This window comes from Balearica regulorum, chromosome 1 (assembly GCF_011004875.1).
Source record: "Balearica regulorum gibbericeps isolate bBalReg1 chromosome 1, bBalReg1.pri, whole genome shotgun sequence".
Classification (NCBI taxonomy): Eukaryota; Metazoa; Chordata; class Aves; order Gruiformes; family Gruidae; genus Balearica; species Balearica regulorum.
In genome coordinates, this window is record NC_046184.1 from 203,517,900 (window position 1) to 203,806,257 (window position 288,358).

General features: G+C 39.7%; 6 protein-coding genes and 3 long non-coding RNA genes across 24 annotated transcripts; 4 read left to right on the plus strand and 5 right to left on the minus strand.

Annotated features, from left to right (window-relative positions):
* The first annotated feature begins 794 nt into the window (after positions 1-794).
* TMEM123 (transmembrane protein 123) lies at positions 795-19,690 on the plus strand. 2 transcript variants are annotated; one of them, XM_075742317.1, is made up of 6 exons: positions 795-1,043; positions 6,438-6,506; positions 8,683-8,748; positions 13,240-13,431; positions 14,918-15,071; positions 17,702-19,690. In XM_075742317.1, exons 1-6 carry the CDS (start codon positions 974-976, stop codon positions 17,724-17,726), a joined length of 576 nt encoding a protein of 191 aa, XP_075598432.1. In that variant the 5' UTR covers positions 795-973; the 3' UTR covers positions 17,727-19,690. The 2 variants fall into 2 exon arrangements, with proteins under 2 accessions (XP_075598432.1, XP_075598434.1); XM_075742319.1 differs by lacking the exon at positions 6,438-6,506 and having other exon boundaries at positions 925-1,043.
* An 8,387-nt stretch (positions 19,691-28,077) lies between these two features.
* On the minus strand, positions 28,078-38,286 carry BIRC2 (baculoviral IAP repeat containing 2). Its single transcript, XM_010299613.2, has 8 exons — positions 34,603-38,286; positions 34,392-34,491; positions 33,190-33,268; positions 32,569-32,617; positions 31,298-31,540; positions 29,876-30,130; positions 29,687-29,728; positions 28,078-28,831 (listed from the first exon to the last, which is right to left on the minus strand). The coding sequence occupies exons 1-8, from the start codon at positions 35,474-35,476 to the stop codon at positions 28,638-28,640; spliced, it is 1,836 nt and encodes a 611-aa protein (XP_010297915.1). The 5' UTR covers positions 35,477-38,286; the 3' UTR covers positions 28,078-28,637.
* Positions 38,287-38,698: 412 nt separating this feature from the next.
* LOC142599924 (uncharacterized) lies at positions 38,699-58,554 on the minus strand. Its single transcript, XR_012833413.1, has 3 exons — positions 58,346-58,554; positions 42,002-42,160; positions 38,699-39,380 (listed from the first exon to the last, which is right to left on the minus strand). It is a non-coding gene; the product is annotated as an uncharacterized LOC142599924 (long non-coding RNA).
* On the plus strand, positions 57,920-62,825 carry LOC142599925 (uncharacterized). 2 transcript variants are annotated; one of them, XR_012833415.1, is made up of 4 exons: positions 57,920-58,324; positions 59,520-59,674; positions 60,548-60,663; positions 62,609-62,825. It is a non-coding gene; the product is annotated as an uncharacterized LOC142599925 (long non-coding RNA). The 2 variants fall into 2 exon arrangements; XR_012833414.1 differs by lacking the exon at positions 57,920-58,324 and having other exon boundaries at positions 58,630-59,674.
* Positions 62,826-77,576: 14,751 nt separating this feature from the next.
* YAP1 (Yes1 associated transcriptional regulator) lies at positions 77,577-169,981 on the minus strand. Of its 8 annotated transcripts, none has more exons than XM_075742328.1 (9): positions 169,341-169,975; positions 166,216-166,463; positions 121,359-121,474; positions 112,933-113,046; positions 99,880-100,073; positions 98,326-98,373; positions 86,503-86,633; positions 82,284-82,396; positions 77,577-81,681 (listed from the first exon to the last, which is right to left on the minus strand). In XM_075742328.1, exons 1-9 carry the CDS (start codon positions 169,662-169,664, stop codon positions 81,443-81,445), a joined length of 1,527 nt encoding a protein of 508 aa, XP_075598443.1. In that variant the 5' UTR covers positions 169,665-169,975; the 3' UTR covers positions 77,577-81,442. The 8 variants fall into 8 exon arrangements, with proteins under 8 accessions (XP_075598443.1, XP_075598444.1, XP_075598447.1 ...); XM_075742329.1 differs by having other exon boundaries at positions 99,892-100,073; positions 169,341-169,974; XM_075742332.1 differs by lacking the exon at positions 112,933-113,046 and having other exon boundaries at positions 169,341-169,981.
* A 797-nt stretch (positions 169,982-170,778) lies between these two features.
* CFAP300 (cilia and flagella associated protein 300) lies at positions 170,779-192,030 on the minus strand. 3 transcript variants are annotated; one of them, XM_010305783.2, is made up of 7 exons: positions 191,916-192,030; positions 191,354-191,435; positions 189,654-189,726; positions 183,781-183,947; positions 180,959-181,131; positions 175,559-175,625; positions 170,779-171,184 (listed from the first exon to the last, which is right to left on the minus strand). In XM_010305783.2, exons 1-7 carry the CDS (start codon positions 192,023-192,025, stop codon positions 171,053-171,055), a joined length of 804 nt encoding a protein of 267 aa, XP_010304085.1. In that variant the 5' UTR covers positions 192,026-192,030; the 3' UTR covers positions 170,779-171,052. The 3 variants fall into 3 exon arrangements, with proteins under 3 accessions (XP_010304085.1, XP_075598451.1, XP_075598452.1); XM_075742336.1 differs by having other exon boundaries at positions 191,897-191,939; XM_075742337.1 differs by lacking the exon at positions 175,559-175,625.
* Positions 188,261-191,920, plus strand: LOC142599928 (uncharacterized). Of its 3 annotated transcripts, XR_012833420.1 has the most exons (4): positions 188,261-188,425; positions 189,251-189,488; positions 191,379-191,474; positions 191,603-191,920. It is a non-coding gene; the product is annotated as an uncharacterized LOC142599928 (long non-coding RNA). The 3 variants fall into 3 exon arrangements; XR_012833419.1 differs by having other exon boundaries at positions 191,379-191,920; XR_012833418.1 differs by lacking the exon at positions 189,251-189,488.
* Positions 192,031-223,135: 31,105 nt separating the features above from the next.
* CEP126 (centrosomal protein 126) lies at positions 223,136-260,822 on the minus strand. 3 transcript variants are annotated; one of them, XM_075742321.1, is made up of 11 exons: positions 260,601-260,728; positions 259,510-259,635; positions 248,525-248,670; positions 247,063-247,168; positions 243,863-244,061; positions 232,061-234,176; positions 228,693-228,817; positions 228,307-228,394; positions 227,572-227,781; positions 225,123-225,187; positions 223,136-223,529 (listed from the first exon to the last, which is right to left on the minus strand). In XM_075742321.1, exons 1-11 carry the CDS (start codon positions 260,705-260,707, stop codon positions 223,422-223,424), a joined length of 3,396 nt encoding a protein of 1,131 aa, XP_075598436.1. In that variant the 5' UTR covers positions 260,708-260,728; the 3' UTR covers positions 223,136-223,421. The 3 variants fall into 3 exon arrangements, with proteins under 3 accessions (XP_075598436.1, XP_075598437.1, XP_075598435.1); XM_075742320.1 differs by having other exon boundaries at positions 223,137-223,529; positions 260,613-260,822; XM_075742322.1 differs by lacking the exons at positions 248,525-248,670; positions 259,510-259,635; positions 260,601-260,728 and having other exon boundaries at positions 243,863-243,919; positions 247,063-247,171.
* A 3,784-nt stretch (positions 260,823-264,606) lies between these two features.
* On the plus strand, positions 264,607-280,689 carry ANGPTL5 (angiopoietin like 5). Its single transcript, XM_075742324.1, has 8 exons — positions 264,607-264,732; positions 266,485-266,632; positions 267,584-267,687; positions 268,260-268,353; positions 269,215-269,315; positions 276,911-277,031; positions 278,092-278,277; positions 279,465-280,689. Exons 1-8 carry the CDS (start codon positions 264,634-264,636, stop codon positions 279,782-279,784), a joined length of 1,173 nt encoding a protein of 390 aa, XP_075598439.1. The 5' UTR covers positions 264,607-264,633; the 3' UTR covers positions 279,785-280,689.
* The last annotated feature ends 7,669 nt before the right edge of the window (positions 280,690-288,358 follow it).

Here is a 288,358-nt window from a genome sequence, read left to right on the forward strand (position 1 = left end):
TTAGAAAACAATTTGTAGCAGCGCATAGTTTTCCTTCGATAAATAATTTTCAGGTTGTTTTCACTCTTAATAACATATTAATAAATTCCCTTCAAAAATAAATTTCTAACATCAACTTTGTTAGGACACAAGAAAAATTTAAAAGAATTGAACGCGGTTGTTACCTTTCACTTTTCCGTCACCTTTGTGGTTGGTTTCACAATTAATGATGTATAAAACTTTTCTATTGCATTAGCTCTGGTGACTTAATAGCATAAATCACAACCAGAGACTGTATGATAGTCAGCACCATGTAAACGGAGTGTGAACAGTAGGGCAGTTACAGCCTCCAGCATCATCTGAGGAAGATGTGCACGGTGAGCTGCAGTTAAAAGAAGAATACCGATAACCAGGTATTATTCAGATATTAACAAGGAGGCTAAATCCTCCCTGTTGAGGCTCTGGTGGGAGATATTAAAATGCTATTCAGCAAACGGACTGGATTACATTGATAATCGTGAGCGCTGTTTGCGGGCAGCACTCATAGTGCTCGACGCTGGTTTCCACGGGTGCTCTAAGACTCCCCCGAGCGCTACTCAGATATTACACCTTGTGAAGGACGGGCTTCTCTCCGCTCACCAGTCTCTCCCTACAGATAGCACGATACTTTGCACCCAGCCTGCTGTAAAACCGGCGGCAGTGAGCCGAGCCCGGCAGATGATTCCCCGCAGAGGAACTGGCGACTGCCGCACCGCCAACCTGGCCCAGCCTGGCCCGCCCTGCCCTGAGGGGGCGGCACGGCGCGGCGCGGCGCGGGGGATCATGGCTACCGCTACGAGCGACGAGCGCCGACCGCCTCCCGCGCAGGACGCGCCCCTGGTCCGACCCTCCGCCCCGCCCCGGGCAGGCAGCGCCTCGCGTGCTGCGGCAGCTCCTCAGCGGCGTCTCCTCAGCGGCGTCCCCTCAGCGGCGTCCCGCGGCTCCCTCGGCGGCCATGCGGCTCCTCACCGGTGCTCCCTGCGCGCTGCAGGCGGTAGCGCTGCTCCTGCTTGTCCCCGGCTCCCGTGAGTAGCGGCCGCGGGGGGACGAGTGAGCGGGACGGGCACAGCGGGCAGCGCCGCCGCCGCCGCTGCTGCTCCCCTCCGCCGTGCCGGAGGCGGCAGCCGCGGTGCAAGCTGCCCCCGCGACCCCGTGTGGGCCCTGCTGCCGTCCCGTGGCTGCTGCCACGACTTGGTGGCCGGGAGCGGGGCCGGGGGGGCGGGCCGAGCCCTGGCTGCCCCGCCGAGCGCCCCTTCTCTGGGGTGACCGGCTGCGGGGAAGTCCGGTGGTTTGCTGGTTTTTTTCGTTCCGCCCCCTCAAGCAAGAGCTGAGATTGCACCGTGCACGTGGCCGGTTTCTCTAGAGCGGACCCTGTAACAGAAACAGAGGGGCTTAATATTCAGGATGTCTTTGAAGTAGAAACAATAATTTAAAAAAAAAAAAAAAAAACCGAGCGTTTTGGGTTTTGGGATGGGTGTGTGAATGTTTGCACGCAACAGAGTGGATGCACAAACATGCTCCGCTGCCGGCCATGCTCACCCCCAAGATCACCCACTGCTCCTCTCTTCCATCCACCTGTGCCTGCGAGTGTGAGCAGGAGGCGGGGAGGAGGCGTGCGGCATGGCAGGAGATGTCCCCCAAACCCTGCAAGTGTCCCAGGGCGTAGAGGAAGGACCTTACCCTGGTAGGTGGCCAGAGGAGCGGGGGAAGCCATGGTGCCCCAGAGAGGGCTGGGCTGGAAGGAAGTGCTTTGCTTACCCTTCTTGATGCTGTTCTCTGAGGCATGCTGCAACTGTGGCAAGTGGCTTTTAATAGTTTTGGGGTCATCATGGCGTTGCTGTTGGGACAGATTGTGTGTTTTGTTGTGTTTTTGTCAAGCACTTGTAGCAATGCCTCTTTTTGTGGCCGATTTTAGTAAATGCATGGCCTCCTGTTTTCTTGTGCTTTAACTCAGGTGGTAGAAGACCAGATTCAGAGGATAATCGTCAACATGCACTCAGATAAAATAAGAGATACAAAAGTCTGAGCTGCCAGAGTTGCCTTTTCAGAAGACTGAAATGCCCCATACAGTGCCCCACAATTTTCCAGACTAAAGAAGCCAAAAGATAGGTACCAAAATTAACCTGCCGTAGTGTTCGGGAGTATCAGTCGGTTCAGCAGTGTTAATACACTGTTGTTTAATCTGGTGAAGCTATAATATAAATTGATACCAAAAAAAGTGAAATGAGGAATGTAAACAGCTTTATAATTACCCTTTCACAAAAAAGCTTGCTTTTTTCCAAGAAGTTTATCAGTAACTGTTTACTGCTTTGCTAAGATATTATGGCCTCCATTTTATGATAGACTGCCATTTCATTTGATATAAGATTGGCCTGATCTGTCTTTCATCATGCCACTTCCTGAGTGCGTACGCTGGTTTAACTCGGTGTACAGTCAGTGCTGTCTCTGGGGCAGGGATGATCTCATCTGACTTTTGACAGTCAAATGTAGTCCTTCCTCTATATGTGTATTTGTTGTCTAGACTCTTTAATGTTGAGAGAAGTTGTGCCCTTTTAAGGCTCAGTCAGCTTATCTATTGAAGTATCTTTTTCTTCTGCCTTGTTACTCAGAAACTTCCAGAAACTACTGCTGAGATTTGTGTTGGGTTCAGCAAAAGTTAATGCTTCACTAATGAACACTACAGACGAAAGTGAAACCCATCAAATACCCAAATCAAATGTGCAAAAAGAGACAGTGGCAGTACATTTGTCCTCACTCCAGTTAAGATTTTTGGGCAAGCTGGTTATTTCAATATAACATTCTTTTACTCTGCTGGAAAGTTTATTTCTATGTGTCAGTCAAGTTAGTGAAGAAACATCACCAAAATGTTATGGTTTAGGAAAAATTCTTCCCGCTATTATGAAAAATCCAGCTGGTTTCCTGATGTTGGAGGGAGTAAGGAGAATCCACGCTCCCTGCAGGAAGCTGCCCTTGCTCCCTTCCTGCTCTGTTCAGAGAAGATAGCTAGCAATGTCTTCCGAGAGCTTACCTGTATACAGAACTACTTGCAGCACAAAAAATGAGCAGCAGCCTCCAGACCTGAAAACAGGCATGGCGTTTTGATTCCAGTGTATCTCCATACTTCTCTTAGTTTCTTGGATGACGGCAAAAGATGTAGTATTTTTTCAGTCTCAAATTGACCAGCATTGAGAATCGGTTACATGGGTCTGTGTTATTTCCTTAAGCATCTGTGTAATGGTGTTTACGCTGTTCTTTGCAAGATTGTGAGATAGATTTCACAATGTTAAGGCATGAGGGCCTGTCCAAAAAGTTGCTGAGATAATCCTGCCCTGACCTCTGACTCAGGATGAAGCAATAACCTTCTTGGTAGCTCAAAAATGCCACTTCAAAAATAAATAAATATCAAAAGACCTTGTAGAGTCAAAGGGAAAAGAAATATAAAGTTTCTAGATAGCACTAGTTTTAAACCAACAAACGCAGAATGGCTTGGGCATAAAACTCACCTACTTACGTGCTATGTATCAAACTTGAGAAGATGCCCAGACAGAATTTTATATATGATTTTTGAAATGTCCCTGAAATGAATGTGTGAAATTGTGCTTATTAAAGATGTGAGTTTATACACCAGCATCTTTTTGCAACATGAGGTTTAGTTAGACTAGACATAAGCCCTGCAAGTCCTTAGAAAAGTGTTTGTCTTAAATGTGAATGTGGGAGTGGGAAAATTGACCTTTGTCACATGTGGGGAATTCAATGATTAGTGCCACTCATCAGTGTATGGGTCTTCTACCTGGCTTCATCTACAGAGAATAGTAATTTGGTACGTGCCTGAGCTGGAGACTACAGGTTCATTACAGGTTTGTGGGTGTTATCCACTGTGTTGATTTTTTGCAGGATCTGGCAAAATCAAGTCCATTTAAAATCTCGTCCTGTTCGTTTTCAACAAGTATTGGAGCTATCCCTGTCACTTACCCTGCATCTATCTATGTGTTTAGCACAAGCATAGATCTTCAGCTTCTGAATGCCACTATAAAGTTGGAAGAACTGGCCTGATTTTGTCCTTTTGCAAGTTTGCTTATCCAAATTCTCTCCAACTCATGACCTTTTTACACACTAGAGCAACCAAACTGCAAGAGGCCCTGGAAGTGCTCGGTGTCCCAAACTGTGCCGTAGCGTTTCACAGGAAGCATGCTTGCCTTCAGATACACCCTGGCCAGCCACAAGCAGTTGTGTTTTCAGATGCGTCTGCACCTGACCTTAAACAGGAAAACAGAGTTATCTGACAAAAATGTTGTTGATCCCCTTTGCCTGTCCTTTTCCACTGCTTTGATGCATTGTTTTAAGTCAGGTATTTCCTTGGTTAGATTCTGTTTTGTCATGCAAAATGAACACGGAGATCCTTTTTTGTTTTTCTTTTTTCCTCTCCCTCTCTCCTCTGGATCGTGGTGGGAGCAAGCATCATCACAGTTTCTCTACTCACGATTTGTAGGCCCAGTATTGCAACTAATCCTGTGTCCTGAAGAGCTTTACCTCTGCTTGTGCAGAGGACCTTCTACACTGCAGCTGGCTGCTGGCTTTCTCCCCGCTTCCTTCCTGTACTCACGTGTGCACCTGGGTCAGCGCAGACTTCTAACCCTTGCACTTCTGCTCCCCGGAGAAGGCCAGAAACCCTCACTGTTTCGCTTTGGGCTGGTTGCGCCCTCGAATGAGGGTCTCCAGTTGTTGTCAGAGCCATTGCTGTGTAAAAGGGTGTGCGGCTTTTCCCTTTGCCTTAACCCAGGACGTCCTTCCCACCTCCCTGGCTGTAGTCTACTGCTGTCTCTGCAGTGATACACGTGGCTTTGAATACAAAACCACAGTCTGAGGATAGAGAACGGTTTGGGCATAGTGTTGTTTTATGATTTTCTCACCTGTCCCATTCACTGCCACGTGTTCAGGTGTGGTGTATGCTTATGCAGCATCCCATATTAAGATGTATTTGTATTCTGGAGCAGCTGCTTGTGATCCAAATTAAGAAACTTATCAGTGCTTGGGGGTTTTTTTTTGAGGCGAGGGGAGGGGAAAGTTGTATGTTTTAAGCTGGATGAGGTCCTTGATGTCTTTCAAGGTGTGTAGTCCAAGCTGATCTGAACTAGGACTAAACCAGTCCTGTCTTCCACCTCTGGTTCCTGCCCCTCTCTTTCATCTAATCTTACAGGGATGCCGTTCTGTGCAGCAAAAACCACTGTGTGCTGTTGGGGAGGGGGGTAACATCAGTTTTCTGTTGGCTGAGCCTCCTCAATCAGATCGTTAAATGCAGAGGGATTAGTTCTGATGTAGATCCCTTTCTGCAAAATTGGCTCCTTCCTGGGGAAGCTTAGCTTAGCTGTGTCCCACTCTCCTTTTTTGTGTGTTTGTATTCTCTTTTGTGTGTTTGTTTTCCCTAAGCTCCCTAGTTAAACAGTCTAACATATCTTGCAGTACTGTCCTCAATCTTGAAATTGCAGGGGTAAGATACAGTGAGTGGTTTGTCATTTGTATTTCCAAACTTTGCCATTCTGAGATCTTTCTTCATTAAGGTTTCATAACTACAAAGAAAATGCCTTACTTCTGTGACAGTTTAGTTCAGGTTATTTGCTTGCCTTTAACAGAATATTGTTATAAGTGATAAAACTAAACTCTGCTTCACAAAGGCAGAATCCAGAACTGATCCTCTTGCATGCATGTTAATACCAAACTATTTATTCTGTGTGATTTAACTTTAAATCTTACCACTTGCATATAGGCCAAGCCTGAGGACAGAGTAATCGGGCCTCAATTAGTCTTTAGGGTATGATGATATTTCACCAGATGTGTGCTCCTTCTTCGTCCCACTCCTCACCTGCCAAATGCTCAGCACATACATTAATATGCTGTTAGTCCCAAACTAAGCAATGCAACTTCTTAGTATAGCTTTTTGTCTTACCATGCTATTCATGTAGGGGCAGAGCAAGCGCTCATCTGCCTGCAAAGGCCTTGCAGACTTTTGAGGAAAGGATGTTTGTGAAAAGTTCTTTTCCTTCTGCTGTAGGTGATGCGGGTCACGTGTTATTACTGAAGGAAGGTGCCTGATTTTCTGCCTTCTACTTCTTTCAGTCTCCTTTCATCTCAAGGAAGAAGAGAAGTTGGGATGGTGATGATGGGGAAGATAAAACTGAGGATGGGAAAGAGTTCCAGTTTATTTGATGACTGGGTAGTGCAAATGTGGGTTTTAATGTGCTAAGAGCAGGCTGTTGCGGTACCATCCTTTTATGTTGTCATTATACCCAGCTCCTGTCCAGGGTAGTTTAGTCATATAGAGGCCCAAAGCAAGAGACAGATGCTGCACTAAAGTGTTTTTTTTCCCCACTTCATAATAATAAAGCACTTAAACCTATCTTATTCTTCTTGTTTTTATGTAGGAAATGAACAGACAAACAACTCCAGCAGTACTATGCCCTTTATTATGACTCCAAACCATAGGTTGCAAGGTAATACTCCTGGCATTTCTGTTGCTGTTCTTCGGTAGCATCAAGAAAAGCAGTATGTATTACTGTATGCCATAAACTGTGCTATAATAGTTTTCCCTTTATTTTATTTTATTGAATTGTGAACAGCTGTAGGGCTGATGAACAATAGCATGCAAATCAATCCTCCTATCTTTAGGTACCCCAGAGCAAGAGAGAGAGCAGAAATAAAATGGGAACATTTTATGTGTAGAACTAGAAATATCTGCCAACATCAGTTTACAGTTAAAAAGAGAACCACTGGCTCAAGAAGTCTGCTAGACTAGAATTCAGTGCTTTTCAGAAAAAAGCAAGTCACTTTCTCATTTGATTTTTAATGTCAAAATGGAGTGTAGGTCCACCGTGCTTGAGCTTATTGATGAAGTACATGTTTTTTTAGTGTAATTTCATTTTTACTGCATTAAACTGTACACCTTTAAGCATGTGCCCTGCAAAAGGCATATTCCTTGAGTCATTTTTGCACTGTACTACCTCGCTCGTCTCATTTGCTGTTGGCCAACAAGTGGGATGTATAGCCAAGACTCTGCTCATCGACTCACTCTGTCTTGTGTTAATTGCATCATTACTCACACTTGAATTCCAGGCAGTGTACATGGTGGCTTTTCACCTGTATGAGCATGCAGTCCACATCCAGATGTGTTCCCAGGGCTGCAGAAGTAAGAACTCAGAACTTGAGAGAAGCCCGAAGTTATGTTCTAGTTACAGTATTGGGCCAGTGTGGGAGAGGTTTAGCACCAGGCATATCCGTGGTTTACACTGGTATAAAAGTCAGCATGTCCAAGAAAGAATGTGATTGTAATTCCACAATCACAAACTGTTTCTCAAAGGCAATTAAATCTGCAACTTAATATCCCAGGTATGTCAGTATAAGGGTTGTGTGTGCAGTACTCAGTGGTGGGGCTAGCTGGCTATGATTATGGCAAAGTAATTCCCTCTGTAATCCCCCCGCCCCACCTTTGGTAGGTGGTATGAAAGTGTAAATTTGTTGCATTTGTTTTTAAACCTGAGCTTGCTCATAACATGTATGCGGTTGCAAAGAGGGTTGACAAAATTGTTTTAGATTAGACCTTTTCAGTGGTAAGAACAGCAAATCTGTTCAAAGGAAATACACCTGCTACTTGATTCTGGTAGCTGTGTTGCTATTGTCATCTCTGAGGTTATGCACTTTGTTTTCTGGCCGTGTTGAAAAGTGATAGAGCTGCTGGAAGGCACATAGCACTAGCAATGTGGGAAGATGCTGTAAGAGATCAGTTACTTCACAGAAAAGAGTAATCACAGAATGGGCATAGACGACAGTGCAGAATGAAGGGAGGGAAGTATGGGCAGTGACACTTCCAGGAACGGGAGTTAACCGAACAGCCCAGTGGATGTTTGCCAGGAGGAAGAGACCATTAACCTATAAGAAACATTGAAGAGGGATGCAGCAATGAGGACAGAAGTGAGAGTGGGAGGGTGCCTGAAAACCTAGAAGTAATGCGAGTGGGAGGGGAAGGAAAAAAGAGAACTGGAAAAGTAGAAATGAAAGAAAGGAGGGAAGGACAAAACCATTAAGACTGAACTATGGTTTATAATTTAAGTCTTTGGAAGCAGGCACATTCTTAAGACCCTTTTTGTGTAGAGAGAACATAGGCCCACAGAAAGATGTTTCACAGAGTTTTGGAACCATGTGTTCCTAGCATGAGCCCAGTTTGTAACAGAGATGCAGCAAAATTAAAGAAAAGATTGACGTACAGGAATGGAACTGAAATAGAGGAATAAGAACTGAAATAAAGGAATAAAAACTAGAAAGAAAAAAAAAACACAGTGCTTAAGAAAGTTAGGGACAGTATGGCTGATACAGCAACTGGAATACAGCATGACATAGAAGTGGAAGAGAGCAAAAATAAATGTGAAGAATTCAGATGTAGACCATTTGGGCAGTGCTCTGCATATAGTGTAACTATGTTCTTACTGCACTGAGATCTGGAAGCATTTTGCAGAGGGATAAAACCATCTGCTTTGGGATGGAATACTATCTACTCTATTCCCACTTATAGCCTGAAAACGTGGATACCCTGAGAAGAGTATTGTGTTGTGGGTACTTTAATTATAGTATGTCAAAATGAAATTTAATAATACTTGTTTTCTTTTTTCCTTGAAGACAATAGCAGTTCATCCAATCCCACTGTTAGATCATCTGCACAATCTACAGCAACATCTGCAGTAGGTATGTATCTGTTCATCTGTCCGTTACTATGAACTTAGAAGCTATCTTCAAACCTACCCCAGATCATACCAAATTCTAAAGAAATATCCATCAAAAGTGGGTATTTGAGAGAGGCATTATCATTTTAGGGCTGGGAGGCAACATGTAAAACAACTCTGAAATGAAGCTACGCTGTTTTTTCTAGTTTAGGTAGCATGCTTCATTCAGTAGAAGCAATGACATTTGTGATGCCATTGAAAAACAGGAATCAAAATAAAACTTCAAGAAATAATTGAAAAAAGTTGGTCTTTTTAATGTTCATTCTTTGTCTCTAAGTAAATTTCTTCCATCTTCATGGGGTAAAGATGAATAGGTTGTTGTGCAAACAGCGCACATACATTTAATGTTACTTCACATTAAACAGATTTAGTGTATAATGAGGTCCTGGGGGCTTGAGTTTCAAAAGTAAGACTCCATTTCCTTTTAGGTAGGAGTCATGACACCTTATACCGTAGAAAATAGTCCTTATAGAGCTCATAGCACAAAACAGTGGAGTTCAAGCAAGACATGAGTGGCAAGTGTGGGACAATCTGTTCCGGGTACTTCTGCATTGTTCTAGCACTACCCTCTTTCCTTCACAACTTGGCAAATGAACTGTAGGTAAGAACGATTTCCCAAGGCAGCAGTGTTGCAATCGTGATGCTCCAACATAAATAACATACTTACAAAACACATCTTTGTAGAAAGATGTAATAGCTGTGTTAGATCAACTAGTAGAGTTTGAAAGCAGATATTTAACCTGGGACACAAACAAACAGTTCATCTACGTGGATTTGTAGTGTTCCAACCATTGCCTATGTCAATGTGAGATTATTAAAAAAGAAAATTCAAAAAATAATTTTCTGGAAGAACTGGCATGGGCATATTTCACCACATTAGAAAAGACTGGATAAGAATTAGTGTCATGCAGTTGTTCAGTCTGTGATGCACAGTTAGAAGGTTGTGTCTGAGAGAAGAAAAGCTAGTTCCATGCATGAAGAGAGTCTCCTTTGTGCTAAGAGCCATGTGAAAGCAGGGCAGAAATATTGTGCCTACCCTAAGATACTTTGTGTGTTTGTGGAGTTTTATGCTGATCCTAAGGTCCCAGCTATGTAATTCCATTTCCAGTACAACTCTTGCTTTGTGTCTCTGTAGTCTCCAGATAACCCCTGAGCTACCAGGCTCAGAAGTTGCTTGTTATTCATTTAAGAATAAAGTACTCACCAGGAAAAAAAAAAAAAAAATCTCTGCAAAGACCTTTTGATAGCAAGGAAGTGGTGCAGTGTCTCATTCCTTTGCCTGCAACATACCAGTTTAAGCACGTCTAGCTTGGAAAGTGGAGAGAGTTTTGTAATCCCCTTGTTGCCTTAAGGCCTTCCCCATGTGTAAAGCCATTGTTAACCACAGGTTTTTCACCCACCCTCTGCTCCAACCCTGACTGCGGTTTTTTTGCAGAGGTCTGAGCTTTACTATGTCGAGATAATAATACTAAAAAGAGGCCTGAGCCCTTTACTGTTAGGCACAGTACAAACCTAACAGACAGCTATGCCTTACTTCACACCGTTTATGATTCACGTTCTTCTCTCTTTTTTTCCTTCTTTTTTTTTCTTGTTTGAAACTTCATACATTTTGAGACAGTGTTCATCCATTTTGATTATCTGTCTCAACCTCTTCAGAATAAAGACTACTGGATATATGTACTTAATTTATGTACTTGGTTTTGCCTAAAGTCTCTGCCTTTTTTTTGGAAGCTTTTCATGGCTGAAGCAAAAATCCATTTCATTTAATCATTTTCCATGCAAAGGAGAGTATTTATTTTAGGAAGAGCGTTTAATAATAATCATTTTGTATGTTAGCACGGTGCTCATATGTTTGTTCTTGATTAATTAGAACACTAACGGAGTAGTGCATGTTGCTAAGAATTCTTATCTTTACGCTATATATATGGTTAGTTAACTCATGCAGTCTGGGTTTGTTTAGTGTGATGTTTGGTAAAGCCCAGCTGGTCTTTTGGGGGAAAAGTAATTAGGGAAATAGAAGGTAAAAGGACAGATGTTGCTATCAAATGTTCTTTCATCTTAATTCTATTGGTAAAATAGCACAGGTAAGATTTTTCAAAACACAGAACAACAGATTGGTGCCCAATTCATGTCAGCTTCCCAAATTCTCCAGCTGCCTCCCGCTGATGTTTTGCAATAACTTATGCTAAATACATTGTGAAAGATAAGTCTGTAGGAGATTAACCAAATTTTACTCTTAATATAAATGTTACATCACCAAGTGCTGTAATCTTGATAAAGTAAGAAAAAAGGATTGCTAGTAGGAAAGAGGGGAAAAAGTAATGTACAAATTTGCTGAAATTCCTCGTGATAGCTGCTTGGATATTTTTTGTGCTGATTCAGATTTTCTGTATGGTAATTTAATGCCTGTGGAATAAGTACCATTTTTGTGTAACATCATTTAATAATGTTACACATGGAACCATTAGCCATTATATTGCTCAGAAACACAAACCAGTTTGACTCTCAGAAATCATGTCTCAAAAAAAAACCCCTAAACCCAAACAAAAAAACAATAAAAAAAGAAAACTGGCTGGTTGACACTTGCATGCAGATTTGTCTGTCTTTCCTTTTGATATCTCTTACATTAGGAATGAGTTACCAAGTGTGGTTTCATGTCCTGTGACTGTAGATGGTTTCCATATAGACATTTCCTTGCTTATTTCCTACAGTGAGGAACCATTTGATATTTATAGATGATTGTGCCTTTGAGGAGTTTACCTGACAGTATTAAAATGTGCACTGAATGTTATCTAATGTATTTTACACATGCTTCATAGAGGAACTGAATTTCCTAATTGTAACAAGGTAAGCACATGAGTACAGTACTCCAAGTGTTCCATTTCAATGAATGTTCATTTCAAAGTGTTTCCTAGGGTTATGGCAAAATACAACAATAACATCAAAGAACAGGAAAATAAGTAACATTTACTAGAGGGACTGTATTGGGCTGTTTCAGTAGTTTAAGTGTTAAATGTCGCAGAAAAGTGATGTGTAGGTCAGTTGCTTTCTGAATGCTTACATTGTTGTATTGTTTGGCTTTTTTAAGTTTTTGATGTTCACATCTATACTGGAAGCAGTGATACTTAAGTCTCAGCAAAGACATAGTCTCTGTGTGGCTACTCATGTTTTAAACCACACTTACAAGAAGATCATTCTATAGAAGCATTTTAGATGCTGTACCAAAAAAAAAGCAGAAATTTAATATCAAGTTTACTGTGGAATTAAGATGAAACTACCTGTTCTTTAATTGTTCTAGTTTCAGATAATTTCATGAAATCATGGGTATAATAAGACATTGGAATGTCCACAATGAAAAGCTTTCATGGCGTTTAAAATTAACCCAGCTTGTGTGAGGTTATGGAAATTATAGTACAGAAGTAGACAACTGCAAAGGGAGCTTTTTCTCCCTAAAATTCCTTCATACATAAAAGCTATTTGCCTTATACTGGTTGGTTAGAGAAATGTTGGTTGTATAACAGGCTCGTGTTTCTTGTTAGCTCCTTCTTAGAAAAATAAGTAATTATTCTTAAGATCGTTCTAGCTGGCTGCCTCCTACTAGGGTTCTAAGGATTTTGCTATAAGTATCAATCTGTATTATTCTTGAATTTTGTTTCATGTTCTTTTTATTGTGAACTTTACTGCTTTCTGAGGAGGGAAGGGGAAGTGTTAGGTAAAAGTAGAGTAAAAGTTGAAGACGTTAGGTGTCAATTAAACTTGTGAAATAGAATTCCAATCTTTGTTTTAACCTTGGCAAGACAGCTTACTACTAAATAAATGATACAAGCTAGCAGATTTACTTTAGTGCAGCTTTTATCACGTGTGGAAAACCTTTTGAACCTTAAGTTTAACACATATACAGAATTTTCTCTGGTAAGTTTAATATACATGCAGCCTTAGCAAAGCCAGTGTTTCTTTCAAGAGTAAATTAAAGATTAAATCATTACTAAAATGGGGGGAGGGGGAGTGTGGGTGTGCATTTTCATGCAAAATCAGTTCTTATTAGAAAAGCTTAGTTATCTGAAAAGTTGGGTGCTTCAAATGGAGTTATTTTTGATCCAGAATTGTATTACATTTTAAAATACTGTAAGTTGGGTGTGATTCTATGGAATTGGACAGTAATATCCAAAAAAATTTGACCCTAAAAAGTTATCAGATATTATCCAGGTTCTCTTTACAGCCTTTCCTTAAAAGCATTCCTGACCTCAAGCCCCAGAAATCAGAAGTTAGGCCTTTCCAAAGGAAATGTGTAGGGGAAGAGTCTGTATGCAAGCCTAGATATCCATGCAGTGGCATTTTCATTGTTATTCTGTCATTCTGTTTGGGCATGATAAATGCTATATTATTGAGTGAGTATACACTTGATTATTTTTATGTATTTTTCTGCGTGCTATCACAAATAAAAATTTCCCAGGTATGTCCGCTAGTACTACTCATCTGACCAATACCAGTCAGCCCACCCACACCACTGTGCCTGTCACCCTGACAACTCAGCCCACCAAAACCAGCCAGACAACAGGATCCACCACAGCTTCATCAGTCACTTCATCGCAATTCAATATTACGGTGGTGACCACTTCCAAGATTTCTTTCACTTCTGTAACAGGTGAGTTCACACTTCAAGAAGGTCATAAAGGCTTGTATATATGCTGACGTGTTGTACAGTTGTAGAATTGTTAGTTTTACAGAAGTAAAACGAAGGTATTCGCGTGCTGAAAAACAAGAGGAAGGTGAGGTTTTTTTATTAAGCTGTCTATAATCACAGCATCACAGAATGGCAGGGGTTGGAAGGGACCTCTGGAGATCATCTAGTCCAAACAATTGCTCTGAGCACTCCACTTACTTAATAAGGCTTTGCTTAACCTGAGAGACCTGACGCATTCAGGAAAAAAAATAAAATGCAAGTGGTCTGAACCAGCAGCCACCAGCAAGGAGATTAACAGTGTTTGCAGAAAGCCTGGTTTTTGAATACAACTTCTGTATTTGTTCAGCTCTCCTTTCTACAGGTTACTTGAATTAATCTTTAATACTTTCTTTTCCACAGCTGACCTGTGGCTCCTGGCTCAGTAGAATGACAAGGTTCTGTTAGTCACATTTGTAGCAATGTAATGAATTTTATCCCTAATGGAGGATAGAGTATGACTATGAGTGAGTCACAATTCATGTAAAAGTTGTCAAATGCAGTTTGACAGTACCCTTGAATACAAAACCAGTAAGTGTAGAATTCAGTATTTCCTTGCGGTTAGCTGCTTGTTCATGTCACTTCATGCTTACACTTCTGAACAGATCAGGGTTGCTCCCATGTCAGTGAAGTGTTATTGGGTAGGTGGAGCTGTCATCAGCAGAACTCTTACTTGGCCACCTCGTGCTCCCTGTGGCAAGTACAAATAGAGATGGGCACAGACTGGGTATTTTGGTGGGAGTTTGTAGCAGATAAAACCAGTTTTCACACAGAAACTACTATGGCTTATCTGAGGTCATGTTATCTATGTCAATATTTGTGTTGGGCTGCAGAGCTGATCTCACTTGGAAGGTGAGGCGTACGATTCCATGAGACAAGGTAAAGCAATCCAACAGCCCATTGCCACCACAAGTATTTTACTCCCACCACGTAACTATACTGACTGACTGGTGGTTGTTGGACCGCTCTGCAGGCTGACTCAGTACGCTCATCTGACTGAAAGCAACTTCCTTTTCTGCTTGGGTTAATTTCGGACTAGCTTAGGGAGTTAAATTGGCTCATGGTGGGTATGAAAAACACTGGAACTGGCCTAAGAAGGGCAGGAGGCACGTGTAGGGAAGGAGGAGAGAGCAGGGGGGGAAAGAGGGAGATGGAGAGGGAGAAGAGGAAATCAGTCTTTCAGAGACAGCAAGCAGTTGGATCAGCTCTTCCTGCATTACCAGAATCTGGCACTTAAAAACAGAGCTGTAGGTTTCAGTGTGCTTGGCTGGACTCTTGCCAGTTGTTCTACATTAAATTTGTCTCCCATGGTCTTTAGACGAAATGTCAGTGGGGAGGGCAGGATACAGAGGAGTCCCTTGAAACACAATTTTGCAAGCTCTGTATAAAATGCCTTTTGCTTTCTTTGCAGCTACATCAACATCTGAGGCTGTCATAGCCAAAACCTCCAGATTTGATGCGGGCAGTTTTATAGGTGGCATTGTGCTGACACTTGGAGTCCTAGCTATTCTCTACATTGGATGCAAAACCTATCACTCTAGAAGAGGCATTCAGTACAGAACGATGTAAGTTCACAAGGGATCATCCCTTGACAGTTTATTACTTGCTTGAGGGGACCAAGGACAAACAACACAAGGAGAATGAACTCTGATACATAAATTTGTTTAATGTACATAATATTAATATAATTAAAGAGATTTAACTGTGATATTTTGTCTTTCACCAACTATTTCTCATGCCTCTCTTCTGTGTGGGTTTTTTCTCTCATCTATTATATAATATCATCCTGGTTTTTTAGAGGATCCTTGTCCTTTAGCTATTCCATGAATAGCTAACGTTTCCTTGAAAATATTTCCTTGAAATGTTTGCTGCAATTTGCAAGACTTGTGGTTCTTCCTGACACTTTCTCCTAGACTCTATTTGTCTATTCACTCTTTAGTGTTTTCCTCCCCCTTGCCATCAATTTTCTTGTAGAAGCTCTGTTACCTATGTGACACCTTGTTGAAACTCCGTTACCATCTCTCTTGTATCACTTTTTATGTATCTTGAAGTCTGGTTTGAGCAGCCAGTTTTAAAGCCAGACATCTAATATTCCACACTCTTAAGCCACCACTGTTGAATTGATTCATTTATTTATTGTCACAGAGAACATTCAAAGGCAATATGGCCATTATTCACATTTTTAAAAGCACAGTATTTGATTGTTGTCAATATGTGAACTCAAACTTTTGCCCCACCTCGCAAAATACGCAGGCCAAATGGTTGGTTTCTAATACTTAGTTTTCTCTGTTATCTTCTTCTCAGCTCCAGAAACTTGTCTGTAAAATTGTATGCACTGAACCTGCTTTAAGTACTTTTCACAAGTCATAGAATCTTAAGGTTGGAAAAGACCTCTAAGATCATCAAGTCCAGCCGTCAACCCAACACTACCGTGTCTACTAAACCATGTCCCGAAGTGCCACATCTACAGGTTTTTTGAACACCTCCAGGGTTGGTGACTCCACGGCCTCTCTGGGCAGCCTGTTCCAATGTCTGACCACTCTTTCGGTGAAGAAATTTTTCCTAATATCTAATCTAAACCTCCCCTGACACAACTTAAGGCCATTTCCTCTTGTCCTTTCACTAGTTACTTGGGAGAAGAGACCAACACCCACCTCACTACAACCTCCTCCTCATGGAGATCAGGTTGGTCAAGCAGGACCTGCTTTTCGTGAACCCATGCTGGCTGGGCCTGATCCCCTGGTTGTCCTGCACCTGCCTGGTGAGCGCACTCAAGATGAACCGCTCCATAATCTTCCCCTGTACCGAGGTCAGGCTGACATGCCTGTAGTTCCCCGGATCCTCCTGAAATGAAATGAGAAGTAGAATTCATTTAACCAAATACAGGCATCTGCATGTGAATTAGTCTTTTCATATTATTCATATTACTCTAAAGTAGGGTAAATCTGTCAGATGAATTGGCCTATCCATGTGTTTTTGTATTCACTTACTGTCAGGGCAGCTAAGATAAAGCCTGTGCTGTGGATGTTGAAAGGTACAGGCTGGATCCCACCCAAAGTCACTCGTTTATTCTGTGTACACCAGTGACTTTCAACCTTCTTTGAGCTGCAGGCTGCTGCTGTTTTCACGGTGGAGCGTAGCTGCTGCACAGCAAATGCAATGTTGAGAGTAAGCTTGCTTTTCTTAGTTATCTTTTCAAGACCCTTTAGAAGTTGACACTGGGCTTCAGACAGTCTGTAGACTACAAGTTGAAAAGCACTGATTTAAACAGATTCTCTGCCACCAACTTCTTCCAGGCAACTGGTTTCTCTCCTCTATGATACCAGACTGAGGGACAGGAGGTAGTAGGTCCAGTCTTGTCTTGGGTATGGTTCTTCTTTGTGGAGCTACTCTGTTCCTCTCCTTTGCAGCATTCAGTTCGGAGAGTCCAGTCAGACATCTATGATTTTGACTTCATCTTGTGTCTCACCCCTTCTGTAGGGAATAGTTCAATCTAAATTGTACCATCTCATTTGCCATTTACACTCAGCTCTACTTCCAGACTTCTAGACTTGCATCCCCTTGTCCCATGTTTAGTTTAAGAACTGAGAATTCTTAAAACTAGTTTGCGTTTCTTCTTGCTGTTCAATATCATCCATCTCAGTTCAGAAGCTTGTTTTAAATGAGGTGATGTCATTAGACTTGTTGGGATGCTAGTGTTTAGGCCTTGTGTTTTCTCTCCATCTTGACTTTTGCTTGCTGGTCATGGAATTCAACCCGTCCCTGCTGCGCATGTTTACCCGCAGTAGTGTTTGAATGGATATTGTAGAATTCAGATCAACAGTATCTTTAAAACAAAAGAAAACTGTTGCTGAGCTTGTAAACAGTCTTTGATTAGCTGTTACTACTGGATATACATAAGATAGGATAAAAATATCTGAGCAACAGCTGATCTAAAAATATGTACTTGAATGAAATGCGAAAGCCAAAATGTTCATAACATGAGTAAAGCTGGAGGAGTGTTGGCAAAATGAAATTGTTCTGTTAACTTCAGGCTTGGGTCAGAGAGGACTGTAACTCCCAGATCAATGTGCCCTTAGCCCCTCCCAGCAAGGCCTCTTGACAAAGTAACCTTCTTAACAGCAGCTGGATTGCTGTTTCTCATGTTGACTGTTGCTTGTACTGCAGAACATTAATTACTGTGTTTCTGTTACAGTGATGAACATGATGCCATCATTTAAAGAGACTTCAGGGAAGACAATGTTGGAAACCCATCCCATCACAGCTGTTGTAACTTAGGTCTGAAAGAGTTCCTTTCATAAAGATGATCACAGTCTCTAAACCCATCTTGGGTGTGATCCTGCAGAATGTTGAGAAGCTCTTTTAACATCCTGATTTTTTTTGTGTTGGCTTTCATAAGAAGACGAACTCAGCACTTTGTAGAGACAGTATTTTCTTTTTCCAGTATTTGTAACCAAATTTAAAGAAGCACACATACTGAGTCATTTTAGGTATACACACAAGTCTCTGAAATAGCTAATTACTAGCACAGTGGATCTCATCATTGCAATTCTAAGTAAGTTCAATTATTTCTCACACACTGTGTAAATCCAGTGTGTTCCATAATGGATATAGTAGGTTAAATAGGACACCGTGGAGACCAGGCATAGGTTTTTGCAAGTAAAATATTTTTTTTCTACTATTTTGTATTAAATTGTATTTATTTTGAAGTTTGATGTGAACTTTAGTTTAGAAATTTTGGGATTTGAACAATTCAGTTAATTTTTATTAGGCTATAAAGGGACATAGTTTGCTAACTGTATAGAAGGTGATAACAAGTACTTTAAACTTCAGTCATTAGCTCACCAGTGACCTGCAGAGACTTTCCTTAACAGGCTATACAATAAGCCTAGCTGCAGGAAGCAGGGACAGACTGGAGATACCCATCCACAACCCTTTTCTCTAAGGGGGTTCTTACAGGAAAACAGACTATGCGAGCCATAATTTCTCTTTTCAACATGTCCTAATGAAGCATGTGCAATTGAAGATAAAATTAAGATAGAAAAAAGTAATTGCACCATCATAAATACTATAAAATATGAAAATTGCTTCTAAAAATTGGCTTTTAAATTGAATGTAGCAATCACCTCACTCTTGGTTTTTATTATTAAGCTGTATGCAATGTTTTAGCAGCATCTGATAAGCACTGAAAGTTACACAGAGGAGTGGAAAATCTGTAAGAGCATTTTAGAAGAATAAAATTGCATTTTTTTACAACTGTTTTCAGAACTTGATACTGCTGCACACGTGTACAGAGGTCTGGTCAAAAATGCCCTGAAGGCAATGGGGCATCCCTCAGAAGGCCTTTAGATGAAGGCCCAAATACACTGGGGGTCCTGTGCAAGATGCTGCTTCTGTATCGCTTCTGCATTTACACAGAGGTAAACCTGCTGACTTCAGTAGATGGGCTCCTGATGTACACTGGCATAAGGAGAACTAGAGCAAGCATCAGGAGACACAGGCCTGCATCCCTTGTGTCACTGAATAATTGTTCGGTCCTGCTCAGGCTTCACTTGTAGACCTCTCCCTGGTGAAGAAGGTTAGTGTGGTGGGACCTGACCATCTTGGTTACTGCTGGCAGTAATCCATCACGCAGGGTACAGATGGGATGTGTGACAGCTGAGGAAGGTCACAGGAGGAACTGCATGTAGGCTGGGGTACACCACATCAGGGGAGATAAGACTACAGCTCTGCCATGGGTTAATTTTTTTGTTGAGCAATAGTTTATTCCGACATGCAGTGTTAAAGTGGCTGTATGGATGGGATGTTTTTCTCCTTTTTCACATGGAGCAGTAAAACTGTTGTGTCTGAAGCACAGCCAACTCCAGCAAACCATGGCTAATAAGTAGTCTTAATAGCACCGGCCATGCACCTGAAATGGGGGTAGCAGGGCTGTTTTGGTTTTTATTGAGATTGAGGTACAGAGGGAAGAGTGATTTGAAGTAACTTTTGTGATTTTTCTTAATTGCATTGTTTGGTGGAAAATTTCTGTTGTTGACTTGGAAGAGTTTGGAAACAATTCTTCCATAGAACTGCAATTCCTTATTTTGTAGAAATTAAGAAAATTAAGTGCAACTTAATTACTGGGATTGTCTCACCTCTGTTGTACAGATGAATAAATAAAATCAAATCTTTGGAGTTACTATATCAATTTCAGTTGGATTTTTATTTTATTAGATGGATTCATAATTCCCTCAACCCTATTCCATAGTCATAACTATTATAGCGGCCTTCCAGTACCTAAAGGGGCCCACAAGAAAGCTGGAGAGGGACTGTTTACAAGGGCATGGAGTGACAGGACAAGGGGTAATGGCTTTAGGCTGAAGGAAGGTTGATTTAGATTAGACATAAGGAAGAAATTCTTTACTGTTGGAGTGGTGAGGCAGTGGAACAGGTTGCCCAGAGAAGTTGAGGATGTCCCCCTCCTTGGAAATGTTCAAGGCCAGGTTGGATGGGGCTTTGGGCAACGTGGTCTAGTGGAGGGTGTCCCTGCCCACGGTAGGGGAGTTGGAACTTGGTGATCTTTGAGGTCCCTTCCACCCAAACCATTCTATGAGTCTATTGAATAAGAAGTGTTCACCATATATACTTTTAAATGCTAGAATACCAGACCTAGTGCATTTTTGCCCCACTCAATCATTTGTAATGTATTTTGTAATCTTGTTACTACAATAAAGTAAAATTATATGTTTTAAGATTTCAGAGGTGTCAGTGCAAATATAAAACCTGCCCTCCCTTCAGGTATTTGGATACTAGACAAAGGTGCAATTGATAAATCTTACCTTTAACTTTACATTTGCTTTCCAATAGTAAATGCAAACCCAGCTTTAAGTTACACATATCTGAAGTGGGATGCACCGGACAGCTTTTCAGTGTATCATACTACCACTAAGTGCCTATTTAGGCCTCAGTCTCAGAGGTCGCTACAGCATTGGAACAAGCAGTGGACCTGAATTTAGCTACGCTCTGCACATGTAGAAGGGTTGACTGCATTAAGTAACTGAAATAGTAATTTAGCAGTAAAAATCCTGATTATGTTAATTAAAGATTGACACTTAGTTTCTGTAAGGAAAGTGTATTTGAAGGGGTTTGACACAAGAATCTACCAAATTTTAGACCAATATGAGCTATAAAGCTGAAGTAGGAGCAAAAGACAGAAAAAAGGTCTTTTGTTTCCTAGACTGAAGTCTAGCACTATGCCAGGCAACTGAGAGTAGAATACAGAATATAGAATAGTTGGAAGGCACCTACATGAATCATCTAGTCCATCTAGTCATCTAGTTTCAGGGCTGAGCGAAAGCTAGAGCGTGTTATTAAGGGGATTATCCAAATGCCTCTTAAACACTGACAGGCTTGGGGCACCGACTCCCTCTCTAGGAAGCTTGTTCCAGTGTTTGACCACCCTCGGTAAAGAAATGTTTCCTAAATATAATCCCTTCCTCGTGGAAATCTCTCACTCACTTCCTTGGTGATTAGTTACTCTAAATTCAATTGTAAGCTTATGATCTGTTTATATTCACATTATGCAACAAATTTTTAGCATAAATAGCTCCTCCCCTTCTCTAGGTACAGTTATGCTACTGCCAGTCTTTCAGCTGTTCCTAAACTGCGTTTATTAATATTGTAAAGATGATTGAAATGTTTATAGCTCATCCTCTCAACAGGGCTGGGTAACTGGTTCCTTACTAGTACTGATGGCTGAGCAAAGCAGTTCATAGTTCTGTCTTGCTTAGGAACCCCTCTGGTGACACATCACGGAACTGCACTTACAGTGTCGGTTTAAGCCCATCACCAGCATCCAATTGATCCTTGCAGCTCTTTCACACAGCCCTGTACTCATTTTTTAATCCTTAAAATTCATGGGCTTGTGCTTCATATTAACATTTATTTCATCAATGACTACAGGCTTGGGAAGTCACCTGGTGGCTACCGAACACAGCTGCCTTAGGTCAGATGGTGTGAATGTTACTTTTGCCCTTCAAGCATGTCAAGATCAACCATAGGACCACATCTCAGGGCTGTGGCTTTCTGCCTTCCTCCACAGGTCTTCCCTTTTTATGCGGCTCTCTGTTAGCCTGTATTCCAGTACCAAACCATTGCCCTTCCAGCTTAATTGTTTTGATGGGGCCCTGCATCAAAGGCTTCAAAGCACTCCGGAAATGCTGCAGTGTTGTATTTGGGGGGTTTTATTTAAAAAAATAAAACACAAAACCAACAACAACAACAAAAAAATATTAAAGCAAGATCATGTTACTATGATAATATTCAATAACTTGAACGTTGTTCCTTTGTAAATCTACTTTCATAACTTCCTTTTTGTTCAGAGATTGTTAAAGCTCTTACATACTTATGCCACTCTGTTTTTGCCCTGAAGACATACATTGAATTCTTAACATGCTTTATTGAAAAAGATATACGCAGCAAAATTACAATACTGCCATAAGCAAAGTGGAATGGCATCAGAGGCTGAAAATTGCCTAGATAACTGAAGAGGTTAAGAATTTAGCTGTGATATGGAAGCAGATAGAATGAGAATGGACCTGTGCAGAATGTAAACACGTTCTCTGAACAGCACCGAAGGAGTCCTGATTGGCGCCTTAAAAAGCAAGGAAGTTACATGAATATAGGAATCTGCGTTTGACAGTTGTCACAACCGGCATAGACACGGGGACCGCCAATTCGGGGTGCTGACTCTGCAATGTCTAAGCTTAAGCTTGCATTAGAATTTAGCGTTTGCTGCACTATAAAAACACTACTTTGAAGACTGGATCAATGATTAATTTTATCCTTTGGTGTGAGATCATCCTTATACTTCAAAATATCTAAGTCAGGAATTCTGAAAATTGAAAGAATAAAAAGGACTCCAAGTTCTGGAGGCTCTTAAGTGTCCTTTTAGAACACCAAGAGAATATATATTCTCACTCTGATACTGAAAATTTTGAGTTTGTCTATTGTTTGTTCTGACCTTTTCCACATCAAGTTTAAAGCCATTTGGAAACCAAGGTGTCGTACCTGGCCAGCACTGAGGTGATGGGTGCTTCAAAACTGTTAGAAGAAAAACTATGTAACACAATTTCCTTGACAAGGTTGATATAGAATCATAGAATCACAGAATCATAGAATGGTTTGGGTTGGAAGGGACCTCAAAGATGATCTAGTTCCAACCCCCCCTGCCATGGGCAGGGACACCCTCCACTAGACCACGTTGCCCAAAGCCCCATCCAACCTGGCCTTGGACACTTCCAGGGAGGGGGCATCCACAACCTCTCTGGGCAACCTGTTCCAGTGCCTCACCACTTTATAACAGTAAAGAATTTCTTTCTAATATCTAATCTAAATCGACCCTCCTTCAGCTTAAACCCATTACCCCTTGTCCTGTCACTACACTCCCTGATAAACAGTCCCTCACCATCTTTCCTGTAGGCCCCTTCAGGTACTGGTAAGCCGCAATTAGATCTCCCCGGAGCCGCCTTTCCTCCAGGCTGAACAATCCCAACTCCCTCAGCCCGTCCTCATAGCAGAGGTGCTCCAGCCCTTGGATCAGCTTTGTGGCCTCCTCTGGACTCGCTCCAACAGCTCCATGTCTCTCCTGTACTGGGGCCTCCAGAGATGGACACAGTACTCCAGGTGGGGTCTCACAAGAGCTGAGTAGAGGGGCAGGATCACCTCTCCTGACCTGCTGGTCATGCCTCTTTTGATGCAGCCCCATGACACTGTTGGCTTTTCTGGGCTGCAAGTGCACACTGCCGGCTCATGTTGAGCTTCTCATCAATCAATACCCCCAAGTCCTTCTCCTCAGGGCTGGTCTCAATCCATTCCTCGCCCAGCCTATACTCGTGCTTGGGATTGCGCTGATCCACATGCAGGACCTTGCACTTGGCCTCGTTGAACTTCATGTGGTTTGCACGGGCTCTCAAGCCTGTCAAGGTCCCTCTGGATGGCATCCCTTCCCTCCTGTGTGTCGACTGCACCACACAGCTTGGTGTTGTAGGCAAACCTGCTGAGGGTGCACTCGATCCCACTGTCCATGTCGTCGACAAAGATAAACTGTGCCGGTCCCAGTACCGACCCCTGAGGAACACCACTCATAAAGAAAAGCAACAGGTGTCTGTACAAATGGGGGCTTTCTTCTTTTGACTTCATCTTTTCTAAAGACTTGACTCTTCCCTGAGCACTGAAGCTATCTTCCATTGGGAAAAATCACAACGCTAACTGATAGCCTATACTCCACAAATAGCGAGTATTTCACTGCCAAAAGAATGCAGCATCAATAAGTCAAGCTAAATGGATCCAAAAGAGGTTTTGATTCTGACCAAGTCTACACCCTTTAACATGTGAGCTTAGATATCTTTGGCAAGATCTCCAGCTTTTCCCTAAAAAAATTCACCAGGTCCAAACTACATGTGAAGGCCACTAGCAGGACATTGCTTAGTGTGCAATTTCCTGCTATGTTCCAGCACATTTTGATCTTTCTTCAAAGAGGAAAAAAAAATAACTCACCTGTTTATTTTTTGAAAATAGCACAGCAGGATCTGCTGGTCGGAGGTCTGCTCCTCCTTGCACAGGATGTATGCAATGCCCCAGACTCTTGGTCTTGCAGGGTCCCATGCCAGCAGCCATCACGGAGGAAGCTGGGCTGGAGCATCAGTAAGCATTGTGATCACATGCTCAGTTAGAAACAGGAACAAAGGACTGGTGATTCAGTACTGTCTCAGGAAGTTTACTCCTTGCACTAGTAACCTCCAGAGCAAGAGTGACAACAATTGCATGTTAAGCAGTTCAACAGAACAGAGAATGCCTTTTTGTATTTTCTCCTGCTTGAGTTCACATACCTGAGGTGGGTTGCTTCAGGAATAACTAAGAGCAAGAAAACTGAATTTGCACGTTCAGTCCGCCTGCAACATTAAAGATGGTACTGCAGACCCCAGCCTCACCACACTACAATTGCTACAACACAGAATTAAAGGCAGGTGAATACATCGTTTACAATTTCATGTGCTTCTCTTCTTCACACATGTCTTCTGAGGAATATAGCGAAGAAACAAGTTCTGAGAGCATGGCACTATGGAGTTACTAAACAACCACTAACTCGCCCAGTCACAAAAAGCAGTAATATAAAGATTTTTCTTTTGTATCATGCTAATGGAGTTCCTAGATATTTCATATATGGCCATTCATGTCAGCATGTAAGAGCAGTGCTCTGTTACAATGACTGGTGGCATTCTGATCACCTGTGGATACTAGGACTGCACACTGTCTTCACTTTGAAGAGCGCTGGGCCTCCTGGTCAATGCTCAAAAGCGCTCAAAAGCACTCAAAAGAGAAAGCTAGTTCTCTTTTGTAGAGGTGTAGTGCATTCAGTTAAAAAAAGAATACGCACACAAAAATAACATGCAGGAAAATGCTAAATAGTTACCATAAAGTTTCATGGCACTCACTTCACAAAACATACAGCTGTTACTTGGGAAGGTGCCATACCTTGCAGTATCTCAAACCAGCACCAGAAACTGCAACTGCTCCAGGCTAGATCCTTGGCTAGATCCTTGGCTAGATCCAAGTAAAGAAATTGCTCATTTATAGAAGCTGGGAATGTTGCCTTCTGTCTTTGTCTTACAGCAGTCTGACCACTGCACTCCAACAACACCGAAGTTCCCACCCTCTGCACCCCCTAAGCCATGCACACCCACTCTGCCAGCTCCAGACAAGCTGTGGCCCTGGCACAGACCTCTGAGAGCTTGAGCTGCTCGATCCGCAGAGCTGCCCAGGAAGCTGGGGGCAGGGGGGTGCTTATTGCTGTTTAACCCAAGGTCTGGAAAATTCTTTCAAAGTGGACGCAGAACGAAGTGTGAACATGGTCAGCTGGTTCACTAGTAACAGAAGTCACTTGATCCTCTCCAAACCTAACACTGTGCAGAAAGCCTTCATGGGTTAACATTTTGCTAGGGTTCTGTTTGCAGTGTGCTACAGCCAGCCAGTTTTATTATAGCTTTCTTGGAATAGCACTGAGCAGGGCGTAACTGCTCACGTGTACAGCATTATAGATCAGGGCGACCATAGTCATTAAAGTGGTGAGTGGTGGAAAGCCATAACCTAGATTAGCCTTCCTGCCAAAACTAGGTCAAAGAATTTAACCCGTATTTTCTAGACCAAGTTCTTCCACCTCTCAGAAAGCAGTTCAGGTGTCTAGATGCAGGCAGCCAGTGCTGTTTGAGTTGCCCAGGACATTCAAAACACTCACTAACCAGGGTTGACAGGTATGCTGCAGTTACCGAGATGATGATACCCTCAGGCATCACAAATGACATTGGACACCAAGCTGTGTGGTGCGGTCAACACAACACAAGGGATGCCATCCAGAGGGACCTTGACAGGCTGGAGAGGTGGGTCCATGTGAACCTCATGAAGATCAACAAGGCCAAGTGCAAGGTCCTGCACATGGGTCAGGGCAATCCCAAGCACAACTACCGGCTGGGTGGAGAATGGACTGAGAGCAGCCCTGAGGAGGACGACTTGGGGGTGTTGGTGGAGAAGCAGCTCAACATGACCTCTCCCCTAATGCCCCAGACAGCAAAGGAAGACTTCATCAAAACTACTGTCTCCAGCATTACTTTGAAAGGGACTCCAGCCCAGGAGGTACTGCTCAGAGATACAGGGCAGAGACAAACAAATGGTGACTAGAATGTATTTGTATCTTCCTTCGCACCATCATCCTCACTAAGGTTAGTGATCAGTACTACTGATGGAAACATCCTAAATCTGCTAACAAATCAGCCTTCAACCACATAATTAACAAAAGTACATGTTTGGGCTAGCCAAAACTTTGATTCAGCACTGTGGCTGCAACTACACTAGAAATCCAACATTCTGTTAAACTCTACATACAGTATAAATCCCAAACTCAGTGGACAGATATCCCAAGATGGCAGGTGATTATAACAGGAGAGCCAGAGGTTTCTTTCACAGACTTAGGGACTTTTATTAAATTACAACTCAGATGCTGAGAGAGTTGGGATTGTTCAGCCTGGAGAAAAGGCGACTCCGGGGAGATCTAATTGCGGCTTACCAGTACCTGAAGGGGCCTACAGGAAAGATGGTGAGGGACTGTTTATCAGGGGGTGTAGTGACAGGACAAGGGGTAATGGATTTAAGCTGAAGGAGGGTCGATTTAGATTAGATATTAGAAAGAAATTCTTTACTGTTATAAAGTGGTGAGACACTGGAACAGGTTGCCCAGAGAGGTTGTGGATGCCCCCTCCCAGGAAGTGTCCAAGGCCAGGTTGGATGAGGCTTTGGGCAACGTGGTCTAGTGGAGGGTGTCCCTGCCCATGGCAGGGGGGGTTGGAACTAGATCATCTTTGAGGTCCCTTCCAACCCAAACCTTTCTATGATTCTATGTACAAGAGGAAAGATGTATACAAATGCCAAACATACAGCACCTGTAAGTATGAATGGAAATCTATTTGCTAGTGACAAACATTCCCCCTCATTTAATACAAGCCTTGCTCTAAACACCAGGCAACCATTACACAGGGTAAGTCACTATAGTGAGTCACAAGTTACACAGCCCAGAGAAGTTTTTTAATGTGTACAGTTTAACACTTTCATACATATAGGGTGCTCTCTTATTAGAAGAGGTAACACACATGTATGGCTGAAGTCACACATGAAGTAATGAAAACCAGTTACATGCACACAACTTGCAAACACTAGCATCCTAAAGCTTCAAGAAATTGTATTTTCACCTCACACTAGAGAGTGTAAGACACCAAAGTACTGTTAAAGACATTTTATCACTGGCAGGTCTGAAGATTGAGAGGTCCATACTCAGGCATTAAGATATGACTGAAGACAACCGACTTAAAAGCCAGACAAACTGACACCACCACTGCAGGACCTGGTGCCATTATCCTGGCAGTATTCTGCCACTGTTTGACTTACAGAGGGAAAACGTTCATAGGTATTTTGTATCTATTAATGCAAGTCTAGGGATACAAAACTGAAAGGGTAAAGTAAGTGTTAGCCAGTAAGGAAAGAGGAGTCCCTAGACCAGCAGCATACAAAACAAGACCAAAGACTTCAGAAGGGGCTGGAAGATCTTACTATTTAATTGCACAATCACTACAAAGTTCCAAACACAGAGAAGTAGCTTTTACATTTTAATCCCTAGCATAAAGGCTATATTGCTGTATAGCTACCCTCTGCCTCACCTCTAGGTCATGAGGACCATTCCCGGACAAGATTTCTATCTTTTGAAAAATCAAGACAGAAGAAGTACCAGATGCTGTTGGGTTTGGTTTTTGGTTTTTTTTTTGGGGGGGTGGGGGGGGTGTTTGGTTTTAAAGTAAGGATAAAAATCTGAACCCTTTATTTTACCAGAGGGAATCGCCAAGCAGCACAGAAGCTCACTTCCCTCTTCAGAAGTGAAAGACAAAGAATTAAGTTTTATTGTAGTTTTGTGGGCAACCAACCATCTTTCCATCAGGAAAAGAGAGCATTCTGTTCACTGCAGTCTACAGAGAAAACAAGCACTCATTTGAGAAGTAGAAATATTTTAATTCAGCCTTCATATAAACTATTATTAATACACATTATACAAATATCTAAGACATGAACAAAACTTTAAAAAAGTTCTGCTGTTCCTGCAACAGTTAGCCTCTTCTCTCAAGTCCACAAGAAAGCCAAAACAGTAACTGAAGTTAATTAATTATTAATAAACCAGCAACCTTAATGTATTTCCTCACATCCACATGGGGGAACTTATGAGAAGAGTTATGCCAAGCTCCATTTTAGGAATGCAACCAGAGTTTTTTATTCAAAAATGACACAAGGGCATACTGGTGAAACTGCGTTCTGGAAAGGAAAGTTACAAAAACCTCACCTTAATATTGAGTTAGTTTTACAAACAGAAATAGTCTTTGGCAAGGAAGACCTAGTATACTCATAATGATGATACGGTTTACTATTACACAACAATGTTAGGTAGTTGATTAATCATCTTTTGTACCACAATTTTCCATTCTTAAGACACTGCCAGCTTAAGCTTCAGCAGTTGGATGATGACAGGAACAGAGGCATTTTGCAAGTTTCCCTCCTTACGAAAGAAAGGTACGAACTGTACCCTTTATTGTCCCCCTGCAAATAGGGCACTTCCTAAGGGACGGTGCACATTCTTTGCATACCACTAAGTGGCCACATGGAATAAAAACAATAGAAACTTCTTTGTCCATGCAAACTTTACATGTTCTTTCCTCTTGCAATCTTCTTAATTGTTCTTCCATAGGCAAACCTAGAAGAAAATATTTAACTTTTTAATAAGCCTGAATATATGTGCATTCTAATTAGAACAAAACCATGTTCCATTTCACCCTTTATTTCCTGATCTGTATTCACTAAATATAGATGGCAGTGAGATAGTAAGTACATTTTCCAGAGCTCAGAAACTGGCATGCAAGGAACTAGTCTGTACTTTCCACTTCTGTGAGACAACAAACAGCTCAGGGATTGAAGGACAACTGTAGTCCTTGACACCAACCAATGTTTACATTTTAGCAAGTGCTGTACTTTTCTTGCTTGCATATTAGAAGCACAGAGCACAGCCTGACTGGTGGAAGTGAGCTATATTGAGGCTTGTATACTTTTCCTATAGTCTATTAACATATTAAACTACAGCACTGAGAACCAGAGCAAACTCAATCCCATGTCTGACAAGTTTTTATCTACCCAGCTGTTGGTCAAACTAGATCTTAGGACACTATAACCCACTCTGGAAAAGCAGTGATGGTGATACCTGCTGTGAAATGCTAACCTACTATTCACTGTCTAGTCTTCACCAAGTGCCTGAATGACACCTTGTTGCAGGATCAAGTCCAGCATGTGCTTGAATTGTCAGGCTCCTGAAAGCTCTGCCTCCTTAGGTACAAAAGCATGTGTAAGGCACAGGATATAGCTTACAGCAGATAGACTTGCTTGCAAGTCAGCACATGCACTTAGATTTTTCAGCTTAAGTCCACCTTACCAAAGCAGAATTAGGAAGAGGGTAAAGCATAAAATCTATTTCTTAACCAAAGTGATTTTCTGTTTTACGATGTTAGCTATTTGTCCCACAATACCCTTTAAAGTAAGAAGAGAGAGTTTAAGGTACCTGAAACATCTTCTGTGGGAACATACTTCATGTTCTTCTCCACTAGAAGAGGAAAAAAAAATCCTAGTCATTTGACTAATCTATATTCAAACAGCATCTGGGGTTTTTTTGTTTGTTTTATCTTTAGGTTGCTATGACAGCACTGGTTAGACTTCTATAAACTTACATTCTTAAAAAAAATTGACATACCAAATAAATCTTTGTACAGTACAGGGTCACAGTCTCGTAGACAGTTTCTGAATATGCTGGCTGCTTCATTTCCTTTCACTAGAACTGTATCTATCAGTTCCCTTGCTTGCAAGGGTGTCTGCGTCTTTTGCTTAATAACATCATGCTCAAGTTCTGTTATCACTTTAGCTGATAGTAAACTCCCAAGGATTGGAAGTACACACGTTAAACGTTGGAATAAAGCCATTCGATTCTTCCGGATTAAGGACAAATCATCTGAAATGCAAAGGTGATTAGATGTTTGTTAGGCATATACTACTCCAAGTTGCATTTCTGCTTAACAATAATTGATACATTCTTTAAACACTACTTGAAATTTTTGCATACTACGCATCGTTAATAAAGACCTCAGTAAGTTTTAGTGGCATTCACATCAAGAACAGATTTAAGGAAACCACATACAAGCAGCTTCTGAGCTGAAGGCTTTTCACTAGTGAAGCCTCCTGCTCCCATACCTAGGTTAAATTATCTGAGGGAATCTTATCTAACTGCACATTAGCAAGACTTACATTCTCTGCAGAACTGCAAAGAAAAAACACCACCTCTGTTTACCACCAATGCTAACCCACCAACAACCTACAGGTTAAACTTTAGTCAGTGGCAGTCAAAATCATGTCTGAGATGTAGGTAGGATCAAGGTTTTCTAAGAAGCGTCCAACAAAGTTACATGCAGGAAAAACACAGAAGTACAGCAGAATTCGAACCATACTCAGAAGATTTTTTTTTTTAAATAGTCTATCACAAAAAAATCATTTGCATTAAGATTTAATGGCTGAAATTCATCTATGCTTTTTTGATACAACATGCAAGTAGGAAAGAAGCAGTCTTAATTCAATTTATAATTGAGAAGTTTTATTTTATTTTTAGTCCTCAAAACTTATACGGCATTAAAACAACAGGAAATGTTCAAATAAACACTGCTAAATGGCTGACCTACATGGATGAGTGAGACACAGAAAAGAAACCTTTGGCCATCTTACAGAATTTAAATCTGTAAAAGTTGATGGCCTCTTCTAGGAGGTGGATATGGTGGCTCACTGATTCCAGTAGCTTAAAGAGCACAGTGCGCCAAATAATAAAATAAAGGGAAGGAAAATACTTTAACAGCAATATAAAGGCACACAAATTAAAAAAAAATAAAAAATATGGCTTTGTTCTTGTGGAGAGAATCAGGTGATTCTGAACCCTTGGCACCTGTATGAGTCATCCTCCTGAAAGGAAGTGAAACAATTCCCAGACTGCTAGTTACAGATACCCTGACAATGCTTTTACAGAAGCTGATCCTAATAGCAATTAAATCATTTAGTAAATAGAAACAATTATAAAAGCTATACATAACACAAACCACTTTTGCTTTCACTTTTACTCATGCCTTATGCATACCTGATGCCACTTCTTCAAATTGTCTCTCTTTCTCTTCTTCCCTCCTCTCATCTTCAGCAGTGAGCAGATCAGACACAAGGTCATTAACAGTCTTATAGTTTTCTCCAGTGGCCAAGATTTTACTTTGCACTGTTTGCTTTACTAGCCTTCTACTGAACCCCATCTCCAAGGCAGCTTTAACCACAGGTGTGTTCATCATGATTATATCTTCTGAATGACTCTCTCCAGGTTCAAAATGAATAACTAATCAAAGAAAATCACCATATATAATACAAAGAGTAAAATACCTATACAACCCCAGAAGTCAGCCACATCAACATTACCTACACACGCACATATGTATATGAATGCCTGGTATTAAAAAGTTTCAATGGCTAAAGAGACTTTTTTTAAAGTGGTTAAGTTTTAAAAATGGAAGCCAGTTACTTGGATTCAGTCCAATTGAATCCATGATAAACTTCAATCCATGTCAGGCGTTCACTAAAATCTAGCATAACCCAGAGAAACCACAGAGAATTCCATTGTGTCTTAGGAGCTTTTTTTATCCTTAGTCATTTCCAACTGCAGCCTTGAAAAGTGTCAGGGGGCGGGATCTACGTTCAGAGTTTATAGTACAAACAATTGCTCTATTCCAGCTCTTGATCAGTATTTTCCATTCAACTTACTAAGCACCAGGCACATGGGATTCTGACTCATTGTCCTCAACCAGCAGGAACTGGGATAGCATAACCCACTCACCGTCTGGGAGAAGTTTGTTTCCACTATGATCAGCCTCCAACTCAGAAATACTTCACTTTATTAGCTTGTCCTACCCTCTCCTTTATCATTGCTGCTCAACTCCGAGCATTTACCTAGCTATGGGCCTAAAAATGGAGTTGCATAATTCATAGTAATGACACCCTCTAGCAACTGTTCCACCAAGTTCAAAACCATAGGTCAATTTAACACCAATATGCCAAGTTGACTTGTTTTGTTTAACCCTACCATGAAACTAAAACCCACAAATACAGCAGATGCCAAGCATTCAAAACCAAAAATCTTAATATGAATTGCTAATACAAAAATAAGAAAAATGAAAGACAAGATCTCTTAAAGGTGCTTCCTTGAAGTTTGTCCATAACATTGAAGCTACCTTTTATCATTAAAAACCCCTTACATTATTGTTGTTTCTAAGAAAATCTAAGAATTCTTAAGCACATTAGCTTTGAATAGCCAATCATTAAGTTTGCAAAGTGCCAAGGAAGTTCAAAAACATGCTTTAATATACATACTTGGGGGATCAATGTTTTCATCTACAGGCGTATCAGAAGTTGACAAGAGCTGTGGAACACAACAGAATTACATTAGTATCAGAGTATTGCTTTTCCCCCCCACATAGCTTTCTAACACATTCTTCCCTCATCAACCATGCTAAGCTTTTTATCTGAACGGTACCCATTAAGTATTTTACACGCGGTTACACAAGTCTGCAAATTTGTGCAACTATATAACCAATATAAAGTCAGTGCTGACCACTTCCATGAAAAGTTTGGCTTACTCTTGCCAGAAGCATTATGAACAGAAATAATTCAGGCTTTCCATGACTGATTTCTCAAACAACAATTATTCACTGAAACTTACATAATCAGAATTTCCCCCTCCTGACACAAAGCAGCTCACTGCCTCCTAACACTTTCTGTAAGTAATCTGTACAAGATAAAATCCACTAGTCCAAGTCCATTAGCCATGGTTCAGCACTGGTTTCATTTTTGTGCTCATGAAGAGCATTTATCACACTAGAAACCTAGTAGCAATATATGCAGAAGCAAGGCACAAGGATGGCCCAAACTCCCAAAAAGAACATCGCACTCCTCAACAAGGGAAAACCAAAGTTACAGAAGAGTAAAGTTTACCTGTTCAAGAAGATGGGGGAACCTGGCCTGAATTTGACTTACAAACTCTCCTCCTTTTACACGAAGCAGATACTCACACCTGAAACATTGACAAAAGCGTACTAAATTATACTTTCTACTTGCCAAAGGAAAAAAAAATACAGAAGAATAAAACAGCTTACAATACCACAGCATAACTTAAATACATGTTTCTCTTCCTTCAAGAGAAAAGAGTTCTCTTAATTGGAAGCTTGATATAGCCTAGTGTCTGGTGACACTTTGATAAAGCTTTTCCATGATGTTCAGCCATCAGTAGGCTTAGGTATATAAATGCAGCAGCTTTACATTCTTCTACTACTTCTAATCAAGATGTCATGTCATGAGAAATGAAACCGCGTCAGCATCACTACAAAGTGCAGTGATAAACTGTTCCTATCGCACATCTCACCATTCTTATCTCCTACTCAAATCATTCAAAAGAAGTTAACAAAATTTAACAGCACTATCAAAGCCAGACCTGTTTCACTAACAGAATTACACCTCTTAAGTACATTTACTGACAGGCATAACACAGAAGGAAACAAAGGTGTCATTTAACTCTACATACATCATGTAGTCCAACAACAGCTGGTAAACTGCCCATGAAAGACTAGTTGGAGATCTACAATGTGAAGAATTATTATTAGCTTCCTTGAAATTAAGTGCAGCTATTTGTCATTAACGTAGGTGGAGATTTCCACAGGCACAGATAGCAATTAGGTATGCAACTGCCATTTAATTATGGGGGACATTTAAAAAGTTATTTCTGTCATTTTTCCAATAGAGACATGTTAAACAACCACTGAAGCCTTCTTCAAAAGCCTTCCCACACCTAAAACTAAACGACACCTGAAAAACTGGCTCAAGAACATTCTGCGTGAGCACAGAACTAGACCAAAGGTGTTAGATGTTGCTCCTACTTCATCTCTCAGCAGCTTGTGCTCTCCTTAGTCTGCTTTCTGACTGCTTCTCTGAGAAGTATGCTCATCAACAATGCAGCCTCACTTGCTAATAGCAATTTGGAGACGCACATGGCTTCTAATTATGATGTGGAAAGAATTAAATATCGTGCTTAATGAAGAAATGTTTTAATTAACTATTAAGCGCAGTACATATGTGCCAAAATTAGAAGTATTTAAGCAGTAAGGATGTGAACAAACTATGATAAAGATTTTGCAAGTTACCTTGGAAACCACTTTGCATGCTCAATCCATGGATCATCTCCAGATTCCCAGCACCTTAACCCACCATCACAGCAAAAACACTTGACATCATCGTTGCGGCCTTTAAAAAAAAAAAAAAGACAAAATATCTAGCAAACATTCACACAACTTACTTTAAATTAAATGCTGACATAGCAATAGGAATAAAACCAGAGACATCAGTTTTTCTTACCTACATAATAAAAGCCGGCATCTGCAAGCTGTTCAGGCTGAACTGGAATTCTCGTTGGCCAATTTATGAATGTTTTAACACGAGCTTCATGGGTTTGCATGCTCACATTTGAAACATTGAAACTTGGCTGGTCTCGGGTAAGGTTTTCCACAAAAGGGCAGTTAGGAAAGTGTCTTCGATGCTCTGATATAGCATTATCTTTTGGTTCCCAGTTACTCAACTGACCGCCACAGGTGAAACAAGCAACTTTGTCTGCCATCCCCAAGTAATAAAGTCCAGCCTTTGCCAGATCAGTGGGCGAGAGAAACGTCAGCGGCCATGAGTGAAAAGTGCGCAGTCTAGCATCTTCTGTACTCATAGAAGGATTGTGAAGTTTAGGTCTTAAGAATGAAAGGTCTTCAACTGCCCTAGTAGTTATTGGGTCTTGAGGAAAACTGGAAAAAGAGCCACTGAAATATCCAACTTGTTCTAAACTTGGAGAAAGCGTTATGGAATGTAGAGATGGTGAGAGACTGTTTGCAACCAGAGGTGAAAAGGCAGAACAAGAGGACAGTCCGAGGTTGTTAACTGAAAGCATGTTTTGAACAAAACTGCAGCTAGGATACAGGTGTTTATGTTTTTCCATAGCATTATCTCCTGGTTGCCAGTTGTCCAATGTTAAGCCACAACTGAAGCAAGTAACTTTATCTTGCACACCAGTGTAATAAAACCCAGCCCGTGCAAGACTCCGTTCCGACACCGGCACGTTAATGGGGAAAGTAGAAAATGTTGACATTCTGTAGAGTTCACAGGATAAATCATACTTCAGTTCATCACACAGAGCACTCTGCTTCATGATGCCAGCCAAGAAAGGGCTATTTTCCATTATGTTCATAATGGACTACTTTGGGAAGAATGGGACAAGTCTTCCTCTGGGAGGTAGTTGTGTGCATTAAAGGCAATTCGGAACAACCCCTGCCTGTACAAAAGTAAGAACCTGAAAATGAAATACTTTAATGTGCAACTTTGAATGTTTATGTGAAAAGAATTAGTCTTGTGATTAACAGCCTTTAAACATTCGGGAAGTTCTTGTACTTTAGTTTACACAACCACTTACAGTGCAAAAGCTGCCCCATCCCGTTTTGACAATTGAAGAAAGCACATCAAAAAGGACTTCCCCTTAAATTATATAGGCATCACATGCTTTCCTTGTACTGTGTATCTGGGAGTGCAGTATCAATTTGTCAGGCCAGTGGAGGTGTGATCCAGAGGGGAAAACCTCTAACAGGTTTATCAAAATCCCTTGTCAATAAAGAAACTAAAACAGGGGGCAACTAAAACATCATTTTTAACCAGAAACATAATGTTAAGTGATTTAAGAACTATTTCACCCTGGATAGCTGATAAATATGCAGCTTATACACATGTGAAGATTTTAGTTTGCAAACCTCATTAGGAGGCTGAAAATAATGGTTTAGCAAGCTCAAAAGGTGTATGGGGAAAAAAAAGCCTCTGAATTGACATTACTGATCTGTTATACTGCTACTCAGATTTCCCAAAAAACCCCTCAACTTCTGCATATTGTTGTAAAGACTGCAGAAGTTTGTTTATACTCAACTTCACATATATCGAATGTTCAACTATGAGATAAACAAATTCTATACACTGTCTCTGACAAGGATGAACTGTCTTAATTAACAAGCCTGGAACAGCCCCAGGCTTTTCTGGCTATAACACTCTCAGCACAGACTGAACAGAGCATTTTGGTTTTAACCTGGTGCCTTAGTTACAAGTATACAGTTATCAAATTTAACATAAATTAATTTCTTTGGGTTGGGACATTCTAATGCTTTATACTGTTGAATTAAGTTTTTTCTATATGCCATGTTTATAGCATAGAGAAGCAAACAAAGTCCTCAGATTAAAAAAAAAATTTTGAAGCCTTAGTTTCTTTATTTGTGCACAGAACTACCTCCCAGAGTTCAGACTGAAGTCCCTTCTAAGGTGCCTACGCCTCCATATTGATACCGACTGTCCACAAGAAGAAACTGTAAATATCTATAGTTTCAATCATTTAATTCTTTCAGGTGGAACAAAACCTGTAAGGAAAAGAGGAGCATTTCAAAATATACACAGTGAGGTGCATGTAACATCTATATAAACAGATATAAATGTCTATATACAAAAATTGAAACTAAAACCTCAACATAAGCTTTTTTGTAATGTTAGCTAGAAAGTTTCAGGGAGTCAACTTTACATACTGTCACATGGAGTGGATTTTACACAATTTCCCTGTTACTGACACATATGCAAAACTGTTTAATCCACAAGCAGAACTGTTTTGGCAGATGGATGAATTGGGCTGCTTGATCACAAGTTGTACACCTAAAGGTAAGATCTTGGACTAAAAAAAGTTGCAGCCATTTAAATTGGTTTAAGCCTGCAGATTCTCAAACAATAAAGATTCAGTTTTATTACCCTGACTTAAATTAAGAGTGCTGGAATTTCTTATTTAGGTAAATTCCATGATACTTGAAGCGTAGGATATCAGCAAAACTGAACTTCACCAAAAATTTCAGGTAAGAAGTTTTTAAATATGTAATTTCATATTTATTCACATATACATATATAGCAGTCCACTCTGCAGTATCAGTTCCTAAAAAGTTCTTCCAGGAAAGATTCAGAACAGATATATTTGTCATGATGATACAGCCCTAGAAAAATCACTTTCTGGAAAACAGCAGAACAGTTCCTGCTCATCTCGGTAACTCTTAGTAGATTTGTTCTTAATATGGTTGCACTATTACTACTACTAGGTTCTTAATCACTGAGGACATGAGCTACAAATGCCTTACACCATTCCACTCCTTTAACACAGATGGTAGGACTAAGCTATCAACATTCATGAACAATGCTAGTCCAGGAAGTTAAGCCAGTTTCAGTGTTGGAGAAAGTCAAATAGCTCAGAGTAAATGCTAGAAACATCAAACCAAGACCCTGTCAATCCTAAAACATTAGGATCACTTAAATCTGGGATCCTGTGGTCATTTTCTGCTGAACACTCTTCTTCTAATATTATCCTCCACTGTATTACTGAGTACCCTTGATTTCCAGTCACCCAACTGCTGAGTCTCATGTTTTCTTCTTCCGTTATCCTGCACCAATACTCAGAACTTACCCAAGCCCAAAGAAAGTACTGCAAACTCAAAACCTAGTTTAATATCCTTTTGCTCTTGTGTTATAAACCAGGCAAAACAAGTTTGCCTTCTAAGCACCCTTCGCTAAGTTTACAGATCTTGTGCACCGAAATCTGCCTGGCGGGGTCTGTGCGCGGCCGCACGCCCTCAGTCAGCCCCAGGCCCCCCCTTGCCGGGCCCCCGCGGTCCGTCCCCTCCCCGCCCCCGGCACAGCAGGGCCCCGCTCGCCGCTCATCCACCCTCGCGCTACCGCGACGGAGACCGCGGCCTGGGGCAGAGCCGGCCCCTCAGCCCGCCCCAGGTCTTCCCTGCCGCTGGCCAGCACCGCAAGGCCGGTGACAGGTGCGACCGCCTCCCCCGAACCGCCGCACCCCCAGCCAGGCGCAGAGACCCGACGCGGCCCACGCAGCAGTAGCGCCCTCCCAGCAGGGCCCCACCGGGCCGCGGCGCAGCCCGCCCGCCCGCCCCCCCATACTCACAGCCTCCGGTCGGACCCCGCGTAGCGGGCGGGCCTGATACGCGCCCCAGCCTATATGTAGTGCCTGGCAAGGGGCGGGGGGGGGGGGGGGGGGGAAGAGGTGCCCTTGTCCGGCACCGCCCCTGCCCGGGAAACTCCGCAGGAGGCACCGCGCCGGGAAAGCCCCGGCGGCTGCCGGGCGCATGCGCGGTCTGACGGGGAGAGTAGGTGGGGTCTCCCTTTCCACTCTCCCTTCCTTCCCTCCTGCCGGGCAGGTCCGGGGTAAGCTGCTGGTCCGTGGGTTGTCGCTCCCGGTCTCTTCCCCAGCGAGCGCCTTCGTGTGGCGGCCGCCGGCAGGAGGAGCGTTGCCCTGGGCTGCCCGTGTCCCTCAGCCCCGGGGGCTCTGGCTAGCTGGCTCCTCCGTTCGGCTTCGCTGCCCTCTCGCTCGTTGCTGTACGCAGGCAGGCAGGCCCTGGCCCCGCCGGCGTCAGCAGGGACGTTAGGTACTTTCCTCCCGGCCGGGGAAACCCGCCAGCAGAGCGTGCTTCCCCGGCGGCCCGGCGCGGCCCAGGATGGGAATTTCCGTGCGGGGCTGGCAGGCGGCCCAGGTGGCCCTTGCTTCCCGCGCCGAGAAGGGGAACGGCCGGAGGAGTAGCGGCCCAGGCCCGCGGTCTGGCCTACGAGACCCCATACTAGCACGGACGGAAGCAAGCGCAGGGATGGACGGCCTCGCAGCTTGGCTCTCATTAGCATTGCTGTCCCCGCAGCAATCGGCTGCAGATACAGCCTGCTCGTACAGTGTTGCTGTCCGGGCGGGTGGAGGTGGTGAGGACGGGCTTTCTGCAAACCCCACAGTTTTACGTTTTTCTGCTTGACACCAGCATAAAACAGAGTTGCTTGGCCACATTTCCTAATATAGACAGCTCTGCAGAGTGCAAGAGAGGAAACAATATGACCAATGAAAGATTTAAGTCATTGAAAGTCACGGGGGAAGAACAGGAGGAAGACAAAATAGAATATAAATTTCCACTGGAGGGCTTTAAGACATTATCTCTGCATATAGAAATCTGAAAAACTTCCTCCGCAGGTACCAAAACACTGACCAAAGCTCAAAATCTCCCAGCACAGTCATGGTCTGGCATTTCCTATAAAGAAACAGCAGATACAAGGTTAAAAAAAAGCCCCTTGTTGTGATGACAAAATGGTAGTATGGTGTTTACACAACTGAGAACTGAAGAGTAAAAATAAAGGAAGTGTAACTGAACAGAGCATTATGACACTAGTGGGTACTTTTCTGTAACAGAATTCCAGTAAGATGAATTTGCAAGACGCTCATTCATATCTTTTCTAAAACTGTTTCAAATTTCCTGTCATTTGTGATGACATCATATATAACAATACTGTCAAATTTCAACCATCTAGCTGCAGTGACAGCTAGTATAATATAGCTACTACTGTAACACCATTTAACTTTGCATAATTATAGACATAGGAACATTTGCTGTTTCCACAGTTGCACAAAAAACAGGTTAAAAACACCTTTTAAAAGTTTAAAATGGTTATCAGATCACTGATGTGTCATTTTAAGGAAGCTACTGACATGGAGAAGACAAGGCTACAGGTTCAAATATTGAGTCAGCTCTCCAAATACCATATCTGAAGAGTGATGGGGGGTGGGATTCAGAGTTTTACCGGACATAGGGAGCTGTTTCATGTCACATAAGGAACTGAGCTCTGTATATATACGTGTATGTGGCTTAAATTGCAACTGCTTTAAAGATTCACAGAGCAAGCTGGGCGTGCTCCCAGTTTGGGGACTTCAAGCAGGACTCCCCAAATGAAGTTACACTGAATCTATTGTAACAGATTCTTGATTTTTATCATACGTTTTTCCCAAGGGTAATTAATTCAGCATTCTCCTTAGCTCTTGTGGTGAGTTGACCCAGGCTGGAGGCCAGGTGCCCCCAAAGCTGCTCTGTCACTGCCCTCCTCAGCTGGGCAGGGGAGAGAAAATATAACGAAAGGCTCCTGGGTTGAGATAAGGACAGGGAGAGATCACTCACCTGTTACTGTCACGGGCAAAACAGAGTTGATTTGAGGAAATTAATTTATTGCTAATAGAATCACAGTAGGACACTAAGGAATAAAACCAAATCTTAAAATCACCTTCCCCCCACCCCTCCCTTCTTCCCAGGCCCAGCTTCACTCCCCATTTCTCTCCCTGCTCCCCCGCAGCAGCACAGGGGGACGGGGAATGGGGGTTGTGGTCAGTTCATCACACGTTGTTTCTGCTGTTCCTTCCTCCTCAGGGGAAGGACTCCTCACACTCTGCCCCTGCTCCAGCGTGGGGTCCTCCAGGGGCTACAGGTGGATATCTGCTCCTCTATCATCCTCCATGGGCTGCAAGGGGACAGCCTGCCTCACCATGGTCTTCTCCACGGGCTGCAGGGGAATCTCTGCTCCGGTGCCTGGAGCACCTCCTGCCCCTCCTTCTGCACTGACCTTGGTGTCTGCAGAGTTGTTCCTCTCACATATTCTCATTCCTCTCGCTGGCTGCAATTGCTCCTGGTGGTTTTTTCCCCCCTCCTTAACTCTGTTATCCCAGAGGCACTACCACCGTCGCTGATGGGCTCGGCCTTGGCCAGCGGCGGGTCTGTCTTGGAGCCGGCTGGCATTGGCTCTGTCAGACATGGGGGAAGCTTCTAGCAGCTTCTCACAGAAGCCACCCCTGTAGCCCCCCCGCTACCAAAACCTTGCCACGCAAACCCAATACAACTCTGCACCCTGCACCCCTCCCTCCCTTGTGCCTCTCCACCCTGAGCCACGTATCTGCCCTTTGCCCTCTGTTCCCTTCAGCCTCCTTCCAATCTGGCAATACAAGCTGCTCTTTCCTCCCCTCCCAGGCCTCAAGGCGAGCAGTGTCAGGCTCTCCCTTTCTGCTTGGCAAGCCTCATGTTGCAACAAGGAGGAAGGGAGACGGAGGAACAAAAAAGCAGGCTAAAATGCTTGTAATAGCAGAAGAAGAGGTGTAGCTGCCCTGAGCTGCCAGGCTCTTCCTGCTTGCTTTGAGTATAGTAGCAGCTCCCCCACTTCTCCATTCCTGGCAATTCCTTTGCTTTTCAGAGAAAAAGATAAGAGGGAACTTTGACCACCTACTTAGCTGCAATGATGGATAGTCCTTCCCCCAAAGGATGTGAAGTAAGAATGTGACTAAAAGATTCTTAAGACTGAAATTCCTGAGGAACAGTGCATTATCATCAGCATCCTGAGTCTGGCTTCAGCCCGGGACCAAGGGAACTCTCCGGAGGCAGAGAGAGGAGAGCAGTGGTGCTTAAGTCCTGCCCAAGCTAAATGGCTTTGGTTCTCAGGCTGTGGCATGTCACAGTGGCGCTGATTCTTCTTCCAGCCCTTTCACCTGCTGCAGCAAGCTTCCAAGATCACAATCTTGACCTAAAAACCAGTAGGATTGAGAAACTGAAACAAGGCATTCTACTTTGGAGACGGGGGAAGAAGGCTGCGTTCAGATAAAACTGTTCTCAAGAAGGGAAACTGCTTTCTTAAGGAGTCCCATCTAATCATAGAGGTGGAAGTGCTAATAAAAGTGTGGCTGCACGTTACCAGTGTTTATGAAAATAAACCTAATGGCAGTGTTGGCTGAAAGGATAAAGACGGTACAGCAAATTTCTGGCTGTGGAACGCAGTGCCCCTGCAGCATGAGTGCATTATCATTGCCAACACCACGTAGCACAGACAGCCCTTGAAGTACCTGATGTAACCATGTGTCCAGGAGCCTTCTCCAAGAGGCCTGATGAATGTAGGCCTCCCCATGCTGCCACACTTATCTGATGCCTTCTCCAGTTTACTGTCTTCCACAGCAATAAAATACCTGGCTTTAATGGCACCTCTGAAACACACCTCTAAACATCTGTGAAGGGGAGAGAGGGCGAAAAGCCACTGTTACTTGCCTTTCCATTGCTACTGCTCTTCTTTCCCATAAGTTACAGAAAAATAGTGTTTCCTAGTTTCTCAACACTGTAAGTGACTGTCAGAATATCTCGCTACTTACCAATTACACACATACAACCTTAACAAGCTGACATGCACAAGTAGTAACTATGATTTTTATCTTAGATGTTTTCTGGAGATACAACCGGCTGAAAGTAGCAAATCCATCATGTCAGTGCTACAGAGAATAAGGTGCAACATAATCTGCAGTTTCAGTAATACTGCTCAGGTCTTCAATCCTAGCCAAGAACATAACCCATAGTTGCTTTTTTGTCTTCAGGACAAGCGTTCAGTTACGTGAAGAAAAAGTACTCCCTGGAACAATAGATGTATTACTTCAACTGTATATATAGCTTGCCTGGCTGTTGATATACAGAAATAACAGAAACTGAATTCCAAGCTGCTTTTAGGAGTGAGAAACAAGGCATTTCTCCAAGGCCTCACAAGGCTTCATCGGGGAGCCATGTAACTCAGCCAGTGAACTTAGAGATAGAAGGAGATTCCTGTACCCACTCTCCCACAAATCTAAACCCACCTATAAAACCTGGATTAAAAAATAAACACAGTTACTGCTGGCTAACGCCCACGTTTTTCAGCTTCCCAAAGGTATCAAATGCCTCCATGGAACGTGATCTACTTATTTTGAACTTCGGAGCATTATCTTCATTGCGAGCATCAGCCTTCTTTCCAGCAGTAAAGAGGTAGGTTTTGTCTGTTACTGATCTAAGATGGCAATTAGTATTCCACAAAAAAACTACTGACCAAATTTTCCTTGGAAAATGTGGCTCATCAACTCCTTCAGGACATAAGAGGAGGATAATGATGAGAGAAATAGGAAAAAAAATAGGTATTAAGGAAAACTTAGGAAAAGCCAACTTGAGACAGAAAATATTAACTGTAGATAAAGTTGCACTAACTATTTAATTTACAAATGAAGCCAAGTCCCAAGAGCAGATTAGTTCTGACATCCTGTAAACATGAGATCAGACAAACTATGTTTTGATAATCTAGGTGGGTGCAAACTGCCCACTTTGTTTTGACTAAACACAGCAACAGGACACCTACATCTAGACCAGCAATAACTTTTTTTTTTTTTTTTAAATGAGACTTTTAAAATTGTATTTGGGCATATAGCAAAAACATAGGTAAAAAGCTCACAAGGGACAAATATCATATGTAGACATTAAGGGCATCCATGACTCATTGTAATAACCTCAAATGCTCAAGAAAAAAAAAACCCACCCAAAACCCAGAGTGTAAATCTTGCTGCTCCCTTACTGAAGGTCAGTACATTCACAATCTGGAAAGTTTCCATTCCCTTTGCACCCAGACAGAGTTTTGTTTTCCACATCCTCCTACACAAAGGATCACAAGTACAAATGTGAAGGTTTACCTAAATCGGTTGTGGGTTTTCTTTTCTCGCATTTAGTGCTCAGCTAAGTTCTCCCATAACCCCTAAATAGTGTCAAGGACATATCAAAACCACACTGAATAAGTTGAGGCTTTTAAATCAATCAGAAATTCTCTTTCATTTTTATTTACTTGGAGGATAAAAAAGAAAAAAATGCAGGAAGATCTTGGTAAATGTTGAGTTCAATTCCCTTTTTAGATTTGAGAATCTGCTCACTTTTCTAAGTTTTATTCTCTGCTTCTAGGAAGACAATTTTGCTCTCCTCATGGTATAATAAACATTACATTCAGCAGGAGATAGGAATGCAAAGAATGCCAAAACAGAGATGATTGGACTAAAATAAGTGACATTTAGGTGGGAAGAGGACCACCTATATATCAAGGAAATCAAAAGGCTGCTATTCAGCTACATCAAATTGTGTAAATTCAGAGCTCCACATTCCTGGTTCTTCCAAAGGAGCTGTCTTTCTAAACAGCAGATTGTTTAATTTGACTCCCAGTTACTTCCTGCTGTCGTAGTAAGACAAATTCTCTAGATCTTATTTCCCTCATTTATTCCCCATCATTTCTCCGCAAATTTTAGATCCTTCCTAAGGTGTATAATTTGCTTTAGTTGAACTAGCTGTTGCTATTCGCATTCTTGCTGAATCTTTTATGGCAATACTCCTTCAATTGAAAGAGAATCAGATGTGGCACTTTGATTTCCTGAGGATTACACTGGAGGTTTACTACTAAAGCTACTATTAGATTCAAGAAGATACAAGTGGTTTGTGAATCACACTAAATGTGATTGCATCACACTTTACCTAGGAACTGGGTCATTGCCATGATGAAGTGTTCCGTTTAAAAGGCCATCTACCTCAGAAATTAACTCGTCCATTCAGACATTACAGATACACGGTGACATTTCCCAAAGTATCTGCATCAGAGTTTCAAATGGCACGTGGTGTCGTGGTTTAGCCCCAGCCAGCAGCTGAGCACCACATGGCTGCTCGTTCACTCCTCACCCCAGATGGGATGGGAAGGAGAATCAGAAGAAAGGGGTAAAACTCATGGGCTGAGATAAGGACAGTTTACTGGGACAGCAAGGGAGACGGAAATAACAACAGTACTTATAACAGAATATACAAAGTAGGTGATACACAATGCAATTTGCTCACTGCCCAGAGCCCGATGCTCAGCCCAGCCCTGAGCAGCAACCCCTCCTCCCCGGCCAGCCCCCTTTTTATACGCTGAGCATGACGTCATGTGGTATGGAATATCCCTTTGGCCAGTTTGTCCTGGCTGTGCCCCCTCCCAGCTTCTTGTGAAAATTAACTCTATCCCAGCTGAAACCCAGGACACATGGGAATTCACTAACTTCCAAAAACCTGTGTACAAAGAGGAGTTTAAGTCTTACGTTGCCACATGCAAAATAAGGCCCTAAGTCTGGACGCAAAACCAGAAATCTGAGCTCTCTGCCTGAATTCCCAATGCAGCTAATGAGGAAGCAAACTGTGGTTTACAGCAAAACAAAAAAAACCCCAACAAACCATGTGCGCGAACTGAACAAGCCATAAAGCAGCTTTACTTAAACAATGATGGCACAAACATTTGCAGCAGACACAGGATGCAACGACGGGAGCGGGGGCTGCTTGGGTTAATCCTCCTGCCAAATGGTAGTAAAACTGCAGCCTGAGAGAAGCTGTGCTTTCCCTTTTTGTATTCTGCTGCGCAATACTGTGTTTCTTAAGAATATTTTGAGAAATAAGAGGAATCATAGTTGTACTGAAAACCCTTTGTCTTTTTAGCACTTGTGGGAGTAAATAAATGAGAAATAATCTAATGTGTACTACTGAAAAAGTTTTCTTTAGACTTTGTGTTAAATTTGTAATATTTTCATGAGAGTATATTGGAAAAAACATAGTGAAAACAGGAAGAAGGGTGATGAGCCTTTGATAAGGGGTTAAGCTAGTATTTTTTTTTTTGTTAGCTGCTACAAATTGAATATTAACCCACATACCAGTACCCAATGGATACACATGGTGGGGGAAAGGAAGGTACAACAAGTGCTAACTGAGTGAAGATAAATAGCTATCTAGTGAAAAGGTTAGAAGACTGGGTTTACAGCAACTGGAGTTTGCTGTCAAATTTTGATAAATTTGCTGTTAAATTGGTCAAACAATTGAAAAGTTATTGGGATAGAGTGGACAGACAGATACATTCTTATACGAAAAATGATTGCATAAACAAGATGCCAAAATCAGGCTAAAACCCACACTAGATGTCATGCTGAATACTCTTTTTTTTTTCTAGTGGAGTAGGAAGGAAAATTGCTCCGTTCCTGCTGCGCTCATTCAGAAGGACCACCTCAGACTCAGAAAACAAAGAACATACTGACAGGGCTTAATTTAGCATCAACCAGTGGCTGCACTGGTCTAAAATCTATCTATCCCAGTACCAGCCAGTACCAGCATCCCAGGTAGCAGATAATCTGTTTATGCAATGGAAGCCGTATGGACCTCTAATACAATCATCTGGGCCTGTTATCTGAAGTTCAGTGTTACTAATTTTGATGATCCAAAAGGTCACTCAAGTCTTTATTTTATGAGCAAAGCTTTTTTTGGGGGAAAAAAAAAAAGTTTGCATCCAAATAGAAACGTTCTTGGGCCAGAAATTCAGAGTGCCAGCGAGCGCAGCTGGCTCAGGGAGCAGGAACTAGATAATGAGTCCGTTACGCCATGGTGCTGCCGAGATAGAGGGTACAGCAGGCTCGAAGGAGCAAAAGGTCCTTTGTTACTGTGTTGAGTAATTTCAGCAGAGAGAGACCATTTTCAGCTGGAAAAGCACTGTCCTAAAGATCACTGGGATGAAAGAACATGAAGAGAAGGGACAAAGTAAGATTCTCCTGTACTTCCATTATGAGAGAAACAAAATAAAACACCCCAGTGCTAACACACAAAAGCAATGAAAGCGTGTTTTCAACAAAAAGGAAAACCTGGTAAAATAAATATGTTTGTATAGCATCTGGAAAATGAAGCCCCAGCCTCTGAGGCTTTAAGAAGTCATTAATTTGATTGGTGATTGGTGACAGCCAACATGGCTTCACTAGGGGCAAATCATGCCTGACAAACTTGGTGGCCTTCTGTGATGGGGTTACAGCATCGGTGGATAAGGGAAGGGCAACTGACATCATCTACCTGCACTTGTGCAAGGCATTTGACACTGTCCCGCATGACATCCTTGTCTCTAAATTGGGGAGACATGGATTTGATGGATGGACGACGCGGTGGATAAGGAATTGGCTGGATGGTCACACTCCAAGAGTTGTGGTCAACGGCTCAATGTCCAAGTGGAGAACGGTGATGAGTGGCATTCCTCAGGGGTCGGTACTGGGACCGGCACTGTTCAATACCTTTGTCAGCGACATGGACAATGGGATCGAGTGCACCCTCAGCAAGTTTGCTGATGACACCAAGCTGCGTGGTGTGGTCCACACACTGGAGGGAAGGGATGCCATCCAGAGGGACCTTGACAGGTTGGAGAGGTGGGCCTGTGCGAACCGCATGAAGTTCAACAAGGCCAAGTGCAATGTCCTGCACGAGGGTCAGCGCAATCCCAAGCACGACTATAGACTGGGCGAGGAATGGATTGAGAGCAGCCCTGAGGAGAAGGACTTGGGGGTATTGATTGATGAGAAGCTCAACGTGAGCTGGCAGTGTGTGCTTGCAGCCCAGAAAGCCAACTGTGTCACGGGGCTGCATCAAAAGAGGCGTGACCAGCAGGTCAGGAGAGGTGATCCTGCCCCTCTACTCAGCTCTTGTGAGACCCCACCTGGAGTACTGCGTCCAGCTCTGGAGGCCCCAGTACAGGAGAGACATGGAGCTGTTGGAGCGAGTCCAGAGGAGGCCACAAAGATGATCAGAGGGCTGGAGCACCCCTCCTATGAGGACGGGCTGAGGGAGTTGGGGTTGTTCAGCCTGGAGGAAAGGCGGCTCCGGGGAGATCTAATTGCGGCTTACCAGTACCTGAAGGGGCCTACAGGAAAGATGGTGAGGGACTGTTTATCAGGGGGTGTAGTGACAGGACAAGGGATAATGAGTTTAAGGTGAAGGAGGGTCGATTTAGATTAGATGTTAGAAAGAAATTCTTGACTGTTATAAAGTGGTGAGACACTGGAACAGGTTGCCCAGAGAGGTTGTGGATGCCCCCTCCCTGGAAGTGTTCAAGGCCAGGCTGGATGAGGCTTTGGGCAACATGGTCTAGTGGAGGGTGTCCCTGCCCATGGCAGGGGGGGTTGGAACTAGGTGATCTTTGAGGTCCCTTCCAACCCAAACCATTCTATGATTCTGTGATTCTATGATTCTATGATTCTAATTTAGAAAACATTAATGTCATAAGTATACATGAGATGGATTTTACTCTGCTCTGAGAGAAAGGAATATATTTAAAAAAGACAAGACCACCAGTTCTGAGATTCAGGGTGCTGTGCTCTCTTCAGGCTCTGTAATAGTGGAGGTTAAATTATCGTCTAGGCTGGCACAGAAGTCCACGTGTCTCAATATCAAGTGTTTCGAAGCCTTAAGCACACAGCATCATTTTTAGCACCACCTGCACGTTGAGAAGTACAAGCACGAGGGTCTGAATAAAGTACCAACATCTTGGGGTTTTCTACTGGCCTTCTTGCCACTTCCTTATGACTTCCTTGGGTTTATTTTAGAGAAAGTTAATTTTTATCCTATCTTGAAGCTCTTCCTAATGCAGTTTTGAATGGATATCTAACTATGAACCTGATTTGTGTCTGAGCATTGTCAAACACACACTGTAGGTCTCCAGAACACTGTCTCCTTCACTTGGCCACTGAATTGTAAGCAGAAAATAAGCTACTGTGAGAACATATCCAAAATGAAGCAGGTTATCTTCCTCTGAAAGAATATACCACAGTCTGGCATCATCCCAGGACTGTAGGAGTTTCTCTGTTTTCTGCGTGTCTGTTTTTCTTAGTTGGAAACAGTAGTGGTATTCATGCCTAGGCAGTTCATGAGGTTACCGCTTCTGAAGCTGTGTTTCTCAATATGCAGCAATCGCTATAAAAGATGCAGCATACTTCAGACCTTAGCGCATTCAGTGTTACCACAGTGATTTCCCTTCTGCTGGCTCCTATGGTGTCATTAAAAAAATAATTTGTTTTGAAGTGAAACATTGCATGTACATACGAAGCTGCTCAGTCCTGCATCCACACATGTAGACCTATGAGCCAAGGCTTTGTAGATTGAAATACATATACACTCTGAGTGCTATTCTTTTGCTTCTGTCCTTTCAAATCTCTCTTTTCCCCTCCAGTCAGTTCCTTTCTACCCAATGCTAATCTTCTGCACACAGAAAATGAGCACATTTGTACAATATCCTGTTTTTCAAACATTGTTTTGTCCCTTTGGTTATTACACACAAGTACTCGTCAGCTGACAAGTTATCATCAGCTACATCGTTTACAGGTTGTCAGGCCTCCCACATTACAGTATATTTGCCCAGCCCCAGCAAGAAAGACCATGGCTTTTTCATAGATAAAGATAAGCTACAAAATTAATTGTAAACCAATTTCTTCTGTTCAATAAATAATAGAACAAAAGACAAGCCTCTGCAAAGCAATGCGTGTTTGTCTTCTGTAATATAACACTATGAAAGGCACTATGGAAAGCTGTGGAAGTCAGGCATGCCACAGCAGCTCTGGAAACAAAAGGAGCTGCTGACCAACAAAACTCTTAGGAAACTCCAAAAAAAGGTGCAGAATTTGAATGTCAGGCAAGAGAAGGACAAAGGTTACAATGATGCAATTAGCAAGAGAGAATCATCTGGTAAAATGTAGAAGAGTTGAAGGATAGATATATGTATCTGAGCTGGTCAGTCTTTATAGTCAAATGAAAAGAAAAAGGTGCTTTCAGGATGTGTTTTTTAGTAAATCCTGAAATAAAAATTTAAAATGGATTACAGGCACCACCTTGAAGTGCCTTTTTCTCTCTGTTCATTGCTAAGGAGATGAGTGTTAAGTCTCTAGCGAGCCTGTTCCGAGGCTATTAGGACAGATAACAGAAAACAAATCTGGTTTTAATCTTATGTTTCTGTAACATCATAGGAGGCTAATGTAACTAAAATCAGTGGACGAGGGAAAATGGCAAATAAGGCAATGGTTTCTCCAGATCTTCACGCTTTTCAGCGCGTGGTTTATGTATCAAAGGCAGGAACCCAACAGTTGTTCCTACAAAACGGACCTGATGTCTGCCTGGGTCACTCTGCTGCTGTTTCTCAGAGCAGCAGAAAATGTTTGTTTCTGTCCACTTTCACTTTTGTTTCATCAAGGACAGGATTTGATAGAACTGCAGAGAAATGAAACTGAGATCTTCCCTTCTGGGGAAGGGGACCAGAATCCACGAGTTTGGGGGGTTTTTAAATGCACTGCTTTGGGGGGTTTTTTTAGAAGATAATCAGGAAAGGGTCATTGTTTTACTGGAATAATTAAACAGAATGAGCTACAACAATAACATATTCCTAGTAGGATACTAAAAACTATCTGTAGATGTCCATTTGGCGGGCCTGAGCTCATAAAACACCAGCCCAGAAGGCCCAGGCTGGGTAGCCACATGCACCGGTCCCAAAGAGCCTCTTCTCAGCAGTGGGCACCTTCTCTTGGGTTGGGCTGCTCCTCCCCACAGCTCAAGGCACCACTGTCTCCGCTGCCACTTCTGAGCATGAAAATCCGGGTACTCACCGGTCATGGCAGCTGCATCTCATGCGTTAGCAGCAGTTCTGTCATCTCATCCTCATTCTGTATGTCCAACGAGTAAAATGCAGTAGGTGACTGCTGTTTGGGTGGCCAGATGGGAAGATAAATGATAAACTGCTTATTGGGAAGGTGGTCCTGCTGAAGAGCACAACAGTGTGTTTCACACATCAGGATTTTGGAAAGCTGAGCAGTCTATGGGTGGGTTCAGACACATAGAAACTTTTAACTTTCGACACACTTAATAAGTGTGGCATGGTGCCAAATTTCACAAGACAAGTAGTCAGGCTAATCAAAATGATCTGGCTCTTCCCAACAAGGGCTGCGTTTTCCAGAGTATGATCTATCATGCGGCGTGACAGTGGGATTTTATTGCCAAAAAGGCCTTAGTGGAATCCTCAGTGAGGTTTCAGATTGGTTTTTGGGGAATGAGCTTTTGGGGGGGGCGGGGGCAGCAGGAAATTTGGCAGGATTACCGTCAAAGTTTGTTGGAATATTATTTGAGGTGAAGAGATGTGAGAGTTCATGGACTGAAGATGGATCTCCCCAGCCCACGGAGCCAAGGACCTGGAGGAGAGAGGTGCACCACTGCTGCAGAGCCAGAGAGTTTCTGTGGTGAACATCTGCATTTCCAGCAGAAGTATATTTGGCAGGGAAAGTCCATCCCTGGAGTTCCTCAGGGTAACTACAGTCATTGCAAACGCTACAGACCACACACCTCTATGGAAGGCTGCTGTGAAGGGAGGGCGGCAACACAGCCAGACACTCGCTCCTTTGCCTTCCCCTTGGCGATCCCCTTACCCCCAAAGCCCTCACCCCATCACCTCCTGCACCCAGCCACCGCAGAGCCCATGAAGCCATGCTTCCCCCATCAGTGCCCCAAAAGGGAGCCACAAACAGCCATCTCTTTCCCTGGAAGAGGAGAAGTTATGAGGTCTTGTTGACTCACGGCACAGGAGAAGCCAGGATTCAGGTAAATCTGTGTTTCCTGGACAGCCTGTGAGCTGGAAGAGGTCCAGCCCTGGCAGAGCACAGGCAGTGCCTCACTCAGGATCACCCACACGCATCTGGCATGGTACCCAGTGCAGAGGACAACCTGGTCATGTCCCTGGCACCTGGCCACGCTCCTGGAGCATGAGCTGGTTCTTGGGCTCTTCACACAGAGTTTAAACGGTTAAGAGGTCTGTATCCATCAGCAGGTCATAAGCTACAAATTAGGCCATTAACCCCCAACACTGTTTCTGGTCATGGGAAGTTAATAAGGTAAAAACTGGTATGAAGAGGGAGAACAAATTACAGCATTGTCTGCAAGGGTTTAACCACCCATGTGCCGGTGAGTGCTGGGGATGCCTGGAGTTTTTTCATAAAACCAGAGTTCAGAGATACTATTGCAATTGTCCACACAGAGCTATATTACAAGAATTAATACAATAAATGTAATCACATCACATGCTATATAGGTTTTTCTCACCGATTTTAACTTCAAAGAATCCTCCCCTTCAGACCTACTGAGCCACTTGCCATTTTGTGAGCGTTGACTCTGAGAATTAGAGTAAGAAAACATTTCTGGCTGTTCAAATCCTGATCCTTCTCACTGTGCACAGCTCCACATGGGCTCTGCACTGGATGCTGAGGCTCGGGCTCAGCTCACCTGCCTGTAAATACCCAGAAGCAGCACACAAGTCTATTCAGATTTTGGGCAGGCAGAATTCCCCTCTGGGAGCCTGAGTCCTGACTGAGAAGCCTGGACACAGTGCTGGCATTCAGGTAAAATGAAAAGCTCAACCTGTTGCTCTGAAGACCCTTTCAGCAAGGTTTCATCACTGCATCCATTCTCCGAGCTGCCCCGTGGCCAGTTACTTTGCCTGGAGAAGGAGAGAGACCTCCTAACAGCCAGTTAGTCTGGCACTGGAGGTACTTTCGCAGCGTCCTGAACACACAGCCCTTCCCAGCAGGACATCTCCTTTAGAGATAAGCGCTAGTTTAAAAGTAGTTGAACCTGAAGAGAGTTGTGTGTTACAGGTTAAACTTTGGTTTTTTCACCCATCTTTCTCAGTTGATTAACAGAAAAAATTATTTTTCCCACAAAATTTACCTAGCAGCATCAATTCTTCTCTGTCAACTCTTTTTGAAGACAAAAAGTAGTTTTGGTAGTGACATGACTCCATTCACTTTTTCTCTAAAAACAACACAGAATCCCAAATTAATTAAATTGTAATCAACATTAGAGAAAAAGATCATGGGTTTGCTATCTCTTCCTATGTAATTAGGCATGAGGAGCCTTTTGTGTTGCTTATTTCTATTCCATTGGAAACAAAGCATCAGGGTTCGAAGCAGTGACCCAAGGAGCTAATTAGGTTTCCTGGCTATTGGATTTGCAGAGGTAGCTTTTTAAAGCGGTGACTTGAACATTTCTCGAAGAGCGGAGCCATTCTCCACCTGACACACAGCAGTCAGAAGGTGCCAGAAAAGGGCTGGTGTTGTTTTAGCACCACCGAGTGGACAAATAAGGGAAAAAAGTTTATTTTTGAGTCTGGATGTGTGGGTGTCCTGGGCAGGCCCCAGGAAGGTGATGGTCCCACCATGGAGCTGCAGCCTCAAGCAGTGCGCCCACCCACCCATGTTCTTCTTCTTATCGACCAGCACCTTGGGAAGCTTTCATACACCCCATCACAAAATCAGGCTTTTTGTTACACTGCACGTGGTCCTGGAGTCTGGAAAGTCACTCCAGGAAACAGCAGATCTGTAAATACAAACATAATGTCTGTCATAAAGACAACTGTAACATAAACCCAAACAAAACCTGTAATTTGTGATACAGAATTTCAGTTGTCTCAGAAATAGGTCAGATACTCCTCAGTATTTTCTGCCAGTCCTGTGCCTCCCTTGAAATCAGTGCCCCATTAGGTAAATGAGTGGGTCATTCCCTAAATCACAGGGAAAAAAACCCATAATGTTTCAGAGTGTTTCTGTGGGGCTTTTGGACAGTAACTCTTGTGGGTGGTTGGCCTTGGACGGCTTTTAATGCTGTTCACAGAAGATATATGAAGACATGTAGCAGCTGTAGCTACGTAAGAACTGCTTTCCCCTGGCACCAGATAAGATGGTTTGTTGAATTAGATAAAAGTGCACTCACTCCACCACCACTTATTTTTTCTATACTTTACTGGCACACTTCTGCCTAAAGCTTTGGCCAGCTCTGTCTCCTGTGACTGATCAGTTATGGATCTACTCTTTGGATTACATGACAGCCTAGAGAGCCCTTTGTGCTACTCCAAAAATGCACATGCTGTCTCTTTACCCAAGCATTGACTGTGGGCTGAGACAAGCCAGGGAGAAAATGAAAGCACAGGCCACTTTTGCTTCCACAGCAGCTCTGCAGCAGGACCGCAGTGATGGCCTGCGCCGTGCAAGGACTCTTGCTGTCCTCCCTCACCGAGCAGGTGGAAAGCAGGCAGACATGGCTCCTTTCCAAGAGGCGATCTACATGCTGGTGTGGGAGACAAGGAGAGGCAACGCTCCTGAGAGAGGTTGGGAGAGGACACAGACAGGACAGCTGACCCAAAATGGCCAAAGGGATATTCCATACCATATGATGTCATGCGCAGCATACAAGGGACTGGTGGAAAAGGAAGGATGGGGGGAGGCGGCAGTGTTTGGAGTGATGGCGTTTGTCTTCCCAAATAACAGTTAAGTGTGATGGAGCCCTGCTTTCCTGGAGATGGCTGAACACCTGCCTGCCCATGGGAAGTGGGGAATGAATTCCTTGGTTTGCTTTGCTTGCACACACGGCTTTTGCTTTACCTATTAAACAGCCTTCATCTCAACGCACGAGTTTTCTCACTTTCACTCTTCCAATTGTCTCCCCCATCCCAATGGGAAGGAGTGAGCGAGTGGCTGCGTGGTGCTGAGCTGCCGGCTGAGGTAAAAGCACAACAACATCTTATAAAAGGTTAACACTTGGATGACTGGCGAGTATCCTTTGGGATACCTGGCTGCACTGCTGCAGCCAACAGAGCTCTTCTGGAACCAGCACAGGGCAGACTACACACACCCTTTCTGCCAGCTCCACATTTAGCAGCATGTTTGCTGCTTGCTTATCATACACGGCCGGCCTAAAATAGACCGCTGACGTCTCAGGTCCTCTCAGCTTTGAATGAAGGAGAAAAAAAAAATCCCCTTTAGAGATTCAAAGGCTACAAATTCTAGGTATTCCTCATCTCTGTTGTGTACTCCTCCTTCATCCCACGCACACACACCTCTGAAGGTCGAGCGAATGCTCAGAGCCGGGTCTGGCAGTAGATTTCTCAGTTGTTTATGAGACATCAGAGCACCTAAATCCAAAATGATGCAGCCAAAAACTAGTCATGGGTCTAAAGAAAGCAAGAAGGAGCCTGACTGCTATTTTGCTTGTTAGGCTGGTTTGGTGGGGGAAAATCCACCTCCTACCTACCTGCCACTCTCCTGCACCAGAGAAGGCACTTGTGTCTTCAAGCCCCAGCACTCTATAATCCTTGGCTGCTTGATAGTTCAAGCATCTATAGGAAGATCGGTAAATCATGGCGTTATTCCAGGTTACCTATAACCCAGACATTTTGGTTGTATTTATTTAACTCTTCAGAGTAAGGAGGAAAATCACAACAGGCACTCCACATCCTGGGCATTTGAGCTCTGCAGCAGGCTACTAGGTCGGGTGGGCCAGCGTGGTGGCCCAGATGCCAGGGCTGGGACACCTTCTGCAGCTGATGGCACCAATTTTCACTCACAAGAGCACAACTTCTTATTTAATCATGGGCACTGCACAACTCATGGGACTGGAGACCTGAACACACGGAGATACAGAAATTTCTCAAAATCAGCAGGGATATGGAATAAGTGTCTTAGGTCCCATGCAATGTGCCCTATCATGACAACATCAACCACCTTTTCTCTTCTAAAATAAGCTTGAGCCTTTCTTCCAGGAAAGAAATGAATTGCAGAGACAGATGGCCTGAAGGGAAGCCTCTGAGCTATGGGTCCTAAGTAAAGCAAGGCAATAAAAACCCTGAAAGGGAAAATTTTAATCTATGCTTGTCCCTAGAACTTCTTGCTGGTTCTTTCCAAGTGGCTTCCTACAAAACAGCTTAGTATCAGGTGGCTCTTGCTCTACATGTTGACATTTTGGATCCTTTTGAGATCATCTGAGTCCTCCTAAATGTTGTAAGCAGGGAAGGTGGGTGTCTAACACGGGGTCCAACTTCCATTCCACATGGGAAGCTCCTTAAAGTCCAGCTTTGCAACATTCAATTTGTACACACATAAATAATCTTTTACATCTGGTTCTCAACATCTGGGAGATCTATTACCAAGCTTGTTTAGAAAGTATATTTGATCTCGGTTCTGGCTGGAGCACAGCGTCTGCATTTTGTCCCTCCTCATTCTGCGTTGCCCAGCTGTTTGTGTACCAGCGTGCTGTGTAAACAAACCTGCTCCTGCCTGATTCATTCAGCAGTTTCACAGACCGGTATCTGTGACCTTGCAATTCCCAGGCCTCCCTTGGAACACGGCTGATTAAAGGAGAGCTTGTACTACCCCACAGCTGTCCCAGTACCTCACAGTAATGGAAAAGGGATACAGAAACCTAGGACCATGTATGCATTTGAATACAATGAAGATACTGTTCCAGCTCGCCCAGCTGTGGCAGCGACATTAAGGAAACCAAGGAGTTTGTGCTACGACTTTCATACTAGAAGTACAAAGGCTTTAAAAAGTGCAGATACAGTATATTGCTCAGGTCTCTCTTACCCCTCTTGCCACGTGGTGGGCTCAAGCCCTCAGGCTGACTTTGAAACTGTAGTGCTTTTCAGAGATGTAGCAATGTGTTTTATTGCCCAGCTGAACTTCGATGGAAATACAGCCCAGAGAGCTGAACCCAGCTGGCTCAGCAGCACCCACCATCTCCCTGCCCCTGCCCCTGCCCCTGGGCTTGTCACCCTGCCCCTCCTGACCCCCTCTGGGCACAGATCCTCCCCAGGAGGCACCAATGACCAATTAATTATGCTCCTTCTGAGCTTGTTTCTCACAAGCACCTTCCAATAATTGGGTAACAGAAAACAGACGTGGAAAGGAAACAGGAGGAGACCCAGTCAACAGCTCCCCACGTACATCCCATCATCCCACCACACCCCATCCCTCTAATCCACGTACCACCTACCAGACCACCCAATTACATGCACCTCCTCCACAAGACAATGAATGAAGAAACCAGAAAGGTAAAGCAGGTAAAGAGAGTTTTGAATCATAAAAAAAATAAATAAAACTGTGAATTTCCTGCAATTCTGATTGTTCTGTCTCAGTCACTGTTCTGCAAACATCTCCAGAGCAGGATCCAACAGCTGTGCGAAGGCAAACACCTCCTCAGTGCAGTGTGCTCCCTTTGCTCCAAGTTAGTGAGAAAAGAGATTTTTCGCTAATAGAAAATGTAGGTAACTGCATTGATTAGTAGATTGTAAATTAGTTCAACAGCAAATTATGTAAACAAACCTGCTATTGAAATGTAATAGACTATTTTTAAAACAAATGTTCCTTTTTAACATTTGCAGCTGGTGGAGCAGTTCTCATCCCTGCAAGGAAAAAGTTTTCCTGGTGGGTAACAGAGATGTCCATTAGTATGGCCATGATTAAACTGCTGGGGGTACTTCGCAGTTGCATAACCCCACATCACAGGGATTCATCACTATTAAGAAGGTGCCAGCTATTTAGGTAACTTTAAGTGCTCACAAGTTACACCCATAGTTAACCTGAAAGCACTACAGATGCAAAACCTGGGGGCTCCTAACTGGGGGATCAGCATGTGAAGTACCCAGAGCTACCATAAAATTGTGCCTGGGTATTGCTTTTTCAAGATTGTGGTCTAATTGAGTAAACATCAATCCAGGGAAGCCCCACAGCCTGTGTTATGCAAGATAACAGATTAGATAACAAACCTGTCTCCTGGATTTACAGCTGAATCCTTCCTGTGACTGACTGAGCAGAATTTTAACCCTCTGTGAATCTAAGCAAGAGCTGGCTGAGCAAGTTGACCCGTGGATAGTTTATCCTGCATGTCTGGTGAGCAACATACTCTCCTAAGTATGCCACTTACATCTATTAGTGTATTTTTAAGCTTATATCTGAGGTTTAGATAAATGAGATGCAGTCAGTGTCCACAGGTAGAGGTTATAGACTATCTGTTTGGGTTTTGGTTTGTTGGTTTTTTTTTTTGTTTTTTTTTTACTTGGCTTTATCTGAGGCTCATTCCTATGCTAAATTACAGGTTAATATTTCTTCCTTTATTCTTACATAGAGATTTTTTGCAGTTTAAAAAAATAAATAAAAAATAGGCAGTGAGTGAAATGAAGCATGCATTAATATTTCTGATTTTGGGAATAGAGAAGATCTTGCTAAAGATGTCTTTTTAAGATGGAGCTAATCTAATCTATCCATGGCTTTTCCCCACTGTGGTTTGTTTTTTTGGTTTTTTTTTTCTTTCTTCTAATTTAAATAATGGTTCACTATCAGGAAATAGCTTTACATAAATTGCCCAGTGAAACTCAGTATCATAAATGTTAATGTATTCAGGATTACTTGTATTTGTAGATTTGCCTCCTCCTTATAATCCTTTTTAAAACAAAGCCCAAATATTCTCAGTTGAGCTGAGTAAACCATTTCAGAGATGAGTATTAGCAGAACGGGGAGAAAAGTAAGAGCAAAAGACAAGGGATCCCAGATACATATTTAACCAAAAGCTGACATTAGAGAGTTGATAGAAGAATACAAGAACGCTGTTCCAGGTGGCAGGAACTGCAGAGGAGGAAGAGCACGACTGTGAGAAGCAACAAAGGGAAGATGAAATAGGATGAGAAACAGACACTCCAAGGCATGCATCCAATTCTTCAGGTTACGTAAAATTATCTTTACCGTTTATGCACTTCCCTCCTCTTCTGGGTGATGCACATTGCAGATAGAGTTGGTAGCGCTGCTTGTAATTACCACCGCCTGACAGTTCTCATTACAAGCTCCTGCTTTCGTTTGCTGTTAAGTTTGTTAGATGTTACTCATCCAGACTGAAATGTTTTCTGCCAAGGCTTGGCCTCGGGCTGATTCTTCCACCCTCCATTTTCTTTTAGGAGGAGGAAAGGGGAGGGCAGTTTCAGTAAAAATGGTTCTGTGGTTTTCAGGGCAAGATTAGGCAACCGTTTATTTGAGCAAGAGCCTGAAATTTGGCAAAAGAGGGAGGAGGTCATCCCGAAGCCAGAAGACGTAGCCAAGTTCTAAATGTATTTTTAAAAAGTCTCAGCTCATGTACTTTAGCAGAGACTCGTCAGCTCAGCAGATGAATTTGCAGAGGGTTGTGTCAGCACAGGGCATGCTGTGTCCCCTGCCAGGCTCCGGGCTCTGGCAGGACTGTCCCTGGCAGACAGCAGAGCTGGACGCTGCCTGCACCCAGTGCTGCCACCGGCCCCCAGCAGCAGCACCCGCCTGCCCCGGGGTGCCCAGGCTCCCGCTGCGATGGGGCCGCTCAGGGTTGAAGGTGGGTGTGAGCAGGGAAGGGGGGCTGCGTTAGCAAGGTAAAAAGGCACTTGATCACAAACAGATGAGAATAAAACTCTGATGACATAAGGAACTGGAAAGGTAAAGACTACCCCCACAGCCTAGCAAAGACCCCAGGACCTGAAGTGGGTTGACTGGTGCGACAAGAGGAGCAGGGTGGTCAGGAGGAGGAAGGACAATGGAAGGGAGAGGGAAGAAAAATATCTTGGTGATAGCTACCATGTCCCTTCCAGAGCAGAGCTAAGGTCACCCCTTTCCTCTACTACCAGCAGAAATCTGGAAGTTGACTGGCATGTGCGGTTCTTCCTGCTTGCCGGGGCTTCCTGCACTGGCTGAAAGCTTATTACTCCTGTTCCTTGGTTAGGTTGATTCTCCACCAGGGAGATGCATTAGCGCTTCTCCTCGGTGGAGCACCACAGCTGGGGATCAGGGCAGACTTCTCTGCCATCTGTCATGCACTGTCCCCTACCACCACGGTAGAGACGAAAGCGAGACATGATGCAGAGCCAGACTGGCTGTCTCTCTCTTCCTCCCCGAGCAGCAAGACAGGGAATAAAGAGCAGCTGTTGCCAGGCTGGGCTACACAGAGATGATAAAAGGGCCTAGTACCACGTGTTGCTGCAGGCCCTGAAGCGTAGCACAGGGCAGCTACAGAGGAAGAACTTGAAGAAAAGTGAGAAGCAACGACCACTAGCTGTATCCTTACTCGTGTGTCCTAATGATCTCTCTCTTCCCCAGTCAAGTCAGCAGCCAGTCTCCCCTCACACCCCATTTTCAATCCCTATAAAACTAAACCTCTGCCCCAGTCGTGCACTCGTTTGCACCTCATCATCTTTGCAAAATCATTGCCCCCAGTGACCGGTATCTATCCCAGCATCCTCTGAATATCCGAGCATTCTCCTGTTAACTCAACCCCAGCGACAGCACCCTGGAGCCCTTCTAGCTCTTGTATTAACCTTGTTTATTCTGTAGCCTCTACACCCTCATGCCGCAGTCATCCCCACATCACCTATGACCCTCCTTACCTTCAGGTTTATCCATATCATCCTAAATAAGTATTCCTACAGCTTCTTCATCTGTGGTGCTGCTCAAGTCTCCAAGGTCTAGTTCCCAGTGTCATCCTGCACCCCTTCTCTGGCTGCCGCCTCCTCCATGTAAGGGGAGCTGGACACAGAGACCTCGCTAGCAAAGCAGCACAACGCTTTGTTGTTTTTTCTGGTCACAGTTGACCCAGTCCCAAGGGCTGGGGTTCCTCCCAGCTGACCTTAGACACCCACATCCAACCAAGCAAGCATCAGTTTCTTTCACAGTGAATAGAGATAATTGGACACTTTTAGGGTACTGTTGATCTAACTCAGTTCAGACGTTGACTTTAGCTGCCCCAAAAACACTGCTGTCTCTCTAATCACTGTAAGGGGAGACAAGGATTAGCTCAGTTTAGGTATGTCCCCTGTTGACATATAACGTTTCTTGAGATGATTGCACCCCAAACGACATTACATATTTATCCTTATTTCGTAATTCATGCTCAGCAATAATGTTTATTTTCCTTCAAAACAACGTTTCAAGTTTCCAGGGGAGCACCCTGCGTCGCCAGCTTGCCTAGCGAGGGGTGGCACAGCAGCAGCGCCCTTGGCCGATCAATGCCATCAGCACGCAACAATGCAATGCAATACCACCTCATGGTAAGAGCTTGGATCTCAAAGCACGGTGTAGAAATAAATTCATAACGCAGCTGGACACAGAAATGCCAGGGTGGTAAACGTTATTGTAAAGAAGGAATAAGTGAAAGTTCCAGGAGTGATTTTTCCACCATTTCCCTCCTAGAAAGCACTGTTCTTAGCTGGGCATTGTTTAGAATACAGTTAAGTGATATCTTTTGTTAAGGCCAGCATGTTCCAGATTGATCAGCTTGACTAGAATGGGTTGAAAGTTGTAGAGACTGGAGAGCGGAGGGACGATAACATTATGCTCTGGAGAAATCCAGGGTGTGCTCGTGTCCGGAAATCTCTGGGCAGTTCTCTCTATTGAAAATGGTACTGTAAAAATGGGAAGGCTCCAAGAAGGGCTACAAGGGAACGGGGGTTTGGGACCAGTTTCATAGAGGGATTACTTGAACAAACTAGTTTTTCATCTCAAAAATAGAGAGGAGTAAGGAGAAAAAGATGAAATATAAATAGGAAGAAAGTGAACAGGAAAATACTTCTCACCCTCTCTTCTGTTATGAAAATCAGATGACATTAAATGAAATTAGCAGGGACTGTGTTCAAGACCAGATGCAATGGCTATTTGCACAACAGTTAGTTAGGCAAAGAACTGTGTAACTCTGTCACATGATGTAGTGAATACTGAAATGCTTACCACCTGTCAGGAGAGCATTCAGGGCTTCTACACCATACTCATGGAGTACAGTCTGTGATAATGCTTCTGTACTCTGGACTTCGAACAGATCTGTATACATGTGTGTCCTCCTGTGCTTACAACCTCTTTGCTGTTGGCCGCGGCTGGCAATGGGGTGCCTGCCTCGGCAGAGCTTTGCTCCAGGAAGTGGAGATGTTCCTAGGGAAGAAAAAAAAAAGTGTTTATGTATGAAACAAAATTCAGAAACAAAAAGACAGTGTGCAAAGATATAGATAAATACATCTAAGATTTTTTCAGTTGATCTTGAACAGTTGTTTTCAAAGTTTTATAATAGAAAAACTAAAAATGATTTTTTAATGTGCATTGAAACAAGAAAATCTGATGTAACATTGTCTTTCAAAAACTAATCTTGGCTCCAAACTCCTTTTTACATTGTATAGGTTGGTTGCTCATTCACTGAATATTTTCATTATGTGCTTCTGTAGGGAAGATGATTTGTAGCCATATTTGTTTGAAGACTATATTACAGTGAATAAGCATAAATAATGTATATGAGAAGGCAGGGTAGAACTGCCTGGCAGCCTTCAATCTGTCATTCCTATGACTGCTAACTTGGCAACTTTAACAGAGCTCTTTGTGTGGGACAAATCAGAAACCAAATAATCCTGAGGTAAGGCTTTCATTGCCTATACGGTACTGAATGTATTTATTTTTCAATTCCATTCAGGTCCCAAGTGCTGTCAGAGTGCCAAAGTTTTAGTCAATATGATTTTTTCATAGTGCAAATCTTCTTTGTTTAGTTTCAAATGGAGCTGTCACATCTCTCGTGATGACTGGGGCAATGTTTTTTACAAAGATATCACAAATTACTGAAACCTTTCAAGGTCTCCTGAAAATTTCTGCAGGGAGACGAGGCCGTGGAAGTGCACTGAGTCACATCCAGCAACAGCCTCTGTGGAGGCTGACAGAGGACCTTATCTTCTCTTAAGCCTTTCTCTTTCAGTCTGGTTTCAGCAGGGATAGAGTTAACTTTCTTTCTGGCAGCTGCTGTAGTGCTGTGTTTTGGATTTAGGATGAGAATAACATTGCTAACACACTGATGTTTTTAGTTGTTGCCGAGCAGTCAAGCACTTTTCAGCTTCTCATACTGCCCTGCCAATGAGAAGGTGGGGGGCACCCTAGAAGCTGGGAGGGGACACAGCCAGGACAGCTGACCCCAACTGGCTAAAGGGATATTCCATACCATATGATGTCATGTTCCATTTCTAGCTGGGCAGCTGGGGGTCTTGTGCAGCATCGACTTCTGAGTGATGGCGTTTGTCTTCCCGAGTAACTGTTACATGTGATGGAGTCCCGCTTTCCTGGAGATGGCTGAACACCTGCCTGCCCATGGGAAGTGGGGAATGAATTCCTTGTCTTGCTTTGCTTGCGTGTGTGGGCTGGGAGGCTGGAGGTCTTCTGTAGCATTGACTTCAGGTGGTAAGAAATTGTGCTGTTCATCACTTGTTTTGTTTATATTGTTGTTATTATTATTATTTTCCTTTTTGTACTTCTCCTATTAACCTGTCTTTATCTCAACCCACAAGTTTTCTCACTTTCACCCTTCCGATTCTCTCCCCCATCCTACTGCGGGGGGAGTAAGCGAGCGGCTGCGTGGTGCTGAGCTGCCGGCTGGGGTAAAACCACAAGAAGTGGTTTAGTCAGTGACATGGTGCCCAATGAGAGCTGCAATGAGTACATCACGTAGCCAAGAGCCTGAAGGTCCCTGTGTAAAAGCATTACCTGAAAGCAAGGGCTCTGCGGGTTCCCCTCAGTGTGCACCTTCAGCAACACCAAGCATGGTAACTCTTCAGGGCTTCTCAGCACCCACTCATTGTATTGGAGGAATATTACTCCTTAATGCACATCGCCCACCTTCCAAGGTGCTTTCAAAGGCTTTTTCTACCCTTTGTATTTGGGCAGGTGGTGGTTTGTCTGGGAGTTGGGAGGGGAGCAGATCTCCTAGTGCTCTCCAGCAGTTCGTTCTCTCCTTCTTCATGTACAATTGAACAGGGGGAGGGAAGGAGGAAGCTGAGCCCACTTCTGGGGATGCAGCAGCTGAAGATCCAGTTTAAGCTGCCATTCTTCTTTATTTACTACTGCAGAATAAAATACAATTACCATGGATTTGGTTAATCTATCATTTAAAAAAAAAAAAAAAAAAAAGGTTGACCTAGGAGGCTGATGTTTTTCTTTATAGCACTACAAATGACACATCCTTTTGCTGTTTCAACACTGGTGGCACGAAAGTTTTAAAAATTAAAGAAAAAATTAACCACATGAAATTTGTAAGGATGCACTGTGAACAAAATACAAATAGCTTAGGATGCTAGAATCATTCCAAAGCAATCACAACCTAAAAATAATGAAGCAAAACTTAAATTTAACAGAAACGAAATATATTAAGATCCAGGAAAGCTTAAGCTAAAATAAAAAAATCCATTTACTCTGGCTTTTTAAAAAGTTATTTTAGGATCATAAACACTATTCAGATTTATATTGAGCCAAGATTTTTTTTTTGTCTTATCTATGTATTTTTTTTCTCTATGAGATTTTGACCTATACAAATGTTTAACATTGTGCATTCATGAAGCAATTAAGCATTTAGAAATCATAGAATCACAGAATGGTTTGGGTTGGAAGGGACCTTAAAGATCATCTAGTTCCAACGCCCCTGCCATGGGCAGGGACACCCTCCACTAGACCACGTTGCCCAAAGCCCCATCCAGCCTGGCCTTGAACACTTCCAGGGAAGGGGCCTCCTCTAGCTGAATAAGACAATCCTAACAGCAATTCAGAAACTTTGAGGCTTTTCAGAGGACTATTGGTAGCAACCACACTAATTTTGAAAATGTAATACATCAGCATGGACCCAGAATGTACAACCTGAGTATCTTCTTGCTGATGTTTTCAAAACCAGAAGAGATTTTTATCAAAGATTACATTGCTTGAATGATATTTTTACCAAGTGTGAAGTAAATCATAGAATCATAGTAGAATGATTCTGGCTGGGGTCCCTTCCAACCCAAACCATTCTATGTTTCTATGATTCACCTGGGGGTCCATGTCTTGCTGGATGCATTGGCTAATGCTGCTATGTAGGATAAATTTCCTTTTTCTTTTTTTTAATGTAAGCGTCTGGTGCAAACTCCATCTCTTTAAAAATTAGTTGTCAAGTGTATTGGGTTTGCGTGGCAAGGTTTTGGTAGCGGGGGGGCTACAAGGGTGGCTTCTGTGAGAAGCTGCTAGAAGCTTCCCCCATGTCCAACAGAGCCAATGCCAGCCGGCTCCAAGATGGACTCACCACTGGCCAAGGCCGAGCCCATCAGCCACAGTGGTAGTGCCTCTGGGGTAACAGAGTTAAGGCAGGGGGAGAACCACCAAGAGCAATTGCAGCCAGGGAGAGCAGTGAGATGATGTGAGAGGAACAACTATGCAGACACCAAGGTCAGTGCAGAAGGAGGGGCAGGAGGTGCTCCAGGTGCTGGAGCAGAATTTCCCCTGCAGCCCGTGGAGAAGACCATGGTGAGACAGGCTGTCCCCCTGCAGCCCATGGAGGTTAATGGTGGAGCAGATATCCACCTGCAGCCTGTGACACTAACAGGTGAGTGATCTCTCCCTGTCCTTATCTTGACCCAGGAGCCTTTCGTTATATTTTCTCTCCCCTGCCCAGCTGAGGAGGGCAGTGACAGAGCGCCTTTGGGGGCACCTGGCCTCCAACCAGGGTCAACCCACCACATCAAGTATTTTCTTCTTTGCTTGGAGACAGTTTTTGTTTATTTCAATTTTCCATAAATGTGGGTGAGGGCACCATTCTGTTTGGGAGAAGGAGGGGAAAGACTACTGTTTCAGATAGGACTGTTGCATCCATTTCAAATTCCTTTGGTTTGGTAAAAGTACCAGAGTTAGGCCAAAAGACAAAAGGGGAAGGACAAAAAAGCACATTAAAAAAAATAAATCAGTTATAGTTTGTAGACTGTTCATTTATTGTGAAGGAAAAGAAGAGATGAAGCCATAGCTTTTTCTGTGTGAGAGGAAGAAAGTAAGTCCTAGCTTTTTCTGTCCACCAGTGAGTAACTGCAATGATCCCAGCTGGTAACCCAGCAGAATTCACCCTGAGTCTGATGTTTATGAACTCTCTCCCCAGATGGCCCCTGATGGACTTAAAAATCTGCTATTCACAGAAATGCCACAAAATAACAAAAGTCCGCTTCAGCTGGAGAGCAATCCCTCCCAGCCAATTTCAACAGCAGTAGCATCAGAAGGACCACCTCACCAGCCAGAGTTAGTTGGTGGCTTCTCCACATCTGTCAAGCCAAATCTCTCAGTGCACACTTCATTTCAGATCTCCCTAAAGCTATATGGATATCTTACAAATAAAAATTTCCCTTGCCCAGACATGGCACTGCCACAGAAGACCAGCTTTTTTTGGGGGGGGATCCCTCTGGTTAGTGGATTTAATGGGTTAATCCCATTGGCACAGGGTCTTTCAGACCTCTGGGTTTCTGAGGACTTTCTCAGGCAAGGATGCTGGGACCCGAGTCACCAAAACACTGGAGGGACAGGAGATCCCAGGCTTTTATATATAGTCCCCTGTGCTTTGGCGGTCGCTGCTGAGGGGAGTACCATGCACAGAGGGCTGTGGGCAGGAACACACATGGTTCAAACAGATCGGCACTGTGGCATTCGGGTTACTTTTCAGTTCCTCCCAGATCTTGTAATGCAAAGGTGGAACTTAAACCGCGAAGGGAAGGTTAAAACACGGCAGTATTCATCGAGCAAAACTGGATTCAGTTTGTTGGAGGTCCTGTACACAGATCTGTGATTTACTTTAGGCTGGAACCAACGTTTAGAGTTCCCTGTCACGGCTCTTAATTATGTTGTGCAGAGCTCCAAGCTTATTTAAAATTGTAGCAGACAAGTGTAATCTGTGTGTTTAGGATCAGCGTGATTCACTCAGCCACATGAAAACCCGTGGCCTGCACTGGCAGGGGGACAGCTCGAGGTCTGCTGAGAGGAGGCTCTGATGGTATCAACTTCAGCTATTTCCTTATAGTATTTAAAGCCAAAATCAAGGAGCAATTTGAAAGTAATAGATCTAAATGCATTACTAGTATAAATTGGGGAAAAGAATTCCAGCTAAACGGAGAAATTGCTTTTAGAGGATGCACCTCCTATTGCCTCCTCAGCTGTGCTTCAAAGGAATTTTTTTCTTCCTCCCCCAGACCAAAAAAAACAACAGGACATAAACCAACAATTGCATTATTAATTTGCAATTTACGGCATAGCAACAGCTACCCAAAAGGACGCTGGATTAGCTGGCTCTATGCTTTTATCTAGCCACATTCTGGAAGGATGCGCTTAACTCAGTGTTCCTTAAGTTTTAGCTGCGGTCATGCTTTGAGAATTGAACTACACCCTGGGAGCGGGATTTATATACATTTCTGGCACCTGGCCATCACACCTGCCACTAAAGAATCACAGTAAAGGTAACGTAATGATTTTTTTTGTAAATGATGTAGAGACTCCACATACCTACTGAATGGATGAATCAAGCAACTTACCTTTCAGCAAAAACATTTTAAGGTAGCTTTACGGGATTAGTAAAATTCATGGGAAATAGCAGATGAATGACTGTGTTTTCACTGGAGTAGTTGTACTGGGCACAACCGGGTGCTTACTTACACCTTTGTAACCATTTTTTTCAGTACTGAGACTGACTTCAGATTTCCCTTTCCCTCATCTCGCTAGACAGAATAGCATTAACAGGTTTATACCAAACGGCAAACGCAGTTGAACATCCCAGGGAGAATTTTGCAGGGTCTGTACTACCGGTGATAATTCATTTCTACAGCTGTGATTTGACTTAGTAGCATTTTGCTCCAGCTTTTCGTAGAAAAACCTGCGCAGTATGTAAAGCACCACATTGTCCAGGTACCCTCTGGTACGAACGAGAGATGCCAGGCGTGCCAGGGCAGTTTTCTGGCGTGCCAGATTTCCGTGGCAGATGGAAGCATTGCCAAGCCTACGAAGGTGACACCGTTGGTGAGCTAGGCTTCAAGAGAAGGCATTTGAAATACTTCTGGAGAAGAGCAGGCCAAGGGCACCTTGGCTCCCAAGGAAGCCTTTCTGGGCCAGGTTTTTGCACTTTCAGGAAAAATTTGTGTAATTCTTAACCCTACAGGTTTTTTTTGTGGATGCCTTTCAAGAATGACTTGTTAGCTTGCAAAGGGAAAGAAACCTTGAAGTTACTTGATGAAGCAAGTTATCTTCATCGTGGCAAGTTAACTATACCCATTTCAGAGGTGAGGCATGCAAAGGGAGGAGGTTTGCCAGAAGTCTGTGCTCTGTTACAGTTCAGGGTTTGGCTTGCGATCCCGTGCGATACCCCCACCCATCCACGCACGGGTGACTACTTCACTACTCAGAAGTATCAAATTCCTGGTTTCACCGTTTGCCTTTCCACACAAAGCAAACCAGAAAAGCTTGCTTGTATAAAATGACTATATTTTTAATCTTTTATTTTCCATATCAAGGAACCAAGAGAATCGGTGCATTTTGTAGATCAGGCATCCTGATTGCTGGCATCAGGTGCAGGCTGGATATTACACAGTTAATAACCTCAGAGAGATGGTGCGTTGTCTTTTGTGCAAGCGCACACGTGCTAAGGAGTTCTCTGCTAACTGGACTCAAATACTACTTGAAGGGAACAAAGCGTTCCCATCCCTCTGTCCAAAAATAGAAGAGGGAGAGACAATACTTCTGCAGGCATTTGCCAAAGCGATAAGGGAGACGAACAAAAACCACTCCTAACTCCAAAGCTTTAGTTTAAGCTCACCAGAACACCACTTCACCTACTCCAGTGCTGACGCTGCTGATCCCAAACTCCCGAAATTCCCACCCCTTCAACTCAGGGCAGAGAGAAGCATTTTAAAATAGAATCATTTGAGGGGTGGGGGCGGGTGGGGGGAACCCGTTAGTGAACTTCTGAAGGAAGTGACAAACTCTTTGACGGTATCACCTAAATTGGCATGCCCGGGCTTGAAACTCCACCTCTTGCATGTTGTTCGCCGTACATTTAGTTCACTAAAGTACGTCTTCGGGGAGGGGCTGTCTCCTGAAAGCTTCAAGATATATTGCTTCCTGTCTCCCTAATCAGCTGTGCAACAGGGTAAATTTAGAAACAAAAGGCAGTGCGGCAGCATTGGCAAATGGGTTTAGTGCACATTAAAACCTGTTTTGGAAAAGTCAGAACAGGTCGTGCATGTCTCCAGCTCAGGCAGAACTAGCAGGCTCTGAGCAAAATAATAAATGACTTGCATACATTTAGCACCTTTCATCCTGGGAGAGCCTGAAGTATTTTACATAATAGGAGTTATCGCCTACCCACGCATGGAACAGGCACCTGTGGAAGGCAGGCTGCATGAGCCCCATGGGGCACAAGCATTTTAGAGAGGCAAGTGAAGACTATCATCTCCTCTATCCAAACACGCAGGAGGAATTTAGGTGGGCACGTGAATTAGCCAGTTGGGATTTAGCCAGGAAAACAGCGTATGAAATACTCCTTGCTTGGCAATAACTACAGTGAATTACTTAAATGACCCTGAGCCAAACACAGAGCATTTCATCTTAAAGTACTGAAATTGCTCCAGAGTCCCCAACAGGTTTATATTAAAAAAAAAAAAAAAATTCTCTTTCAAGTCTCATGAAATTTATTCAAGGGCAGTATTGCAAACAGCAGAAAGTCAACTACAAGGAAGACCTTCCTCAATAGGAAAAAAAGAAAAAAAACATATCCTAAGGAGAAAGTTTGGAGGTGAAGGGGGGCGGGAAATATGCCACTCCCTTAAGGGAAATATATACCCGTAAACAAATGATGTATAAGTCTGCAGGCCATCATTTTTACCACACTGCTCTGCACTGGAGAACGTGCAAAAGACTGTTCCATTAGAAAAGACCACACACCACTTCAGCTGTATTTTTTTTCCCTCTTACCCAGTTTGATGCTTTTGTTTTTGCCAAGACTGGTATCTGGGCTTAGCTTCAACTTCATCAGTAGTTCCCTTAGAGTTTCAGCCAAAAATACATCTTTTCCACAAAGGCTGGATGATTTTCAGGATGATTTTACTTCTCCGCAGGAGGTTTTTCTCCTGCTAAGTGGGAGCTGTGCTCAATCTATTGTATCTTGGCCACACTGAAACACGACTAGCTGGGTTAATTCACAGACAAATTGAACACATGCAGTACATTTAGTTAGCAGACAGATAGCACTAAAGCTCCCTTTACAACAGTGGAAACATTTTGTCCAGTTTCTTAAAGCAGTCGAGCTTAATTAAAGCATGTAAATATTTTCAATAGAAGAAAAGAGCAGGTACTAAAGGACTTCTTAAGCAGAGAGAAAGAAATAGTGTTTGGAAACCAAAACTGGACACATGTAAATAGCAAGTAAGGGGTTTTTTTCCATTTTTATGCCATTGGTGTGATCGTCCACTGGGAGGAATTACCAGCGGGAGTGGTAGATCTCAGTAGAGCCAGAACTGCACGTTTCTGAGGTGTTTACCTTAGCTAACGACAAATTACAGGAGCAACAGGGGTTACTAGTTGAACCAAAGATGGAAGGGATCTGCTCATCTGAAACTCTAGGAACCTGCATTCTTTAACTTAGTGCTTGAGCTCTAACAGTGGCCCCAATTCTTTGAGTCAGTGCCCAGGAGTGGACCTCAGAGGTCAGCTAGACCGCCCGGCCACCCTGAGGCCAGGTCAGCTCTATCCTGTTTCTGAGATGCGCCTGTTTAACTTGTTCTTTGGATCCTCCCATGATGGAGCTACTACAATCTCCTCAGGCACCCCAGCAAGGCACCCAGAAGAGTAAAAGAAGGTTTTCCTAGCCCAAAGTTTACCTTACTGCAACATAACTGATGACTTCTCGTCCTGTGCTCCGTGGATAATAGATTCATAGTAGCAGTTACTTTTTACTTGAAGATCATCTTTAACCATGTAATCAGCTTTTCTCTAGATAAACGGCCCAACTACTGCAATCTTCCTCTCTCATCTTCCTCATCATCACTACTCTCCTCTGGACCACCTTCAGTCCACGTCTTTCATCAAATGCTATACCCCAAAGGCCGACCAGCATTCCAGCTGCTCACCGATACGAACCAGTGTAGAATTGCTCTGTGTCTGTTGTATTTGCATTTCTGCATCTCATGAAAGCATATGCATTTTTCTAACAGCAAAAACCTGACAGATAAATCAATTTTGTGATGTTCTCCCGAGCCACAAAAGCAATTTTATCTACTGAGCTACCAGGTCCTAATCTTCAATTCCTGTAGCTGACTATTTCCGACTACATCCCCATGTATCAGTCTTTATTGGTTTGCCTCTATTTTTTTCTCCAAACACCTCACTGTCTGATACTGTCTTATAGCACACTCAGAGCCCCTCCAAGTTTTGTGTATTCATTCTGAACACAATTCAAAATATATGCAAATGTATTCATATATATAAATGTACAGAATGCAAACATCCCTGCTGAGATCTGAGTATTTGAATAAGATGGAAAGTATATCATACATTTTCACAGATGACACAATGGAAAAAAGAAAAAAAAACACAAAACAAAACAGAACAAAAGAAAAGCCTAAGAGAGTGGCCACCGGAGTCACTGTTAGAAGCAGTTAGAGCACTCAGGTTTGCCTATTATGGGATATAGAAGTCTCCTCTTTGTTCCAGTCACAGACTAGGTCCTGTACAAGCACAGCACACAGTCCAAAGGGCTGATTTAAAACCGAAGGTCAAAGACTTCTGACTTCAAAAGCACCCTGAATCGGTTTCAAATGCCTGGACATTGGCTTGTCATCTTATATTCCAGTGCTACTGTTCTGCTGAAGAAACACCTAGCAACAAGAGCTGTGGCACAGAAATAGTTATACTTGAGCGTGGAATAAATCCACATGTTAATACATTTTAAAACAGTCTAGGCCCACCCATGAAGGCAGCTTAAATCTTCAAAAACAAAAGAAACCCCAGCAACTGTCACGAGATCTTGGGGATGGGTAAGTAATTCAAAACCATCTTAATCTCTATTTAAAAACAGTAACTCAAGCAAGTAGCAGAGTACATGCTATGTATCAGTGAAATGTGGCACTCAGTTGTGTTAGGCACCTGCTAGGGGTTTAGTCATAGAATCTTAAGGTTGGAAAACACCTCTAAGATCACCAAGTCCAACCGTTGACCCAACACCACCGTGTCAACTAAACCATGTCCCAAAGTGCCACATCTACACATTTTTTTAACACCTCCAGGGATGGTGACTCCACCACCTCTCTGGGCAGCCTGTTCCAATGCCTGAGCACTCTTTCAGTGAAAAAACTTTTCCTAATATCTAATCTAAACCACCCCTGAAGCAACTTGAGGCCATTGCCTGTTGTCCTTTCATTAGTTGGGAGAAGAGACCAACACCCACCTCACTACAACCTCCTTTCAGGTAGCTGTAGAGAGCAATAAGATCTCCCCTCAGCCTCCTTTTCCCCAGACTAAACAATCTCAGTTCCCTCAGCTGCTCTTCATAAGACTTGTGCTACAGACCCTTCACCAGCTTCATTGCCCTTCTCTGGACGCGCTCCAGCACCTCAATGTCTTTCTTGTACTGAAGGACAGTATTTGAGGTGTGGCCTCATCAGTGCCGAGTACAGGGGCACAATCCCTTCCCTAGTCCTGCTGGCCACACTATTCCTGATACAAGCCAGGATGCTATTGGCCTTCTTGGCCACCTGGGCACACTCTGGCTCACATTCAGCCAGCTGTCAACCAACACCCCCAGGTCCTTTTCCACCAGGCAGCTTTCCAGCCACTCTTCCCCAAGCCTGTAGCGTTGCCTGGGGTTGTTGTGACCCAAGTGCAGGACCCAGCACTTGGCCTTGTTGAACCTCATGCAATTGGCCTTGGCCCATCGATCCAGCCTGTCCAGACCTCTCTGCAGAGCCTTCCTACCCTCAAGCAGATCAACACTCCCACCCAACTTGGTGTCATTTGCAAACTTACTGAGGGTGCACTCAATCCCCCTCAACCAGATCATTGATAAAGATATTAAACAAGACCAGCCCCAAGATGGAGCCCTGGGGAACACTGCTTGCAACCGGCCGCCAACTGGATTTAACTCCGTTCACCACAACTCTCTGGGCTCGGCCTTGCAGCCAGTTTTTTTACCCAGCAAAGAGTGCACCTGTCTAATCCCTGCCATAAGTAAACATTTGGTTCCATAATGTACCAGTTCTCCATCTCCTAGGCCACACATACACAGCTCTGCGTTAGTGCATGCATGAGCGTGACTATGCAGTTACAGAACGTGCATATACGAAGATGCACGGCATGGATTATGCATTAAACTTGAAGGTAAACTTCAGCGTAGACAAATCTTATCTGAAGCCAACTGCCCTTCTGTCCCAGATTAAAAAGCAACAGATGCACTCTCACAGGAGCGGAGTGAGTGACTGGCAACCCATCTTCTTTTACTCCACCTCCTTAGTTTGGGGTTTTGGTTTGGTTTTTTTTGTTCAAGGTGCTTTTAAGTCCCCAAAAGCTGAACTAACTTCATATATGGGTGCTATAACTACTTGAGACTGGTTTCTTGAGAGGCAGCAGAGCTGAGTAACATGTGCATTCACGCTCTCCCTCATTACTCATTTTCGTTTTGTGATTGAAATGCTCCTATATAAACCTAAAAACCTGAAGATTTAAAAATAAGCAACAACCATACGGACTTCATAACTGGGATGGCATTTCTATTTTTTTTTCCCCTTATGAGCCTAGACTAAATATCATAATGCTTATGAGAACCTGAGTTGTCTTTAGGCAGGAAATTAGTGTTTATATACACAAATGCATGCAGCATAACTCTATGCATATATACATATAATGATACAAGATTTTTCCCCTTCATGCTCATAGTTAATCAATGCAGTTTCACACCTAAAAGATAACTTTGGCTTCCCAGAAAGCAGACCGGATAAAGCTCAACAGAAAAGGTGAATCTGAAAAATAGCTAAAAACCTAAGGACTTTGGCACCAAAGTTTCCAGAGAAGGGAGAACCAGTGCACGTGAATCTGTCAGTGGTAACTGGTGGTGCATTTGTCTTCCAGCAAAGACCAGGTAATTCAAGTTAACTTTGGTGAGCAGCAGAGGAGGGCTGGCTTGAACCAGCTCACCCTTCCTCCTGAGTGTCCATGTACCAGTGAAAACTATCGTTTGATATGCACTGACATACTACCTTTCTGTAATTTGTGGGTTTAAGCTAGTAGAATCAGAGGCATACCTTACACTGCATTGCAAAAATTATATTTCTTCATGCTGCCACTCAGTAAGACCCCCAAAATAGCATGGTTTGGAGAATAAATGAACAGGAAGCTCTTAAATACTGCTTTACCCTTAAAGCATTTTGCAAACATTAACATTTCAGTGCTCCCAGGACACAAGTAAAACCATGCCATGCAGCTTTCCTGGGAAACGGTAAAACGCCTCACTGACAGGCTGAGCAGAAAGTCAGATGTGCCACTACAAGGTGGGAGTTCCTCTCATCCAGGGCAATGCGTGGCACGTGGCAGCTAGAGCGTACCTGACACTGCATTTTAAAAAACATCTGTACCCTTTGTTTCGGTTGTCACCAATGCACTCGCTTCACTAACACACTTCACTAATACACTTCGTGTGTTAGAAGTTAGCGACGTTAAAAATAAAATGCAAGCAAATGTGAAGCTGGTTGCCACAAAGAGACAAGTCCACCAGATGTCTTCACTTCGTTAGGAGACATTTCTGAAAGCAGCTGAGAAACTCCGGCCTCACGCAGCAGTGCAGTACAGATCCGCTTCCTGCCCGTTTTCATGGGCCTCACCAGACTTCACTGCTTTAATTTCAAGGGGACCATAAAGCAAAATTCACGTATCAACAGAAAACTTCACTGGCAGAGATCAGAGCTGTAAGGAACCTGAGCCTTATAGCAATCATGGATTTTCATGCAAACCCAGCTATTTTCCAAGCCAGGGCTCACATACGGAGAAGAGGAACTCGTATACCGATACTACTGCTTGGCTGACAGGTTTTCTAGCATTCTTGCCACTAAGCTGCAAAGAGAAATTTCTATTTCTTAGTGATTTGTTGGTGCATATTGTATTCACATAATTCTTAGAGGACACTATATCCGCAATAAATGTTACCAAATTTAATCCAAGTGCCTCAAAGGACTGAGTTAAATGCCCGTGGGTCAAACTCCTTGCTGCTTCAGTAGGAATGCAGAGAATGCTAAGAGGAATGATCTCCATCTCTCTTGCTATTTTGAACTGGAACCAGGTACATGTTTCAGTGTCTAACAATAAACGTGCATTTTAGGGAAAACTATGTGGTATTTCTCATTGTAAGCTCTGCTTTCCCTGAACATTACTTCATGCTCAAAAGGCTATTTTAATCCTGCATTTGAGAAAGGCCCTGAAAGACTGTTTACAGGAGCAAACACCTTTAAAAGGAGAGTCATCTTAAGTGAAAAACAAAAATGAAGAAATCAAGGAAGTCACAGAGTTTCACATATTGGTGTATATAAATCTAAAAGCCAGGGCTTTAAAGCAGTAGTTAGAACCACCTGTGGGTAGGGATGAAGGTGGTGGCAGGTACAGGCTGCAGCAGCAGCGGAGCTTTCACATGTCCAGCAGTTCTCACCTTTTGTAGACACCAGAACGTCTCAGCAGCAGTGGGGATCTCTCTACAGAACGCGCAAGGCTGCCCACCAGGCTTTGCTTTTGCTAGCAACTCGTTGGACTCAGCAGACATTCGTATCCCCTTGTGGCCTGCAGACCCCAGGCCAGAGGACACTGGTCTAACCAGAAATCATCTCCTGGTTTGTGCCACTTGCTCGTGAGGTATCACCACCTAAATTGTGCCATTTCTTAGAAGTGTGGGTCTGGGGTTTTGTCATACATCCACACCACCAGTATCTCATGTTAACTGTAGATTCTGAAAGTCCAGAATTACAGCTGGACCTCTCAGAGGCCTCCAGGTCACACTCTTCAACAGCAGATGATGGGTATGAAAGGCTTGTATCGCTTGGTGAAATCTGAAAAGGACCACTTGTCAGTCAAGAGAACTGAGACAATTGTATTTGCATGCCTAACAATGAAACTATAAGTGAAAGTCTGAATAAAACTGTCAGCTTTTAAAAAAAAAAAAAAAAATCCACTGTTAAGATCAGGTTGAAGCACTGGTTGAGTCCTGGCAGGTGCAGCAGCACCAGTGCAGGGAAGGCTCCATGCCCCTGCTACGCCACCAGCCACAGAAATCCAAGTACTGAGAGGAAAGCTGAGCTTTTCCAGTCTCAAGGAAGTCAAACCAGAACGGGAATCCACCATCGTTCAAAAAATTGTGCTTGCCAATAACCATCCCGTACCAGTGGTTGGGCAGCGTGTTTGGGGTCATACAATACAACTGCGGTGCTGTATCACAGACGTTAAGCAGGATGGCAGCTGAATTCTGGAGAGGAGGAACTCTGCTCTCCTTTGGGGACCAACAGCACCTAGCCCTACGGTCCCAGGCTTTAGCTGTTAGGCAAGCAAACCTCGCAGATGGGAAATACAGTAAATAATGTAAAAAACACGAGAGTGGCTCCGAATTAACATAGAAGGGAGAAGGAGAAAGGGCATTTCAGCTGAGATCTAACATACCATTTTTACAGAGCTCTGATTTTTTTGTTACAGAACATTGAAGGAAAAGCCTCTTGGGCCACTCTTGGTTTCGTGTTTTTTTCCCTCCACTCTCCTCTTATTTTTTAATTGCTTGCTAATAACAAGAGCGGAAAATCTAGTAAAATTACTGTGCCTCTCATGTTGAAATACAAGCCAGTTTAATATAGAAAATACTATAACCAGTGTGACCAACTTCATTCCCGTGTAGAGAAAATACCACCAGTCACTAACAGCCTACATCTGTAGCATTCACTGCTACCACCTCTGCATTAGAGATATGTCAGGAAAAATAAAAATCATGAGTTTGCCACAAAAACCGTTAGGCAGCTTTGTCAGATGTATTGGTATTTATGTGTTTCTCATTCAAGATGCTTCCTCTATTTTTTTTCCTTCAGAGAAAAACATATTGGCTTGTTAAAGAGGCACAAGTACTGGGTATGGTAGTTGGCACAAAGCTCTACCCTATTTCCAAAGACAATTTGGCTCTTCAGTTAGTGTTGGTTTTGCCATTTCATGTCAAGCAAGATTTCTCATGATGTACAGATGTCTTCCTATTTTGATGACATCTGAATTTAGAGGGTGTGGATAACTATTGTTAGCAATAATAAGTGGTGATGACACAGGGCAAGACGCACACCTTTACTCTTAAACAGGAACACAAAAACTATGGATGCCGACACTGCAAGTAAAATTGATCTCCAAATGAGCCTCCAGAAGAGGAGGTGCTAGACAATCATAGCCTGATCTGAAATAATTATTTTGTTAATGATCCTAGGTGAAAAATTCTTTTTTTGCTGACAACTTGCGCATTAGCATAGGGAAGACTCAAAGCTTCCTTGGAAGCATACTATTTCTGGCTTTTTGAAACCAATACTTTCTATTTTTAACTCAGTGTTGAAAATATTTCAAAAAGAACTGCCAAGCAAGCCTGGAGCACCTGGACCAGATATCCTGCTTCGCTGTGACACAGTCTATTTAGGGCTACCTCAGAAGGTCATTCATACTTCACCTACTGCAGTATATCACCACCTTATAAATGGGAGAGAGTGATATCAGCAAATAACATCAGTGCCTTGTCATGCCCTGGCACTGGCTTTCTACTCCCAGGTGCAAGGTGTGATGCTAGGTTTAAATTTAAAGGATCTGAGTGACTAAACCTAGTCAGGAACTCACAAGGAAAAGACAAACAGAAGCATCGAGCCTCAGACCTTTAACTAAGAAAACACACAACTGCACTGAATTTTACAGGGTTGAGGCATTTCAGTGCTGAATAGCAGCAACTCTGGAACCGCTGGAATGCGAGTAGGGCATGACTTCAGGCATCACGAATTGCGTTACATTAAAACAAGCCTTTCAGAATTTCTGATGTACAAGTCAAAATTAATGAATCCTGTCAAGATTTTTTTAAACTAAAATCTTCAGACACTTTCAAGGTATGTCATTACATATTTCACAATTCATAAGTCAAAACTTGGAAATGAAAATAGCGTGTCTTTATTGATAGTCTGCCACAAATTATTGTATAAACTTAAGAGTTAGCCAAAAAAAAAAAAAAAAAAAAAAAGTATCTGCTACGTGGGAAGATCCTGAACATTGCAAGCAGAACTGCAAAAAAAGTGGATGCTTTCTTACAGTAGGTAACAGACCTTCTGTTACCAGCTCTCACTACAGCGCCATACGCAATTATTGTATGAGGCTCAGTAGAGTCGCTTCTCTTCATTACTGCAAACGCACCGAGATGTTAACGTTAAGCCTTCACTGACTTCAGTGGGACTCCTTTGTCTCTTAGGCGAGCTTGTACACAATGTTTGCAGGACTGGAGTTTATGACTACAAAAGCAGTGACAAGGGGGACAAGAACAGACATACTACAATAGGAATTCCAACAATTCAATGCATCCATCTTACTGAAGGAAATCACTATCTTTACATACTACTGAATGTTAAAAACAAAGATGTGTAAGCACAAAGTATATATTTATACCAAAAACAACTGAAAAAGTATTACATAAAGAAAAATAATGTAACAGAACGTACTTAAGTACCTAACTTAGTCATGCTCGTATCTAAAAGTAACATCGGTAACTAATATATATAATTTTTGACAAGGGTGCATTTAAGAGTTCTCTAACATACAACATTCTAAATGTGGAGAGTATTTTTTCCAAGATACAGAAAACAAATTATTTTACACAGGCACACCTGTTAATTTGTATAAAAAACATGCTTGTAAGTGAAAAGGTCACTTTAGTACTAATTTACCAGATGTGTGAAAGCTATGTAGTGTTAATCATGTTGAAATTGTCTCTTCTCCTTTTGCATTGGTGAGCGCCAACACTGAATGGTACAATATTCGATCCATATGGTTTACTGACACTGCAACCTGTTTCCGAGCAGTAGCCCTGCCCAGGTGTTGAACAGCACAGTACTGCACAGCCCCATCTGTCTGCATGTAGTGTATTTATAACTAAAAGCTATTACAATTATTACAATGATTTCTGTTTCAATATATACATCAGTATAAAATACTACCCAAAACACTTTCGCATTTCAAACAATTTTAACCACTTCATCAAACAATGCATTGCAGAATTAAAAAAAAATAATCCAAATTAATGTTGATTGCCAACAGTACAGCATCTCTATGGTATGTTTCCTAATAAATGAGAGAACGGAAATGTATTAAAATCAATTAAAATAAGTATCACAAAACATAATTAATGTTAGAGCAGTTCAAGGATTCCCAGTTTGTCAGTATCTACCCTAAGCAGTGCTACCCAAATACAGTATAAGCCATTTAGTGTTTCTACAACGAGAAGAAAACATTCAAATATTAAAGCTGTGACAAACGCACAAAAGCAAGGAAAGAAAATTTGTTCTGTACTCGTCCCTGTTGTAGCAAGGTACAGCATGTCAGGAGTTTGCACTCAGTGCATCGTATGTGCTATTATACCTGGATACAACTATGGAAGACAACTGAAATGGAATCATCTCTGAATTTCCTTGCTGTTGTGGTTTTATGTCAGACCATTCAAGTTATAACAACTTAGTGTCTTTTTTTCTTGAAGGGAAGAAGAGAGAAGAATTCATAATGAAATTGTAAAAATGCTACTAAAATCCCTATTTTGGACACAATATACTGCTTTAGGAGCTACTGTGTCATTGCACAATATAAGTGGCCTATTAATCGCTGAATTATTGGTGTAGCAGAATGTATTTGTCATTGTGGATGTGTTTTGAAGATTGATATTTTAAAACCTGCCTGTATCCCATAACAAGCCACAAACAATTTTGTGTAATTCAAACACTAATATCTTTATGTAAAGTAGTAAATGTACATTTATAGTGGCAAATTTCAAATCTCTGCCTCTGCTGCTTCAGTTTTTTAAATGAGACTTTGTTCAGAGTTTTCATTCTTCACATTATCCTAAAACAGAACTACTTCTGAAGCATAAAAAAAAATCCATATAACAACATGGTTTGTTTGTTTGTTTTGCTGATTCATTCCTAAGTTGAACAATAATCAATGTCTTAAAAAAACCCACAAAACAAAAAAACCCAAAAAATCTCTCCCCAGGAGAAGTCCATGCTAGCTGAGATTTTTTTCAAAACCAAGTTTCACGCTTACAGTATCTTTATAGTCATGTTACACACCCTTGAAAATAAAGGCTCATGTTGAGAATGGTGACAGGCCCTTAATTACAGAGGTGTTAACTGGTGACACTAGTTCTCATCAGAAAAACACAAAAGCCCCACAAAACTTCATAGCTTATACTGAAAGTTTGATTCATGCTCATTTTGTTCATTTAAAAATACTCTTTGGAAACTGTGTCAACTTCTGCAGACAACTTAGTGATACATCTTTTCCTGTTAAAATAAAGATAATTCATATTCACCTCTACCCCATGCTAAGCTCTACTACTAATATACACTTCATTACCTGCTCATGTCACCATCTAACACATATCTTTACATTCTTCTACATATAGCGTCCAGGGCTTATTTTTCGCCAAACAGAATTTGTTAACTATTACACTTAGGAGTTTTTCTTGAGGATTTTTTTTTTTTTGGTGTTCTAGCGTTTTCATTGCAACTTAAGAGTGATATTAATACTTCAGACTTTTTCCGTGCTAACTTAAGAGAAACTTTTCATAAAGTTTTTTTCCCATTAAGGATTTTAAAATCTAAACTTGCTTAGATATCAAAACTGAAAGTCAGAAGAGAGATTAGATGCATCTGTCATTTAAAAATAGTTCCTGCTACTTTAAAATGCATTTAAAAATGGTACATACGACACTTAGGATTCTAACTTTTACATTGCTGCAATCAGATTCTAATTCAAAATCTTGCAAATAAACATGAAAAATAAGCCACTGGTCATGGATTCTAATGATTACATTCAAAGCTAGCCTTTAAAAAAATAAAAAAGTTACAGGCAAAACATACTGGTTTATGTACTTACTAGCTTATCAGGCTACAATAGGCATGTTTTAAGTATAAAAAAAGCAGACAATTCAGATTTAAATAAGACTATGTGAAATCAGAAAAAACCCCTTAGATTTCACTATTTAAAAAAACAAAACAAAACACCTATAATTACTTCCCATCCTACAGCTACAGTTGAACCAGCTAACAAAAATAATCAAACTATTTTTGACAAACAAAAAAGTTAGGCTAGAATATGTGGCAACAATCAAAGTTCATATATGTTTCTATGTAAAATGTCTCATGATTTACTATAACATAAAATATGAACAAGAGCACTTCATGACTAATGAAAGAGCTACTAGTAGAAACACTTAATGCCAAACAGTCTTCAGCCCTCCTTTAAGTCATATCTCCAAATCAGTATTGACTTCTTTTGACCAGATACATCATTTTTGGCTTGTCACCCCAGTATGTCATGTTTTACCACTTGCCACAGGCAGGAGACAAATAGCTGAGCAAACTACAAGCAGTGACATGCAGAAATTAACTCTCAAATCTGAGTACTTAAATGATATGCAAGCGCACACTAGGACAAAAGGAATGGCATTCGTCATCCAAATAGGCTCATCATCCCTCCCCACCCCCCTTGAACAGTAGTTGCAACAGCAATAGAAAAAGATCAAGAAGATGTCTGTTCTTCAGAGTCAACTGTGGAAAAAAGTCAGCAATATATAACAGCAGCGATGGACAAGGAAGAGCAAAACGAAAGAATCTTGTTGAGTATTTGTTCATTTACTTTTTCTGAACACAAGCCAAAGTGTGCCACACTGGCTTGTTCTGAACTTCAGATACAGATGTCCTATTCTCCTTAGATCCTTCACAGATTTAGAATTCAGTCTCCCTGAGGCCCCTATAACCAAGTAAGAAAACTCTCTTTATCTAGCTTGGTGGCTGCCAAGACAGATTCCATGTCATTAAGGATGTCAGAGCTCAAAGCCTCTTGCAGACTTGGCATCAGTTCTTCTCCTTCTATATTCATCCCATCTCCTTCCAGTGTCCCAAGGTCCACATTTGTCCCTGGAATGGCTTCAAGGTAGTCTGGGAAACGGTTCTGATGGGACGGTATGTTACTTTGGCTGATACTGTCACCTAGTTATAACACAAAGCAAGATGGATATTAAATATACTGGAAGTACCAAACCCATGATTTATCAGGACAACTGGTTAAAGGTTAATTCTGTACCTCTTGCATCATACAAGCAACATGATTCATAGAAATCCATCACAAAACCCAAAGATGACTTGACTTCATGCAGATGTACAAGGAACGTGCCTTAGTTTCAACCTTTTCACCTACTGACCCAAGTCTTTGATGTAATTTACCATACTTTAATTTTTACACTTAAAGGAAAAAGACAATACTGAGTTAAATACTGTTTTGGGGTAGCATTAGCAACACTGCATAAGGTACTATTCTTAGCTCTGAACAAACAATATTACTTCAAAAAGCAAATGGACACGTAAATTCCATATAAGAGTGGTATCATTTATGTGCAATTCCCCATCCTCCCAACAGAGTTGATTACAAGTATGTTTTTCACAAACCTAATGATAACATTTCTATTACAGAAATATAAGAAGGCAGAAAAACAATGCAAAAAGTATCACAGCTTCTCAGTTGCTTGTTTTCATTGCAAATGGACACAAGTATATTTGGAAAACATGCATTAAAGATGTACACAAAAACAGACCTGTATCCATCTCATCAACACTGTTCAGGAAGTCATCAGGGGTTCTGGGTACACTGTAACTGCTCATGCTGAGTCCACTATCTGTGCTTTCATCTCTGGAGTGATATGTTCCACTGTAACAGAAGAAAGGGAGCAAAAAAATGAGGGTAGAGTACTGAGGAAATTAAAATAAATGCTTGGTTTTGAACCAATTCAAGGGCTTTGAAAACACTGGTGTCAGGAGAAACGTTCTATTCTAATCAAAACCTGAAGCTTTTGTCTGTGTGAGAGACCTGGCTTTTATTTTATGCAGATCTTTTCCAATTACAACCATACTATTTAGATTCAATTTAACTTGATGAGAACATACTTATGCAGCTTTAAAAAACTGCCTACCTGTGTTCTGCATAATTTAAAATTTTTCACACCCACCCACAGCTAAAAACCATTGGAAGCGTATCACAGATAGTCCCTAATGATTATAAAAATAATAATGGCGTACCCTTTTCACACTTCTATAAGGATAAACAAATATTTCTAACTACTAATGTCCCCATGTCAACCACTGAAGAGTATTTTTAGGTCACTGCTGTTATAAATAGGAGCTATAGTTGGAACTCCTCTAGCGATTCTCCAATTGCTTCCCACTGTTGCGTTACTACTAGTTCAGTCATACATGTCACGGCAAGAGAGCGCCCTAATATAAATCAAATACTGGTACAGAAGTCTTCCTGTAAACAAACCCTGTTCAGAACGATCTTGTTGACAGAACAGTTAACAAAGCAGTGATGGCGTGGGGCCTTACATGCCTTCCCTTTCTTACTGCCATCTTACCACCAGTGGAGCAAGCAAGACCAAGAAAGCTGGAGTGGGAAATGTGGGATGGGGTGGGGAAGTAGGTCAGTGTATTGAGTTTGCATCACAAGGTTTTCATAGCAGAGGGGCTGCAGGGGTGACCTCTGAGAGAAGACACCAGGAGCTGACCTCATGTCAGACACAGCTGGTTCCAGCTGGCTCCAAAATGGTCCTGCTGCTGCCCAAAGCTAAGCCTGTCAGTGACAGTGGTGCTACCTTTGTGATAATGTATTTAAGGGTAAAAAAACCACTGTGCAGCAGCTGGGGGAGAGGAATGAGAAAATGCGAGAGAAACAACCCTGGAGACACCCAGGTCAGTGCAGAAGGAGGGGCAGGAGGTGCTCCAGGTGCCAGAGCAGAGATTCCCCTGCAGCCCATGGAGAAGACCGTGGTGAGGCAGGCTGTCCCCCTGCAGCCCATGGAGGTCCGTGGTGGGGCAGATATCCACCTGCAGGCTATGGAGGACCCCATGCTGCAGCAGGTGAACATGCCCTGAAAGGAGCCATGGTCCATGGAGCGCCAATGCCGGAGCAGGTTCCTGGCAGGAACTGTGACCGGTGGAGAGAAGCCCAAGCAGGAGCAGGTTTTCTGGCAGGAACTGAGGGGCCTGCATGAGCAACTGTATAAATATACCATTACCTCCCTCCTCCTGCATCTCCTAATATCCAAGCTTCACAAAATAGTTTAAAAATCTGTATTTCTTCAGGTTGTGGTTACACTCACTGAGATTCCTTACTGATTTTCCAGCTTGAATACTAACTGAAGATCAGCTTGACTTACTGTTCAAATTAGCATTTGAAGACATACTGATCCTTCTCATAATGTGTTTATGAAATATATAGTGTATGCCTTTTTGTCAGGTATGAAGAACCAAACAGATGATGATGGAACTGATGATTCAACATCAGATGCAAGTAGAATGCCATCAGCCATTTTTTTATATATATATAAAAATATATATTAGATTTCACAAAGACATCTTTGTCATACAAGAATGAAACCTAACATCTATTTATAGTTAAATCATAAATATTTCTTGTTTTATAGATTGATTTAAAAATAGTATCACCACATATTTGATAACAATCCTAATTATTAAGCTATTTAAAACTTCTGTGAAAAAAATGCTGGTTTACTTTGTGGGACAAAATACTAAAAACAGAACTGAGACTATGCTGAACTAAATCACTCTAGTTGAGAAGGCTTTTTGGCTGCTGATCTCACACTTGGAATGTCCAGCCCTTCTCTTCAAATCGCTCCTTAATACACATTTCCTCTTCCTTCAACAAGGATTTCTTCATATAGTAGTCACACCACCCAAAATCACTGCACGCAACTAAACTGCATTACCCAAAATAGAGTGGATGTTTCTTCAACTAATACTTGCTAAAATATGTGTATACAAAAGAAGAAATCCCAATTTAGGAGCTAAACAGAGAATTACCGTCACTACCAATATAAATCTAATAGACAAAAATATATTATTGGAGTGGCAAACCAAGAGGTCAAATTGTCTAATAAAGTCTGCATTACTGGATGTCCCATTCAAAAAAACCCCAAAACCACAATGACAGTAAGTACTGAAGACAGCAGGCAGAAGATTGACTATGTAGATGAAAACACTACTGTAAATTTTCTCAAACTGCTCTAATGTAGCAATTATTTTCTGAGATTTTTTTGGATGCTCTGATTGTGTAGGCAATTGGAAAATATTCAACTACCTAAACTTGGGATATCCAACTTTGGTACTTAAAGTTAGGAGGACGGTCTCACCAGGAATTTTATACATACCCTATAAAGACAGAACGAAGCATTTCACTAGGTCTGAACTTTAACATAAGGGGCATTAAAGAGATCTTTAGGGCAAAACTATTGGACTGCAGTATCTAATTCAGAGATAGCAACGCATATATCCACAAATGTCCTTTTTAAAAATTCCTTTCCCTTACCCACATGCCAAAATTAAGTGTGGTGATGTACATAAAATTACCTAGAAAGGGACAATGCTCAGACCAAAATCCAAATTAAGATATTCTGAACTCAAGTCAGGTACAGATTTTCAGTATTTTGCATGGGGTAAGGGCTACAAAAAAAAAAAAAAGGCTCAGTTAAACATATTTGCAACTAGGTGAGTAGTATCTTTTTCCACTTTACAGTAAATAGTCCTTGCTAATTATCAACCTGCCAAAAAATTACAAACAACACGAATTTGCCCCTTCTAGCTTTTTTTCCTGTTTCTAATTAAAGGTAAAGATGATGTGGACTTCTTACCTTATGAGCAGGTTTGAAATTGTATTGGTGGCAAAAACCACGGAAGTTAAAACTAACATTGAAAGAATCAAGATGAATTTTATGGGGTTTTCCACGAGTATAATAATGTACCATTAAAGAGAAGGATGAGCATGTTGTTATACTTCATGAGCACTTCCAGTAAGCATCCTAAAGTTAGGCTAATGTTTAAAGTAATGCAGAAAAGTATAGATGAACTCTGACAGAATACACAATTTTTCTATTTTATGGTAGAGTACACTGAGTTAATATCAGTTTAGAATGTTAACAAAATACAGTCTAATGAAGAACTACAAAATTAACTACTCCAACTTAAGATCAATTACTCAATACTGCTGAAATGTTAGTAGATTTTTTTACTCTATTAATTAAAAGTTTATGTGACTTGGAGATTTGACTGTTTTACTATTTTCATATTTTCTTTCCAGCGTGCTAAGCAAAAAATTTAGATACAACTTATCTCAAGCTGCAGTTGTAATGGTTAGTATGAAGCGTTTGCAAGCTGTAATTAGAACAGTATTTCCAACAAAACAAACAGTCCAACTCAGAGGGATTAAGGAAAATGTTATATGAAAAAGACTATACTGTAAAATTCTAAATCTTGAATTAAAAGACCCACTTCAAAATAATACAGCATTTAAAATGAAACATGCCACTATTTGCAAACCTAACATTAACAGAGTAAAAATACTGCTAAATTAAATACCTGAAGTGGAGGGGAGGGGTGAATGGAGAAACCTTAAAATGAACCTCAAGGTGTAGTCCTAAATGTGCCTCATGGTTCATTTGATCTCATAGCAAGCTATTCACAAATTCTTCTGAGTCAGTAATTTGAAATGACTGTTAGTCAACAGATTATGCAGAGGCAAACATGTTATGACTTTGAATAAAAAACCTTCCTACATGTCTGAACAGACTACTTCCTCCCACAGGAGACAGTTTTTAATCCACAACTTTTACTGACTTGCCATTTAAGGAAAGATTCATTTACAGCTGTGGCTTTTGGCACAGACAGATGTTCAAAATAAACTATTACATGTACCAAACAGAATTTTAAATCAATTTTTTTTCCCCTCTAGTAGCTACTCCTACAAACCTGTTGAGAAAGGGATCAGAACTATTTGTAGTCATTGTTCTCAGTTCCTGAGACATTCCAGGAGATGACACGGGATTTTGAGATCCACCGTCTTGTTCCATTGTTGGAAGCTGGCTACGGAGAGCCAATTCCTAGAACAGGGGGGAGGGGGAGAAAGAAAGATTGTTAGACATTTGAATACACTTTTCAGATACAGAAACACATGACATTATAGGCAATTGATGCTTTTACTGTTTCTAGTTACAAGAGTTAAATGAAATTAAGTTTCTGAAGACAAAGCAAGAATTTTTACTGGCTTCAGTGATAACAAAAGTTCCACCAGTCAAGCCCAGTATTACAGAGACTTCATTGTAAATGTATTTATGGATATAAATATCTGTATGTTTACATACATCTTTCCTAGTTCACTTCAATATTCTTTTGCTAATTCTACTCTCAAGATCAAAAATAGAACCGTTAACACTATCTGACCCCTACGATACACCTGTCTAGCTCTGCTGATTAGTACTTTTTTTTCCCCCCTTAAGTTCCAATTTTGTCTCTGGTTTCCTTTGAACCTTGCTTGTTTCATTCAACAAAGTTTAAAGTCTTTCCCTACAAGTTCCCATTCACTCCTCCTGTTTGAGACATGCATTTTGAAATTTCTGATCGATTAAATCAGTGATTTTTCCCATATGTAAATCTTAAAGGTCCTCAAATCCCTAGCAATTTCTTAGTATAACTAAGACACTGCACTTCTGAAGTTATGAATCTAGATTACATATATATTACATATATATTTTTACACCTCACTGTACACCAACTTGAATCAATCCATCCATAAAGCTTGTCATTACTATTTAATGAAAACAAGTTTTAATGAAAATAAAATACACAAAATTAAAGGTGGGTGGAGATAAGCAGCATTTTATGTAATTTCCAGTGCCCCCCCTCTCCTTTTTTAAACAGGTAATCCATGAGTTACATGTGTGAAAAATACAGTCATTTTCTTAAAGCAACTCTCCTAAAACATCATCAAGGGCTCAGCAAGCCTGGCTTTGTTGATGCAGAAACTGGTAAAGAAATCTATTGACTATCTTGTTACCATTATTAGTAGTATGTGATTTTCAGGCTGTGCCTGGGACACTAATCGCAGGCAAAACCAATCTTCTCAGTCTTGACAATACTCAATATTTCTCACTTGTAAAATGAGAGGTCTTCATCCATTCTCAATTATGAGCCTAAGGACTACTGCAGACTTTTAATATATAAAAATAATCTTTCTCCAATTCTTCTTAAAAGTGATTTCTTTAAAAAAAAAAAAGTCTAAGGTTATTTTATTTTCCAGCAGATTGTGGCAAATATTGAATGCTTCCCTAACACCTGGGTTTTTTTCCTTTTCTAATCTGCATATGCTTCACTCCCATTCCTGTGAGTTATTATTCTACATAATCTGTTAATACCAAGTTTCATGTCTTGTACTAGAAGGTTTTCTCACTCCAGTTGATTAGACCTTTGCAGAGAGGGTACAAACATACCATGGGGTTTTGTGTTCATCACACCCAATTGCCTACTGCAAGTAAATCCAGTCCTCTGCTCACCACCACTTACTTGGCCACTGTTCTAACAAATAGTAATAACACTCCTTCTCCTCATTTTCAGACCACAGGATGGTAGGCACCTTTTAATCATTTCTGTAGGCTTATCCATATGATTTTCATTTGCTTATTTAATAAAACCAAGCGAGGCCTTACTTCACAGCTAAGTTTACAAACTTCTAGCAGTCACACCAGCCTTGATACAAGAAAGTTGATATGCAGGTGGACTCAATCCATTAAAAAAAAAAAAAAGAAATAATGAAGAGAGACAGAGACAAAAGGAAAAAAATACCAAGAAAAAAGAGGGGAAAAAACCAAAGAAAAATAAAAGGGGCGGGGGGGGGGGGGGAAGGTTTTCTTTCCTGGAATGCTTCCCAGAAAGGTGACCTGAAGCAGGTAGAAGGTCACAGAGCAGCCATTCCAGAGACGGCTCAAGAACTGCTTACTCACATCACAATATTTATGCCCTTCCTCTAGAGACCAGAATTCTTCCATGTCTTCCACATCTTCATGCAACATAGCTACTTTTAAACAATTCTATCTTGCTATTTGTCCAATGAAAAAGGAGGAGGGGAAAAATTAAAAAACCTTGAATTTTGCACCACCACTTCTAGAATCTTTTCAGCCTTGGGTTCATACCTGGAGTGACACACATCTTTCTTCTCCATGCTGACAGCAAAGCTGTCAATCACCAAGTGCTCTGCTTTTACGTAGTTACAACTACCTGGCTGCGACAAGAATGCTCTGTGCCTTCCCTTTCCCTCTTGCTTAGCTCTGTGCGTTGCATTTTTAGTTCCTTGGGCTGCAGTCCCTGACTAGGATGAAGAAGAGGGGCCAGAAGTGCCAGTAGCCTGCAGGAGAAGCTTAATCACACACCAGTGCCCCAAGAAGTGATGACAAAGCAAAACCAACACAGAGTCATTTCTGAATATAAAGCATTGAAGTGACATTATATCTCATTGTGTGGTAGGCCTGGTCTTTCCAATGTCTCATGATGCACTACTACTTTAAAAAAAAAAAAAAAAAGAAAAAAGAAAAGAGAGAGAAAAATCCATACAGGTCCCCTTTTCAAGAGCTACTGAGACCAGGAAAGAAAAAACCCACACATTTCTCTTCCGTACCTTAAGGAAAAAGGTCAGTACAAAGGAATAAGCAATTTGGAAAAATGGGAAAGTTACTTTTGTATTTTCCAAATCCTTAGAGAATAGGAGAGATTGAAGTTTCATCAATAAATTATATTAAATAGTATGGTAAAAATAAATGTAACTCAGATACTAGCCAGCTAAAAAAAGAAAAATTGCATTTCACTGAAGGCCCACTAAAAAGAGCTGTATTAAACCAGAAGAACGAACTGTATTTTGCCTGTTCTTTGGCATGTTCAGTGCAGTGAAGTAAGTCTTTTTAATATTAGTTTAATATTTAATATTACTTTTATCCTTGTTTCAACAACAACATTGCTAAAAATGCAAAACTACAACTATTTTTAACTATTTTTAAGTAGCATTACTGCTGCTTGTAATGAACTACTTGGGGCAGAACTACAGCACTTCCCCATAGAAAGAACATTATTCCATTACTCATTCAAGTAATAAATTTATGTCAATCTGCGAGTCTGAAAAAGAAAGGAATTGCCAAAAGAGATGAGCTATTCAGAAACAAATACAGAGCAATTTTTAATCATACCGTAAGATACACGAAGTTTTCAACAAGCCCTAAAGAGCGTATTAGGACTTTTTTTTCCTAAAGGGTGCATGTAATGGAAGCTAAAGTTGTGTTGCCTGAAGAATGGTCTCTTCACCTCTTCATCCTTATGAAACTGATTTTCAATAAAAAAAGTTATATGTTTCCTACACTTCAAAAAAATGTACGGGAGTGTACAAACCTCTCCCAGCTCCAAACAGAGCAATGTGAACTCTAGGCTTTAGTTCATGCTTTAAAATATATCCTTTATTAGAAGTATTTAAAGTCTGGAGGCAAAAATAAAACCATGACAAAATCCTGGCTTAGATTTCTATAACTTGATCTCATCCTATTTTTTAAGTATGTCAAACTTTTTTTAAGTACCTCTGGGAAAATAAAAGCTTAGCATTCCTATTGTTAACACAAAAACTGTATTTTAGTTATTACATAAAGACCGAGATGATCTGTCATCTCCTTAAGCAAAGTTATTTAAAAAATAAGGTCAGCATTATGTAATTTATCTGGCTGACCTTATCCTTTTTTTCCCCATAATTGCATACAGATTAAGTTTTACATGAAGTTCCAGGTCATTCACACCATGTCCAAATTAACTTTATAAAATTCCTCTTTTCAGACCATTTTTATCTTCATCATGCTTTTGAGAAAAGGTAAAAGACTCCCTCATGCAACTCACATATCACATTCTTACTGTATTAAGAATATGATATGCTACTCAACCTGAATTGATATATCCTTATAATTGGGGGGGGTTTGGTAAATTTACTTTAAAAGGGCCAGTTATAACATTTCTGCCGCCAAACACTGCTCAATTACCAAACGATCCACAGGCTTTACTAGGATGGGAGAGAAGTGTTAGGGGAAAGAGAAGACCACGACACTTATGGGCAGACTTACAGCACCAGTTATTCCTTCAGACTACATACTTACTTTCTTGTTTGAGTGCCACAAATTCACAGCGTATGTACAAAAGAAACAGGGAAAACTTGGACAGATTAAGACGAATTAATTCAGCAATCAGGAGTTATGCAATTAGTGAAGAGTAAGGGGGAAAACATAAATCTTTGTGTTGCAAACATGAAAAACAGCAAAATTAATTTAAGAGGTGATACTGATAGAGTGATAATTAATTGTATTGTATACACTTGGCAAAGAACTCAATGCCACACAGTGCACTGCAAGCACAGAGAAGGCAGCATAAACTGGAATAGACATTTGTAAATAAAGTCTGGCTTCTTGTCTGGTTTTGCAGTCCTTTGCTGTGCTACTGCTCCTCTCGCTACCTCTCTGCCCATGGCTCCAGCAGTGCACGTCTGTGGCCAAGGTGCCCTGGAGCATCAGTAAGGCAGGCACACATCAGCAGGAGTCAGCGATCATGAAGGCCATGCACAGCTGGACGGCCTCCCTCAACTAATTTTCGTTTACTTCTAGCAAAAGCTGTTATTCACGGCCATCTCTTACTCAGGTCAACATCACTCCCATCTTCTGCTGACCAATTGCTTTAGCAGGACCTCTGTGATTAAGTTTTGCAACTGCAAGCAGCACCAGTGACTCCTGGAAATCCACTGCAGCGAGCTGTAGCTATATGCTCCTATACAGACACAAAACATGTCCTGAAATAGGCGCATAAAACCCAAAGGCAACAAATGCAGATCTGATTTACTCTATAGACTTTTAGGGTATTTAGCCACAAAGATCTACATTCACAAGCAAGCAATGAAATTATTTTGTTAATCTGTAAAGCTTAGGTGCTACTAGTAGAATTAGAGCTTCTGAATTTTCAAGTTACTGTCATGGTTTCAGCTGAAATAGTTAATTTTTGTCATAGTGGCTAGTATGGGGCTATGCTTTGGATTTGTGCTGAAAACTGTTGATAATACAGGGATGTTTTTGTTATATAGAGATGTTTTTGTCATTGCTGAGCAGTGCTTACACAGAGCCAAGGCCTTTTCTGCTTCTCACCCCACCCCACCAGTGAGTGGGCTGGGGGTGCACAAGGGGTTGGGAGGGGACACAGCCAGGACAGCTGACCCCAACTGACCAAAGGGATATTCCATACCATATGACATCACACTCAGCACATAAAGCCGAGGGAAGAAGAAGGAAGGGGGAGATGTTCGGAGTGATGGTGTTTGTCTTCCCAAGTCACTGTTATGCGTGATGGAGTCCCGCTTTCCTGGAGATGGCTGAACACCTGCCTGTCCATGGGAAGTGGGGAATGAATTCCCTGGTTTGCCTTGCTTGTGTGCATGGGTTTTGCTTTACCTTTTAAACTGTCTTTATCTCAACCCACGAGTTTTCTCATTTTGACTCTTCCAATACTCTCCCCCAACTCGACAGAGGGAGTGAGCAAGCGGCTGTGTGATGATGAGCTGCTGGCTGAGGTAAAACCACGACAGTTACTCATATAATACAAGTATCTTTCCTACTGTACAACTTCTAGTTACTGATGCTCAGCATTTCCACTTAAACCAACAAAGAGTGTGAAACTTAAATTCTACAGCTTTTGCCACACAAACTAATAAAGAAAGTCTCACTTAGATCTATAGTTTTCAATAATGAATACTATTTCAGAAACCAAAGAACATTTAAAGCACTTAGTTCCCAAGACGGCCGAACAACAGCACTGTTACTTTTGCGGTAAAACTAGCTGAATTCCACATTTTGTATATTTTGATGGCAGCCAACATACCCTCCCCTCCAAATCTAGCCACACAGGACTCCTTTCAATAATGCTTGCCTATTTACATTCAATCATGCTTGCATTTTCTAGGCAGTCTTTAAAGTAGTACCTCAGTGTACTGTTCATCAGAAATATCAAAGACTTAAATAATATTTAGGTCAAGGAACATCTCCATAATTTCTTGAGGACATCCAACTCCAAGCTGAAATTCCAGATGCTTTGACACAACTTTCTCGTTTATTTAATAGTGTTAAATTAATTAAGAAGAAGCAGAGTTTGTTAATCAGGGCAGAGGAAGATGTGTGCCTTGATCTCTTGATCACTGTGGATCACAAGCCAGGGGCTTGTAACTTTAAAGTTACTTGTAAAAGTAACTTTTTACTGATAGCTACAGATGGCCTTTGACTGTATATTCTTACCCCTCCCTTCAGCTGGAACTAGCATTTGCATGGCCATACATGAAGACAAGTCAGAAAACTGACCTAGCTTAAAAAATTTTTTGCTGATAGATCAGGTGTCTGATCTGTCTTGCAGTGTAGAGCAATGCTTCAGCCACTAGATTATGAAAAAAACAATGTTAGACACATCCTGTTCTGCTGCCTTATTATGAAGGCAATCTCTGGCAGACAGCTGAGCTTAATGTCTTAAACTGATACAGTTCAGTTTGCCAGAGCATGTCTGCCAGACCTCTCAGTCAGAAGTCATTTTTTAAGCAGCAAATATTTTGCTTTAAAAATACCACACAACTCCCCAGCTGCAGTCTTCAGTCCATTTAGGATGGCTCTACACAGCTCGTTAAGTCTTCTCCTGAATTAATTTCTAAAGTAATGGCACTGCATAGGTGTGCTGCCTTACCTGTAAGCCTCATGGTTCTCTATAACAATGCTCTGTGCAGCTGGTGCAGAGTAAATTACAGGTGCTTGACAGATTATCTGAACTAACCTTTAGCTACCTACAAGTGCTTTCCTAGAAACAGATGCCTATATAAATAGAGGCAATACGCTAAGATTTGTTATTACATGCTGAATTTACTGCCACAGACTAAAGAAGTCAGTTCATTAATTACACAGATTTTTGCAAAGTAGTCCAGTGAATAACAACAGATTTTTACCTAATGAAGTAAAATATTCCTGCTAACAATAACATATCAACAGATCAATGAAAACTCAGATAAACACATACAAAATTGATTTCTGCCTACTTGCAATCTTGAAGTTATTTATGATACTGTACATGCTGCTCCCTTAATTGCATGACAGTTCTCCAGTAACATTTTGTTATTGATTTTGGAGAGTAAGAAATCAGTAACAATTTATGTTCATTGGGCAAAAGAAACATCTAACAGGAAACAAACCATGAAGGACAAGGCAAAACTTAGCAGTAATAAAAAGAGCTATCAAGTGAGTAAAACACAATAAAAGGAGGGATACAGTATTTACTTCCACTAAAATGAGAAGTTTCAGGTATTATTTGTGACTATTGATTAAAAAAAAGTTGAATTAGAAGCAAAACTTTTAAATAGAAAAAACTTGGTTGGAAAGATTCTTCACTGTGTCTTAGCTAGTGATCCTCAAAACTTTTCACGTAATGGATCTCTTCTTAGAATAAGACACATCATAGACCATTTTCTCTACCAAATATCAAGCAATAAGGCAAATTAAAACTAAAGGACACAACACAGCTATGAATTTGCTGCAAGTGACTTATTTTCTTCCTGTATCCTGTAAACATAATTTTCAAAAATGTTTCTGCATGCCAGTGGTTGTATCTACACTGGTCAAAAAAACTATGTTCAAAGACGAAATGGCTTCAGTACCTTATCTCTGTTTAAAAAAAAACACAAACAAACCAGCAAAAAAACCAACCATAACCCAACACCAACTCCCCGCCCTCCAACACGAACACCCTTGATGAAACCAAGACAAGTCACTTATCTTGTTAATCTAGGTCAGCTTCAGATAACACATGGAGGGATGGGAAACAGATTCAAGGAACAACACTGTTAGGGATTTGCTAAGAAACTAAAATAACTATTGCCCACCATTTCCACTAAGATTTGAACACAAGTATATCTTGTTATTTGCAGACATATTCCAAGGGAGAAAAAAACAAATACAAACCCAAAATCTAAGTCTTCAGTAAAACTTCCAGCTTCACTAACACCATTGAATTTCAACAGTACAGAATTCAAGACCGTACTTGTTTTTAACAGTGCCTGCCTTCCTTTCCAGAAAATGTCACAAATCTGACAGTGACACAGCTTTGCATTGGTGTACATGCGAAGTGACTGAAAAAAAAATCTTTTAGTGAAAAATAATGATAGTGTCCTAGGAAATTAATACTTTCCTGGAAAACTGGAAATCTTCTCAACTAAGCTGATGAAAGTGTCGAACACCAGCTAAAATGAACTTAAAAAAAAAATTAAAAAAAAGGAATCATAGGAAACTACAGTTGATAAGAATTAAGTCCAGGGCAACACGACAGAGAATATGACAGGTACTTCCTAAAATAAATAGGACAAAAGAATGGAGACAATGAACAGAGAGCACAAGCCAAGTATGCAGATCTACCAAGAAAGAAGAATTTATCACGGTAGTGTAGTATGCTGTTACTAGCAAATAGCCTAATATTAGTGGCAGACAAAGAAGAAATCTTCCAGTCTTAGCACAAGAAAGTTGTTCGCACAACATCCAATAATAATGCCATCAGAACCTCAACATTTTTTGCCTCTGTCTCCTTCCATTGTATACTGGAAGGCAAGAAATCCATTACCTAACATCTAGCCAATTTTATGATTTATACAAAAGTTGACTGACATCTACTTTAGGGAGAGACATTGTTGACAATCGGATGCTAATCGCAGGAAAATGGAAGAAGAGCTACTGGGGATGGAGACAAAGTCAAGTCACTCAATCTCTTAACTAAGACAGGTAGGCATCTTTAAGGTGTTCACAGGTAACTGATGATGATGAGCATAAGTAACTGGACAGTTGCTTGGTGTCTTCAAATTCCCTGAATGTATCAATAGCTCTTGTTTATGCACAGTAACTACAGAAGTTGTAATTTTTTCTTCAAATGCCTTTGACTTGGACGTTTTTAGAATTACAATAAAACAAATCTTCATTCAAACAAGAAGAGTCTTTTACTGTACTTGCTACAAAAGATGAAGCTGATCACTTGTTTAATCTTTCTAAGAGCTAAGGCCTCCATACATCCATACATAACGCTGAGCGTTAATGTCACTACAGGATATACTACAGTATCACAGCAGAGAAATAAAAACTGGCAAGGACACAGTATTTACCCAGTACCAAAAACACGTGACCAAAGATATCAATACAACCATGGCACTGTATCCAGGTTATGTGGACAAAAATGTCAAGAAGAAAGAGGAGGTTGGGCTGGATGCAGAATGCTGGACTAGATGACCTCCACCAGCCACTTCCAACCTAGTTGATTCCGTGATTAAGAAAAGCTCAGAGACCCAGTTAAAATTAAAGGAACATTTCTCAGGGTTTTTTATCCATATGAAAGAGATACTTCATTATAGGCAAGCTTCAAGAATGCTGGTGTAATGTAATTTCTATACAAAAGGAAGACCTTGACAATCCCCCTCTAAAATAAGACTTAGTCTTCCCAGAATTAAGAGCACTGAACATTTGAAGATTTTATTTTCAGTATTTCTTAAAAGAACATCTAAATTTAGCAAGAGAAGCTAGTATTCTTCCCCCAAGCACAGCTTTATTATCATGAAAGCAGATAACTGCTCTAAACTTCATTAATTTTATTCACAAAGGAAAGAAAGTATCTGTCAAAAAGAAAAAGTTGACTGAAATGTTCATTCTTTCTACAGATTTTTCACAGATTCACTAGGTTGATTATGACCCGACAGGATGTACAGATTGGGACTTCAATAATAGCATCATTGGAGAAGACAGACAACATTTGCCTCTGTAGTACAAGGCCTTGATATGCATTTAGAGAACAATTTCCAGAAGCAGTTTTCTAAGTACCTTCTTCCACATGTGGTTGCTCACTATGTTTTTGAAGTGACACACAAAAACACAGAAAATACAACTAGATGATACAACATGAATAATCTAGTACTCGAGAACTTTTAAGTCAACATGATTGCGTACTTTTCTATCCACCAGATCACTCAAACACAGCATGACTCATTAGCAAGTGCAGACTAATAAAACTGATCCCAGGCAGGTGAGTACACAGGTGAGCCTGGTATGAAACCAGTTTAAATGTAACTAGAATCTTGATTTTTGCATAAATCCTTTCATCCGTTCCCATCTCAAACAAAGCACAGTGACCACTACATATACATTTAATGAATTAACAATAAGGTCTCTGAGTTTTTGCAGCTTTTTAGTGTTTTAAGCCAGAATTTCAAGAAGTTCCACAAATCTGATCTTATTAAATATGAAACTGATCCCAAAGTTCTCTATTTGCTGCTCACTTCTGAATTGGCAACAGGAAGAAGTTACTGTGGAACAGCGAACAATTGTATGACAAGAAAACACAGAATACGCTTTTGGCATTCAGAAAGAAAAACATCCTTTCTGAATGACCTAATTGTGGCAGAAGATAAGGTGTTTCAACCTGGTGTGGAGGAGCGTGCTTCTCTGTTTATTGCTTGTATACCAGCAATTCTTAAGGAATTTTTTTCTCCTCCTTCATAATAGGATCTAATATTGATCAATGAGATCATTATGTGGTTAATGCTCTGTAAATGAATCAAATTATTACATGTCAATTACATTGCTTCAGTTTTAGAGCTGCACTGATATTGCCAAACAAGAAAGTATTTTTTCCAGGGTATCAGTGCTGTTTCTAAGGTCTGAGGTTTCTATTTTGACGATGATTATCTGAGGAGAACTTAGTAATGTACAAATTTTGCGGTACTCTTCAGAATGCAATAGTATACCAGTACTCACAGCTTACAAACACAGGATACTGTCTTTTGTTCTGTTTTTACTGCCCAGTGCAATAGTTTTCTTAGAAAAACAAAGTACAATATAAGCCAATATAAATATTGTGCTAAGAACCAGTAGATTAAGAATACTGTTAGCAATAGCAAGCAAGAAGCTCTCTGAATATATCCATAAATCCACCCTTTCAGAGATTCATTCCATATTCAACTTCCTAAGAGCCTAAAAGAAGTCTGCATTAAACTGGTCATTAATGCTTCACATTTTGACCAATTTTTTTGGTCTGAGCTTAGGAGGCTTCTCAGAATTGTTTCCTGTACAGAAAATGTATTTGTGCAGGAACCTGTTAAATGTCAAAATGGAATAATTACGTATTATATCCCCATAGCAATTATTTTGTTAGTCTAATCTATTCAATAATTCTTGTTACACTGTACATGCTTCAAAATCGTAAGTATTTCAAGTGACTTTTTATTAACTGATTACAGATATCCTTCTTTAAGATCATACCTGTTTAAACAGACTGGTAAGAACATTCATATGAACAGTACTTAAGTCACAAACTACTACCTTAGACATAACGAGAGGTTTGCTTTAAATACACATCTTGATGACATCAGGACTGAAACAGCAGTATCCTCAAGAATGCTAAACAAGAAGGTTGTTTTCAATGCAGAAAAATGTGCAATGAATTCCTCATTTGCTTTTAAATACTGATAAAAAATTGCGGTAATGGAGCACTCTCAAAAACAATGTTAGGGTTGTGACCAGAGAAGTGGTTCAAAAATGTGTGTGGCAGAGCTTGGGGGTTTGTTTGTTTGTTTTTCTTTTTTAGAATGCCTTTATGAAGCAAAAAGTTCCTCTGCTAGCCTAAGTTAATGCTGTCATCTTTCTAATTATGCTGAAACATCAGTTAAGAGCCTACCTGATGTTTTGGAGAATTTGCTGTGCTGGGATTGATATTCCGCAATGCCTAAGAGTAAAAATAAGATGGATAAAAATTACTTTAGCTGCATGGTTTGCCTATGCAGGCTGTCTTATCAACACCATCTTGTAGTATCGAGCCCCCAAGACAGGCCAGATGAGACAGGATAAGGGAGTTAAGAAACTATGAAAATCACAACACAGTGAAACAAAACTCACAGATTTACCAAGGATGCATATTTGACAGATAAGCTTAACGACCAGGGAGAACAACAAGAAGGGAACTGGCTGTCACCTGGTCCAAAGTTAGTTCTCAATGACAACTGAGGCAAGAAGACAATTAGAAGGCCTACCTAGAAGCATGCTAGCACAGGGTAAAATGTTTGTTGGTGGATTAATAGCAAAGCAGGAACAGCAGAAGCCCAGGTGCTTAAGCAGAGAGAAAGTCCTGATGCCACCTTTGCAATGTATTCTTAACTAGAGTACTAGAAAAAGTAACAGCTGTAAAGATGACCCATTTTACACACCAAGAGATGCTGAAGATTCCTATAAAATAGGCCTTGACTAAAAGGGGACAATGGGAGTCAGATTCCAGGACAGAATACTGCAGGTGATGAAGAAAGAGAAAAGCTGTCTTTGAGGACATTAAGCTATTATCCTCTCTTGATACAAGGCCCATCACCCAAAGTGAAAAGGGAACAGGGTAAGATTTTAGGTTTTCTTCAAAGAAACAATTAGTGCTTTCTCTGGCAGTGTCAAAAAACCCAAATAATAGCCTAAGTATCTAGCACAGATGACAGTAACTCTTAAAATATTCAGATGGAAAAATCAAAGCGGAAGGCTTAAAGTTAAAAGGAAGTGAAGCCCGAATTCAAAATCCAGAGATTCCAATGTCCAGTCCTACGCTTTAACATTTGCTACAGGTATATTCATAGAGTAGAAAAATACTGAAAGGAATAGCTTGCAGCCTAATTAGGAAGTTTGCAATTCTTCGGCATAAGAAAAACACAGGTTCAAAATGCAGCATGAGTGATTCAGTTGTTCCATGCTCCACTCCACTGGTTAACAGGTAAGATTTTAGCAACAAGGTGCGTCCTCAACGAATCTCATATAAACTTTAAAAGTACTTTGAAATCCTACAGACTGTGACAGGTTCTAAAAGTGAAAGACTTTCCTCCACTTAAAAGGGAGAACTAAAGCAGCTGTGGGAACCAACTCTTTGTCTTTTTGCATGACTCAGAACTCAATGAACATGAAATATATTCTCAAGAGGAATATCCAATCAGATCAGCAGTGCATGATGTCACCCTAATAGTAAAGAAGCCTGTTCTCAGAGTTTTATTAGGGAGAGGAATGAGGGAGGAAAACAAAATCCTTCAGTCTGGTAAGTCAGATGCTTTCACTATCAAGCTGGTATCAGTAACAGAATGAATTCAGACCTTGTTAGATCTCAAAGTTTTCTGTACAGTCATCGGTCTTTAAGACTCACTGAAGCAACAACTTAGCAAAAACAAAACGTAACATACAAAAGAAATAGTGGAAGTAGGTGTCTAACCTGTGGCCTCACCTGCCGAAGCAGTTCTTGATGCTTCAGTCTCAGCCTTTCCTTCTCCATCTGCAGCTGCTGAAGTCTCATCTGCTGTTGCTGATTGGAGCTACTCCCACCCATCACACCGCCTTGGGGACTCTGAGGAGCCAGAGGGGGTGGCTGTTTCACTGGAGCACTTTGGCTGATTCGCTGATTCATGGCTAAGGAACCAAAACAATAAACATTTAAAAATGAAATTCAAACAAATACATGCAAAGAAAGTATTATCCTTAGAAGGCATATACTAAAAAATCTTACAAAATTACAAGCCATGACAGTACAAACCATGCAGCTATACTGATGTTCAGAGCATGAAATGTTTGCTTACATGTACCACTCCCATGAAATCAATGCAAGTCTCATGTTTAAGAGTGCGTACTTGTTCTAAAAGCTTCTGAAAACAGTTAAATGTGTAAGTTGGTGAAAAATTCAAAAGAGCAGTAAAATATTTAAAGTTTAATTAGAAGGATCTCTCTTTCTTCTTCCTAATAAAATATTCTCAGTTTAGACACAAATAATACAAAATCATTTTTCTTATTCACATGTAATCTTAGAATCACTGAAGTCGAGAACACATGAAATAACAAAACACATCATCTCACATAACAAACTACATGTGGTTAAAGGCTACCATTCTTCCCACTGTGGTGCAGGTCATGCAACAATCATTCACATCCTTGTCACATCAAGTTTTGTGTTACAGACTCCATTTAGGGCATCTGCATATGCAAAACATGCACGATTAGAGATGGCAGATTAATTATACAGCCAAAAATACTGCCATCAATATAGGAAACATTTTGCTAGTGCTTCGTTTTCTTTTATTTTACCCCACAGAAGTATGCGATGCATCTTTTCTGGGGTGTGGAGAAGAAAAAATGCCATCTGGTATGCCTAATGCATAATGAGAACCCATCTTCCTTTCCCCCATAAAAACAAGACTCAAGACAATTTTATGTTATTAAATAATGCATGACTGGGATGCATCTACTTGACAAGCCTGATCTCCTCCCCACCACGAAACTAGTTATGGTTGAAGTCAACAGAGGCACTGCAGTTCCCATAGTGGAACACAGGACTGGGAAAGGCTGAATTACAAGGGCACTGTTTTTCAAGGGCTTTCAGTTTTGGAATTAGCTCTCCATCTTGTCTGGAACAGCCTGAAACTGTTAATGTTCACAATATGCTGCAGAATGCATGTGCCGATGCAGTGAGGGGAGAGTGGTAGTTTTGTTGGTTTTTGTTTTTTTTTTCCTGGGAATGAGGATTACGCTTTATGGGAACTAAGAAGGAAGAAAAAAAAAAAGTAAGCTTTTTTTAGGATGACAAGCTGTTTTGGTGCAAAGAAAACCATCTGTTGTATTAGTTTGAATTAATGTTTTCATCATATATAGAGGATTCCTGGAACACTAACATTTCCAACTATCGTAAGAAAGGAGAAATATCCCATAAAGAATCTGTATCATCTTTTCTCTGAAAAGCCCTTCAGTCTCCACTGTCTTCTGAGTATTCAACAATAAGGTACAGTTCTGTTCCAAGAAAGCCTAAATATATTTATCTCCTAATAGCAGTAAAAATGGCTGTTGCTTCACAGCCTTGCTCTCTTTTCCCCTTGCTGCAGCAAATCTTTCCATTGAGAGGTAACATATGAAGAAGAAATGCCATATGCTGACTGGAGCAAGAACAGAAAAGAAATAAAGAAGTCAGAAACATTTACAGACTCAACTCTCTGGACTACCTTTTCAACTACTTCATAGGTCCAGCATGAAGAAAATAGTCTAACGGACATGTGGGTCACATTTTCATGAGTCAAGTCGAAATAAAAGGAAGTATCAAATAGCTTGAAGTAATCTGAAATCATCTTTTATGCAGTCACTTATGAGAGCGCTTCACACAAATGATCACGAATAAGATAAAACTTCCTGTAAAGGTAAGTGAACAGCTGAGGTAGGAATAGAAACTGAATCCCAATACCAAGTAGAAACAGAGTGAATGCAAAGGGCTGAAGGTTCAACTCCAACCTGAAAGTCCCATCCTGACCCAGAGGGGATAAAAAAAGCGGGAAGATGATGTTCCTGTGGATTAAAGCTTAAAATCAAGCAGTTCATCTTACAATTCAGCACCAATTCACCTTCAAAACTAAATTTCAGGAAGAAGGTTCCTCAGGGGTTGGTATTGAGACTGGCACTATTTAACATCTTTGTCGGTGACATAGACAGTGGGATCAAGTGCACCCTCAGCAAGTTTGCTGACAACATTAAGCTGTGTTGTGCGGTTGACATGCTGGAGGGAATGCATGCCATCCAGAGGGACTTTGACAGGCTGGAAAGGTGGGTCTGTGTGAACCACATGAAGTTCAACAAGGCCAAGTGCAAGGTCCTGCACATGGGTCAGGGCAATCCCACTCACAATCACAGGCTGGGCAGAGAATGGATTGAGAGCAGCCCTGAAGAGAAGGCCTTAGGGGTGCTGGAGGACAGGAAGCTCAATATGACCCAGCAGTATGCGCTTGTAGCCCAGAAAGCCAACCATATCCTGGGCTGCATCAAAAACAGTGTGACCAGCAGGTCGAAGGAGGTGATTCTGCCCTTCTACTCTCTGCTCTCAAGAGACCCCACCTGGAGTACTGTGTCCAACTCTAGGGTCCCCAGAAAGACATGGAGCTGTTGGAGCGAGTCCAGAGCAGGGCCATGAAGATGATGAGAGGGCTGGAGCACCTCTCCTATGAGGACAGGCTGAGAGAGTTGGGGTTGTTCAGCCTGGAAAAGAAAAGGCTTCAGGAAGACCTTATAGGAGTACCAGTACCTAAAGGGGCCTACAGGAAAGATGGAGAGGGACTGTTTATAAGGGCATTTAGTGATAGCACAAGGGGTGATGGCCCTAAGCTGAAGGAGGGTAGATTTAGGTTAGATATTAGGAAGAAATTCATTACTATGAGGGTGGTGAGACTGGAACAGGTTGCCCAGAGAAGTTGTAGATGCCCCCTCCCTGGAATTGTTCAAGGCCAGGTTGGATAGCGCTTTTGGGCAACGTGGTCTAGTGGAGGCTGCCCATGGCAGGGGGTTGGAACTAGATGATCTTTGAGGTCCCTTCCAACCCAAACTGTTCTATGATTCTGTAAGATGATCAGAATGAGCCAATCAAACAGGTTTGCGATGTGAGCTGTGGTCCCTAAGCCAGCAACAGGAAGAGACAGGACAACTAGTTCCTCTGGTGAACAAACACAGAAGGTTTATATTCCCCAAGACACAAGAAACTGTTAAGCAAAAGTTTCAAGAACACTAACAACTGTCCTGCAAGGATGTGAGCAGTGAACTGTAATTACAAGCTCCAGGCCCTCCACTGGGCAATCTCTGCCAGAACATTGACAGCAATTAGACTACCTACATTTACCAAATTAGGGCAAAGTTGAAGCTAGAGCAAGTAATGCAAAGAAAGGCAGCCCACTGAGCACCTCTAGATAAGCTGGACATGACATTGCTGGAGTGGAGAATATCTTTCCTCCTTTCTCTCTTTTTACCCAGAATCATATTAAGTCTGGAACCAGAATTATGCCTTTTGCTTTTTATACCTTACCCTCTTTCACCTTGAAAGCAGACAGTGAATAAAGGGTTTAGTAGGGGAAAAAGGAAAACAGCAGCCTTCTCCTGCTGTTAGCTAATTCTGCAACTCAAGCAGAGGTCTGTACTACCCTTCAGAAGTTCCAGGATTCAAACCCTGCTATTAAACAAGATGGAAGGTCAATTACAGTGGAAAGTAAAGAGGGACAAATGTTAGAAAATTACAATCACCTGAAAGCAGCACATCAAAGTTAAAAGCAAACTATCTACCTTGTAAAAATCAAGTACCTAAAGCTGAAGAATGTCAATTTTCTTTAGGTTAAAATTGCCAGCTTTATGGTCTACTCTCCAATTAAACCATCATGGTTTCAGAGTCGCTGCCTCATGCAGTTCACAGCCAAGCTGTATTACAGATAGCCTCATAAAAATTTAACAGTTTGTAACCTTACTTAAACACCTTAGTGCAATATCACTAACATCCCTTCAACATGTTATGAATGTTTTTCCTGCATGGACCATACAAGTATTCATTCCCTAGCTCTCATTCTCTATAATTTCCAACACAATATTTAATGAAAAGAGCAAAACCACATCTTGTTTCAAGTGACAGGAAAAAACAGAAAGTTTTAAAGTTTTTTTCGTTGTTGTTGGTTTGGTTTTTTGTTTGTTTTGGTTGGTTTTGTGGGGTTTGGTTTTTTTTTTTTTTTAAATTCTCAATTCTCCATTACTTACTGAAGACATGACTGCAGAAATCTGCACTCTAAAGAATATGCTTATCAATGGGATCTCAGATAAGCACTTTTTTTTTCCCCCCCACACCTCATGGGCTTGTGATGATCCTGACATGCACAGGTCTTTTTAAGTACTTTGAATTCAAAGAGCTTCATTTATCTATTAGAGTTAGGACTTATCAGTTTTCTGATGCATCCTGTTCCTTACCTTCCATGGGTATGGAAAGCATTTAAATAAGGGGCTCTGCACCCACACAGCGGAGGCTGCAAAGACCTCACAGGCAGAGCAGGAACAAACAAGTCTTTGTTTCTAGAAGAGGGGGATTTGAGGGAGGAGGAGGAGGGGCAGACAAGTTAAAAAACACGGGCAACTTAAGACAATAAAAAAGATCTTGCTGTCCTATAATATGGCTTAGCTTCACAATCTGCAGAATACAGTCAATTGTAATAGCTGCAATATGCTTTTGAGAACAAAGAATTAGTGGTCTTCCAATCGTACACATTAAACCTTCTACTGTCCAAACTCAACAGCAAAATGCCTGTTCTGTACTGTAGCAGATAACACTTGACAGTTACTGGGAAAAAAAAAGTTTAAGCTGCTGTCTACATCCTTAATGGAAAAAAACAAACAACCAAAAACCCACCCCACAAACCAAGAGAGAGAAACAATTACCAGTCATTGGTGCTAGAGAGAAAAGGCCAGCAGATTGTTAACAACTCAAACATAAAAGGCTAATTCTCTCCCAAGATCCTATGCCAATTTAAATCACACGTCCCAGGGCACTGACAGTTTGCAGTAACACAGTACCTTTCCCCTATGTAGATTTACATGCAAAGCTTGCTGTAGAGTACCCTTAATGATTAATAGACACAGCTCAATGTTTGATGTTTTTTCTTTTGTATTTAATCATTTCACCCTTCAAAACTAAAACTATTTTTAAATGCTATTTATTTGAACAAAAAACCAACAACAAAGCTCAGCATCTAAGCATACTATAGCTTACTGCTCTTAATAATAAGGATCGATGTTTTTATTGAGGGAACTGAAAAAGAGTATTTGTCCCCTCCAGCTTCATTTGGAAGCTAGACAGTTTTTGTGCATCACTTTTGGCTATGGCCAGGTTTTTGAATGGTGCTAGTTTGCAGCACTGCAACAAAGGCAAAAATCCTCTTTGATTAAATTGAAAAGAGCTGTCAAGAAAAAAAAAAAATTACCAGCAGGATTTGAAAGAATGAGTCTCGGAAGTAATAAAAACTTGTTCCAAGTGGCTTTTTTAAAGAGACTTGGTACAACAATTTGTTGTTTAATCAGGATACAAGTCATGTTTCTGGATTGTTTTCCTTATAATCCATTGCTATATTACTTTAAGGAAATCCCAGTTGCAGTTTCATAATGCTGCTGTTATAAAACAACCTAAAAGTTAGCACAATAAAATATTCCAGTGTTTTCAATCTCCAATTAATCTGAGAATCCTGGAGCTTAGACGAAGGGGGAAACCTGAAACAGACTGTCCTCTGGGCTCATTTTGCTGTTTTAAGCATACAAACGAATCTTAGTGTCTTAGAAATATTCACACATCCCTGAGCTGAACTCATGGTTAAAACAAGATATATCCAATGAAAATGTTATCTGTAACAGAAGCATGCCCAAACTACCGATTGATTAGTCTGCATTTATCAATTATTCGTTTTCAAGTTAAATCAATATTTTTCTTTTTGTTCTTCTATCACTACGGCACCTGCTGATTAAAACAATATAAATTAATTTAAACAGTTATTTGTTTTCTTTGATAAAGCTGCCGTTGTTTTTAAAAGCGTTTCAGTATCCTGAAATGCAGAGGTGCAAAGGCTGGATTGATTGACCACCACTAAGACTTTATAGCATCCACGGACAGACTCTTTTAACACACTGGAAACTAAAGTGGACTAAAATGCTGTTGCAGTTGTTCATGGATCTAACTTTGTTCCCCATAGAAGTCAGCAGCAATATTTATAAAGGACTTCCACTCAATGTATGCCAGTTTCAGAAAACGGAAATATTCTGGCCAGCCAGAAAAGCAAATATAAATGAGATTCAGCAGTAACATAAATAGCTGTAAGAAACTTCTGCTCAGTGCATGCATATAAACCAAAACATTTTCCATTCTTTAAAAAGAAATTTATTTCAATTTTGGAAGTCTAAATAATTTTTAAAATATTTGACTTTATTTTTAAATCTTCATACAGAATGGAACAGACAGTATAAGTGTTAGTACTACTGGAGAACTATGTAGGTCACACTGCATAGGACAGATTATGAGAAGAAACCTCAACTAACATTATTTAAGCTCAAAGCATATGCATGATACACTGAAGACTACAGAAAGTGCAGGACCCTGAGCGCATCAAGACCCCATGTCTGTCCACCAAATGTCTGGCAAAACATATTTAATCAAAGCTAGTCTGCATTCTAGACTAAAGTTTAATCAGCAAAGAGTCTACATAAGGGTATTAGCTGCAAACAGTTTCACTGCTTAATCACTACATAATACTTCCTGGGTTAATTAGGCCAAAACACAAACTTGTGTACAATTTCTTATAAAAATAATACAAAAGTCTTTTTTTTTTTTTTTTTTTTAAAAAACACAGGTTTCCTTCAGTTTATGTGAGGGGAAAAAAACCCTGTGTATATATATGTATGTGCACATCTGCATTTTTTTTTTTTTTTTAGTCTGTCACAAGCCCATCAGAAATGATTAAACAGGATTTACAAGATCCAGTAAAAACTACTGCAATTAAAAAAAAAATAAAAATCAACAGTATACTGTCAAGAAACAGAGCAAAATTGTTTTCTCTATATAAGAAACTGAAATCGTGTTTCAACATGATTGAGTTCAAGGAGGAAAAAAGCTGACACTTCTTTGAATTTTAGATTATATATGATTAGATATAGAGCATATAATTATTGTGTGTATATATATTTAGATTACAGATAATGAATGATGTGTTAAAAATGATGCACCTTCAATTTTTAATGTAGTATGCTCATTAACAGAGACATGCAAACTGTGGTGTTAGGAGGATATGGTGGAAAAATGGCCCTATCAGGAGTGCAGTTTTCTTTCACTATCACAGCTGTTCTAGCACAACACTGGAAGTACACATTATTTTTACTGGCATAAAGACACCATTACCAATAAATCTCCTTTCTCAAACAGGATTAAATTATTCTGAAAACAAAACCAAACCCAAACCAGCTATAAACTTATATAAACCTACTACCCTGACAATTCCTAACAGGAGTGGGTTTTTTTTCCCCCCTTTTTATTAGTATACAAATATTCTACATGAAGTACATAACTGCATCCTTGCACAATACTTGTGGACAGAGTTAATGATTTCTTCAGTGAATTCTGCTCCGTAAAGAGGTCTAAATATACCCTACTTTTGAACAAAACAAGATTTTACTTTCTGATATGATGACGAACAACTAATAAGCATTTATTGTCACTACCATAAGGGCCGCATCCCCTGTTACAAAGGGATGCTTACCAGTCAAATTTCATCTGCCTCTGCAGGTTTGCAACAAGCTCACTTTGACACAAGTCACTGGTTCACTGAAAACTGATGCTGCTCCATCCATACACGTTCTTTGACACACATACTAAAATACAGAAGTCTTTTCCTCATCCTAAGAGATCTCCTGAAATTGTTCTTCTGGAAAAACAGAGACAGTGAGGTGAAAAATCTTAATACCAACAGACCTTTCAGATCAGCCAAATCCACTTTGGTTTAGAGAGAATGTAAAGAGGATATGCCATTGAATTTGCAGATCAAAACCAACTGTGGCTCATGCTCTTCTTTTGTGCAAAAATGGAAGGCAGATCTGGAACTTAAAAAATATGAAACACCACTGTGACCAGACATAAGGCCTGGGTTTTTTTGACCAAAGGCCAAAAAAAAAAAGTTTTCCGGTTTAGGGTTCCAGTTCTATCTTGTCCACAAGTCTGCCTCTGGCAAGCCTCCTACAAACTAATTTGAAGAAACACATATTAAAGTGCCAGGCAGGTAAGGAATAAGAAAGCAACACTATGGAATACTTCCTTTGAATTTACAATACTTAAAACTTAGCAGATGCTCCGAAGCTTTTAAGTGCATTTCAAGTTTGTTGTGTGGTTGGTTTTTGGTTTTGTTTTTTCTTAAATGGAAATGATAAATACATGTTTCAATGAAATCTACAGGTGCATTTTACTTCAGTAATTCTGAGCAAGCCTTTTTTATTGTTTCAAAGGTATAATGTTCTTACATTACAAAAAAAAGGAAGCAGAAAGTCCTGATGTGCATTCTCTATACTTCTACTGTTATCATCACTTGTATTCCTTTTCCTACTTGTGTAATTCAAGCAGCTACTGTACACAGAGCCCCTATGGCACATTCCATAGAGCTATTAAACGCTGATACACTGAGGGGCCTTGCCTTCCCCCTCATCCAAAATTCATACAGAACTTCAAAAAACTTTAACATAATCTCTAAGTGGGAGTGATAAAAATAAAATTGTGGCAATGATTTCAATCTGAGGTCACATCTTTTGCTTCATACCCCATATGGCAGCTCCAACATTTGAAAGAACAGAAGGAAAAAGACTGGGTGTGTGTAACACTGCTATGATCACTAGTAACAAACCTATACAACTGAAGTCTAGAATAAAATAACAAGAAAACTGAAACAGTATCTTGTTTTACTCCATTCCTGCAGACAGACTTGTCTGACTAATGGGTACTACACTGTTTAAATACAAGATTAACATTTTCCGTCAGAGATACAGAAATCAACTGCCAGTTTCTGGTATTTTCCCACTTCAAGTTCACTGTCCCATCTTCAAATTTAACAAATTACGTATCCCCAAAAGGCTACTTATTTTAAGTTGTATTTTGAAAACAAGTCCTATCATCTGCAAACTTAAGTAACAGTTAAAATTGCTTTAATGGTATTTGATACAAAAGCCTATTCGCCTATTCTTGGAAACTTGTAGCAATAAAGTTGAACGATTCCAAACTTCAACTGGTTCTAAGAAATTTAATTTTATAGAAAAAGCAGATGTTCTTTGACTATCAAGAAAACATATTATTTGGAAGGCTTAAGAAAAATGGTAGGATCTGTGAAGAATGACCAATGGATGCTAGCAGAAGACAAAACAGTCCAAAACACAAGCTCAACCTGACAGTCCAGTTTCCTTAAATAAATAACCTTCTAAAAAAATAAAAAGAAAGAAGTAATTTGAAACCCCATACTACGAGGCCTGCAAGGGCAGTGAGAAGGTAGGACAGCATGTTTGTACCAGATGCTCCACTACACAAAAAATCCTGCTGACACAGGCCTAAGGACCACCCCCCCCATCCTCATTCCTTTGATCCCATGTCATCTTTTATGATTGCCTGTGCTTAGCGTAAGACGACCTTCCTTTCATACTTAGTTCTTTCATAGATTTTAAAGTTTGTAAATTCTAACACAAAACTGTTCTAAAGCCAAATACACAGACTTGGAGGATCAACATCTGAGCCACAACAAGACTTCATTGCCATTTAAGTGGTGTAGCTGAAGACCTCAAACCCACTTCAAAGAAGTTAGATCTGAGTGTTGGAACAAAGGTCTTATCTTCAACTTGGAGCACTCAGGTTTTAGACCTAGCCTACTCCACAGCGAGTATTCTGACAGGGACTTTTATCTGATGCATTAGTCTTAAAAGCCTACTCCAAGAAAGAATCCATATTAAGTGCATCCTTTTATTTTCTGTTTAAAAGCATGAGCGCAATACCCAAATTCTCCTTACCAAGTCAGTAGGTGTGTCCGCCTAAAACAATTTCTTCAAACTGATCCTCCTTCCTCTCTCTTTTCTTACCACATTAATGGAAAATTCCCAGTACTACTTAAAAGAGGTATATGCACACCAACTAGAGAAAAGAAAGATGAATGCAAAGCTTCCATCTGATGAGGAACATACAGAGCCATAAGGGCTGTCTCCCTGGAAGCTGGGAATTCAGAAGCATTAAGGGCAAAGACTCTTCAACCCTTCTGTTTCTGAATACTGGAACAGAAGAGTATGTTTGCACATACCATTTAACAGCTTTATTGTTTTCAATGGTTCTTCAGATTGGTGAAAGTGGCAATACCAAGGAAGAAATTAACCTCTCCTTTATTTTCAATCAACATTAGTATCACTGTAATAATCAAAAGCTTCAACATTACAAAAATGAATTCACCTAGGATTGCTTCTGAAAGTGTTAGTAATAAAAAAATAGTAAAAACTAAGCCCTTATATTTAAACTCAGCGATAGAAAAGAGTATGGTAATCCTCAGAGGGAAAAAAACCCAGCAGGATTTTCAACCTATATTAAGCACAGAAAGGTAAACTTCTGAGTCATTCACATGCTATTTAGGGTCACAGCACATATTTGTTGAGGATCTCCACATGATAAATAAATGCAAGGCTCAGTGAGTTAGTTCTGTCAAACAGATTTCTTTTTATTCTTTACTGGAGTGACTTAAGGAGATCACAAGTAAGAAAGCTACAGGAATAAGATTTTGTATTTTCTTGGCTCAAATGATGAAAACATAAACCACAATACAATGTGTACAACTTAAGATTTCAAGGAAAACTCCTTCAAGCTCAACAGCAGCTAGCAGCTTGTCTCTATTTGCCGTCACTCTAGATCAGAAGAGCCCACACGCTCTTTTTTTTTTTTTTTTTTTTTTTTTTTTTCCCCCTTTCCTGCCCCTTTCAGTTACACTTGAGCTCTTTGACTGAAAAGGTCTGGAACAGATTAAAAGTCCGACCACAAAATAAAGAGCCTTGGCATGTACTCAAGACTGTCTGGGATACACATACGCAGTGGGCCCAAAAAGGGAAGCTATGCAGCAAGAAACCCTTATGCAGTCTTTTGGACATTTCTAACTTCTTTCAGTTTAACTGCACTGTCTTAACATTTCATGGAATTTCAGTATGCACAAGACTGTAGTTTTTGCCCTTACAGTTAGACAGTACTATTTACAGGAGTACAACACAGTTCTGAGAAATAAGATTCATCTCACTCACAACCTCTGTCAATTAAAACCTTTTCCATACTCCCTTTTAATTCCAGCTCATCACTGTAAACTATGAAGTAATACAAAGAAAAGCAAAATACATACCCTGCAAGATTACTTAAGTAAGTATAATTGACCTGCCTCTTTTAACTGCAAAAGACAAGACTGATTTTCAAAATGACTGCTTCCTTTTCAGACTTACTCACATATTAAGTAATTATGAAGTTGCAAATTACCTACACACTCCTCTTGTAACAGGCAAACAGGTCTGCAACTCCGGCTGGTGTTAAAGCCAGCATGGACATTTGCCAAAGCCGACAACCTTCAATATATGCCCCACCCTTTGGGCTCAAGTTGCACAGTGGTTCAACCTGTCTACAAACTGGTGAGCAGTTTATAAACAAAGTGTCACAATCTGGTGTTCTCCATAAGAGCAAACAAAGTAAGCTACTCAAGCCTACAGAACAAAATTGCTGAAATTTCTAACAGCCATTTCAGAAAAAACAGAACAGCGACTGTTGAGTTTTGCAGCTCTGTGTTTATATGGCATTCATGGAGTTAATGCCTCTCCCAAAAGGGGCCCACAGTTGTTGTTAGGTCAACCCCTGTAAAGCTTCAAAGGCTTTGTATCCCCTCAGCCTGACCTACTCAGTGATCTGCACGCTGTTTTCATTTAGTTGCACTGAGTCCAAAACTAAAGCCTGAAAACCACAATGATCTCTTCTCTCTTTTTTTTTTTTCCATAGCTCTGGAAAAATGACTAAAATCCAAAGAAGTTGAAAATAGTAAGTTACTGGGAAAACAAATCAAGGGTAAATTAATTAGCTAATAAAGCTTACACACACAGGTCATGGCTTTATACAAGAACTAAAGTTGTAATACCACCTTAAATATATCAGAACAATCACTTGGACAATCTAAGAAACTAGAGTCTCAATATTATATGTGATTGCTGTTCAGAGTCATCAGTGCCAATATTTTATTTAAATGTTTGCAGCTCTGCTTTCTATATAGATCAAAAACATTACAAAAAATGAGGTATGAGTTCTATTTTGTTAAATTTTTACATCTAGACCTCGTGATCCCTAATTTACTATTTCTATTTCCAATATTACATAGTCTCTACCCCACAAAAAGATTATTAAAGTGGAAACCACAAAACTAATTATTTCTCTCCATATTTAAAACAAAGTTTTGTCATGATCATCACTGTGACAAGCTGGAATTATAAGCTGGTATATGTTTCAAGTGTATTTAAACAGCATAAATTATTATTTGACAGGATAGAGCAAAGGAAAGTAAATATTTGTTTGGGAATTAAAAGATTCTTCTGTGGTAAAGTTTTGCAGTTTTAAAGGGAAGAGTGAGCTTGGCTGAAACTGTCTCTACATACGTAATTGCTGAATGCCACCAATTTTGGGAACTGTACGGATTATATGGCAAAATCCCAACCCCTAGTATTAGAAACTTTGGTGACATACACTCCTACAGGATATATGCTAATTCTTTTTATCTTTTGTTTTTAAGAATGATTTAAATAAGGTCTCTATAATTCAAATGAAAATATATTTTAGTCGTACTATAAAAAGTTTTCAAAATATGCCTGCAAAATTAAAGCTGAGTGAACTGAAGTGAATCAAAAATTCTGAAGTGAGATGAACTTTTACCAAAGCGTGGGTCAAGCCTTGGGTCTAGCCAAGATGTGGTCTTGTTCTTATGGTTTATGTAGTAAATTTCTCCATCCTGGGTCATAGCTTGTTCCCATCCATCGGGGAGTGGGCCTGCAATATAGAAGGAAGGAGTTGATGGCGGGCTCTTGTTTGCTCCAGCTGAAATTGATCTAAAAAAAATTCCAACATTTTACATATATAACAGTACATGAAACAGAAGAGTTTCAAGCTCATGTCTAACATTTCTGGGATAAGGGCAAAGAAGTGGCGGGTGGGAAATCAAAGAACAGAAAGCACGTCTATCATTTTGATTTAGGATTTGGAGTTTAATTTTATAACTTGTTTGCATCCTTTCATATGCTTTTGACACTTGCTTTTGATATAGGACTATAGTACAAAACCAGCAATAAGTCAAGCCTGCCAGAATGAAACCAGCATGAGCACCAGGAAAAAGAGTAAGCATAGAGATATTCTACCTTTCACAGGAAAGCTCATCTAATGATTAAGGCCCAGCAGCAGCAAAGTAACACCGACAAGATCCTGAAATATTCCTCTCTTTCATAAACAATTAAAGTGACAAAACTTCTTTTCCCTTTAACTCATGCCATAACCTTCTGTGAGAGCATTAAGGCTTAAGCAAGCAAAAACACAAACCTGAAGAACAAAAAGCAAACAAGCAATGAAAAAGTGAAGGCAAGGAAACACCAGGAACAGACATAGAGACACAGCGCTACAAAGAGCAGTGCTACACCCCTACGAGTGGGAAGGCACAGGCAGGGAAACCTACGCTTGGGAAATGGTAAAAGGGAGGTAGGCGATGGTGTTCTGGAGTCCAGAGGCAATGGCTGAACAAAGAGTCTTTCAAGAAAATCACCTATACAATTCATTGGCTATACAGTTCAAACACCACTCATTCCCATCTCTATATGATCATGTACACTCATCTGTATTTTGCTTAGACTGAAAACTATTCTCAAAGTTATATTCACCACATCTTATCTGGCACGTGCTTTACAAATACATGTTTTTGAATTCTTATACTTACATAGGTATGGACTTATAAAGTACCTCACTTGGATACAGAAAGATGTTGCCTGTATTTCTTTAGATTTAAGTACAATCCTAAGATGATATAAGAAAAGATCCACTACAAATGTTAAGAATTTAAAAGAAATTAGCACAAGACCTGCTGCCAGAAGTCATCATATTTCAAACTCTCCTTCCACTCTTCCTTAGTGTAATATAGTAATACAATAGCAAAAGCCATCTAGCTGTTAGACTTGGACTAACAGACCATTCTGTATAACATAAGATACATTAAGTGTGCACAAACACCACAATTTCACGCAAGATTCAGATATACACACAAAAATATGTGTGCGTATCTGACAAATGCCTGAAGTACCTACTATATTCCATGTTCAAAGTACATTAGCTCTTTGCCTGTCATTTTGTCCTGAAGTCATGCTCCTGTTGAAGAATTCATTGTCTAAAGCTGAGGCGGAGGGGGGGAAGGACAGATTTGTTTGCTTAATCTCCAAAGATGTTCTTGGAGAAATGTCAACAAGAGTAAAATAATCATTCAGTTGCATTCCAGTAATATCCCAAGGCATAACCAGGACAAGAATTTCTTACTGTGGTCTTTGAAGATTCCCTGCAAACTACGTTTCCAATTTAAACTCTTTCATTTTGGCTCAGAATACTATGCCTTTCCCTAGCAACCTCACTACTCCACCATTAGAGCTACAGGTTTTCGAGTGAGGAAAAACAGTGATTTAACCATTGGACATTTCCTTCCCACTCTTAATGCTCACAAGCTTTAAATGCTGTGTACAAGTAACAAAAGTACCTCAGCTTTTAATCGGAGGCTAGTGAACAGAACAGGCAAGAAAGAGTGACAACACTACAAAACATTCATAAATCTGAACATATTCACAGTATAACAGGACTTTGATGCAGAATTGAAAGCTCAAGTGCAAAGAACCCTGTACTCTGTTACCATACCCTAAGACTAGCCAGCTAATCCATGAGATGCTTTTTTATAAAACTGGGGCACAGGAGCACAGTGACATGCCCCACATCATCCAAGCGGCGTAGAAGCCACTGAAGAACCAAAAATGTTCCTTGACTGCTAAGTCAACACCCTAGCCACGTGGGCAGACCTTCTCACTAGCATTCTCCTCAGAGTCCTTCTAAGCCACACATCACTCGGAGACGAAACTCAGCAAGAAATTATCTTTTGAACTGCAAAGCCAAAAAACCCAGCTGGCTCCAGAAAAGACAAAACTAGCCTTGGGGTGTCGGTCCTGCTGAACACCGAGTAAAGTGTATACTGGTCCAGCATGTTCCTTTGTAATAAATAAGAACAAAATGCCTTTGAAGCAGGATGCCAGGAGCTGATCAGTCCACCTACCTGGTGGAAGAATACTGCTTATTAGATTCAGTAATCTTATGAGTACTAGCTTACTAGAAAGAAACCTAGGCAAGGTTCTCTTTCTAAATAAAATGCACAGTTGTGGACAGGACAGGAAAGGTCTGTCTGCTCACCTGGCGGTCACAGTAGCAAGTCTTCCTTGCTAAGTGCCATCAACGGCTGCAGAAACAGAACTTTTCTCTCTAGAAACTTTTGGCATTAATCATGATGTTGCTTTCTTCCCTGGCCAGTAAACTGCTCTTGTGTTTCTGCTGTCACCCCTACATGTTGAAATGTTAGTTAAAAAATTGATGAGTACTGCTTTCTGTAGTTCCTATTTGGTTTCGTGAGCAGTTGTGAAACCAGAAGCCTGTCAAGTCTGATTTTGTAACTGTCTGACAAACTCTGTATTAGAGGCAAGCAATGGAGGGAAAATGGAAAACCATGGTGAAGAACAGCAGACACATTCACTCAGAGAATCTAGGAAACTTCCTGTGTAATTACATGTCCCTTTTCCCCCAAAGGCTCAACAGGAACAGAATTCCCAGTATTAGCTTATGGTTTTAAGAGACCTAACTTATATAAGCTCTACATTGCTGCTCTTCAGACCTTCTCACTAAAACTTCCAGTTACTGTAGCCCTCATTGTACAAAACCAGCCCTGCTGGGTCTACTCAAAAGTCCATTTAGCCCAGGCACCTAGCCTGGGGTGACGGGCAGATCTTATTGCTGAAAGCAGCCCGTTTTGTCACTGTCAGACTCTATAAACTTTTAAATGAAGCACTGAATACACACAGAGACCCAAAAAGTATAGTGCTACAAACAGTCAGCTTGGCCTCCCAACTACCTGAGGTGATTTCTTGAGCCAGATTCTGTCTATTTACTAGGTGCCAAAGGATGTCTCTTTCAAGTGCTTTTCCAGTCTCCCCTTGAACCTTTGTAAACATTTAGCACCAACAATATCCTTGCGGCACGGTCTCCTACCAGTTCTGTTCAATGCCTCCTAGGTCAATTGAATACAATCACAACCATAAGCTTACAATTCTATGAAATTATTTGCACAGGGAGACACAATTCTTCTAGGGAACTCACCATTTACTGTAGTACTTTTAAAGACAAGGTTATCAAAAAATTAGACTCCAATTTCCAAATGTAAACCATCCTTACAGAACTACTCATAAGGCATACCTCTGTAACTAAATATTTATATAATGCTGTAACCTCACATAAATACATGTAATTTAAAAAGTCTCTATGCTTGTCTCTGGTGCATGTCTCCATTTTTTCTGAGTTTTTACTTTCTCAATACACCATTTTTGCCATGAAATGCAGAGTCTTGAACACAAAGCAAAGGTTGTTGGCAGTTACAAAGTAACAAGAGCAAAAATGTAGCATAGATTCAAGGTATGCTGGGATACAAAGTAAATCTTGCAAGTCCCTATACTTTCTGATACATAATTGTAAAATAAATGTAAATAAAGCTGTATTTTATCACAAGGTTAATGTGTATTAGCAGGCATCTGCATCTAGATATTAAAAGAGTATGAATGGACAACCCAGAAAGTGGCACACCTATGTTCAACAGCTGGAATCACCTTTACCTGATAGAAAAACACTGATCTATAAGAAACTTCCTCATCTTTCTCTGTGAAAGGTGAAATTTTTCCCCTCTATCACTGTCTCTGTGATTCCAAAACCTTTTAAAATTATATAAAGCCTACAAAATTTACCTAAAGTTTTGCTGAATCAGTAAAACTTACAAAAAACACTATTAAAAAGGGGGCATTTTTTGCAGATGATGAAAGGAATGAATATTACTGTCATGCTGAACATAAAATTTTGGGACGACAATGCAGACGCTTAGAAACTTGAGTTTCACAAGTGATCGTATTTGGTGTTGACTGTACAAAAAGCAGAATTTGTAGTATGACTGGTTACACAGAAGGGAAATCCGCAACTGAAGTGAGCAAGAACCTAAGAGAAGAGCTACAACTTGTTTTAGTTATTGGCATATTCCTCCTTACCCACCTGACCCCCAAGGGGGAAAAAAACCCTGAAGAGTTATGAATTCCAGCGTCCATTTTCCTACCAAGCTTTAACATAGCACTACAGCCTTCCCCTGAGAGGCAACAGAATGACACTAGTTCTACAAACTTTCACTGGGAAAGCCAATTCAAAACTGCAGTATAAGAGGGAAGACAAACAGAGGACAAAGATGGGTAATCTACTCCAAAGCTAATTATCTGATGCCTACGCACAAGCAGAAGAGGCTAAAGTAAGCAGTGCTGTCAAGCATGATTCAGGAAGTAAAAGTATCTGAAGAATGGAAGTGCATAAATACAATTACTATCCCATCTCTCTTATATCAACTGTAATAGTATAAGAAACAGGCATTGTTTACTTTCAAATTTGTAACTTTACCTCAGTAAGAAATATACAGGACAGGTTCCTCAGAAGAACAAAGCACCGTTAGGCTTTGGGCAATGTGGTCTAGTGGAGGGTGTCCCTGCCCATGGCAGGGGGGGTTGGAACTAGATGATCTTTGAGGTCCCTTCCAACCCAAACCATTCTATGATTCTATGATCTTTACTACTTTTTTTTTTTTTTTTTAATCGAGACAGCAGAACATTATTTTTCCTGTAATACCTTTAGGGGAAAAATGGTTAGAAACATATACATAAAAAATCACAACAGTCAAGACTGATTTTTATATACGTTGCATATTTAGAAGTGACAGGCTTGTTTTCTTTCCATTATTTATGTGAAGATTCAACCCTACTTCACAGAAGATTAGCTTACGAATGCCACCTAGAAGAGCACTGTGTTTCTCTGCAGACAATGGCTCAAACCATTTTAGGTGATTGCATGTAGCAAGCTATGGTCAGCAAGACTGAGGTTAAAAAAACATCAAAGAACCAAAACAAGCATGCAGGGGGGAAATCCTTGCTTTTCACATACCGATGCCCTCCTGTAAAGGATGTATGCTTACTAACACTCAAAACAGTTCATTCACAAAATCATGCCAGGAACAGATGAACCTAGTTCAGATGCCTGTTAATTTCCTCAAAGAAACATAATTTGCAGCAAGATACCTGGATTCTCATCCAGTCTTAGCTGCCTCAAGAGGTGGGATTTCTTAAGAAAAACAACCTAAAAATCTCAACCTCATGATAAACTACACCTTCCCCCTACATCTTTCAACTTGCCTTCACCTTTACCACACTTTCTAGTTTTGCTTTCTTCCCATTTCCCCTGAGCTCTACTTATCCTATTTGTCCAGAAAAGACAACAGGTCTTCAACATGCAGACAACAGCTTTCTGTTCTCTCTTTCCCTCTTCAGTTCGTTTCCCTGTTCTTAATTCTAGCTAATAGTAGCTTGCAATGGTTTTCAAGACAGCTCCTAAAAATCTTAGGTTTTACCCCAGTATCTTTGCTCACAAGCTCCTATGGCAGTCTGTAATTAAATATACTAAAACTTGGACAGTAACTTCTGATTAAGGGCTACAATTACTGAGTGCTATACACAGATGAACCGCACAGAAAGGAAAACATTCTCCCTGTGGCATTTTGAACATTTTTTTACAAGTCAGTGACCTCCAGCTGTCACAATACTTACACTTGGTTTTTCCCAATATCTTTCATGAAAGGCTCTCACAGCACAGGGCATGTTTCATTGCCAGCAATATTTCATAAGAGGAAACTTCGGTCTTAAAGGTCCCAACTTTGTTTCCCAGTTCTTGAGGATGAATACCCAAATTAGAACATGAAGTAGCCTTATATTTATGACGTTAGTACTCAGATTTAAGTTCCACTGTGCTGAAGTGGTACATAGTTACTTGATTTTTCCATTTGTCTCATTCTTTACCAGGCCACCAAGGAAGCGTAAGTTACATGAACTCAGCAGTAAGAAGTAACAGAACCAGATATAAAAGACTTTAGTAAAAACAAATATCCAGTAATAATTTAAAGTTAGTACACAAAGATTTGTCAAATCAGGTATCAAAACCAGAATCACATTCAATAAATGCAGGTTCAGTATTACATAATTCAAACCAAACTTCTGTTAAATGCAAGTAAGTTAAGAGTAAGCAGGTGCATCCAAAGAGTCAGTTCCAAGTCACACTACCTCAACTGATTTAAGCCTAAAAAAAGCAACACCACAAACACGTAACTCAATATACACAGAAATTCTGATTTCTTCATGCACTTTATCAAATTCAGAGCACTGGGGGGAAAACTTTACAAGATTTTCATTTCGTATTCAACACAGTATCATCTGTGAAATTAAAAATAAATGTTCAATGAATTTGTATTCAAGTAAGTACTTTCTCAAGTCACAAGACAACCCACTTAAATGTCTCAACTCTTCTTTATTGGATGAGCAACAATATCTATTCAGGATCACTTGCTCACACACACCAATTACACGTAAATTCTTGATTTTCTTTTAAAGATAATCCTTGTGTACTGATGGCTAGATTCTCTTTTAGATTTTTACTCTTTACAACTACCAGTTTATTTTTCTGCTAAGGACCCTTCATTTCTTTCTAAGTACATAGAATGAATTCTACGTCACTATCAGTATTTTTTCCTGTTAATTCTTTGTACAAGGTTTGAGGAGTTATCTTAAAACACAGAATTTATGTCAATATTCAAGCAGCAAGCATCCAGTTTTAGCACAAATAAGATAAACCAAAAGGCAACACAGACCAAGGGAATTGTTTCCTTTCTCTTATTCACTGTTCTTCAGAAGTGTCCCTACAAAAACGTCACCTCTATTGCTTGAGGTTTCCTGGGATATATTTAAAGAAAAATTAATCACAGACATTTTCACATCAGAGCGAGACCTTAATTGCTCTGAACCATGATTTCCTGAACTTGAACAGGGCTCTAATTTGTTTCAGGATAATGCAACCTCCTCGCCTAGCCAGCAAAAAGTTTCATTAGCTTCCTCTATAATACTCAGTCATGAACAGCACAGTTTGGTCACGCCTGTTATCTTTTGGTATTGTCTGCAGCATATGAATTGTGGCATGAAACAAAGCTGTATAAACAGACAACAAAAAGCAGCACTAGAGAATAACCTTTGTGAAATACAGGAACAGCAGACATACACAAAATACAATCAGCGTGTGAGAAAATAAATAAAACATGAGACTCAGCGATGGACAGAAGGTGACAAAGCATAGGGAAGAGCGCAGTGGTCAAACTAGCATGGCACCAAATTTATCTGCTTGGTCTCTGCACTGTCAGGACAAGAGAGCTCTGAAAACATACGGGAGATTCTACAGCAAGAACAAGCACACTTTACTGCTGTCTAGTGACAGACCTCCCAGACTAGCTGAAAAACAATTCTTTATTCTGGGAAAAGAGATCAGATTTCCTCCGCTAAAGCAGTAATCATGATACAGGATTTTAGAAATGATAGGAAAATAAGAGGAAAATCAAAATGTCTATGCTTCCAAACAAGATTTTCCAGATGTTTGCTTTATTTTTTTAGGGAAAACAGAGGGGGAATAAATAAAAAAAAAAAGAAAGAAAAAAAAAAGATGGTCATAACTTATGTAGGAAATGTAAATGAATGGGGTACACCAGACCTAATAAGTGAGCAAGGGGAAGCAGAACAACACCGCAGCACAATAGTTTTAATGCAAATTGATGCCAATTTAATGGAAATTCTGGTCTTCATCAATTTAACGGCATTTCAGTCAGAAGAAATTATACAAAAATTCTGCTTCTTTAAATGTTTGCATCATTCATTTGAAAAAAAATAAAAAAACAAATCAAAGAACTATTTTCTGTTGACATCATAAATATTATGCAAATTCTCTTACCTCCAGTATCAGCCTCTTGCTTAATCCATCAAGCACCAACAGATTTAAACACCAGGTAATTAGAGAGACATTTTTGAGATTTGGATTTCCTCCCCCCCGCTCCCCCCCCCCCAATTAAAATAGCTAGTGAGATCTTCATTTGTATGATCTTTTTCATAAATACAATTTTTGCTTACCCGATGCTGAGTTCATTATGTTCTGCTGCACGGAAGGACTGGTGGGGGCTGTAACATTCATCTGGGAAAGCATGGCCTTCCTAGGATCTTGCCATGTTGTTGTTTGATCAATGTGACTAGGACAAAAGAATGAGAGAGTTAGGACAATCATGCATTCACAACGATGACCTGCTAGCACAGAAAGTTTAACAGCAAAAGGTTGTGCTTGCCCACAACAGCCACATTCAAAACCAAGCAGAAACTGCTTGGATTCTTTCCAAGCATCACCTTATGACAGATTCTCAAATCCTTACTCTGGCCGCCGCCGCCACCACTTTCCCAACAAACAGCTGTAGCAGTCAGAGCTAGAGCAATGGTGAGATAAGGCTCAACGTGACTATCATAATCTAGACTGTTGTACCATAACTAGATGTTGTACCCTTGAAATAAACATTCTCTTCCTTTTCTCGTTGATTAATTACTTATCATTTTTAAAAGTGACTTCAGAGTCTTTCAAACCAAGTCAGTTATGTCTGCAATCTCATGCACAGTCCAGTAACTTGGCATGAGTTCACATTCGGTGCCTAGGGAGTTGTAACGAACTGGCTAGTGAGCAATCAGTGTTCCCAAACTTACTGTGCGCAAACCACATTCTCAGATTATTTGATGGACTACTCCCCTCACCACTGACAAATGAACAATCTCTTCGTGGTAATTTAAGTAACTAGTCACACTAGAGCAGTGATATCAAAGTGATGTGCCTTTCAGCTTCATATGAAAAGATGAGGACAGCTGGACTGTTGAGTAACTCAACTAGCCCTCTCCAGAACCAAATTACAAAACTTTGGGAGCTTAGATATATCTGTTTTGAAAAAACTGGAAAGTACCTTCAGCACTGTCATTCACAAAAGTATTCAATTCAATGAAAATACAAAAGCGTAATGAATGATTACTTCACCTTTTGAGTTTGTGATTAGCATGTTTTGCTAATAAATAACAAATGCAGGCATTCATAACAAGCATCAATGTTATCTTGATGCCATTAAGCAACACTGCTCCAAGTAGTATATGTGGACAAAAATAAAACTAATAATACACACTGAGCATTTACAACAAAGCTTGTTATCAATTCATTTAGAACTGGTATCAATTAAAACTCATATTCAAATAGTACCATTATCAATTAGAATCTAAAGCATCATTAACTTGGTACCATTCTTTCCTTACATTAATAATCCTTAAAGTTACTTTGTCTAGATTACATGGAATGTCTATATTCATTTACTTCAGCAAAACCACAACATTTAAAGCTGCAATATAAATTCTACTGGTGATCTGAGTTCAAAACTAAGTACTCCAACTCTTACCTCTGCGTTGTACCCATGTCTTACACTGCGTGTGCTATCTATCTTGGATCAACACGTATTTGTACTGAACTACCAATCAGGCTGTAAGTTTTCCATGTTTTTGTTGGGATTAAATAATAATTGTGCAGCAACTGTTCCCAATTCACAGTTTCTCTTATTTTAAAGCATATTCAAGTTTAAGAGCTGGTACTGTATTATTGTAGACATTCTAAAGGGACAAACCATTCAGATTTGGTCACCTCAACACTAGCATCTTTGCGGACACTGACATCTGACTTTGTCACCCCGGTCTCCACTGACGAGAAAGGAATCTAAATAAGCACTGTTAGGATGTAATTAATTTGATCAATTTAAGGAACATACTGAAGGTGAACCAGGCCTTTTTTCTCTTTCAATAAGGGAACCTAAGTTAACTAGGTCAAATGCATTGACATTAGAAGAGATGAATACCAAATTTTGTTTATGTATTTGCATGACCACAACATTCAAGAGCTATGATCATAAATTAAGATCTCATCAGAGGTCAAACTAGACAAACAAAACAGAGTATTATTTTCTCCCTGCCGTAAGCAACTGATTGCTACGCCTAGAATCTTACTAAACCCTTGACTCCAATTAATAAAAATGTGCTCCACTGCATTAGTAAATGTTTCTAACATGTTATTTGATGTTCAAAAAATGGTGTTTTCCCCAAAAATACTAAATTTTGTAACTACTTTGTAATTTCAAACAACTGAGAAGGAATAGATAGAAATTCAGAAGATTATTTTGGTGACTACTGCCCCGTTTTATGCTTACGTAAAATTATTTATCACATTCTAATCACTGAAGGGACTTTCTGTTATAAGATAGAAGGTATCAGGAAATGGCCTTTAAGAAAGTTTTAAGATATATGTATTTTACCCTCACTAAACATGCACACAAACAATTCCAGGTCAAAGAGTTACAGACACATTGTAGCAGGGTCACAAAATAGGCAGAAATGTTATTTGTACAAAAATATAACAGTAAACAAAGCTCTACTTTGTCTGCTTGTGGCAACTACTGCCAGTTTTCCCTTGTGTACAGGATCCCCCACACTGCTACTGCATGAATTAAAATGGTGTCCCAGCCATTTTGGTTTCCATGACCTGCTCATTTAATACAGGTACTATTAAGCACACAGCATTTTTGGTTGCATACGTTTTCCAATATTCAGCTCCACTGAGAAACATGCCACATGCAGCAAGACTTCTTTATTTCCTTTTTAGCCTATTTATTTATAAATCAGGGCACAACACAGTAAAGGCTGCCCTATATATACTGGACTACACATAAACCTTCATACCAGAGAACATTTTTTCACTTTTCTGCTGGTCAATTTTGCAAAGCAATGAAAGCAGGTAAAGATAATACAGATGTAAAAACACTGTATAGTAATGCTTCACAGACCATGTGTTTAAATTACAGTACCAGCATGTGCTACCCCTCCCCTCTATTTCTGATTTGTTATATTTGCTCAACTCAGTTCTGGGAACAGTGGAAACTGGGAAAACAGCACTGCACCCACGACTACACATTTGTTTATTTCCATTTAACTCCTATAAAAAATCCATGTATTACTATGAACTCATAAAATGTCTACCTAAGGCACATATTTTACAGCCTTTGTTTTTATATACTATTTGAGTGTAGAGCAAGAAACAGAAGGAAAAAAGTTGTCTCACTGCATTACATAACCATTTCTGCAGGTAGCTTTGTAAGAACACACTGAAACAGCTTTTCCAAACATATCTGAATACGGCATAGATAAACTGACTATGGAAGAAGTAATTTTAAAAGTACCTCCAGTTTTGTGCACAGCATTACCCACTCCTCAAGCCTGCTAAGCATACCACGCAAAGTATAGTTAATGGTCATACAGAGTTGTTCACATGGGTACCTATTTGAGGCAGAAGCAGCTTCCAATCCTTTCCCTAAACGAGTATCACTTGAGAACAGTCACACATTCCTTACTTACCAACTAAACTCCAACCAGTAGTCTTCTTAGAGCAAAGAGTCATAGAAGAAAAGTCTCAAAGTAAGCAAACTGATTACATTAAAATAATATTAATCATAAGGTTGGTTCAATAAGGCAAACTCTTTGTGCCCTCCCACTCAGCTATGTGCACATCACAATGGATCAGTTCTTTTCCACAACTTTCCAATCATGCTCATCAACTTAAGGAATACAAAGCACAGAAACCCCCACTTATACGGATGAAATGTTTAAATAAATCCTTGTACTACAGGAAGGAATACAGGTTTTCTATTTGTTCAGTATCTGCAGCATATGCACCAGGGTAACCTCCTATAATCACTATGTATTTCTCATTATCAATTGAAGTATGGAAACAGGACATTTTCCACAGGTAAAGATCACAGAATGATAGAATAGTTTGGGTTGAAAGGGATCTTTAAAGGCCATCTAGATTCAACCCCTCTGCGCTGAGCAGGGACACCTTCCACGAGACCAGGTTGCTCAGTGCCCCATCCAACCTGCCCTTGAACACCTCCAGGGAAGGGGCATCTACAACCTCTCTGGGCAACCTGTTCCAGCGTTAAAGATCTTTCCTTCTTTCAATTAGCAGCACAGAAAAGGTCCAAAATGGACCTAAGAACTCTAACACCAATACTACATTATCTTTCCATGCATTAAACAGATTTTTTGCATAGTAGCTGCTTTACATGACAACGGCCCCAATCCTTACATTCAATATCTTCTGTTTTACATGACCTGACCCATATTTTGATAAAGCGTAACTGTCAACCTCAAAAATTTTTAAAAAATATTAGCAAACGATATCAAATCAATGAAACCCATTAATCAGCTGTTATATTTAGCACGGTATTATCAAACTAAACTGAAATTCTAATTTTACCTACTCATGAACTAGAATCACAGCTCTGCACTGTGTGCACAGAACAAAATAAATAAATAGTCTTGGAATTAAAATCAACATCCCTAAGACAATCAGTAAGACATTTTACTTCATAGAATAAATTCCCGAATCCAACATCTAGCTATCTGACACTTATCTATTATTGTTCATCTAGGTCTAGGTGAAGCAAATCCTTGTTAAAGCTGACAAATGTTGCAGAAACTAAGGAAATCAACTTAGATTGTACCATAAATGTAGGCCTGTGGTAACAGGCCTTCGAAAAACAAAGCTAAACCACCCAGAACACCCGAAGTATTTGTTAGCAAACATGTGAATTCTGGTATCAAGAAGAGGGTCTGTTCCAAGCCACACCACTCCCTACTCTCCACCAAAAAGCACTTTCAAAGTGCTATGCTTTATGAAGAGAATCAAGCTCCCCAGCCATCCCCACATTTTACAGTCACACACAAATTATTTACATATTGACAAGAACAACATAAAAGAAAAGAACAATGTTCTCATTTTACGCACACAAAGACCATTTCTGCAGCTACTAAGAATTGGAGTTTCTAATTGAAATAAATCTTTATTGGCATTAAACACTATCACATGCCTGAAGATTTGTCAGATACAATTTCTAACCTAATTTTTAAAGAGTTGGTGGTTTGGGGTTGTTTTTTTTGGTTGAGTTTGGGTGGTTTTGTTGCTTTGGGTTTTTTTGCAGGGGGTGAGTGGTGGGGGTGTTTGCTTGTTTGATAGGGTTTTTTGTTTGTTTGTTAGTTCTTTTAAAGTACAAGGGAAAAGAAGCAGGGGATCCAGAGATCAAAATGATCATATTTGTTACTTTATTTGAAAAATAACCTTTAGGTGCTAATAGACTACTAAAATAAAACCTTTCTTAAAACCAGAGAACTGATCTGCCTTTGCACAAGATGTGACACACCTTCACATTTGTAGTCCAGTTGCTGCACTGAAAAGTCATGAGCTGTATTATTGAAAGCCAAGTCAGAAAGGAACACACAAAGGACACGCAAAAAATTACTTAAATCCTTCAAGAAAGGCTTATCTAAGAGGTCTTCAGTTTTGACATTATGTAGTATTTATGGCAACTACAGAGTCCATATTAGTAGGTATGCTTTTCAAGAATAACAGAATTCTCAGTCATCACAAAACCATGATTCTTACTTCCTCTTTTTTGCCATGATTAGCATAAAGTCATCTTATATAGGGTGCATGTCTGCTATGTCATTTGTAGTGAGAACTTTCCTTTCACAAAAAAGGATCTTCTCAGAAGCAATAAGATATTAACATAAGCAGGTCAGAAATTGCCAATTATTTTACTAAAAGGTGTAATAGAAACATGCCATTAGGAAGAAAAGCAAATGACAGTGAACAGAGATTTTAATCTTGGGTACCAGATGAACATACTATATGAAATTTCTGTAACAGCAAACAAATGCCGAAGTCTGATCTACACAGAAAAGAAATTTTGGTTTTCAGATTTTTGGGACTATTTTAGGAATTCACTGGAAATCCTATTTTATTAAAAGCAAAACACACACACCACTGACTGCATCATGACTGCCCTATAAAAACTGCTGACTTGGCATTGCATAGTTTTTGTATTGGGGATGGAAAGTCTTGGTGTAGCACAATCAAGTGCACAAATGAAGCTAAACCTAATTATTTTCTAAACTTGGTGTGAAATGCCAACTTTTCATTATATCCCAAACATGAACTGCTCCATTGACAAGGATGTCACCTACGGTTCTGCTTTAGCTTAAATGTTCGAGCTACACATTCTATTCTTTCATATTTTTTCCTTTGTCTTCCTAACCAGCTGGTTTCCTCAATTCACATAATACATAACTTTCTGGAAGGTTTTCCCTTTTTGTTTCTTTTAATCTTTATTTTAATGTAAGAACTTCAAAGATTAGATGAATCATGACCACAGTAAGTTTCTCCTCATAAATGCCATTACTGAATTATTTTAGAGCTATGATCAGTATATTTTAGTACATCAGAACTTGATATACATACTAGAAAGTTAGTTCTGCTGGTGGCTCTAGAAGAAACAGTATTTCTGCTCTTGAAACTACCATAAATTGTCTCAAAAAAAAAAATCAACTTCAAACTAACACCTTTGCCAAACCTTACACAAACTTGTCCTGTGCACAGGCAGTGTAGGCTACTTGCAAGGTACTGACCTACCTATCATTACAGCAGGCAGAGAAACCAGAATGTCTGCTTCTGCAGAGGCCTAAACTCTACAGGAAAATCACAAATGTGGTGGTCTGATCGTAGGGCAGCTGTGAAAGTGACAGTATCTACTAATTCAAGAACAGTGCTAGATGCAAACTCCTAAGAAGGGCAGCAGTAGCTAGAAGGCCACTATCAGTTTGACATGGCAGATAGGCTAGAGGACCTCACGGGTGAATTTTCCATAGTTCAGTTTAGAAATGGCATGAACAAGTAAGTTTAGAGTAGAAGCAGCCTTGGCATGAACTGCTCTCATTATCCCTCTCAACAACTGGAGTGTAGCATGCAGAGATTTCTGGGTTATGGCTGATGATGCTCTTAAGGCATTATACACAATGGAGTTGATTCAGCTTTGCCTGATGGTAGGAGCTGTGACATTCTTTGAACACTCTTTTTTCTACCCTATTAAGGGGATTTCAAGAATTGGAAAAAATTAAAACATGAAACTAACTTTTCAGCTATATTGGCCATTTTTAATTGGGTATTGTTGACTTAAAAGTGAAGTACATTTCTTTGAAAATGGTATAACAAAGTTCTAGATTTATACCTTAAGTAGTATTAATACATTGTTTGAGATGACACAAATTTCAATTCCAAGCAGCAACAGTAAAGAGAAAAGCCTGAAGGGGAAATGAGACAGCTCTGTTAGCAATTATCTCTACCCCCAAATTCAATCCTCCATAAACACTTCCCTAAATTTGCACCACTATTAGACATGGAGACACACTTAAGGTGGCCTGAGATTCTTTAAGGACTTTCCAACTGTCTTTGTGACTAACAAATCCAACAAAAGGAAAGGCTGTTGGTCACCCAGCAATGAAAATCTCATCTGCTGAGAGATTATATTCCACCCATTGCTTGGGAAAGCACTGTTTTTCCACTTGTTCTCTCTATATTAACTTGCAATATTTCCGTAGGTCTCAGGATTATTACAGCCTAATGTATATAAAAGCACACAGCAGTGAAGTTTATAAATTCTTAATCTATTTCCCAAAAATGTCAGAAAAAAACCCTAAAGTTTGTCTCCTAAGGACAGTAATGTCTCCAGCCATGGCCTAATTGCCTCAAAGAAACAGAAACACAGATAAAAGTTTCTGAATATTGCTGCAATACATAATATGGCGGTATTTTTGAATTTTCCATTTTCGAATTTTCCATATTCTTTCTTCTGTTTGACAGGTCTTTATGCATTAACTAAACAAAGTTTGCGTTGGACTACTCCTTCTATGCTACTGATGATGTCCTCACCAAATCACACCATAGGCATACGATGACAGAGAGCACACTGGTGGCATGACAATCTGTAGGTCTATCCTACTTTCAGCTTGCAAAAGCATACCTTTAAATCAACATGCAATCATTCAGTGTGCAATCACGTGTTGTGCAGCAGCCGTGATTTCATGAACTTTGAGAAAGAACACAAGCAAAATCTATGAGAATGGTGGGCACGAACATTGACCAGGTGGCAAGAGAGCCTGCCAGAGCTCTAGCCCCTTAATCAAACTATGAAATAGAACCATATACACTATCCTACATAATTACAGTCTTGGGCAGCAGAAATTCATTCAGCAAATTAACAGTTTAAATCTGAACTAGAACAAAGCAGTAAAGGGAACTTAAATGCCTTCAACGTCTCTAACAAAAGTCTAATTGGTGCAGAAATAGATTTTGCACACAGTCAGTAAGAGTCAGGCAAGTTCTACAAATCCCTCTGAAATTTATTTCTGATGCAGTTGCAGCTTGGAAGATGCTAGGAGCTACCAGAAATTCCTGAAAGCATGGCCCATGAAGCTGTGGACATTGACACACAGAGTAGAGGTTTTTACAGATAGACAAAATACAGTAGTTAAGGTACTCAAAAGCAGCCTTCATTAGCATGGGCCTGTATGCAGACAGTGCACAATACATACACCAAGGATTTAATACTAAGTTTACTGTTCTGATTATACACATCCTGCTGTTTTGGAGTTGCAGAATAGCACTAACCTTCTTAAGAAAGCACTCACAGAAAGGTCCTCATTTCAGAGTGTATAATGCTAAAATGGACGGTGGGCAGCAGGCAGTCTGATCATACATGCATGACTAACAGAAGAGATGAAGGCATGACATGACGTTCAAAGGTTTGTCAAGGTAGCACCACTTTTATTATAATGCACTCTTGAAACAACTGCCATTTGTCAAAGCAGAAACTGAAGTAATAACATGCTTATTTTTGCATTTATTATTCCTTTTCCTCATGTCTTTCTTCCCACCCTGCACTCAAGGACCTCATCCAGAAAAAAGAGGGCTAGTATCACAACGCTTAGAAGTATTTTAAACTGAGTCTCAAAAATATGATTCTTAGATTCCTCTGTGGATTTCCCAAATAAAGTAAGATTATTTTCTGAGTTTCAGAAAAAAAAAAGGAGTATGAAGGCATTTTCATTCCCAGGGCTCTTTCCATTACTTTGAAAACTATAAGAAACAGCAGTACTACAGAGACTAAAAAGAAAAGTCCTTGCTCTTACAGTCCTTGTATCAGTTCAATCCTTTCCCAAACTCCATAAATGACTAAATGCAGTGTGATCACATTCTGTATCAACAGATTTACTTAATTTTAAACTTGCCCTCTTGGTTCCACAGCAGAAAAAGAGGCTCTATTTAAAGAAACCTTAGGGGGCAGGGTGGAGAGAAGGGGGTGTGTGTAAGAAATTTGCTTCCTGTGGCTAAGTCACTCAGCATACTCAGAACTCATTGTTCTTCCTCTCCTTAATTTTAAATGAAAGGGATAAAGATACATCACCGAGGAGGGCAAATCTAAAGGAAGAACCATCTCCACTGCTATTTCAAGTGAAATTATTGGATTAATTTTACAGATACCCTCCTACGCCCCTGCTTAGCAAAAACAGAGACCTCAAGATGCAACTATTCCGTCTTCTGTTACACTAAAGACAAGGTTACACAAACACTAGCTTCAAATTATCAAGGGAAGAGCAGATGATTTTCAGAAGTGATGGGCCACTGAATTCTTTATCACTTTCTTGTCCTTTTATCTCTGAGATTCTATCTCATTTCTCTCTCCCCAGTTAGCTCTTAAAAGCAGACAAAGAAAGCAAGAGGGAAATCAAATGCCTCTTTGCATGATCAGGAGCCAGGCAATTTTACACCCCTTTCTATATACCCTATTTTTGGTTGCCTGAAGGTTTTCAAGTCAAAGAGGCTTGCCTAAGCATGCTGCAATAAAAGCTGCTATAGCCAGCTGCCTTAGTATCTAAAGGGGGTTCCTAGCAATCCTGTTGAATAACCCTGAGGCTAACCACCACCAAGGAAAACAAAATATTAAGATAAAAAGATTCTTTAGGTTGTTTCCTTATTGCTCTAAGTAGGAAGTCTTAGAGGGCAGTTCAAACTGGTTGCTTGAGTATTCAGACAATGATCACTCCCAGATGGCCTTGACAGGATGAGCTGATTCTTAAGAAACCATCAGGTAGGACCTACTGGAAATGAACGCATAGCTTTCTGCTACAAAGAATAAGTGAATCTGCTTGCCATTAAATTCATTAATATTGACAGTAATTTTAACTGTATGCTTCAGAACTGACACTTCACACCTTAAATCGATCAGCTGTTTAGATGTTCTCACTTTTAGTTACACAAACAGTGTTATGGACTATCTTTTCCCTCATTTGAGACTGCAGCTTACAAAAAAAACCACCCAACCCAAAAAGCCACCACAAAACAAAAAACACCCAACTCCTCTATTTCCTTTCTTTATACACACATCTTTTTATGTTTTTTTTCCCTTTTTTCACTTCCACTTTCCGTATTGTAGTTTCATCCCTTTTTTGACTCCTCCTTATGACTGTGTCTCAGGTAGAGCTTTTTACTTTCACAGTTCAGACAAACACAACGTGTGCTGCTGAGGATGGAGGCAGTTACTCACGTCCCTGAAGACTTTGCAGATTGCCATGTAAAACAAAGACAAAAATCTTCCAACTGCAAGTTGCTGCCTGAGTCAGTACTTTGTGCTACCTGCTCAGCCAACTCTAGGCAATCTTGCATATTCTATTTTATCTATTATTCTCTTTCATCCCCCACATTTGAGCCCCCCGGAGACAGATTTCCCAAGTTGCAACGCACCAGAAGCAATAGATTTCTCGGCACCCAGATACAACACATTGTCTAAAGGCTATGCTTTGAAAAGTTATTTTTATTTATCCATTTAACATAGGGTGACATGGACAATACAGAGCAAAAGCATAAAAAGAGATTAAGCTACTTACTATGTATCATAAATGATATATTCTAGCTATTGTAATTAAATGTATAGTATACTTAAATATAATAACTATATTTATTTTTAAAAGTGACCTAAAAAAGTTTTCAACCTGAGGATTTTCAAGTTCTAGGTTCTATATTACCCTTCACCAGTCACAAAAAAAAGTTTAAAGAGCATCAGTTTAAAAAGTATTTCAGAAGCCCATTGTTAAATCAATGACAAAAAGTAAAAATAATTTTGAACTCAAATTTCATTGCAAGTTTCAGAAGTTATCAAATGGAAATTTTCATACTATTTTGTTTTATTATTAAGAATTTGGGGAAGTAACAAAGTTTGACAGTGAAATCATCGGCAGCAAACAATCTACCTTCTTTCTAGGAAAAAAAAAGACTTATGTATTATTTAAAAGAGGTCTTAGGTTTTAATTTATTCCATTAAATCAACATAATAAATACTAATACCTCATTTTTTATGTATTTGATTTGCAGTAATTTGATTTGCTTTCTGAGTATCTTTTGGTATAGAGGGAATTAAAAATAGTGATTATAAAGAGCGTTAAGCACAGGACTTTATTTAAAAGCACATCACTTAAATTACTAACAGTTCTTAAAGTATAAATTTCATTTAGATATATGCAACAGTTTAGTCTTTGCCAAAATTAGCAACTACCATGTTTTATCAATAAACATAGTGAAGTACTTATTTAGAAACTGCTCAACCCTACCCTTAGATGCAAAACAGATCATAACATAAAAATCACAGATCTCCATCCTTCACTAAATTTCAGTGGGAGATTTATAATAAGAGTTGAAGTTCCCAATAAATCCTAAATAACTTCAAATTATCACCTTTACTTAGTATAAGTTAATTCCAAATTTAAAATCCCTGCAGTCTTTATCTATGACTTATCAAAATCAGCATTCAGCTGTGGGGCAGGGTGGGGGGGAGTGCTGCTGTAGTGGGAGAAGAGGGAAGACATTATATTTACTTACTAGATTTAAAAAAAAACCCCAGGTACTCCTATGTCTAGCATTTAAAAATCACGTTCACTACTAACAGGCCTCTCTGACACGATAAAGATATGAATACATCCTACCCACAAAAGAGATCAGAATACAGGTCACACCAGAATTTAGTTGTATATCTTTTTTAATGGCTCAGAACACCATTATAATCAAACTCTCCTTGCAGCATAGTCCCTCCCCACTTTCTAATAGACCAGCTTAGATACTTCCCCAACTTGCTTGAACCGTACGGGGTTTATTTTCCTTTTAGGAAGTGAGGCCAGCTCTTAACACAAGAACTCCCTTACAGCGTTTGTTGACCATTAGTCAGCACTTCCCTATGACCCATCCCTTTCCTCCGCTCCCTTTCAGTTCCAAATGCCGCCATTATCAACTTCCAGCTTTTCCTTTTTTGCTTGCGAAATTCACAAACTGTTTTAGAAATTCCCTTGATGGTGAAGAAGCTTTTTCAATCAGTATTAAGTAACTTTGAACTCTTGGACAAACTGAGCTCCTTTAATCTCTTCTATAAGACAGGCTTTCTGTAGCCAAAGTCTTCTTACCACCATCCTACAGGGCTACTTTTGCCCACCAACCAGGTGGCCAAAATTGTTTTAAACCCTTCGATTCAAACACAATTGTAAGCCCAAGCTCTGAAGGTTGTTCAGGCTTTTTCTATTTGTTTGGGTTTGACTCATTCAGTAGGTAGCATATAAAATTCCACATCCAAAATGTATTTGTTCCATAACCTCTGTTTGGAAGATATACTGCTACTAATCTCAGAAGTGCCAATATGTACACAGTTGAGTAATAGGACACAACTCTTCCGAATTTTAAGTAGTAAATTACAGAACAGAGTTAATGGAACAATATTCATCCCAATTCCATGTCAACTTCGACAATGCAAACCTTTCTATAGACTATGAGATATACACCTGTCAGGACAAGCTGTCTGAACTACAAATGAACACATTGTTACAACATGGCTCTGTCACAGAGACTTGCTGCCACTGCAAATTTCAGAATATATCCACTCTTGCCCTTTAAACTCAGTAAACTAGATTGCAATCTTCAGATCAGAAGGAGGTGTAAACCAATACCTGCAAGCAAAAAAAGGAGGATATATTGAGAAAAGAATGAAACCTCCAATTTCTTTTTTGATTAATATCCCTTCATAGTCATCCACAATTAGCCTGCTAAAGCCTAACACTGAGCTAATATAATCCCTTTTGTCTGCCCTACACCAACAATTTTCAACATTCTCATAAAATGTCTGATCTGTACGTAGTGGTCTGAGTTGACTGCTTCTAGTCACCATGTACTGAAAGCTTTTTAAACAGATGTCATTTTTTCACGTTGATTTTCTATTCAGAATTATGGAAGAAGGAAACAAACTACTCTCTTCTTCAGCTCCCAGGTTCTTATTTTTGAACTGAGAAGCTTGAATAAACCCAAAAAGTAAACACTCCCTTGGTTAATGCTTTCTGAGCTGTGGTTTAACACTTTATAGTTCCAGGTACTTACTCAGCAACTTCCTTCCAGAATTTATAACTCAAAGTTCAGTAGCAAACATGTACTGTTTATTGTTATCTTTAAAATTCATTCTGCAATCACTTTATACCACTACACAGGTCACAATTTTAAACTTTATCGCATAACCTTTTATAAGTAAACTGTACATTAAAAATAAATAAACCTATTTCCAGATACCGTGACTCTAGTTCTACAAATTGGCACACTTTCTAGTCACTCTTCTCTGAAATCTTATTACCCTTTAAACATATTTTCAGAAATCTGTTTCTTCAGAAAATTGTTACAAAATATTTGTGTTCAAATGAGAACTGAAGAGGACTGTTACGGATTTGACAATATCATGCTCCTCTCTACAAGAAACCTACTTGTATTTTTATATATATCAAGAAGAACAAAATGTAACAGCACAACAAGGGCAAAGAATATGCTGCAGAAGATGGACAAAATATCCAGTATGAAACTGAGAAAGTGGACAAAGCCCTAGAGTTTAGTGGCTCTATTTCAGAGTCCCCATTTCTTCGTGCTCCATTTCTTCTCATCTCTGACTCGACTACTTATATTCTGAGCTCTTCAGGATTGCAGTCTTACTTGACTAACTAAATGGACCTTGATTGCAGCAGTCCTGTAATCTAGCAGTCTATCTGGTAACTCGCCTACTCTACTGCAGGGAACAGCTGCTTGGACAGCAAGCATCATCTGAGAAGCCAAATACCACCTTCTGTGCTGCAGCGTGCGCAGAGCTGGCTGAAAGCTGCTGCTGCCAACTCTGCTTCCACATGAGAGAGGAGGAGGGGGGCCTGGAGGCACACTCCTCCCTGCTCACAGAGCAGGCCAGGAACTGCTCTTCCCTGATTTTGTCAGTGCAATGCACGGGGGAGGTAGTAGGCAGACGCTGGATTTGTCCCTTAAATACAGTAACTGCAGTGAGACCATATCACACCATCAGTACAGACAAGACAAATGAATCTGTTAAAGGAGTCGCATTTACTTAGATGGAGTACAATTTACTTAGAAATTCATTGGTGATGAGGGACTTCAAGCAAATCTGTTTCCTGGGTATCTTCATCAGATGCTAAGTAACTTACCTGAAAATCACTGTACATATTGGAGTAACAGATGGCATGCAGGTGAAAGCTGCTGAAGAACAGTTTGCACAAAAATAAATGATGTCCATGGAAAATTAATTTGCATTCTATCCAGAATGCAAGGATCTAATAAACTGTTTAATTCCTGAAAACTTTTAGCTATTTTGTAAGACAATGAAACTCATTTAAATTTCTGCACTTTAATAAAATTGAACAGCACTACACTCCAAAACAACACAGATCTCAAAACATGGTTTACCTGGCTCCATAACTGTGGAGCTGATTATTTATTTTCAGTCATGTAAGAAAGAAGAAACTCACTGTGAACCACTTCAGCACAGTACTAACAGAGATTAATTAGGGAGTGGCAGAGGAAAGGATGAAACATCAAGAGAAAGTGAACAGTGGAAGTCTAAAAGAAGAAACATGACTTGCAGAGGAATCTGGCAATCTGGTAATATCAACATCTCCTAAGGAGCCAAGCTTCATCAAGAGAAGCTGAAGCAGCCAAGGAAGGAGGTCGAAACCTGCAAGTTTACAAACCACAGGAAGAATTCTTGCTGAGAATGAACGAACTGTTGAGTTCCCTGGACAGTAATATATTGGTCTGGGAGATTAAACTGGGAGGCAGACTCTCACTGGAATGGAAGGAAGTAATGAATGAAAACAGTATGAGCCCTCTCATACTCTCAGACAGAGGAAGAATAGACAGCACTTCAGCTCACGTAGAAGAATGAACTCAATTTGTTGAGCAGAAAACTACCACAGAGGAGGAACACAGCTTAGCAGAGACTAGAAACTGTAACAGAAACTAGCAACTGTAACAGAAGGGTACCACTGCATTTGAAGATCAGCAGCTGAACAACAGTAAAAAGAACATAATGAAGGAGAAGCTAAAAGCTGATATAAATTTTCCCAATATAAAAACAGATTGTGTTTTTAAATCTGTACAAGTCAAAATAAAACTTTACATACTTGCAAAGCAAAACCACTGTTCCTTCTATTAAGCATCTGAAATGCATTGTAGGCATCAATTGAGAAAAACATCATCAAAAGCTGCAAAGCAGTAAGTTTTACAGTAAAAAAATATATGCAAGCTGCATACAAGAAATGTCCACTTCTCGATGCTAGAACTGTTTTTAGAAGTGTTGTGCAATTCCTTCTTCTCTTTTGAAAATCTTGCCCAAAAAGAAGTTCCCTCACTCTGACATTGCATATTACTAGATGAAACACTTTCACTTCACCGTAACTGGTAACAACCAAACTTTTTCCCTTAGTTTTGAACAGAAGGATTTTCCAAGACTATGCAACAAATATCCCAAGACCCTATAGAAATGTGCATGTATTCTATGTAAGGTGGTAACGCTGTTCTCGGCGCAGAGAAAGCCAGCACTGACTTAGCAGTTTTGTGCACAAAGCTGCCCATTTGCTCCTTGCTCTCTTGTTCTTGCTTTGCTGATCAAAGGAGTTGCCAAGTTTTTTCTTTACCATTACAAGGCAGGAAAAATGGCTCTCCTCGGAGAGGCCCCTTGTGAAGGTCACAGAGGTTAGCTCCACAAGCCCTGGAGTCTGCTCTGATGCTGGAGTGATTGGCTGGCTTCCCTGCAGTTACCCTGCGTTTCCCCTCCTTCACAATAGTGTGCTGGTTATGGAAACTAAATATGAAAGAACGTGGTGGGGGAGGAAAGAATTTCTATGGAGACACAGTCAGAAACACTCAGAAGTTCTACTTGTTTGAGCAGCCTGAAAATCTAGCGTTCTAAAACATTTGATTTATTTCTGGAAAACTCAAAATAAGAATTTCATCATGCACTCCCCCCTCTTCCCCCTTCCCCCCCCCCCCCCCCCCCCCCCCCCCCCCCTTAAAAATTAAAAAGGGGCAGGGGGGGAAGATTGCTTTTTCTTACAATACATATACTGGTCTGCCTTGGTCTGGGAAAAGTTATTCCTTAAGATGTTTACACGCCCCATCCCTGGATTTAATCAACTGGAACCCACAGGTCACGCCCTTTTAATGGCAACTGAAATGAAGCCAACTTATCAGGACTCAGATTTGTAGCACCTTCCATCTCCTGAGCAGTATCACAATAGAAACATTTTTAAAATCTTACAGAATATATGGAAAGCTTATTTATAGGCATCAGACCTTTTAGGACTTTTAGGCCCTAAAGTAATGAAGATATCTTGGAATACCCAACAAAACAATCATTACATTTCAGATGGTTGATTAAATACATTCCTCATTTTTTATCAATTCAAACCTATGAATTCACAGGCATCCACAAATATTTAGTTTTTCTTAAACAAAAAATTTAACCTGTAGTCTATACAATGAAAGCTATATTTCAAAGCATCTACTCCTAGGAAACAGATTCAATGGTGGTCTAAGTAGGGGAAGGTAGCATAAATTTTGTATACTGAAGAATGAGCTTTTTGAGCTTTAGTATTTTGGAGGCACAATTTCATATCACTTTACAAATGAAACTTTGATTCGCAGCATTGCTCAAAAAGCTTTCTTACCACCCTGAAAGTCAAGCCAGGCTCCTTCCTCTCTATATAACTGCAGGTGTCAAGTTCTGCCTCCAGTGCCATCACCCATATGTTTTGACAGGTGAAGCCAATTAAAACTCAGCCATCAGTGTGTTTGATGCTGAACCTACCTCTGCAGCTGTTCTGAGTTCATTATGTTACCAGCAGTCAAAAGTACTTCCAAAAGTAATCAAGTTGTACAGCCCCACTAACTAGGTATTTCAATCTGTTTAAGTACTCTCAAGACTTAACAATATCCAGTAACAGAGGCTCATACTACAGCTTTTTCTTCCTAGGAGTAATCAACAGGCTTCCTCTTCCTATCCAATCACCTCTGTTCACAAAACCTCTAGGAAAACAAATCCTCTGTACTGGGAGACAGCAATAAATGACTGACACTGCCAGAATCCTAAGGAAACTAAGCTGAAATAAATAAAATACATCATTAAAGAAGAAGGAATATCATAGTTCATATAAAACCATAGAAGTGTAAGTGGGATTTTGACCCAATTACTTTGATCTAGTCACCTGTAAAAATATACAGCAAGAAGTACAGACACCTCAAGGGGTCTCCAGAACTGCTTTAACTACAAGGCCAGATTCAAGTGAAGAAGCATCAGGAGAGCAGGGAGAAATTCATGCAATAGCCATGCCATAACAAAAAGAAAAAGGTATATATAGGAAAGAGCTGCACCTGATCGGCATTAATATTTATTGGAAAAACCTTTTAAAAAGCACAAAAACACAATACCAAATTCCTCTTTTGCAAGAGAGCTTTTATGACCAACAATTGCCTTTTTTTTTTTTTTTTTAAAGCTGATGTCATAAGAGACTGATAGCACTTCTGTCTGAAAACGTTACCAAACTTCTCAAGCCTCTTTGGGGGTGGCTACAAACTCCAGCACACCCAACATCTACAAACCCAAGCCTCCTCAGCTCCCATACAAATGTCAGGTGCACAATGTGGTGGCCTCCACAAGACACGGTCACCAGATTACCTGAAACATTTACAGTGTCAATAGATCACTTATCTTTCAAACCTGCCATGACAATAAAACCCAAGAGGAGAAAGAATCAAGTCAAGAGCCAATAAGACATGCTATTTTGCTAGCAGGCACATCTTTGACCACCTCAGTATGGGACAAGAGTTCTTACCCTCTGGCTGATGTTGCTGTGCAGGCAAAAGGTCTCCCATGTTATATGCTGTGCCAAGATTAAGGCACTTCTGGCTCTGCCTTCATTAGTCAGTTGATACAAGGCAAAAAGCTTCCTTTTGCTGTCACCTACTGAACCCACACTAGGAGGCTCTGCTGATGTAATCACATTTTCTGAGAGGCAGTGATTTCATGACTACAGTAACCCACTTCTATCTAATGAATTAGATACAGTATCTGCAAAAGGTGGGGCAACATCACCTTACTACAGCTCCTGTATTCGTACAGAAACCAAGGCTCAGAGGAAGGAAAAAACAAACCAAAAAATATTTAAAGTATCAAAGAGTATCAAAGGCAACAGGAGACATTAGTAAATAAACAAAAAAAATCCTCTGTAAGCAGCAAGATCAAGACTCCACCCAAACCTGTAACATGGGAGAAGGCTAAAGTTTAGGACTATGATTTTGTAAGTTTTTATGTTAAAGGTTCAGATTGCTGTAATTCTTTAATGATGACACAACTGGGCCAAGGAACAGACACACTGTAACCAGTCACTTCTTTCCGCTGTATGTAACACAGGAGGAACTTCCAAGACAGCTTTGGAAACCAACCCCTTTCCAAAAGACATTTTAAAGAAAATGCTGAGTAATTCCCTGATACAAGGCTCAAGCAATACAAGAATCCATCAAGTGGATGTAGTACCAAGAGCCCTACGTGAATCCTGAAGCTGTACAGGAGATGTCCAGAGATGCTGCCTTTTTTTTTTTTTTAAGTTAAAATTACAGAAAAATTACTAAAAACAGCCTGAACACCTGTCTTTCTCAAAATTTGAATTGAAAAGAGTTTCATGTATGACAAAAAGCTTAAAACATTTCATTAGGTACCTCAGTTTCTTTTATTGTTATGACTTACAAAGTAACCAACAGGTCAATAATTTAATTCTAAATTAACAAAAAATTAAATAAATTGATCACACAGAACATGAAAGGAGAAGGACAAAAAAAAAGGATGCAGATCAAAACCAGCTAGCTTCACGCCTTCTATTTCACCATTACGGATGACACTTATCCAATATCACATCTGACCTCCAAAGTTCGGTTTTTAGTTTAAACTATGACAGATTTTATTTTTTGTATTCAGCCTATAAACATCAGTAAACCTAACATTATGTTGTTTAAAAGTGGTCAGTATTTCTTGGAAATTTCAATTCTGACATCGTATAAAAATGCAACTCCTAAAATTTTTTACACCAGAACTGAATCAAAGCAATCTTACCATAATTTAATTGTTCACACCAGACAACCTCACGTACAGCCATGCAAGTAAATCTGATCAACTTACAACAGAACTGCAAAACGCTTTGTTCCTAATGTTTTAAATATAAAGTTATATGAGAAAACAGAGGTTTTCCAATAGGAAAGGGAAGCAGGACAAAGAACCCAACAAAAACACACGTGCCAAAATGCTTGTCACGAGGTACTTTAGACCAGTGGTCTCCAAACTTTTTGATCATGAACCCTACCAGTAAAAACATTTTGAGTATGCACTCCCAATACATGTATATTTATAAATTATATACACGTACTTTATAAAACATACACAAAAACAGAAAGCAAAAAAGGATGAGCTAAAGATGAACATTTTTTAAAAATTTTATTTATCAACAGTACAAACCCCATTTTCTTCCCCCACCCCAATGGACTGTCTTGCACACCACCTAGAATGCATGCACCCATGTTGGAGACCTCTGGCTTAGACTGTCTAAAAGGGGAATGTCATCCTTCTGAAATGCACTCCATTTCAGAACTTGGAATATGATTTTCCCTAAAGTAGCAAAAAATACAATTAAATTGTTTTTAAAGTAAATTACGCTGGTTGACCACACTGCTCTTTTATGTTTGTTGTATAACTGTTGGAAATTCTGATGAAAGCTATACTTTAAATCAAAGCTAAAAACATACGTGTTTTGTTTGTAACAGACTTTTATTTTTAACAGGGATCATATTTGTTACATTCCACCAAAAGCTGTTGAGACAACTTCTAGTGGTGTAGGGAGGACACAAGGCAAAGCTGGCAGCATTTAATACTGCAAAATATTATTTTACGAGAAATCACATAGTTTCATCTTTCCAACTAGGAAATTCATTCGGGCACATTACAAGTACTACCTGAAATCAAGAGTCTCACCCTGAAAGCTACAGGAATTTCTGTTGCCTTTCTATTTTCATAACTGCAAAGAGAAATCTGAGCTGGAGCTGAAGGAGATCCAGTCCTAATAATTCTCCACCAAATAAATACAGCAGGATTGGGAGAGGGGGTGAAAGGGGGGGGTAGGGGTGGGTGAAAGGTTGTTCTAATACAAAACCACGTCCAAATCCAGAAGACAAAACAAAATCATAGCCAGCAACGAAGCCAGGCCTGACATAAAACACAGAAGCTACTACAAAGACACGGTTTCCCCCATTCGCTGCTTGCTGCAAGGGGGAATCCTTTAGGTTTTCCACAATTTTAACATTACCAACTCACATTTAAGGGGCCACCAGCTAGTCATTGATCGCTTTTTGAAAACTACTACCTCAGAGGATGCCAACTTTAGCCTGAAGGATGCTCTATTAAGAAAACAGAATGATGACAATCTAAACAGGTATTTCTTTTAAATGTTATTTTCACTAGATCAAATGATAAGGTGTTCGGAATGTATTCAAGCTAATGAGAAGTGGGGTAGGTTGGAGATTCAGCAGTATTCTTAGGGATATTTGAGTCAGCGGGCCAAAATGTTACATTTCTATATATGGATAAACAGGGGGAAAAAAAAAAGGCAAAAAAAAAGCATGTGCCCAGGAAACCAACAAGAGAGACAACACTTTGACCAACTTAGCCTTATTTTGATCCAATACTCCCCAAGCACATAGTAGTAGCACCCCAAGACAGTCATCAGAAAGATTACAATTCTGCATCAGTACAGTCGGCTCAAAAAAACCCCTGGTAAATTGGCAGGGGAAATTATGGCCCACTTACTAAGCCTACATTTGTTATGTGAGAGCGCTATTTATAATGTCACATCCTGGAACTTGTTCCCAAGCTAGCTAAACCTACATGCTTAATTGACTCAATAGACAATGCTGCATTGTCAAGACTAATCTTTTCCTACAGGCTACAGTTTCTAAACCATGAAAGCTTTTATACATTTTAATTTTCTTAGCAGTTCCAAAACCAGAAAACTTCAGAATACACACACATATATACACACACAGAGTATATATTTGGGTAGCTACTATATTGACTACCACTAAAATTCACATATCCATATGCAAACTGAGTCATTCGAAAGTCCAAGCATTTTAAACATGGGAGCCAGCGGGTTCTTTAAGTTCCTATTTCAGACATCCAAGACAGAAGGGACTAAGGAAGAAAAAGCCTTGAAACAGATTCGTATCATCAACATACACCATGTGCTGCATGGAGCAGCAGCTCTGACGTCACACTGGATTTAGACTAAGCTACCTAATAAAGTATTTGTTTCAAGTTACTTTCCAAGAGTAAGGCTCTGGGAAGAAAGAAATCTACTTCTAATTACTTTAAAGTCTGAAAAGTTGTCAATTAAGAATTAACTTAAACAAAGATTACCTTGAATGCTGCAATCAGACTGAACTGCCAACTCCTGAAGACTACTTTTTACTCATATTGATGAAAAATGCTTTCAAGAGAAAAAGGACATTTAGGAAAAAAGAGATCAGAAGGTAAGAACTTTGCACAGTAATTGTTTCATGAAGTAACTCAACAATGAAATGGAACTTAAGCTTTTCAACAACTGTATACCAACTATCAAAATAACTGCTGAATTTTAGGAATCTAAGTGATTCAATTACTATTTATTTAAAACAGCAAACTGGCTTAATCTCTTCTATAACTGTCTTCAGAAAGCTTAAGTTCAAGATCCTAGGATCCACCAAGCAATTTTGGGTTTTTTAATATTCCTCCTGCCTCCCCCCCAAATGATGAAAAGAGTCACCTTAGAGAACAACACTATTAAATATCAAAAGCTCTTGAGCAGCTTTAGGAAAAAATAACAAATAAAATAGAGAAAATAATTAACCTATGCCTTCTCAAACTATTGCCAGGTGTAAGCGACTAGCAGAACTGAAGTCTTCATAATACCACCAAGCAATTCTGATAAGGGCACTTGAGTTCTTCAAGAAGTTGAAAGTCAATTGTTATCAGCTGGTCTAAATGCCTACAAACCACACAACTAAATGCACCCCAACAGTCACCAAAAATACAGAGACTAAAAGTCAAGCTGAACATGAAAGACATCCATACATATATTTTTCTTTACAGACTGATGTTTAACGAGTTTATAATTTTTATAGTTACAATAATGAAGATTGCGTCTGAACTGATACTTTTTGTTGCTAATAGCTCGACAAGATAGCACTCAACAACAGTCTTCCCCTTTTAAATGGCCATGTAAAGACAGCCTTCAAAAGGATATATTCAAGTACATGCAACATTTCTTGAACACAGTAGTCACAAATGACACTCCTGAGCATGTTGCATGCAGCACACTGCTGATAAAACCTGTTTCAGATAATCGGCCATACCTTGCGCTTCATTAACTCAAGTTGAAAACAACCTTCTAAAACCAAGGAGGGTTAAATTAACATCCATGCTGTCTTTCCTCTGTAATACATCTCCCCCTTCTAGTTTTCCATACCAAGCAGCTGTCAGGTTTATATTGTAGGAGAATAAAACAGCTTTGCAAAAACAATGTATTACTCCCTTTAACGACATGCTGAAGGGCATCTGGTTGCATTTGTTTCACTTTTTTCTGATCTTCACAAAAACACCATTATTCAACCTGATTGCAAAAATTAAAAGTTGTACATAGAAAACTGCTAAATTACTTAAAGCATAGAAAATGGACTCCAAAAAGCCAAGCCATGTTGGAAAGATGTTCTTTCAATTGCCACAGGGTCTAATGATATTTTGACAAGACTGCAATTATGCTTCTGTTACAAGAACAGATCTTGTTCTCCATGTCTTGCCAGGATAATACTGCTTTTAATTAATGCTTTTGTTCTGAAGTGTACCCTCAGGCAGTAATAAGTTTTATAATAATTTCAGTATGTAGCATGTATTTCCTCACACCATTTATTCAAAATTTCTCATCATTTGGCCTCATAGATAATGCCCAAGCCATACTTCCCAGAATTCTTCAAAACATGGCTAAACACTGCTGTGCCTAGCAAGACACTGTTAAAACATGTCTTCATACGATGGTTTTCTTCTGCTTCCCTTAAGAACATTACATGCCTATCAGACTGGCACAACCACAAGAGAACCAAATTTCCTTTTAAACGTCAGTCCCAGTTTCACGTTCAGGAATTGGCACACACATCTTCTTTTCAAATAGTTGATAGCTGCTTTTAGTGAATTATCTCTTAGAGTTACAACCATTTCTGAAGTGCTGATCTTCAATTATGCTTACTGATCAGTAAACCTGGGTAAAAAACTACAAGGGCAGCTTTTCTTCTTACAATCTACCACATAACCCACCTCTCAAATTTGAAAAGTCTTGCTCAAGGAAGTTACAAGCCAGAGCTTCAGTAAACAAACAGGCAATTACTGAAGCTGCAGAAATCTAGACACATATTTACCCAAAGCCTGAGACAAGTAAAGTGGTGTGTGGGAAATGTTATGAAATCCCTGTCAAGAAAACTAGGCCTCAAATTTAATCCACCGCCTCCCTCTACCACAAACAGCTGTGAAGTCACTAACTCATTTTTGGTTTAAATGTTATTAAACATGACTGTCTAATTAACTCCACAAGAAGGTGGGAAGTTTCAAACCAAGTCTTACATGCGAATTAAAATGGGCTTTACAATGTGTTTGGACAGGTTGCATTGACTTTCAAAAGTAAAGTCAATATCCAAGCTGCTGCCTTTACAGACTGCAGGAACCCATTTGTATCTGCCACATGTTCTCTGACCATATTCAGGAAAAGAAATTAAAATTTTAAATCTCACTTCCATTGGAGTATTCAAGCTTTCTTTTTTTTTTTTTTTAAAAAAAATAATTGAAGTGGTGTCTGTATTTTAGTAGACCCAGTTCTCCAAAGTGTTCAAGCACTAAAAGCAATAGTAAGTTGATACCTTCAGAGAGATGAGTTAGCATTAAACATTATTTTAATTTATTTTCCATTATTTTTTTATTTTTCTAAAATGAATCCAGTACTCAGCCTGATCTCTCAAAAGAAAAGTTAATTTCAGAATCCTATCCCCCTTACATGCAGAAACAATCTTCAGTTTCTCTTCCACAGTCTTTGCATGACTTGACTGAAAGCAAACATTTAAATAGAACAGTATTTGATAAGAATAAATGTACATATTTTCAACTGTGAAATTAATGGATTACATTACTTGGCCTTTATCAAGAAGGTGAAACTAGGTGACAGCCATATCTACTGTTTCCAAACTCTCTTGTTGCTGGAAGGTGCATCTGTCTAAAAGGGCACCACCTGAACTCTTTAGCCAGGTTGGACTTGTTTGTGCAGCCTAAAATCTGATGAACTAGTAAAAACAACAGCAGGCTGAACTCCAAGCTGTGTGACTTTGTTTTACAAAAGCAACCAGTGGAAGAGTTCTAAGGCTTGCGACATCACAGAAAATGAAATTGTTTAGTATGAACTCTACTTAAACAGCTTAACAGACGTAAGACCACTCACACACATACATAATTCCATTGTTTGTGTGTATATGTAATTAATTTTAGAATCAAATCTCCCACAACTTTGAGCTTTTGCAATCTTAACTGCCAGTTTCTTCTATACCACTAACATACTGGCCCAGCAAATAACTAATGATGAACTTAATCAGAGAGGTCAAAACCAAACCAAAAATAAAGATGTTAAGCACACAGCCTTTCCTTATAAGAAGTGGTTGAATTGCCACAATCAATAGGAATCCACTGTTTGCCTCAGAACATCACGCTGTAAGCACTGATTAAAGAAATTATCCTTTTGACCCTTCCCCTTTTCTTTAAGGAGAAACCTGACTGCATTACTCAGTTCCCAAAATGTTTCTCGGAATGAAGCAAAACAACCTTGGATTGAAAATGGATTCATCAAACAGAAGCAGACTGAATAACAAGTTAAAATACTAGACTTCCAGTAATCAATCCTATTATTCCAAATCATTCACTAAAGAAGGAAGTATTCAGTCTCTAAAAAGCTGTAAACTGGCTTCAATCAACTGTACAATCATAAAGCTTGTATCTTGATTCAGAGCAGCATTAAAAAAGGAAATTTAAGGAATTAATTTTTACTGCCTGTCTATCCTATTGTTACTGGGTGATAGTACCACTCATGGCACATCTAGTGCTACTAGAATGAAAAAATAGGTCACAACCTAGAGTATTAAAAAAAGTGCGTAACTCATGACCAAGATTTCTTCCCTCTCTATCATTTTTGTCACACTGGCTAAGCTACATAAAGTTACTCTGTAAAGACTATTAAAACCCACATGAAATAGCTTCAAATACAAAAAGTTCCAGAAGCAGAATTACAACCTTTAGATCTTAGGCACACCTGATAATTTCTACTTTGAAAGAACAGAAATTTCACACTATACAAAGTCCTTGACTGGATTTACACAAAATATAAGTCTAACACTGCTATTCCCTTTCATTCCAAGGATGTGTCAATCACTGAAATTCTATATTGAACACTGAGAGTCTTAATGGCATTTATTTCTTAAACCATGTTTGTGTGTTTTAATTCTGACTTCTGATTAGAACAAAATCATATACCTTTTGATTTATTTATCTGATTGTATCCATATGGATGAATAAAAGGTTCACAGATGAGTTAAATACATCTTTCTGTAATGAACACATATGCTGAAACTATTTGCTCTATCATCATATAGCAGGAAAGTTAATTAAAGCATTCAAAGTTTACTTTAGTTTTACACAGCACAGCAGTTAAACCAAGCTGGTCAACTGGAAGAACAAGTCATAAATCGCAAAGGAGCTGTGTGTAGCAAGGAACAACTTCATTTTTTATTCTGGTGTTTGAGATGAACAATAACTACAGTAACTATTTACATGAGGAACAGAGAAGAAGATATAAAAAAAAAGAGCACTGAACTTTAGAAAGTTTGTAAAATACTACAGTTTATTCACAATTTTGAATGTCTAATGGAATATCTGAAGACAGACAATGGTACAGGCTTGAATTCTTTGTTAATGTTAGTTCCTCCGAGAACAAACCATGACAAATTCCTGTACTAGCAGACCTGCACCTACATGTTTTCTTGTTTCCCCACATCAACTCCGGTTGGTCAGACACTCAGTATTCTTCATCATCCTGCTTTGCCTATGGCAAACAAAACAGCCACCTGCTATTTCCTGAGCAAAATAACACAGCAGAAAACACACCTATCCCTCCTCTTGGGTTTCTCTATCAAGCCTAACTTGAATACAGGAAATAAAGCCATAGTGTGGTAATTTTGTCACTGTCATGGTTTAACCCCAACCAGCAACTAAGCACCACAAAAGCACCAACTAAGTTCACTCACTTTTCTCTGGTGGGATAGGGGACAGAATCGAAAGAGTGAAAGTGAGAAAACATGCGGGTTGAGATGAAGACAGTTACTAGGTAAAGCAAAAGCCACGGACGCAAGCAAAGACAGACAAGGAATTCATTCCCCACTCTCCATTGGCAGGCAGGTGTTCAGCCATCTCCAGGATAGCAGGGCTCCATTGCGCCTAACAGCTACTTGGGAAGACAAACGCCACTGCTCTGAATGTCCCCCCCTTCCTTCTTCTTCCCCCAGCTCCTTATATGTTGACCGTGATGTCACATGATATGGAATATCCCTTTGGTCAGTTGGGGTCAGCTGTCCTGGCTGTGTCCCCTCCCAACTCCTTGTGCACCCCCAGCCTACTCGCTGGTGGGGTGGGGTGAGAAGCAGAAAAGGCCTTGGCTCTGTGTAAGCACTGCTCAGCAACAACAAAAACATCTCAGTATTACCAACACTGTTTTCAGCACAAATCCAAAACACAACCCCATACTAGCTACTATGACAAAAATTAACTCTAACCCAGCCAAAACCAGCACAGTCACTGAAAAGCACAATACCTATATTGTACAGGCATGCAATTATAATTTCAAACTGACATTTCTATTGAAATCTAAGCTAAAATCATTACCTGTTCCATTGCTTTTGTGGAACAACTTTGTTTCAACACAGGGGAGAAGTGAAGAAATGCCAATTCTGCATTACTTTTCAGTTCCTTCCTATTTCAGTCTCCCTACAAGCCCTCCCTCACATTACCTGCTGTATGAATTTGTACCTTGCTCTACACTTCAATTTTGCTGGTAGCTGTGCTTCAAGAACTTGCAAGCTGTTCAAAAACAACACAAAACCACCCAAAACCCCCAAACTGTTGTGTAGATACAGTTATGAACAAAACTATGTGATTACCCTTTTCTTAATAAAACTTGCACTTCTTGTGATTTATTCTACTGATGTAGATCATCAGAACATCTGAGATTTTTGCTTGTATAGGTGTACTTACAAAACTTGCGAGGACAGCTAAGTACTTACTCTGATTTTACCCAGACCAGTAATGGTCAGGGTCACAACAGATCTACTACTCAAGTGTTGTGCTGCACAAATAAGTACACTGGTTTCAGTGTTAAATATCCTACAAATAGAAGTCAGAATATTTATCCATACCCCACTGTAGATCCAAACCACTCTGCTTTTGTAAAATCCTTTTTTCCCTCCATTTTATTTTTAGGATGCTTTGATCAAATTACTACCAAGAATGGTTTCGTAGGAATATTAAAAGTCACTTGTAGGTCAGTCATTACCTGACCTCAATATGTTTTTCTTGTAGTAACTTTTGAATATCAGATGTACAACATGTACACTGTTAATAAACTAAAATTAATATTCTGATCCCTCATTAAAAGTTGTCTACACTAAGATGTTTATTTTGTGCACATTTTAAACCCTGTTAAAGGCTTGAGCAGGTTGAAACTCTGTTGAGTGCTTGTAGGCTTAAAAATTACACATTTATAAGCAGTGACAAAAATCCAAGCTGTCTTACTCCAAATACTCTTCCCAAAACTCACAGTATTTCAGATCTTCCAGTTTAGTGAGAGGTTTTTCACTCTGATAAATTACAAGGAAAAAAAAGATTCTATACAAAGGCAACAAAATCTGGTTTCAAAACAGCTTTGTTAGCATATTATCCACGATAGCATAACACATGTTGGCTAACAGCTCAATTCAATGATTTTTTTTTAATTAGAAAAACAGACCCAAAACAAAAAAAGCCAAAACCTCAAACAAAACAAAAAAAACCCACCCTAAAAACAACCAAGAAAACCAACCACAAAACCACCACACACCTTGCTGACTTCAGCTGAATTTAGTTCACACATCAAATTTGTAACTGCAGCAAGCCAACTTTACACATATTGTTAGAACTTTTTAAAACCAATCTCAAATCTCAGAGTATCAGCTACAGAACGCATACCAGACCACAATCCAAGTATTATACTTATCCAGCATTAAAGTATGTCTTTTTTTTTCTGTTTTGTGGGGTTTATTTTTTTCAAGATACATATTGGTTGGGATTGGAAGAACCACTGTGTCACCCTAGTTCAGTTTCTGTGCAACAGGAAGGTGGTAACTCTACACAGATGTCTGCAATAAAACTTCTTCAATTTTGCTTTACAAGCCAAACACCAATGCTTTTTAAATATTTTTTTCCTCCATAGAGCTCATTAAGAACTGTTTTTCCCCATTACTTTATTTGCTGGTTTTGAAGTTCATATTAAGCTACATATTAATGCATGGTTTTATTTACTAAAACACAAAACAAAAAACCCAAACAAAAATGCCAACAGTCACCACCTACCTCCTCCAAAAACCCCATCCATTCATTACACCAACATATCTGTACCTTTTCCACTGTCCCCTCATCAATGTACCACATACTCCTAGCAGGACTGACATTTTCTGTTAAAGACACTGAATAGACCACCTTACAACACCATGTTTCAGATTACCTCATTCAATGAAATCTGTGCTTCTACGAACAGCATGAGAATGAAAATTCCACAACAGAAGATGTTGATCACACAGCTAAAGAAGCTCAAACACAAGTTTTCCGTTTTGGTTTGGTTTTTTTAACCAAATATCTCAAAATAAAATTCTAAGAGTGAAATTTTGTAGACTTTTAAAGCTAATTTTCTTGAGGATTGCAGTCAATTAGCTCTCTGAATTTTAGAATAAGAATAGCTAGTTTTGTGAGTATTGTCATAGCTGCTAGGATGTGTGTAGATATTACATGAAAAACCAAAAGGACCTCTCTTCCAGAGGTTCATAATAGAATTTGGATTCAAGAAAGACAAGAATAAATGTTATGTCTTATTATTGGCTTACTCTTGGAATGACTGTGTTTAATATTCACAAAGAATTTGTGACTAGCAACAGAAGAATACTGCTTAGAAACTTGAGTTAGGAATTAAAAAGTAACATTTCCATAAAGCTTTTAAAAAATATTTACATTGTCTCTCCTGTAAATGTAGTTTTATCATTCAACTCATCCATCACAAGGCTGATCAAAATACTATTTGAGTAACTCACAGGGTAAAACAGAGTTTAAAAAAAAAAGGCTTTAGTTAAATCTAAAATATATTTACTGCAGACAATACAAATGGATCAAATCCTCTCTGAAACTGCCCAGGACAGAGCAATGTACAATCTACATATTTGTGCACAGGAAATGGTAACAATATGATTTTGCATTGCAGAGAATAGTATTGACAGCAATTCTAAAAAATAAGCAAACAAAATTAAAAAAAAAAAATAATCCACACAAAAAAAAACCCAAAACAAACCAAAACCACACATGACCAACAAGCCCCTCCTCTAAACCCCCAAACCCATTCAGTACATCCCAAAGAGTAAACCAAAACTGTTATACTGGCTTCAAAATTCCATTTGGTCTTCTAGGAAAGTATCAGTATAAATATGTAGGGATAAATAAATAAGTAAATTTAGTTTAAAATTTTGATTGCATCATTTACTACAGTTCTGATAAAAGTCACCAACACTGCACAAATTATTTTAAAAGCTCTAAGAACATAAAATATTTGTTTTATGATTATATTGAATAACCATACTAAAATCCATCAGCAATGCTTTACAGAGTAGTGGCTTGTTTTGACTAAAATGTAAAACTGGATTCCTCCGTCAGATGGAATGACTCCACATGTGTCTCTCTTTAATGGTATCACTGATTTAAGGCTTAATTTACTCTCATTCAGCATCTATCTCTACTTCCTCCTCTAAACAGCCACACCACAAACTGGATCAAAGAACTGATCCAGCTGAAAACAACATAATCGCAGAAAAAAATTAGTCTCTGGCTCACGACATAACTACACACATAACTATGTCAGCATAGCAACGGCTATGAAACTAGGAGAGGCTGCCTCAAACAAAGTCTACAAACAAAGCTTGCTTTCACTCTACAAACCAGCCTATGAACATCTTTAGCCTCATTACGCTCTGCTGTCTTCTCATGAGTTTCCTTATTCCCATCCCATGTGCCATGACAAGTTCTCCAACAACTCACTTGCAGGGAAAAATTAAGAACCAGAGTACGACCCAAAATAGACCAAGTACCACTGCTGATGAAATGATCCTATCAGTGTATAAATGTGGCTACCCTGCATTGTATGCCCACTACTGGAATCAGCTGTAAAACTTTAGAGCTGTGAGACTTTTTTTCAAAATCAATCTACATTAAAAATAAAAGACATACTTTCCCAATGGAAATATGCTTTTCCCTGTTCTATCTAGTTCTCTCATATCTGTTCTATCTTGTGCAGAAACCCATAATTACAGAACACAAAGAGTACAAATATGGAAGATGATTTCACAGACAAGCAGCAATTTCTTCTATTTTGAATAGGATTCCCTGCTATTATGACTTAACACACATACAGATCATTTAAGAAGCCATGACATGCGCTAGCATAAATGTGATTACTGTATTACACATCCAGTAAGCTGACAGAGCTTCAAGCAAGTTAAAAGGAATTGCATAAATATGATCATAATAGTAAGCAATAACCTAGAACTGATATACATCAACCAGGCATTCCAGGAAGACGAGTCCCTGTATGAATTACTCAATACTTATAAGACTGTAAAATACAGCACAGTCATTTGGACAACTTATTCGATGTAAGATGAGACACGGGATGTCAATACACACAACTATCTCATGCGTATGAAAAAGACTGAGCAAGTTTCTTAATTGCTCTTTTTTTTTTTTTTTCAATCCTAAGAAAATCGTACCTAAAGCATGCCATTTCACTTTTTGGCTAGCAGAGAAACTACAGCCTATTTTAAAAGTCTGCTCTGCTGCAGAGAGCCATCTTCTGAAGGGGCATATTAACAGGAGGAAGGGAGGCTGTGGGATCTCCATCCCTGGAGGTTTTTCACGCTTGGCTTAACAGTCACTTCTGACGGGATTTAGCTTCAGCAACATCCGTGCTTTGAGCAGAAGGTTGGATAGATGTCCAGCATTCACTAAATACTAGGTTGGCTAGATCGTAATAAAGACACTAACAGCTGTGTTTGAGAACTTTGAAAAGAAAAACACATCTATATCACCTGGTAAATTCATGGCTCTGAATCTTCCAGTCAGCTTAAGATCCTAACAGTCCTGAAGATCCTATGCAAAATTAATCAGCCTTTGCTGCTGGAAGAAGAAAGATTCCATCTGAACTGCTCAAGGTTTTTTTAAACTCAGACAATTGTCCCTTATTATCTGATTATTTACCAATTGCCACATTTGAAACAACATATTCAATATCACAAAATCAGTTACAGCTGGTTGAAAATCTTAAAAACCTCAAGAATTTGGACTACGAAATACTTTTCTTTTGGTTACTGAACTGTTGCGATATATAGACATACTGCACAACACAAAAATATGGTATAAGCATCTGGTACTGAGATAGTAGGAAGTAAGGCATGGTATTGACAGAAGCAATTTTGTAACTAAACTTATAAGTAGAATATGAAATGACAATTCCCAAACAAGGTTGAAATCAATATTCTTTCAGCATTGCTGGAACCAAGTATATGAAGAAACATAACCTGTCTTCAAAATACCTTGGCATTGCTTACTTCTCTGATGACACATCCATTCAATTAAAAACCTACATGCATGTGTAGTATCACCCACAGGACAAGATATTTTATTCAAGAAATAAATCTCACTTGGATTTTTTTTTTTTAATGACATACACAAGCATCATTTTATCCTGCCAGCATACTTCCATTTTGTTGGAGCAGCTCCCAGACATAAGCCGGAAGCAAGTGCAAGTGACCTTTCCCTTCCAAGATGAATGCACCAACAGAAGTATTTTCATCCCAAAGTTCATACAAGAGACTCAACTTCTGGAGACACAGTAATCATAGCAGGCATTAAGTTCCAGAAACTGATGACTAGAAGACCTGATTAGGAACAGGAGCTACAGGATAAGGTCCTGATATGACATGAACAAACAATTACCAGTAAGAAAAAAACCAGGAGGTAGGAATCAGCAGCTTCTGCAACTGAAATAAGCCTCTGGTCAACATCCACAGGGGCCTATACACTACGATCTATGCAAAAGAAGAGCAGCACAACAAAGTTTCCCAATGACACAAATTTACCCTTGGTCAACTGCTAAATGCAAAGAACTGCAAAAAGAAAAGTATATAGTGAAAGGGCAAATAGCAGAAGGAATACATTGAATTTTTTTTATTTTATTTTATTTAGATGAAAGGTTCAGAATGGTGTTGTAGTAAAACATTCTAAACCTTTCATCTGAAAAATAACAAAAATTGGAAAAGGCTTACAGAAGAGCTGCAGGGATCACTGAAAAAAGTTTCTATCCCAGGAAGACCCAGCAGGTTAGGGCTCTTCAAATTTCAAGAGAGGTAATTTCCAGAGGAAATGGTATCAAACTTGAGCAGAACAAATATGCATCAACTGTTCATTGTCACTTCCAAAATAAGAACTGGACACCACTGAATGAAGCTGATGGGAGCCAAGCTTAAAACAGAATGAGGCATTTCTTCGTGCAGTGGACAGACAACCAGCAAGACTCCTTGCCAAAGCATGCAGCAGATGCTAAAAGTTTCTGTGGCCTCAAGAAGAGACAGCACAAGCCTTGGAGGACAGTTGGAAGCTGGGAGAGTTCTCAGAGAGAGTATCACACGTGCTTGCCCTGTTCTTAGTCCTTCTAAGAAATTTGCTCATGACCACCACTGACAAGATACTGATCTGGACAGGCACTTGGTTTGAATCAATATAAACAGTTTAAACAGATGCTGCTAAGAAGCTCTCTTACAAGAGCAAAGCTGGCAGGGCCCAGCACTTGCTAGGTTTTAAAACTGAACATCGTACCAAGAACAGCAGATGAAAACTTAGGGAGAACAGTATAGCTACTTCTACTGCCTCTCTACTGCCAGTATTCCTATTTTTTACTTACACTTTAGCCACACATCATCATCTGAATTTTTTCCTTCACCTAATCATTATAAGTACAGTTTAGATATATTACACAAAAAGATACCTATATGAAACAACACAACATTATCATCTGATTACACAGTTCAGCCTTGCTATGTCCATCAAAAGCCAAATATTGGCTCTGTATGATCCACTAGAAGGGTAACAGCTAGGAAATCCTCAGCTCACCTAAAATGCTAGGCAGGACCATGAGCTAAACAGCCTAATAGCTTTGACAAAGAAATGCTTGGGTTTTTTACTTCAGCAGAAATATTGCCTCAAACAGTATTCAAGTGATGTACTAACCTAAATGAAAAGCTGCTAGTCCTAATGAAGTGAGAACGACAAGACTGTTTTATGAAGCACAATGCAACAGCACCAGTTGCTGCTGCACTGGAGTCTGCATATCTTCATTTAATAAAACTTCTTCTTTTTGGACTCATCAGTTTGATAAAGAAATTGCTTCCAAGAATTTGCATCTTATTGATTTTTCTGCAGCTTGTAAGACAGACGAACAATTTTTTAGCTGGAAGTCAATAACTGAACAGCATCCTATACAATAAAAGAACATGTGCATCTACTCCTTTTGCAGAGGGTGTATTTTGCAGTTTGACTAAATGAAGAGAGACAGAGTACATGCATATCTACCCACATGTGGTAGGTGGGGCTGGAATATTTTAATCAACGGTGGGTATGTAACAATGGTTAGTATTGTAAGCTCTTGAAACTTCCTATCACAACTGCAGGTAAGAGTAATAACGATCAAATATAATTATCTGTAGAAATTGGACAGAAGCTAGTTAGTTAGTTATGCAGTAAAAGCATCATGCATTAGGAAAATTGTAGTGTGCTTATATGTTTCATATAAAGAATTTTTCAAAGTTATAGGCAAATTATGTACAGGTCCTGGCACACCAGAATCTCCTGTATTCCAAATAAATTCCATACAAACAAACTTGTTCTGCATGTACAAAACAAGAGCTCAATGGCTTCTTGTGAGGGTAAGAGACTTCTTCCCACAAATTTATTTACATAAAAATCATCCATTACAAAAGCCAGTAATTCACACTTTATTGCAATTCCCTCAACTATTTGGTAAGTTAGCTGTTACCTTGGCTTAGAAAGCACTTAAAATCCTCCCCCTTCAGTTTCACAGAGCAAGTATTTGAGGCCATTTTAAAAGGGCAAATCTTGGCACAGACCAGGGTCTACACTCCTACTCCAACAGGATTGCAGAGTGGAGGAATCAATTAAAGTTCACACGCAATCTCTGTGCTGCTCACCATCACCGCATAAACAGGATTCAAATTGCAGCCCTGAGCAAAAGCCACACAAATAGTTGCACCAGAAGAAAAAAAAAAGGTCCCCCTTCTGCTTCCCCCCCTCCCTATTCCAATGCAACCTTAAAACCAGAAGTTGGACAATGGGTACTACAACTATGAAACTGCATTAAAATTCATTTTTCCTGGAGACTTTACCACATACAACTGACATTTTATTCATTAAGAAAACAATGAACTGTCCAAGTTCATCAACAAATCTCTATAATACAAAGCTGATCATGTCAAGACCCATCTAACACTGATAAAAAATGGGCACAAATTTGAATTGCAAACTATTTTTTAAAAGAATATAATTAAGACTTCCTTTGACCTTGTTAATAGGGATAGTAAATGTTAGTTCTTAATGAACTGTTTATGCTAAGGTCTGTTTCACATTTTCTCTTCCTTATGCCTAGCCAGTGACTCTATTATCAGGATATTGTGAAATATCCAATAGATTTTTTCCAGTTATTAGTCATTACGGTTTAAAAAAAAAAAAAAACCCACCAAAAAAAACCCCTAACAACTAAACAAAAGCCCACAAGCATACAGATTATAACAGTATCCTCTGTTACCTAGTAATTATTTGGTCCCAATATCTTGGGCCTGCTTTAGGATAGTTTCAGAATAAGATTCCCATAAAAAGTGAAAGCCTGAAAGACCAGTTAGAAAAGGGAACACTTACTTCAGTCCATATGTTAAACTTGTCTAGCTAGTGAGTTTAAGTGACATACACAGATGGAAATTAAGTGTGCATGTGTTCAGGGACAGACGGTAGGAAAATGAAATATGGCTCTACATTGATGATAAATATGTACAATTATGTCAAGAGCAGCGTAACAAAGCTATCAAAAATCTATCCATACATGAACTAGAACACAGGCAGTTTTAGCATAGTCAGGCTCATGCGTACAAAGCCCTGTAACCATGGAATGTGCTATTAACTGTTTTCACCGAAGACTGGAAGTATTTAAATTTTTTTATTGTTAAACAAGTGTAATTCATCCTGACTCAAACACCAGCACAGAAGTCAATGGACAGGTAAACTCCAATTAAAGTACAGTATGACTTTTTTTCCTACAAATATGTTTTTCATATATACATACAAAAATGGCCTATGAAGTTGGGCATAGAACATCCTTCCAAGTCCTTTCACCTTTTCTTTGTAACAGCCTTTTATATGTCAGATTACACCTTTTTAAGCATATCTCATTTTATACCCTTTGCTCATGGAAACATGGTTACTCTGACAATTACAAAGGTTTTGTAAATAAAAAAAAAAAAATCACCACCGAATTATGTGTGCATTGGATATTTAGGTCTACCAGCGATATTAACTATACCATCAGAACAGTCAGTAAATATGGAAAGAAATTTCTCTTTTACTCTATTTCTCACCATTCTAAAGAGACTATATAAATGTTGGAATTAAAGTAATTGCAGAGGACTTGCCAATCCAGCTTTTCAAATAGAAGAAAAACCCCAAAACTGAGAAGTGAAATCCTATTAGAAAATATGCCTGAGTTGCGTTTTTTCTCCTTTAGCCAAAAAAAAAAAACCCAACAAAATCCATTTTTGCCTATACAACCCATGCTTGTTTGCTTTCAGATAATGTTTTATTATGTCATAAATGTCTAATTTTACAACACATCCGGAAAAGGCAAAAAGTTTACTTAGCATTTCAGTTACAACACGTAATCAGAACGGGAAAGGCATTCTTAAAGCAGTAACACTATTTAAATAAACTTGTGTAGTGCAGACAGACTTCCAACAAAGCTCTCCATGAATCAGAACCTATTGGAGACAAACTAGCAATAGTAAATGACCTTTACTTGACTTTCCTATAAAACAGTTCAGCAGAAAAAAAAAAAATGGCTTCACAACCTCAATGTAATAATCAATAACTAAACTTAACCACTAACACTGATTTAAACAGCACGTCAGAGACTCAACAAAAGGGATCTGGTCTTTCACTATGACGGAGCAAAGTCTCATTAGTGAAATTAAAGCAAAGTCCAAGACTGTTTTCAAGACAGCTTTGTTTCCCTAGCAACTGGCATGACTGACACGCAGTATACTGGTAAAAGTCTTACTTTACAAGGCAGCTTTATATTATTAGCTTGACTTAAACAGCAATTTAGAAAACCTAGCTGTACTTGCCTGAAACACAGCCTGAAGTAACTTAGTTAAAAGCCAAATAAAACATCAGCAGAGTGAATCCCAGAAAACAAACTCCAAGAAGCACTTCAGGACGCCATGAAACAGCGACACAGCTTAGTGAAGCCTTTCAAAAACTCCTGTTCTCCAAATAAAACTTAAGTTTTATTTACCAAAAAATAGCAATTAGGTACCACTTTCATTATAAAGACACTTTTCCCCCATGCTCACATTCCTATTTAAATATTTAACAAAAAATATAGTTTATCTATGTGGTAAATTTCCCAATACAGTCTTACATCAAAATGAGTTTTAGCAAGGTGTTTGTGAGAGCATGTCCTGCCATTACATGGCATTTATCTGTTAACATTCCAATACACAGCCTCCTCCCAAGAATTTTGTTTCACATTATGCTAACCCCCAGGCTGTCAAATTTCCCCTACAGACAATTCTGTCTTTCTCTTGGGTCAACTCCATGGTATCCTGACCACGTCCTAGGGGCACCTGCCAAACGACTGCTACTCATAGAAATCTCCTGTAAATTTCCTGCATTCAGCCAAGTGAAATTTTCTTTAGAATTTACAAGAGAAACTGAGACATTTAAATATTAGGGTTTACATAATCATGCACAGCTTGGTGGGAGGACCACAACGACACCTTAAAAGAGGGAACAATGTTTACATAAATAGTGAAAGACTGAGTTCCACCATTAATGAGTTTTACTGCATATGTATGTTTGGCTTATACAAACAGTAAATGCAACTATGTTGGAATTTATAAAAATACAAGGATACAAAGTTAATAGTAGAACTGAGGAGCTATCAGTTTCAAAAGGTTAAACTAAATCTAATTACATCATCTGAATTTGTTCCCAGCTATGAAGATAAACACATGCAGTGTCTGGCCACATATAAAAAGAAGAGAAACATCTCTAGTTTTGGCTGACATCTCTCTATAGCTCTCAACCTCACTTTTGGTTGTTTTTTTTTTCTTTGGTTGGTTACAGTATGTCTAGTCTTAATCCAGACCCTGAAAAAAATTGCTTGTAGTTAATATCAGACTAGTTTTAACAGTTAATCTTGTATCTCAACTTTGAGTAACTTATCTTGCTCTCCTGTGTGCATCCAGTAACTGTTTATGTCCGATATGTGAAAATGTTTCTTTACGAGCAAACTAAGAACTCTGCTTTAATTTTACATGTGACCCAATTTAGGTCCCGCAGTTAAATATTTCAGCATTCCCAGTGCTAATAAGTTAGTTTTTCTGAAAGTCTATTGTAAAAATGGATAAAGTAAGTGAAAAATCCACTTTGTTTGCTCTGTCAGCTTTTAAAAATTTGCAGCTGTTGTGCCACAATTGCAGAGGGAAACTGAGCAAACTATAAATGGAGGTTTTATATTTGGAATTTTAAAAAGTACTGACTTTTTTATTTCCATTTCCAGAAGAGGAAAGAGAGTAAGAGACGAATCTTGTAAAAGTAGGTATGATTTTACCCACATACACCACTGATCAGTTCAATTGCATTTACCCATTACAAGTATTTTTTTGCAAAAACTCATCGGGTAGTGCCTGTCTTGCTTTCATGGGAACTTTCAAATTAATATTATCTTATTATTTTACTGCTTTCTATCGAACAGGAATTTCCATGATGTGACTGATGGGTTACAGACTACCCCATGCTACAAACCAGATGACTACTAAAAAAACCACAACTATAATTCTTTGCCATCTTCAACATACAGAAGAAAGTCAAAACCATAAGAGAGTCCAGAAGACATCATCTTGATTTGTGTCAAATTCTTGTTTGTCTTTACAAGAGGTCAAGACCTGAGAAAATAGAAGTGGTTCCATAGCGGTGTAGTTGCTCCCACAGAGCTTGATGCTACTACTTCTAACCAGATACAACATGACAAAATCTTTAATAAGCAAAATTGCAGAAGCATCTTTTTTAAACATTACACTCTGATTAAATCTGTATCAGAAGCCTCTTCTTATTACTGATCAGAGAGACTCTAAGAGTTCTCATTATAAAAGACTAGTTAATAAAGATCTCAGTCACAATCACAATTTTCAACATAATACAAAGTTTTCAGACCACAGTAAGATAAAACTGATCTCAAATTTGATTCAGGAGACAGGAAAGCATTGCTATAAAACAGTATTAGGTGTTTAAGGCATATAAACCAAAACTACACGAGTGTTCTCAACAGCTAAATCAGAAGTAATTTTGACCAATTACATAAGGGAAGTTGAAAGGTTTACTTTTATATGTTTGCTACTTAAATATATTTTTCTTCCTTAATGAACGTTGCATTAATACAACCTTATTATTTTTTTTGAGTATGCAATTGCCATCTCTTCGTTGCATGTATATTCATATCCTATTTAGATTTGTAAGAATTATATTCACATTATGTTTTCTACATCTGGTGCATACCTCCCTACAATATTAGAAGCTCGCAGTAAAGGTTTAATCCAGTGCTTTTTAGAGTATACGGAAAGATATCAATAGGCACCAAATCAGACACTATAAAGCACAAAGATTATTTTTATGATAGATATATTGAAAGGCAAAGCCTGTGGGAGGAAGAAAGGTACAGATCAACAGCCGATCTAAAAAAAAAAAAGAAAATCCTCAGACATGATTTAGTTATTAACTTACAACTAGTTGCCACAGATCCTATTTTTTCCCCAGTTCTATTTTAATCTGAAGATAATAAATGCCAATATGCTTATAAATAAAAAGAAAATGCATTAGTGAAAGCCACAGGGTATGTTTTTGGGTTACCTGAAATCACATCTATTAAACTGTTTTTGGAATAGTCTTATAAAAATCACCTTCTACGGCAGGGTATTGAATGCATGGATATCATTGTTTGCAACTTCTCTTAAGCAAAACAAAACTAAACACAAGAAAAGCACCATGTGCCATCGCTTTCACTGATGCTCACCCACTAAGCTGGCTGAATTCAGAGAGCTGAGGATGTACTTTCAATCCTCCTCCCCGCTCAGTCTCAGTGCTAACACAAATAAGGCAGCTTTGCACCCTTATTCTTCCTCCGCCCTTTTAAAGACACAGAAATCTTTAGTACAACTGCAAATCAAAAAGTTTGTATCATTGTTTTTTCCCAGGACTGCAAGTAAGAGGTAGAAGGAAAGATACACGCTTAGTACTATGACTGTCTTCCAAGTCAAAAAAAATCTTAAGTTGACGTCACAGCATGTTTTACTCTAGAAGTGTTTTAACAAATACTTCTTTCCTCCAGCTATGTTCTGAAATTGACAGTGCCCATTTTCCCCTGCACAAATTTCATTGCTTTTTTCTTTTGTCAATCTTATATTTTCATAAACACTCAGAAATCATCAATATAAAATTGAAATTAATTAGACGTATTACAAAGTTTAGCAATCAGAAAAATCTTCAACTGCTTTTTAGTATAAAAAGCATGGAAAAGTGGACAAACCCATCAAAAGCAGTGGTTGCAGTTTTGGTTTCCAACAATACAGCTCTTTAAATGATAAACTAGCCTGAACTATAGAACCATAAACACAAGAACTCACACTAACTGATGATTCTGAATATGCATTTCCTCAGTAAATTAAGGTATTCAATCAAATATGCAACTGTGGCAACAGATTTTCCAATAAACATCATCTACCCTGGAAGTCCCTAAGACTAAGAGTACTTTGGCATGGTGGGGAAGAGAGAAGAAGGAGGGGAACAGATGACATTGGTGTAGTGAGTGGTTCCAGTCAGGAGTAAAAATAGGATGCAAGAGAAATTTTAACAGTGCTACTGGATATTCTTCACGTGCGACATAAGGAAAAAAAAAAAGCATAGCAACAAAATTCCCCGTTATTTTAAAATTATTTGGTTTCGTAACATCCAAAGCCATACTGCTGTATAGAGCACATAAGAAATGTGTAACACCAATCCATTTTTAAGGTTTTGGCCAGATGGGTAAACACCTCAAACACACCCACAGATACTGATGAAAACCACCTTGGCCTCCTTCAGGAAGTCATTCAACACTTCCCAGAAAAAAATAGGAAGTTGTTGATAAACTGCTTGCAAGAACTACTTCCTGTAGAAAAAATAATTGCTAGACTTGTTTGCTAGACAATCAGTTAACTTTTCCTCACACTACAAAATGAGAAGGAGCATTACACAAGCTTTGTAAAAATTAAAAGAATAACGCTAAGTTAAAATGATATGAGAGTAATTCTAAAATTGAGCAAAACTTATTTTTTCTTCCTGCAAGCTGTTGTCTGCTACTCCCATGGCATATTATCTTTTGCCTAGAGAGCGATCCCCTATCTTTCTCCATAGTTCACTGAAATGTCAGCCAGCAGCTGGCTAACAGGAAGCGGTTAAAAAGCAATGCAGTTGACATCGCCACACAAACCAAGAGTCTTTTTCACTCCATGTTTAAGAATGGACTAAAGTGTACCGCACAGCAATGCTGAGATGACTCAGATATGACCACTTATTAACCAGGCAAGTCTTAACTTCTGAGTTCTATTTAAGTAGCAGTTTCAGTAAAAAACAGAATTAGTTTTACCAGCTGTATAGCGAGCGTGTCTTAACTCACTGGTCAAAATCATCTGCATTTTCACTAATGGAAAATTATACTTGGGAGTCCTACTCATAACAGTGAGATGAACGCTAATGAGCAGAATTCTGGCAAATCATATGTTGGGCATTCATACATAAAGGGGTCTATCTATCTAGACGGCAGACTGATTTACAAGAGCAGTTCTGGTTCAGATCTTACACTACCACTCTCACCTGCCTTTAATATGTACAGATACGTGTAGTGTGTATATAAAATATCAGGCCAAATAACTCTGTGCATATATCTATACATACAGACAAACATTTTCTCTCCTATACACGCTATTTTCATTTCTTTGTACAAACTACTACACTTGCAGTGCTTGACCCATTGATTAGTGGAAGTGACTATATTCCAGACTGTATCAAGTATGATACTCAATTTTATATTATTCTGTTTGCACTGTAGTATATTATGATAACTATAACCATAAGGCTTACTGACATCTGGAAAAAATCTAATATTGTTACCTATCCTGCAAAGATCCTTCTAGAGCCTGATTACCAAACTGTTCATGGAGCGGCTACAGAACAGAGCAAATGGAAACATAGAGCAATGCAGCCAATCCAACAGAAAAGCTGAATACTTGGAAGAGACACCAAAAATCTGCATATGGTAGAAGGAACCACGTTAAATGTATTTAGTATGAGGAATCTCAGTACTCACGCTTCGAGCAAATGTTGAAGGTCTAACTAGACAAGATGTGAGTTTTAACAGGGCTTGTTGGTACAAAACAGAACTTAGTACTCAACACTGAAAAAAACTTCCGAAATACAAACCTGCTACTCAAAAATAATTCTTACATTTCTTTGGATTTCCTGAACATACAAAGCAAACATTTTGCTGGTACTTGAAATGTTTTTTACAAGTCTTCATGAACTCAAATGAAGCTGGTGAATCTCACCTGCAGAAAGTATTAAACCATCTTTTAGGAACAACAAATGTTCTTCAAGTGTGAACAGAGCCTTCAGAACTGTCCTCATTAGACTCTCCCATACCACAGCATCACCCAAGGAAAGCCAAAAGAAAACAGCCCATTAAGCTGTTTAAAATCTCCCAAGGTCAGCATGTGACCCAGCAGGGAGAGGTTCAAAAAGTACAGCCTTTATTTTTCTTCCTAACAACCTGGTTTGTTTCCACTCCTTTCCCCTTCAAGACACATCCTTCACAGCTAGCAGCTCTTTCAATCATTTACTTTGGATGTCTGCTTGAGAACAAACGATCTTGCTCATGCAGATGAGTTTGCCAGACTTGTGTGTACTTTCCAGTCTCAGGCTCTTTATTGTTCTTGCTGAAACCTGACTCTTTGAAATGGATACCAGGACACTAAGAAAGGACAAAAAAAACAAAAAACAACAAAAAACCCCACAAAAAACTTGCAGAAAAAAAGGAAAAGATTTTTTTTGTGGTAATAATGAAACTGCAGAAAAGCTTTCCAAGAACGTATCTTTCACTCTGATTTCACCTGAATGAGCATAATTTTAAAAATTGATTAAAAGAGCATGAAGGCTCTTAAAACTGTTCTACTTTCTGTAAAATTGACAGTGTTATCAAAAACAAACACTTGTGACAGTAAAACTTAAAATTCAAATACCTATTTTTCATGCTTTATAAGCTGCTCCTTAGGAACTCTCACTAGGGCGGTCAAAACAAAGTTTGCTTTTCATTTCAAAACTCAGTCTGTGCTTTTCTCAAGGTCCAATGAGCTACAGTTCTCAAATGGCATAAACTTACACAGTTAAAAAAAATAAATCTATTTGTGCCCACTGAAGAGTTCACATTCTAGAATACGCTACTTTGTTAAACTTCACCAAAGAAAATATCACATCTTCAAGATCTATAACTAATGCTCAGTTTCGCATTCCTAATATAGAATGATTGTTTTCAAAAAGTAACCTTCAGGCTCCAATAATGTCAGACAACTGCTGTAACCGCTCTTCGGTTAAAAAAAGTCATAATAATTTCTCTGTATGCAAACACCATCGCTATAGGAACAAGAAACAGTTTTAAGAAGTTCTGCCAGTTCCATTTTCACTGCAGACAATGTAAATTTGTTTTTGAAGCTACAAACTCAAGTATTTTAATCAAACACACATATTAATGACAATGTTTTAGCAAGAAAGGTAGGGATAAAGATGTTTTTCTTGGCTGAAACAAGTTTTACATAAATGGCACACTGTGCTGCCCCTCCCCTCTCCCAGCCCTGAAAATGACATATAATGGGTTATTTAGAGACTTGCAGTTAAATAAAATGTTCAAAATATAGTCAAAATATTTGAGGGCCAATTATGTGTCTTGGTGGGCACACTTTCAGTAAGAAGGACAAGCTCCTGCTGTTTTAGAAAACTATGCAGCATAAAAGAAAATGTTCCCTGACGGACTAGGCATCAGATGGCTGGCAAGTGTAACCTCTTTTCAGTTATAGAGAAGGTGATACTAATTTCACTTTGTGAAAAAGCTACAGCTGTAGGAACATGAAAACGACGCTAGAAGTTCTGCAATTTCTCTTTCACTGCAGGGAAGGTAGATGCATTAAGAGCTACAGACCCAAATACTGCAATCAAACACATATATTAAATTTCCCCATGAGTAGAGAGTAGGTAAAAATATTTTGATTGCACAATTACACAATTGTCCTTATTCAAAAAATAAGAAGTCCTGATATAGTCTCACTACAATAGTTTCTAAACTCACTCTATATTTTTACATCTGTATCAAAAAAAATGAGGTAAAATGTATTTTGACCTGCATAAGAACTCTGGCAAGATTCACCAAATCCAAGAGTCACGCTGTTTAAAAATCACTATGCCCATTTCATTGATTTTCAGTGTACAAAATAATGGACAACATTCTTCAGCTAAGAATAGTATAGGATAAATACTCACAGAGTGCCATACAGTTTTCTCTCAGTAGAGAGTTGATACGGGATAAATACTGAAGTGGTAGGATCTCCTACTTAAAAACAGAGGCATAGTTTTTTAAAGTATGTATTTTAAACACAATGAAATTTACTAAAATTCAAAGACTGTAAAAAACCAACCAACCAAAATCCAACAAAAAATGCCAGAGATACAGCTAACTGAAAACAAGTTTTACTTACTTAAGAAAGTATCTCTGTCCAGATGGTGTCTTAGCCATCTCCCAACCTGGTGGCAAAGGTACATCATCAGGGATCTCAAATGAAGACTGGCGGAGATGTTGAGAAGATGGAGCTCCAGGTCCAGTCACTACTCCAGAGGGTGTAAGCGTCCCTGGAGAAACAGCTCCCAGCTGCAGTGATGCTGGAGAGGAATGAGCTCGGACATGCTGAGGGGTCAGGGCGCCTGCTGTCCCTGCATCAGTGCTGGCCTGCCAGGAGCAAAATTATTCTCATTAAGATTCTTATATTTCAGCAGAAATGCAGCTGTCAGAAGACATTTCACTTTAAATGAATCTTTCAGAAGAAATTCAGAAGTTAGTCATTCTAAAGTTCTGCTTATTTTCCAGTTGTTACTGTTAAGAGAACCTCCAAGTAGGTAGGTTAATTAACATCACAAAACCCCTTGGGTAATTCAAGAAATATTAACTGTAAGTATGTGCTACATGCCTTTAGTTTTATTTTGAAAACTAAAGTTCTTACCCCTTGGTGCAGGGTTAAGAAAAAAACATGCCCGCAGTCAGCAGACCTCATACAGCATATTGCATGGATCGTTACGGGACTGCACCCACCCATTACCATCACACCCACTTTCTGCTGGAGGAGTTAATTTCCCACTCTCCTTTTGAAATGGGGGTGTGGGGGTGCAAAGATACCCACACATACACCCTCTGCAGGAGTTTAAATGATTACACAAGGAGAAAAGCAACAAAGAAATGCCAAATGACAGCAGTGAGTTCCAATGGAGCAAGACTCCTGAACTCAACCATAAAAAAAAATTCCTTTACAACAAGACTGAACACAAAATTTCCTAACCCACACACAACTGCACTTTAAGGGTATCAGAAGTTTCTAAGCAGTTTGTCCATGCTTTATCCAAAGCAAAGCTTCAGCAAACTGTTGAACCAGTCAATCAGAAGTGACTCACAAAACCATTCACCAGAGTTACCAGTCATAACCACATAGAACTTCTTTGCCAGTAGTAAATACGTGTCCAATGTGAAACAGAAAAAGCAGCTCTGAAAAATGAATTAAAGTAATATTGGCCTTTTTTTATATATTTACCAATTAATTTATTTTGTAGGTAGACCAGAACAACATGGACACCTGTAATAAGATGCATGTATCAGCCCTTGCCACACCTCTCTACACAAGGTATTGCACCATACACGAGGCCCCATTTATATACTCTTATGGAAACTGACAATTCTGTTTCAGTACATCTGTACGCAAGCACATGTGAAGTTTCATATATTAAATTGGAAATTAATTAGCTTAGATTTAGATTTGAACAAAATATGCAAGTTGCAAATCAACTGAATTTGAGGCATTTTAATTCTTCAGAAACGGGGAGAATTACAAAAACTTAAAGAACTTTTCTGTTAAACATAATATTTTTGTGGCACAACTAAACAAAAAGGAAAATGAAATTTCAAGTTTATGTTTTAGGAGCCATCGACAGGCACAAGGAAGGGTGACCCAACTAAATACGCATTACAGATGAAGAGCAACATACACAAGTAAGATTATGCTAAGCTTCAAAGTACAAATTGTATGAACATCACACACGTTAAGTGCATTTAAAATGCGATAGCTATTGAACAGCAGTTACCGTATTTAACAAGACAAAAACCAAGTGTTAGCTGAATGTATACCAGTTCACATTTGTGCACAATGGAACTGCGATAAGATTTGCACAACTTAGAAAAAACTAAACTTAATAACCTTATTCCTCGCTGGATTTCAGTATGTTATTAAAGGTCTGCAAGGCAGAAGCGAGTAAAAGTACAGAAGCAACTCAGCCCCACCCCTTTCTTTTCAGCCTTGCAATATATGAAGGCCAGACTGATTTTTCGAGTATTTGGAAAATGAATTAACTCCTCGGCTGCAAGAGTACGTGCCAAGGTTCAGCCTGGAGTGAACTTCTGAAGCCAAGTTATAAATCCTTCAAAACAGAAGTTTAATAATGGAAATGTTGACAGACCCTTAACAACAGGAGTACCAGGCACCAGTACACAGAGCAAGTTTCACTCCTACTGGCTACACAGATAAAGTGACAATAGCCAATAATAAAACTCATTTTATAGCTTAGCAACAAAGTTCATTACTTAATAAAACACTCGAGCAGGCACAGCCTCCTTCCAAAAAGTTGGTAACAGCAGCCTAAACATTAACTTTCAGTCATATTTGCACCAACACTTAGGTCTTGGCACAAAAGTCGCTCTGCTTAAAGACCAAAGGCTCCCGGAGGCCGAGCGCCGGCCCTGCCCCGCATCCCCTGGGCCGGCACCGCCGGGGCCCCCGCAGCCCCCGGCTTCACAGTTTAAAGCCCTGGGCTCCCGCCCAGGCTTAACCAGGCGGTTAACTCGGCGGACCCTCGACGCCGTCAGACCTGAAGGGCGGCTCGGGAATTAACTTCTGAAGTGTGTGGGGGGGCGTTAATCCTACTCAACCCTGCGCAGAGATGAAATGGTGGAAGAGCTACATCCATGTTGTCTGACGGGGGGAAGCCTGGCACTACCTCGTTACCCCCCTCAACAGACGGGCAGCGCCACGACGTAGGAGGATTAGACCTCAAAGCGAAATCCTGCCCGTCTTCCACGCAAAGCGTTTTCACATAAGTTTTAGGGGCTCCCCCCACTGCCGCCTTCCCGGCGAGGCCGAGAAATCGGCGGCGGGTCTCGCCAAGGAGCGGATGTGGAGTCCGAGGCCCCGCCGGAGACCGGGCCGGAGCCAAGGGCCTGCCTCCCGCCCTCCCGCCGGCTCCCCTCAGCGCCCTGAGGCGAGGGAGAGGGGCCGTGCGGCGCCCGCGCCCCTGGGGAAGAACAACTAACTAAAGGGGGGGGAGGAGGAGGAAGAGCGAGGAGCAAAGCGAGGGAGGAAGAAAAGTAGCGAACAGCCCAGCCGCCCCGGCCCGGCGCCCCCAGCCCCGCTCAGCCCCGTGGAGGGCGGATTCCCGCCCCGGCCCCCTCCCCCACACACCTCCCCCGGGAGGAGCTCGGCGGCGGCGAGGGAGGGGGAGCGGGAGCGCACGGCCGGGCCGGGCCGCCCCCCGCCCGCCCGCGACGCGGCCGCCCCCTCCCCCTCACCTGGCGGGAGTGGGCCTTGGGCTCGGGCGGCTTGAAGAAGGAGTCGGGCAGCTTCCGAAGCCGCATAGGCAGCGTGTGCGGCACGTTGGCGCCCTTGGGGTTCATCACGGCGTTGAACAGCGCCTCCAAGTCGGTCTCCGAGTCGCCCCGCACATGGACGATCTGGTGCCCTGCCGGAGGGGGCCCTGCGCCCGGGGGCTGCGCCGCGCCGGCCGGGGCCCCCGACACCGCGCCCGGGGGCTGCGGCGGCGGCGGCTGCTGCTGCGAGGCCGGGGGCTGCGCTGCCTGCGGCGGCTGCTGCGGTTGAGGCTGCCCAGGATCCATGGCTCCGTCGGGATCCCCCGGCGCTTCCCTGGCGGGGCTCGGCGACTCAGAGCCCAGATTCCCAGCCCCGCATGCCCCGCTCGCTGGGCCGCGGCTCGTCCTGCTGTCGCCGGTGCTTCTCACCCCTCGACAGGGAAACCGACCCGGCCGCAGCAACTGGCAAAACAACTCTGATCGTGCGGCGCTTCCCGAGCCCGGCCCAGCCCGGCCGGCGCCTCTGTCCCGGCGGCGGAAACTAACTCACACAACACACCAAACAAAAGTTGGGAGTTACGCCCGCCCGAATCACTCTCCGCCGCCGGCTCCGCCCCTCCTGAGCCCGCCCGCACCGTATCTGACCGAGGCAGCCTGAGCCGCGCAGCCCTCTTGCGCGGGCCCGCCCGCACCGCCTCCTGCTCGGGGGGCGCCCGGCGCGGGGGCCGCTGGCTGGCCCCCCCAGACCCCCCACCGCGCCTGGCCCGCGGTCGCCTCACGCCTCGGCTCGCCCGCCGCCTCGCTACCCCTCCTTGCGCGTCCGCACTTCTCCCGGCTCCGGCCGCCCGCCCGCCCTAGGCTGCCGTGGAGTTGTGCCGCCAACCAGAACTTTTTCTTTTCCTCCCCGAACTTCTATCCCAACTTCCAGGCGGCCGCTCGGCAAGGGGATGGGGGCCGGGCTCCCTTCCCCCGCCGGAGACCCGCCGCGGGGCCGGGGGTGCGCCCACACACGCGTCCCGCCCGCGGGGCGTGAAGGGGAGCTCGGCCCGGGACCCCCCTCTGGCCAGCCCCTCCCGCAGCGAGGGCAGCCGCGGGGCTGAGGCGGCGGGGCCCGGCCCTTCTCGGGGTGAGGAGGCGGCCGGGCCGGGCCCGGCCTTCCGGCCCGCAGCCCTCGCCTCACCTGGCGGTGGCGGGGCGGCCGCGCCCCAGGCGGCACCGGCCTCCCGGGGCTGTAACCGTGCGGGCCGAGGCGGGGGCTGGGGGTGAGGAATGGAGGGATAGAGGTCAACCGGCCGGCGCGGGCCGGGCCGCCTGACGCACTTTCTCCCAATTCCGCAGAGATTTCACTGGCTCTGGAGCCTCCCCCGCATTTATGTGTCGTGGATCTGAAAGGTTGGCTCATAAAGAGACGACACATCTAGAGAAATACTTTTTATTAGATAAAACGGGTGAGGGAAGGGGGGGACAAAACTGCCAGGAGAGCAGCTTCAAGAAGTATGCCTTTTAAATATAGAAAACTTACACAAAACTTTTTTTGCTAACCTCATAGTAACATCTGTGCAAACGTGTAGCCGTTCAGAGCGTGTAATTGCAAGCACATCCTCCCTTCTAAGACAACTGGGCAATTTCTGCCTGAATTGGTGCAGCGAGGAGGCCACCTCCATTATAAAACTGGAGAACAGCCAGGGTTATAACTAGTTACTAAACAAGCTTCCACCAAAACAGTGGTACAGAGCGTGCACGTGTCTCTTGCAGGGATCTATTATCAAGTAGGCAAAAGTCTGTTCGTGGCTTTTACTCGAAGGGTAACACAGGCCGTTATCATCCTGAGAGGAAGTAAAAACAAAACACAACAGTGTTAGCAACAACATGGATACCCAAGAGAGAATTCATAAAATTTGAATGAAATGTATCATTTTGTGCCAATTGTAACAGTTCATTTCATGGCACAATAGAATAAATGCACCATAGTTTATTTAAGCAGCATTATGTCTCCATGAGGATCCTGACACTACAAAATGCACAGTAGTTCTGTCTGTTCCAATAACCTTGAGGTATATGTAATAAAATGTAAAATTAAACATGTAAGCATGTGTTTACACATTTAGAGCCTAAAATATAGATGATTAAATATGCAAGGTTCCTGACGTTTCCTTTGAAACAGAAAAACATTTAGGGACTCTGTGCTAATACATAAAGTTGTTCTATCAGTAATTCTTTTTCACTTAATATTTGTTAATACATTTGTTCAGTTTCAAATACTTGCATTTAAGGAAAACCCTCCTTACAGCTCATTAACAATTTTGAACTGTTACTGAAAACAGTTTTGGAAACACAGGGTTTTTTTGGTTTTTTTTGAAAACACAGTTTTCTGTGTGTCAATCCTCAGAAAGGGCTGGAAGGGAATCTAGGCGCCTCGCTCCAACATCCTCATTGTGAAAAAACCACGATCAGCTGACAGCCAACACTACAAGAACTGGGCTCTTCAATTTAACATCCTATGTCTGCCCATGTCAATGAAAGCTGCAGCAGTGACAGGGCAGCACAGCTTGACTGTGCTGACACACTTCAAATCCAGAAAGGATCCAGAAACTAGATGGGATTTTTGAAGGGTTGATTTTTTTTATATGTTTTCACTCTGGTAATCGAACATCTAAAAGATCAACAAGTTGATACCTCCTTTCCGTTAAAACACATAACAGTTTCCTCCTGTTCCCCAACACCTTTATACAATAGTTGAAGAGATGTAGGTTCTAGTCCCCTTCTTTGCCTAAGGGAAATTCCCATATTGCATATATTGTCCGTTTTCTCCAGGAAAATTTTAAAATCCCAGACTCTATTCCAGTTTAGAGGCACATCTCTCTCATTCTTTTGTTGAAACTGTCTTCCTTTGCATAAAATAATCCATTTTGTTTTGAACAAAGGAAACATGAAAAGTGTAACCTCTCTCAGTGTTTAAGGCAGTCAACTTAAGGAAAACGTCTGGGTTCCAATTTCTGCTCCACAGATCACTTGTGAATTTTATCAGTAGCTGTTACTAGCACCCCTTTTTCTCTCCTGTTATATCAAAGAGAATGAACCCCTCTACTATATGTTCTGATGTCTTTCTTTGAGGGATTATTCAGACCATAAATCTTAAATTAAGATAAGCACCACCATAAAAGCATTGTTTAAGACAGGTAGAGATTTGATAATGTTTATTCACAGCATTTTCCGATGGTAGTCAAATGCTGCAAGCTAAAAATAGAATTCTATTTTTAAGCAACACAGCGTCCAAGCTCTGTAGCTCCAGTTTTAAGATACCTAGCTTTCTTTGGGTGTTTTTTAGGGATACATGTGTATCAAACACTGGATTCTTAATTGCAGTAAGGAGGGCAAGCTTTAAAATTTTACAGTACTCGGCATCACAATGTCTTTGGAGTTTGATCCAAAAATAACCTAAGCTTATGCACGAAACTGAAAAAAAAACCCAAACAAACAACAGAAGACCAACATCAAGTGTGATTGCTAATTAAACTTTCTTCCCATTGCTACTGAAGATCCCACTCCTGCAGTCCTTATGGAATGGACCCATGTCAGTTCAGGTTTTGACTGACAGGCACTGTTAGCACGCTAAAAATTTGTACAACAACTCAAGAACAAAAACAAGTTAAGTTCTGGTGATGAGGCATCAGGAAAATAATAAATATAAACTAATTAAATGAAAAGGGTTCTTAAATTTCTTTTAATTAGTACAGGAGATCATAAACCCCCTGAAATACTTGAGCATAAAGGCTCTGGAATTTACACAGACTTTCTCTAGTTTTTAGAGCAACAGGGTGCACGTACACAAATTAAGAATTATACCAATTCCATCTACCAATTTGGTTCAGACAGGCAGGGTGTGTAATGATTGATTTACTGGTGTTAGAGGAGGATCATTTTTTCTTTGTAGGAACACAGATAATCAGCTGATGATTTGAAAGTACACATGCATAGCACAATGCATAGCATAATACAGAAATAAAGATACTGCTGAACATCTCTCTAAACTGCATCATTTAGTCAACAATTTTTTAAAAATACTTTTTGAATTAACTATGTGTTACACTGATTTCTAACAGTGCCATAATTCAGGTTCAGCTAAAGAAAGTTCTAAAATACCAGTTAGCATCCAAATACTTCAGCTGTAACAACGTTTCATTACATGCAAGTGCCAAAGTTCTCCAGGGTATTTGGAGTTCAACAGAGTACTTGGTCACAAGATTTAAAATTATTTCTCTTGTGATTCCCAGCTCTATTGAGTTTTGATGCTAAACAGATCTACAGACATTTATAACTACACCTTAATACCTTGAAATACTTACATCTCTAATAGCATGCTTTTTTAGATAACAAAAGAAGGGCTGCTTAGCCACAGCTTAAAAAACAAATTAAAAGGCAGGGATGGTGTCAGGATGGTGTTACATAAAATTCTTAATTCTTGATTCCATTTGTACTTGTGCAAATATACAAGTATTATTTGTTCATTTATTAATCCAGCTTGCAAAAATGTGTGTTCTTCTAACTTCTCAGCTGCTCTTCAAGTCACTTTTACCAGAAAAGCTTTTTTATTATTTATATCAGCGTAAAAATCCATTTCTTTCAGATACAACCCAAGAAAACATGGCTTAAAAATTGTCAGCTCAACATTAAGATTATAACACACTCTGCAATTATTTACCAAATTAACTCAGGAACTAAATCTACTGTAGAAACATAGTTGTCTCCTTGAGAGAAATTTTTCATCACAAGACATTTGCACTCTAATAGGTGCCCTTCCTGTAATTTCCAAGTAGAGTTTAAAGAGTTTTGATCCACAGAGCCATTGAACAACCTAGCCATACTGTTTAAGCCTTTCTGTCTTCTGAGAGAAAAATCTTCAGGATGTTCTTTAATGGAAACCAGAATTTCAGAATTCTCCTTCACCTCACAAATTTTCAGAATGTGCAGTAAAGCCCAATTTCCCCCTCAAGGCTACACAGAGGACAGCCTGCTCTGTACGTACACTGGATTTTCTTTTGTTCGTCCACTTTTGTGTTTTCAAAAAGTTGCCAAAGTGTGTCTGGTTTACTTTTTTTTTTTTAAATACTGATGATATTTAATACATGGCAAAGACAGTTGGGGAAGTCTTAAATATCATGCATCTACACAAACATAGAAATCTGCAAAGTTCACATCAATACATTTGATTCAGAGATGGGGAGGAAACTAATAACAGAAGAACATCAAGTTATCGGGGTTTTGCTTTTTTATTTTATTTTTTATTACTGTCTGCAGCCTAATAGAAAAGTAAATTTTGATACACCCATGAAGTGCTTATTTTCACAAACCTTTCAAAAGCTTTTATGAATCACACACAGTTTTTAAAAGATGATGACCCACAGATGAACAACTGGGCTATTGGCAACTTACAGGGAAGTTCGTGCAATCTGAAATGACATCAGCTAGTTCTTTTGAAAGTGGGTACATTATCCGGCATTTAATTATTACATATTCTGGTTACTCAAGAAGAATTCAGAGTAGTTCATCCTACTGTAACAATTAAATTACAGATATGCTGAATCTAGTAAACATGCAGCCAGTTCTCATACTTATCTTGATGGTAAACGTATCATTTTGAAAGAGAAACAGATAGGAATGAGACTTAACAAGGGAGGGGAAAAAAGGTTAGCAGTCATCTCACCACCCCAACCTTTCTGTATACTAAACTTCCTGCAGTCCTTACAGAAACAGATGTGACACTAGCTATTCAGAAAGCTCTAGCAACATTTCTAAAAACAGAACTATACAAAGTCAAGAGTGGAGTCTTAATCCTTACTGCTATTTCAAGTAGATCTAAACCCAAAATTACTCAGATCTAAAGATACGGGTTTTTTTCATGAACTAGTTTCTGGATGACTATTATGACTTCCAGTGTAATCCAGTAAACCTATTTTTAGTGAGCTACCAAATAAAACTTTAGTTGGTGGTTATTGATGAAAAGTTAGTAAAGAGGATGAGAAAGCAGGATGAGATCAGGCAAAGAGTTCATGACCAAAAACTTACAACAACTATGGAAAAATAACCCTTTAAAATGCAATATCAAGCTTGCTGATATTCATTGATATGTCAATTCGTTATTTTCATGTTATGCATGTTACTTCCAGTGAAATCCTATACCAGAAATTATTGATACTTACATATGCAGACACTCGGAAGACTGTAGAAATAATATGTATTTCTTTTGTTTCAGGATTCTTTCGAACACTGAAATACAGTGAATAATACATACTTAATATGTACAGTAACCATTAATTATTAGAATCCTTCATTTAATAAATACATTTTTTAACATATGCACTGTATTCTCACTCAAATTTGATCAAGTTCAAATTAACAGTTAAAATTCAACTCATGTCACATTCACCATGAAAAGATATGTTGATCATTGTTAGATAACATGAATGTTATGACATTTTACTGAAAACTATGGAATGTATCTAGTCATCAGAGTTGCTTTCACTGTTTTCAGCTACTATATCACAGCAATATTACCCAGGCCTAGATGACTCCAATATAAAGTTTGCATTTTGATAGCTATGAGAAGTTATTCAAGTAAACATTTTACAAAAATCTTTTCACATATTCTTTGAGAAAAAAACCTGTGAAGTGAACTGCATCTTAATACAGATCACAGGAATTAGCAGCAGTACTGGTAAAGAAATGCAGACTTTAGCTCATTTTTAATTAATACATAGTTATAATTTAGGTTCATTTTTCCTCCTTTGGAATGTTGTACATATAGACAGCTATGCACCTTAGGATGGTATTAGTTCTGAATTTTTATATTTCTAGACTGTGTTAGTTGTGAAGACTATCATTTCTTCCATCACAGTTACTAACAGCATTAAGATATTATTGGAAAGCATCCAGGCATCTCAACGTATTTTAAATTTATGTATTTTTAAATGTGTCATTTTCTCTCAGGGCTGCTTTAAGTGATGCTTACATTTCTTCATCAATTAGATCATGTAACTTCTATTAATTTATCTAATTTCACAGATTTCTATTTACATTAACTCACTGTGGAGCAGTTGAGCCTTATAAATTCTATACTTATACACTTCCAAGAAATGCACGGTTCAAAACCTGCTTTGTCACAAACAGGTTCAGTTCCCAGGAAAGGTCCCAATATAGCCAAGGTGCTAGAGGATCTGTGTTAAACACCACACCAGCTCCAAGCTGTTTGTGACAGCAGTCCCCTACTGCCATGGCTTTCGCAAGGTTTCTTTTTATAAGAACAAACCAACCCCAAATCAACTGACATCATCTTTGTTGATTCAATCTCTCCAACCAATAAAAGGAATTGACTCTCTGATTAACTGATTTCATCTGTAGAGTAATGACACAGTCATGTATGAATTAAGCCTGTACTATGAAGTTGATCTTTCCTGTGGTGAGTCAGTAAGGAGGCTTTCTCAGAATTTTTTGTTGCAACTGACATGTTGATATACTCAACAGTGGATTAAGATGACATTGCTGAAACTGGTACTGGCCCCAGCTGTCTGCCTTACCACCCCTCTGGAGATTACTGCCTTCCCATCAGGGACAGCTCAGCTGGTTCATGACTCAGCTCCTCAACCACTGCAGTTTACAGACCAACATATTAAGATAAACTAACGTGGATATCAGTTTATGCTAATGTACTGGGCTGTAAACTGCAGCAGTTCAGAAACTGTTTAACCATGTCCGCTGAAAGACTGACAACTTTCAGAACAAGGTACAGAGCGTGAGTGGGGTTAGCGCTTTCTACCATATATCACCACCCTCAAAAGCTACAGTTGTATTTAAGTTACTCTGGCTTCATATTCTTGTATCTGAAAACAATGCTTTCAATTACTGGTTTCTAAATTTTTATGTTATATATATCTAGGATACCAAAGCAAGGGGTGACAGAGAATAAGTCTTCCTATTTTTTCCACTGCCTTGAGAAATTTTCCCCTTGTGGTTAACTTCCTGTAAGTAATTTTTCAGACTGAGTGTTTATTTCTAGTACTTTGGTTAAATTTTAATGCAAAATAATATATCTGCCAAAATCAGATGAGATTCTTCCCTTGCTGACTTGAAAGAAATCAGGAGGTTGCCTTTGACAAACTAAATTGCTCTATTTCTTTTTTTTCCCCCTGAAAGGTTTTAGAAAAAACTACCTTGTCTTCTTGAAGAGGATAGTATTTCCTTAAAAATAGCCTTTGTTCTTTCAAATTGTTAACTTCCAAAATATTCATTGAATATGTAGCTCCTTCATCATTTTAATGTGCATCTTTTTTTTTTTTTCCTTTTTATGAAGAGGAAACTTCCTCATTGTCTCTCAATTCACTTTGGGTTCTATTTATATCCTAATCTTACTGACAATATTTTATTAGGCTTTCCAAACATTAAAAGAACAGCTCAATGCTTTCACATAAATTCATCTATTATGGGGGAAAGGGCATGGAGATGGCATGGAAGGAAGGAGAAGAGAACAATGACTACAAGATATTAGAGCAGCTGTCACCATGGAGAGAGACTGTCAGAAAAACCAGGGGTTAAGTACAGAAGACAAGATTTATCAACAAAGATTCATAGACTATATTTTAATTAGCAAGTTTTTGTCATGCAAATGTATTCTTTAACTAAACCAAAAAATACTAAAAAGATTTTGAAATGGTTTAGGTTACACAGGATACACAATGCTAAAATTTTTGATGGATTCAACTGGTCACAGACTACTGCTGGATTAGTAACAGGTGACAAGTTGTGCATTAATTCATTAGGAAGTAATTATTACTTCTTTTTATACAAAGGAGAAAATGTCTCTCATTTAATAGTTGTATTTTGAATTCCCTAGCTGTGCTTGTAAAATATCTAGAGCAGTTAATTTTAAAAGATTATTGCATTCTCTCATAATAAAGCAATAGGCATGGAAATGCTTTAACTACATGAAATGTCAAGCCTTTTAACACTATTTTGAATGCTAGTGCCTTGCAGTTAGAACTCAGGAAAGTCCAGAAGAAAGGTTGTAAGAAAGAGAAGTGGGAAAAAGCTCGTAACAGGTTTGCCACTCCCAGTACAAGAGACACTTTTGTGGAAGTCTTCACGCGAAGGCTCTTTTCCACAAGAAAAACTGTTACAGCACCAAACAGTGGTTGTATTTACCTAAGCATGTCATGATTAGTCTAAGTTCATCTGTGGGGGCTAATTTTTCCATGAGCTAGCAGCTAATAATTATTGTACTATCCATTTGTTTTTCACCAAGCCTTCTGAACCCTCAAGACATAAAAATTAAAGCTTAAGAAGAATGCAGTTTACAGAATTTTTTAATACCACGATAAGTTTTTTAACACTAATTTACAAAGAGTAGAAAGTACCCAATGCAACTGCAATCCAAGATAAAAAGAAACCAAATGGACCATAGCAGTCTGGAAAAGAAGAATTTAAAGAATAGTTGGTTTTCAACAGGAATTTGAAGGTGAACTGTTTAGTAAACAGAATTTAAGAGACCACTACTGTCATTAGCAATTGTTTACTGTAAATAAGAGGCCATAAGAAAGTAATTTTCATTGTTTTATTTTCTGGTGTAACCTGTGCAAAAATTAAGTAACTTGAACATGTTTAGGAGAAAACAACTCATCAGCAAAGGGAAGCAATAAAGTGAAGGGACTGATTGGATTTGTGCTTTGTCCTAGGTCAATTCAACAACACGAGCAGAAACAGCTGTAGTCAATGCAGAGTCAACTAAGGCCAAGGATTAGAGTAACAAACAGCTTGTTTCAATTGCAGAGTGAATGATTTAAAAGAAAAGAGAGGGTACAGCTGAAGCATTGACAGATCAATTTATGTCATGTTCTGTATTTCTGAAGAACCCACTTGATTTCCATGGATGTATGATATGAAAATTACAAAACTAATCACATTAATAAGAAAGTTTTGGTGATTTATCATAATATTCACATTAATAAGTGCAGCAATCCAAGTTCTGTTATTTCTAAAAAATCTTCTTGGAATATTGATAACGCTCAATTTCTCTGTTTCAGTGGTTCCTCCAAAGTATCAACTGTTCTACTGCTACTTAAATAATTTATTTTAGATGACCCTGGTAAACAGCATATGACTATGAAAAGCACTGACCACTGGAAAATCTGAAAGCTGCTTTGAAGTTATTGAAGTTTTGTAAGCTGCTTTGGTTAAGAAAAATTCCCAAAAACCAGCCAAATATTTTGCTTTAATTTTTTTTTTTTTGCATACATACAAGTCCTACAGAAATAAAGAAATGTTCAGGTGATTAAGAATCACTGGGTCTAATAATTTCGCTGTATCTTTGTTCAGACATATAAATTTTACTCTTAAGTTTATCCAAAGACATTTTAAGAACAGACTTCAAGATGAATAATCTTACACAGTTTTTTTCCCTAATATGCTGGTGTATAATCTTAAAATAGGAGATGAAATAACAATTGGTCGTGACACCATTCCAGATAGAGCTGAGAAGGAAAAAAAATACCAATTCTTACTTTAAGCAATTTGAAGTCTTTGTAGCGTACATTCCAGTGCATTACTTAGATAGTACAAGAACTCTCATGACGTGGATACTCACATTTCAGAGGTCTACGATTGTTTTCCATTGTTCAGGTTAATATTGTTCTTTATACTATCTCACAAATACTTACTGTGAGTGGCAAAGTATAACACAATATAAAATTTTAGTAATATCATTGATGATCTTCATATTCCCATTAGCTTAGCTAGGAATGAGTCTTGGCATAACTGGTAACTACATGCCATTTCCCACTAGCCAGAAAATAAGAAATTTTGTCAATCAATCAGAGAAGTCAGTATATGGATATATCAAATTGCCCTTTTTTCTGAATTGGAACCTCTGATCAATCACATCTAATCTCAAGGAAAAAAACCCAAAACATAAAATTCCAAGCAATTCCATACACCAGACCTGGAAAAAACATTTTAATCCACTGTGTCATGTTAACAACCAGATTCTATCACCCTTAGCTTTAAGCTGCAAGAAATATATTTGTGGAACTAAGAATGCCAAAATCCAACAGTATTTAAAATAAATTAAAACATCAGCTGGAGTAAAATATATACAGAACTAAAAATTTCAGCTAAAGTATTTCAATTTTTAAATCCTAAGACAAAAGCAGCTTTGAAGTAGTCCAAGACTATACATCCAAGACTTAATTGTTGACATTTTATCATGACAGTGGGAACACAATCTGTTCCGGTGCCATGCCATGTTTTCAGTAGACGATTACAGAAACAAAAATCTTAAAATGGAAGTGAATTATAAAACATCAATGTCCATATATGTAACATAAAAATTTTTTTATGTGGGACAGATGCCATTAAAATTGCATATATTTTGCCATTGAACTACTACCATTGTTACACAATATTTTGAGAGTTAAAGACAAATAAGCTTGCAGATTGATTAAATAACAGCCCCATTTTTGAAGCAGTAATGCATAATAAATTTACACAAATCAACACAAAGTATCTATGCACAGCACATACATATACAATTGTATAAAACAGAAAACACTTACCTCACCAAGTCTTTATATAAAGCTTTTGTAGTTTCTAAGTATGGGTCAACTACATCTTCAAACTGGCAAAGAGTTCCTCCAATGCAAAGATGCTTAAAAAGACAGAACAGAAATTCCTTGCGATCCAATTGACTGAATATGTCATAGTGGTCTGAATCTTCCAGAAGCAAGACCTTGTGAAACAAGAAAATAACAAAGTCGTCAAACAGATGAAAATTTCTTATTCAAGATTAAGTTTATAAACAATGCAACTACTTTGCTGTATGTCACACAGAATTTATGTCCATATAAAATATATGAGCTAAGGATGGAAATAAGTACTGCTCTCTAAATACTTCTTCCAATGATGCAATTACATTCAAAATTTATAAATACAGCAGAATCACTGCAGATTTGTGCCCACAAGATGTAAGGGAAGATTTTTCAAGACTCTTGTTATTCACTAGTTAATTGCTCATCATGCTAACGAAACAATCAATAGTCTGAAAATAGCTATATGTGGTGTGTCGATCACTGCCAATTAGTTTGGTTTTGGTAACTTTGCCTCCATTTGGTTTTTTACTCTAAGTTTACAGTTATCTCACATTTGTAAAGGCATCCCAAGGATCTCCCATAGGAGATCACTCAAACTCACACCCTTCTTTACTGCAGACTCTGCCGAGCATTCATCTGTTGCCCCAATAAACCCAACATGCTACTCAGCTGCCTCCATGTGTCTCACCTGCCTTTTGCCACGAAGCTGGTCAAGGGACTGGAGCACAAATCTAATGAAGAGCAGCTGAGAGAACTGGGGTTGTTTAGCCTGGGGAAAAGGAGGCTGAGGGGAGATCTTATTGCTCTCTACAGCTACCTGAAAGGAGGTTGTAGTGAGGTGGGTGCTGGTCTCTTCTGCCAAGTAACTAGTGAAAGGACAAGAAGAAATGGCCTCAAGTTGCTTCAGGGGTGGTTTAGATTGGATATTAGGAAAAGTTTCTTCACCAAAAGAGTGGTCAGTCATTGGAACAGGCTGCCCAGAGAGGTGGTGGAGTCACCAACCCTGGAGGTGTTCAAAAAACGTGTAGACATGGCACTTTGGGACATTGTTTAGTAGACACGGTGGTGTTGGATCAACAGTCGGACTTGATGATCTTAGAGGTCTTTTCCAACCTTAAGATTCTATGATTATGTGAACACTGAGAACTTGATAGATTAGTCCCAACACTGCCCACTGTAAGGGTGGACAGGAATAGCAACTCAGTATTGCTACAAGGTGTTTGAGTCACATCAGCCAAACTGCAGATGCCAACCCAGGCAAACTAGTCAAAGCCAGGCATGAGCTTACCGCTCTCTGGCCCTCTGTATAATGTCACTACACAACCTGAGTAATAAGGGGGTCAGGACAGCAACTGTTGTTGACGGCCATCTCATATGTATCCCAATCCCCTTCTTGGTTGAAGCAAGAGAAGACGTGGCAAGTAGGAAAGAAACACGGAGTTTTGCAGATAAAGGCCCGCACCCCCAACAACGGGAGACAGACAGTTTGCTGCCCCCTACAGTCTACCGTCCTGGGGCGTTGACTAATTTAATCTGAAGCTTTGACATCGTTCCTGGAAGATTTTGACTGAATTCTTTCTACCATGTTAGGTTTTACGAGTAGGAATCACGTTCATGTCAAACAAATGTAAAACCTTTAACTTGCAACTTCCAGACACACACATCCCTTCCAAGGCAAGGAAAATGGAGACACTGAAACTCCAATGATTTCTTATTTTAAATGTTGCCTCTAACTTTCCTACATCTGATACACTTAATTTTCAGAAAACATTTCACACATACCCAACTTATAAATAAATACATAGTATTTTGAACTGCTAGGCTACAAACCACATCTGAAATTCAGACATGAGCTTGAGTTGTCTCCTTTTCCCAGAACTTTACCAGCCAGACCAGTATTTCAGGCCATGTCCTGTAACCAGTGTCACTGGTTCAAATACATTGCCTTCAAAGGATTTGCCAAGTGCAAATGACTGCAACTCTATAATTATTAAGCACTTATGTTGATTATATATACAAGGAAGAGCAAAATCCAGTTCTCCCACAGTATGCTTTGCTAATGCTAAACAAAATTGGTTTAGCTTATGAAGTCAAAAGATACACATACAGTGAACACATACATTGATTAAGAAGATGCCACTGTTAGAGAGATTCTTTTTCAGAATAATCTCCTCTCTGACACCTCCACTGGAGTATAACAAACAGTTTTCACCTTGCAGGCCTGTTCAGGAGTTGTATTTAGTCCTTTTCCAGTGTTACACTGAAAAATAATTTCCCTTTTCATAGTTTCCTCTCCTTTGTTTCAGTGAAAATACATGAAGATGACTTTCCTTAAAGGCCTTCACGTATGATATGGCCAGCGTTCCTGGCCAGGAATGCTTCAGGATGTAGCTATTGAGTACATTTGATTTCATCAACTACCTGGAAGGCTGGGTGAACCCACAGCTCTGGGTATCATGGGACCTTTCCATCGGCACCACTTCCTTTCCCCTGCTCAGCAAATGAGTAGCTGCATTTCCCCACACACACACCCAAGCACGGACTACTTGAAACAAGGGTGAGTAGAAGAAGGTTTTTCCTTTTTCTCCCACCTAAAAAGGAAAGAAGGCCCACTTGGAAAACAGCCATTCAGGCACTGCAGTGCCTCAGTCATTTCTATCACATGGCTATCAATGCCCATTTTTACCGTGGAAAGTATGTATTGTTAGGAAAAAAACCTGAATAATCTGTCCTTACGGTACCTAATACAGTATGAAAAATTATAAGCCATTATTTATTGCTATACTGACCTTCCTTAATTCATCAGAGATGAGAATATCATCGTAATAGTCATCATAACATTTCACAATATCTCCAGTTTCTCTAACAACTCCTTCAGAGTACAGCCGATCAAAAAACGACATGGAAATCTGTGTACAGGGCACCACTGTAGCTTCAATTTTTGTCACTTTGGAACCTGGAATATATAGGAAGGATTCACTCCACGTCTCTTGCAATAAATAAAATAGGAGAATTTCCATGTACTAATGGTTTTACAGTAATTTGTAATTTGATACAGTGTGGAAATAATCAACTTCTCTAAATACTGTGTGTGGCACATTCTTTTAAAAAAATACAGATCACATAAGTATGACTCAATCACACAGTCCCTCAAAAACCAAAAAAAGCTAAGAAAGAAACAAGCATAAAGAAAATATGAAATTCATCTAAATGTTGCCTTCCATTAAGGCTCATGTGCCCATTGGCAATACTATCAACTGAAACAAACAATAGATGAAACACCATGTGAACTCAACATCACATTAGATCAAACCCTTAGCAAATTATATTCCACAGCTTAAGCCTTAAAGAATCTGAGGGCAAATACCACATTTGGCATGATGAAGTATAGAAGTTGATAGCTGCAAGCAGCACCCTACAAAGTAAAAACCAAAATGAACACAGCCTTGATGAATTTTTGGTTTGTTAAGTATTATATCCAAACTTTTTAAAAAACTATTTTGTAGCTACTGTAATTTTTACTAGCAAACAGCTACTTCAGAAGATTAAAACCATACTATCACCACTTCCAGTACGAATCTGGAGTATTATCTCTGTAATCATTAATGGCAGAGTACATTTTTATGTAATTTTTCTGTTTGCTGTGCTTGCAAGTCATCCGAGGCTTGATCCTGTTGCTCATAGACATCTAGTGCCATTTGAGATGCCCGACAGTATTTTCCTTAATGAGGTATCAGTCCATAAGGGCACATATCTTCTCTGTATACAGTGTTACATCTACAAATCCGTATGGTGGTGTTGGATAACTTATGGCATCTCAAATAGCATTAGACTCCATGTTTAAGAAGCTTTGGACACAGTCCAGTTCCATCTGCTCTCTATGGCCTAAGTATTCAGACCAAATGTTAGAACATATTGTCTACTTATCTCCAAGTCCCCCTGAACACCCTTCAAAGTGCTTCTGAACCAGAGAGGGGAGGAGGGCATGAGTGAGCATGCCACACAAAGGCAGTACATCTCGGCAGAGATAATATTACCAGCATTCCAGCTTTCCACGAGTTTATCTTTTCTCCTCTGTAGGTTCCCTTGATGGGAGACTGGTCAACAACATCAGAATATCAAAAGGCTTTTGACCATACAATTCAAGATAAAATTAAGCGGTGTCCTGATAAATTGACCTAAAGGACCATTAAAGACTAATACTAGGGAAATGTCCAAATTTCACTCTAGATGAGAGTATTTCAGGAACAGAAACATGCCAAAAAGAGATGTATGAACCATGATGCTTCCAAGAACACTGATCATTTCATTCTGATCCTAATCTTTGCAAGCGTAACATAACCTAAAATTTCTCTTGCCCCCACACTTGCAAAAAGTCCTTGGGATTTCTCCCATATATTATTACACGGAGATTATTTATTCATAGGTTAAGTAGGACTGGGATCTTGGTATCTAAATTCAGGTAAACTGTACCACCTACCTGATCAACACTAAGAAAAAAATTAAGGAGAAGTTACAAGTTGATGGCTCGAAAAATGTGTCTACTATAGCTAATAATACTGGCATGAAATTTTGTAATTATTTTATGAGGCCAGTGTGACGTAAAGAAAATCATCTATAGACAAAAGCTTGGCATTTAATTGCTTGGCTTCACATCTACAGATATGGTTATGAAAAAGGATACCTTTTATTAAAGAAAAAAGGTTTAGGACATTCCCCTACCTGTTCACATAGTGACTACCAAAAAATAATCAAATCATGTAACCAAAATCACAAGTAATGAAAAACATGACTTAACAACCTAAGAAAAAAACCCCAACTGTTATTTATTTATTTATGCTTCCTCCCACCCCGTCACCTCCAGACTCCTCTAACTTCTAATTCTCCAGCTTCCTTTCACAGGGATAGAATTTTTATTTTGTAAGAGATTTATTAAAAGTTAAATCAGCGTCTAATACAGAAATAATTTTGTAAAGACCTATGAATCAAAAACTGAATAGAGACTAATAAAAATCAGATGTTAACTTGAGAAAAAAAGATATATCTTACATTTTCCCTGTTATTGAGCTCAAAGTATAAGAAACTGAGCTATTTATAGGCCTTCAAATTGTTAGGATTTTATTGGTGGAGGGAGGGAAAGGAGACACACTTCTGTGCTGAAACAAGATTTTATGAAAACTTTCATGAGGAAAAAAAAATCAAGAGCTTTGTAATCTATTCAGTAGTTCAGAAAACCAAACTATAAATGGTAAAGTTTAAATATACTGGAAGCTCCTGTTCTCCATTTGAGAGGTGAGATTTGAAATTGGAGATTCAGAATTTCCTGGAAAAGAGTGACCAGTTTTAGTAACGCTGTAAAAGTGAGCAATAAAATAGGAAGAAGAAATGCTATGACAACTCTGCAAGTGGAAAACAAAGAGCTGAGACATACTGCAGCAGATTAAGCTGCTTATAACAGCTAGCTCTGGAATATCTATAAAGTGCTGCAAATACCATTTTAAATGAACACGTTGCACATCTAGCATGGGGCCGATAAACCCCAGATTAGGTATGCTTAGAATTCCTCCTAAGTTTTAGAAAGATTTTACCTCAGGGAAACCTCTTGCAATGTACTATTTACAAAACAGTTTATATAGAACATACATAATGCTAGTTCAGTGCTCTCTACTAAAAAGATGGTATTTCAAAAGTAAAAGGTGCAGGTTATGATTTATAGGTTCAAACGACATCTAACATTTTTGCAGATTATAACCTGTAACAGTAGTCTAAAAAATTGCTGATTTAAGATTACCTTCCAGATTTTAAAACTCTATTCCAAAGACAACAGCCATTAGAGCTTCAATTACATACAGCAAATCAAGAATCTTTCTTAGGCAAATACTGAATTTTTATTTACAAAAAAAGACAGTAACCCTGTCCCTTTGAAGATAACTTTTCAAGTGTTAATTGAGCTTAAGCAGATACAGTCCTGCCTCCCCAAGACTGCTGACAGGTACAAGGCCAGAGATGTCTCCAAGGAAAAACTACTATTTAGTTTTCATTGCAGCTATTTAAAAATACAAGGCTCAAGATATAAGTTAGTATGCATCAAATTTACCCCTTTTGCTGCTTCTATTTTAGAAATATGAGAGTAAGACATGAAAGGGGGGTTTAAAGCACATGACAGAACTATCAAGTACTCTGCTATGCAGCCAGGGAAAGAGAAGGAAAAAAAATCCCTACTACAACAGGGAAAAAAACCTGTTGTGGTAATTAAGTATCTATCTGATCAAATGAAGCAGACTAGAGAATAACCTTGCATATTGTTTATCTAAAATGTTATATTTCAAGTAATGTTAAAGCTGGAGTCCTTGAGACAATGTACTATTGTGGGATTCTACCAGGACTCCCAACACATGGGGGAGCTGGGGAGAGAGGTACATGTTGCATTCCTTGAGGACCCCATGTTTTATGCCACCTTTTGATCTAACAGATGGAGACAGAGGATATTACGACCTGATAATATTAAGGTGAGGATGAAAAGCAGTCAAGAGAAGAAAAAAAAAAAGAGATTAGACATAGAGAAAAAAAGTAATAAAGAACATTTAGAAACAGATTTTAAGAAAAGGAGATAAACGAGTAACAGAGAAGAGGTAGAGATAAATATGAAAGTGAAACTGTGCCCACTGAATTAAATAAATAAATAAATCCGTAGTGAGAAGGTAAAAGGGAACCACAGCCTGGAAAAAGACACAAGGATTATGAAAACAAACACTCTCGTAAAGTAACATTATATGGAAGTTCTATATAATGCTGATATCTTTCTGTGGCTCCATAAATTCTTTCTGCCCAAGCTCATGGTGAGGAGCAGAAGAGAGGTTTCTAAGAATCTATCTGAACCACACTTATACATCCAAAATATCTCCACACACACCACCACCCCACAAAAAACTCTAACATTTTTGTTTGCAAGAGAATAAATACAGTATTTCAATCAACCTAGATTATGTAAATTTCTTCAGATTTTCTAAAAGGCAAAATAAACCCATTTCCAGTACTATCATTCAGGAACAGGAACTTGTTTTTAGAAGAATTACTCTACAGTGATAAGTAAATGGTGTATCTGGATTAATTTATCGGCATGTCTGAAGAAGAAAATACTAGAAGATGAATTTTTACCTCCTCCCACTCAAAGCTAATTCTTACTATATTTTCAAAAAATGCACATGAAGACTAAGTATAGAAAAATGTGCCAACATTCCTCACCAAAAATAGGCAAAGAATGGGAAGATGAAATTTTAAGAGCAAATGGGGTATACCAGCTGTTCAGGATTTAGAAAGGGAACCCTTCCAGTCCTCAGAACAAAATGCATTACTTCTGTGCTGAGGAAGATTGAGCAGAATCAGGAGTTAAGCTGGGATACTTGGCAAGTGACCCTCTGCTCTTAACACGAGGTATGTAACCTGCTGACCTTCACTACAGGGACTGGCAAGTCACAGGCTAGACAGACAGCCTAAAAAAAATTCATGCCTAAAGCAGGAAAAGGTTTACCCACGATTTGAATATTTTCTTTTTGCTTGCCAGAGTGAAAAAAGAGGTACTTGAAAGGGAACTTGAGATATTTTTTTGCATCTTATATATTTCAATTGTTTTAACAGCCGGATTCAGTGTTTGGAAAATGAATTTTGCTGACAAAAAGGTAGCAATGTCTAGTGTCATTGTATATAGTGGAGAAAACCTATGCCAGTTCCAGAGAGTTGAAATGGAAAAGTTAGAAAAGTCCCAAAGCTCCATTAAATATTTACACACTGCAAAGTATTTGCAGACAAACCAAGAGAACCAAGGACATCCCACTACTCCCTTTTAAAACTTTCCTATTAAGAAAAACCACTTTAGCGATATCAGAGTTCACATTATGCATAAAATCCCATTACTTTACCACATGTAATTTCCACAAAATTTCATGTGGCATTTACATAATCAAAAATACAGTTTCAAAGTGGTGCCATAAAATCATGTGCTGTTTGCTTTTGTGGTCTTTCTCCTTTAGTGTCTCATCTCTACCTACAGACATAATCAAGTGTTACAAGAAGTAAATGATATGGCAACAAACTAGAAGTCAACCTTATGCCATGATAGCAACTAGAGTAACCTATCACGTGGCCCTCCTCTCTCTTTCTGCACCCAGATCACTTCTGTTGTGCAGATAGCATGTTTACACACAGCTTGGGGCTGTGCTCTATCTAATCTTCTGCTCTCTCAACTTCAATTTGTAACAGAGCAATAATTTCAGACCTGTCCTAAGTAAGGTGGTTACATCTATAGAAGAGTGTCTTTCTAAAAATATCTGAATAAGGTAGGACTGTAATTCCTACATTAATGCAGTTGATTATGTCTGGATGGATACATGATCAGGTCAACTGGATGTTAAAAACAATTTGAGTAGCTTGACTTATGGATCAATGCAGGAGTTGGGGAAAAAAAAGCATAATATGTGACAATTCAGTAACAAACTAGGTAATAATCTTTTCTTACTATTTAGTAAAAGAAGTCATTTTTAAAGATGTTTCAACCAGGTGAAGATATACATATATGAACTGTCATTATTACATAATGGTGAATTAGAGGAAAACAGTTACAACACAGACGTTTTTATTTAAGATTAATTTATTCTAAATTTACCCAATGTAGTCCATTGTCCTGAAGCTGAGAGCAACTTTAAACTGGAGTTCACATTTTGATCATTAAAAAATGCCTATAATATTCAAATAAGATAATACAAGTTAATGAAAGGAAACATAAAATCATCATTTATAGTGCCTTGGATACTTTCAAAGCAAGTTATAAGGATCCAAATAGTAAGTAGATTCTGTATGATCTTTCAGTTTGGATACTAAATATCAGACCACCAAATACATGTTTTTGTAACTTTGTGTAGCCACCATCTTTGATATATTCAAGATATCTTAAGGTGCATATTTATATATGCAGTATTAAGATTCTACAGTAAAGCACTTTTAGTCCAAAACCACACAAAATGGTTGTATGAAATCCTTGGAGGCACAGAAAATGGAAAAAGAGGTGAAACAATCCTATCTCTGCATACAATGTTGTTGAAGTAAAAAATTAAATGCTAAGCATGATTGTAAAATTTACATTTTGAAAATAAATTTGAAGCTTGGAGAAGTTTAGAGACACACAAAAAATATTAAACAGATACCAAAGAAATCCGTAAGTTATTGAGGGGATGGAGAAGATGTTCCGCAGTAAGATTTGAAGTATTCAATCTTATTGATTTATCAATTAAAAAAAAAAGGACACATGCATAGTAATGTGGGTAGCTGACAAGTTTAAATGATAGATAAGCCAATTAAGAAAACCCACACTTATGTATATGCATACAGGCAGAGTGAATAATCGTTGAAGATGCTGCTAAGAAAATGATGGATTTTTCAGTCTCTGCATCACCAAATCTCTTTACCACCTCTCTGAGATACAGAAAGATCAAACAACAATGTAATGGGCCCTTTGTTCCCAATTAATTCACAGCTACTTAGAGTTCATAATTTCATAGTGACACTTTTTACATTTTTAATTCAAGAGACACATATTGAGAAGGTAAATGCATATTTTGTAAACTTCAATCCTTTGAAATATTTATCAATGGAAGATGAAATATTGGTCTATTTCTGTGTTCTTTAAAATACAAAGAGCCTGAATTCTTTATCCAGGATAACAATATAAAGTAGATGTACAACAAATCAAAGAGTTGCTTTTAAAACCACAGATGTAAAAAACACACTTTTTTAAAACCACACATTATTTTTTTTTCTGTCTGCAAATAGATAAACAGATTTCACTTGCAGACAACAAAGTGGAAGAAACAAAATCAGGAAGAGACTTGAGTCTCACAGAGCTGAGAGCCCAAAATTCCAGTATAAATTGCATTTTCAGATATATGGTGCATACGTACATCTAATTGCAAGGTGTATTTACTGTGACAAAGCAGTAATAGCTGTGAGCAAGGGTATCAACTGCATGTACACTCTTTAAAGTCTCCCCCTGGGTGGAATTCCCAACATTAAATGTGGTGACCAAGATCAGCATCCAGTTCAGATTCCCATTCTTGGGAATCTTGAATGACTAAATTGTTCCCTCTTAAAACAGAGTAACACTAATACAGACTAAAATATTTTTTTTCTGGACAATACAGTTAACCCATAATGTAAGACTTGAGCACCACACCTAAGTCACCTACTTTGAAGGAGATAGTGAGCAGGTGAATAGCACATTAACACTGCTAAAATGTTTGGCATTATATGGTTTTCCAATAGCTATAATTTAAAGGGAAAAAAGTCAAAATATAAAGGACTTGGAAGTACCATAACAAATTCATCCTTTTGATAGGGCTTAAATTGCTGGTCAAAACTGAATGCTTGTGCTGTGATCCTGCCTTGCATGGACCTGAAATGGAAAAATGAGATTAAATATTCTGCACACATAGTAGGTACTTACTCTGTAAATTTGCCTAGTTACGCTACATAAAGCCCTATTCTGACCAATAATTATAATTTTCTTTTTTTTTTTTTTTTTCATTCTCACTTACAACTGCCTCCCGCCCGTCTTTGGAGGGGTGAGGGAAGCACAACCGCTGCTCAAACAACATCAGAGCAACGCTGAGAAGCTGCAGTAATTTTGACTAACTCTGGAAGAGAAGGATAAACGCCTTGCACCTCAGAACAAGCCTTTTACGTGCCTGAAAAATACTGAGGAGACTTCCAATTAAAGAGGGGAGAAGACAGAAACAAGGACCCGCCACCACTTCAGCGCGGGAGCCCTGAGGGCGCGGTGACGACCCCGGCCCTCAGCACCTCCCACCCGCCTCTCATGGCTCCCCGGCCCCCTCAGCGAGGCGCCTCTCGCACCGGGCTTTCCCCCTCCCACCATTTGAGAAGTCGTTCCTGGATGTCCTTGTCCCCCAGGCAGGAGAAAGCTTTCTGCGGCAGGGAGCGGAAAGCGAAGCCCACCGCGCAGCGCCCAACCCCGGCGGACATCTTCCAGCGCCGGCGGCAGCTCGGCAGTTGCTATGGAAACGGCCCCGCAAAAGCGGTGCGCTGCCGGCGCGCTCCTACCGCGGGGCTCGGCCCCGCTCACAAGCGTTCCGCCGCCTGACGGGGCCCTCCCTCTCCGCTTCCCCGTGAGGGCCGCAAGGCACGGCTGTCTCCGTTCTGACAGGATTTCTTTGATTTTTACCTATAAAATGCCCCAATTAAACATCAGTCTTCACCCCACTCCCCTCTGCTCCTGTCTATGCACCGGGAAAATTCAGGCTTGCCAAAGAAAAACCTAGCAGACTGACTGGCACACAAAGGCAGGGTCTACCATTACTGGCTTAATCAACGCCACCCTCAATAACGTAATGCCAAAACGAATTATGAAAAGTCCAAAGTTATAAATTACAAAGGTCTAATGAAGCAGGGCTTCATCTTGGTTCCCAGGGTGTTGGGCCATTTGGGAGTAGCGTGGCTGTGCTTTCAAGCTTTTCCCAGTGGAAAATTTAAGGAAAGGACATTGTTACTTAACGAAGTTATTTTTAAAAGTCCAGTAAAGCAAAAGACACCTTGCAAAATTTGGGGAATTTCCTGCCCTTTGCAGGGAAAGCAGTCAGAGTTTAAGGCTGCTGTACATCTCACGCTATATCCTTTAGCAATCCACCCCTAAAAAAAACAGCTCTCCCTTTGCTGCAAATCTCCCAAAATGTCATTTTCCCATTAATCTGCTGCTCAGGCTTAACAGCAGGCCCGTTTCTAATTTAAAAAAAAAAAAAAAATAAAAAATTAAGCTGAATCACATTGGATTTGATTAGAAAGCAGAAGAGAAAGGTGCAGTGTGCCACGACGGTGGGGAGCAAAGCTGAAACTGCCGATGTGTGCTCCCTCGTCTCATCAGCCTCAAAAAGACATCCTACAGATTTAACTTGTAAGACGTGGTAGTCAAACAGGCTCGTACCAAAGGAATTCTGATGAAATAGATATCGTAAGCCTGTTAAGAAACCCTGTTTTAACATTGTTTCAGTAGAATTCATTGCTCACTACGTACTCACTAAATTTTGTAAAAGAGGGCTTACACCGGCAGGCTGCAATTCAGCAGATGAAGTTATGCAGCAGCTATGAGACATTTAAGGAGCCATTCCCTGTCTCCACCTACTCCAGCACTACCCCATCTGTTAAATTCCTCTTGCCACTAATATTACTAGCCAGAGATTAAATAGCCAAAGTGAAAGAACTGGTTTGGGCAGGGAGTGATGCGTAGCAACAACTACCAAACACATAAATTCTCAATTTTGAGTTGTGCGGACTCAAATGCAGGATTAAAAAAAACAGAGTGAAACTTTTGGTCTTTTGGGGCAAAAATTCCTACTGACTTTAGTGAGGATTTTTGCTGAATAAAGTGCTTAATCAACAAGCATATGCTCAAATCCCACTGAAATCTACAGCGTTTAAATGCTTTGATGAATCAGGAGTAAGGAAATGAGTAAGGACTTCAGGACTGGCTCAGGAGGATCAGGACAGGAAGCTCGAAACTACGGAATTAATTTCTTTAGTGTTGTGCCATCTACCTACCGTCGCTTTATAATTCAACATTTCCAATTTTAAGGAGTTTACAGTAATAAAAGTTAAATTGGGACTTTCAGTTTAAACACTGACCTCATTATCCTCTGATGTCATTCACAATAGCCTGAAGTAGAAAGTCAGGCACAGTACTCTTTTTAAACACAAGCATTTAACTTGTTTTTTTTAAAAAGTTAAGGATTTTATGGTCTCACGGAAGATATTTGGAGAGTGGAAAATATATTGTTCTGCTGCAGAATGAAGTCTTGTAAGTATATGTTATTAAGCAATAGTAGTCCCTCACTTTTGACCAGACTAATTTTCAGCATTGTTTGTTTTTCACATATTTACTTATACGTAATTTTGAAGAGTTTTACAGTCCTGAATAAACTGCAGGCCTTAAGTGCAAAGCAAACAAACCTGCCTTTCCATGGTAAACAAAAATCAAATTACAGAGGACCAGCCCTGTTGCACCTTTGCAAAGTGCATCAGTCTTTAAGGCAAAGGTCAGCTGGTGACGGAGCAGCAGTCTGTTCCAGTTGGGGAGGTTGCAAAGAACCTGAACAGCAGCTCTTCCCTCCCTGCCTCCCTCCCGCAGCAGTCTTCAGCATCGCTGAGGGGTAGTTAAGCCACATGTATTAGCTGAATGGAGGAGGAAAGGGATAATTATCTGTATACATCTGTGAAATAAATTTGTCTTTCCAGTGTTAAAATACTGTAGGAAAAGTCTGATGGAGGATAAATTAAAGTCCAGATCTCGCATCTTGCCTGCAACGAGGACTAGAACCCCCCAGAATAGAAAGCAGTGTATACTATGGTGAAGCTCAGCTCCCGCAAAAAGACTCACAGGATATCAATGTCCAATTCTAGGCACCTGCACTGATAAAAGACTCCAGGTTCAAGTCTGCAAGAAACGGAAACCAATTAGAAATATATCTAAATTAGCAAATAGGAAAGACTGCAGTATATCCGAATTCCCCCTTTTCTCCACCCTCACCCCGAGCGTTGCCCTTCAGTAATCCAAGGCTGCAAGGCAGGAGTCTTCATCTGCTCCAGATCAGGCTCTGGATCCGCAGGTGAAGGCAAGCATCGGCACCTCTGCTTGCAAAGAACTGCCAGAGGTTTTCTTTAAAAACACAACCAAAGGGCTCATGGTGGTCACCTTCATACCATGGAACTAGAGCCCTCACCCAGGATGAGGAAGATCTGGATTTCAGCCTCTTTTGGCGTGAGGAAATCCAAGCTCACAGCTTTTACATCTAAAGTGCCTCAACTACTAGGGCTAGTGTCATGTCCCCTGAGTTAACCTGCCACTGTCCTAGCAAGCTTAGTCCTGGACCAGTGTCAGGACCCTGCAGAGACTCAGCAACCACTTTTTCCCAATGATGTGGCCAGCTCTGCTGGGACCTTCGATCAGACAGCTGAGAGAAGAGCTGGGCAGGACAGAGCTGCAAGAAACCTTGAGAGGAGCCTCGTCCTCTTGGCTTGGGAGCTGCATTTCAGCCCCAGCTGTTGCCTCTGCTCCTTACTGGAGCTGTGTGGACAGCATTCCTGTGCCTGGCCAGGAACCCCACCGATCCTGAGCCTGACCTCAGACTCAACCTGTCTCATCACTACGGACTGATCTGGTGATCTGGTTGAATGTGGTCCCTGTCAGCAGACCTGCTTTGCTGTGCTGGTTGGGGTGCTGCAGGATGGGGCCTTTTCAGGGAATACACTGCCCCACTGGCCTTGCTGTCACCCTCGGCTCCCAGCTCAGCCCATCTTACAGAGCAGCCCCCTCTTGCTGCTGCCTGACACACAGTATGTGGTAGAAAGATGGTGGTTTGTGCTCGATTTGTCCACATCGCCTGTTTTAGTTTAATCACCTTGGTATATCTGAGTGGCTGTTCCATTAATAACCTCTGCTTCCAAAGGACGTGTGATATATTGCTTTATACGTGTGCTGTGGCTTAATTAAAAAAGCAATGCCAAAATAGATAGTTCACAATTGGTATCATCAAAAGTATTTAGAGATAAGTAGTAAATAAAATATGTGAGGCTGAATACCAAAAGTGAGTTTAGGCATCAAAGCAACAAGCATTGCAATGCCTAAATTTATTTTGGTCTTCAAAAAAGAAACATGAGATGCTGGAGATGCACAGTAAGAATTAGAGTGAGGCCCAAGAAACTCAACACATTGTGTGTGACACCATCCAGGCCTATCTAAAGGGAAACAGAGAGGATTCATGCACTTAAGTCTCATTTCTCTTACACAATTTATGTTCTCCCCTGGAGATTCACTGCCTTAAAGCTCTCCTTTGAAAGCCAGTGTCTAAACACCCTTTCTCTAAATCAGATACAGGTTGCTGGTTCTTTTAAACCCAGCAGGAGAGAAAAGGGTTACTGAGCTGCTGTTCTGCTTTTCGAGCAATACATGAGTTGTTCATATACACAAGTAGCAACTGAGATGTCCGGTTTCAAATTCACCTTATGCTTTGAGAGTTATAGCCCCTTTCTTCTAGGACCACAAGCCAAAACCACACAGCTTACATACGTAGTTTTCATACGCAAAAAAGCTTTTTACATACAAAAGCTTACAAGGTGTCTGGGTAATTGTATCTCAGAAACTGTTTCCCTATGTAGAAAATAACATTTTACTACACTAGTTGGAGAACTAAACATGAATTTGTCTCTGTAACTTCTTGGTTAGGGCCTTTGGGAGGGAGGAGGCAACTCTGGGATCTGTTCAAGTGCCAAAGACTGTTTATTACTTTTATCCAGTGAGCGCCTAGCTAACATGAAATATTGAAGTAATCTTGGATTTAGGCATGCAGATTCTTCAGCAATCCTATTCAAGTGCTTTTTACTGATTCTGACTAATTGGGTTTTTTTCCTTATTATTTATAGACAATTGTATAGCCATACTGCAAGGTATTCTGTGAGTAACCCAGCACAGTTTTTATATATGTATTAAGAACTAAATTTTGCCTATAGATATGCTTTTGTCCTCATTCATTTTTGATGTTCACATCTCTTGTGCTGAAAACAAATTCCTTTAAAGTGTAACAGTTCCTCTCCCTTCTACGTGCATGACTACAGCAGTACCAGGCTACAGGGTGCGCTATTTTTCTCTGGACAGTGATCAGGATATTTGTAGGAGTGACTGAAGTTCTAGATGCTGGATGCTTGATCCAGTTGCTTGAACTTGGTGTCTGCTACCATTTAATATCCCTCGAGGGGCTGGAACATCTTCGTGGGGCTGTCAGATGTGACACAAGACCTAGAGGAGACCTATGCTCCTCCAGACCAGTAGTTGGAGGTCAGGTGGGCATTTCAAATGGCAGTAGACCTAGAAGTGAGAGCCGAGACCTGGGAGTGTGTTTCAGCTTCAGAGACTTAATTTTAGATGTCTACTTGTAGAAACTGACTTGGTCAGCTAAGCTTCCGTTATCATCAGGGGAGATCAAGATCTCAATTTAATTGCAGAGAGAGGCATTTCAGATGCTGAAGGTACCTTTCAGATTACCCCAGACACTCCTCTTCTGATTTTCTGGAATGGCAGCTAGAGGCTGAGTCTGCTCTAAGTAATGATATATCTGCTAGCTCCGTAAAGGTGATACTCTGCTTTGTCTCGGATGGAACTAGGTGGCCACGTGCAGGCATCTGAATTGAGTCCCAAGTCAGTACTGTCCTTAGAGTCAACAGATTTATTCAGCTGACGAGATGGCTGCCAGAAGGTGAGCTCAAACACATCCTAAACTCCCTACTTGAACTCTATTGAATGTATGATTGCATGTATACCTAATGTACATGTTACATGTATATATCTACCTGTCAGGCACCTAAAGTTAGGATTCAGGGATGAATTCCAGCTGTGGAGGTGCTGGCTGAGTGGCTGAAAAAGCATATCTGTCCCTTCTATTGCAAATTTACTTACTATCCCTCTTAGCTCTGAACACCTTATTCTCCACCTATACTCTTGATAAAGCATCTAAGAGTGTTACCTTCCCCACCAGTATTTTGTATACCCCAGTTTAGCCCCGCTCCCCCATACCTATGAACACATTACAGCTGTCTCCAGGATCCCAGTTCCCGTGCACTTTCCCTCACTCCCTCTCACCTTTGGCACATCGTACCCAACCTTGGGTTACTTTGTCCCTTCTCCTCCCCCTGACCCTCAGGGACCTTTGCATCCTATGCTGCTCTCTGTACCATAGCATTCATGTCACAGTCGCGGCTCCTTCACTATATGTACCAAAGCCAGACAGTTGTTGACTTTCATTGAAAAGAGTGGGCAGAAATATCACCACTATCTTTTTCACCATTTTTTCTTCTTTGAAAAGGGCTATATACCATACTATTACTATATTTAAAAGGATTCTTTTTGTGTATTTTACATTGGACTACTGAATTAGAGAAGAGTTTTAAGAATATCACTAATGTACACTCCTTGGGTGCTTATTCTGTTACTTATTTACCTTGATATTCCTTGGCTCTCCTTCTTATTGAATGGGATTTTATAGGGTTCCATTTCTGGGTTATCAAATACAAAATTCAGTCAGTACTGAGGGCTTTACAGAGAGTGATACTGCATTTGAGGAGTTTATAAATGTTTCAGTGAGGAAAAAGGAAAGCTTCATTTCAGAAGGAAAGTGAGTGTGGTTTTCCAGCAGGATATATTTACCAACAATTTTGTTAAAGTGACTTTGGAAAAATGTGTATGTGTTGAAATTAGCAGGCAATAAGCAAAGGCTTTCCTACAGTATTGATTTTACACTGAGAGGGATACATCAGTGACAAATCTGAACGTAGCTTGCCATGAATGGTTTGAAATTAGGATATTTAGGACCCACAGAGACCTTGATTTCTCTCCTGCAGTGCATGTGAGCTGAGTGTTTAGAACATGTCCCATGTATGCAAGCTCCCCATCAATATACTTTGCTTTGAAAATCTCACCTAGTGAAAAATCAGAGTGGTCTCAGCTGTTGTAAAAGTCAAAGGCTATGAAGGGTTAAGCCTAACTGCATTTTTTTTTTCTCATCAAGAGGGTGGGGATAAGGCAAGAAGGGAAGCTATAACCATGTAAGATTTGGAATGTAGCACTGTTGCCTAACAAGACCTCTGTCTTTGACATTAAATTCAGTCTTTTTTCAGGGCTGGCAGGCAAAGCAAGTTCTAGTGCTCTCTTAAAAGCTGGGTAAGAGGTCACGTGACTTTTGCTTTCATAAAAATAGCTTTCGTTGCAAAATCCAGTTTCCTTTGTCTGCTGTTTATACTGTTTAAACAAAGTTTATCAAGCAATATAAAATAAGGTACCCAAATGTTGACTTGCATTCAGTCTGACAAGCATCCTTCATTGCATAAGCGTGAATCTTAACCTAGGCCATCTGAGGGACTGGCAATCTAAACCCTGAACCCGTCTAGGAGGGTGGAGAAACGGCTCTGTTTTCAGATTTGTTTACTAAAATTATGAGGTCTTTGCTGAACTGCAATATTTGTCCTTTGACTTTTACAAAATGCCTTATGTTTGGGGGGGTATTTTAAACCATTTAGTGTAAATTCCTATGCAGATTTTTTCTTGCTATTGTTTTTAATCAAGGAAGGAAATCTAGTCTATTCTATTCTTCCTAGAAAGAGGAGGAAAAGATGGTCTCCACTGTGAATTGCTTCTTTTGGGCTTTGGAGAACTAAAGTCCATTCCCAATGTGACCACCAAGCTTCTACTGCAATTTAAGCAAGTAATTGAGCACTAGACCCACAAAGGACATAGAAGGTAGCATTGTTGGGCTCAGATGCTCATCAAGATCCAGATTCTTAGTTACATGTCTGGGCTGCCACTTCAAAATGTGAGTAGTTACAGAGATCCTCCCAAAAGCCCCACTCTAAACAAAAAGATACCTAAACTATCCAACAGGAAAGAGTATCTGACAAAAGGAGGTGTTTCACATGAATTATGAGAACTGAGGAATGTCCTTGGGGTGAAGTCTCCCTAATTTAAGTTGAATACTCTGGCCACTAATTCTACAGTCATTTTTATGCTCTTCAGCCCAACAAGTATTACAATTCTACAGAGAGACAGTTTCGACAGTGAGACTGACAGAGATCTGTCCTATACTGCCTCCTGATCTGGGAGTTATAAAAGGCAATACATGAATACACATTTCCCCTATGGGTAAAATCCAACTTTACCCACACAGATGAAAGGATAAGGGTAACACAGCCACTGTCTGTCTTGTTTTGTGCAGGATTCTGTCTACCAGGAAAGTTCTGGGAATGCTTACTGAGTTGGGCTTGGGAAGTCACATAAAAGAGGAAAGTCTATGCTTTGAATCCTGATGCTATTTAGGTGTAGGACAGATGTTCCATAAAGTCAAGATTAAAGTCATTGTAGGCTTGTCCACAGAAATAAAGAAAATACCAAGAAAAGGGTTTTTTTTTCAGGGAAAAATATTTTTTTCTTTTCTTTGAAATTTTCCAGCTGACTGTTGTGATGTTTTCCCCTACAGTTATGACTTCCACAGCAGCCAAGACATTTATTTCTAGAGATAATGCCAGTACCTCCTGTCCTGGGAAGGGCAGGGTAAGAGAGATGTTTCATGCAACTTGACCTGCTCACAGTGAGATAAAGATTCTGCCAGACAGCTGGTGCAAATGGGTTCCTCGCTAAGCATCAGGGGTTATGACTGTCCTTGTTCACTTCTGCAAATTCAACTGTAGGACAGACAAACATGTCTAATAAATACCTGGAAGCAGATTGGCACCCATGTAAATGTCTGAAGCAAAAGGTTCTTGTTATTCTACTCAACCTAAGAGACAGGCTATAGCAATCAGAACTAATTGAGGAGTGAGGGTAGCCTTTCAAGGATATCTGTTTTGGGTGCATTAAGGCAGCACAGCCTGAAGCCAACAAATATAGGGTCAATTTAGGAAACACTGGTTGTCAGAACAAAAATGTCACTTGGCTTGAACAAAAACTTGACATTTCTACGTTTCCTACAGAAGAAAGGAAATAGGTTTGGAAATTTTGGGTTGAGTTCCAGGAATTCTGTGGCTAATTCTCACCTGTTGGTGAATCTGGGGCTTTTTGTCAGTGTTGGAGAAGTCTACAGAGTTTCTAGTTGTCAGGAAAACCCCATGGAGTCTCCCAGGGAGGAGCTGAAAGTGTAAAACTTGGGTTCCAGAGCTTATAATGGAGGTAGGTCACCAAGTGTCCAGGCTTCTTCCTCAGTGGCAGGGCGAAACCCTCATTAGAGTTAGACATTTTTTGCTCTGGGAACAACAATATTGAGTCTAGAAATCCAGATCTATCTGCCCAATACATTCATCTTGAATTCACAGGTCAGGGAGACCAAGCTCCTGATTATCCTACAAAACAGTGGATTTTTTTGGTGACAGGAAACTAGGAGTGAATGAAAACATCCAGAATTTTGCATGAGTTTTGGTGAAGTTGATTTTGATTCATACAGATTGAGATTATCTAATGAAAGCTTGCTTATCCAAAACCTCCAGTTATACAACAGAATAAAATAACATATCAGAGAATGTGATTGGTATGTTATCTTTGCAAACTCCTCCTCCCGGATCAGTTGGTGTTTTTCTTCTCTATTTTGTATTCTAAGCTGCTGTGTGATTTGCTGTGCAGTGTTAAATACTGATCTGACAGTAGTATGCCTCAGAATCTGTGTTGAAGGAAGCAATTCCTCTCCCCAGATGCAGGTCCAAGACTGCAAGGAGAGTGTAGAGCTCTTGTTTACGGGTATGAAATGTGTGGCCTAAATCTTGTGCATGCCCTCTGGTAGGAAACCAAATCAGAGAGCTCACCACTTTGCCAACAGATGCCAATAGATAAGAAGATATGTACACTGGTTTGCTTCCATAATATCTGGTGAGAATAAATTTGCACCTGCAAAAAAATTGAACAAAAGGCTGCTGCAAATCCACAGTAAGTATAGCATGATAATATACTTTGCAAGTGCAAAAAATTCTTCTAGAATCTGTCCTTATATTGTGTTCCCCACCAGGTGTTTCTGTCTCCTTTCAGTCCTCGGGTCTTACAAATCATGCGTGTAGTTAGAACGTCAGCATCAATCCCGTCTTCCCTTTGTTCTGGAAGAATCAGTGTAAAAGAGATGAGCTTCCTTGTAGCCTTCCAAATGAGTACATATGGCTCAGTTACTAAAGGAGTACTGTCCTGCTGAGGAAATGACAAACTCATTCTGAGATACAGGCCAGGTAAGAGTCTCGCTTGTTTGTTACTCTGCACAGTATCATTTGAATAAAATTATATGCAAATGCTTTCTTAAAGTGTTTCCAAGAATATATACCTTTTACTTGGAATAACAAGAAGCCAAATTGAGCTACAAACTATGAAAACTGATGGAAAACTATAAGTTCCATCCCCTGCAAAAAAGACTGGATTGTCCTTCCTTTTCAGCTGACATGAATGAGTGATCTGCTTTTATTCCTTATCAATAAGTCTGAAAGAGAAGTGGCAACATTTTACTTTTGATTTTAATACTTTCTGTATTTCAATGTCTAAATTAAAATTCTCCTTCCTAGAGCTTGAGCTAAGAAGTGATTGCTAAAGGTTTCAATTTACAAACTTCAAAATCAGAAGTCCTGACAGAAGGATGTGAGTTCTTTTTCTTCTGAAGGGTATGTGATTTACAGTGCCCTGTCTGGCTCCCAGAGGGAACAACAGGATCATTGCCATTTTCTCTAAAGTTGCAGTTGTCTTCCTAATCATGTTGTAGTTCAGCTGCAGAATATTTAGACTAGAGCGGTAAATGTTTGGGTATTAAGACTCTCTTAGAAAAAAAAAAGGATCAGGGAAGCAACATTTAGAGAAATTATTTATATAATAATAGACCAGGAGATCCTTGCCAAAATATAGACTAGTTATGCCAGACATGTGTGTACAATGAAAGAGTTTGTAATCTGAAGGGTTTTCAAGCCTGTACCCAAGACACAACAAGGAGGAAAAGGATAAAATGCTCTTAATAAACCCATAACTTCCTCCAGAGGTTACAAAATTATCTTTTGAATGCATTCAGAATGGTACACAATCTGATCTTTATAATTCTATCTAGAGATCTCCATACACTTCAGAAAACACTTAATTTTCTAGAGAGCTTGTAAGCATTTCCTTATTCCATAAGCACAGAGAGATACAAAGATTTTTCCACAGACTTTTCGAACAGAACTTACTATGCCTGACAAGGCTGAAATTGGCTGTAAGGTCTTTTTTTTTTTTCCTTCCTTGAAAGGTAAATTTAAGTTAATTCATAAGCAAACCTTGCTACTGTGGGGTTTTTTTGGTTGGTTCTAGTTCTGTTGTGGGTTTTTTTGAGTGGTTTTTTTTTTCTTCCCTTGCTAGCCATTTCTCTTCTCCATTTTAGATCCCTGAAAATGTTTCAGATGCTATTCTCACTACAGTTATTGAGTTCTCCTTTTTAATTCAACAGCAGAAGGACTCAAGTTACACATATTATTCCTATGTGAGTATCTTGAGATGCAAACATATCCATCATTTTGGTGGATAATTAGGTTTTCAATCTTAATACATGGTTTTAAAGAACATAGTTTTTAAAGTTAGATTTAGAAAACACATTGAGACTTAATAAGGGAACAGCAGACTATTCAAGGAATAAACAAAGGGTCTCAGGAAGCCTATATATTTATATCTTCTTATTTGTCATAAATTAGATCAATGATGCCAGATATCCTGTGAACTGTAATTCTGGCAAATCATCTGACTATAAGATAAATTCAGTTAAGTTTGAAGCACTGAAGGTCATGTTAGATATGTAAGGTGGCCCCTGTATAGAACTATTCAGATGTTAATGGAAAAGCTTCAAAGGCATTGGCATCTAGTTCCCTGAGGAAATTGAAAACATAGTCAGAGTTAACTTATCCCCATTCATTATGCAGTTAGCAAGCAACTTAAAAAGTTGGCAAGCTCTACCTCTTCCCCTCTGGGGAAAAATAAACATAAAATTAAAGTGACTGCCCTTCCTAGGATCCTGTTTATTTTGAATGTCTTCCTTATCCCAGACTTTTATTTTACCAAAATCAACACGTTGACTACCTACTTAGTGAAGCATTGATAGTAAACTTGAGCACTCCTTGCAACATTATCAGAACAGACAGATTTCTCAAAATCTCATCCTATCATTGAACAAAAGCCTTTAGGTAGACAATACAACAGTTTGGTTTGTGGGAAAGGCGGTATTAAGAACCCTAAATTGGCATTAAATGGAATCAGAATTGTTTGCTCCTTTTCATCTCGTTGAACATACAGACTATTTGGCTGTGTTTATACTGCTGAGTTGATTCAAGCCTTGAGGCTGAATAGCACTGACTGGCTTGTGTCCACACTCCACAGGTCAACTCCCTCTACAACTGACTTCTCTCAGTGACAACTGAAGTGGTCCAAAACAGAGTCAAGGAGAGCACTAAGAATTAAGCAAAGCAGAGACCTGCTTCTCAAGATCATGGTCACAGCAGTCATGGATCACAAAGAACTCTGCTGCAGCCATGCTTACGAGGATCACATCTACCTTGGTATAGGCTACACAGCTATGCCTGCCTGTACCCAAGGGCTGGTTACCCCTCCTGTGTGTATGTACAGACACATATATACACACAGGAGACAAAATTCATATGCATATACATAGATACACAGATAGATATATGAAATAGAACGAGCACTGCTCTTCAGTTTGTATAAAACCAGCTTGTGCTATGGCACTCAATATAATTTTAAATTGCTGCTAAGAAATCTTCCCGACAATGGAGCCATTGATTTAAGTACAGTCCTTTTAAGATGTTGCCCTGGGCTGCTGTTGGGAAGCTACTTCGCAGGCTGCCAGATGATAGGTCTTTTTGTTGTGTAACACCAAGGCTGGCTTAGGACATGAGGCCATGGAGAGGCCTGCTGAAATACTGGTTAGTCTGGGAGAAGCCAAATCCGACATGTGTCTCACTCATACTGTATCTTCACGCAGTGTGGGGGTGGGACACTGGCATGCACCATCTCTTAGTCTCTGCCTACTTCTTCCCAGCCCAGAAACACCTGAGCTTGCTCCAGAATGGAGCTTGAGGGTGAACTAACACTTAGGCAGCATGAACATTCAGGAGGTAAGACCTGGGCACAAAGTTCTAGCAGACACCAAGAAGACAGTATAGATGTACTTTTTGTTTACTAAATTTTAAATAGCATTTTTCCTATGTTTTAAATCTTCCATCTAGAATAACTCAAACCTTTATAGCAGAGTTGGTCAGGTTGGATTGGGAAAATTATTTAGGTAACATTGAGAATTCTGCCTTGAAATATTGAGTCTAGGAACTAGGAAGGTGTAATATCAAAACTCCAGTTTAATATTGAGCATGCTAGTGCAATATATTGTTTTTCCCTTGATACACTTACAACATGATATGATATTGAAAACATGGCAAATTGTCCAATATTGATGGCCAGATTATCTTTGTTGAAGTTAAACCATGTCCTAGGCACACAGACGTATGATCTGGCTGCCTGAGGGAAACTGTAACCCACATTCAGAGCAGTATGTCTGAGCCAATGTACTTTATTAGACTCTTAAACCACCTCTATAGCTACACTGGAAACATGTCGTAATGCAGGGGATGGGTTTAGGCACTGTTAATGGTCTGTGCAGTTTAACTGGCGGCACAGTCCCTGGCATGGTATAGCTTGTGCCAGCTAGCGCTTTTCCAGACTGTGTCCAAGCTGAGCTCAAGGCCTGGCACAGTCCTGAGACTCTTCCCAAATGCAATATGAACAAAGCGACCTGCTCTGGATGAAAAGAGAGTTTAGCTGTGTGGTTTCAAGCTGTATCACGCCACTTGCTTATGGAGCTAGAGAATTGGCTCTGGTCCATTTTATTTAGAGAGAGATATAGCCAAACTAATCTATGCAGAGTCAGCTTAGCTTCTCTACAACCAGTGTGCCAGTTGCACAGGATGCGTTAGGATTTAGGATGCAGAGATTTCAAACTTCCTCAGTTTAGGTTTGGAAACACATTTTTTCATTTACTTGTGGAATCCCAATGCTTCAGTTACTTGGATAAAGGTGAATTGACTGCAAGTGAACAAAGTTGTATCTACAGGGACATGACCAGTTTGGCCAGGATATGCCACAGGTGCATATCCATTGGTGATCATCGAGTTCTCGTGTTTTACATCCTTTTGTTGCTAACTTTGGTAATCTCATCTTGAAATCTAGTTTAAAAACCCAGTATGCCAAGAGAAAAAGTGAAGAAGAGGTCAGTAGACCTCTTCTGAGTCTGTCTACAATGGCATGCATATCATCACAGTGCCTATGTCAGAGCTAGTCTCTAAGCTCTCTTTCAAGTCATTAGAGACAAACAGGTACTTTTAGGGACTGATTCATCTGACTTATTTTATATATAATTGTACCTTAAAATTGTTTATTTCTCTCCGGTTGTTATAAAGGAAGCACATGGCAATTATCTCACAGATACTTTCTACACATCTACAGGAGACATACAAAACTTCTAATTCCTCAGTCTACAGTGGTACCGTACAATTAATTTTAACATTTTCTTCAACCTTTCTGAATAAATCCATACACAGCAGCAGCAGGCCACTAAGGGGTAGCTTTCAGGTAACATCCAGTCCTCCATGGTGGCCAGGCAGTTAAAGGCAGGGGCACAGACCTCAGTGGGATGTGGGTGACACACGGCGGCCTGGGGGCAGGTTGGGGGCCCTCCTCAGCACAGGGCAAATGCAGCGGCCATGGACCTGGTGGGACTTGGGCTTTGCTACAGCTGCAGATTTACGGCATGTTAAACCTCCGGCTACTCAGCTGCCAAAGGAAACATGAGCAGCCACGGTAGTTGCGTTCTTTATAGGAAATGAATAAGCACAAAAGGGCCATCTGATACCCCATGCACTAATGTGTGAGTACTGTCTTAGTAAGGACAAAAGAAATCTGAGGAACAGGCAGAGATGTGAAATCTAGTTCTCCTGCTTTTTAAAGCATGTTAGTAACTCCATCTTCCTTAACCCTTCAGTTTTTCTCTTTCCCAGAAAAAAAAAAAAAAGGAGTAACTTTTAGACTCATTTGGTTTAATATATCTTGCATTTAATAGTACCAGAAGGATCTTAAAATGCTGCATTAATTATAGGCCATATGTTGTATGCAGTGCCAAGCTAAATTGATAGGACTGTTCAGGGCTGTAAGTGCTGTGCCACAAAGTTTGTAGTCAGCTCTCAGGGGAAGGGTAACGTGGCTGGCAGCTATGTACCACTGAAAGAGAATTTTGACCCTGCATGATGTTAAGAATTATGTTATTTTTTAAAGTCTCTTCTACATGACTTCTGGAAAGGATTTACACTTTGGTATTCAGGAACTGAACTAGGCATTTCCATTGGATTCACCTTGATCTGCGGCAATGTGCTCTGTACATTTATTGCTCTTTTTAGGTGCTGTTCAAATGCTGTGTTTGTACTTGGTTTATAAACCATATGTGAGATTTTAAAATCTTTCATAAAAATGTGGACACCCAATTTCCATTAAAATCAATCAGAACTTTGAACCCTGTCACTTCAGGTGTCACTAAAAGCTTCTGAAGCTGCCTTCGACTGTGTGCTGGTTTTGGCTGGGATAGAGTTAATTTTCTCCCTAGCAGCTGCTGTAGTGCTGTGCTTTGGATTTAGGATGAGAATAATGTTGATAACACACTGATGTTTTTAGTTGCTGCCAGGCAGTCAAGGACTTTTCAGCTTCTCATACTGCCCTGCCAATGAGAAGGCGGGGGGCACTCAAGAAGCTGGGAGGGGACACAGCCAGGACAGCTGACCCAAACTGGCCAAAGGGATATTCCATACCTTATGATGTCATGTTCCGTTTGTAGCTGGGCAGGGCCTGGTGCAGCAGCCAGGGGTCTTGTGCAGCATCAGCATTTGGAGTGATGGCATGTGTCTTCCCAAGTAACCATTAGGTGTGATGGAGCCCTGCTTTCCTGGAGATGGCTGAACACCTGCCTGCCCATGGGAAGTGGGGAATGAATTCCTTGTCTTGCTTTGCTTTCGTGCAAGAGCAGGCCCTGAGCAGCTGGGGGTCTTGTGTAGCATTGACTGCAGGTGATAAGAAATTGTGCTGTTCACCACTTGTTTTGTGTATATTGTTGTTGTTGTTGTTATTATTATTTTCCTTTTTGTGTTTGTCCTAGTAAACCATTTTTATCTCAACCCATGAGTTTTCTCACTTTCACTCTTCCAATTCTCTCTGCCACCCTGCTGGGGGAGGAGTGAGAGAGTGGCTTTGTGGTGCTGAGCTACCAGCCGGGGCTAAACCACGACAGACTATTATAACATTGTACAAAAAGTCACTCATTTCAGTATGCTGAATACTTTATTTCAGCTTCTCTCCTTCCAAAATGAAAAAAAAAAAAGCACACTTTTTTGATGATTTCATGGCAACATTTTTGTCTTGAATTTGGATTCTTATCAATAACACAAAAGCCAAATGAAAATATTCTGCAGAGACTAGTGCCACTATTCTTCAGAATCATCTAGCTTTTACATTCAAAAGAAAAGTAATCTCCTCCTGTATTTCTATATGCCTGGCTCCATGTAGCAAGCCACCAAACTCAAGCTTTTTGTTGGCTTCTCATTTTGTAGAAGACACCAATATAAAAATAAGTATGTAATGACATCATTAGCAACATATAATAATATATGTATACAATATAGTATATGTACTATAATAATTATTACATATATTTGTATATAATAATATAAGAATATTGCAAAATAGTTTCTATAATGCCCCTCCTCCCTGTGATGTAGATCCCCAACATTTTTTAAATCTGTGAGTAACAGATTCTGGGCTGTCAGCATGGTGAGTTACTAGGGATCTCTGACTCCCCAAATGGCATCTGATCTATTATACCTGATTTGTTCTAGAATACAATCATACTTAACAAATGGCCATTTGGATTTAGTGTCTCCCAATAATCTCCTTTGTCTAAACTTTTAATCAAGAGATTTTTGTCCTGTATATAGTTTCATTTAAAAATCTTTAATATGACCAATAGGGAACTTGAAAAGTGCTTTCCTGGAGCAGCCTGTTTGTGTAAATGCTAAGAGCCAAAAAGGTCACTTGCAGAGAGACGTGAAAGAATATTCGTATCTATTTACTGCTCGTGTTGGAATATCTCAGCCCAGATGATAGCACTTCAGAAAACAGACCCTTGAGGTGTTCTGCAGAGTGATGGTGCTGACTTTCCTTCATGCTGTTCTGGTGTTGGGTTGAAAGTATGGAGTTCTCTTCTGTGTGAGGTCTCTGTTCCTCCGTTAACGGCAGATGCAGAACAACTTAGAACTGGTCTCAAAGTTTCTTTTTGTATTGGATGGGGAATGGAGATGAGCCACTCTCAAAACAATTTCAGCATAGTTTTCTGTATGTTGTTCGGGCCAAGTTTGCCCCAATGCTATTCTCCTCATTTGGGTTGCTATAATGCAAAACTATGCAATTATATTTGTACAGAATCTTTCAAACAATATCTACTCCATAGTATTCTCAGGAATCAGGTGAAAGAAGAGATGAGACTGTCTGCTATAAATGCTAATAAAAATAGCACAAAGTTAGGGACAATACGCTCTCTCCAACTAGTATGCATGAAGGACAGTTGCATTGTACCCTACATGGTGAACGAAGTAGTACCTCTAGGCCACTGCTGTGCTGGAGGCAGTTCAGTAGATCTGGCTGTTGAAATTCCTATGTGTGCCCAAATGGCTTTTGGCACGCTCTGCACCTTGCTGCAGAGTGTCCTGGGAACGGTGCTGCCCATAGTTAGCTCAGTTTGCAACACCTCCTTTCCTCTTCTCCTTCCCTGCCTGCCAAAGCTTGGATCAAGAAGTCTCGGCCTCTGGCCCTGCAACCATTCTCCTTAGGTATTGATCTGGCAATGAATTTGAAGACAATAACCGGGGGGGGGGGGGGGGGGGGGGGGGAGAAAAAAGAATAGGCCTAAACAGAAAAGAAAACGAGCTTATTTTAACTGCAATCAGAAATCCTCAAGATATTAATCTATGTAGCCACCATCTATGTATCTCTGTAGCAGTTTTCTTGTTGGAAATGGTCTCTGTGCAGTGTTTATTATAGTGCCATCTCCTCTCCTGTCATGCGCCCACGTCCAGAAAGAGCATAAACCATCCACCAGGTCCCTGAAAAGAGGGGAAGGAGTGTTTTTTCTATCCAGTTCCTTCTTATTTGAATGCCCCCTGTCTAACAGCACTTGGGGATAGCCTGGCAAACAGCTTTAAGTGGTTTTACTTGCAGTGCTATCCATGGTGAGGACTGACAGCCAGAGCCCCGAGGTGCCCCAGGTCCCAGCCCTGGGTGTCAACTAACATGTTCTGGGCTGTGATATAGAGCTGAGCCATGAGGATGAAAATCTCCAGGGATGGGGAGGACAGACATATGAGGTCTGTGACTCCTCAAGTGGCCAAACATCAGGCCATGGTTGGACTTAATAGTCTTAAGGGTCCTAATGATGAACCTAAATGATTCTATAAGCCTATGATTCTAACATGAGCTATTAGAGCTTGTGAGCAAGGGGCCTAATAGGGGTTCAACAGCACTGAGATTGGCCAATGTGGTTGGACCATGGCAAAGAAAGACTCCAGAGACAGCTGTTTGCTATTGGAGTTGGACGTAACCTCAATAAGGTTGGAGAAGTCTTTTGTATTCCTTTTCTCTGTCCTAATTCATTGAAATAATGAGACAGCACAACTGCTATGACTACTAGTGTGTGTGTGTGTGTGTGTGTGTATATATATAGACACACACACACACACACACACACACATTAGAGTGACTAGAAGCCAGGAATAATTCTGAAGGATAGTAACCTCTGGGAAGATTCAGAATGGCATGCACATATCTAAGTGGACAAATAACATCAGGACACAGGTTCAGTGCCCAGTCCAGACCCAAAGTTTGTTTCCTGCCCATGCACAGGAATGGTACTACCTTGGGTTAGCAGACTATCTGGGCATGAGTCCTAGGTCTGAGACATTTGAGAGCCCAAATCTACGTGTCCCTCAGTACACGTGCTCTCAAAAATGAGATACCCTTAAAGTATACCTAAGAGATGCAGGTAACATGCAGCACACATCAGAGCAAGGTCAGGGGTGGAGAAGGTGGCCCTGGTTGCCTTTTGCGTAGGGGTCTAATGGTCAGAGCAGTCCCTCAGACAGTGGGTTTGCCATAATGAGTTGCTCTTGCCAATAGGAACCTTTCTGCGAAGTTTATTTTTTTCAAAATCAAAGTGTGTGGATCCAATAATGCGGCTCTTATCATTTTGATTGAGTGTGTGAATGCAAAATACCATTTAAGAAAACACATTGCAGAGCTTGATTCCAAAGCTGAGGCCAGAAGCTTTTGCATAGCATTCTCCTGCATAAACTCTGCCCTGCTTTTCCCACTCTGGGGCTAGGTCCTCAGAAACATTGAAAGTGCAGTTCTCAGAGGGGAGGCTGGGTGATCCTGCTCTAGGTACTGCAGCAGGACGGTGTGAGTGGCACAGAGAGCTTCACAAGGGAAACACAGAAGACAACTGAAAACATTTTTTGGTTGCAAAGATTTAACATAGGATTCATTGCCTTAAGCATCACCTTGTCAGATCATTGCACTTTGACAGAGCTTTAATAGCTGGAGTAGAACAAACTCTCTCTGGAGTGTCTCTTCCAGGTCTTCATACTAAAGGAAATGTAAAATGGTAGAAATCAATTGCACTTGGATAGGAAACTTGTAAAGCAGAACTTCCTTGATGGAAAATAAGATTTATGGGAAGTGTGGCTATTGTGGGAGATAAAGAATAGTTAATACATTTGGGGGGATAAAAAGAAGGAAAAGTGCACATTTTTCTGTCACTTAACACCAAACGTTCAGCCAAAGGAAAAAAAGTACAGATTAAGTGGAGACTGGCAGATTTAGTTAAAGCTTATCATTCACGTATTGCCTAGAAAATGTCAGCCATTACTATTCTAATTATTCCATGTTTGGGCTGTCTGGCATTCAATGACAAGTCATTAGCAAGACAGAAAAGCTGCTATTGCAGTACAGTCTGAACTCTTCTGGAAAAAGCTTGCAAAACAATGAATAGCACAGAAAAAGTGAGCACGATGTTCCTATTTCCCCAGCCTCACCAGAGAGCAAAGGTACATGATATGAAGCTGAGATAACCTCAGTCCATTTCAAAATCTGTTTGAAAAATGAAGGTTAAAAATACTACACAACTCTTCTGTAACAGGAGCTGATGAGATTGCATTATTTCTTTTAATCTCTACTAGGAGTTCAGGCGATGGAGACCAAAAGGAAGGTCTAGCTACAGTCCCGCAATAGGGTGTGAAGATGATCTCTGTTGCTAATTCAACATGCAAAGGCTCAGCTGTTGTCCTTTTACTGGGGAGAAATGCGTCCTATTTCTCAGTACAGATTGAGCACACCAAAGACGTCACTGGCGATCTTCACAACACCCACTACCCCCATGCCCCTGCACTGCCCAGCATTACTCTTTCTACGTGTGATGTGACTGATCCACGTTCCTTGCTATTTAGCAGCGGTTTTCTATGATGTGGAGCTGGCTGCCATCTGAAGATTTGCCTGACATGTTTCTGCTGTCCTGTCTCCTCACCTACTCTCAGCTGTTTAATATGTGTAAACTGGCCACCGATTTTGGGTTTGAGTGGTCTCTCATCTGACATGTGCATCAGCTGTCTGGGAGAACACAGCTTATGGGAATATTACTACAGTGAATAATGGGCTAATTGCACTGTGTGCTTATTTATACCAGCAGCAGCACAAAAGTCAGTGCAGGTGGAATTGGGAAGTTACATGCCTTGATAATGATAAACTGTCCGTCTTTCACAGGAGTATGAAAAAGTGGTGATGACGGCTGGGTGGCACTTAGTTACTTTGACGCCAGATGCCTCCTGTATTCCAGATACACTGTCCTTTAATCTCTTTAGAGCTGTGCTGGATTTTGCTGTGCTCTGTGTGATTTCACTTCTTGTCATGACACTCCGAGACAGCCTCCTGCTGAGGTCGCAGAATTGCTCTGCAGGCTTCAGAGCTGCGTTGTCAACACACGCGGCTGGGCCAGTCTATTTTCTAGTGCTGAGACTGGAAAAGGACTTCCATTTTCTTTTTACTGGTGATCAGGCCAAATTGCCTGGCAGCATTATTGAAACATTAATTAATGTGCTGTGCATCCTCTTCTGCACGCACAATGACTACGTGACTGTCAGCGAAGAGCAGGTTCCAGGCCATGTCTTTATGACCTTTCATTTAGCCCAGAGGCTCTGGGGGCAGCAGGACGGAAAGTAGCTCTTGGGATATTATTGCTTTTCCACCTACTAATGGTTCTTCTGCACTGGAAGAACATTCTTTTGGTGATTATGTCTGATTTGCAAAGAATAAGCTATCTTAGAGTGACTCAACTGTGAACAAACGTAAATATGTGAAAAGGCATTTTAAGCCGTGTCTCCACAAAACTTTACATGTAATAAGCTTGAGTGTGATGTTTGATCCAGTAATCATTCCAAGACTAATTAAGGCCAGAAACGTAAGCCATAGTAAGTGCAGATTGAGACCACTCTACATTTGAGTAGCTGTTTTCCTGAGAACTTTCTGACCTAAGTGTGTGACAGAAGCTTTCTTTTTTAAATAACTTTATGAATGTTTGCTGGCATGGCAAACCAAAAGAACAAGATACAATAGCCTCTTGGTATAAATCTCTGTTAATGAGATCAGAACTAGAAACCTCATTGTTCAGCTCACATTCTGTCTGAACGCAATCTGCTTCTCAAATTATAAATCAGGGGCAAGACACTGTACCATTGTGTAACCCTACACCCCGGCTCTGGAATGTTTCCTAGTCACAAGAGGATTGTCATCATTTCATTTATGAGCGAACTATCAAACAGGCTTGGGCCATATTTGGTAGACAACCCCCCCTCAAAGGAAGACACGCACCCCCCCCTTCCAGCAGGGTATTTTTGTAGCAGCAACACAGAAGCACACAGTATAGTGTGCCACATCCTGAAATCTGAAAACAAAAGGAAAAAGTTATGTCTATCGCTTGCAGAAGCAGTGCTAATTACTAAAGGTTAAGAATTTGTTTATCTATGCCCTATATATGTCCATCACTCTAGAAAACAAACACATGTATGTGTAATAAGATTGAATTGGAAGGTTTAGTTGTGCCTGTGTGTGCAGAGCCTCTGCCATCCCACGAGACCTTAGAGTGCGTTCTGCTTCAGAAAGCAGATCCCTTCTGACCACCTCAGGCAGTAGAGAGGGGCGCAATCACAGGGTGTGGATGGTGCAGTAATTTCAAGAGGTCTGAAGGACATAATTGCTTTCATGTTTTCATACAACTTTCTAACAATCCAAGAAAAAGGGGAAAGACTTACTGTATTTGTTACTGACTCAGGAGCTGTCTAGGAAATCCCAAGCTTGCTCTGCAGCTCCACCAAATGTAGGCTATTATACACTTAACCTAAATGTACAATCTTTCTGGTCAGCCAAGCGACCTGTCATTTTTGGTAGGACTCAGGCTACAATAAGAAGGGAAAGATGTTCACTCATAGCAACCTGTGGTCTGTCTCCCTAGTTCTGTCTGCTGTTAGGAGCAATATCATGAAAGGCATGTGTAAATACTCATCTTTCCCCCATATCCCTGCTAGCTGAAACCTCCCTGTGCTGTCTCAACTACCAAGAACATCTGTGTTGGTACTTCCATAGCAGCTGTGTGAAGCAGCACCATACAGCTCTGTTCTCCAAAGGAAGATTGTGGGCATGGGCTGATGAGAAAACACAGACATAAATGTTGCAACGTGAATAACTAAGCGAAAATAACTCCAGCAAACCAACCATATGGTCTCTGAAGGCCATGTTCTCCAGTGCTAAACCCTTTGCCTACAAGTGAGAACAGAAGTCAGACCTCTTGAATAGATCATGAAAATAATTTTTGCTTTTAATTAGATGGCCAAACTGAGAAATCAGAAGGTGAAATAATTTCCACTGGCAAGAAATGACCAAAATATTTAAATGGACCTGAAACTAAACATTTCACGTAGCTTTTGACTAATCTGATTAAGCTAAATTTAGTCTCAAAACCTTATCTTGAAGTGAAAAGTCAGAATTTTAAATATAAACAGAAATATTTCAACTTTAGTGATTTTTATTTATTTGACCAAAACTCTTTGTAGGAGCATTTCTTCTTTAGAAATAAATGTTTTCATTTATTTCAGTTTGCTTAATGGCACAGTTTTTCAATGACCATCAAATAGCAATGGTCCCTTCTATCGGCATTTTTACCTGCCTGCATGATGGCACAACCTTAAAGACAGTCAGCATCTTTTAGAGTCTTATCCCAGCACCAGTAGGAAAGATCAAGTATGAACAGACATGGCTGAAAATTGGACCAAAGGCATAGGAAAGTGTTGTGTTCTCCTCTCCTCCTCGTCCATTTTCCTCTTCTTTCTTTTTTTTTCTTTTTCTTGTTCTTTTTCTTGTTCCTTTTTTTCTACTACTCTGAAAGACCATGAACTATTGGATACAGATTAAATAAAAATGTTGAACAATTCCTTCCTTCTCAAAACAAACACAAAATTAATATATACAATAATAGATACTTTATATGTAGATTTGTGTCACCCACAGCCACTTCTGTCACCTGGACCATTGCCACCATTGTTGCTGGCTTGGGATTTATATTCAATATTGAAGGAATCCTGCGGCTATGATTTGAAATACAATTCCAAAACCATTGTGGAGTCATCTCTAGTTATATGGGGTCAAATTCAATCTGGGTGAATTCTTTCTTATAAAAGCAGTGATGTTAGAGCAGGAATCATTATGAGCCAGACTATTATGAATATTATGATGAGGACAATTAAAGGACATGACACCTTGATTGAGCAGATTTAAGTGTTTCAGTGTGTTTGATGACAAGTGAGTCTGATTATTCCCACACACTAACAGCTTTTAGATGCTTTAGATGGCACTCCCTGTATTCACTCGACCCATATTTTGCTGATTGCTTTTCTAATGTGCATTGTCATTCCCATTTTGTCCACAGAATTTGACAGCATCGGTCAGGTTCTCCTCCCCAGCAGGAGCTTTACCATGGATTCTGCCACACAGCTCAAGACCTGTGTGCTATGTACTGGCCTAACACAGGTAAATGCAGATTTTAAGGCTGCCTTTTACTCTCAAATGCTTTGAGGTACTCTCAGTCCCAATAGCCTGTGGTCATATAGAACAACAGTGTTCACTTCTGCAATTTTACACAAACGTTGGCTGCCCCCAAACACTCTCATAAGTAAAGATTTAATTGTGCCCCTTTTGGCTACGAAACTGTGGTGGGTTGACCCTGGCTGAGGGCCAGGTGCCCACCAGAGCCGCTCTATCACTCCCCTCTTTCATTAGACAGGGGAGAAAAGGTACAATGAAAAAAAAAACTTACGGGTCGAGATAAGGACAGGGAGAGATCATTCTCTAATTATCATCATGAGCAAAACAGACCGAACTTAGAGAGGGAATTCATCTTATTTATTACTAAGCAAAACAGAGTAGAGGAATGAGAAATAAAACCAAATCTTAAAAACACCTCCCCCCACCCCTCCCATCTTCCCGGGCTCAACTTCACTCCTGGCTTCAACCTCCGCCCCCCCCCAGCGGCACAGGGGGACGGGGAGTGGGGGTTACGGTCAGTTCATCACACGGTGTTTCTGCCGCTTCGTCTTCCTCAGGGGGAGGACTCCTCTCATCGTTCCCCCGCTCCAGCATGGAGTCCCTCTCACGGGAGACAGTCCTTCACGGCCTTCTCCAACGTGAGTCTCCTCCACGGGGTGCAGACCTTCAGGAGCAAACTGCTCCAGCATGGGTCCCCCACGGGGTCACAAGTCCTGTCAGCAAACCTGCTCTGGCGTGGGCTCCTCTCTCCACGGATCCACAGGTCCTGCCAGGAGCTTGCTCCAGCGCGGGCTTCCCACGGGGTCACAGCCTCCTTCAGGTGTCTCCACCTGCTCCAGCGTGGGGTCCTCCACGGGCTGCAGGTGGAATCTCTACACCCCCTCATCCTCCCTCCATGGGCTGCAGGGGAACAGCCTGCTTCACCATGGTCTTCACCACGGGCTGCAGGGGGATCTTGCTCCGGCGCCTGGAGCACCTCCTGCCCCTCCTTCTTCACTGACCTTGGTGTCTGCAGATGTTCTTACATCTTCTCACTCCTCTCTCTGGCTGCAAAAGCGCTCTCTAACTGTTTTTGTCTTTCTTAAATATGTTATCACAGAGGCGCTGATTGGCTTGGCCTTGGCCAGCGGCGGGTCCGTCTTGGAGCCGGCTGGCATTGGCTCTATCAGACACAGGGGTAGCTTCTAGCAGCTTCTCACAGAAGCCACCCCTGTAGCCCCCCCGCTACCAAAACCTTGCCACGCAAAACCAACACATTCCACCCCTCGCCTCTGTGAATCACATATTTAAGAATTATCATTAAAATATACATTCAACACAAAACTTCAAACACTAATCACATCAACAAAGGAAAAGAAAAAAGAATTCCCCACACCAAAATCAAAACAACACTATCACAACACCAAACAAGAGTGGACAATCTACACACAAAATCTATCTCTAGTCCCTTCACAAATATATCACTCTCAAGTTACGTTCAGTCAATGTTTTGCCCGTTACCTCTTCCAATTACTATCCTTATCTCGAGTCTCTCGTGCCCCACGTTGGGCGCCAAAAAGGACTGTGGTGGGTTGACCCTGGCTGGGGGCCAGGTGCCCACCAGAGCCGCTCTATCACTCGCCTCCTCAGCAAGGCAGGGAGGGGAGAAAGGAAGATGGAGAAAAAAAACAATCCCAAACTCGTGGGTCGAGATAAAGGCAGTTTAATGTAGCTAAAGCAAAAAGCCGCGCGCGGAAGCAAAGCAAAAAGCAAAGATTATTCTCTACTTCCCATCAGCAGGCGATGTCCGGCCACTTCCTGGGAAGTAGGGCTTCAGTAAGTGTGTCCCCTACCCCGGAAGACAAACATTGTAAAAAAAAAAAAACAACGAATGCCCCCGCCCTGTTCCTCCCCCTGGTCTCAGTTTCTTATTGCTGAGCATGACATCATATGGTATGGAATATCCCTTTGGTCAGTTTGGGTCAGCTGTCCTAGCTGTGTCCCCTCCCAAGATCTTGCCCACCCCCAGCCTGCTGCTGGGGAAAAAGAAATGTTGGAAAGCCTTGATGTGTGCTGGCACTGCTCAGTAGTAGCCAAAACACTGGTGTGTTATCAACAGTTTGCTAGCTACCAATACACAGCACAGCACTATGAGGGCTGCTGTGGGGAGAATTAACTCCATCTCAGCCAGACCCAATACAGAAACGTAGTGTTTAAAATGTTTGCAACATGGAGTACAGCTGTACAAAGGCCTTCACCCCTTCACGAGGCTGTAGTTCTATTACCCCGTGAATCTGGTAACAGAAAATACTTTTTTCCCATGAAAGCAAATTGGCCAGGACAGTGGCTGGAGGAGGAAGGTCTCTGGCCTCTCCTAGTACCCCTCTTCCCTCCCATTACCACTGCAGTTCTTGCCACCACCAGGACCTTATCAACCAGCATAGGCAAAGCCCCTGCTGCCTGATGCTCCTGGCTGGCAGAAAGCTCCAGAACAGGATGGAGAACGAGCCAGCACAGCCAGTGGTACCTGGGGTCCATTAAGAAGAGTGTGGCCAGCAGGTCAAGGGAGGTTCTCCTCCCCTTCTACTCTGCCCTGGTGAGGCCACATCTGGAGTTCTGTGTCCAGTTCTGGGCTCCCCAGTTCAAGAAAGACAGGGAACTACTGGAGAGAGTCCAGCAGAGGGCTACGAGGGTGATGAGGGGACTGGAGCATCTCTTGCATGAGGAAAGGCTGAGAGAGCTGGGTCTGTTTAGCCTGGAGAAGAGAAGACTGAGAGGGGATCTCATCAATGCTTATAAATATCTAAAGGGTGGATGTCAAGAGGAAGGGGCCAGACTCTTTTCAGTGGTGCCCAGTGACAGGACAAGGGGCAATGGGCACAAACTGGAACACAGGAAGTTCCATCGCAGTATGAGGAGAAACTTCTTCACTTTGAGGGTGAATGAACACTGGGACAGGCTGCCCAGAGAGTTTGTGGAGTCTCCTTCTCTGGAGATATTAAAAATCTACCTGGATGCAATTCTGTGCAACCTGCTCTGGGTGATCCTGCTTTAGCAGGGGAGTTGGACTAGATGATCTCTAGAGGTCCCTTCCAACCCCTACCATTCTGTGATTCTGCAGTTCTGTGATTCTGTGAGAATCAGAGTCTTGTTCAGAAACCCTGGGCTGCTGTGGCAGCTCCAGCTGCAGCCCAGCCAGGCCCTGTCTCCCAGCTGGTCCCTGTCGCACTGAGGACATGGCATAGTCCCACGTGGCTGCAGCTTCACCGATCCCTCACATCTGCAGCACCTCCATAGCTGTCACCACTGCCTCCAGCGCCAACAGCAGGCAGAGGCCCTTCCCACCCTGCCCAGGAAGGCTCAGGTCAGTGGCCTCCTGCCACCCTAAAACCTAGCTGCAGGTGTTGGAGTGGTGACTATTAGCCTGTGGTGCCCTCCCAGATGTAGAGGTAGATAACCTTCCTGGCAGTGGAGGCTGCTGCGTAGGAGATGATAGAGGAGAAGGTGGACCTTGGCAGAGGTGCTTTCACACCCTGCAAACCTCTGATGGGTAATAAAGATTGTGTTAACATTTGCTCCTTTCTTCTAACCCTGGACTTCTCCTGGCCATGTCTGTGCTCCAGAGGCTGCTTGTCAATGACACCCTCATCTGGCTCTGCTCCACTGCTGTTTGCAGCCTTCTATTAGCCAATGGGCTGAAGACGATGCTGTGTGTACACCACTGTTGTAACTTTTCCTGAGCAATGCTGGATGGGTTTATCAGGACACACCCCAGACCATGACAGAAGAGCTGTGGAGCTGCCATCTTGTGCTGAAATCTTGCTTTCATTTGACCCTGGAGCCTTACTGTGTGCTTGCAGGCCTCGGATTTGTTCAGTGTTCATCACAACCAAGTTTTCTTGGGCATTGCAGTAGTGTAAGTAAAATATTATGCCACAGGTAGATTTTCCTTATAAATCCATGATTTATGGATGGGCAAATTTACTCAGTGTTGTGGCTCAAGGAGCAAATTAGACTAAGAGGGAAGCTGAGTATAAAGCAGCAAATTTGTTTCCAAGAAGAACACCATGTTTGCTTTCTGGGAAATGTGAAAGTTTAATCTTATCGACGAAAAATTAATTTTGTGTTCTGGCTCCCCTGTACAACTTCATGCAACCTGTTGTTCTTTAGCCTTTTGCTTAAAGCATTCTTTGTCAGTGGGAAGGGATATGTACTGTGGACATGTCGTTATTTTTGGGGATCATTTGCACGTCATACTCTGTAAAAGCACTGAGGTGTACTTGGACCTGAAACCACCCCTACAGGTGTTCAATCAAGTTGAAAATAAGGGACATCATAGGTGCACATTTAAAGAAGCTTTGTGGGTGTTTTGTATTTAGGCTTGTACTGGAAACTATAACTTTAACCTGGTTTTCATGTTTTCATTTCATCCTAAAATTTTATTGTAGAAAGAATATGGACTAATTTTTTTAAAAAGCAGCAAAAATGGTAGGCAGAGTGAAGAGCTTTTGAAAGAAATCTAAGGTATGCAAATTTTAGTATGTTCATGTCTAAACCAAGCTTGTTGAATTTAACATAGTTACTTTTCTTCATACTTGAAAAATAAAAGTAAGCTTTTTTTTTTTTTTTTTTTTTTAATTTCTATGTGACAAATAGAAAAGCCTGGAAGCATCAACCTGAAGACTAACCATCACCTAATGGGAACAAAAGACCTTGCTGGCTTTTCACAAGTGCTCAGAATCTGGCAGCTGCCTCTGGTCCACTCTGGTAGTGTACATTCCCGGTGCCTGAGAGTCACAGTGCTTAGACACCTAAAGAAAACCTATACTTTAATATTGTCAAAAGAGCCAAAGTGAACTAGGAAACGAGGTTATTATCTTTGAGTTGAAGCCTGTAACCCTGAATCAAATAACTCATTTGAAAATATTTTCCTAGAAAAGTAAATGCAGGCACCTGTTTTTTCAAAAAAAATCTCGCCATGTAATTGAGGACACTGACTCACGGGCTTTGCCTTTGCCACCTAAACTGATTAACAGGAGAAGAAACCTGGTTAAGCTGCTGCTCTGGCTTGCTGACTAGCAGGGCTGTTTTCGAGCCATGGCTTCTGGTATTTGGATTATTTGCTTTCCCTTCTCTTAATCTCGGTGGGGAACTTTCCCTTGTTATTTAAAAATTAAATCCTGGCCATACTGGAATGTCACAGTGTACTGCATACAAACAGAGATGTAAGGGCTCAGTATTTTTAGTGCAAACCAATTTTGAGTTCCAACTCAGAAGGCCTTTGTTCATGTGCTCTGAGAATACATGCATGTCTTTTGCTGGGAATTTTACATGTATTTGAGCACTGACGAGCCAGTAAGACTCCACATCAGAATCCTTTAGGCACGTGGACTGCAGCTTTAGGTTCCCTTTTCTGGCAGCAGTGTCAGGACAGATGGCAACAGCAATAAGACACCAAGTTTCTGCAGTTTTGATGTTTAAATACAGTTTATCTTAACAGGCTCCAGACTGAAGCCAGCCCCTTTAAGCCTATCAGTTTTTTCCTCCAAAGATTTTGCAATGCATAGCTAGAGGAGAAAGGTACCATTACTCCATTCTTCAAAACATTGTTTTGAAAAAATTGATCTTTCTTTCCCTAAACCTCCTTAGTAAAATTTCAGCTGCTAACTGCTACATATACAGCTCGCCTTACTCTTGGCTGACAGCAGGCACCAGCAGGTAGCTCTAATCCCCTGAGAGATTGTTCATTGTTATGATGGGCACACGTTTTCCTCTTCTCTCCTTTTTACAGGCAGGTTCCCTCCTAAGCAATGGCAGCACTTATTAAAGGTAAGGGCATGATGATCTTGGTATGATGGGGAATAAAAAAGTTTTGAAAGTACTTTTGCCAAATAATAATTTAATTGCTCCTTTTGGGAAGGTGCATTCCATTTAGAGAAATACCAGTGTCGCTCTGGGTGCATGTCCCCGTCCTGAAATACAACTCCCTAAGCTCCCATCCACTTTAACAAAGCCTGGCAGTAACTCTGGGTGGGGTTCAGTCACATCTCTGGTGGAAACACCATCATGCTTAAATCCTCAGACAAAACCCAGAATTCTTACTGTATAGATACGAATGGAAAATCAGGCATCTAACAGGGAGTTATAAATCCAGAGATTTAGTAAATTGCTTTCAATGCTTCTTGTTGCTAATTACCAGCCTAGATTTGTTGACCCATTCTGTGCATTGTATTTACCTTCTACAGCTTGTTTCAATGTTTATCTATCTACTTTGTACTGAAACAGCAGAGGAAGAGCAAAGAGAGGAAGTTAAAAAGTTCCCACTCCTTAGCAATTAACTTCACAGGTTTAGGTACTAGTGCTAGTTAGTTAACTGTGCTAGTTAACTAACAAAAGGCCTTTAATCTAGAACCGACATAACAACGCAGACAGGTTTATCACCAAACCCGTCAAATCTGGTGACATGTTAATCACCATGCTACAGATGAATTTAACGTCAAGGGATCAATGTACAATCTGCCAATCCAAGACTGCCAAACCCAATCTGTCCCTCCAACGTAACCACTGGCAAAGACAACTGCAAGTGCATCTAGCGCTGCAGAAAGACACTCAGACGTGTTCTTAAACTATATATGCCCTTATGCAGAAAATACTAATCTTTGGCTCCATCTGAGTATTTTAAACACAGGAATGGAGTCCTCATCTCCAGGCCTATTGTTCCCACTTTGCTTCCTTTTATGTAGAGATTTTATAATATGGATTACAAAGGTAAAGCCAATCAGGAAACCCAAAACCCAGCTTTTGCTGATAAGCTGGGTGCTTATGGCTTTGTGTTTCTAGAACAGTTGTTTTAGCCTAAAGCTGGCATTGAAGTTGAGAGTTTTCCCTACGTGCTTCAGTGAAAGTGCATCTACATACCACTAGTTCTACTTTCTGTCCAAAGCACCTTTCTTTCTCATTTCTTGACAGTTTCAGCCTGGGGTTCTTCATGTGTGGAGCTGAGGAAATGCACTCTTCAAGTGCAAATGTTGATAAAAGTTGTAGGGAAGATCTGAAGAACAGGAATCTCCACAAATTAGCAAGACCTGCAGGAGCAGATGGTAGAAGTACGGTGTTGGGGGCACAGTCAGCTTTAGAGCCATCAGATGTAGCTACTGAGTAAGGGCAACACATAGTCTGCAGTAATTTGCAATACAGACACCAATATAAAGATAAAAAGTGAAACTCCATGTATTATTTACTGATAATCAAATCACTTTTACAATATATATTTTACAATTGTAATAGAATCTATTTGCGAATCTTTAAAATCTCAAAAAATTAGGGAAGTAGTTTACATATAATCTAAATAGCAAAATATTTGTTTTCCTTTCACTTTAATTATGGGTACAGGAAATTTACACAAACAATACAAACACTAAAAATATGAGGTATTTTCATTCTTTTAATTTTACAGTAAAGCACGTAATAAAATATACTTAATTATCCTAAAAATGCTTACCAGACAATTGATTATTTGAGTTACTGCTTTTGCCTTTATTTTATTGCTAATTTTATAGTGTGAAATAGCATACATCTTACATATAAAGTACATAAAGCTGCAATATCCCAGAGCAGATAATGTCAGTATCTCTTGTACAATTGCAATTGATTGCTAGCTGAGGCATTCTGGTACCGCTGTGAGGCTACTGCAGTGTTCACCAAGGGGGAGGATATACATTGCTGAATACTCTATAATAAAATGGAGAAAAATGAGATACACATGTATAGAAACAGAAATGTGATTATGTATAACATTTAAGAAACATAATTTGATGATATCATGTGATCTATTTTCCATTAGATAAACAACTGTGCACCTTCATCTGGATTTGGAGGTTGGTATTACAGGGTACAATGTCATTCACATGAATTACTGAGTGAATATCTGTACTTTATTTGGATGCTCTGAAACTTGTAGGGAAAGAAGGGTCTTAAATGTCCATCAGAGAACTTCCAGTTCCAGAGACTGGATAGCCTGAGTAATGCCTAGTCTTTATATTTTATTCATGAAACAAAAATCTTGTAGGTGAAGAATTAGTGGGAGAAAGCTTTGTCACAGACCAGCCAGCCAAGAAGTCTGACTGCTGAAAGCCAGGAAAATGCATTGGTGGGGGAAAAGCTTTTTTTTTTATGATTTATTTTTTAAGTAGGGTAGACTATGAAGAAACTCCCAGAGAACATACAAGCTCAAAAATGCTTTAGTAAAACACAGTTAGATCCAATAAACGTTATGCCACATTAGTTGCTGAAAAATACAAAATTTACAGTTGTTTAGCCATAAAGAATTACATTTGTAAGACAGGAGGCAGAACAGGGGAAGCTGAAGTTCCAAGTCACTCCTACTACGAGGATTCACAAGAAGAGAGGTAATGATGTGCTCTGTGCTCTTTTCACACTTCTACTTCAAAATAGGCAATCATTTTGAATTTAGGAGCCTGGATACTTTCTGGGGTTTTTTTTGGTCTCAAACTCAGTAAATGGCAAAAGCCTTCTGAATAAAGAGTTTTTTCTCTAACATTTTTGGTAACAGTTTATCCAGTAAAGTATATGAAGTATATGAAAGTGTATAAAGTATGTGAAGTATACAGTCATCTGTCTATATTTTTTCCTCAGTACAAATATGTAGTAAAGGAGAAGACTGATAATACAGAATTATAAATACTAACTCCTGCACTATAAACTGAACATTTGAAATGTAAATTTTGTACTTTGGATGCTCATCTGCCTATTTGGTTCTTTATATTCTGGGTATCATGATTATTTTGTTTCAAACTGACAAGATCTAGAATATATGAAACAGAATACAAACACTTATTGAAGAAAGGCAATACCCATCACTTATAGAACATGGCATATCTGCAGGTAAAAGTAAGAATTCACTGTATTACCAATTATTTTACACACTACCATGCATCATTCCCCCTTTCCTCTCTATGTTATCAAGAAATATGAATTAATTATGAGCTGTATATAGTTCAAATAGACCCTGCTAAATTACTACTCCTTAAAAGTTCTTGGAACTTCCTGGACTTTGCAAGTGGCTTCAGATTCCAAAAGGAAAATGAAACCAGAGAATGAGGCAGTCTGGTATAAGCTGTTAAAGCCTGTTTATAGTACTATGAAGTTCATATGTGGTTGTTGGGTTGTTTTTTTTTTTTACAAAAACAGAAATCTGAAAATCTGGCAAGCCAGTTGAACAGATTGATGTCAATATTTTCAATTATATTTTTACCATAAAGTTTGTAGGAATTAAAGCTGAGCATATTTAAATTTAATACTTACTAAAGAGGTGATTACCTGCAAAACATTTGAAGCAGATGGGTTTCTGGTAATGGCTTCTTGAACATCTAAAAATAGCATAAAAGTATATCATAAATATTATGTAAACCAAATGCTACAATAGAAATATGATTCACAGTCAGTTATTCAACACAAAACTTCCCGAAGATTGTGGAAATGTGGTTTAATAGCACTGTTCTTTTTTCCCTGTACCAACAGCTGCTGAAGTATATGCTGTATCTGCATTTTTAAAATTTGCAGCTAGGTATTATTATCTGAACAAAATTGTAGCGCCAATAAAGAAATCTAAAGCTAGATAAAAGAATGCCAGCTACTCTAAGCTGGCAACAAAAATTCCAGACTTCGATCGGTTAGTGACCAACTGTTATTCATTAAAACGACCACTCTGAAGGTACACAGTTTTAGTCACTGAATTTGGTAACCTGTGAAAACAAAGTCAAAAAGGGGGTTCAAAAAGGCTACAGTTTAAAAAAGCAATGTACTTACATGACATGTAAGTACTTACAACACTACTTACAGGTACATACTTACAAGTACTTACATGTCCTTTAAGTCTACCTGTAAAATTTCCCAGCTTCTTATTACCAATTTTAATCCCATAATTAGGCAAGCTAATTAAATTTCTAAGATACATGTATATATACACATGTATTACATTAATTTTCAGTTACTTCATTTGCAATCGGTTAACTCCTATGACCTTCATTGTTTCTTTCATATTCCTTATTTACTTTTCTTATAGTTTTCATAGTTTTCACACTTTGCAGACTTCAGCTGTCTTGCTCTCAGTTCTTTTACTGCATTTACGTTTGCCTCTATTTATTTGTCACCTCTCTGTTATTTATAAAGTGATTTATTTTCTATTTTCTTGTATTTCTCTTTTCATATCTGCTTTCTTAAGCCAAGCACATCATACTGAAACTCCTCTCTGACAAAAGAAATTCTTCAGTTCTATTTGCCTGCAAGCAAGAACGATGAGGAACGATATAATGAAATTCTGAACCACTGATGGGAGCAGGAATTTTAAGTTACAGCTGCAGAAAGTTTCTAAGCAGTTGCAAAGATCTTTTATTCTGCTGTTGCAGTTTACAGGAAACTGAAGCCTTTTTCCTCAAGGTCAAGCAATCCACCACTTTTGATGTAGAAACATACGGATAGTGTGCAGAAACTTAGTAAGCCCTGGTTCAGTTCGATTCCAGTCAATAAGGGGGTAAACTTGTGTAACCTGACCATGAAATGGTGTGGTCCAGAAGGAAAAGTAGTGGAACAGTAAAATAAAATCAACAGACTTCAAGAAAGCAGACTCTTATTGGCATGTAAAATTCCATATGCAAAAAGTCCAAGGAGAACATAAAATGCAGGAGAGTTGGCAGTTCCATAAACAGCAAAAATGGCAAGCAGAAGTTATTCCAATGGCATGAAAAGCCAAGCAGTCCAGTGAAGAGACCACATGGGCTAAGTCACAAGGTCCTCACTGATTTCCAATACAGGATGGAGCACACAAAACCCAAAACTATGTCAAACTAATGAGAATTTTTATGAAAGACCTGTATGATCATGTAGGTCAAAGCAAATACTAATCATTAGGCAGAGCAGCAATAGATCCAAGAACTAAGTTTGTTCTACGAGTATGTTAGTTATAATAGGATGACAAATGAAAGTGTTAGATAAATAATCACTGGAGAGAAAAAATTATCAAGAACAAGTATAGACTTTTTCCCTACATTCTGTGATTGGAAAACTCATGTTAAAAGCACGAGTATAAAGCAGGTAAAAAATCAGCCTGGCATACAGAAAGACCAGGTTAGAGAACACTTAGGTAAGTTTGGCATTTTTAAAATAGTTGCACAAGTGATATTCACTGAAATGTTCAGATTTGGCTGCAGCAATCTCAGAACTCAGTATTTGTGATCTTTAAGAGAAGAGGAACATTCTGAAGGACTAGAAGAAAGAAAATGAAAAGCCATTAATTATATAGGGTTACATTTGCAAAAATGCAGGATATATAATATAAAGGGCAATTGTTCATAAAAATAATTGCAAAAATTTATGATGGATAAGCATTGGAACAGATTCCCAAGTGAGGCCAATACATTGATACATCTTTAAAGAATGATTTTGACAAGCATCTGTTAGACACAGCAGCTACAGTTGGGCTGAGCCAGTTTTTGAAGGTGTCCTCCAGTCACATTTTGAATGATTTTTTTGAGCAAGGCAAAGTCATCATTATTTTAAATTAATTTCATTGACTTTAAGAAAGGTTTCATGATTTTCATCTACTGTTTGCTACATTTAGTAAAGAATAAGAGGAAAATAGAAGAAAAATATTTATATCACAGGATTCACATTTTTAATCCAAATTAAGCCATGACAACAAAATAGAAAATTATTTAATCACTTGATGTAGGATCCTATTTATTATCAAACTTACTTTGTAGCCTTTGATTGAGATGATCAAGAGATTGGAAAATCTTCTGTTCTTCTACTGAAAGTGCACTCCTGCCTGGACACGGAGCCCTGTTAAGCAATACGGGCTGGCTGGCTGGTTGCACACTTTCCATAGCTGCCAGGATTTCATCCTCTCCAGCGGCCGTACTTGCTAGTTTTTCTGCCATAAGAAACCGTGCAGTGCTTTCTGAAACTGAAGACATTACAGGGGTAGTGTGAGAAGAGCTCATGACATTTAAATATACTGCTTGCTTTCATGACTATAAGTCTGTGAAACACACAAAATTCACATTAAAAGATCACAAAGGTAGCAAAGTCAAGAAGCAGGATACTTTATAAAATAATTAAGATCACTAATGCATCTTACAATTGGCACCAGAGCAAGTTCTACTGACTTTGGAAATACATAATGACAGCAAGCAGTACCTGTCCATACCATCAAGTTATGGATGATACATGCAGCTATCCTACAGTTCAACGTAAACACGAATGGAATGAAACTTGAGTATACATCGTAATGTATGTATAACATCATCAATATCATGACACATGATGCTATATCTTACACTTCTGTGAAAAAAATTAGATCTAGACAACAGACGACCCTTTCTTACTCAGAATCACTGATGCCAAAAGACACAAGTGATGTTACACAGTGTATGCATTAGGTCACTACTTTATGTATAACAAAGGATTGAAGTGAGATGTGTTACTATACCTTCAGCAGACTTGTAGGTGTCATTTATATTTTGTACTGGATCAAATGCAGATTGAACAGGACTCAGCTGGACAGTACATAACAAATTCTATCAAAAATATTATAAGAATATTTTAAGTGTAATTTAAGGTAACTATACTACTTTCTGAACATTTTTTATTTATTATTTTGTATTACTAAATGTTTTCAAGTGCAAAAATATTAGTGTATACTAATACGGTGATCTAGTCTAGTTGGTTTTATTGTTGTCATTGGCAGTGACAGCAAGCTGACTAAGCACATTGATTCAAAATTGTGTGACACAGAACAAATCTTAGATATTCTTGAAACTCTTTCCATTTTGAAGATAAATAAACTTTTTATTTTTGATAGTATTTAATATTTACCTGTGCGTGATGAGTAGATTTCCATCTTTTAGAGGCTAGACTTTGTTTTGTGTGTTCTGAAAAAGCTCTGTGTTTATTTTCATGGTTGTCAAAAACCTGCTTTTGTCTTGTAACTGGAACAACACCTTAAATGACATGCATACAAAAATAAACCAAAAATGTGTAAAAACATGATAAACATAGTACTAGCAAAACTAATAATGGTGTGTAAATGTCTCTGTCCAAACTTAGATGCTCACCTTGTGTATGTTTACATCTCATCTTGCTAAATGCCTTTTCTTATCATGAAAAGAAAGAAACAGGCACTTCTAAGGCGTATTTAATTTCAAGGTAGCATAGGGCTGTAAGATAGAGATGTGGATCGTATGTGGACATTTATAATGTGGAGAATTCATCAGATGCTCCTGTCCCTTCATCATCGTCATGGTCCTTTGTTGGACTCTCTCCAGTCTGTCCATGTCTCTCTTGTACTTAGGAGCCCAGAACTGAACACAGTCCTCCAGGTGTGATTCAAATGCAAAGTCGTGGTTTAAAACCTTAGTTCTACGGGTTGGGATTTTGTAGTTAATCTTACTAATTTATACATCTGTATACTAATTTTAATGACAGTACCGCTGTATAGTATTTTCCCTCAGCTAGAGAGGCCTAACCTAGACGCTGTACCTCAAATTTATCTCAGTTTTGTCTGGTGTAATAATACATTTTGAAAATTGAAGCATCAAATTTCAAATTTAATATTATGTTCTTAATTAAGAGAGAAGCAAATCAGCATTTTCATGTGCAAGTCAGGAGTATACATATCCAAGGAGATATTCTCATTTGTAAATGCAGTTACTCGATTTATACTTGGGAAGATAAATTACCTATTTATTTACATAATAAATATTTACATGTGCAGTTTAATGTACAGTTCATTATTAGACCAAGATATCTCTTAGTGATTTTAACAGAATTTTATTTCTTTAGTTGTTATTACCGTGATATTTAACAAAGCAGAATTCTTATCATTTGCAGAAAAAGAAAACAATTCATTGATCCTAGAAGCAGATTTGAAACTAGTCATCTGCCTGCTGCCATCAATAGTAACACAGGACACATTAGCTTTAAAAGGTTGCCATTTAGTTATATGTGAATTATTGCAATGATGTGACACACGGTGCTGAACAGCATTTGAAAAGACAAGGAAATATGATCATGTTATACTGAATACGGGGGAAAATTTAAAAAGACCTAAGAAGAACTCCCTTGTTATATTAGTAATCACATAAATGATTTTCTGAAAAATAAAATCCAGACTAGTTTGCAAGACATGCTAGATCTATGCCAAGGAAAACACTCCTTTGAGAAATGTAAGAAAAAAATATAATAAGCAATAGTATCTTTAAGGACAGGAGGCACTGAGCAGTCTACCCCTTTTTAATTACGACCATGTGAATTAGTCCTGTATTTGCCACAGGCTAAATGTTAAACATATTTTTATAGCATTTTACTGACTGAACGCCAAAGGACTTAAAATAATTCTAATATCCAGCTACAGTATAGCTGTGCAGCCAGAAGACACACCACTTGAAGCTTGGAAGCCCAATTAAAGGAAGATCCTCATGGACAACAATTTTATTTGTTCATCTTGTTCTCACTTATTTGTTCTGTACATTTGGCCAAGTATTGCAGCAGTTCACATTTTCTAGTGTCCTCACAGACCTCCCTGAACTCTGTAATAGTACCGCAGCAGATATTTTACTCAAGAACAAGGCGGTACTCACTCTCTCATAGCAAGCACTGCAGGACACAAGACTATGGCGATCTATGTGCATTCGCAGGCAATAGAACAAATAATAGCAAGTCATTAAGAGTTATCTAGAGTATTTAAAATACAGACGACTTTCAAAACACAAAATCTAAGCAGATACTGAGGGAGGGCCACCCACTCAAATTTTAAAAGGAGGTTGCTCAGCTCTTCCTCTAGAAGAGCTGGAGCTATGTGACACTGGGGATGTAGCATTTAAAATTGCAGTGAAGGCAGATTAGTAGTGCACACAACTTTGACCCAGTAAATTTCCTGATTCATTGATCTGATGTGCAAATAAGGACATCAAGAGGCAAGTATCTCTGCTGGAGGCAAGGCATGGTAATGCAAGACTTCATTCATTTCCAATGTAAAATCAAATAGGTTAACTTAAGTCACACATATCTTAAGCTCATCTGTTTGACTTTGAACTGGAATGGACAAGCAGATAACATTTCTCATTTCCCACCCCTGCTTTAGGCCAAGAATATTCACCTACCTCTGCTCTTACACAACAGAGCTGTTCTGAATCACTCCACAATTAAAACCATGTATCACTGTACAGAAAACTAGAAATTTAGGGGGGTTTAAGTTATGGGAATTACTTGTTTTGCTAGAAACCATCTTTGAGCTGCATGGCCAAACCTTAGGGTGATCCCAGGGTGTGAAGCAGTTTGGAGTGCTGCTCATACCTGAAGCAGGGTCTGCAGCGTCAGGAGCTCTGCCTCCAGCTGCAACCCTCAATAGGAAGCAAACCAGCCCAGGACATACAAATTACAAGCACAAAGATGCCATCAGTGCCCCAGGCACAGAATATACGTAGGCTGCAGAGGAGAAACAAGGCAAATCAGAAAGCATGAAACCTATTTCGAAATGTAAAACCCAGGAGATTAAAGTTTATTCTCCCAAACTTTCTTATGCATCTTTCCTCCATCTTACCAATCAATCTCTGCATAATATTGTTCCCAAGGTTAATTTTTAATAAAATTCAGGATTGGTCCTAAAAATTTTTAAAATTCTTTGTAAAAGACATATTTTGCAGCACAGCAAAAATTGTCCTGTAGAAGCTCTTTATTTTTAAATTTAATTACTTATTTATTTTGAGCATTAATTGCATTAGTGGGACTAAAACTTAATAATTTTCAACATTTACAGCGTCAGCATTTTAAAAACATAGCAGATCTACAATTCTTTCATGCTCAGGTGGCAGTGACTGTCAGACAACAAGCTATGACGCCCAGTTACCTTGTAAAACTTGCTCATATAAACTTAGTCACTTCCTCCTATCTCATTATTTTGACCACCTGCCACATCTGCTCATTGATCAGGAATATAATCTCAGGGAAAATACTTTTTAGTATTGTAGAGAGCTATTAAAAATGGGGATCGGTGATTGAGAGGCCTCTGGGCACCACTAGAATAGAAATGACAATGACAAATGGTGAAAACTTGTTAAAACTGGCTGTATTGTGTGAATGGATGAAAAGCTGGATGTTTTAACTGAAACCAAATTTGTGATGTAATTGAAAAAGACTTTCTTCTGAACATCCCCCCACCCCAACCCCAGAAACATGACTCTTACCAGCAGCAGAGTCTTTTGGAGCTGGGGCAGTATGTGCTCCTTGCCAGGAGGTACTTGTTTTTCCAGTTGCTGGGATATGACAGAGATGCAAGCCGTTTTCTGCATTAACAGGTCTTCGTTCAGTGCAGGTTACTGAACGATCTTGACAGGAGCTTGTCTGAACACTATTTACAGAACAAGTATTTTTTGCCCAAGGTTTGTATTTGCTGCAGCCAGGTGTAGGTATTGCAGTGGCCAAGTCCACATGACAAGTAATATCCTCCCTGTTTTCTGTGCCGTTTCTATTTAAAACCCAATCTGCTAACAAAACATGCCTTTCATTTAAATCATTCCTGCTTGTAGTGGTAGCTTGAAGACTTGAAGGCGGCAGTGGCTGACACCCAGGGCTGGCTGCATTTTTGCCACTTCTTTTTCCCGGCAGAGGTGCGGATGGTGGGTGAGGTGCTAGCAATTTCCATGGAGCTTTTAAAGTTTTGTTGGCTTCAGTGGCCAACTGCGGTTGGATTATAGTGCCTGTTCTCTTCTTGGGCATAAAACTTGGCTGAGCTCTTGCAGATCTTGGTCTTCTAGTTATTTTTGCCTTATTTTTGAGTTGATTTACTTCATTAATTTTAGAATTATTGCTACATACTGGGGGTTTACTTTCGTCATCTTTTGATACCATCCAAGCTTTTTTAGCAGAAAAGGATCCAGTAGACATAAATATATTCAGAGACATGCATTCTTTACTTGATTCTTCAGTATTAACATTTGGTTGTGATATATGATAGTTTTTCTGATGATTTTTTATGAACATGGGGTTTGAAGGTTGAGGATTAGTCTTAGGAGCATTACTTGTAGTTTGAATATATTGCAGCTGTGCAGAAGATAGTTCACTGGTGGTTTTTTCATAGCATTTTTCGTTATTTTCTATTATTATCTGGTTAATTTCATCACACCATCTTAGTTTTCTATTGTATTTTTCATTTTCTGCACTTTTCTTTTTTAGTTTTGCCACTTCTAAACTGTCTCTGATAGAAGACATGGGTCGAGTTCCAAAACTGATCCCGTGGTTCATAACCACAGCTTTGAAATGACTGGGTTCATATTTAGATTCCTTCTTTAAGATACTTGTGAATAATCTTGCTTTTTTTCTTTCAAGAATATTGTTTTTCAGGGTTTTGTGCTGTGCAGGAGTGCCAGAATTTAACTCCATATCAGACACCAGTGACATAGTTTCTACCATATTTCCTTTTTCTTCCTCTTTGTTATTCTGTTGCTTAACATCGCCCAGAACTAAGGCATTTGGTATGTCATGAAATAAAGATGATCCTGGATTAATGTCATCAATACGTTTAAGATTTTCTTCTTTTGTTTCAGTCATTTTTCCTGGGGTATTTTTTACAAACTCCTTACTGATGTTTTTGTCCTTTGGTAATGTATTAGCTGTGCTGGAAATGCCAGTGGAACATCCCTGATTAGGAAATAAGATTATAGATGTTGCAATAGGTTGACTGGAGGTTTGAACAGATATAGTTCTTTTCTGTGGGGTCATTTTAAAACTCTGGTCTTGCATCAGATCCTGAACTCTTTCTCCTGGAATAGAGTCAGGGCTGGCCCAGGCTTTGCTAGGATCGAAAACAGGATGACCAGTGGCTAATGTGCTAGCTGTTCCAGAAGATCGCTTGCTTCTTTCTTCTTTTATATTTTGCAGAAAACTAAATGCATTACTTACAGAGCTTTCTTGTTTACCAGAAGTAGAAAACTCTGCAGGTTTTTTTCCAGATCTGTGAGAAGCAGATGATTCCTCTTCTGAGTTGTTTACATGTTCAGCAGGAGTTAGAACATTATGTTTAGCTAAAAGATCATGAATAGGTAAGTTGTGGTTGTTTTGCGAATCTACGTTTCTCGGACAATTATTTAGATGCATATTTTTAGAAGTACTTTGAGCTGTATAAAGCAAACCATTATTCTTCGTCTGTGATTTTTCTGGATCATACAGGGCACAGTCACACTGTGCAGTCAAAGATGATTCACTGGGTGTTGTGTAATTTCCATTTTGTTCTCCAGCCTCAAGACTGTCAAGGCTTGACAAGCTTTCTGAATCATCTGATTTCTTGACTTCTTGATGAAAATTCTGAAATACAGGCATAAAACTAGGCTGTTACATTTATCAAAAATGTTTTTTTGCTGTTACTAATTTTTCATTAATGAGAGCTTAGGCTAAAATACAATCAATACTGAGCCTGGTGTTTTTACAACTTGGGTTCATAGCGCCATGATTGTTTCCATCAAGTCAAAATTTACCTGTGTTCAATTGCAAAAGAATATGATGTGGTTTGGGCATGAAATTCAGAGGAAAGAGCTGCAACAAATTTAATCCTAAGAAGTTTTATATCAATTCTACAGTATCAAAAAGGAACAAGATTTCTCTAAACATCACTACTATTTCTGGTTTGCACTATGGCACAGGATGGTTGTTGTACCGTAACATGTAAGGGAACTTACAAAATGAAAGAGACTCCATAAAAATGCAGATTTGATAGTGGATCTTCCCCAAACTGGATTTTTTCTGTAATACTAGGCTGAATATGTTTATTTTCATACGAAGTGCTGCAAGTGATGAGGATTTAAAACTTGTCATAGCAAATACAGAAAACATCTCTCAGCTGTCATAATCACGGTAATTAACACCTCCCCCCAGTGAAACCTCCTCTTCTCATCTTTCAGAAAGAAGAAAATATAATCTGATCTTTGAGGACAGGTCAGATCTAAGGGCATACAGAGGCCTCATCCACTCCCCCAGCTTCTTCATCAAACACGAGTTTAGTGATGAATAAGAGCAACAGGCACCGTACGAATCGTCAGAGAGATGACTTTATGTATGTACTATGTAGGCATTTTCTTAGTAAAATGATAAACACTGAGATGCCTGATATAGTTTTAAATACATACTTTTTTTTTAAGTTCAAGATTTGCAAATACACGTAAAAAGCAAGGAAAACATGCACATCAACTATTTTCACATTCCCATACACTCCCCCTCTCTCTGCCACTTCCACACAACTGAGCAGCTAAGTGATTTTATACCATATGTTGGAAAAATCATGCTGAAAAACTAAGAGAAGATGCATTAAATATGCAATGAGGATTTTTTATCAGTGACTTTAAATGGAAAATGTTTCAAGTAGCAAAATCTGTTAACCTAGGTAAGTGATTATATATTCCCTGGCAATTACAAGAGAATTAACATTTTGAAAACTTACTAAAGAATGCATACAACTAATTATTGAATAAGAACATATTTTTGTAGTAAAACTTTGTTTATTCTAACAAAATTGTGATATCATAATATTGCATAGTTTATAGCTGTACAAATATTTTAAATTGCAGAATAAAAAAGCTTAGTGAGTCCTGAAAGACTTTTTATGATTGAATTAAATCTTATCCTGCACTAAATGTTCAGAGGTTGGTGCAGTCTTCCATTACAGTTATGATCTGAGATAAAGAAACTAAATAGAAGAACAAAGAACCAAGTGTAGGGAAAGATCCCTTTAGGGAACATTTTCAAACTAAAGCTATACAAACCAGTGTCTTTCTAACAGAAAAGAATAAATAATGCTTTGTTAGTTATTTATTAACCTTTACGTTTGGCTAAATTATATTGTTAACCTCTGCTTGAACTTCATCAAACAAGGAAAAGGCATATGCTCAGAGTTTTCTGTACCAGACCAAATTTAAGAACTAACTTAGAAATTTTCAGATGGCAAAAAAACAGTAAAAAGAAATTATAAGTGTCAGGCTTACTTGTCTAATGTGGAAACTGCACCTGTATAGCTAAACATGTGTTTCTAAAATGACTAAGTTAAACAGAGGAAAGATTTTGTAAGGATGGATTTTAAAAAACCTGTTCTGATAGCAGGTTAGCTTAAATCTGGAGAGTGCAAGAAAAGTTGCAACTTATAAAAATTACATGCTCCAGAGCTTGAAAATAGACTTGATTCTGCATTATATATAATTTTACTCTCCTTGTAAAAAAAAATAAAATCTCATGGCAACACAAAATCTTGGTGGAGGCAATCTCCGGAAATAAGTTAGGAACTAAAGAATAAAGGATTCATCATTTAAACACATACTCACTCTTACTTAGTTCACACAAATTTAGTTCATTTACACTTATTTTGTTGCATCATACGATTGCATCATTTCAGAAATTAAAGATGCTTATCATTCTCATTAAAATTTTTTACATATTTTATTTCCCTTTCTAGCCTGCTCTGTAATGAAAATGAATGTCACGTTTTCTTGTAAAAATGCATAGCCAGAACTACTTCTACAGACCTAAAAAAGCATTCAACAATTATTCTTTTTTAGTGCTCAATAGCTACGGGGAAATAAACCTGGAAATCCCAGTGATTTAATTTGATTTAATCTGTAAGACTATTATAGGATGATAAGGAAATATGTTAATACAGTGTACTGTGTTTTTATTTTCTGGATTTGCATGTTGTTTCTGTTATATAAGCACAATTTATTGTTTTGCCTGTTGCCTGCATTATCTTATGTCCTAATGCATGAAATCTACACCCAGCCTGTCCACATACTTGGTATTCTAGGAAAGGGAATACTTCCGAGAAGTTAAAGGGGTCACTTGTATGTCTTAAGACTTAGAACAGCTGTGTCGAGCAATTTCATTTCAGTAAAGCACTAAAACAAAGAGAAAACATGAGCCTAAGAAATCTTTCTTGAGGCCAGTGAAAGAACAACATTGCAACAAGTAAAATTTTAAGAGGCCCTGACAAGTGAATTTTCTGCCAAAGGACTCTATTACACTAAAGAGCTGCTATATGAATATTTGACATTTTCTGCAAAAGAAGTGCTGACTGTTCAGAATTCCAAGAAGTGAATGGGAATACTTTTGAAGATAAATGCTGGAAAAATGCTACCTACTCTGAAAACCCAGGGCCCTTATCTCTCACACTACTTGCTATTTTTGATAATTTCGACCAGTTTATTTACAGGAGTTCTTTGTGTGTGTATGTGTGTATATATAATGTTATATTTCACATCCCTTGTGAAGTACAAGACGTCGATGTTCATACAGATACAAAGCTACCTCTCAAAGTCAGTGAGGTACCTAAACAGTTTTACTGGTTTTGAGTTTACCAACTATGGAATGGGAAAGTCCATTAGAAAATTAATAATCTCTTTTATTTAAAATTTAAGAGACGGATCATGTTAAAAAAAAAGTATGGGCCTGCATAACTGAAAACCGTCATAAGGCAAATAAACATGGAGGAAAACAGGGCATGCATAGGCAGTATTAATTCTAGAAGTTCTTAACTGCTTAACTAATAATCATATAAATGTTATATACAAAATACAATGACATGACTTAATGAGCAAGTTCATAGTTATTTATAATCTATGTTATATTCAATGCCATTTTGTTTATCCCAAAAAAAGGATAATGGAGCTCAGCTAAAACTTACACTTCTTTGGCATTTGCAGGTTGTAGGAGAAATGATGTTTTAAAAAATATTTCATAGATGAAGCTATTTCTAGAAAATACTTTAGAAATAGAAATGAAAGGGAAACAATTCTTCCATTTTAAAGCAAAGAAGTAATTCTCTCTGTCACTGATGGTTAAGGTCTTAATGATGAGACTCAAAGCCCTGAAACTGTCCTTTTCAGAAAAGCTTTCCAACAAAGTCTGATTTATGGGGAAAGAAGAGAAAAAAACCCTGATGATAGAAAGTATTTCTTCATCTTCTAGAAAACTCAGAATCTATTCTTATTCACAAATAAGGCAAAGCATTATGGCTGACAGACTTGAATGAATGGGAGCTGTAGCATCGAGAAAAAATTATTAACACTATTTGACCAGTACGCACCTCCTAAAAGACCCACAACCATACAGTATGTGAATATAATTTGTAAAATAATCCCTAAGTCAGCTGAGGGACCATCCTACCAGATCTCTCTGACTTGCTAAAAAATTAGTGTACATTTTTTCAGCCTATAGAAAGCATTACTTTTTCTTTTAGCAATGTAAATACATTGTGAAGATGGAACAGTTTTTACCATGTTTCCACTCTATCTTGTGCACTGCACAGCAGCAACCAAGGCAGAAGGTGGTTTTATATTTGGAAATCCTAAAGGTCAGATACAGAAATACTTTTAGAATCATAGACTATCCTGAGTCGGAAGGGACCCAAAAGGATCATCGAGCCCAAAGCCTGACTCCACACAGGGCAACCTAAAAATTAAACCACATATCTAAGAGTGTTTCCTAATAATATATATTCATACATCTCTAGAAATCAGTTTATCTTATGAAAGCATTTCATGTAATTGACAACATTCACTGCACGCTTCATTAATATCATCACTTGTCTTGAAAAAAATATTGAGCGACTATTACATGTTACCTGTTTTACAAATTCCATTTTTTTGATCAGATATTTTTCAAGACATACATTCCCCTTAAGAAGTTTACAGACATGATTTATAAGAACATGTACAAGATTTCAGCATCTACCTTCCCCTAAACAGCCAACTGAATTTAAAGGCTGATAGTTTTTTTTTTCCTTTCCACTGTTTGAACCAGTGTAATTCTTTAAGTTGTTAGTCACAAGATCTTTCACTCCCCTGGGTCCCAGTTCTTCCCTGCTTAATCCTGTCCTCTGAATTCTGGGTGTCTGGTTTAATGCTTTATTTCCCACTTGGTGAGCCATACTTCACTATGGAGATATGCCAGTATCAGGCATAAATGCGCAGCAAAGCTCAAGCTACTAAATCCCACAGAAGTGCTGCTGGGGATTTGTAATAATTAATACAGTACAAAATTGAAAAAAGTGGCTAAGTTTCTGTGTATCCAGGCCACCAACAGCCTGCTAGGACAGCAGCAGCATACTGGAAGAAAAAAGTAGCTAAATTCTATTTTGCTTTCCACTTCACAAAAAGAGGTTTATCTCTTTAAAAAACAAAACACAATTCTGCCATCTTCAAAGGGGTAGAATTACTCTGGACAGTGATATTTTAATCTTGATGAGAAAGCAATAGATTTCCCAACATCCCCTTGAGACATTAGTATATACTATCTCTGACAATACCAAGTTATCCTAACATAATATAATATCCTGGCAGACCAGTATGCACAAACTTTTAAATCTTCCACTCCCTTCCTGCAAGCAAACATTTTATTATTATCATAACCGCAGTAACTAAAGATCAGATACTACTATTTTTTCCTCTGTTCCTCTCCTTTAGCCACATTTATGAACAGTAAAACAAATAACTTCAAAAATAACTGTGAAGTATGGTAGAAATAATTTAGTGCATAGCTATATATATATTTTATATATATATGTGGATATAGGTATATGAACGTAAAACCAAAAATGGAGTAATGTTGATATGTAGGGCAATTCTTATGAAAAAGTATATGCTTGTAAAGGAGGAGCAGGTACATATTAGATAACAGTTCTCATTTTCCCTGTTTCTCTGGTTTGTGAGCTCTGCTGTATGTATAACAATCCAAACTTCTCCACAAGTAAAGTCTTATTAATATATTTATCTACCTGTGAAACAAACTCTTTTGTACTGAAAATGCTGTTTCAGCTTCAATCCTACATTATCACCTGTTAAAGCAGGGCTTTGAATTGAGGCAAGGCACTCTTCAAATGACTGAACATCCATCGTGTCAGATATGAAGATTGTAAGGTCATTTTATACAGCACAGGCATGGAATAAACCACTATTTTACGCAAAAAATACTCTTGAGAAATACACAATCAAAACAAGTGTGAGCATTTGGGCAAAATAATTTAGTCTGGAGATATATTTCAATTTGCCTTTATAGCAAATGCAAATTTTGGATTATTGAAATAACGTGGAAGACAGTGTTGCAATATTGGTTGAAAGCCAATAAAAACTACACCCCCCCCCCCCCCGATTTTGCCAAAAGGAAAATGAGTACAGAAATCACTCGAGTTTCTCATATAATTTAAATGATCAACATAAAAGATGTTAACATTCACAGTTATAAGTAAAAAACCAGCCAGCTTTTCTAGATTTAAGGTGACCATAGAAACCTATTTCAAGTCTTTGAATGGTCTCTTCAAATTCAAGTCTGACCTCAGTTCCAATGCTGGTTTATCCTCACCCTCCCCTTAAGAGTCTGTCTTCCCACTAACAAGCCCTGAGCATTCTGCAAGTTCTTGACACTTGGAGAGACTCTGTACACAGACACTCCTTTTTTTCCATGCTGGTCTGGTGAATGCCTTGGAAGAGTTAGACTGACACAATACACCTTGAAGAAGGAACCCTTGTTTAACTCCTTCCAGTCATACTACAAATGCAATTGGAAACAAATTCAGTTTCTCCATCAATTACCTGAAACACCTCCATTTCATAGACACAGTCCAACCACAAAAGCATAGTAACACAAACAGCTAACCGTCATACAGGTCAACTCATGCAAGTAAGGCAACGTCCACACCCTGTGTTTGCAGCATCTACTGCTTTCATTCAGTGGAACATAAATAATATTCATTATTTCTCAGACACTTATTTAATTCTATATGTAACATATATAAACACACACAAAGTATAATAGGATACAAAATTTTATTGTATTAGAGATAAGAATAACCCTCTGACCTCATGGTTTGTGTTGCAATTTCTGAGAAATAATACCTGTCTTCCAGTCCCTATTTCAATAAATATTAAAGTATTTTAAGCCAAGAGGAACAATATCCATAGAAAGATTGATACTGAGTACTTCAATGGCTGCAAAATATGCTTGGAAAAAAAAGGAGAGCCAAGACAAAATTCCTGCTTCAAATCAGTCAGAAAGGGACTTAAATTTGGATTTCACAGATACCATTTGAATAACCTAATTATGGTCATATAAAGGAAGGAGAGGAAAATACAATCTCCATGTTGTGATCTATACTTATTTTGTCTGTGAATTAGCTCTTACTTCCAAGTATTTTGTTTAAAAAGTGAAATAACAGAGGTAAAATGTTACATCAATCAAACAGTTTAATTCAAGCATAATATATCTCTCTGGAAGAGCATAAAAATATTCTACTGACCAAAACAATTTTGTATGGCCACCAAATTACAGAGGTGATGAAAAGAAAAAGACAAAAGATATCTGAATAATACTATTCCTTGTCACAGTTGAGCCATTTTAATGGAAATTTTCTAAATTATCCAGTTCAAGGCAGGTGCCAGAAATGGAAAATTTCAACATAAACAGTTAACATTTGGAAAAATGATAAGCACTTTGGAGTAATGTCTTTTGGTGAAAAGCTGCATGTGGCTTTAGCTAAAGACCGTGCTACCAGCTCCACCCTAAAGATTTTATTTCTGCCTGCAACAAAACCAGGAAAGGAATGTTCAACAAAACCTTTGATTGTGAATGAAGTTAAAAATATTAATTTCTTCAAAATGGAACATACTTATGGACATATAACAATTTGATGTACTGACTCAGATGTAACTGTTGCACAAAATAAAATCTACTGCTCTCAATATTTTAAGCAAAATAATTTTGAAGAATGGTAGAAGAGTCACTAAAAACCTTGGCTTACTGCTGAAACTATACAAATTTTTAGGGGTAGAAAGCAGGGAACACACCAAATCTACTGGTAAGGGTCTACATAGAACTTCATTGCCCTGTAGGAAAGAAAAAGAATTTTAAGAATCTTTATAATCCTGCTGGGCCTGTAAAAACAGAAGCAAAGAGAGGTCAAAGGATCTCAATGGATGGTTAGATTGCAAAGCATGTGCACAGTGAAATACTTTGACGTTAGTTTCAGAAAGGCAAGCGCTGTTGAAATGACTTTGGACAACAGACAGTAACAAGAGTACTGAAGCCTACTGATGTCAATAAGAGTATTATAAAGAATTATAAATTATACATTTTATTAGTAAGAGTATTATAAAACTATTTGACATCACAGCAAGTCACAATGCCCACCACAGTCCAAGTATTAAACTTCCAAAACTCAGGCCTTAGACCAATGACAATAGCTTTCTTTACTATTTTTCTAATCAGAGTCCAAAGCATGCAAATTTGAGAAAGAAAGTCCAAATGTTTGAAGTATAAATATTTACCATTTGAAACTTTTATCAGAGGGAAGAAGCTGAGCAACCCCTAGCGGTAGCAAAACAATACATTCTGGAAAAAAAAGCAAAGGACCAAAGCATTTTCAAAAATACATTAATTTGTAAACACAAATTCTTATATGCAGTGTCCAAAGCTGATGCTAACATTTAGAAAAAACTACAAGTAAAAAATCATGCATGAGTCATGGCAGTTTTTCCCTAGAATTCAGTCAGAATGTGCTAATTGTTTTTGATAAAATACACTACAATATAGTTGTCTTACAATATATTAAGAAGAATATTTTTATACATCTTTCTCAAAAAGATTGCATTTTTTTCCTTAATTCTAAGATGTCCTAATGCTGCTACTGCCAAATTTAGCATCTTCATTTAGGGAAGGATTTGCAAACACTACACCAATGAAATACACAATGTGGTATTTAAAAAGAAAAAAAAAAAAAAGCTTAGACCTTTTTGTATTTCATTTGAAAGCAGTTATCTAGCTTTCAGTTTTATCAGCTCTCTTCTATAAATTGCTATTTGCTCTTCCTTCTTTTATGCTTGTAAATAAGAATGAATGCTAATCAACAACCTTGCCAGTACCAACTGTACTTTCTGTCTTCTCAACCTGTTTGAAATTTACTCCAGCTGAGTGAGATTTTCTGTGATAGCCATTGGCTGATCAAGATTCTCATGAATACCCATCAGAACAAAGTAGGTACAGACAGAGATGAATGTGCCCGAACTCAATATCAAAGAACTTGAAATATATTGGAACTGTATACAATCTTTCAGAAGTTATCCATACATGTATATTACAAGGAAAAGCCATTGCCACCAATGATCCCATGCTTCTAGCCATCACCAATATAAAGGGACGCTGCATCATAGTGTCAAGGTCATTTCAGACACAAGTCCAGATACCAGTAGAAAATATTATAAAATAAAAGAATGAGACCAAAATTATGTCCTCTTTTTTCCAAAAAATATAATACTGAAGATAATGTTTCCAAAATCAAAGACAACACTGACAGACCTAAAATCACTTTAAAGTGCAGTTATAAGAAATCATTTTGAGGCTCAGTTCTTCTTGATTTTCACTGTTTCTGAGGTGACTTTTGAAACTGATTTTGGGTCCAAAAATTAGTTTAGGCAGAAAGTTAATGGGCTTGTTACTGGAACATCTGCATCTATTCCGAAGATGACAAAAAAGGATCTCAAGAGACTTGAAGTCAATCCGTAAGAAATCACCACATAGGGAAAAAACCCCAAGAAACAAAAAAAACCCCCAACATGTGACCTACCATAATTACACTGCTACAGCATTTTGTGCTCAGCTGTACCAATCATCAAAGCAGAAACTTAAGTGCAAATTGCAAGCCACCAATCTAAGTTTGGAGCTAGCACAAGACTCCTGGGATAGACTAATGGCTAGCTACTTCAGAGCAAACAACTCTGACATACAAATCTTATGTTCACAGAAAGACAACACGACAGATATCTTTTAAGGAATTTGTGAAAATATTCTTTCAAACATTTTTAAAGATCTCTGCCTTCTTATTGAAAAATACGTATAATTTTACTATAAATAATCTATTGGTAAGGCTCAATGCACTTAACAGACCTTTTATTTTTATCACATTCAGGAAACTTGCTATTACATTTAAAAAGCATCATTTAATGAATCACACAAAAATGTCATACCTCCAAGTTGCTGAGATGCTGTTTTTCAAGGAGTTGTTGCATTTCTTTCAGATTTTTCTGGAAGAGAAGTTGGTTACTATCCATATTTGTTTTACTGCTCTCGTGTATTGTTTTATCCCAGCCAACCATTGCTGAAATCTGCTTCTGATGGAAAGAACCGTTTCTAGATGCTGATGAGGATGAAGTGCCATCTGTGGTTCTTGATGCAAGCAAATAACTTATTACTTTGGCTTATTTCTATGCGTCAACTGTACACATTTAAACATGTTTCTTTCCAAAAGTACACTTCATGAATAAATGCCTGGCAAATGAAGGATAGCTGTACTATATGTAACTACAGGTGGTGCTGTCAGTACTATCTAAACCCATCCAACACTTTCCATTTTAAACCTTCTCTTCTGTTATTTATAAATGACAGATTTTTCTGATTGGGTTGTTGGGTGACTGCCTCAGGCTGAGTTAATCTGGAAAATGTCAGCCAATGGTTTGGTCATTTACAGAAATGGAACATGGAAGGTTTTGGTTTGTTTGTTGGTTTTTTTTTTTTTTTTTTTAAGAACAAGAAAATGGCCTTTATTTTTCCATAAGATTGGCTTATATAGAGGATAACTATGTACTGATGCTGTCAGATATTCCCTTACTTCAAATAGCAAGAATGCTTTGTAGTATCTAGAGAGCCCAACTCTACTGATGACGTGTGATGTCAGCAATGTGGTACATTAAAGAATTTGTATTTGCTACCTGAGAAAAAAATATCTTGGAGTAGCTAGTGTAGCTGGGTACTGTGGTCAGGATGAGCCCAAATTAAGACAGAGGAAACCACCGGTTTCTACAGGATGAGAATTGGCAAGAACCATGAGGCTGGTTGCCACCCAGGAATTAAAGAAGCCAAGAGGCATGTAAGCCAAATAACAAGGAAAATGGTGCAATCACAGACTAGGAAGGTGGGGAGTGTGTAACAAGATATGTTCAAGAGTAAAAAGCAGACAGAACTGGAACAAGGCTGAATAAGATCACTAGGAATAGGAACCAAGCCTCAAAAACAAGAAGCAAGAACTACATAGATATCAAGGATGACAAACACAAGAAACAAGTAGCTTTAATCAGTAAGAAAGGTAGTCATTAAAAACAAAAAACAAAACACAAATAACCCACACCCCAAAACCCACCAGGTCAATCAAACTTTAGTCTTCTGGAAATATAACTACTACCAGGTTGTCAGCTATTAGCTATTAATTGGCAGGCTCCTGTGCTTGCCATGGGGCTTGCTTGCGTTTTTGGAACCAAGTTTGAAAACACAGAAATCCCACTTTTATGACTCACACAAACTATGGCTCCCAGACCAAAACTAACAGGAACAACCCTGCACTAACATCTTCTGCAGCAGACCAGAAGAATCTATGCTGCATAGCATGCGTTCAGTTTGTGTCTCAGTGCTTATTAAGGGATTGTGTGAGATGCAGACAGAAATGCATAGAGTATTTTTGTCACAAGGAAGAATGACAAATTGTTAGCATTAGAAGAAGCAGAGTTTTATTTCACATTAATTTGTATACCTTGCCCCTATACACAAGCCTGTACTGCAATAACGTCATTCTTTTCCCCTTATTACCAATATTCTCTACATCACAACTTTTAAGCCTTTTTCATGCTGGGGTCACTTGTTTGATTAATTTCTTCCTTACTCAATTGTCAATTTCAAACTTGTAAAATATAATTATCTTTAAGATTCTTAGTGCTCTCTCAAATGTGCTTACTAGGGTACCACAAACTGTAAAAGAAAATGAACGTATAAATTTAATTTCCTTAGGAAATCAGGTTATAAAAATGAAAACCAGGAAAAGAATACATCATCATTAGTACAGGGCAGTGAATTTTTTAAATTATACAAATATAATATGGAGTGAAGGCAATGTTATACTGTGAGAAATTAAGGAAGTGGTTTGAAGATGTCCTGAAAGCAAGCTCTGAGACCTTGAGGCACAAGCAGCAGTTTGAAGAAGGATGAAAAATAAAAAAACAAATTATAAATGCAGGGGAAAGAGGCACTGAGCTGCTGTTCTTAATCGAGCCTATGACAGAAATGAGACAAACGATTAGGCACCTTGAGACAGGGTTCAGAAACATCTACTTTTTTTTGCTATAATTTCAACTTCTATTTCCAGGTAGATTTTTTGTTTGTTTTTATGGCTGCAATCCTCCTTTATTATGTCAATCCAGTCTAGCTGCTGTAAGACTATATGCACGTTGACCGGCAGATAGCATGACTTTTTAGCTCTCAGAGGTATGAAATATTTTCTCAATTGCCCAGTTTATCACCTGCAAACATGTTGTAATCAGCAGTAGAAATGTAATCAAACTGAATATTAATGTCACAATGAAGAACACACTGAAGCTCAAAAGTAGGGAGACCCTTTTTAGACAGAATTCATCTCTATTCTGAACGTCTGCACAATTTAAAGCATGCAGAAAATAATTATAATAATAGTAATAACAAAAGCAGCAACAACAAAAATAAAACCTTTAACTGAAATGTTAAAGAAATGAGAGATTACAAAGGGGATAATCAGGAAGGAGTATCGAATACAGCAGATAAACTATGCATGAATAAACATCCTGTGATAAGTCAAGGTATCATAGAAAAAGTGCTTGGATAGAGTGAAAAGTATGCAATTCAAATTGTATGCGATATAAAGTGAAATTGCAAGTGAAATTGTTATCAGGATGCTCAAGATACTTATAGGTGATGGGAATTTTAAAGGAATGACAGCTGGAAAGAAGATAAGACCATTGGACGGATATACAAACTAAACTATCCTTGAATGCCAAAAAGAAAAAAATCTGCTTGAGAATAAGAAACCATCTAGACAGAATACTTTATACTTCATAGAACAGCAGATGGTTTGATGACCATGGCAGTCTGAGTGAGGCTATAACTGAACGGGGACTGGGTTAGCCCCGACTATTCCCAGAATACTGCTGAAGGGAAAAGGTTTGTGTCATCTCCTCTGCTGTTTTACCAAATGGACACAAACAACTCAAGGATGTTTCATAATGTTTCATTGGAACAGTTCGCAGAAATGCTTTCTTTGCCACTAGAGAAATGGCCTAAAATTTCTTAAAGAGCAATTTTCTTATGTTTATTGCATACATTAAACAATTTATTTCCTTTTATCATCGGAGTAAACAGAAATGCTTACCTGAAGTTGGTTTTGTTTCTCCTGGGCAAACACAGTCCTGGTGTTAAAACTGACCCTTTAATTTGTTCAATAGCTTCTTCTAACTGAAAAGCTGCTTTTGTCTGGACTAGAGGGATTAGAGTAAAAAAAACAAAATGGAGAAAATATTTTAAAATTTAGAATATTTTACCATAAATGGTTTGGTTAAGTTTCTTAAGTTTGGAAGCCTAAATCCAGACTGTTACAATGAACTGAGTAGTTTAGCATCATTAGACATGCTGGAGCACCTCTCTTTCCTCTGAAACAAACCCCCAGTCTATTTAAGTGTTTACAGTAACACATGTATTCAACAGTTTTGCTATTTGTTTTCAGACTGCACTGTTGAAAAAGTAGGTGGTTAAAAAATCGAGTGCTAACTTTGTTTTTACATCATGATTATTCTGCTAATGCACTAAGCCAAACTTGTGGCTTGCAGATATTTTAGAGAGGCCAGATTGTGACTTATTATTTCAATCAGTGGAGAAAGAAAGAGTCCGGACAGGCATAAGGTGTTGCCTCTTTCAAGTAAGCAAAAGTAGGGTAGAAAGTGGCAGAGGCAGAATTTCTATAAAGGAAAACCAAGAAAAAAAAATGTGATTCATTATATTGCTACACAGTCTGGGTAGTCAGTAGAGTTATGAAGAAGCCCTAAACCAGTACTGTTCTATTTTGTTATTTTAATCTGACATTTGATCTTGAAGTCAGAGACATTACCTCACAGTTGGCACAATTGCAGTTGGGAGAGTAAATCTGTTAAAGAATACCTAAGTAATATACCATATCTTAAGAGTTTCAACACTGGAAAGTTGACTGGAAATCAGACTTGGCTGATGCTGTTAAAAACTCCTGCCAATCTGCACTGATTCCAAGAGAGCAGAAACTGAGTTTAAGTGATCATTACTTCCCAGCAGTGAGAGAACAGCTTAAAAAGCTGACTAATTCAGCAAAAGTTATGTAATACATTAATATATGCTAGGACTGCTTTTACTTAATCATAAACAAAATGCATATTCTTGAATATTTCATATTCATGGGTTCAAAGAGGGAATCATTATACCATCCTAGTAACTTCCCGTGGCCTTGTAACACTTTACACCCAGCTGTGAAAGCACAGTATTATGAGCAATAAGCAGTGAAAAAGTGGGGAAAACCCAGAAAGCCAGAATATCCCAGGGAGGTGATGTACTTACTGTGACCAGAATATAATGCAATATCTTACAATACAATTTTTAGGAAAAAAACATAGTTTTGTTGGTGTTTTTGTTTTTTAATTTCCTCTAACCACTTTTGTCATATGTATCTGATCTGAGCTTCTTGTCAGTTATGTTTTGCTTATGCTAATGAATTAAATTAATTAGAATGAAGTTAATTGTTGTTTGCCTTATATTCTATTGATAGAAAAATACTTGTATTGGGAATAATGGTTAAATTTTAATTTACAAACCTATTTGCTTGTTCTGAGGAAAAGTCACATGAGCATGCTGGAACTTATCAGTTGCTTCCTGAAGTTTAATTTTCCTCTGCTGCAGAACTTGTTCTCTAAGTCTTTGTTCTTTTTCTTCTTCTTGCTTCCGTCTTTCTTCAAAGGCTCTGTATTTAAGAAGCAAAATTAGATGATCCCTATGTTTTCTAATTACATTTACCAAAATATTAGTAACTTTTACTTGCTTATCAATTTGCAATTTTAGTATGAAAGCTTGCTTGTCCATAAATTAAATGCTATAAACTTCGGCACAGCTGGATTTTTATGGTTTGTCTGAATGTAAATGGGATAGCAGGTGATGAAGAAGAGACACACCATAATCTTTTTATTTTTTAGACTCAACCAGAGATTTGATTCTTTCTTATACATGAATTAACATGCAGACTCATCTAGTTCTTGTCACCAATGTGACTTTCGCCACAGTCTTCACATTACCACGAAAATGTATCATCACAGATAAACAGGATAAACAGGAAGGTGAACTGCAAATGCTGTGTGTGCGCGCATGCCTTTCATGAACTGTCGGGGAAATAGTAGCAGTTTAAAAGTTGTTATACAGAAATAACACAGAGGAACTACAGCTTTTACCTATAAATATGTAAGAGTTAGTATCGACTTCTAGTTGTTGAGAAGCTTCCTGACAGACAATCAGATTAGTAGCACAAAATGGGATAAAGCCAGTAACATGAAACTATGATTGACAGAATCAGTTATTAATATCAAATATGTTAAACGTGTCCTTGTACTGGCTGAAAAGCAAAGCAGGCTCTAATCAAAACCAACCATCATGACAAAGCTTTCCTTTGGTAGGCACAAGCTTGGTGAAGCTATCTGGAATTTTTATTCCTGCTGACAAAATCATCAGCTCTTACTGACAAAGTAGCTCCTTGAGTGGAATACACCCAGCAAATTTATTGGCACCAGTGCCTATGCAGGCAAGTCAGGTTTAAATACAGTAATACTGTAAAAGTAATACTCTTCAAGTGAAACTTCTAAAGGCTGACATGCAAGGATCACTACAGCTGGGAGCTTCCCATCTTTAGAGTTCTCTGTGTGTTAGAAACATGATCGGACAGGTCACTAGTACACTAAGTAGGGTCCCATTCCTAGCCAGCGTTAGTGGTAAGAAAGGTAGTAATGTTTAGCCACATGCTCTTTGTTTCTCTCATGACAATAAGATACATTCCCATAACTTTAATGACTTGTAGTTGCTTCACAGATCTTGCTTAATGGAGCAAAGCTGCTACTTAACAGAGCTACTCCTAAACTCAAGTTATTTTAATTATTCTTCCCTTTGCTTTTCAGGGAAAAAGTTAAAATTGAAATATTCAACTTGACCCTCCCTAGTATCCCTCCAAAGTGCTGACTGATCACCTATGAAAACAAACAGAAAAATAATTTGAAATATTTTTTTTTTAGAAAGTCTGAAGTTTGTAATTGCATAATAGTAAAAAAATAGGAAAACTGCCAATTAATTCCCAAGTACACGCTTTTACAGGAATATCCACTTTAATCTACTTGGAGGCCAAAGCATAGCAGACAGAGAGATAAGGAAAGTCGACTATTTTGGAAATTCATATATGCATGGTTGACAAAACGTACTGAAACTAATGACTGAGGACTTCCCAATTTTATGGACAAATTATTACAGTTCATTAATAGAAACTGAAGACAAAATAGATACTATTTTGGTAAAGTGGAAATACACTGCAAATAGATTCCTTGCAGCTATTCAAACCTTAAATCACAAAGACTATGTATGTACTTGCATTCCTGCCATCATTATGAGTGTACCTTAAAACTCCTCCTCATAACATAAGGGGAAACTGGAAGTTGTGTTACATCTGATCTTCCTTTCTTCAATACTACACCTCCAGTACTACCAATGTTAATCTCAAGAAGGACAGTGGTGAAGCATATGAAAAGCCAAAAGCAAGAAGAGAGACAAAATGTACAAAAGGATCCACTGCTTTTGCTAATGTATGTAGCACTCTGGATTAATGTTCTCCAAGGTAAAAAAATAAAAATGCCAGTGAAGACCATAAGGAATTACTGCTCCTACTTTGGAAGTACGTTCCCAAGATCTCTCAGGAGCAGTATTTCTCACAATTGTCTTGGATCACAAGAACTGCTGAGACTACATCCTGTAATGTATACAGATGGTAGCTTATGGTTTATTTTAACAACCTGTTTATTACAAATGACACTTAATAGTTACATGTTCAAAAATCCAGGTGAATTTCTACAATTCAAGGTAACTCTTCTTCTAGAGATGAAGTTACAAAACTCTACAACTTCAAATGAAGGACAAGACAGAAGACTGACTTATGCAAAGAGAAACAAATTAAAATATGACCCCAACACTGCAAATTTCATTTGCAAACTTCAGTTTGTCAGCAAGCAGGAATGGCTTCACTTGAAGCGTAAGGTGAAGCCAGACAAGCAGTTATCAAAAAATAGAAAAAATCTGCAGAGAACTCTATCCACGTAAAATGTCTTACTGCAATTTGGTTAAAATTTCACAGGAACTTTAATTGTTCATACAATCCAGAAGTTAGAACTAAAAAAGTAGAACTAGACTTCACTGTCAACTTTCAGTATTCCTGTATTTCACTCACGTTAAAATCTGATACAGAAATCTGCAATATTTTACATCTTTATCCTGCCTAAAGAAATAGGAAAATCACAACAGAGGAAACAGACTTGCTTATCCTGGTAAGTACTTTAAACGCATTCTTCTTGATCCCCTTAATACTCCTAGAAGCTGCTCAAGAAGGCCTTTAGTTGAACTGTAGTTGTTAAATTCAGACATGTGGGAAATTCTACAACTTTGCACCTGGAGTAATTCCAGTGTATAGCTCCAAAAAGGAAAGAGTAAATTCTGACCAAGTCTTTATTTATTCATTTTTTAAACTATTTTGGAGTATGATTTAGCTGCACTCTTCCACATTCCTAATAACTGGCATAAAAAAAAAGACTGTTGTTCCATATAGCTGGAAATGGGCAAGTCCAAATGCTGATGCAAAAGGTCTTTTTCACCACAGCTCATCACGATCGCTATTTGGTTTGGATTAAGACATGAAGGAGAAAAAGGATCTTATTTTAAATGTAAGGAAATGCATTAAAGATATTCATTGAACCCTGCATCATTAACTTCTTGACCTCACAGAATGTAAATTGTGACACCCAGGTGCATTATGTAAAATAAATAATTTTACAAATGCACATTGACATCTTACAGAAAAACAGTTAAAGCAAATGTTTGTTCATGCAGTCTCCTTAAGCCACCAGCTTAGGTTCATATCACAGATGTAACATTGGCAAAAGACTATGGCTTAAAGATGGAGAGTTAGCAGAAGAATTTCCTGACCGGTGTTTTTTTAACCCGGTTTTTCTGTCTACTATAAACAACCCAGCAGTGCAGCAATTTTTGAAATGGCTGCCAAAATGTTTATAGTGAATTTGGAATATGAAACTTAAAATATTTAGCAGTTTCACATATACAGACATTATGTGGAAAGCATTTTTATGTTAAAAACAGTATGACCAGATGGTGGAACTATTTCCTGGTTAATTTTATTAAATTATCTTCACAGCGAAGTGATGGATGCTCCATTCCCAGGTGGACTAAATGCTTACTACTACCTTGGATGAAACTGAAAAAAGGAATATATACAGTGCATATGTGTCACGGTTTAACACCAGCTGGTAACTAAGCACCACGCAGCTGCTCACTTACTCCTCCCTCACCAAGGGGATGGGGAGGAGAATGAAAAAACAACTCCTGGGTTGAGATAGACAGTTTATTAGGATAACAAAGGAAGAGAATAATAATAATACTGATAATAACAGTGATGCATGAATGCAATTACTCACCGCATGAGAAAGGAAAATAAAACAATCCCATGCCCAGTCTGTTTCCAAGCAGCGAATCTGCCTCCCAGCTAGCCTCCCCAGTTATATATGGACCATGACGTTATATAGTGGGGAATATCCCTGTGGCCAGCCTGGGCCAGCTGTCCTGTCTGTGCTCTCCACCTTCTTGTGCACCTGGCAGGGCTTGAGAAGCTGAAAAATCCTTTACTTAGCGTAGACACTACAACTACCTAGCAACAACTAAAACCATCAGTGTGTTATCAACATTATTCTCACACTGTATCGGCTACTAGAAAGAAAATTGACTGTCTCTCAGCCAAAATCAGGACAGTATCCACCCTTTATTCCATACCATCTATGTCATGTCCAGGTCCTGTACTTCCCAATACATTCCAACTAATCACCATCACTTTGCCTGTCTTTTGATATGTACACACTGATATCATTCCCTTAGTCTATGGGCCATCCCTCTGAAATGTCTGTTGAGTTCATTTAGTCCATGACTTTTGGGATCCATCTATCCTAACAGTCTCAGGGCAGGGGAGATGGTGTGTCACATTGGATAGCTGCAGGCTGCATTTCAAGCTCATAGCTGATGTACCTGGCGTGGTCCATGCTCACAGTCTGCGGGCTGAAGATGTCACTTTCGAGGACATTACTGGGCACTTGTTGCTGAAGCCAGTTCTGGTTTCATCACCTTGCTCAGTTTCATCAAAGTTCATTCTTCATTACTCTAGGTGATTCTTAGTCTAATACTTTTGTTACGGCATATAGCAATCATTGTAGTGATGACATGCAATATTATGTAGCAATCAGCATCATACAATGTAAATCACGGGCTATTCTCACCCAAAATCAAATCCCCTTGAGGTATTACATGGATCTGCCCCATCTTTCCACGTTACCCACCAAGTACACCCAGGTCCTTGAGCAAAAGCAATCCCATGGATGGGTTTGCCTTTGCCTGAGGCAGGAGTAACCCAGACTATCTTCCCCAACATATTCTTTATGTGCACAACAGACACTTTATCCCCTTCTACAGTACGTAAAAGGTTTGATTGGGCAGGGCCAGCTCGATTGGTAGATCCTCTAGTGTTGCCTAACCAGGTGGCCTTTGCTACACGTGTATCCCAATGTCTGAGGTCCCACCACTTACTGCTCTCAGTGTAGTCTTTAGCAGTCCATTGTATCGTTCAATTTTCCTGGAGGCTGGTGCATGGTAGGGGATGTGATACACCCACTCAATGCCATGCTCTTTGGCGCAGCTGTCTAGGAAGTTGTTCCAGAAATGAGTCCTGTTATCTGACTCAATTCTTTCTGGGGTGCTATGTTGCCACAGGACTTGCTTTTCAAGACCCAGGACAGTGTTCCAGGCAGTGGCATGGGGCACAGGATATGTTTCTAGCCATCCAGTGGTTGCTTCCCCCATTGTAAGTACACGGCGCTTGCCTTGGTGGGTTTGTGGGAGTGTGATATAATCAACCTGCCAGGCCTCCCCATATTTATATTTCAGCCATTGTCCTCCATACCAGAGAGGGTTTAACCAACTGCTGGGCTTGCTTGATCGCAGCGTATGGTTTGCATTCGTGTATAACCTGTGAAATAGCATCCATGGTCAAGTCCACCCTTCGATCATGACCTCATCTATATGTTGCATTTCTTCCTTGATGGCCTGAGGTGTCATGGGCCCATTGAGCTACAAATATTTCACCTCTATATTGCCAGTCCAGATCCAGCTGAGTCCAACTGCTTCAATCTGAGCAGCCTGATCCACCTGCTTGTTGTTTTGATGTTCCTCAGTGGCCCGACTCTTGGGTATGTGAACATCTACATGATGTGCTTTCACAACCAGCTTCTCTAGCTGGGCAGCAATATCTTGCCACAATGGGGCAGTGCAGATGGGTTTGCCTCTGTGCTGCCAGTTGCTTTGCTTCCACTGCTGTAACCACCCCCACAGGGCATTTGTCACCATTCATGAGTCAGTACAGAGGTAAAGCATCAGCCATTTTTCTCGTTCAGCAATGTCTAAAGCCAGCTGGGTGGCTTTTACCTCTGCAAACTGACTCAGTTCATCTCCTTCAGCAGCTTCTGCAATTCGTCATGTAGGACTCTATACAGCAGCCTTCCATCTCCGATGCTTTCCCACAATGTGAAAAATATTCCATACATGGTGCCTTTTACAAATATTACATACTATTTCTTTGTTCTCTGTTATCTCTAAAGCCAGTTTTGTCAGATTTAGGTCTGCATTTCTCTAATCAACTATCGGTGAGTTGTTTATAGCCATGGAGTCTTCAGTGCCAAGCCTGTGCGCCATCTCTTATCATCCCATGCCTGTACTCCTCTACGCCACATCCAGCACCTCCAGTTCTCAAGGCATCTGTTATCATACCAGGACTGTATTTCCCTACACTACATCATTACATTAGAGTCATAAATATCTCATTCTACATAGAATAACTGCTTGTTACTGCTATCTATATAAAACTATGGTCATACCATAAAAATATAAACAAAGGCAAAATAAATTAGGCACAAACACCTGGTCAATTAGAGAAATTGCTGTTACAGCTAAATCAAGCAAAACAAAGCTGTGTGCAGGTCAAGAAAAGTTCAGAGAGAGCAAGCTTGGCAAGCATCTGTCCTGAGGCCTCGCAAATTCAGCACAATCCTGTGGCCCATTACCGGAAATGGCAATACTGGATTACAGGTCTACATGGTTACAGTGACCACTACTTCTCACAATTTCATTCAGATGTAGAAAGCAATACTAAACACTTCACCCTCTCTGTTTACCAAGTGCTAACATTTTTCTACCATTTCTGGCACTAGACTGCTTTTTACTCTGCATCAACAACACTGATGAATAATTTAAAGAGCTTTTATTAAATAATCAATGACAATCAGCCAGTAGGTGGAGCACAAAGCTTGTGCATATGTTGAAAATAAAATATTTTGGAAAAAAAACCAGCAGTAATGGGAATAGATTAGAAACTGATATAAGCTGGGAAAACATTTCCATCCTCAATTACAACAGATGGATTAGCTATTCAGATTTCAAGGTAATTCAAAACACTAAACCAAGATAGCTGACTGTAAGGTTTATTTAAAAATGCACATAAACAATTGCATTTCCAGAATGAACCGACTACCTGCAGCCAGTAACGTCCCAGTAAAATGAGATACACATTTTGCATTCAGCAGTAACAGTGGGATGGCTGCAGTCCCCAGCAAATCAGCAGCTAGTATTTAAAAAGTACTGCAGTATATAAACACAAAATATGATATCCTATTAATTTACATCAAGGATGTGTTTAGTCAGTAGCTCTTCTTTCCAGAATACTGTTATTTAAACAAAATATCTGTCAGCTACTGCCCCAGAGCATATTTAATTCTTAAGCTGATCTTGAAATTGCAACTTCATCTATTAGTGAGACAATAAAGGAGTTACTTTCTTGATACTAGGGCAACTTCTGTAAAAATAATCAGTAGGCAGTTCGTTCACTATGTTGAAGCACTGCTGTTAACAGAAAACCAAGGAGCTCGGTCAGTACAAGAGATGCAAAGAAACTAATGGCATCAGATAGGTTAGGAATATGAGTTCCTCCAAGTATTCACTTTGAAAAAGATCTTTGACTTAAGTTCTGGCGGCTTTGCTTTCCAAAGCTATACTTGCTCTTTTCTGCACAAGTAATGTTTTTGTCTCTTTCCAATAAACCAATTAACTGACCACATCTTGTCAGAAGTTGAGTATTTTTAATGCTGAAGCTACTGCATTTTAGAGGTATTGAAAACAGATCAATACAACACTGTCAGGTAAAATTTCATTACAAGTACATTTAGAAAAGGTGGAAAACAGAAGACCTCAATCTGCCAGCTCTCTGCATACATAGTTCTCATTAGCTGGGCACTCAGACTTAGACTCAGCCTTGGTATAACCTTATTTAAAGGTAGGCTGGTGGTGGTTCTTCAAAAAAAAAAAACAAACCACCAAAAAACCCCACTGAAAAGTTTTCCTCCACAATGCAACACAAAGAGAATGAACACAAGATTGAGAATAGAGCAGAAGCTCTGATATATCTTCTCTAGATCTATTTGCTAAAGGAAACTCACTGCTATTACTTTTCATCAGAGGCTTTATAAATTTAAAGTTGACATTAAATTTGGTCACGTTTGACCAACTTGATAAACTTTTTCAAAGAAATGACTGGCCTGGTAGGTGAAGGGAGAGCAGTGGATATCAGTGGATTTCACTAAGGCCACTGATTCTGTCTCCCATGAGTTCCTCATAGACAAGCTGTGACGTACAGGCTGGATGAGCAGACAGGAAGGTGGACTGAAAACCGGCTGAATGGCTGGGCCCAGAGGGTGGTTAGTGACATGAAGTCAGGTTGGAGGCCAGTAACTAGTGGTGTACCCCAGGGGCCAATACTGGGCCCAGTCCTATTTAACATCTTCATTGATGATCATGGATCACGGGGCAGAGTGTACCCTCAGTAAGTCTGCAGATGACACAAAACCAGAAGGAGTGGCTGATACGTTAGAGGGTCCTGCTGCCATCCAGAGGGCCCTCAACAGGCTGGAGAAACAGGGTGACAGGAACCTCATGAAATTCAGTAAGAAGTACCAAGTCCTGCACCTGGGGAGGAACAACCCCGTGCACCAACATATACTGGGGGCCACCCCACTGGAAAGCAGCCTTGCAGAGAGACCTGGGGGTCCTGCTGGACACCAGGTTGAACATGAGCCAGCAGTGGGCCCTTGCTGCAAAAAAAGCAAATGCTCTCCTGGGCTGTGTTAGGCAAAGCACTGCCAGCAGGTTGAAGGAGGTGATCCTTCCCCTCTGCTCAGCACTGGTGAGGCCACACCTGGAGAACTGTGTCCAGTTCTGGGCTCCTCAGTACAGGAGAGACAAACTGGAGAGCATCTGACAAAGGACCACGATGACGAAAGGACTGGAGCATCTCTCCCATGAGGAAACGCTGAGAAAGTTGGGATTGTTCAGCTTGGAGAAGAGAAGGCTCATGGGGGATCTTATTAATGATCTTATTATTAATACCTGAAGGGAGGGTGAAAAGAGAATGGAGCCAGGCTCTTTTCAGTGGTGCCCAGTACGAGGACCAGAGGCAACAGGCACAAATTGAAACACAGGAGGTTCCTTCTGAACATCAGGTAACACTTTTTTTTTTTTTTACTGTGAGAGTCACCGAGCACTGGCACAGGTTGCCCAGAGAGGTTGTGAAGTCTCCATTCTTGGAGATACTTGAGCCATGTGGATGTGGTCCTGGGCAATGAGCTCTAGGGCCCTGCTTGAGCAGGGGGGTTGGACCAGATGACCTTGAGATGTTCCTTCCAACCTCAACCATTCTGTGTGGTTAGAAGTAGAAAACAGACTGTTATACTTCACAGTGCACTTGTGTCTACTCTCCATATGTTGAAAGAGAAAAATACAAGAGAAACAATTTCAGTTTTGAAATTATAAAACAAGAGTAACTTCTGATACATGCCTGTAAGCCCTGTCAGGGAAAATTTAGGGTGCTGCTATGTGGAAACATGGAGCTTAAGTCATGCTACCCTTGAGAAACCATCACAGCTAACACCTTTATGTGCGTTACAAAGGTAATGGATCTTGGCTTATACACAGATTTGAGACATGACCTGATGGCTGATCCATTAGAAGATAAATCACTTCCTAACTGCATAATTGTCAGGAAAAAGATATTCAATTTCAAGGAACTTTTTCTTTCCAAATTACTTTCCTCCATATATGTAATGACACTTAATTTTGAATTTTATTTCACAGCTTATTAATACCGTATGCACTTGCTACCTTTCCAACATTAGACAACTAACTCCTTTTCAGCAGTTAGGGGAAGATGTGTCACCACAGACTATCATTTGAACTGCTTATGATGCTTATCGTTATGCCATTCTCAATTATCACAAATGGAAACAATTCTGGTTTATGAATATCATACCTAAATTTTTAAGTGGCTCACCTGAGTAACTTGGATTGATACTGAGTTTAAGGCTGCAATGAAATTCATATGGAAATGTATTTATGTGTCAAAGAGTATTAGTTTAACTATACCCATCTATCATAAATATGCAGGCTGTCTGGTATTTGCTTTTACATTGGAGTATAATTTTTCAAGACCAGAAATACAATAAACAGTGTTCATCTGAGAGGCATAGTGTTACAGTGGTACTGTTCCCAAAAACTAAATAAGGTATTTAATCTTTCAGCTGAGACACAGTTCATTATCTGCAAAGGTTGTGGGTCACACACTGTCTTTAATCACTCCCAGGTGATTATACTTCCTCTTCCATTTGTCTTTACATTTCAAAACATACACTGACAGCACATACTGTCAAGCTAAAATGGCATTATAAACAATATCCACAGCCCCTCTTATGAGTTATCAACACATTTCAATAAGTAAACATTGTACAACAGCAATCATCTGATACGGGAACTGTGGGGATGAATGTTAACTCATATTAACTGAATTGAGTATTTCATGACTTTGCATTGTCATGTATGCAGAAAGGCAGAATACTCAAAGCTCTGTTTAGAATTTCAATGCAGAATAACTTTATTATAAATAAAATCCTGGACTAGAAAGACTTTGCGTTGTGTTTATTGTGAAGTGGGAGCACAAAGCCCCACCACGTAGGGGAGGCTATGCAGATGGAAAAGCACACACCTCAGAAGGCAATGACAACTGCCTGCCTGCTGACCTGTATGGTACAGCTAATGTATTTTTCACACATCCACTGAAGCTAATAAAAACCAGAATACTACTAGAAATGCAGATCCTTGAAATGAAAGCACTACTTACCTTTACTTTATACAGTAAGAGGTGACTACAGTGAGTTTCCAAAAAGTAGTAACTCAGAATATTGTTCTTTTTGTATTTTATTTGTCCTATAGCAAGAAACTGGATTGGTCAAACTTTTCAGCCTAGATTCCTCTAGAACAAAGCAGTGAGGCTATTTAACAATGTGCAGGTGCAAATAACTCCTTTTTTTTTTCACAATCTCTCACCAAAGGAACCCTAGTTACTTACCTCCTTCTTCTGTTTGTCTCTATTAAATATTTCTGTGCCCTACTCCGACATATTTTTTGATCTTCTTTCAATGCCCGACGTTCTTCTTCTAAATCCTGTTCAAAATGAAATGTTAAAGCTCTGTCCCTAGCATTGTGTTAAGGACAATGGAAACTGTATCAAACAGCTCATTAAAAGATTAAAATCCTGTGTGATTTACTTTACGTATCTTTTTAGGAAAGGGAAAACTTTATCCATGAGATACAAAACGCTGATATGTCTTTTGACTAACTACACAACAGTTCGTCCCATAAATGTATATTATGATCATACCTAACTTTATTCAGAAAAAATGGAATTGCATTTTACTGTTTAGTGATTTTGATAGAGGATTTGCACTCATCTTTCCTGGTATCAGCAAATGAGAAACCTCACCTTTATTATGTCTATTTGAAGATACATCTTCCTGTTATTATCTAAATCTCTAACACATGGAAACATTTATCACAGAGAAACAAAACAGCCCCCCCCCCCCCCCCAATCTAAAGAATTAGTTGTTTACACTGAAATTTGTTAATACCACCAGATAAAAGCTCTCCACAGTGCAAGATCAGTCCTGCCTCACTTCATTGATTTAAATAGCACTGTACAGACACAGCTTAGACCTTGTGTCAGTATTTATTACTTAAATTCAAGAAAATATGGATCCCCAAGTTCGGATGGAACCGAATGGCAGTACTTCTAAGAGGGAAAACGAAGAAGAAAACGCCAAAGTTGCCCGAGAAGTCAAGTTTTCTACACCAGTTTAAAAAAAAAAACACAATGTACAAGCTTTATTTCGAGCCGACTCTGAGGAGACCGCTGACGGGGACACAGGCCACGACGCCGCCGCCGCCGCCGCCACCCCTGCCCCACAGGGGCCCCTCACGGCGTCCCGCGGCCCCACTCGCCCCTTCACAGGGCGGGGGAGGACCCCTGCCACCCCGTCTGCCCGCCTCTCTGCCGGGAGCGCATGCCCAAGGCAGGCCGCCTCAAGGCCGCCCTCAGGGACCGCTCCGCTCCGCCACCCGCTTCCAGAGTCCAACCCAGCCCCTCGCCCCACGGCCGGATACGCGGAAGGATACACAGCAGCACATTGCCTCCCCCTCGCGCAGCCCTGGAGGCCACCGGGGAGGTTTTGCCCCCACGCCGCCACGCCGCCCTTCCCGCTGGGCTCCATTCAGCGCCTCGGACCCGCCGCCCCTACACCAGAGCGCCGCAGTCAGTGCCGGGCGCCGTCCCGCTCCTCAGCGCGGCCCGGCCACGCCGCCACCATCGTAGCAACCGGAGACGCTGCTTCCTTCGCAACGGGGCGGGGCCGCGGCTGAGGGGAGGGCAGGGGAGCGGCTGAGGGGGCGGTGACCAACGGCTGAGGCGACGGCGGGGGAGCCTTCAAAACAGTCCGGGCCCGGCTTGGCTTCGGAGATCTTTGGTGGAAGCTAGCTGTGGGCGCTTTGCTCCGCTGCTGGGAACCCTCCGTGTCTGCCCGCCTCTTCAGGGACACTGCTGCCGGACTGCGTGCCAAGGCACGGCGCCTGGCTGTCAGGCGGCCTTCCATCCTCTCTGTGCTTTTGTAAATAACAGGGTGCTTTTTAAAAAAAAAAAAAACAAAAAACAAAAAACAGCCCACACAAACCCGAAAAACCCCACAACCTGGTATATGAATGCGTTTTTCCTTAGTTTTGCACGGCAAACAAAGCACCTCCCTGAGCCCATTTGCTGCTTATGGGTTTGCAGAGCTCTCTGCAGATGTCTGTTAAATCTGTTGATGGACTTGGAGGATAATTTTTTTTAACCACAGGGTGTAGAAATTGCAATGCAAAGAACAAAAAGATATGTAAAATTGTATTAAAAAATACAAAAATATAAAAAGTATATAAAAAAGTAAATAAAATTTACACAAAGTAATTTGTTCTTAAGACTGAAAAACTTCATTTTTTTCAGGCAAAGCAGGGTGTGTTGTCTTGGGATGTTGCCGTGTCTCGGATTCGTTGTCAGCAGAAGGCTAAATGCCTTGGTGATTTCCTGGCGAGACATTTCTTGGCTGTCGTATTTGAGCTTAAACCAATTCTTCTCTTTTTCAGTGTGCAGCTGTTCTGTCTTTGACTAGGAGGGTAAAAATAGTAGTTGGCATTTGTAAAATGCTTTTTGCCACAGAACCCTGCATATTTGTAGCGCAGCTTGTGAAGTAGGTGTTACTGTTACCATTTTACAGCCAAGATCACTGATGCTTAGGTTGCCAAATGTGCTTAATATTTATAATATCCCAGTTACCACAGTTGAGAAGATGACCGAAAAATGGAAGTCTTTCACCTCTAGTTGAGAATACCAGCCACAAAGTCATCACCTCTTCTGAACTCTTCTGTGTTGAAGGTAGAAGACTCGTTGTCACTTTACTACCATGTGCTTTTCAACCCATGTACAGTTTAAAAATCCCAGTTTGCCTGATGAAATGCAGTGGTTCATTTCGGATGCAGTAGAAGGCTTTAGCAGTATGGAGAACTGAGTCACCCAAGCAGGACTGAAGCAGAGCTGGGAAACAGCTGCACAATTTGAGCCCATGTCACACCTAGGAAGATTCAAGTTCATGGTCAACTCACGCTGGCAGAGTTTGAGCTTCTTTAGACTTACTGCAAATTTTGATCTTACACAGTGCAACTCACAGCTTCACCTTAGATACCTTCTGAAATTTAGAATTAAGAATAGTGTTTATATATCTTTCTGTCTTTCCCTTTTTTACACAGAATCACAGAATGGTAGGGGTTGGAAGGGACCTCTAGAGATCATCCAGTCCAACCCCCCTGCTAAAGCAGGATCACCCAGAGCAGGTTGCAGAGGAGCGCGTCCAGGTGGGTTTTGGATATCTCCAGAGAAGGAGACTCCACAACCTCTCTGGGCAGCCTGTCCCAGTGTTCAGTCACCCTCACAGTGAAGACATTTTTCCTCATGTTCAGATGGAACTTCCCACGTTCCAGTTTGTGCCCATTGCCCCTTGTCCTGTCACTGGGCACCACTGAGAAGAGTCTGGACCCATCTTCTGGACACCCTTTAGATATTTGTAAGAATTGGTAAGATCCCCCTTTTTTTTTTTTCACTTCTTCATAGCCCTCCTTTAAGGTTATTAGGTGTTTCTCCTGGTGAGCAACCTCAGGTCTTTCAGACCTTTCAGGTCACCAGACTGTGGGATGAGAAGGTGACTAGCTGAGGACCGTGTGTTTCAGAACCATGTGATTGTTCTGGGACAGCGAGCAGCCTGATCTCAAGTGGTTACAAAATGGAAGGTCCCACTCTGGCAGCAGGTGTGAAAGAAGTTTCATGAATTCTGCTGTGGGCTACAGACTGATATTCCAGTGAAGGATAAAGATCAGCTCTTAAATCTTTGTGGGATAGATTCTGAATTTATTACAAATCTTATTTCAAGGCTGGAGCATAGCTATGCTGCTGCAGAAACACATTTTTCTTTCCTTCTTGTTCCAGGGATGATTAATCTGCTAATGCCCTTTAGCCCTCCAAGCTTCAGTTTAACTGTGTAGGTGACTGCACGGGAGAAGGAGTTCAGTCAAGGTTTGGACCATTTTAACCATTTCTTCCTGAAATTTGTCTCCTCTTCCTATTTCTGTGTATAGAAGGAAGAATAAAAACTGTTTGTTCCCCCTTAATGTCATATATGGACAGCTATGAAAATCTTTTCACCTTCTTACCTCCCTGAGACCGTACTATGGATCACAACCCGCATCTTTAATTTAAAGACATCAACTGGTGCACTAGTTAAATATATTGGAAAACTATGATGTGCCATGCAGAACTTTAAAACAAAGTGAAAATTTGATTTTGAGAGATATTGAAGAACTAAAATTGTTAAAAATTTCACAGGCAGTTGAATGTGCTCCTCTCAAGCAGCGGCCAGGTACAGGTGCTTAGTGCCCCTTAGCAATTAATTTTGTAAGAAAACATTGGATTGAAAAATGGATAAAAATCTGAATTTATAAATGTGTTAACCCTCCTCTCCCAACTGCTTTCAAATCTTGTAGCAAAAGCTATTTCCAGTGCATTTCCAGCTATTTCCAGCTTCACACAGGGATGGAGATGAACCACAGTATTGAGATAAATTTGGAACATTGGCTGTATCAATGTAAGGTGATGTTGAACAGTGTATTCTGATGATCCTTTAGACAGTGTATCTCCCAGTGGTATGTTAGAAGCTGAGGTTTCATTTATTCAGCCAGACATAAACAATTTAAATATTCTAATGTGCATGAGGAGTTCAAAATCTGTTTGACTTTTATGAGCTTTTCAAATAATTTGCTTTTTGGTTAAAATGTCAGATCCAGTCTTTAAGATATAAGAATAGTAGAATGTGTGAATGTGTGAAAACTCTAAGTGCCTGCTATGTAGCTTTAATTAAGTTTCTGTGGACTACACTTAATCTTTTTCTGGACATTCTCTTGTACTTTGACATTTTTCAGGGGTAAAAATCATTGTATTTGAATAATTGTCGCACTCTCAATACTTCTGTTCCTAAGGACAGGCTACCAGAGAGATGAAGAGACTGCTACTGTCCTCCCGGTAAACAATTTTCAGTGTAATACAAAGCATTATTTTAAAGTAATATTTTTCTGATTTCTATTTAGAATTTGCTTTTAGGACATATTCCAAAATTGCCTCCACAGCCAATTCTAGTGCACTACCACCACACTCATGTAAATGCCTTCATTTTAATGATAAAAACCTTTGTAAAAATGTTAAAACATCAACTAATTCTTGTTCTTTGAAGTAGCTCAGACTACTCAATAACAAATATACCAATACTCAAAAATAGTATAAAAGAAAATCTGTCACAGTTTTATCACAATGAAAATGTATTTGTTTGATGTGTCATGTAAAGGTGATAAGCAGTAATTGCTCTCAGGATACAAGCAGTCGTATATAAAATCTACTGTGCAATTGAAATGTGGTTTATTAAATCCAGGCATTAAAGGAGTGATGTGTTGGCTGCTCCCTGTGCTGTAGACATTCCCAAATAGTTAGCTCAGGACTTCATAGTGTACAATCCTTTCCACAGAAATTTGAAACCCGTCAAAACGTTTGCATTTCTTCAAGTAAAAGATGAACTGCTTTAGGGTAACTTCACTGATTTGTCTTGGTATTTTTTTGTTCGGTTTAGGAGAGACTGTCATAAGTAATGTCAAGCCTTGTTCCTCTAAGGTAAGATTTTAAATTACTTTGCTTAGATAAGATAATGAATGTAACTGAATGATTTCTCAGAGAAGTGATGCATGCTTTTAAAATGTGGGTTGCTTTATTCAGGATAGATACGAAAATACAGAAGAATCTGGTATTTGTAGATGGAGAAAAGAAACTACACTGAAATTGTAGGAATTCAGTATATTAGAACATTTTTGTCTTAATGTCCTTCATCACAGCTCAGCTGTTGGGCCATATTTTTAATCTCATCTGCATGATTGTAAATGCAGAGTAACTATTGTTTTTGGCAGTCAGAGTTGTTGCTTGAATTGCTGAGGTCAGATTTAATTCCCTGTTTCATGTTGGCTTTTGTTAAAAATAAATATTGATTAAAAATATTGGCTTGAAGTATTTAATTGAACATCTGGTGAGGAGCTGTGATAAAACGCTGGAACAAACCATAGTTTCAAGTGATCTATTTATAAGTTTCAAGTGATCTATTTATAACTCTTATAGAATTTTTCTTATTTTATTTTATGTGTATTTCAAAATTAAAGAAACATCTTCTTTTAGTTCTCTAGCATTTATCTCCAGACACTGTGATTAAGGCAACGCAATTACATTAATAATCCAGAAAACATTTTTTGGTAAAATCTCCTTGTTCACAGTTTTATGTAGTTTTTACTTTCACTTTTTAAAAGCAAAAATCAGGGAAAAAACTATTCAGTGCTTTGCCAATGTAGTGCCAATACCAGAAAGGGAAACCTGGAGCAGGAAAGGAGAACAATTATGTTGTCGATATATTCAAGCCCAAATAAAGTTTTCTTTTTCGTTAAAATCTTTAAGTTTCTAAGGGTCCTATTTACATTTGAAAATACAGTATATAAACATACTACAATGTTTTGCTGAGATGATGGAATTAAAAAACAAAGACTCAAGTGAAAATATGTTTCTTAGTCTTTTTACAGTGACACATATTTCAGGAATTACTTTTAGCGTTTGTTTAAGTGATGAGTCAGAGGCATTCCCTTATTTTATGTTAAATGGCACCACAGAAGAAAAAATATTAAATATGGAAATATTATTTTAAAAGAACATTAATAGGTGTAACTACTTTTACCAATGCTTTTCTTGATACTGTTTCAGATAATTGTGTGCCTGTGAATTGTATCCCTTTATTCTTTCCTCTATAAGAGCATTTAAAATATTTTTTTAATGTTGGGTTTGTCTGCAGATCTGCTTGAGATTGCTTGTGTGCCTAGATCAATAACTTGTGCAAGTATTTCCATGACCAGAATCTAAGTAATTAATTTAGGGACTTTCAAGAATGAAAGTGTTTTGCTTATATGTGGTAAATCCAAAAGCCTGCTCCTTTCCAGTGAAATGACCTTTGTTAGCATTTGAGATGTCTGTTGAGTGCGGTGATTCCTAAAATGTGAGCTTCTTAAATGCAAGATTTGCAAGTTCTTGCCTCACAGTGCTCGCAGGTAGAATACTTTACCAGAAACGTTGGTGGTATTTTTTTTAAATTTATAGAGGCTATTCTGCTATTCTTTACTTCTGATACTCTCTTTCTTTTGTGAAGTATGGCTAAGCAGAAGACACCTAAAAGGCCTTGGTCTCAGCTCTGTCAATTATCACTTGATAGAGTTTTAAAAAAAACAGGTTTGGAAGGAAGATCCATGGAGTAATCTACTTCATTTTGGCAGACTGAGCTATTTTATATATGCTTTATGATCAATTTATTTCCCCCTCCATTGTTTGGTACAACAGGGCACAAGGAATGTTGGAGCTGTGGAGGAACCACTCAAGGGAGAAGAGAAAAATAAATCTGCAGATATTTCAAAGCAAAAAAACCAATGCCTTGTACCATGTGATGTTCAAGCTAAAATTTTACGAGAGGAAAAACATTACATGTGCAGTATGTATTCATAAAGAATACTCTCAGCGACAAGCTATGCAATGCCATGCTATGCAATCCTCTGCTATGCTACGCTATGCTGTGCTAATTTATTTTGTAATCTTCTTGAGCACATGTGACAGCCTTTGACCCTGCTTCCCAGGCTGAGTATTGTTCAGAAAATTTGGGGGGCCATGTTTTTGGGGTGCAGTTGGTTTTATAAAAAATTAGAGTATAATAATGCTAGTCTCTCTTCATAATCACTGGTGAGGACAGGCAACTCCAGGCAGCAGCTCAGCCCAGAGGAAAAGGAGGATGTCTGTCCTCATTTAACCATCATAGTTAGGTATGTGGGAGTTAGTTAAATGAGAGGAAATCTATACTTCAGCTTGCCTTTTATAGATATCTATACAGGATATTCTCTGTTCACTGCTTTGACAAACTACACAGCCAATGATGTAATCAGCCTCAGATAAATCTGTCAAAGTTCTTGTCATTCCCCGTATAATTTTTAGTATGTATTATTAATTACCTGACAAGTTTAATTTTTGTATTTTTGGCATTTTTGCCTATATTTAGGCAAAAAACAGGAGCATGAGAAAGAAGCAGAGTGAATGAGTAAATGTAGGATGACAGAAAACATTATGTATTTCTCTCTTATCATATGCATTTGTATTTCTGTGGTATCCATTAACTGGTTATCGAACTTTTCCAAGGATAAGATGAAATTCTTCAAATCTTAAAAGGAGCCATCTCTTCTTAAGATGTCTTCACTGCAACCAGTGAGGCTGAGGTTCTTAACGTGTTTGGATTTAATCTGTGGTCTCTGTACGACTTTTTAATTTCACTTTTAGGTACCCTCAGGTTAAAAACCTTCAAGATTGACATAGGTATAAACAAATGTGTCATTATTCAGTCAGGAATATTTCTAGATTTATGATAATGAAGTGGGCGAACATATTTCTTTTAAAGGAAACTTGCAGAACTCTCTTGTTGAATATTCAAGAAGTACAAAAAAACTGGTAAGAAACATGATGGATGATCAACAGTCATCTTTGGATTATCTTTCTAATCAGGTACTTTTTTCTTTATCACAGATTTTTATTTATTATTTAGTACTACGGGTATTATCTAACTGAGGAAAATTAAGCATTTATATTGTCATTAAAACTGTAGAATTACAGTCTCTATCACCATTCCTTGTACCTCAGGTAAGGTGTGAGTTCCATTTCTACGAGGAGTGATTAGCACCATCTGGTCCCTCACTTAGTGGCGTATGTGGCAGTAGGGCAAATGACGCACCACTCCTCCATATTAGTTCCTACCTGCAGTCCTGTCATATTTGTGTAGATTACATATTACATTATCATTAACTTTGATAGTAGTTTACAAATACTGTGCACTCAGTACAGTTAAAAGCCTTAAACAAAATGAAGGACTTTTCTTAAATTAAACGGAATTGTGCCTAAGAATGATTGTAGACGCAAAAAATGAAAAATCAGACCAATTAACCTAATGAAGGTACGAATCAGTAACACATCACAAAAATGAACTTCAGATTATATTAACTAGGTGTCAAAAAGAACAACTTTAGACTGTAAAATTCCTCATCACAACCTATTTAAAGATCTTTTATTTGAATTTGCAGGTAAATGAACTCATGAACAGACTCCTTCTTTTGAACGCAGAAGTTTTGAGAAAGCATTTGGATCCACTTCCTTACAAAACAGTTCAATCTCATGGCAAGTATTTTTCGCCTTTAGTCTTGACCTCTTCTGTTTTTGTCTTTGTATCTTGACAAAGAACTAATTAAAGCAAAGGTAAGCCATTATAACATTTACAGTATTTATTCTGTGTTAATATGCACATATAAACTGTGGAGAATTTATGAATTGTTTAAGAATGTCATCATAAAGACTACTTTAAATCATTTGCAGCCAATAATTCTGGACATCCTGTTCATAAGTGGTCTGATGTTGCTAAACAGCACTTTTTTTTGTAATGAAATAAAGTGTGTTCAGTGTTTGCAATATCCTTCTTCAAATGAGATGGAAGTTACTTGTACACTGGACAGTTAATCTTCTTTGTAGTGTCCATCCCAACTAAAGGAAACTACCTCTAAGCAGTCCTACTGGCAATAGAAACTGCTTGCCTGAGTGTGTTTAACACAAACCTGGCTTAACACTTAGAAGCAATGGGTTTTTAATATATACATTATGTTATAAATGCTTTTACAAGTATAAATACAGATATTTGCAGGGAAAAGACATCCCTCCCTAGATAATATGTCTTTTTTTACTCAGTACAAGTGTTACTCATATAAAATCTGTAAAATAAGCCCCAGATACATAATTTTTAATTTCTGTATCATACTAGTTAAGATTAGAAAGAACTTTCTGTACACAATATAATTACTGTTTCTTTCTGAGCTTAATGGAGTTCAGAGAATTCATGACAAAACATGATTTTAAAGTTTCCATGACAGGAAAATGCTGTTTGAGATCTTCATACGTTATCAAGAAAAGTTACTCTGTGCTTAAGCTGCATTCATTTTTTTTTAACATATTTTGCTAACGAACTTCATAAAATACTTTGTTTTCTAGGGTTGGATTGCACTGATATTAAAGATACCGTTGGTTCAGTTTCAAAAACTCCAACTGGTCTCTACATTATCCATCCAGAAGGATCAAATTTTGCTTTTGAGGTAATAAATTTATCTCTCAGGATAGTCACAATTTGCTTGAGAATATGCACTTAGAATATATTTAATAGATTTAAAGTGTTTTCCTTGACAATTTCTCAACAGATGAGTAGGAAATGTATTAAAACATCCAAATGTGTCTGCCATTGCTGTAATTTTGATGAGTTTCTCACTTTCTACAAAGAAATTTAATCTCTGTCATAAGATCCCATCATCAGTTTTCATATATGGTGAAAAATGTACCAAAGAGGAAAACCCAAGATATTTTCCAGCACCTGTTTTGGACATTGAGAAGTGCTGTTCTTTTCTATTTTAGAGATGGAAAACTGAGGAGCCAAGTGACCGATCCACTTGGCTCCTAAAATGTGACCTTTGGCTTTTTGCATTGTTCTGGTGGATGACTGTATACCGCTGCCTTCTCAAGAGGTGACTCCATTGATGCCTATAGCTTGGACAATGACATTGTATAGGCATCTAAATACAGGTGCAGATGTACATTAGCTTGAGGAGCAGGTGCCTAGCTCTTGTCTGAGCATCATTATAACTAAGTCTTGAGGCAGACAGGCATCTAAACTTTTAGTCTTCATATCCAGTTTGCAGGATGTACATTCTTAAGACAAAGAAAAAAGGATGAAATTCAGCATGAACTGCAGCAGTCGTGCTTCCTGACACCACCTGCGTTTTCTGTAATTGCTCAGAGTTAGAGTGCTTATCTAGGATAAGAGAGTTTGGGGTTAATTTTCTCAGGGTCAGGACATTCAGATCCATGCAAACACAAGGAATACTTTGCTTTGCCTGTTTATTTCCATTTCAGGCTGTTCTACTTAGGGAAGTCCTTAAACTAGTGGAAAGATAGATGTGGCACTTTCAAACCTTTAATTTTGCAGTATATGCTGGGGGCATTAGTTTTTGGAGAAAAAATGTGGAGTTTAGCCGGCTAATAAATAGCAAAATCTAATATCTAACTTTATAGTCTTCCTTTATATATAACAAAGGAAGGATGAATCCCTTTAGCCAATTGGAACCCTACAAAATGCTACAAGAAAAGAACTCAAACTAGTTATGAAAAGGCTTCAGAAGTATTCTGGCTTCTCAAAAGAAAAAAATGAACTTGGTTCTGCAGACTCCTGATAGAAAAACCTGTAATTCTGTCTAAAAAAACCATGCAGCAAGCTCAGGGAAAAGATCTGTAACTCATCGGCAACTTCCTTCCAAGTAAAAGAAAGGCAAAGACAGGTAGCAGTGTTCACAGAACAACCATATTTATAGTATGAAGAAAATGCTGTCTGCCTTACCCCAGGATGAACCATAGCACAAAATGCATCTGTTTTAGAATTTCTTCTGGACCGAGGGGGATTCCATTGAGGAAATATTCATACCTCACCCAAATTACTTTTCCTGAGAGATGGTATGACTAATCTATGTGAGAAAAGTGATTTCTCAGTTCACTTATAGCTTCTGGTGAATAAATCTGAAATTATAAAGTTCCTTTCACTCCAAAAGTATTTTTAACGCTTTTCCACATTTAAACTTACTGCCAGAATCTGAGAATCAGTTATGTGAGTGGAAAGGTTCCTTAAGGAGAACAAAAACAAAAGGAAAAACCATAATAATTTGATTAAAAGCACAAGGTAACAATGATTAATGAGAAGAAATGTCTGCGCTTATGAAATGAGTGTCTCATTTCTTGCCTGGTAGGTGTTACACAGAACGGAAAAGGTAATGCCAAAAAGTTATCAGAGAAAAATATCTAAAAGATGTGTGTTCCATAAAGAATGTTATTTTAAGGAAAACTGTTTAATGCAAATTATTCCATGTGTTGAAGTATAAAAAGGGTACAAGAGAAATGATAGATGAACAAAAATACCAAGACATTAAAACATAAACAAGAAATTGTAATGCATTTTAAAGGGTTAATAGCCAAGAGTTCTGGAAGTTCTGCAGACTGGCAAAATAAGAAAAATACAAAGAGGCAGAAAACCATAGTAAGAAACTAAAAAACAGAAAACAAAGCCAGCATGAAATGATTTATTAAAATAAGGATCTTTTCAACAATAAACTGCCCTTTAAATGTAACTGAAACTAAACCAAAATGTCTTTAGAATAATTTGCATAAAGATACCAGATACATGAAGAAAACTGTTTAGACAACTTGATCCTGTTCTCATGTTTTCACGTTTGAATCCTCATATTTTCCAAAGTGACTGTAGAGTTTGGTGCTTAACTAGGGCTAATTGAAACCTGAATTCCAGGAGCTCTAAGAATATCCAGTTTCACTGGTATGGGCAGGTTCTCGTCATCTCAGAAAATTAGTCCCAAATGAGCTTTTATCTGAGCACTCAAACGTGAGGCAAAACCAATTTCACTTCTGGAAAGTTGGGTCATGATCACTTTCTGATACGTTTTTCAATGAGTAAATTTAGATCAATGATATTTCTAAGGTGGGTCGGACAAACTAAACAGTTGTTTGGAATATACCTCTTACACCAAAGGTGGAAAGGAAAGAAATATTCAGTAGAAGCATCCTCCTGCTCATTTAGTTTAAATTGTACCTGGCACAGTCATGCCCCTCATACCTTGCACGATATGAAACACAGAACAAGCTGTAAAGTGGATTAACTATTATAAGGCTTTAAGAAAGAAAATTGCATCATTTCCAGTGTATAAAGGATTAAGAAACTACACAGCGATGACTGCTTTTTGTGTATGTCTCACATTTTTACTTAGCTGTTGTATGTTTTGGTACCATATCTAATTGGCTGATGACCTTTCATATAGAACCAAATCTGGTCCTTCTGAGAATTATCAGCACTCCCACTGATTTATATGGACTGAAGATTAATGTTGTGACCAAGCGGGCTCCTCTTTGTATTTCTGACTCATAGCGAGAGGAGTAGCCAAGCATGCAATCATCTTCTCAAGACAGCAGATGAGGCAATGGCATTATTTTTAATGAGTTTTAGGTATTTGCATCTAAATATTCATTTTGGAATCTTCTGTATTTCTTTTTGTTCCAGTTCCACCCTCCTTGGGTGTCTGAAATAAGCATGTGATTCTCCAGGGAATAAAGCCCATAATTTTCTTTCATGGACATGACCCTTAGTATGATTAATTCAGTATTTATGTTGCAAGGATTGCTCAAAGAATCCAATGGCATTGACTTGCTTGAAGATCCAAGGTTACCCAGGTTGTATTAGATCACATTGCAGCTCTGTCCTGTTGCTTTCTTGTTCATAGAGAAGATGTTAAGTCATGGAGGTCCTGAATGTGATGTTGATGTGTTCCTACCAAGGAACAAATCCTTGGTTTCATGGCAGGCGAGGAGGGGGCATCGCCCTCTACGTCAATCACCAGCTGGAGTGCATGGAGCTCCACCTGGGGACGGAGGAGGAGCCCACTGAGACCCTCTGGGTCAGGATTAAAGGGAGGGCTGGGCAGGGGACATCATAGCAGTGGTCTGCTACAGGCCACCTGACCAGGGGGACTGAGCAGATGAAGCCCTCTATAGGCAGATAGGAGCAGCCTCATGCTTCACAAGCCCTGGTCCTCATGGGGGACTTCAACCACCTGACATCTGCTGGAGGGACAACGCAGCTGAGTGTAAGCAATCCAGGAAGTTCCTGGAATGTGTCAATGATAACTTTCTCCTCCAAGTGACAGAGGAGCCCACGAGGAGAGGTGCCATGCTGGACCTTATTCTCACCAATAAGGAGAGCCTGGTAGGGGATGTGAAGCTCAAGGGTAGCCTTGGCTGCAGTGACCACGAAATGGTGGAATTGAGGATCCTCAGGGCAGCGAGGAGGGTGCGCAGCAAGCTCACTACCCTGGACTTCAGCAGAGCAGACTTTGGCCTTTTCAGGGATCTGCTTGGTAGAATACCATGGGCCAAAGCCCTGGATGGAAGACGGGCCCAAGACAACTGGCTAATATTCAAGGATCACCTCCTCCAAGCTCAGGAGTGATGCATCCCAACAAAGAGGAAGTCAAGCAAATCCACTAAGAGGCCCCCATGGATGAACAAGGAGCTCCTGGGCAAAGTCAAACAAAAAAAAGGAAGCCCACAGAGGGTGGCAGCAAGGGCAGGTAGCCTGGGAAGAATACAGAGAAACTGTCCGAGCAGCCAGGGAGCAGGTTAGGAAAGCCAAAGCCCTGATGGAAATTAGTCTGGCCAGGGATGTCAAGGACAACAAGAAAAACTTCTATAGGTATGTCAGTGACAAGAGGAGGATGAGGGAAAATGTGGGTCCCCTCTGTGGAATGAAACAGGTGACCTGGTTACCCAGGATATGGAGAAGGCTGAGGTACTCAACGACTTCTTTGCCTCAGTCTTCACTGGCAAATGCTTGAGCCACACTGGCCAGGGCACAGAAGGCAGGGACTGGGAGAATGCAGAACCACCCGCAGTAGGAAAAGATCAGGTTCGAGAATATCTAAGGAACCTGAAGGTGCACAAGTCCATGGGACCTGATGAGATGCATCCACGGGTCTTGAGGGAACTGGCGGATGAAGTGGCCAGGCCACTCGCCATCATATTTGAGAAGTCCTGGCAGTCTGGCGAAGTTCCCACCGACTAGAAAAGGGGAAACATACCGCCCATTTTTAAGAAGGGTAAAAAGGCAGACCCAGGGAACTACAGGCCGGTCAGTGTCACCTCCGTGCCTGGCAAGATTATGGAGCAGACCCTCCTGGAGACTACGCTCAGGCACATGGAAAACAAGGAGGTGATTGGTGACAGCCAACACGGCTTCACTAAGGGCAAATCGTGCCTGACAAACTTGGTGGCCTTCTGTGATGGGGTTACAGCATCCGTGGATAAGGGAAGGGCAACTGACGTCATCTACCTGGACTTGTGCAAGGCATTTGACACAGTCCCACATTATATCCTTGTCTCTAAATTGGGGAGACATGGATTTGATGGATGGACCACTCGGTGCATAAGGAATTGGATGGTGCATAAGGTGCATTTATGCACCTTATGCAATTGGTGCATAAGGCTGGATGGTCACACTCAAAGAGTTGTGGTCAACGGCTCAATGTCCAAGTGGAGAACGGTGACGAGTGGCGTTCCTCAGGGGTCGGTACTGGGACCGGCACCATTTAACATCTTTGTCGGCGACATGGACAATGGGATCAAGTGCACCCTCAGCAAGTTTGCCAACAACACCAAGCTGTGTGGTGTGGTCGACACACTGAAGGGAAGGGAAGCCATCCAGAGGGACATTGATAGGCTGGAGAGGTGGGCCCGTGCGAACCGCATGAAGTTCCACATGGCCAAGTGCAAGGTCCTGCACGTGGGTCGGTGCAATTCCAAGTACGACTATAGACTGGGCGAGGAATGGATTGAGAGCAGCCCTGAGGAGAAGGACTTGGGTGTGTTGATTGATGAAAAGCTCAACGTGAGCCAGCAGTGTGCGCTTGCAGCCCAGAAAGCCAACTGTGTCCTGGGCTGCATCAAAAGAGGCGTGACCAGCAGGTCGAGGGAGGTGATCCTGCCCCTCTACTCGGTTCTTGTGAGACCCCACCTGGAGTACTGCGTCCAGCTCTGGGGGCCCCAGTACAGGAGAGACATGGAGCTGTTGGAGCAAGTCCAGAGGAGGCCACGAAGCTGATCAGAAGGCTGGAGCACCTCTGCTATGAGGACAGGCTGAGAGAGTTGGGATTGTTCAGCCTGGAGAAAAGAAGGCTCCGGGGAGATCTAATTGTGGCCTTCCAGTTCCTGAAGGGGCCTATAGGAAGGATGGTGAGGGACTGTTTATCAGGGGGTGTAGTGACAGGACAAGCGGTAATGGGTTTAAGGTGAAGGAGGGTCGATTTAGATGATTAGATGTTAGAAAGAAATTCTTTACTGTTATAAAGTGGTGAGGCACTGGAACAGGTTGCCCAGAGAGGTTGTGGATGCCCGGTCCCTGGAAGTGTTTAAGACCAGGTTGGATGAGGCTTTGGGCAATGTGGTCTAGCAGAGGGTGTCCCTGCCCGCAGCAGGGGGGTTGGAACTAGATGATCTTTAAGGTCCCTTCCAACTCAAACCATTCTGTGATTCTATGAAAATATCTGACTGGTGCAGGCAATGGGTGTGCAACATACAAAGCTCAGACTGCCACAATTTTTTTGAGGGCTAAACTGACTTCCACCTAGATTCTAGTTTCACCAACTGGCTAAGATTGCAAATCTCTCTTTTCTGAAACACATTCCATTGTGTACATTCCCTGTAACATGAACAAAAAAATTCCTACTTTACTCCATCACTTTTGCATCTGCTTACTGTTATGATTTACTGATAGCCAACATTATATTCTGAACTTACTTTTGTTATCACAAGTACCTTAATGGCTCCATAGCTATAAGCCTTTTCCAGGTGAATTCTCCCGATATTAATCAGATTGAGAGATGCTTACAAACAAGCCTCTGGTTTTCAACACTAATTACGCATAGTATCCCCTAGAACTACTTTGAACAGCTTAGGTGGTGCAGTGTCTAAATGTGCAATTCACACCTTTCAACATTAGGATGCCTGGATTTTGTAATCCCTGATGGAACTGGTGAAGCTCTGGCACTGGGGACATACTTGAAAAACACCCAGTGACCTGGATACATTCCACTTAACTTTAGGCATTTAGTTGAAATCCCTAGAGAGCAGCCAAGGGTTTGTCTACAGTGGAGGTGACTGACCTCTGCAGAGGGTGATTTAGATCTTGGTTTCCCACAGCCAGGCTACAAATGCACATTTCTCCATATAAGGCAGATTACAGGGAAGACAAGAGACAAGGGCAGTAAGATGCCTAATTTAGGGAACTCGATTACATGTCTAAAGTTAAATGGGCTAAGGAGAACATGTGCCACATAATGTGATATTCCATAGCAGAGCAGAGGGCAGCTGGAACCACTGCCATTTGATATGCTGTTGGGCACAAAGTTTAGTGAAGACTCATAAAGACTCATAAATTTAAGAGTTGATCTTATTTAGTGGGACTGCTCAGTTGCAGGCTGTTAAATGTTCACATTGGGACTTCCCTGGATTGGGGCCCCTTCTTATGTAGAGTTTTTTGTGTCTACAGCATAAATTATTATTTACTAGATTATTGCTATCACTTTTTCCATTTCCTCACCTTTATTAAGGGCTCTGCGTCTCTCAGACATCACAAACACAGTATTTCTGGGGAAGAAGGTATGATGGTTAGGGAGAATACATAAGAAGCTGTGTCTATTTTGCTTTGCTGAAATAAAGGTATATTCAGTGTTAGTGCCTGTATCTGCAATATTTTGCATGTTTAATACATGACCTTGCATGTTGCTTCCACTTCATGCTGTTGTTAACACACAGTAACTTTTATTAAAGCTTATTTATTATATCTGATGTGAGCAGACATTTGCATACAACAGTTTCTACTGGTTGAGGAAATATCCAAATCAAGCAGTCCAACAAGAGCATATAAGAAAATACTACAGCTTCATTTTTTATTTTCTTTGAGCTTTTTGTTAAAATATTTGAAAGGTATGTTGCTTAGCAAAACTCTCAATATTTCACCTTTATTTAATTAAAATGTTTTCTTCATAACAGCTGCTTCAAGAATGCTTAATCATTTTGACGTCTATTTTAGGTTTTGTGTGACATGGATTTTCAAGGAGGTGGATGGACTGTAGTTCAGAAAAGAACTGATGGAATAATTCCATTTCAGAGAACATGGTCTGAATATCTGGATGGATTTGGTGACCTTTCTGGTATTAATTTTAAGTACTGTAAAGTCCTTTGTACCCAATGTTTCTGCTGTCTTTATGTGAGCTACATGCCACTAACTTGTGTGGGATTTTTAGTAGTACAGAGCGTAAAGTTCTTGTTTCTTAAAAGCCTTATTTATAATTAAAAGTTTTATTTCATCAAATGTATTGTGTGATCTCCTCAATAATGACCATCAACATGCTAGAGTCTTTAGCCACTGCCCATCCTCAGTGTCACAAGAGGTGTTTAAAATGTGGTATTTTCTTCCTGAAATAATTTATAAATTCTATTTCTCCTTTTTTTTTTTCAGATTTTTTTTTTAAAAAAAGACTTGGTTTTAATCACATTTGCAAAATAGTCCTTAAAGCAGAGAAAAATCAGTAATATTTCACCATAGGGCATGCAAAGTTAGAAACAGAATGGTAATATTTCAGTAGCTAATACCAACACAACTTTGATATTACTTTTTTACTGCCACCTTTCATCCAGCAAATCTAAAACTAGTTGCTTTTTCAGGAGTTTATCTGGGATTGCAATGAAAGCACACAACTTTTAAACTATACAAAAAAGCGCAGTATATATGGCTTAACCTTTCATGGAATAAAGTGTGATTTACAGAGGCGGCAAATCTCAAGAATAGGGTTTGAGTTTTGTTACATTTCATAGAATGCTAACATTTAGCATTTCTCCGTATTGCCCTTAGGAATTCTACTGAATTCTGTTTAATCAAGTGGATCTTTAGCACATCCAGTTTTTGTGGTCTCCTAAGTTATACTGAAGGTGAAGGCTTCAAAGCTATATATGGACAATTTTCTATAAATGTCTCAGAGAAAAAAGATGATGTGCACACGGGCACATGGGAATTCTTTCCATGGATTTCCCAATGAAGTAGGAAGATTTCTCTGTATCTTCATTAGTCTTTCAAAGGAATATAACCCTATCATACAACTTTTATTCCACTTGGTTCAGGAAGAAAAGTAGAAAAACTAGAAGGATCCATTTTTTCTTTTACACTTTCCCTTTCTAGAAGTTTATTGACTCTATATTATATTTCTGGTTTAGGGGAATTTTGGCTTGGACTGAGGAAGATTTTTCACATAGTAAATCAAAAATCCACTAGTTTCAGTCTTTATGTGGATTTGGAATCAGAAAATGACAAGCATGCCTATGCATCATATGATGGATTTTGGATAGAGGATGAGGCATGTTCTTTTAAGATCCATTTGGGGCGTTATTCAGGAAACGCTGGTAAGAACCTCCTTTAAAGTATTTAAAGATAGCCGCTCCCTCTCTTAATGTGAAAAAATGCATTCAAAAGAGTAATACTTAATTAAGATAACTTTAAAAATGTTTATTTCCTAACTATTTTTCTCTATTTGGTGCTTAATTAACATGCAGATAAATCGTTAATGATGTAGTGATTGGTTACTCCAACATGAATCTTTTCATAGTAAGAAATAATTTTATTCTATGGCTTTGAGGTCTTTAATGGAATGATTAAATAAAAACTCCCTTAATAAAGAAAATTAATAAAGAAAATCAAGGAACTTTAATGGATTCAAGTCCACAGAATATATATAAAACACATAAGGGATTTTGTGTGTGTTTGTGCATATCTATCTAGTGGTCCAATTCTTTAGATGTCCATTATCTCATCCCAAATTTGCTGATTTAGTAGAAGTCTTCCTAATGTTGTTGCTTTGGTTAGTCCAGAAGTGCCCAGACAGTAGCATACAAAGGATAGAGAAAGAAACCAACTGGAACAAATTAGGCCTACAGTATAACAGTTATTGGCTGATATATGGACACAAATTAATTTACAGTTCCAGACGTCCCTTAATATCATAGCTCTACCAAATGTGCAAAGATTTATGTTAAGTATTGCACCATCTTACTGCTTTTTTTCTATTTTTTTTTTCTGTGTGCTTACTAATATGCAACGATGTTCCTTATTACCAACGTAATAGTTGTTCTCTAAATGTGTTGGTGCTTCGCTCTACCTGTATTTGTAAGAAACATTATTTCTTTAGATGACAGAACCAGTAATCACTGACCTTTGTGTTTTAGCAATTCCATTTTATCCCATGACTCACTCTGGGGCTTTGGGCACATCACTGGAAAATCTGAAGTTAACAACAACCCTGTTTTTTATCTTTTCTTCCACTGTCTTTGAGGATAGAAACCTTTACCTTCATAGCTGGTGTGTGTCACTAAAAGCAACAGCAATATAAAGATGTTTCATTGAATTTCAACTTCTTCCATACTTAGTATTTTACACTTTTTCTTTCCTACGTCTTTAACACTTTGCCAGCTCATTAGGAAAAGCTTGTGAGGAAGCTCATTAGGAAAAGCTTGTGAGGTATGCAACAAGTAAGAAATGTTATGTTTCTCCATGAAGAACTCTTTCATCCTTCTGTTTTATCTGTTGTACTTAGGTGATGCATTCAGAGGATATAAAAAAGAAGATAACCAGAACTCAATGCCTTTCAGCACATTCGATGTTGATAATGATGGGTGCAGGCCAATGTGCACTATCAAAGAACAGCTTGTCAAGAGCTGCAGTAACTTCAGTGATAACACTGGATGGTGGTTCAACCAGTGTGGCCTTGCAAATCTTAATGGTGTTCATCGCTACACAGGTAGATTTCTTGCAACTGGGATTCACTGGGATACCTGGACAATGAACAATAAACCAGTCAAAATTAAATCAGTTTCAATGAAAATTCGGAGAACCTATAATCCGTATTTCCAGTAACCTATGAAAATATAAATACATCTCTTCTTGCAATTATGTGGGATAATGTATCACTTCATCATAAATACCTTTTATTTTCACTTGAACAGTTCAGTCTTAAAACTTTGTATTTCCATAATACAGTTACTTATTTTTATTATGAAATGTCAGCATTTGTAGTGTTCCTGCTTGAGTAAGATGGCCCTAAGAAGAATAGGTTTTTCAGAAAATGGATGAAGTTTAATGTTTGTCAGCTTTTATTCAACTGCCTCTTATGCAATCTCACAGCCAGTGGAAAAAATTATAAAAAGGAGTGTAATGCTGACTTTCGAATATGTTTTTTCTGTGCTCTCTGCATATCTGAATTGCCAACAAATTTCAGCAAATTTTCTTTTAAAAAGCCATATACCTGCCATTTCCATCATTATATTTTGGAAAAATATCTTTTCTTCACCTTAGGTTAATTTTCCAGAATCAGCTCTTTTTTCTATATTCCTTATAAGGCAAGGTAACACAGACTTATTTCAACACATATGTAAGGTTCTGTATACTCTCAGGGCCTGATTTTTATACAAGTAAGGTAGATACTGACATGCAAGAGCAATGGTCTGTTTCGTATTTAATTTTCACCGTCAATGTGTTTCACGATCAGATTTTTACTCTACCATCGTCTATTTCACAATTCACTACAAATGAACACTTTTTTTCCAAGAAAATGTATAACATTTCATATAATCTTTGGAGTTTTAATTTTTGAATATATGGGCCTGATTTTATGTTTTTCATTCTTATTGGCATTCACCTTATGAACGATCATGTAATGAACAAAACCAATTTGAGTTGTATAAGTACATTTTAAATTGTGTGAATTGTTTGAGTTTCTGTCAGTAAAAATAGAATAATGTTAATAAAAATGTTAATATTGTTAGTACAGCAGTGTTTCTTGAACCTGGCATCTATTCTGTAGCAACTAGGCATGGTATTTCTCATCTCTGCTTCTGTTTCAGTAGATCAGCTCTGTAGTAACATGTGGAATGAAATCAGTTAAAAACTCGATGGGTTTCTTCTTTGCTGTCTTGCCCTTTGACCAAGCATTACTACAGTGAGCAGAAACCATCATCAGTTCAGAACCACCATGTTTTAGCACTTCTTTCCAAAGATATACTTAGCTATAGGAGGAAATGATGTTTTTGAAAGGGTATGTTGCAAGGTTAAGGGAGAGAAAAAATTCCTCTTTTTTCTATGCTTGACTAGTCCTTAACAATTGGAGGTAACAAGTTGCTAAAAGCAGGTGGTTTCTCTCTGCTAGAGAGAACCTGAGGACTATCCTTATAGCGGGGGCCTACGGTAGAAGCACAGTGGGAAGTAGTTTGAGGAAAAATATCACTGGCCCTGTAGAGGGACTGTGGGAGAGGGGGTAGCTAATGCTCTTGGGGGAGACTGAATTCTCTGAACACAGTGAGATTTTGTTGTCATACCCTGTAGTCTTTGGAATTAGGCGTGGAGAGAGAGTACGTACATGCTCTTTAGCCCTCCCTCTAGGTTTATTAGGAATGCAATCCCTTCAAACAGCAACGTGGACCCAGCAGACCTATAAAGGTAGATACTAAAATGAAAAAGCTTCTGCACTAAGATTAACAAACATTAGAGTAGTCTGTGATTCTTTAATGAGTATTAATTTTGGCTGCAAGCCTGGATGTTGTCACTGTATTATGTCAGAAAGAGTCCCCAGGCTGAGGTACAACAATCCTACTGGAGAATGCCAGTGGCTAAATGTCATGGAAATTTAATGGCTTTGATGAAAGCCTCAAACTTTGATGTTGGCACCTCTGCTCTGACAACCACGTCCAAGTCTGTGAGCAGAAAGGAAAAGTCTAAGTAGGGAATCTAGGGGCTGAGTGTAGAGCTGGAGTCTACTGACAGACACCCTGAGGCTCCTTTTGGCGTCCTTAGAAACCCTGCTTAAGAATGAAGGGGGAAAACAAAGCTTGTAGATCTGTGCTGGCAGATATTACCACATTTAATTACCAGGTTAAATCTCCTTTGTCAGCATTGGTTAGATTAGCTGGCAGTAACAAATGACAGAGGAGATGGGCCTGAAAAGATTAACTAAAGTCTGAAGAATAATTTTTGCAGATGAACATTGGATCTTAAAGTCAAGTCAAATTGCAACCCTATACAAAAAAATTACTTGAATTCTCAATATCAGTGCTGGGGCGAGGAGGGGGGCATTTGAATATTTACTGTTTCTTGGAAGATGAAAACATTTCCAAGACTATTTGCAGAGACTGCTTTGAACTCAATACATATGCTTTAATACCATTAAGTGCTGCTCCACTAGCAAGGTCACAGGTAGACACTGTGTTCTCTGTGGATTAGAGTTCCTTGCCTTTGTAGATAAAATTAATTAATTTTGCCCCAGGCTTGAATTGTGTCTTAGTTGTGCTGTGAGAGCTGGATCTGCAGTGTAAACTGCAAATATGATGAAGTCCAAATTGCAAATACTAGTCAGGTTTTAACTCCTTTAAATCATTCAGGAATGAGTTTTCAGTATAGGGTTCTCAAGCAAAAGATGGACAATGCTTTATTCCTTTTTCAGAGTAGAAACCATATAGAATGGTTTGGGTTGGAAGGGACCTTAAAGATCATCTAATTCCAACCCCCCTGCTGTGGGCAGGGACACCCTCCGCTAGACCACGTTGCCCAAAGCCTCATCCAACCTGGTCTTAAACATTTCCAGGGATCGGGCATCCACAACTTCTCTGGGCAACCTGTTCCAGTGCCTCACCACTTTATAACAGTAAAGAATTTCTTTCTAACATCTAATCTAAATCGACCCTCCTTCAGCTTAAACCCATTACCCCTTGTCCTGTCACTACACTCCCTGATAAACAGTCCCTCACCATCTTTCCTGTAGGCTCCCTCCAGGTACTGGTAAGCCGCAATTAGATCTCCCCGGAGCCTTCTTTCCTCCAGGCTGAACAATCCCAACTCTCTCAGCCTGTCCTCATAGCAGAGGTGCTCCAGCCCTCTGATCAGCTTCATGGCCCTCCTCTGGACTCTCTCCAACAGCTCCATGTCTCTCCTCTACTGGGGCCCCCAGAGCTGGACGCAGTACTCCAGGTGGGGTCTCACAAGAGCTGAGTAGAGGGGCAGGATCACCTCCCTCGACCTGCTGGTCACGCCTCTTTTGATGCAGCCCAGGACACGGTTGGCTTTCTGGGCTGCAAGCGCACACTGCCGGCTCACGTTGAGCTTTTCATCAATCAACACCTCCAAGCCCTTCTCCTCAGGGCTGCTCTCCATCCATTCCTCGCCCAGTCTATAGTCGTACTTGGAATTGCACCGACCCACGTGCAGGACCTTGCACTTGGCCATGTGGAACTTCATGCGGTTCGCACGGGCCCACCTCTCCAGCCTCTCAAGGTCCCTCTGGATGGCATCCCTTCCCTCCAGCGTGTCGACCACACCACACAGCTTGGTGTTGTTGGCAAACTTGCTGAGGGTGCACTTGATCCCACTGTCCATGTCACCGACAAAGACATTAAACAGTGCCGGTCCCAGTACCAACCCCTGAGGAACACCACTCGTCACCGTTCTCCACTTGGACATTGAGCCGTTGACCACAACTCTTGGAGTGTGACCATCCAGCCAATTCCTTATCCACCGAGTGGTCCATCCATCAAATCCATGTCTCCCCAATTTAGAGACAAGGATATCATGCGGGACAGTGTGAAATGCCTTGCACAAGTCCAGGTAGATGACGTCAGTTGCTCTTCCCTTATCCACGGACACTGTAACCCCATCACAGAAGGCCACCAAGTTTGTCAGGCGCGATTTGCCCTTAGTGAAGCCGTGTTGGCTGTCACCAATCACCTCCTTGTTTTCCATGTGCCTGAGCGTAGTCTCCAGGAGGGTCTGCTCCATAATCTTGCCAGGCACGGAGGTGACACTGACCGGCCTGTAGTTCCCTGGGTCTGCCTTTTTACCCTTCTTAAAAATGGGCGGTATGTTTCCCCTTTTCCAGTCGGTGGGAACTTCGCCGGACTGCCAGGACTTCTCAAATATGATGGTGAGTGGCCTGGCCACTTCATCGGCCAGTTCCCTCAAGACCCGTGGATGCATCTCATCAGGTCCCATGGACTTGTGCACCTTCAGGTTCCTTAGATATTCTCTAAATATATGAAAATAGATATTGTTATGAATTTCTCCTCTTGTATTTGCTACATTATTTTTCTATGAAAAGCTTTTGAGCATGGGAATCTCATAGTTCTATCACCATTTGAATATTCTGAAATGTGAGTATTGTTATAGTCTCTTTTGTTTTTAAAATTAGCGTATGCTTAGAAAAGCAGAGTGCGAGAGATTAGTTGGCAGCTTGCCTGGTGCAAATCTGAAATACAGCAATGACAATAGAACATTTTCCATGTGATAGATGGCTAATGTCTTCAAAGGTTCATTCTATTTCCTCTCTAACAATAAAACAACTGTGAAAACAAATGATTTTTTAGTTAAACAGAGAATTTCCATGGATATTAAACTGATTCCAGGGGTCTATGTTCCATATTTACAGCTGATAGTTCCCAACCACTATAAATAAGATTTTTGTGGCTGTATATTTAGGGCTGGTAATCAGCCAGTTATTACCCAAACAATCTTGTTTCAAATAAATAAGAGGAACATGTAGGGTGTAGGGTATTAAGAGAATCCAATTGAGTATTCCATATAAAAAGTAGCTTGGTTAAACTACACTTAGTATCTGTTCCAGAAATGATACTCCAAGCTATGAGAAGCTGTCTTTAAAAGACATGTAATCTCTGATGTTATGAAACTGCATTTCTTTCTTTTGTTTTCTTTTTCCAAGAATATGTCTTCAATTTGTAAATCTGAGTTTGGTGAACTCAAATTATTTGACCCAGTTTATGATGCTACAGTAATATAAATAAATGACAACATGGTTTCCACAGCCTGAGTACTACTGACGTGGCAGTGCAGGGTTCAGTGTATTAAACATCTGGAAATAACAAAACAGTACAACTAAAGGCATTTTACTTTCCACTTGGAAAATCCTTAATTGGGCAGTAAAAGATCTTCTAAACTGCTTAGATTTTTTTTTTTTTTTTTTTTTTTACTGTGAATTCTGGCATGTATTTAAAACTTTCTAATCAGCCATGTTTCATTAACATGAAAAAACATTTTGGCTTCATTACTGGTCTCTGTTCTGGAACATATTTATGAAAAAATACTCTAACACTACATTGAATTCTCTACAAAACACATAATGTGTTTACATGCATTGTACAGTACTCCAAGTTGCAAGTAGGAAATTTTGATGCATAGCTTGATTCTACATTTCAGTTGATTGCATGCAACAATTTCCATAAGTCTTTCCAATTATTTAAGGATCACTAAAGTAATGCACAATTAACATGCAATTATTTAAACTACCATCTCAGAATGATCATTGACATGAAGATGCTGGAACCTGAAAAGCATGATACCGAGACATTCTGATGCATGTCTCTAGTGGGTTAAAGCAGAGTGCACTACTCCACTGCCGATGCACAATGGGATAATAAAGTCAAAGCTATATGAAGGAGTTTCTGCGACTGAAGGAATATCTGCTTTTCCCTCCTTCCCACCTGATACAGAAAAGATACAATACTAAAACACTAAATGCAGTAACATGGTAAAGTTCCTGTTAGCCTCACGCTAATCTCTGTAGATTCCCTTGAACAGAACCTGAGGTGGTTTTAATGGAAGTATTAGCTCATTGAGATGCAGAGCTCAACATGAATTCAACATTGCAGTGAGCAAGGAAGGAAGACTGAAAAGTGAGATGAGACTGGGCCTATAGTTTAACTTGTACATGACTGCATTTGGAAGACAAGAAAGAAGTAGTAATAGCAGTTGATTAAAATTCAAGATCTCCCAACTGCTGCTTGTTTTGAATGTCCAAGCCCACTATTCTTTTCAGGAAGGTTGTAACTATCAATATCATGTAGTTCATCATGCAAATGCCCACAGCTTCATCTGAAAACTCCAGTCAGTGACTGGTCTGTGTAGAGCTGGTTAGTTTTCCAGCTTACTTGAAAGTAATCAAACTAAGCCCATAGGTAGTCAAATAAGCATGGGCTCTTGTTCTTCCTGACCAAGGTTGCTGGATGATCCAGTAAAATAAGAGTCCTGACTTGTCCTGGTCTTCAGAGCAAATTGTGATCCTGTTTTCTACAAACCATCCAGAAATACCAGTCCCAACAGGTACTGTCTCTTATCAGCCTTTACCTTTAACAGAAACCTAAAGAGGTACTAGAAGCTCCTTGTGACTCCTCTGGTCAGACCATCCTGCTAGGTCTGTTTAATAGACCAGACTCCATTCAGGCCTATATAAAGCCAGTGTAAAAACCTTATGTCTTTAGAAGATTTGTATGTGTGCGTGCATGGCATTACATATATTTTGATGTTTTAGCATGTATTTTCTGGGAACCTTCACTATAGCCCTTATTCTCTCTCATCTGTTCTAGTTGTTCTAGTTACATTTTGTCATGGTGCACATAAATTAGAGAGACAGAGGTGTGCATTACATGGGGCTATAAAACAAGGCAAAGTTCATAGAATCATAGATGATCTCTGGCACTCATCTAGTCCAGCTCCCTGCTAACACCACGTCTAATTAGATCAGGTTGCTCAGGAGGAAGTCTTCTATTTGAGTCTTGAACACCTCCAAACATGAAGATCCCACAACCTCTCTGGGCAATGTGTTCCAGTATTTGACCGGTCTTATGGTGATTTTTTCCCCCTAATACCTGATTGGAATTTCCCATGTTCCATCTTGTGTCTCCTACCTGTTGTCCTATCCTGACTGACTGATTTCTGGTCTATGTTTGAAGTGGGTTAAGTGATCCCTAGCTCTGCCTTCCTCTACTGTGGGTCCTGCTTCACTCCTAGACTATGCTAGCGGGCTTGGGGGATGAGGGGAGCCCAAGGACAAGCCTTAACAGAGAAAACAGGCAAAAAAAGCATTGAGTACCTTGTCCTTTCTCATGTCTCTGGTCATGAGGTCCCCTGCCCCCTTGAGCAATGGCCCTACATTCTTCTTACCTTGACTTGTCTTTTGCTGCCAATGTAATCAGAAACCCCTTTCTTACTGCCTTTCACCTCCCTAGCTAGTTTCACCTCCGGCTGAGCTTTGGTTTGCAAACTCTACTCTGACATGTGCAGGCAGAATCTTTGTGTTCCTCTCAAATAGCCTGTCACTGCTTCCATCTCCTGGGTCCTTCTTTGTGTCTGAGCTCAGCCAGGAGTTCCACGTTCACCCATGCTGGCCACCTGCCGTGCTTGCTCCACTTCCTGTTCTTTGGAATGGATAAGCACATGTATGTATTTTGGGGTGTTTATCTAGATTCTAAAGCTCTCCAATGATCATCTTTGTTATTGTGAGTGGGTTTTTATAACACTTACTACAACAGAGCAGGGACCAGGGCCTGAAGGCATTACTACATTGCACCTACAAGAACTCTGCCTTTTGAAGAACTGATTATTCCCCTTTCTGGAGAAAAATCTGCATAGTATATACTAAGTCTTTAATTAACACCACCACCACCACCCCCAAGTTCATTGCACTGAACTATTTCATTGCAGTGGATTATTTGTTACAAAAGTGGTGACATCATCCCAGTTACAGAACTACAGACCAACAGCAAACAGTAGCATCATTTTTCTTTGTAAAGTCAATTTTCTGCAACAAATCTCTAATGCATAGGGAAATGCATGTGAGTTCTTCATGTTGTAATAGTAAATTGAATGAGTTTGCCAGGAATTAAATAGGAGGATAGGATTGTTCTCTTCAAACTTAAAATAAAAAATCTTTAGAACTTCTTCACATAATTTTATTTTTCCCTACTTCCAAAGTTGAAAGGTGACTGAAAAGTAATGTGACAATGGCAAAAAAATAAGCCTTTAGCATACAAAATATCCACTCTGTAGAAGTTAGGTTCTTCAAATAAGTACTAAAATTGCAGTGTGGTGATCTTTTTTCTGAATCTCTGCCTAAACTAGGAACTTAAAGTAGGATCCAGTGTCCACAGCATAGGCCTAGATGCACTTGAAATTCAGCTGCCTAGTCCTGAGCAATGACAATGACACTTTTTTTGGGTACTGTTTCAACTTTGGATGGAATCAATGGAGAGACTTACAGAATCATTGAGGCTGGAAGGGAATTCTCGAGATCATGTACTCAAGCAGGGTCACCTACAGCAGGTTGTCCAGGACCGTGTCCTGTCGCATTCTGAATATCTCCACAGATGGAGACTCCACAACCTCTCTGGGCAACCTACTCCAGTGTTCAGCCACCATCACATTTAAAAAGTGTTTACCACTTTCCAGAGATCTGCCTTTTGAAGTCTTCCAGAGAGAGTTCCAATCTGACTACACAGTAAAAAAGAAGAAATTTTAATACCCTCATTCACTCAGGATCCCAACCTCTCCCCTTTTGTGAGCACACATTTGGATTTTATATAAAAAAAAAGATAATAGCAGTGGAAGTGCTCTCTGTTTACAGTTTTCAGTGTCTACAATACTTTGCCATGAAGTAGG

What these genes read in the sequence shown, in the direction of transcription:
- TMEM123 (XM_075742317.1), top strand. Translation starts at nt 974, where the DNA reads ATGCGGCTCCTCACCGGTGCTCCCTGCGCGCTGCAGGCGGTAGCGCTG. An exon ending in CCTGCTTGTCCCCGGCTCCC is followed by an intron (nt 1,044 to 6,437) that starts GTGAGTAGCGGC and finishes GTTTTTATGTAG; the next exon opens with GAAATGAACAGACAAACAAC. An exon ending in TTCTTTCACTTCTGTAACAG is followed by an intron (nt 13,432 to 14,917) that starts GTGAGTTCACAC and finishes CTTTCTTTGCAG; the next exon opens with CTACATCAACATCTGAGGCT.
- CFAP300 (XM_010305783.2), bottom strand. Translation starts at nt 192,025, where the DNA reads ATGTCCGCCGGGGTTGGGCGCTGCGCGGTGGGCTTCGCTTTCCGCTCC. An exon ending in TCTCTGATGAATTAAGGAAG is followed by an intron (nt 181,132 to 183,780) that starts GTCAGTATAGCA and finishes TTGTTTCACAAG; the next exon opens with GTCTTGCTTCTGGAAGATTC. An exon ending in TCTTCCGAGTGTCTGCATAT is followed by an intron (nt 171,185 to 175,558) that starts GTAAGTATCAAT and finishes ACTTCCTCTCAG; the next exon opens with GATGATAACGGCCTGTGTTA.
- ANGPTL5 (XM_075742324.1), top strand. Translation starts at nt 264,634, where the DNA reads ATGAACTGCTTTAGGGTAACTTCACTGATTTGTCTTGGTATTTTTTTG. An exon ending in TGGATTATCTTTCTAATCAG is followed by an intron (nt 267,688 to 268,259) that starts GTACTTTTTTCT and finishes TTGAATTTGCAG; the next exon opens with GTAAATGAACTCATGAACAG. An exon ending in TGGATTTGGTGACCTTTCTG is followed by an intron (nt 277,032 to 278,091) that starts GTATTAATTTTA and finishes TTTCTGGTTTAG; the next exon opens with GGGAATTTTGGCTTGGACTG.
- CEP126 (XM_075742321.1), bottom strand. Translation starts at nt 260,707, where the DNA reads ATGGAGCCCAGCGGGAAGGGCGGCGTGGCGGCGTGGGGGCAAAACCTC. An exon ending in CACCTACAAGTCTGCTGAAG is followed by an intron (nt 227,782 to 228,306) that starts GTATAGTAACAC and finishes TAATGTCTTCAG; the next exon opens with TTTCAGAAAGCACTGCACGG. An exon ending in TGCAGGTAATCACCTCTTTA is followed by an intron (nt 223,530 to 225,122) that starts GTAAGTATTAAA and finishes ATTTTATTATAG; the next exon opens with AGTATTCAGCAATGTATATC.
- YAP1 (XM_075742328.1), bottom strand. Translation starts at nt 169,664, where the DNA reads ATGGATCCTGGGCAGCCTCAACCGCAGCAGCCGCCGCAGGCAGCGCAG. An exon ending in CCAAGGCCCACTCCCGCCAG is followed by an intron (nt 166,464 to 169,340) that starts GTGAGGGGGAGG and finishes TGCTCCTGGCAG; the next exon opens with GCCAGCACTGATGCAGGGAC. An exon ending in TTCGGCAGGTGAGGCCACAG is followed by an intron (nt 98,374 to 99,879) that starts GTTAGACACCTA and finishes TTTTACTCTTAG; the next exon opens with GCATTGCGGAATATCAATCC.
- BIRC2 (XM_010299613.2), bottom strand. Translation starts at nt 35,476, where the DNA reads ATGAACATAATGGAAAATAGCCCTTTCTTGGCTGGCATCATGAAGCAG. An exon ending in TCCCCCATCTTCTTGAACAG is followed by an intron (nt 32,618 to 33,189) that starts GTAAACTTTACT and finishes TGTGTTCCACAG; the next exon opens with CTCTTGTCAACTTCTGATAC. An exon ending in TGAAAACATTGATCCCCCAA is followed by an intron (nt 31,541 to 32,568) that starts GTATGTATATTA and finishes TTCTTTGATTAG; the next exon opens with TTATTCATTTTGAACCTGGA.